This window comes from Oryctolagus cuniculus, chromosome 10 (assembly GCF_964237555.1).
Source record: "Oryctolagus cuniculus chromosome 10, mOryCun1.1, whole genome shotgun sequence".
Lineage (NCBI taxonomy): Eukaryota > Metazoa > Chordata > Mammalia > Lagomorpha > Leporidae > Oryctolagus > Oryctolagus cuniculus.
Genome location: NC_091441.1, coordinates 45,664,410 through 45,930,931, shown reverse-complemented (window position 1 = coordinate 45,930,931; position 266,522 = coordinate 45,664,410). Strand labels below are relative to the sequence as shown.

The 266,522-nt window shown below is 41.3% G+C and overlaps 1 protein-coding gene, 1 long non-coding RNA gene and 2 pseudogenes across 7 annotated transcripts; 2 read left to right on the top strand and 2 right to left on the bottom strand.

Annotated features, from left to right (window-relative positions):
- Window positions 1–50,826: 50,826 nt before the first annotated feature.
- On the top strand, window positions 50,827–51,334 carry LOC103349375 (ubiquitin-conjugating enzyme E2 variant 1-like; annotated as a pseudogene).
- Window positions 51,335–61,655: 10,321 nt separating this feature from the next.
- LOC100348901 (tRNA methyltransferase 10 homolog A pseudogene) lies at window positions 61,656–71,148 on the top strand (annotated as a pseudogene).
- Window positions 71,149–135,494: 64,346 nt separating this feature from the next.
- On the bottom strand, window positions 135,495–255,769 carry TRAPPC8 (trafficking protein particle complex subunit 8). 6 transcript variants are annotated; one of them, XR_007921809.2, is made up of 30 exons: window positions 255,249–255,769; window positions 242,758–242,952; window positions 230,662–230,751; window positions 229,721–229,895; window positions 226,578–226,731; window positions 224,019–224,112; window positions 223,132–223,391; window positions 221,723–221,838; window positions 220,525–220,675; window positions 212,622–212,722; window positions 210,637–210,742; window positions 201,325–201,456; window positions 195,553–195,777; window positions 194,555–194,663; window positions 191,112–191,306; window positions 189,997–190,127; window positions 187,671–187,745; window positions 186,706–186,832; window positions 183,897–184,051; window positions 174,456–174,898; window positions 172,708–172,852; window positions 171,559–171,655; window positions 170,235–170,303; window positions 170,089–170,147; window positions 168,725–168,898; window positions 160,219–160,320; window positions 149,357–149,502; window positions 142,581–142,698; window positions 137,322–137,411; window positions 135,495–136,551 (listed from the first exon to the last, which is right to left on the bottom strand). XR_007921809.2 is itself a non-coding variant. In XM_051852046.2 (30 exons), the coding sequence occupies exons 3-30, from the start codon at window positions 242,945–242,947 to the stop codon at window positions 136,317–136,319; spliced, it is 4,146 nt and encodes a 1,381-aa protein (XP_051708006.1). In that variant the 5' UTR covers window positions 242,948–242,952; window positions 252,013–252,111; window positions 255,249–255,380; the 3' UTR covers window positions 135,495–136,316. The 6 variants fall into 6 exon arrangements, 5 of the variants coding, with proteins under 5 accessions (XP_051708006.1, XP_008259400.1, XP_002713535.1 ...); XM_051852046.2 differs by lacking the exon at window positions 142,581–142,698 and adding an exon at window positions 252,013–252,111 and having other exon boundaries at window positions 255,249–255,380; XM_008261178.4 differs by lacking the exon at window positions 142,581–142,698.
- Window positions 255,770–259,486: 3,717 nt separating this feature from the next.
- On the bottom strand, window positions 259,487–262,614 carry LOC127492389 (uncharacterized). Its single transcript, XR_011379373.1, has 3 exons — window positions 261,662–262,614; window positions 261,407–261,575; window positions 259,487–260,692 (listed from the first exon to the last, which is right to left on the bottom strand). It is a non-coding gene; the product is annotated as an uncharacterized lncRNA (long non-coding RNA).
- Between the last annotated feature and the right edge of the window lie 3,908 nt (window positions 262,615–266,522).

The following is a 266,522-nucleotide window of genomic DNA, read 5'->3' as shown; positions in this document are numbered from 1 at the left end:
GATCCTGTGTTCAATAGTTGGATAATCAGGGACCAGCACTGTGGCCTAGTGGGTAAAACTCCCTGCTGTGCCAGCATCCCATATGTGCACTGGTTCGAGTTCCAGCTGCTTCACTTCTGATCCAGCTGTCTGCTTTGGCCTGGGAAAGCAATAGAAGATGGCTTCTGGCTCCTGGCTCCAGACTGGCGCAATTCCAGCCATTGCAGCCAATTGGGGAGTGAACCAGCAGATGGAAGACCTCTCTCTATCTCTGCCTCTCCTTCTCTCTCTGTGTAACTCTTTCAAATAAACTAAATAAAACTTTAAAAATATAGAAGGATAATCAAACTGAATAAGTCAGAACTAATGGTTTGTTACTTGTATTAATAAGTATATATTATGGTGTTTGCCATTAAAAGAGATACTTTAATCAAATAAATGTTTTAGTTGGTCTGTGTTATCTGATTAAGGATAATAATGTCCACTATTTTGGATTTGTTCACAACTTGGTAAATTAAAAAGCAATAACTTTTTTGCTTGTGAATTGGGATGGGGGAAAAGGAATGATGGACACGGCATGTAGGGAGTGGACACTTAGCCTACTGGTTAAGATGCCTGCACCTCACGTCAGAGTACCTAGGCTCAATTCCAAACTCTGGCTGCTGGCTCCAGCTTCCCGCTAGTAATGCAGACCCTCAGAGGCCAGGCTAACTCAAGCAACTGGCTGGCCACTCACATGGGAGACCTGGATTACATTCTCAGCTCCCAGCTTTCACCCCGGCCCTGTGGGCATTTGGTGAATGAATCAACAGATGGGAGCCCCCCCCCCATTCTGTCTGCCTTTCAAATAAATAATTTCTAAAAAAAATATCATATAGAATCTCACTTTTATGGTTGCTAAAAGTTTAGATCTCCATTACAGTTATTGATTAAATATAGTAACTTTATAAAAACATGATCTCAATATCTGAGATTCAACTAAAGAAAATTAAGTTGATGAATTGTGCTTAGAGATTTTAATTTTTTTCACTTATATAATTGAATGTAGCTTATACAAAAATTACACATTGGCATGATTCATAAAGTAGAACCTATATTCCAAATTGTGTGGTACAAAAACTTCTCTTAAATAAAGTTTTCCATTATAAATATGATTAGAATTCTCATAAAAATGGTCCCTGTTTCATATTTAAGTTATAGTAAAGAAATTTTAAAATAATTTTCTATATTTGTGAACAAACATAATTTTAAAGCAAGATTTTAATCCTCCATAGTGTATATGAAATAATACAGAACTCTGTAATATTACTTTATAATTAAAATTTAGAAAGAAACCCACTCTAGTGATAACAGTCCCTCCTTTGTCATTTTGACCCAAATTTCACACAAATCCCAAGTGCTTTAACTCTTTGATCCTCAGTCTAAGATCAGTCTTCTGCATCATCAGAATGCCCTATAAGATTTTCAAGGGGCAGGTATTTGGCACAGCAGTTATGTTGTTGTTTGGGATGCACACATCCCATATCAGAGTGCCTGCTTCAAGTCCCCATTACTCTACTTCTGATCCAGCTTCCTGCTAATGCACAACCTGGAGGCACTGGGTGATGGTTCAAGTACTTAGGTGCTTGCCACCTACATAGGAGACCTCAACTGCGTTCCAGGCTCCTAGCTCTGGCTTGGGACAACCATGGCTATTCTGGCATTTGGGGAATGAACCAGTGGATGAAGTAATTGTCTCTCTCCACTCCCCCTCCATTTCCCTCACCTTCTCTATTGCCTTCAAATAGAATGAAAATAAATATATGAAAATTTTAAAACATCTGCAAGCATTCGAACCATTTTCCTATCATATTCACCACATTGCTTTGGAGTAGATGTGGTATTAATACGTTATTTGGGGAAGAGGAACCTAAGGCACAATGAGGCTAGAGAAGCTGGCCTGGATTCACGTGGTAATAAAGTAGCACAGCTGGGAAAAGAGCCAAGATGTTATCAGCCTCCTTCAATGCTTGCTACTAACCACACCAGTTACCATCTGCACATAAATCTCTTCTCCTCTCAGGGTAAACATTTTATGTAGTGTATGTGGGTTTTTTTTCTTGAAGTAAATACATGCAGTCCAGTGTTCAAGCTTCACTAATATTTTCTTAGACCCATGTGTCAGGACACTTAGGAAAAAAGGGTAGTACGTAAAGTTAAGGCCTTATGAGTCCTTGCTGCTAATCAGTTGGTAAGTCCACATGAAAAAATCAATAGCATTAGCTTTATCCATTCTTTTTCTCAGCTTAACGCTAGGTTGATTCAATGGATTGCTAGTTTTGCCTTTCAGGGAATCTGAGCTGCCAGACCATACCCAGTGACTGGCCTCTGATTCAAGGCCAGCAAATCCAAGGCCAACTGGAGAAAGAAGCCTGTCCAACGGAAATAACAATTTGTTCAGAAAAGCACGGGGATGGAGGGTGGGGAACGATGCACAGCCAAGACAGAAGATTCAAAGAGTTAAGACACACAGAAAGTAGTGCACAGTGCCTTTTGTGGAAAGCAACGATCTTTAAGTATCCACCAGGTTCAGTGTAGGAGGCTGTCTAGGCCCCATGCAGCCCCCTGAAAGCTGAGGGACATCAAAGCCTTAACACAGACCTAACCCACAGGGCACACGACACCTCAAGTGTTGTTTGCACCAGCTGGACAACTTAACCCTACGGAGAAGCCCATAAACTTGGCCACTAAACAAACAAAATAATACCCACATTTTGAGAGAGAGAAGCTATGACTTGTAAATGGTAATCAGTCCTGGATATTCCTGAGAAGCACAGTTCTTGTTTTATTTAAAAGAAAAGATTTATTTATTTGAGAGAGAGAGAAGCAAAGACAGATATCTCTCATCCACTGGTTCTCTCCTCAGATGGCTGCAACAGCCAGGGCTGGGCTAGGCCAAAGCCAGGAGTCAGAAGCTCCATCCGCGTCTCTGATGTGGGTGTGGGACTCAAACACGTGGGCCATCTTCCACTGCTTTTCTCAGGCCATTAGCAGGAAGCTGCATTCAAAGTAGAGTATCCAGGACACAAACTGGCACCCATATGGGATGCCAGCATGGCAGGTGACAGCTCAACCTACTATGCCTCAACACCAGAACCTTAGAGAAATACAGTTCTTTTTTTTTAACTTTTATTTAATGAATATAAATTTCCAAAGTACGATTTATGGATTACAATGGCTTCCCCCCCATACCGTCCCTCCCACCCGCAACCCTCCCCTTTCCCACTCCCTCTCCCCTTCCATTCACATCAAGATTCATTTTCGATTATCTTAATATACAGAAGATCAGCTTAGTATACATTAAGTAAGGATTTCAACAGTTTGCTCCCACACAGAAACATAAAGTGAAAAATAATAGATGATTTTTTTAAATGATGATGAAATCAGATCAGACCTATTGTCATGTTTAATCCCAGTGAGAGTCAAGTTGGGAGTTGATAATTTCTTTTTTTTTTTTTTTTTACAGAGGATCAGTTTAGTATGCATTAAGTAAAGATTTCAACAGTTTGCACCCCCATAGAAACACAAAGTGAAATATGTTGTTTGAGTACTTGTTATAGCATTAAATCTCAATGTACAGCACACTAAGGACAGAGATCCTACATGAGGAGTAAGTGCACAGTGACTCCTGTTGTTGACTTTACCAATTGACACTCCTGTCTATGGCATCAGTAATCTCCCTATGCTCCAGTCATGAATTTCCAAGGCTATGGAAGCCCTCTGAGTAGAGAAATACAGTTCTTATTAACATATATATCCTTGTCAAAAAGAAAAAAAAAACTACATAGTTCAAAGGAATCTGCTTATTATAGCCAACGTAACCGACCTCAGTCAACATTCAAAGAAATCATTTCCTGCACACAATTTTGATGCTATACAATAGCATCTCAGAATTTCACACAAAAGCAGGGCAATGGGGCCATTGTGTGGTGCAGCAGCTTGTCACTGCTTGTGATGTCAGCATCCTAGAAAAGCGCCAGTTTGTGTTCCAGCTGCTCCACTTCCCATCCAGCTCCCTGCTAATGGCCTAGGAAAAGCAGCAGAGGATGGCCTGGGCCCCTGCCACCCACATGGGAGACCCAGAAGAAGCTTCTGTTTCCTGGCTTCGACTTGGCTCTGCCCTGGTCATGGCAGCCACTGGCAAGTGAACCAATGGAAGACCTCTCTCTCTCTCTCTCTCTCTCTCTCTCTCTCTCTCTTTCTATAACTCTTTCAAATAAATAAATCTTTTTTGAAAAAAAAAAGGACAATAAATAATTGTTGAATGCATAGATTAACACACCCTTAAACTCTTACATAATTACATATATTGCTTTGGATTTAGTGGAACAAAAAGTACAAGTTATTTCACTTTAACTCACCCAGAGCATATCATCAAATAAAGAGTCACCTTTATAAGTGAATGACTCATAAAAGAAAAAGATAAAATATATAGACAAAGGTAGAAGTAGTCTATCACATCAAGAATCTTAGCACTGTGGCCAACAAAAGCAACCAAAGAAATGTCATTATGACCCGAAACAGCCTTAATGAGGAACTTTCCAGGCCATTTTCTACTATTTATCATAACACTTAACATCAAGAGGCTCATTGGACTTTCTCTGTTCTGTTAGTGAATAAATAACTCTGGGAAAATTCTATTTCTGGGCTTTGAGGGGTTAATATTAATGTGTGAAATATAATTCATGTCAATTTGATAAAGGATTTCAATGTTTCTTTGTTCAAAAAGGGAATTCTGCAATACTGAGGTCCTGACATAAGCTAAAATCTACAAGTTCATAGTCACAGGAAGGATTTAAGTTACTATAAAAAGACATGTGAAAATTAAGATCTTTATGTATACCAGAGCCAACCGGAAGGAAAAATGAAGCCAAAATCTTCGCAACCTGAAACGTATGAATAATACCAATTCACCATGGCCAATAAGGAAAGCTCCAGAAATACAACATTTGGCACATTGTTAACATAATCCAACATATTAGGTCAAAGAAAAAGACAGTATTTTTTTTTTTAATTTTTTTTTTTTTTTTATTCTTTTGACAGGCAGAGTAGATAGTGAGAGAGAGAGAGAGAGACAGAGAGAAAGGTCTTCCTTTTGCCGTTGGTTCACCCTCCAATGGCCGCCGCGGCCGGCGCGCTGCGGCCGGCGCACCGCGCTGATCCGATGGCAGGAGCCAGGAGCCAGGTGCTTTTCCTGGTCTCCCCATGGGGTGCAGGGCCCAAGCACCTGGGCCATCCTCCACTGCACTCCCTGGCCACAGCAGAGGGCTGGCCTGGAAGAGGGGCAACCGGGACAGAATCCGGCGCCCCGACCGGGACTAGAACCCGGTGTGCCGGCGCCGCTAGGCGGAGGATTAGCCTAGTGAGCCACGGCGCCGGCCAAAAAGACAGTATTTTTAAAGTAGGTAGTTATATAAATATACCACAGTTTGTTTAGCTATCCTTTTTTTTTGTTATTTCTTTTTTTTTGACTTTTTAATTTATTTTTATTTAGTAAATATAAATTTTCAAAGTACAGTTAATGGATTACAATGGCTCCCCCCCCATAATTTCCCTCCCACTCACACCCCTCCCATCTCCTGCTCCCTCTCCCATTCCATTCACATCAAGATTCATTTTCAATTATCTTTATATACAGAAGATCAATTCAGTATATATTAAGTAAAGATTTCATCAGTTTGCACCCACACAGAAACACAAAGTGTAAAATACTGTTTCAGTACTAGTTATAGCATTACTTCACATTGGACAACACATTAAGGACAGATCCCACATGAGAAGTAAGTACACAGTGACTCCTGTTGTTGACTTAACAATTTTTTTTTTTTGACAGGCAGAGTGGACAGTGAGAGAGAGAGACAGAGAGAAAGGTCTTCCTTTGCCGTTGGTTCACCCTCCAATGGCCACCGCGGCCGGCGTGCTGCGGCCGGTGCACCGCGCTGATCCGATGGCAGGAGCCAGGAACCAGGTGCTTTTCCTGGTCTCCCATGGGGTGCAGGGCCCAAGCACCTGGGCCATCCTCCACTGCACTCCCTGGCCACAGCAGAGAGCTGGCCTGGAAGAGGGGCAACCGGGACAGAATCCGGCGCCCCGACCGGGACTAGAACCCGGTGTGCCGGCGCTGCTAGGCGGAGGATTAGCCTAGTGAGCCGCGGCGCCGGCTCGACTTAACAATTTGACACTCTTGTTTATGGTGTCAGTAATCTCCCTAGGCTCTAGTCATGAGTTGCCAAGGCTATGGAAACCTTTTGAGTTTGCCGACTTCGATCTTATTCCGACAAGGTCATAGTCAAAGTGGAAGTTCTCTCCTCCCTTCAGAGAAAGGTACCTCCTTCTTTGATGGCCCCATTCTTTCCACTGGGATCTCACTCGTAGAGATCTCCCATTTAAGTCTTCTTTTTTTTTTCCCAGGATGTCTTGGCTTTCCATGCCTAAAATACTCTCATAGGCTCTTCAGCCATATCCAAATGCCTTAAGGGCTGATTCTGGGGCCAGAGTGCTGTTTAGGACATCTGCCATTCTATGAGTCTACTGTGTATCCCGCTTCCCATGATGGATCGTTCTCTCCCTTTTTGATTCTATCAGCTAGTATTAGCAGACACTAGACTTGTTTGTGTGATCCCTTTGACTCTTAGACCTATCAGTGTGATCAATTGTGAACTGAGATTGATCACTTGGACTAGTGAGATGGCATTGGTACATGCCACCTTGATGGGATTGTATTGGGATCCCCTGGCATGATTCTAACTCCACCATTTGGGGCAAGTCTGATTGAGCATGTCCCAAATTGTACATCTCCTGCCTCTCTTATTCCCACTCTTATATTTAACAGGGATCACTTTTCAGTTAAAATTTAAACACCTAAGAATAATTGTGTGTTAATCACAGAGTTCAACCAATAGTACTAGAACAAAACAAAGAGAAAATACTAAAATGGATAAAGTATTACATTGTACATCAATGGGGCCAGCGCCGTGGCTCATTTGGCTAATCCTCCACCTGCAGTGCCAGCACCTCAGGTTCTAGCCCCAGTTGGGGTGCCGGATTCTGTCCCGGTTGCTCGTCTTCCAGTCTAGTTATCCTATTTTTTTGTGAATAGACACTGCTTTTCAATTTCAGTCAATAATGAATAAAACTGGCATAAACTTAAGCATGTATGTATGCACTCCTGTTGACTATATACCTACTAGTCAGAATTCTGGGGTTTATGATATGTATATGCTTAGATTTAAAAGACAATGGCAAGCAGTTTCCCACAGTGACTATACCAATTTATAATTCCACCAGCACATGTGAGGTTTTCAGTTGCTCACATTCTCAACATTATAGCTAACCCTATGCAATTAGCATTTCAGGTAGATTGTAATAATGTCTCATCTTGGCTTTGATTTGAACTTCCCTGAGAGCTAATGAGTTTGAGCAATTTTTCTCATTTCTATTGGCATACAATGTCTTTTTTAAAAAAGACGTATTTATTTATTTGAAAGTCAGAGTTACAGGGAGGGGGAGACAGAGATAAATTTCCCATCTGCTGGTTTACTTCCCAGATGGCCACAACGGCCAGGACTAGACCAGGAGCCAGAAGCTTTATCCAGGTCTCCCACGTGGGTGGCAGGGGCCCAATCACTTGGGCCATCTTCTGCTGCTTTCCCAGACCATTTGCAGGGACCAGGGGATCAGAAGTGGAACAGCGGGGACTTGAATTGGCACCTATATCAGATGGCAACATCACAGGCAGCGGCTTTACCTGCTATGCCATAGCATACAATGTCTTTTACAGAGGCCAAATGCATTGCATATAATTAAACCATATCTAATGTCAATTTTTTTTTATAAAATAGGAGAGGATGTCTTCTTATTTTGAAAAAGCTAGCTCAAAAAAGTCAGTCAAATAATTATTGAAGAATCATACCCATTTAAATCATGAAAAAGACAAGAATTAGCTAATGAACTTGAATGAGAAAATTAAGAGATAAAAGTAGTGGAAATAAAATGAGAAAAATTATCATAATTTGCAGGTTATGTGATTTCTATAAAAAAGGTATTAACTGGAAAACCCTGAGACTTAACAGGAGATTAATAAAAAGCCAATTAAAAAATATATGCACTTAGCCAGTTTAGCATGGAGATTACTAGAAATTAGAGCTGGAACTGAACATAGTAATATGGGCACTATAGTTCCTACAGAGAAGTATTTAGGCCTTGTTGCTTGATTCTCAGTTTTTAACAATGATTAGAACTTCCTTCAAAATGTCAAAAGACACTTCTTCATTTTCTGCCTCCTCTGGTATTAACTGGTATTACTTTAAAGGCATCACAAGACATCTTGGCATCTTGTATTCTAGCCTACTTCCTGAGCCTCTGCCCGACTCCCTTGCAGTACATAAGGCACTGCTGTAACTTTGAAAGTCAGTAAGGGTCGAAGTTACCAGAACTCCAAGAGCAAAGCAAAAGAGAAGCTCAGCAAAGGAAACAGCACCCCTTGTAGACCCACCCAGCTCAGGATGGTTTGGACGCTGCTTGTTGGTTGTGCCTGGTGGTAGTACAGTCCACTAGCACATCACTACTTGCTGTGGTTTGAATATGATTCGCTCCCCCACCCTCCTGCAGGAGTTTAATCCCCCAGGTCTTATGTTAGCAGTATTAAGAGGTTGGACCTTTAATCTGCCTATAGTGTTTAGTGGTAGGGCCTTTGGAAAGCACTTAGATTAGATCAGGTCATTGGGGTAAGGCCCATGACTGAATCCCGGTGACCTAATAAGGAGTGGGAGACAGACAACATAGATATAGACACACACACACACACACACAGACACACACACACACACACACTTCTGTTTCTTGCCATGCAGTGCTCTGTACCATAGGCCTTAGACCTCAGAAGCAGGAGCCAAAATCAACCTCTTCTAAAGTTAAGGTGCCTCGGGTACTTCATTATAACAGAAACCTTAAGATTACACCAGCTTGGGGCCTGCACAGGGCCAGCATCTCATATGGCCAGTTCAGTTCAAGTTCCAACTGCTGCACTTCCTATCTGGCTCCCTGCTAATGCGCCTGAGAAAGCAGTTGAGGATGGCTCAAGTCCCTGGAACCCTGCCACCCACGTGGGAGACACAGAAGAAGCTTCTGGCTCCTGGCTTTCACTTGGCCCAGCCCCAGCCATTGTGGCCACTTGAGGACTGAACCAGCAGATGGAAGATTCTTTCTCTCTCTGTGTCACCTCTCTATATATAACTTTTTCAAATAAATAAAAAAAATCTTAAAAAAAAAAACCACTGGCTAAACCTATGATAGTACTCAGAGCATGGAGAAAAATGCTATCACCAAGATACTATAATAGGTTACTTAATATCTAAATGTCTATTATACATTCAGCATATTCTATGTTTTAAAATATAGATATTGCTCTTAAATCAACAACAGGAGTCACTGTGCACTTGCTCCCCATGTAAGACCTCTGTCCTTAATAAATTGTACTATGAGAATGAACGGTAAAACTATTCTTCAAATAATACTTTATACTTTGTGTGTCTGTATGGGTGCCAACTGTTGAAATCTTTCCTTAGTATAGAGTTGATCTTCTGTATATAAAGTCAATTAAAAATGAAACTTAATGAAGAATGGGATGGGAGAGGGAGTAGGAGGTGGGTTTGGGGGTGGGGGTATGGAGGGCAGAATTGCTATAATCCAAAAGTTGTACTTATGAAATTTATATTTATTAAATAAAAGCTTTCTATAAAAAATAGATATTGTAAAGACAATTAGCAAATGGGAGAAATATCAAATTATATTATAAAACTTATCAAACTGGGGCTGGCCTTGTGGCACAGTGATTTAAACTGCAGCTTGCAATGCCAGCATTCCATATGGGTGCTGGTTCAAGTCCCAGATGTTCCACTTCCAATCCAGCTCCCTGCTAATGGTTTGGGAAAGCAGAAGAAGATGGCCCACATGCTTGGGTCCCTGCTATCCACATGGAAAACCTGGAAGAAGCTTCTGGCTTCTAGCTTTGGCCTGGCTAAGCCCCAGCTGTTGTGGCCACCTGGGAAATAAACCAGTGGATAGAAGATGTCTCTCTGTCTCTCTGGCTCTCATGTTCTCTCTCTCTTTCTCTCGCTCTCTCTCTCTCTTTCTCTCTGTGTGTCTCCTTTTCTCAAATTAATAAATCTTAAAAAAACTGCTCAAACTTAAAAAACGACCTTATATATGTGTTAACCTATGATATCATGTAACAAACAACAGCACAATGTTCTCACATATGGGAGCAACAAAATGCATATGGAACCTCCTTACAAACTGAAAAGGAAGTACATAAAAGCTGTGTGAAGGAAAAATATTAATAACAAAAGTGGAGATAGACAGGAGCTTTAAAATGGAAAAGATAGGAAACTCGATGATATAAAGATGGAGATTCTCTCTGAGTATGGTCATGAATGTTGGAGAACGAAGCCAGTGTATTACAGTCCTTTATCCCCAGAATGATAGCTTATGATAGGACCACAAGCAGGCTTCCAAGGCAAGCCACAACCCCCTGATAACAGCTCCATAACTGACTTCAGCAAGATTTATCACTATCAGCTTTGTTTCTAGTAGTCTTCACCTGACTAAACATGAAAAATGAGGTTGGTGTCAAGGGGCCAGAGAAGATTCATTCATTTTTCAATTTTAAAAAGTCTTTCCTTCATGAAGATGTGTGACCGGGCAGTTTCCAGGCTGGCCTGTTAGTCTGAAATGGAGATCAGTACCTGTAAACCAGATTCGCCTTCATGGCTGGAAGCATCAGTGCTTACGGAAAACGTAACAACCTTTGCTAACCCAGAATGCACATGTGTTCCAAGTGAATGGATGTCTTTAAACAGCCAACTTCTTTAGGACAATAGGTAATGATTGCTTCATCTCTCCAAACCGCAATGGGGGAGGCCAGCAATGAGGCGCTGCAGGTTAAGCCACTGTCTGCAGCACCAGCATCCCATGCGGGTGCTGGTTCAAGCCCTGGCTGCTCTACTTTCTTTTTTTTTTTTTTTTTAGAAAGATTTTATTTAATAAATAGAAATTCATAGGTACAGCTTTTGGATTATAGTGGTTCTTCCCCCCTATACCTGCTCTCCCACCCCCAAACTGTCCTACCTCCTACTCCCTCTCCAATCCCATGCTTCATTAAGATTCATTTTTAATTATCTTTATGTACAGAAGATCAACTCTTTACTAAAATTTCAACAGTTTATACCCACACAGACACACAAAGTATAAAGTACTGTTTGAAGACTAGTTTTACTGTTAATTCTCATAGTACAACTCATTAAGGATAGAGGTCCTACATGGGAGCAAGTGCACAGTGACTCCTGTTGTTGATTTAACAATTGACACTCTTATTTATGATGTCAGTAATCACCCGAGGCTCTTGTCATGAGCTGCCACGGCATTGGAAGCCTCTTGAGTTCACCAACTCCAATCTTATTTAGACAAGGCCATATTCAAAGTGGAAATTCTCTCCTCCCTTCAGAGGAAGTTACCTCCTTCTTTGATGGCCCGTTCTTTCCGTTGGAATCTCACTCACAGGGATCTTTCATTTAGGTCATTTTTTAAGCCACAATGTCTTGGCTTCCCATGCCTGCGAAACTCTCATGGGCTTTTTAGCCAGATCCGAATGCCTTAAGGTCTGATTCTGAGGCCAGAGTGCTGTTTAGGGCATTTGTAATTCTACGGGTCTGCTGTGTATCCTGTGGAAGCTTCTTGAGTCCATAAACTTAGACATTATTTAGACAGGGCCATAATCAAATTGGATGTTCTCTCCTCCCTTCAGAGAAAGGTACCTCCTTCTTTGGTGGACCCTTCTTTCCACTGTGATCTCACAGAGATCTTTCATGTAGTTCATTTTTTGCCACAGTGTCTTGGCTTTCCATGCCTGAAATGCTGCTCCACTTCTGATCCAGCTCCCTGCTAACGCAACTGGCCCAAGTGTTTGAGCCTCTATACTCATGTGAGAGACTTGATGAAACTCCTGGCTCCTGGCTTCACCCTGGCCCAGCCCTGGCTGATGCAGCCATTTCGAGAGTGAACCAGCAGATAGAAGCTCTCCTCTCCCTCTCCCCCTTCCTTTCTCTCTCCTCCTCCCCTGTCCCTCCCCATCTTCTGCCTTTCAAATAAAAATAGATACATTTTATAAAAAAAAAAAAAAAACACTCTGCAAAGGGTTCATAGAGCCAGTGCACCAAAGTGAAGCTATGAAGTAGCTTTAGTCAAAGCCCTCTGCTGTAAGATTCGCATCACTGGTTCAGAATGAAAAGCACCTCTCTGATATTTGTTCCCACCTGCATTTGCAGCAACTGGCAAATATTACTGAGTTAAATTGATTTAGGTCGTGGTTCCAATATGAGTTGTTTTCAAATAATTTAATAAAAAATTTCCCTACTTTCACTATGTGATAAAAACTGCTGAACTAAAATAACACTTTCCAGATACAGAACTTTAAAGTTGTGTGTGTAACAGTAAAATCTAGAGTACAGAACACCTGAAACAAATTTTACCCCATACGTTTCACACAGCAGTTATCTCGAGATCCCTTGTGTCTTTGAACAGTTAATGGTGGGATACTTAGGCTAGATGAATTGCATAGTGACTATAAATAGGCACTTTTTTAAACGTTTGGTCAAGTTCCTGATTGCTGCTTGTAAAATAACATTAAAATCTTCTAGGAGCCTATATAATTTATGGCAACTCTTAAGAACTGTGCTATACTGTACAAAGAAAATATTAATGCTATGAAATATATGCCATTAAAATAAGGTGGGAGTGACTTTCTTCCTATATATAAGAAAAAATTTTCTGGTGAGCACTTCCCCACTGCCACAGAGAAAAGGAGCTAAACCAAAAAAATATTACACATGGAATGGGAGGAAAAATTTGTGCCCAAGTCTTAGCTGGCAAGAAGGTGGTTTCCAGTTTAAACTAATGAAATAAGAACAGCTCTCCTATAATAACTAAAGCACTATGGTACTGGTGTAAAAACCAGCACATTGATCAATGGAACATGATAGAGAGCCCAGGAATTAATCCATGGTTCATACAGCCAACTGAATTTTGACAAAGGTACCAAAAATATATGTTGGAGAAGGGGTAATCTTTTCAATAAGTGGAGAAGCAAAACTAGACGTTTATATGTATAAGACTGAAATACTGGGGCCAGCGCTGTGGCTTAGTGGGCTAAGCCTCTGCCTGAGGCGCCAGCATCCCATAAGGGTGCCAGTTGAGTCCCAGCTGCTTCACTTGCCATCCTGCTCTCTGCTGTGGTCTGGGAAAGTAGAAGATGGCCCAAGTCCTTGGGCCCCTGCACCTGCATGGGGGACCTGGAAGAAGCTCCTGGCTCCTGGCTTTAGATTGGTGCAGCTTCAGCCATTGCAGCCATTTGGGGAGTGACCTAGCGGATGGAAGACCTCTCTCTCTCTCCCTCTCTCTCTCTCTCTGCCTCTGCCTCTCTGTAACTCTGCCTTTCAAATAAATAAATAAATCTTTAAAAAAAAGACTGACAAAACATACAGAAGAGTAAAATTAGACCCCTACCTCTCATCACATACAAAATTCAACACACAAAGGATCAAAGACCTGAATGTAAAACTCAAAACTCTGAAATAGGTAGAAGACATAGGGGAACTACTTCAAAACATTGGTGTGGGTAATGGTTTCTTGGATAAGACCTCAAAAGTACAGGCAACAAAACTGGACAAATGTGTTCATATCAAACTCAGAGGCTTCTGCGCAGTAAACAAAACAAATCAGTGAGGAAACTGACACAATGGGAAGAAATATTTGCAAGCTATTTACCTGACAAATGATTCATTTTCAGAATATTTCAGCAGTCAAAACATTCAGTATCAACAAAGAAAACAACTAATCCAGTTAAGCTCTCAAAAGAGGAAATTCAAATGGCCAATACAGGAAAAAAAATTTTTCAACATCACTAGCCATCTGAAAAATGCAAGTTCAAAACCACAATGAGGTATCACTTCACTGCTGTCAGAATAGATATTCTCCAAATGACAGAAAGTAACAAACACTGGTGAGGATGTAGAGAAAGGGGAACTCTTACACACTGCTGGAGGGAATATAAATTGGTGCAGCCACTGTGGAAAATGCATAGATTTCTTAAAAACTAGAAATAGATCTGCCAGATGATAACAGCCATCCCACTATGGAGTAGATAACCAAAATACAGGAAGTCACTGTATCAAAGAGATACCTAGTCTACCTTGTTTATAGTAGCACTGTTCACAAGAGCCAAAATGTGGAATGAACCAGAGTATCTATCATCAGAAGAACAGATAAAGAAAATGTGGTCTATATAGACAGTAGAATACTATTTAGCTACAAAAAAGAATGAAATCCTGTTATGTGCGGCAAAGTAGATGGAACTGGAGGACATCAAATTGAGGGAAATAAGTCAGACACAGAAAGACAAATGCTACATGTGGGAGCTAAAATTTAAAAATAGAAATCTCAGTCTGAAGACAAAATGTTGATTACTAGAGATAGGGAAAAGTTTGGATTAAAAACATAGGGAAACCTGGGTGTAGTTAATAAATTGTGACAAATATACAAATATAAGAGGTTAAAAATAGCAGAAGTGGGGTGAGGGGGATGTGGGAACTCAATGTATTACCATTTCACAACTTTCGATTTGTAAATTTAAAACTTTTCTGAAATAAAATGTTAAAAAAAAAAAAAACATTCTGCCACTTCCGGAACTCCCTGAAATTAGCAAAACGTCCTCAAAGATGCCAGAAAACATCTAAAACCTTGACCAGGATTTGAAGGGAATTTGGGAATGTTCGTCAGGACAATGCTGGAAGAGGGTTTCTGCCCAATACACCTGCAACAGGTATCAGAGCGCAGAATTCTCTGAGGTCGCAGAAACCCCAAGAGACAGAACCCCACGGTCACCTTGGGAAGGAGGGGCCTCGTCTGAGCTGCCTGAAGAGCCTCTCGGAACACATGCCAGGGGAAGAGTGCAAGACCTCACACAGACCCTCCATTTCTCTCCAAAGCAGGCACATGGAGGCAAAACTTGGGTTAACCTGCAACCCTGAGCTGCCGAATTTTCTAAGTTTTCTTAAGTTTTTTTTTTCTAAGTTTTTCTAAGTTTTCTAAGAGTTCAGAAAACTAAGCCAAAGGTAAACACACCCATATGTTTACTGGAAAATTATATCACGTGGAGATTCATGAAAAACCAGTGCAACTTCTCCTAACCTGGATTAGAATCCTGCCACAGGGCAAAGTGTCAGCAAGAAAGCATTCAGAGGCAACATCTTCAAATCCAGCCACTCTTCAGATGCACTCCCTCTATGAGATCAGGAATAACTCCATTCAAGTCAGGAATCATCACGAAGAATCCAGGACAAAGCACAAGAAGAACAGGAGGAAAACGAACATGACACATGAAAGGTAGATAACCACATGCCAGAAAGATTAGTCCAAGAATGAGTTTGAAATGATTTTTTTTTAATTTTCAAAAAATTTTGGCATGCACACGCACCTGTACACACATATACCTTGTCCCTGTAAATATGCAGAGAGAGAATGCTTCAAGGAAGCATATGTGAAATGAGCTGACTGAGCTTGAGAAGAAAAATAAGAGAGAAGAACCACCACCATAGAAATTTTGGCCACAAGGGGAGTAGAATTTAGAAAGACAATGGCAACTGGCAACAGTAGTCAACCCCTAATTGACCAGCTTGCTCACTGCTTCTTTGCAGTATGGTCAGTAAGTCTAGCTCTGTTCATTCCAAAAATAAACAAACAGAGGCTGGTGTTGTAACACGGCAGGTTACGTAGTTTTACCTCCATCACTATTGCAATTGTCTTACTACTGATGCTCTGTAGTTTCAATACCATGGTCCTGAGTAACAGCCTAAGGACTCAGTGTTGTCATGTCAGTCTTAAATTCTGGGAAGTTCTAAATATTGCTTCTCTCCCATTCTCTCTATGTGCTTCTTGAGGAATTCTATCTGGCATATGGTGGATCCTCCCATTGCCCCTGCCTGTCTATTGACTTCCCATTTAATTTTCTGTCTCTTCATCTCTATATGCTTCATGCTGTGTTGGGCCCTCAGCTGAATATTTAATTCAGTTACTGCTTCATTTCTCTCTTTTTATTCTTTATCTTTTTGATGTGTCTATAATGGAAGTAGGGCTTAAATCAACACTTAAAGGACAAACTGTGTCACAGAAAAATACAGATTACTCATCACTGGTCAATGTACTCATAAAACAATAAAAAAAAAAAGTCTTACATAGATCCAAACAAAAATTAAAATGGGGTAAAAAGATACTACCCCTGGATTTCTCTCCCAGGACGTTGAATTCCATAATAATTTTAGAAGTCCTATGGGAAAGAAAATACCATGCAATAATTTTATAGTCATGCATGCCATTACTCATTTAAAAAGCAACAGATAGATACTTTTAAACATGGAAGAAGTCAGGAAATACAGTTCCCATGAGCCCCTTTTCAAAAAAAAAAATGCTGCTCTTTGTAGAACTTCAGCTCTTAGGTAGTTCAATAGTGGTGACTGGGACATTGGTTATCATTGAATCAACAGAAAATTAGGACAGACTAAGGCTAAACAACTGTGGTAATTAGGATATTGACTGGAAATTACAATAACTTACCACACAAGGAATGACAATCAGAGAGCTTTTCCATTTTACAGTTAAGCAACCCATAACAACCTCATTTGTATAACACACACAAAAATCAACTGCAGTTAGTGAAAAGAGCCATGTGATTAATACTTAAAGTTTGAGAGATATAAAAATTGAACATAGGCATACCAAGTTACATCTTTGCTCTAACTGTGTTAATATTCTGCCAAAAGAATTTGATATAACCTGAAATTTTTGAAAAATCACAAATACAGTACAAACTAGCCAAAGAAGATAAGTAAGACAAAAGTCAGATAATAAATAAGAAATCATATTACTACAGTTATTCTCAGTGTACACATAGGAATATAGAATAGACATGACCTGCTCAAACCAGACCTTTTTTACTGCTTTATAAAATACGTGTGATTTAGCATATTTGAATCTGACTTGTTTTTAACTCTACCAAACTAATAATAAAGTACTTACACAATAAAGTGTATGAACAGATAATGATCTAAAACTTGGATGTAAGGCAAAGAAAGTACAGCGTGTGAGTTCAGTGTCACCCTGGGGCATTAACCAGCCCACTCATAGATGACTTAATCATCTAGGATAACATTCCTCTCCTTGACTTTTGTACAGACCTCTCTGTGTGATGTGCACATGAATTAAGACCTGAGACTCTGTGAATTTATGTTAAATTCTAGATAGACCCAGTGAAACTGCAAGTAATTCCAGCAGGGACCAAAAGATAGCTTTATAAATTATGTTTTTGCATTGTCCAACAGAACAGTCTTATTCCATTGTTCTTCCTAAATGCCCACAAACACCTCAATATACTCTTTTTTCTTTAAAGATTTCATTTATTTATTTGAGAGGTAGAGTTACAGTGAGAGAGAGAGAGAGAAAGAGAGAGAGAAAGGTCCTCCCTCCGCTGGCCCACTCCCCAAATGGCTGCAACAGCTGGAGCTGTGCTGAACCGAAGCCAGGAGCCAGGTGCCTCCTCCTGGTCTCCCATGCGGGTGCAGGGGCCCAAGAACCCAGGCGATCCTCCTCTGCCTTCCCAGGCCACAGCAGAGAGCTGGACTGGAAGAGGAGCAACTGGGACTAGAACTGGCGTCCATATGGGATGCCAGCGCCACAGGTAGTGGATTAACCTAGTGCGCCATGGCTTTCAGCCCCTCAAAATACTCTTTGAACGGCTTTATTCTCTTGATAATCCCCTCATTAATGAGTAAACAAATATTTTGTATATATTTTTTCTGTGCTGGAATGAGAATCATGGTTTTGGCTTTTTGAAAATTATATTTGCACATGTAGTTACAATGGTTCAATGAGAAAACATACTTAAGACATAATAAATGTTCAATAAATATTAGATTTCAAGCTAAATGCCCTGATTCTTCCAACATCATAAGGAGAAAAGATTTGCACTATTCACAGATGGGATAAATACCTACATGTGTATAAATGTGTTTGATATATACATGGATATAGATATATTCATAAATGCATATATTATATAATATATACATATATTAAAGGGAATATATATGTTTATATAATACATATTTTTTTGACAGGCAGAGTGGACAGTGAGAAAGAGAAACAGAGAGAAAGGTCTTCCTTTTGCCGTTGGTTCATCCTCCAATGGCTGCCGCGGCTGGCGCACCGCGCTGATCCGAAGCCAGGAGCCAGGTGCTTCTCCTGGTTTCCCATGAGGGTGCAGGGCCCAAGCACTTGGGCCATCCTCCACTGCACTCCCTGGCCACAGCAGAGAGCTGGCCTGGAAGAGGGCCAACAAGGACAGAATCTGGTGCCCTGACTGGGACTAGAACCCGGTGTGCCAGCGCTGCAGGTGGAGGATTAGCCTATTGAGCCGCGGCGCTGGCTTATATAATACATATATTGCACTATTTATACGTAGGTACATTGATGTACAAATCATATTCATAATTTACTACCCAGAAGCAAGTTCAAGTCCTGGCTGCTCCAGTTTTTTTTTTTTTTTAAGATTTATTTATTTATTTGAAAGTCAGAGTTACACAGAGAGAGAAGGAGAGGAAGAGAGAGAGAGGGGTCTTCCATCCACTGGTTCACTCCCCAGATGGCCACAATGGCCACAGCTGCGCCAATCCAAAGCCAGGAGCCAGGAACTTCTTCCAGGTCTCCCACACGGGTGCAGGGGCCCAAGCATTTGGCCCATCTCTACTGCTTTCCCAGGCCATAGCAGAGAGCTGGATCAAAGTGGAGCATCCAGGACATGAACCGGCGCCCACATGAGATGCTGGCACTGCAGGTGGTGGCTTCACCCGCTACACCACAGCGCTGGCCCCTGCTCCACTTCTGATGCAGCTCCCTGTGAATGGCCTGGGAAAGCAGTAGAAGATGGCCCAGGTGCTTGGGCCCCTGCATCCACGTGGGAGACTCTGAAGAAGCTTTGAGGCTCCTGGCTTCAGCCTGGCCCAGCTCTGGCTATTGCAGCCATTTGGGGAATGGACCAGCAGATGGAAGATCTGTCTCTCTCTCTCTCTCTCTCTCTCTCCCTCCCTCTCCCTGTAACTCTGCCTCTCAAATAAATTAATAAATCTTTTTTTTTTTTATTTTTATAAGTTGCAGTTGCAGCCACTGGCCCATAGTACACACGGCACCTCTTTTTTTTATTTTTTTTTTGTACAGGCAGAGTGGACAGTGAGAGAGAGAGACAGAGAGAAAGGTCTTCCTTTTGCCGTTGGTTCACCCTCCAATGGCTGCCGCGGCTGGCGCACCGCGCTGATCCAAAGGCAGGAGCCAGGTGCTTCTCCTGGTCTCCCATGGGGTGCAGGGCCCAAGCACTTGGGCCATCCTCCACTGCACTCCCGGGCCACAGAAGAGAGCTTGCCTGGAAGAGGGGCAACCGGGACAGAATCCGGCAACCCGACTGGGACTAAAACCTGGTGTGCAGGCGTCATAGGCAGAGGATTAGCCTATTGAGCCGCGGCGCCGGCCAAATTAATAAGTCTTTAGAAACTGCATTTAACTTAAGAATATCTTTATTTTCTATTCCTTTGATTGACTTTAAACTTTTCTAGAAACTGCAATGTTAGTAACCAATAACAAGATATTCAAGCCTGATTTTGGCTTCGGGTCTTGACCTGAAAGCATCTAAATAGACTGAATCAGAAACAGCCATGACAGAATCCAGATAACTTGCTGAGCAGTGAATGACTCCAGAAGCGAGGCTTGCTCAGTGCTCTGGGAGAACTCTAAGACATTAACTGCACTGGCAAACCTAAATAGAAAGTGTCGCCTATCCATAAATACCCATTTTGAAAGGAGAGACACAGAGTAGCAGATGTAGTCACCACTATTCTGTGCTGTCTCTCTCTTCATAGGAGTGGCCACAAGGCAAAGTGTCTGGATAACCATTTACCTTCAGATAAAAATATGAAAGTCAGCTTGTCCCAGACTTTTTATTCAGGGATCTACACTGATTAAATACATCCCTACCTATGAAAAATAGTTAATTGTGGTGTTTTTTTTTAATTTATTTGAAAGAGTTACAGAGAGAGAGTATGAGAGAGAGAGAGAGAGACATTTTCTACCCATTGGTTTACTCCCCAAATGGCAACAGCTAGGGCTGGGCTGATCCAAAGCCAGGAGCCAGGAGCTTCATCCAGGTCTCCCACATGGGTGCAGGGGACCAAAAACCTGGACCATCCTCCACTGCCTTCCCAGGTAGATTAACAGGGAGCTGGATCAGAAGTAGAGCAGCTGGGACTCAAATTGGTGCCCAAATGGGATGCTGGTGTCATGGGCAACAGCTCTACCTTCTGTTGCACAGTGCTGGACCCAAAATTGTGTTATTTTTAATTGGTTTTCTTTTTAAAAGGTTTAATGCCACACAGGAAAACAATCTACTTGTCCCTCTCCAATAAAATACTCCAGCATACTAGAGGGTCAGTGTATTGTGACATAGTTCCTGAGGCCTGTGACGCAAACAATGTATCTGGCTTGGAAGATGATCCTTTTCTTTCTTTTTCACTCATGGAAGCTAACTGAGCTTATGAAACATCAGAGTTTTGCTACAATGAAAAGGTAGGCAGGGAATTTTGCATTCTTCCCTGTTATAGATGAGGAGGTTAACTTGAGTTGCTCCGCTTCTGATCCAGCTCCCTGCTGATGCACCTGGGAAATCACTGGAGGGTGGCCCAAGTACTTGGACCCTTGCCATCCATGGGGGTGACCCGGATGGAGTTCCAGGCTCCTGGCTTAGGCCTGGCTCAGTACCCCTGCAGTTGTGGCCATTTGGGCAGTTAACCAGCAGATGAAAGATCTCTGTCTCTGTCTTTTTCTCTCCCTCTTTTCTGTCACTCTGCTTTTCAAATAAATAAAATAAATCTTTATAAAAAGAAGAAAAAACGATGTCCTTGTCTGAATATCTAAATCGTAAATCAAATGAAAATAAGTTATTTACTTTCTAATGTGCTATATTACCTCCTTCTGTTAGAATGTCATAATCATACTATGAGGTGGGCACCATTACTGGCTTCTTGTTACAGATGGAAAGCCTCTAAGAGGCATAGGGACTTGTCCAAAGTTGACCCCTTTTAACATGATGGATCCAGCCTGCAGCCCTGCCCTGACAGAGCCAGAAGCCTCTGCTTTCCTGTATTCTGATTGTTTGTAACTCGGTTTGAGAGAAGCAACTTCCACCTGTCACTTGCCTAGGCACCTCAAAGTTCAGTGTATAGAGGCCAGCACTGTGGCATAGCAGGTAAAGCTGTTGCCTGCAGTACCAGCATCCCATGTGAGCACTGGGTCCAGTCCTAGCTGTTCTACTTCTCTTTCAGTTGTCAGCTATGGCCTGGGAAAACAGTGGAAAATGGCCCAAAACCTTGGGCCCCTACATCCACGTGGGAGACCCAGAAGAAGCTCCTGGCCCCTGGCTTCAGATCAGACCAGCTCTGGACGTTGCAGCCATTTGGGGAGTGAACCAGTGGACGGAAGGCCTCTCTCTCTGCCTCTGCCTTTCAAATAAATAAATCTTTAAAACACGTACACACACATACACACATACACACACACACACACACATACACACACACACACAATGAGCACAATTTTTTTTTTTAAAAAGTTCAGTGTTTAATAGCTCTTTTTCATAAAGGTGAGATTGAAATGTCTTTTTAAATCAAGATTGCCAAAATCAAATGCCCATTGAAACCAAGCAGATAAACAAGTAAAGCAGGCAGGGCATAAAAACAAAACGAAAACAAATCACCATTGACAAACTAGAGTTAACTGATACCTTGAAGGATTGTAGGCTTGGTATTGCCCTAAGATATCCTGTTATTTTTAAAAGCAGCCAGAAATTCAGGTTTTCATCTAAAATCTCCTATTAAATGCTGGCAATTAATCAGGCTCGTTTGTTCTAACTACAAACCAAATGATGTCTCTAAATTATGCCCACACATTGTAACTCAAATGGACTGACCCTGGCCCTTAAAATACATGTCCAACATGTCCACATGTCACTATTTAAATTTCAATTAAAATTACACAAAAGTAAAAAAATCAATTTTTCAGTTACAGTACGAATGCTTCGGATATTCAGTTGCCACAGATGGCTCGTGGCTACTATAACAGACTAGGCAGAACACTTCTACTCCTGCAGAAAGTTCTATTGGACAGAGCAGAACCAGAACAACCAATCAGCTGTTTTCCTGTCCTCCCTCCTGATCCATCAATGTGTACGGTGACGTGAAATCACCACTCCCCAGGACCATCTTGGATCCTCCTCTTCCACCTAAGCACACAGAGATTGCAGACAACCTGCCTGGCTGGGTTTCGCTGTAACTGAGGACAAGTCAGACCATGCCCCTCCTGGGAAGCAGGCAGAATGAGTCTTCAATGCTCCCCTATGTCCCAAATCTGGGACTTGTTATCAGCCCTCCAACCTCCACTTGCCCAAGAGACCAGGACCTCATATGCTCTTTGCTCACTTTGGAAAACTCCTTTTTAGGTGGTTCAAATAAAGTGCAAATAATGCATACCTACCAGAAGCTTTTACACCTCCCTTTGGTGTTTGTATCTACAAATGTCCTCTTACAAAATTCTAAGAGTAAAATGTCAGGCCTAGAAGAAGAGAGTGAAGTAGGATTTTTGTTTTCTTCAAGAAGACCAGGCTTATCTCCCTGGAGCAACTGGAACCTTGCCATGGCAGGGAGCTCACGTCCTGGTGTGGCAGGGGTTATTCATGATCATGGTCATGTACAAAGTAGGCTGCTCAGGAGCATGACCTGTGCAGGGCTGTCAGCTGGAGCAAGTACTCATGCACATTCCCAGTTGAGGTGCAGTTTCAGACAGACAGTGAATAGTATTTTAATATAAATATGTCTGTCACATGTGCTAAACACTACACATCTTACCTGGAAACCCTACCCTATGGCCCTCCAATGAAACTACAAAAATCTTTTGGCTCTACAAATTCTAATGTTCATTCAGATTTAGGAACTCCGACTATATGAGGGGACCTCAAAAAAGTTCATAGAAAATTGCACCAAAATATGTGTTTGGGGTGTAAAACACTTTGAAATACATGTATCATTTTTTCAAAATATATATCTCCACAAACTTTTAGAAAATCTCCTTATATTTAATTTCGTTCTCTCTGGACTGTGTTTTATTTCTTAACCAAATTTCCATCTCCTATAGGACCATCTTCTTTTTTTCCCCCAATGATACCTTTATGACCATCTTCTTAATGGAACAAGTCTTCTGGAGTGCACTACAAATTGCACACGACTGTCCCTTGCACTGTGCTTTTTGCTCACAATAACCCCAGAAAGCATGAAAGGCAGAGTCCCTCCATTGGGTCAATGACAAAACTGAGGCTCAGGGACTTAAGGAAATTTTTCAGGCACAGAGGGCTGGTAAATGGCAAACCTAAGACCCAAACTCAGGTCTCCTGAGCTCCAATTTCAATGTTTATTTAACTTTTCAGTGTTGTGATTGAAAGAGTAAGGCACTAATAAATAGAGAGAAAAAGAGACAGAATTTTCCTGCAAAAGTATGGTTAAACAATTACTACTCTGTGGACGCACACCTGTGACTCACCGCTGAATTATGAAGTCAAAAGGGCACACCAGGGTCGTGGAGCTCAAAAGGCCCCAAGTCTGCAGGAATCTAGGGGCTTGAGAGAGTTCAAACTGGGTGATGCAACAAAATCAACCTGTAAACTGGCTTTGGAACTGGTAATGGCAGTGACAAGAGAATGCTTCAAAGAATGTTTTCTGCTCAGAAGTGTCATTAAACTGAATAATGGACGCCACACCTGTAATTTACCTCAATCGCCTGGTTCAGTCCCTGGAATCTGCTCACAGAACCGTAATGAGCAGCTCTGCCTGATCTGACCCCACGTGCTGCACTGCTGTGAGCAGGGTCAGAGGGAGGTTACCGCACACAAGAAGAGGATGTAGGGAGAAACCACACACCTGGGAGAAGGCTCCCCACTGAGAGTGAAGTCTCAGCACGCCATCTCCATGCGTTTTTCCTCCAAAAGAGCCTCCAGTCATCACATAACATGATTATGACAGATATTTGCTTGTGGAAGAAACTCATTCCTTTTTTTTTTTTTTTTTTTTTTTGACAGGCAGAGTGGACAGTGAGAGAGAGAGAGACAGAGAGAAAGGTCTTCCTTTTTGCCGTTGGTTCACCCTCCAATGGCCACCGCAGCTGGCGCACTATGGCCAGCACACCGTGCTGATCCGATGGCAGGAGCCAGGTGCTTCTCCTGGTCTCCCATGGGGTGCAGGGCCCAAGCACTTGGGCCATCCTCCACTGCACTCCCAGGCCACAGCAGAGAGCTGGCCTGGAAGAGGAGCAACCAGGGCAGAATCCGGCGCCCCGACCGGGACTAGAACCTGGTGTGCCGGCGCCGTAAGGCGGAGGACTAGCCTCTTGAGCCACGGCGCCGGCCCATTCCATTTCTTAAAAATCCAATTAGAAACCTGAATTTCCCAAAAACTTGGAGTTGCAGCATCATCTATCCATTTCAGTGTATGTCTCATACATAGCCTTTTCTATGAGCTATCCACATGCTGAATCTTGTTATTTCTCTGAATACTGTCACTTGGCAGAAAAGATGCCATTACAGACAGTTAAGGCATGTTGTAGTGTTCAATAAGCACATGACACGTGAGTGAGAGCAGGCATTGCAATGCAGTGTAAATCAATTTTTTTTTTTTTTTTTGGACAGGCAGAGTGGACAGTGAGAGAGAGAGACAGAGGGAAAGGTCTTCCTTTGCCGTTGGTTCACCCTCCAATGGCCGCCGCGGCCGGCGCACCGCTCTGATCCGAAGGCAAGAGCCAGGTGCTTCTCCTGGTCTCCCATGCAGGTGCAGGGCCCAAGCACTTGGGCCATCCTCCACTGCACTCCCGGGTCACAGCAGAGAGCTGGCCTGGAAGAGGGGCAACCGGGGCAGAATCCGGCGCCCGGACCGGGACTAGAAGCCAGTGTGCCGGCGCCACTAGGTGGAGGATTAACCTAGTGAGCCCCGGCGCCGGCCATCAATATTCTTAATAACTGAGCTCGCCCTATTAGACTGTAGCAGGCTGAATGAGTGATTATTATAGACATTCAACCTTCATTAAAAAAGGTGGATAAATCATTTTGGACTTTATCAACTTCCAAACACTCAAACAGTGCTCCTGAATAATATATAACATGATTAAATTCCATGGCAAAATGGAAACAACTAATCAGATTTCTTTTTCACTCTTCCGCAGTGTTTTAGTCTGCTTTTCCTCACTATACTGAAATATCTGAGGCAGGCTACATTATACAGAAAGGACGTTTTCCTGGCTCGAGGTTCTGGAGGTGCAAGGTGCAAACACCATGGTTCAGGCTCTGACACGGGCCCCGTTTGGCCACCTTACATCATAGCAGCAGCACGTGCATCTCTGTGTTTTCTATCTCCTCATAAAGCCACCAGGGTTCAGTCATAGGAGCCACACCCTAATAAAGCATTTTAATTTAATCATTTCCCTAACTGCAAACATCATATTTCATATTGTTTTCACATTCTGATACCATTAACATAAGACTTTGTGTACTAAACTCTTGCCTAATTCAAGGGAACAAACCATGTTCAAGCCACAGCACATGGTGACAAGATTCAGATTTTTTTTTTAAGTAGCCAATAGTTAGAGACCAGGAAGAATTATTTTCTCAAGGAGATTTTTGACTGAGGCTGAAGTCACGAAGTTGCCTTTAATAAGACATCTGAATTGGTGGACACAGGATCCCTGAACTTCTGTGTCAACCTAAAATAGTCATCTTACATGGAAATTGGGGGGTTAGAGATCAGATGGCCTCACAGGTTACTGCCAGACCCATAGTACAGTAGCAAGTGTACACTTAGCAAAATAAGGCAATCAAAGATTCATTCCTACCCCTAAGGCTGCATCAGATGTTACGGAGGAAAACAGCAAGTGCATTTTCCCTCTTTGAGGTTAATTGTTCAGTGGATCCAGGTGGGTACTGTGCCAAGAACAGGGGTGTTGATTTAGCAGCAGGTGGTGTCAAGCTTTACAATTGAAGTTGCTAGGCAACAAAGAGTACATGCGCAGGCAGTGAGAGGTCAGACACCTAGGACCCTCGGAGACAGGGCCTGCAGAGCGAAGTAGGACAGCAGGACCCAGGAGAAGGGAGAGGAGGGAAGGCTTTTAGAAACCTCTGGGCGTGGAGGCCCCAGCATCTGTTGGAAATAAATGATGGCCTTTGTGCTAGCACAACTCAGACTTACTTCTTTTCTCTCGGGCTCTAATACCTCTATTGTTTTCTATAAAAATCAGGGCCATGCATGATCTTACAGACTATCCTGGTGCCACCTCTATAATGATGAAAGAGAAAACATGTTTTCATTAGCTGTAATCATTTTCTTTCTGTTATTTCTTCTAGAAGCTTGAAGCTGGTCTCTGTCGGGAGACTAATCTATTAATTCACATGAAATGTAAATGTTTTATTGTTTAGAAAAAAGATGGTGAACAGATTTTTGTCTCACTTTATAACATCCTATCAAGGGGCTGGCACTGTGGCATAGTGGGCCGAACAGTTACCTGCAGCACTGGCATTTCATGTGGGCACCGGTTGAAGTTCTGGCTGTTCTACTTCTGATCCAGCTCCCTGCTAGTGCACTTGGGAAAGCACTGGAAGATGACTCAAGGGCTTGGGCCCCTTCACCCATGTGGAGACCCCAAAGAGGCCCCCAGCTCCTGGCTTTGGCCTGTCCCAGCACCAGCCATTGGCCATTTGGGGAGTGAACCAGCAGATGGAAGATTCCCCCCACCACCACCATGTCTCTTTCTCTCTGTTTCTTTCTTTCTCCTTGTAAGTCTGTCTTTCAAGCAAATAAAATAAACCTTTTAAAATTTTAAAAATAAGGGCCAGTGCCGTGGCTCACTTGGTTAATCCTCTGCCTGCGGCACTGGCATCCCATATGGGTGCTGGGTTCTAGTCCCGGCTGCTCCTCTTCCAGTCCAGCTCTCTGCTGTGGCCCGGGAGGGCAGTGGAGTATGGCCCAAGTGTTTGGGTGCCTGCACCCATGTAGGAGAACAGGAGGAAGCACCTGGCTCCTGGCTTCAGATAGGCATAGCTCCGGCCGTAGCGGCCATTTGTGGGGTGAACCAATGGAAGGAAGACCTTTCTGTCTCTCTCACTGTCTAACTCTATCTGTCAGGCTTAACAGAAATAAGTGCCAGAATGGATTAGTGACTCTGTCATGGGTGTGGGATGGGAGAGAGCTGAAATGGGCCAAGTGTGTACCACCCCTGATTTTAGAATACTTCAGACCTGGGGCCAGCGCTGTGGCGTAGTCGGTTAAGCCTCCACCTGCAGTGCCAGTGTCCCATATGGGCACTGGTTCATGTCTTGGTTGCTCCTCTTCCAATTAAGCTCTCTGCTTTGGCCTGGGAAAGCAGCAGAAGATGACCCAAGTCCTTGGTCCCCTACACCCATGTGGGAGACCCAAAAGAAGCTACTGACTCCTGGCTTTGGCCTGGCCCAGCTCTGGCTGTTGCTGCCATTTGGGGAATGAACCAGCAGATGGAAGACCTTGCTCGTTCTCTCTCTCTCTCTCTCTCTCTCTCTCTCTCACTAACTCTACCTCTCAAATAAATAAATATATCTTAAAAAAAAGAATACTTCAGACCTGAAGCATAACCATGCATTAATGATGAAAACCCAAGGTACTTTTTTCTATAATGAGTAACAAGAAAACAAAGGAACTGATCACCAATAAATACTGAACACTTTCCAGAATGCTTTAGCTAAACAACATGACAGAAATTAAGTGCTATAAACATGGAAAAGACAATGAAAAAATTATCTTTATTTTCAGATGATATTGCTCCCCCATCTAGAATTACTTATAATAACTTTTATACTAAATAATAATTATGTTCTTAAACTTTCTAATAACCAAAACCATGTTTATAACTTAATAATTAGAACTTCCAGAATAAACAGGTCTACCTAACTTGAGATTTTTTTTTTTCTTGTTCACTATGTGGAAGTCCCATAAAAGCAAAGGGGAACCGAGTAAAATTCCATAAACTCCATTTTCAGCAAAGTGGAGGACAGGTGTACTGTGTAGACTCCAAAGTATCTCTAAGTCTCTCAGCAGAGATTGGCCAGAAGTCACACTGTCGATACTGAAGAGAAGCAAAAGAATGCTACAGTGCTGGGGGAGAAAAGCAACATTTCTGCAAAATGTTCATCTTGAAGGCAAAAGCTGGATCCCTTGTTTGTTAAGAAGAGGGAAAACTGGGGTGAGAGGACAGCAGGAGTCTCCCTCAACCAAGTCTGGTTCAAAGTAGGAAGGGGGCGTGTTGCACAGGAAAGGGGGCAGAGAAGCCACCTTTGCAGGAAGCACAGTCATCCCCGCGGATCCACAGAGGACTGGTTCTAGGACTGCTGGGATGTCAGAATACGAGGATGCTCAAGTCCTCGGTATGAAATGATGGGATCGTTGCATATAACCTACTCAATCCTCCATTATACTACTATGTTATTCATAATACCTGATACGATGTAAGTCCTATGTAGTTGTTATGCTATGCTGTTTAGGGAATAATGACAAGGGTAAAAGTCTGCACACAGTACAGAGTCTGTGGATGTGGAGCCCACAACACCAAGAGTCAACTATAGCCTTTCCCAGAGGCTGCCGACAAGAAAGCCTTCAATGACCCTGGCCCTCCTGCTCAACCCTCACTCCCCAAAGCTCCTTGCCAGGAAAATGCAGTCATTCCAAGAGGAGTTACCAAGCAAAAGGAGTCACAACATTGATACAAAGATGCTAAAAGAAAAAAAAAAAGCGGGAGAGAAGCTCAGCCAAACTTAGTACAGATGATTCACATTCATCAGAAAACCATTGAGATAAAACAGCTGAAACTCGTGACAAACAAGTTGCTTCTAGGAAGGACTACAACACAGCAGAAATTGCAAAACTCCAGAAAAGATGTATATCTAGTCATTAAAATAAAATAGGAGCTGCGGGAATAAAAAACAGAAATGGACAATTATAGAATAAAGAATAAATTTAAAGGAGAATAAAATTTTAAATAATTAAGCAATAAGATAGAACAGAGGAAAACATGCATGAAAATTTTTATAGTCCTGGGATGAGAAAGGTCTTCCTAAACATGACCCTAAAAAGGACAAAAACATCAAGGAAAACACTGACAAATTTAACTGAATGAAAAATTAAATACTTGTTTTAATAAAAAAAATTCTGAGAAATATTTGAAACATATTTGATAAACAAAATAAATCCATGCACACAAGGTGCCTTCAAAAAGTCCATGGAAAAGGCATACTATAAAAAACTACATGGGGACCACTGATGTGGCATAGTGGGTTAAGCCACTGCCTGTGACACTGGCATCCCAGATGGGCACAGGTTTGGGGCCCGGCTGCTCTACTTCCAGTCCAACTTCCTGCTGATGTGCCTGGGAAAGCAGTGGTAGAAGGCTCAAGTACTTGGGCCCCTGTACCATGTGGGAGATCCAGGTGAAGCTTCTGGCTCCTGACTTCAGCCTGGTCCAGCCCCAGCCTTTGCAGCTATTTGAGGAGTGAACCTGTGGATGAAAGAACTCTCCTTTTCTCTCTCAATGTCTCTTCTTCCCTGTATAACTCTGACTTTCAAGTAAATAAATAAATATTTTATTTTTTAAAAATTTATTTATTTGAAAGATAGTTACAGAGAGGCAGAGGCAGAGAGAGAGGGAGAGAAGTCCTCCGTCTGCTGGCTCACTCCCCAAATGGACGTAACAGCTGGAACAGGGTCAATCTGAAGATACAATTAAATATACTGAAAACACTAAGTGATATAGACTATTATGAGCACAATGACTTTGGAATATTACTGAGCAATTTCTAATAAAGTCAGATATACAAGCACCCTAAAAATAGAAAATCTACCTCTAGATATATAATCAAAAGAAATGGAAGAACATGTTCACACACACACACACACACACAAACCTGTATGGAAATGTTAATGGAAGTTTTGTTTGAAATAACCAACACATGGAAATAATCCAGATGTACAACATAGGAGAACAGATAAACAAATGTTATTCTTACATGAAATACTAATCAATTGTACCTTAGTAAATGTGTTTTTAAAAGGTAAATGAATAATGCAGAACACTCTTTAGCAGTAAGAAGCAACAAACTTCATACTTGAAAAAACATGCAGAAAGTTCAAAAAATATTTCAGTATGGACAAGAAGCCAAACACTAAAGAATATGCACTTTATAATTCTATCCACACAAGGTCAAGAATTCAGACTTGCAGTTGCCTCGCTGAGTGAGAGAATACAATGTAGACTGATGGAAAAGGCACCAGGGGAACTCCTGGCTGATGGAATGTCCATAGCTTGACTTGGTGATGATAATAACTTGAGTGCACACATTTGTGACATTTCCTCAAGCTGCTTACAATCTGTACATTTTCTGCAAGTAAAATCTATACCTCATGAAGGAAAATAAACAGCAAGTTTTAAAATGTGTAATTTATACAAATATGACACATGCATGAGATACTTTACACTAAAAATGTGAGGTAGACTATATTTACAAACATGGAAAGATGTCCACAATATATTATTAAATGTGAAAACAGAATGAAGAATACTATTTTTGTAAAGAAAAACTATTTGAAATTACATGGTATGTATTTTTTAAGCCATGTATGAATGAAACCACCAAGATATTAAAACCAGTAACTACTGAACAAAATATTTTATGATGAATTTTCTACTTCAGTCAGAAACAATGTATTCCATCCTTTTGAGGAGCAGACAAACTATGGCAACATCATCAAAATAAGATTAAGTTCTAAATGGATGTTCCTCTCCAGGGACAATTTGTACCCCATCTCCCCCAGAGAACACTTAGCAGTTGGTATACGTCTTCTATTGTCTCAGCTGAGAAAAATCAATTGGGTGCCTCGTAGTTTGAGAACCTCATATTTGTCTGGATACGTCCACTGCTTTTTCCTGTCTAGGAATTTGGCCCGGAGCAGGTTGCCAGAAGGGTTGCATCTTCTTGCTCACCTTGCCTCTACTCCTTCTCAGCTTTCTTGGGAGTGAAAAATGTTGGCTTTATACTCCCACACATCACAGCCTGAGTTCTCTCCATTTAAGGGAATGCCATAGTGAAATCAGAAGGGTGAACAGCTTACAATGTACAAGACAGTTCCCACAAGTCTTTCAGCCTAAGATGTTGATAGTGTCAACGTTGAGAACCTGGCTTATCTAAATGAAAATCAAGATAGACGTGTTTATAAGAAAGAACTAGTGGAAACATGCGGTGTTGACTTATAATGGGCCCACAGCAGAAACTTCAAGGACTCCTTCCAAAAGTTCAGACACTGCCTCGCCTTCAGAATCTCTATAAATGCCTCCTGCTGCCCCTAACACAACATTCTCGCCACATACATAGAGGACAGTACGTGCAGCATCAACTGCATGATGCTACTAAAAGCCACACCCTGCCCATGTCAGAAGAGGCGAGTGTAGAGACAGAAACCTCGGAGACGGATGTGGATGGCCCAGAAGTGGATGTGACTCTCCGATCCCTGCATCCTCTCCAATCCTGAGGAAAGCAGCCACTGCCAGGAAAGCTTCTGCTTATTGGGAAAATGGCTCCAACAGCTGCTTGCTAAATGAAATATTTAGATGTTACTTCTTTTTAATTTTTTTCATTCATTTTCATTTTTATTTGAAAGCCAGAGACAAAGATAGAAATTTTCCATCCTCTGTTTCATTCCCCCGATTGCCTGCAACAGCCAGGACTGGACCAAGCAGAAGTCTGCAGCCTCAATCACAGTCTGGGTCTCCCCCATGGGTGGGTGGCAGGCATCCAAATACGTGGGCCATCACTGCTGCCTCCCAGGGTGCACATTAGCAGGAAGCTGGAATCTGAAACAGAACCAAGCCTCCAACCCAGGCACTCCAGTATGGGATGCAGGCACTCCAAGCAGCACCTTAACTGCTGTACCACATGCCTGCTTCAAGGTGCTGTGTTTTGTTAACCAAAGCAGCTTTTTGAGTCCATAGCAAGATATTACCAAGGTAGCTTTTTGTTAGAAGAGAAAGCAATGAAGTTCTCATTACTAAATCACGATCTAGACCCTTCTGATTTCACCATGGCATTCCCTTGAATAGAGAGAACTCAGGCTGTGATGTGTGGGAGGAGTAAAACCAACATTTTTCACTCCCAAGAAAGCTGAGAAGGAGTAGAGGCAAGGTGAGCAAGAAGACGCAACTCTTCCGGCAACCTGCTCTGGGCCAAATTCCCAGTGGAGGTATCCAGACAAATATGAGGGAAGTGTAGAGCCAGCTACTCCTCTCACCTATGTCACTAGGAAGCTAGAAGCCCTCAGGAAAAGGTCATGTTGTATCTGACCGGAAGAAAACCAAGGGTGAGCACTGTGATAGAGCAGCTAAGCCACTGCCTGCGATGACTACATCCTGGGTCAGAGATCTTGGTTTGAGTCCCAGCTGCTTCACTTCTGGACTAGCTTCATGCTAATGAGCATCCTTTTTAATAGAGATGACTTATTTCACAGAACAGTGTGGCTTCTCAACATTACACAGCATCTAGTATTTTTAGGTAAAATTACAAACCCGTGGTCTCCAAACTCTGCAGCCCTGAAGCCATGCCACACCTAAACCATGCCAATGTGAGACATAAGTCAAAAAGGAATCATGTGGATAAAATCTCAACAGAAGAAGTACTCAACACACAATGACCTGCCTGGTGAGGCACCCAGGCCCTTGACCTGCAGTGAGCTTTTTTATGGCGTGTGGCACAGCAGACATGTGGAACTGAGTAAACACATGCCTCCTCACAGCGTGTACCAGGAGATGGATCTCCCTCCCAGCCAGGATGTGGTTCATCCTGGCTCCCTTCCCAGGAACCAGAAGAAAATGCATGAAAGTTGGCTAGAAAGAAAGGTATTTGACAGAGGGCTTTTAACTTTTGCTTTTGTTTTGTTTAATGATACCATGTGGGGCAGGCATTGTAGCACAGTGAGTTAAGCTGCTACTTGGAATGCTTGCATCCCACATTGGAGGGCCAGTTCACAACCAGCTACTTCACTTCCAATCCAGCTTCTTGCTAATGTTCCTGGGAGGCAACAGATGATGGCCCAAGTACTTGTGTTTCTGCCACTGTGTAGGAAGCCCAGGTGGAGTTTCTTGGTCCTGGCTTCAGCCTGACCATGCAGGCATCAAGGGAGTAAACCATTGACTGGAAGATATATCTCCCTTGTTCTCTATAACTCTGCCTTCCAAACAAAAAATAATCTTTTAAAAAATGGCATAATGTGGAATTTATCAGGTCTTAGGAACTTGGGCCTGTCTAAAAGGACAGAGTAAAGGACATGAAAGATCTCCCGTTTACATTCTACTGTGTAACCATGGATCCATGAGGATCCACAAGCCACAGGAACATGGCAGAGATTTAACTATTATGGATTGTGGATTTCGTTCTTTTTTGCTCAGGTAGAACAAGTGGCAAGATTTGGGAGTGCCATGAATGGACAGGACCTCAGGGTTTTAGCCTCACTGCCTCTGTTATGGTGAAACAACTGTGAAGAAGATATTGTAAGGCCGCCACAAAACACACCAAACACCAGGGTAAGGGAAAGAGTTTATTGGGGGAAACGCGACAGACTGGAGGGAAGGGGCAAAGAAGGAAAAAGAGGGAGAAGGAGAGAGAGAGGTCAGGAGATGGGAAGAGAGAGTGAGCCACCTGTTCAAGAACAGGTCCTTTTAAAACTTGCCAGGGGGCAGGTGGGGAAGTAGGAGCAGCAAATCCAATTTGGATGCAGGTGGGGCTGACACCAGTGGTTGGGCCATGTGGCCACCTGGCTTTCAGCAATGGCAGCATAGGCTAGAGCCTAGGATGGTGTCAGGGTGTAGATCGCACCATAGATAAGACTGCGCCATTTACTAACAGATATTATTACTTTGTCTCACATGGAAGAAGAATTTCCAAGCGGACAAGGCAAAGAGAAAAGTGAGATTTAAAGATTTAAAACCAAAATTTATTAGAGTCAAAGCACTCCAGCCAGAGTGTCATAGAGGGGGCCTCCAAGAAAGACAAAACCCCAAGTGGCTGGTGGCAGTGGAGTTTTTTAAGCACAATTTAAAAAAAAAAAAAAAAAAACAACTTGACAATCAGATTGATATTCAGTTACAAGGCAGGGGCAAAACCTATCAAAAGACCTGACTTGCAATCCTTTATCCTGTCTGACTTGCTCAGCATTAAACAAAGTGCCACCAGAAAAGTGGGATACCTAAGTTACTTCACAAGGAACTGGGACCTCAGTAGCCACTCCCTGCTATTCTCATGATTAGACTGGAAGCTCTCCAGGAGTGGGCAAGCAGGCACTTCTAACCTTGCTATAAAGATAACTTTTGGGGAAAACATCTTTCACCCTCAGTTTCCACTGACTGCCTATTAACCCATCTGACTCCTCACACCTCTTTTGAAACCATAGTTTTTAAAAATATTTTTATTAATAAAAGTCAAATTGCATTTTACATTGTGATCCAGTACACACACACACACACACACACACACACACACGTTTTACCAAGAATATGAGTGCATATCCAAAACTTTATGGAAGATGGGATCAAAAGATAAGTTTTATATTGGTATAAAATATTTTTTGTAATTCTTGCACATGAAGAGTCTTTAGAAAATTCACGGAAGTGCTTTTCATGGAAAAAAAACTATGCATGGACTTCAAAAAAATTTTACATCAAAATAAACTTACCTTTTACTTCCATTTTTGCCATGAACTTTTTTTTAAAGATTTTATTTATTTATTTGAGAGGTAGAGTTATAGACAGTGAGAGGGAAGACAGACAGAAAGGTCTTCCTTCCGTTGGCTCACTCCCCAAATGGCCGCTACAACCGGAGCTACACTGATCCAAAGTCAGGAGCCAGCAGTTTCTTCCCAGTCTCCCATGTGGGTGCAGGGGCTCAAGCATTAGAGCCATCTTCCACTGCTTTCCCAGGCCATAGTTGGGAGCTGGATTGGAAGAGGAGCAGCTGGAACTAAAACCAGAACCCATATGGGATGCCAGCGCCGCAGGCAGAGGATTAACCTACTGCACCACGGGGCTAACCCTGCCATGAACATTTTGAAGTACCCCCATCCCTATTCCATATAATAAAGTAAAAAAGTACCAAAGCTAATACAAATATGATTTTATTATTACTTAATTGCAACACTGCTTCTTTATGTAACGCTTATGGCAAGCCACTGAAATGATTTATTTACTCCTGCTTTGCAAATGGGAGTTTGAAATATTAAACACATAATTTTCCAACAGAATTGGCCTTGCTACAGAGTAAGGTAAACAAATCTAACAGGTAACATCTGTGAGATTTAATTTCTGAGGCACTGCTCTAAGTGTGCCATAGATGTATAGCAAAGTTTATACTATCAGTAATTGTGTGACAAAGGTACTATTTTTATTCCCATTTGTACACATTTGGATAAAGAAGCATAAGGAGATTAAGTGCTGCTTAAGATTATACAACTAATAGAAAACAGAGGTCAGATTTGAACTCAAATTTTCATGCTCCAAGGCTGCATGTCCATCCGTGATAATGTACTTTTCTGCCCCATTTAATTTTCAGAGTATTGAAAAATGAAACTCTGCAGTCCAATTCAGTTTAAAGGTGAGGACCAAAATGACCTAACTTCACCCAAATTACCTAACTTCCTTTTACCTTTTTTGAGCCCTGGGGCTGTTTCATGAATGAGCACTACCCCAGTCGAGGTGAGCTGGGTGACAAAGCCAACTAGGTTGTGACACAATAGCAATATGCAGCCTACAGAATTACCCGATGTGCCCACTGAGCCTGTTAGAATCCCTAGCAAAGTTCTCTCCAGTCCACCTTCTACACTATAATCAGAGTGATTTTGATAAACAGAAATTTTACTGGGGCTGGCGCTGTGGCACAGCAGGTTAATGCCCTGGCCTGAAATGCTGGCATCCTATATGGGCACTGGTTCTAGTCCCGGCTGCTCCTCTTCCAATCCAGCTCTCTGCTATGGCCTGGGAAAGCAGAAGATGGCCCAAATGCTTGGGCCCCTGCACCTGTGTGGGAGACCTGGAAGAAGCTCCTGGCTCCTGGCTTCAGATCAGTGCAGCTCCGGCTGTTGCAGCCATCTGGGAAGTGAACCATTGGACGGAAGACCTCTCTCTCTCTCTCTGCCTCTCCTCTCTCTGTGTAACTCTTTCAAATAAATAAATTTAAAAAAGAAATTTTACTGTTATTTCTCTTAGCTATTTTTTACTTTATTTATTGGAAAGACAGAAGGACAAAGAGAAAGAACTCACCCACTGGTTCATTCCCCAAATTCCCACAACAGTGGGGACTTGGCTAGGCCAAAGCCAGGAGCCCAGAACTCCATCTGGGTCTCCCACATGGTACCTAAGCCACCACTCACTGCTTCCTTCCTAAGGTGTGCACTAGCAAGAAGCCAGAATCAAAGGCACAGCTGGGACTCAATTCCTGGCACTTGGATTTAGAATGTGGTTATTTGACTGCTGTGACAAATACTTGCCCCTTAACTGTTATTTTTTCTTTATTTCTTTGAAAAGCAGAATGACACAGAGAAAGAGGCGGGGTGGGGGACAGAGAGAGCGAGACAGAGAAAGAGAGAGAAACGGAGAGACAGATCTTCCATCTTCTGACTCACTCCTCAAATGGCCACAGGAGCCTAGAGCTTCATCAGGACCTCCGATATGGGAGGCAGGGACCTAAGTTTTGGGGCCGTCCTCCACTGCTTTCCCAGCAGCATTATCAGAGAGCAGGATGGGAAGTGCAGCAGCCTGGACTCTAACTGGTACTCATATCTGATGCCGACACTGTAGGTGACAGCTTAACCCACTGCACCACAATGCCAACCCCCAACTGTGTATTTCTTAAAACCAGCAATGACTCTCACGGTCTACCCAAAAAAGCCTAAATAAATCATGACAATTTTAGTCATGATCTTGCCCCCACTTAACTCTAATCTCATTCTGGCAGGCGTTGTAGAGCATAGGGTTAAGCCACCAGCTGTGCCACTGGCATCTCATGAGTGCACCAGTTCAAGCCCAGGCTGCTTTACTTCTGACCCAGCTCCCTGTTAATGCTCCTGGGAAAGCCACAGGAGATGGCCCAAGTGCTTGGGCCCTTGCTACTCATGTGGGAGAAGCTGATGGCATTCCAGAACTCCTGGCTTCAGTCTAGCCCAGTCCTGGCCACTGTAACCTTTTAGGGAGTGAATAGAAGTTCTCTTTCTCACTGTCTCTCCCTCCCTTTCTGTAATACTGCCATTCAGATAATTAAATATTTTGAAGAATAATCCCATCATATATTTCCCTAACACAGAACCCCAAATCTCTTGCTTTGATATAAACTATATGTAGCTAAAATTCCCTTTCCCATCTTGTTTGCCTAGATCCATATTTATTCTTAAAAATCCAGTTCAGGGCTGGCATCGTCATGCAGTGGACAAAGTCAGCACCTACAATGCCAGGATCCCATATGGGCACTGGTTCATGTCCCAGCTGCTCCACTGCTGATCCAGCTCATTGCTAATGATCTGGGAAAAGCAGCAGAATATAATCCAAGTGCTTGGATCCCTGCACCCATGTAGGAGACCCAGATGATGCTCCCAGCTCCTGGCTTATGGTTAGCTCATTAGATGCACAGAAAGCATTTGACAAAATACAACATTTTTTCATAATAAAAACCTTAAGCAAATTGGGTACAGAAGGAACAACCCTCAATATAACCAAGGCAATACATGACAAACCCACAGACAGAATCATATTGGATGGAGAAAAGTTGGAAGCATTTCCAGTAAGATACAGAACCAAACAAGGATGTCCACTTTGAACACTTCTCTTCAATATAGTTTTGGAAGTTTTAGCCAGAGCCAATGGGCAAGAAATAAAAATCAAAGCAATACAAATTGGAAAGGAGGAAGTCAAATTATCCCTGTTTGCAAACAACATGATTCTATATATATAGGGGATCCATAAGAAAACACTAAGAGACTATTGGAACTTATAAGAGAGTCTAGTAAAGTTGCAGGATATAAGAACAACACACAGGGCTGGCACTGTGGCACAGCAGGTTAACACCTTGGTCTGAAGCGCCAGCATCCCATATGAGTGCCAGTTCAAGAGCCGGCTGCTCCACTTCCGATCCAGCTCTCTGCTATGGCCTGGGAAAGCAGTAGAAGATGGCCCAAGTCCTTGGGCCTCTGCACCCGTGTGGGAAACCTGGAAGAAGCTCCTGGCTCCTGGCTTCAGATCGGCATAGTTCTGGCTGTCGCAGCCAATTGGGGAGTGAACCAGTGGATGGAAGACCTCTCTCTCTGTCTCTACCTCTATCTCTCTCTCACACTCTCTGTTTCTCCTCTTTCTGTGTAACTCTTTCAAATAAATAAATAAATCTTTAAAAAAAAGAACAATACACAAAAATCAATAGCTTTTGCATACACAAACAATGCCTGGGCTGAAAAAAAACTTGTAAGTTCAGTATTGTTCACAACAGCTACAAAAGATGTAAATACCTTGGAAAAAATTAACAAAGGAGATAAGACATCAATGATGAAAATTACAAAACATTAAAAAATAGAAGACACACCAAAAAATGGAAAAATCTTCCATGCTCACAGATTGGAAGAATTAATATCATCAAAATGTCCATAATATGGGACCAGTGTTGTGGTGTAATAGTCTAAGCCTCCACCTTCAGCCTTGGCATCCCATATAAACACCAGTTCTAGTCCCGGCTGCTCCACTTCCAATCCAGCTCTCTGCTATGGCCTAGGAAAGCAGCAGAAGATGGCCCAAGTCCTTGGGCCCCTGCACTCACTTGGGAGACCCAGAAGAAACTCCTGGCTCCTGGCTTCAGCCTGGCCCAGCTCTGGCTACTGTGGCTATTTGGGGAATGGAAGAGTGGATGGAAGACCTTTCCCTGTGTCTCTACCTCTCTCTGTGTGTAACTCTACCTCTCAAATAAATATTTTTTAAAAATTCCACATTACCTAAAGCAATGCACAGATTCAGTGCAATCCCAAATAAAATAACGACACTCTTCTCAGATCTAGAAAGAACGACGCTAAAATTCATATGGAACCACAAGACCCCGAATAACTAAAGCAATCTTAAACAACAAACACAAAGCCAGATCACAATACCAGATTTCAAGACATACTACGGGGAAGTAATAATCAAAACAGCCTGGTACTGACACAAAAACAGACATGTAGACCAATGGAACCGAACAGAACCCCAGAAATCAATCCACACAACTACAACCACCTAATCTTTGACAAAGGAGCTAAAATCAATCCCTGGAGAACAGTCTCTTCAACAAATGGTGCTGGGAAAATTGAATCTCCATGTGCAGATGTATGAAACAAGGCCCCAAATTTACACCTTATACAAAAATCAACTCAAAATTGGATCAAGAACCTAAATCTATTACCTGATACCACCAAATTACTAAAGGAAAATATTGGGGAAACTCTGTGAGACATTGGCATAGGCAAAGACTTCTCAGAAAAGGCCCAGATGCACAGGCAATCAAAGCAAAAATAGACAAATGGGATTACATCAAAGTCAGAAGCTTCCGCAGTACAAAGGAAGCACTCATCAAAGTGAAGAGGTAACTGACAGACTAGGAGAAAATATCCACAAACCATCAGACTGATAAAGGATTCAGAATAGCCAGAATCTATAAATAGCTCATGAAGCTCAACAACAACAAACAATCCAGCTAAGAAATGGGTAAAGGATTTGAACAGGCATTTTTCAAAAGAGGAAATTCAAATGGCAAGCAGAGACATGAAAAAATGCTCTGGATCACTAGCCACCAATCCATTGTTGGTGGGAACGCATACTAGTAGCCACTGTAAGACAGTATAAATATTCCTCAGAAATCCGAAAATAGATCCACCATTGACACAGACATCCTACTCCTGGGGATTTATTCAAATGAAATGAAATCAGCATATCAAATAAATCCCCATGTTTATTACAGTTTAATTCACAATAGCTAAGCTGTGGAATCAATACAGATATCCATCAACTGATGACTGGATAAAGAAATTACTGGAGGTGTAACCTTTTGATTATAAACTGAAAGTATGTCATTGTAAAAAAATAAAAGAATAAGAAAGGAAGGAGGAGGGAGGGTGGAGCATGGGTGGGAGGGAGGGTAGGGTGGGAAGTATCACTATGCTCCTAAACCTGTATATATGAAATACATGAAGTTTGTTTACCTTATATAAATTTAAAAATTAAAAAAAGAAAATATTTCTTTTGCAACAAAATGGATGCAACTGGAAATCTTTATGCTTAGTGAAATAAGCCAGTCTCAAAAAGACAAATATTGTATTTTCTCTCTGATATGTGGCAGTTAATATACTCCTTGTTTATACTATTGTAGAACTGTGGCTTTTCTATTTTTTACTTGTTGAATATTATGGTTAGTGGTGAATTAAGCCTGTGATTTGAGAGTGGATTAAAATTATGTCTTTGTAACAATTAATGAAAAGAAAAGAAGGGAGGGAAGGAGGGGGACTGGGGGATAAAAGAGGGAGGGAGAGAAGTATGATTTTCTTCTTATAACTGTTTCAATGAAATACATAAAATTTACTCTTTATATTAACAAAAAATACAGGATCAACCCAGATGTCCATTAATTGATGACTAGATAAAGAAAACATGGTACATATACATGATGGAGTACCCCTCAGCCATAAAAAAGAATGAAATCTTGTCTTTTGCAACAAAATGAATACAGCTGGAGACCACTGTGCTCAGTAAAATAAACAAGTCCCCAAAAAGACAAATACCATATGTTTTCTCTGAATGGTTGTAGCTAGTATGTAGAGTACAAAAAACCCTTACTGTTTATTGAGCTAAACTCACATCTTGTGATTTGATTGCTGTCTATAACCCTTTTCTACATCCCTGTGGAACAGTGGTCTCTCTACTTGTTATTGGCACAGCTCTTTGTTTATAGGAGCATTGAGCCTGTGATTATAAATTGAAAGTATGTTACTGCAAAACACTAAAAGAAGAAAAAGGAAAGAAAGGAAGGAGGAGGGAGGGAAGTATTATGCATTCTTGGAATCATGAAATCTGTTCTCTATATATTAATAAATACAAAATCACCAAAAACAAATAAATTGAATATATATTCAAAAAATCATCTCAAACTAAAGAAGGAAAGAAAGAAAGGGAGAGGGAGGAAGGGAAGGAGTGAGAAGGAGGCAGGGAAGTATCATTATGTTATTAGAATTGTATCCATGAACTATCTTGAATATTTTCTTTGTATTAATATTACAGTAACATTAAAAGTATCAGAAATAAAGCACAGATCAATAGAAAAGAATAAAAGCTGATTAGTAGACTCACACAAATTATTTCATGTAGTAAAAAGGTACAAAGGTAATGTGATCAAGATATGATATCAGATATAGGTACTGGCAAAGACTTCTTGGAAAATACCCCAGAAGCACAGGCAGTCAAAGCCAAAATTAACATTTGGGATTGCATCAAATTGAGAAGTTTCTGTACTTCAAAACAAACGGTCAGGAAAGTGAAGAGGCAACCGACAGAATGGGAAAAAATATTTGCAAACTATGCAACTGATAAAGGGTTGATAACCAGAATCTACAAAGAAATCAAGAAACTCCACAACATCAAAACAAACAACCCACTTAAGAGATGGGCCAAAGACCTCAATAGACATTTTTCAAAAGAGGAAAACCAAATGGCTAACAGGCACATGAAAAAATGTTCAAGATCACTAGCAATCAGGGAAATGCAAATCAAAACCACAATGAGGTTTCACCTCACCCCGGTTAGGATGGCTCACATTCAGAAATCTACCAACAACAGATGCTGGCGAGGATGTGGGGGAAAAGGGACACTAACCCACTGTTGGTGGGAATGCAAATTGGTTAAGCCTCTATGGAAGTCAGTCTGGAGATTCCTCAGAAACCTGAATATAACCCTACCATTCAACCCAGCCATCCCACTCCTTGGAATTTACCCAAAGGAAATGAAATTGGCAAACAAACAAGCTGTCTGCACATTAATGTTTAGTGCAGCTCAATTCACAATAGCTAAGACCTGGAAACAACCCAAATACCCATCAACAGTAGACTGGATAAAGAAATTATGGGACATGTACTCTATAGAATACTATACAGCAGTCAAAAACAACGAAATCCGGTCATTTGCAACAAGATGGAGCAATCTGGAAAACATTGTGCTGAGTGAATTAAGCCAGTCCCAAAGGGACAAATATCATATGTTCTCCCTGATCGGTGACAACTAACTGAGCACCAAAGGGGAAACCTGTTGAAGTGAAATGGACACTATGAGAAACAGTGACTTGATCAGCTCTTATCCTGATGGTTGATGTACAATGTAATACTTTATCCATTTTAGTATTTTCTCTTTGTTTTGTTCTAGTACTATTGGTTGAACTCTGTGATTAACACACAATTATTCTTAGGTGTTTAAATTTTAACTGAAAAGTGATCCCTGTTAAATATAACAGTGGGAATAAGAGAGGGAGGAGATGTACAATTTGGGACATGCTCAATCGGACTTGCCCCAAATGGTGGAATTATAATCATGCCAGGGGATTCCAATACAACCCCATCAAGGTGGCATGTACCAGTGCCATCTCACTAGTCCAAGTGATCAATCTCAGTTCACAACTGATCACACATAGGTCTAAGAGTCAAAGGGATCACACAAACAAGACTAGTGTCTGCTAATACTAGCTGATAGAATCAAAAAGGGAGAGAACGGTCCATCATGGGACGCGGGATACACAGTAGACTCATAGAATGGCAGATGTCCTAAATAGCACTCTGGCCTCAGAATCAGCCCTTAAGGCATTTGGATATGGCTGAAGAGCCCATGAGAGTATTTTAGGCATGAAAAGCCAAGACACCCTGGGGGAAAAAAAAAAAAAAAGAAGACCTAAATGTAAGATCTCTGTGAGTAAGATCCCAGTGGAAAGAACGGGGCCATCAAAGAAGGAGGTACCTTTCTCTGAAGGGAGGAGAGAACTTCCACTTTGACTATGACCCTGTCGGAATAAGATCGAAGTCGGCGAACTCAAAAGGCTTCCATAGCCTTGGCAACTCATGACTAGAGCCTAGGGAGATTACTGATGCCATAAACAAGAGTGTCAAATTGTTAAGTCAACAACAGGAGTCACTGTGTACTTACTTCTCATGTGGGATCTGTCCTTAGTGTGCTGTCCAATGTGAAATAATGCTATAACTAGTATTGAAACAGTATTTTACACTTTGTGTTTCTGTGTGGGTGCAAACTGATGAAATCTTTACTTAATATATACTGAATTGATCTTCTGTATATAAAGATAATTGAAAATGAATCTTGATGTGAATGGAATGGGAGAGGGAGTGGGAGATGGGAGGGGTGTGAGTGGGAGGGAAATTATGGGGGGTGGTAAGCCATTGTAATCCATTAACTGTACTTTGAAAATTTATATTTACTAAATAAAAAATAAAAAAAAGATATATCTTCTTTTAAAAAAAATTTTGAACCAAAATGGACATGTTTTAATTTCACGTTCCCCAAAATATTGGAATTCCCTCCCCAGGCTTATGGGTTCTCAGTCTCCTCTGGGAAGCCCAAACTCAGGAGCCAGTCTGTCTAGCCCTATCTATGCCATGTTTTAGGTGAATATTCCATGCTTTGTAGTATTTGTAATCATAATCACAGTTTCATAGAAGCACATTTACATTGTTTCCCAAACACGTCATGTTACTTACAACAATTTCATTCACCATCAGCTCCGGCCAGGTGTTAATGTTAGTTCTGTCTCCAGAGAGTCCCCTTCTGGGTATGTCACATAATTGGAATCACATGGTATCACCGTATGTGGGGCTTTAGCTCCTGATTTCTTTCTCTTGTTCTTTTCTTTTTTGAGTGTCATTCGTTTTGTGGGCTGTCATTTCTTAATTCATTTCCATTGCCAAATAGGATTCCATTACAAAGATATGCTGCACCCTGTTTTTCTTCCACAGTGGTTTTGGGATTGTTTCGCATTTGGTGCTCATGGACACAGCTGCAGTGAGCCTTTGGGTGCCTGTGGGTTTTACATCTTTGAGTGGCACACCTGGGAAAGAAACTGCTGAGGCAGTATAAGAACCCCATGTAGAGTATGTTGAGAACCTGCCAGATTGTTTTCAAAGTTGCTACACTGTTTTACTGGCGTGTGTGAGGTCCATGTTCTCCACATCCCTGTCAATGCTTTTGTCCAGGTGAATCACAGTCATTTTACGGAATGTGAAGTGGTATTTCTTGAGATTCTGATTTGCACTACCATGATGACTAATATTAGACCTATCTGCCTTGCAATGCTAAAAATATCCCATTCAATATCATTACACTCACCTTCCCCAGAAGAATTAAGTACAACTCCTAGAACATTGAAAGAGATTGCTCAGCGGGAACCAGAACTATGACCAGTGTAACGGCTTAAAACGATCCGCAGAAACAAAGCAGAACCTCTTTCACAAGAGTTTAGTAAATCTCCTAGCTGAGACAAGCACCTCAGACATCCTAGACGAGAGAGTGAGCCAGTGCAGCTTCTATGCGCCTGAACATGGCGTGACAGTTAGCTTCTGTGTGTCACCTTGGCTGGGCAGTGGTCTGCAGGTGAAGGTATTTTGTAGATGTGATTGACACATACTATCATTTCACTTTAAATACAGAAGATTCCCCTCAATAATGTGAGTGAGCCTATTTCAACCAGTTGAAAACCTTCATAGAGAGTCTGAAGTCTGATTGTGTGAGTCAACTCTGTGCATGTATGCACACGTGTATGGGGGGGTCCTAGTTTTCAGTTTCGGTGGAACACCCTGGTTGATAAGATACACCTGCTAGTATCTATCAAGATGGCAAAGGCACATATCCTTTGACCCAACCTTTTGCAAGCAGGAATTCAATGTAGAGATGTGCTCATGCCTAAGTGAAAGTATGCATGGACAGCGTCCTGGAGTACTGCAGAAATAATGTTCTCTTATTGAAGAATCAGTTTTGAAATTCTGATGCCTATATAGTTAGAATAACTCACAATCAGAAACAAGAAAGCTCTCTATATTCTTAAATTTCCTCTAAGACAATATTAAGCAAAAACTGCAACATGTAAAATAAAGGCTATGGCTACAACCATTTGTGTGAAAGGAGGGAGGAAGCAAAGTATCCCCCCTTCTCTCTCTCTCTCTCTCTCTCTCTCTCTCTCTCTCTCTCCAGAGGATATATAAGTATGGGTAAAATTGAGAAATAAGATTATCTTTCTGTAACTTTGGAATTTGGTACCATGTATCATGAAAATCAACTTGAAGATGAAATAGAAAACCACAATATAACCTGAAGACAAAAAATTTAAAAGCACAGCCCTGAATTCTTTAGAGAAGGCCCATAGAACCCTGGATCCCCGGTTCAGGTGTCTTCCTCCTCCCACGCTCTCATGGTCTGCAGCTGCTCTGCCCTCTAGCGGCTGCTTTGGGGAGCGCTGGAGCTGAGCGTGGCTGCGACCCCTCCTTAGCCGGCTCCACTTCTCAGGAGCAGGAACGCTGGCCTGAAGCTGCTGCTCCCAGCCACAGCTGTTCTCCCCGCAGGACGCCTTTCATCCAGCAACAGTGGTTCCTGGAATCAGAAACTGAATGAAGCAAAGCACCACCTAACAGAACTTCACATATCAGAACAGAATTGAATAGGTCTTCAGCCACTGAGGAAATACGGATCCTTCTTTATCACCCAGTTCTGGTAAAAAATACAAACCAGAAAATATAAACCAGAAAAGACTTACCACTCATCATGATCACACTGTTGGATTTTAAATTCAGACACATTCAAAACATACAGAAAGGACATGTGATCGCATATTCTCACTGCAGGCTCCAACTGAATCATGAAATACGGAAAATAAGGGGTTTGTAATATATAAATATGTAACATAAGTATAATTTAACAATATAACGCATTCCACTATCACAAGTCACTGCTGACATTTTTCCTATTTGCTTCCAATTAACTTTTTTTTTAATATGTATTTATTTGAAAGAGTCACACAGAGAGAGGAGAGGCAGAGAGAGAGAGAGAGAGAGAGAGAGAGAGGTCTTCCATCTGCTGGTTCACTTCCCAGTTGGCCTCAAAGGGCGGAGCTGCACTGATCTGAAGCCAGGAGCCAGGAGCTTCCCCCGGGTTTCCCATGCAGGTGCAGGGACCCAAGGGCTTGGGGCATCTTCTACTGCTTTCCCAGGCCATAGCTGGATCAGAAGTGGAGCAGCTGGGACTCGAACCAGCATCCATAAGGGATGCTGGCATTGCAGGCGGCAGCTTTATCTGTTATGCCACAGTGCTGGCCTCCCAACTAACTTTTTAAAATTAAAACATAACAGATTCTGCTGATTAGAAAATTATGACATGTTACAATTTCAAAAACATGAGAGGTTTGCCGCAGCTGGTGCAGGCTTGCTGAGCCTGGGGAACGTTAGTGTTCCACTCCCTCTTCCTTCTCCCTCCATCCTTCGCTTGCAGGGGGGGGCAGCCTGCAGGAGTTCGCTCTGCTGTTTGCGTCAGATGAACCCAGGAACCAAACCTCAGTCTCCTTCCTTACACAGTGCCCTTGAATCGTATTCCTGGAGTTTGCTGGGCATTTCTCTCCCACTGTTCCCTTGGTTTAAAGAAGAAGAAAAAAAGGCCTTAACTGGTTGACGGGCCACTCTACTTCCAGCACTGTTGGACAAATGTCCCTCCCAGCTGGGCTACTCTTGGCAGCTCTACGGACTGTCCTGTCTCACTGTGCCTGCCTCGCACCCTTGCCCTGTGAGCTGAGGGCATTAGCCAGAGACTTTAGCATGACTTCCACCTCCCTCCTATCACACAGCAATGTGCTAAATAGATGCACAACAGTGGGTCTGTGCCTGGAATCTTTCACTTTTCTTTCATTTGTATCCTTGGGAAGACCCTCTGTGGTTTATCCTCTGAGCTAGGGATTTTGTCCTTTTCAGTCCTGGTGCCATTTTATGCTCTAATATTTCTTCTTTGGAGAATCTTCAGTGACTACAGGGAAAATATCTATCAGATCACCTGTGAACACGGCCATCTCACTTCAGACAGCACTTGTAGAACAGAAGTCTCCTAGTGTACTACTTCCATTGCCGTTGATTCACTCGGGGAAGCGACATTGAGGCTCCATTTTGGTACACCTGCGAGTGTCTACAAAGAGGAGCTGCTGCACGGAGCCCCCAGATCACTTGTGGGTGATGCACACACAGGAAAGTTTGTATTCCCAACCCTGAATCCAGGTGCAGGAGCCCCTGCCTGGAAAGACTGGGAGTAGCCCTTGCTCATGAGATTGTGGAACAGGCAGGTGTGGACCTGAGTGAACTGGGAGGGTCTTAGACTCTGATCATTACTGACTACAGACAGTCCTACATCATTTTTTAAAAGATTTTATGTATTTATTTGAGAGGTAGAGTTACAGCCAGTGAGAGGGAGAGACAGAGAGAAAGGTCTTCTGTCCATTGGTTCACTCCCCAAATGGCTACAATGGCTGGAGTTGTGCCGATCTGAAGCCAGGAGCCAGGAGTTTCTTCTGGTTGTGCATGTGGGTGCAGGGGCCCAAGCACTTGGGCCATCTTCTACTGCTTTCCCAGGCCATAGCAGAGAGCTGGATTGGAAGAGGAACAGCCAGGACTAGAACCAGCACCCATATGGGATGTCGGTGCTGCAGGCAGAAGATTAACCTACTGTGCCACGGCACAGGCCCCAAGTCTTACATAATTTTTGAAAATTACCCTTTTGGGACATGAAAAAAAAATGTTAAACAAAATAGGGACACACACACACACACAACATAGCAAAACTTGCAGGATGTCATAAAAGCAGTTCTAAGAAGGGAGCTTATAGTGATAAATTTCTGCAGTAAGAGAAAGGAAAAAATCTCAACTAAAAGCAACCTAACATTAGGCCTAAAGGAACAAGTAAAAGAAGGATAAACTAACTCCAAAGCCAGCAGAAGGAAAGAAATGATAAAGAGCAGACATAAGAACTAGAAAAACAATAGAAAAAAAATCAATAAAACTAGGAATTGGCTTTTTAAAAAAATGAAAAAAATTGACAAACCTTCAGTTAGACTTATTAATAGTAAAACCAAACTCAAACTTTAAAAATTATAAATGAAAGAGGAGATATTACAACTTGTACCACAGAAATGAAAAAGATATGAGATTATGATGCATAATTATATGCCCCAAAATGAGTAACCTAAAATAAATGAATAAATTCCTGGACATATACAATCTGACAAGATTGAATCATGGAAAAATAGGAAGCTTGAATGGATTAAATTAAGACATTGAATCAGTAATCAAAAATCTCCTAACAAAAAAAGCCCAGGATCTGATGGCCTCATTGATGAATTCTATTAGGCATAAAAGGCAGAATGAATGTTAATCCTTTACAAACTCTTATAAAACATTAAGAAGAGAAAACACTTCCAAACTCATTGTACAAGACTAGCATTACTCTGGGACACAAGAAAAATAAATGACCAGCCAATATTCCAATTACACACAAATGCAAAAATTACTAACAAAATACTAGCAAACCCAACTCAACAATACTTTAAAGGGATCACTCAGCATGATCAAGTGAGATTTACCCCTCCAATGCAAGGATAATTCATCATATGCACAACAAAAAAAAATGTGATACACTGTATTAATGGAAGGAGGCAAAATAACTACGTGATCACATACCTCCCTTCTATTAGACTGTACCTCCCCTTTCATTAAATGATGTAGATAATGTTAAATGCAGTTCAGAGTCAGAGCCACTCCCCTCCAAGTAGGCCTTGCTCTGTGGAGTGTATATTTTTGCTTTCTCCATAAAATGCTCACTGATTACTAAATAAATAATATTTAAAAAATTATATTATCATTACAATAAATGCAGAGAAAGCATTTCACAAAATTCAGCAACCTTTCATGATTACAAGAACTTTCAATATAGTATACAATAAATGTACTTCAATATAATAAGGGCCACATATAGGACAAGCCTATAGCTAACATATATTCAATGATGAATAGCTGAAAATTTTTCTCCAAAGATCAGGAGAAAGACAACGATGCCTATTCTTTCCACTTCTATGCAACATTGTACCATAAATCCAAGCAGGAGCAATTAGGCAAGAAAAAGAAATAAAAGTCATACAAATTGGTAAAAGGAAGAAGTAAAAATGTCTCCATTTCAAGATTGTGTAATATATAGAGAAAATCCTAAAAACTCTGCCAAAAAAACTGTTGGAACAAATGAGTGTACCAAAATTATAGGGTGCAAAAATAAAGCTACAAAAGTCAGTAGCATTTCTAGAAATTAACAATGAACTATTTTAGAAAAGAATTCAAGAAAACAATCCTATTTAAAGTAGCATCAAAAATAAAATACTTTGGAACAAATTTAATCCAAAAGTTGAAAAAATATGTACACTTAAAATTATAAAACATTAACTAAGGAAATTAAAGAAGACACAAATAAATGGAAAGATATTTCATGTATTAGAAGAGTGAATACTGTTAAAATGTCCATACTACCCAATGCAATCTACAGATTCAACGTAATTGCTATCAAAATTCAGATGATATGTTTTATAGAAATTAAAAAAAAAACTTAAATTCCTATCCATATGAAACCAAAAGACTCTGAATAGCTGAAGTATTCTCGAGGAAGAAAAAAAGCTGCTGGCACCACACTACTTGGTTTTGAAATATGCTACAAATCTATAGTAATCAAAACAGCATGACATTGGCATAAAAACAGACAAACTGACTAATGGAGCCAATGAGAGAGACCAGAAATAAATCCATGCATCAATGGTCAACTGGTCGTCAACAAAAGTGTCAAGAACACACAGTAAATAGGGCTGGGAAAACTGGATACCCACATGCAGAAAAATAATGAAACTTACCTCACTTGATACATAAAACTCAACTCAAAACTGATAAGGGGTTAACATCCAAAATATATGAGGAACTCAAAAAACTCAACAGTAAGAAAATTCAAAACCGGATTTACAAATCAGCAAAGAACTTTGAAAATATTTAAATGACCAATAGGTATGTGAAACATGTTCAACATCATTAGTCATCAGTGAAATGAAATTAAAACCACAATAAAATGTTATTTCATACTTGTTTTAATGTCTATTATCAAAAAGATGAATATAAAAATATTAGCAAGGATATGAAAAAAGGTAATCTTGTACACTCTTGTGGCAACATAAACTGATACAGCCATTATGGAAAACAGAATGGAGGTTCCTCAAAAAATTAAGAGAACTACTACATGATCCTGCAATCCCACTTCTGGGTATCTACCCAAATGACAGACATCAGTATATGGAAGAGTCATCTGTTCTCCCATCTTCATTGCAGCGCTGCTCACAAAAACCAAGTTATGGAATTAAATTGAGTACCCATCGATAGTTGAGTGAAAAAAGAAAATGTTGGCAAGATGGCAGCCACCACAGGCTCAAGAGTGAAAAGTCCCTCACAATTTCCAAACGTTGGGAGAACTCACAGGGGGCCAGAAAGGAGTAGGAGATGGCACAGTTAGCTGGGGTCTAGACAATGATATGAAGACATGACACTTCCAAGATGCACAGGGATCGCAACTGGGCCTCTGGGAGCAATTTATGAAAACTGAATATATAACCTTAAAATAGAATAAAATAAATACCCAAAAGCACCCCCTTTGAGCAATTTTAACAAAAGTTAATGGAGTTAATAGTTCTAACCCAGTGATAGACCCAAGAGACATAGCAGTGCTAGCAAAAGGGCAGAACTCACATAGAATTACAGTCGCCCTGCAAGAGCTATGGCACCAAATGATGTCTAAGGAGAATATGGAAGTCCCTCAGCCACCTGAAAGACAGTGTCACTGCAATGACCAAATAGGAAAGCCACAGGCCCTTCCCCTCCCCTCGTTCAATTTAAGTAGTCTTCGTCTTCCACAGCAGTAAATGCTCTAGATTCATATTATAGACCTCAAAGTACTGGAAAGCAAGGTCTCATTCAAAGGCACTTTATCTTAAGATACTGTAAATAATATTAATTTCATGCATTTGAAATACATATTGTGCTATACCATCAAAAAAATAAAATGTTCTTTATTCTTTAAAAATTTATTTTATTTATTTTGAAAGGCAGAGTTACAGAGAGAGAGGGAGGGAGAGACAGAGAGAGAAGTTTTCCTTCTGTTGGTTCAATCCCCAAATGACTGCAATGGCTGGGGCTAGGCCAGGCCAGGCTGAAGCCTGGAGCCACGAGCTTCATCCAGGTCTCCCTTATGGGTTCAGGGGCTCAAGGCCTTGGGCCATCCTCCGCTGTTTTCCCAGGCACATTAGCAGGGAGCTGGATTGGAAACAGAGCAGCCGGGACTTGAACCAGTGCCCATATGGAATGCTGTCATCGCAGGTAGCAGCTTTATCTGCTATGCCACATCAGCCCCAGAAAATGTTCTTTAATGTGAGTACTTCGAAAAGTTAGTAGAAAATGGGATTAAAAGATGAGTTTATTTTGATCCAAAACATTTTTGAAATGCATGCATCATTTTTTTTTTTTTTTGACAGGCAGAGTTAGATGGTGAGAGAGACAGAGAAAAAGGTCTTCCTTCCATTGGTTCACCCCCCAAATGGCCGCCATGGCCGGCGCTGTGCCGATCCGAAGCCAGGAGCCAGGTGCTTCCTCCTGGTCTCCCATGCGAGTGCAGGGCCCAAGCACCTGGGCCATCCTCCACTGCCTTCCCGGGCCACAGCAGAGAGCTGGACTGGAAGAGGAGCAATCGGGACAGAATCTGGATCTCCAACCAGGACTAGAACCCAGGGTGCCGGAGGATTAGCCAAGTGAGCTGTGGCACCGGCCACATCATTTTTTATAATACAGGTTTTCTATGAACTTTGTGAAGATCCCTTCCTCTACACAATGGAATACTATTCAGCCGTTAAGAAAAGGAAATGCTGTCATTTGTGACAACATGAACAAAGCAGGAAGGCATTATGCCAAGTGAAGTAAGATAGGCACAGAGAGAAAAATACTACTATTGCACGATAGCGCCTTCATGTGCAATCTAAAAGTCAAACTTAACAGAAGTGGAAAATACACTGGTGGTGGCCAGAGGCTGGGACTGGAGTGCGTCAAGGAACAGGGAGATGTTGGTCTACGGGTCCCAACGTTCGATTAGCCCGGGGAAGTAAGCCCTAGGGATCTACCGAGCTGCAAGTGACTACAGCTCACAATAATGTGCTGTATGTCTGAAAACTGCTAAGAGTTAGTTTTCAATGTTCCCACCACAGAATAGTAACTATGTGAGGTCATGGTTATGTTAATTCAGTGAATCATGTCAAGATATAAGCATGTATCAAAACATCATGCTGTACACCATTCAAATACACAATTTTAATTTGTCAACTATACCTTTGTAAAATGAGCGAGAGGAGATAAATAAAAAATGTTTAAAAAAACAGAATACAGAATAACTGAAGATCATGTTCACTTAGAAATACAAGCCACAGGGGCCGGCGCTATAGCTCAGCAGGTTAACACCCTGGCCTGAAGCACCAGCATCTCATATAGGAGCCGGTTCTAGTCCCGGCTGCTCCTCTTCCAATCCAGCTCTCTGCTAAGGCCTGGGATAGCAGTAGAAGATGGCCCAAGTCCTTGGGCCCCTGCACCCATGTGGGAGACCCAGAAGAAGCTCCTGGCTCCTGACTTAGGATCAGCGCAGCTCTGGCCGTTGTGGCCATCTGGGAAGTGAACCATTGGATGGAAGACTCTCTCTCTCTCTCTCTCTCTCTCTCTCTCTCTCTGCCTCTCCTCTCTCTATGTAACTCTGACTTTCAAATAAATAAATAAATCTTAAAAAAAATACAAGCCAGAAAAAAAATTGTGTTTTTTTAAGAATTCATTTATTTATAAGGCAGAGAGACAGTGAAACAAACATATATCTCCCATCAACTAGTTTTCTCCCCAAATTCCAGCAACAGCCAAGATGGATCCAGTCCAAAGCCAGAAGCCAGGTACTTCATCCAGGTCTTTCACGTGGATGTCAGGAGCCAAGCCACGTGGGCCATCACCTTCTACCTCCCAGGTGCACCTTAGAAGAATGCTGGAATCAGCAGTAGAGCCAGCACTTGAACCCAGAAATCCAAAATGGGATGCAGGTGCCCCGGGTGGTGTCTTAACCATTACACCAAACGCCTTCCCCACCAAATTGTCTAATAGCTGATCACATCTAGCAAATATAGTAAAGGATAATGTAACCAAATAGGGTTGGATTTAGGAATTCAAGAACAGTTTGAACACTAGAAATGCATGATTTATTTATTACACTGAAGGAGAACAAAAACAGGATCGTATTAATTGGTGTTAGAAAGCTCAACCAGTCACTGTTCATATTTAGCAACTCTGTTTAAGATAAAAATGAATCTTCCAAACATGTAGAAAGTTATTTCCTGGAAATTAGTAGTAAACATTTAAATAAGAAACATAAAAGCATTTTCATTAAAATTGAAAAGGCAGGAAGGTGTTCTACCACTAACAGTCATCACTATTATAGATGATGGTGTAATGGTCAAAAAAGAAAACCAAAAGTAGCACATCTTCACGTCTTATTACCATTGCTGTCCTGCTGTCCCAGAGATGTAGGCCTGTGGCCTTCCTCTGTTTATGGACAAACAGAACGTGATCAAAAGTAAATGGATCAGGAGAACAGGGTCAGGCGTTCAGGGCTCCAGTTGCCAACACATGCCTAACCTTCCAGTCCTCTAAAAATAGAAAGTAAAAAGCCAACCACATTTACTTATCAAAGGCAACATTTTGCCCTCAAAGTCAAGCTGCCGTATTATACTTTAGCTGTTTCATCTAGCAAATTTTGGCAGTAAATATGATAAAAAAAAAAAAGTCTCATTATAAAGTGACATTTGTTAGTAGAGCTGCAGGTCCCAACACAGGATTCCCAGGGTACCTGTAACAGGACAGAGGTAAACTAATAATTCTGCCTCTTCATTACAAACCTATTTAATCCAATATTTCTTTTTCAAATTCATTTACTTAAGAAATTAGATCATTCATTACAATTAATTTGGCAAGTGACGACAGCCAGCTGCTCAAGTCAGAGCCCAAATTCTCTAACAAATTGAATCAACGCTAATTTGTTGGTTTGTTGATATGATTATAGAATTAGCAAAATGGCCTGTTTCTCAGCATGAAAAATTAAGATCCAAATTATTTCATTATGGCTTAATTCTGTTATAATTAAATGGTGTGGGGAATCTATTGTTCTCTAACTAAAAAAAAAAAAAAAGCATTGGTAGAAATAAAAACAGACTTGCGGAAATGACAAGAGTTGACCTTATGGAAGAAGAGAGAAAAGTGGTCTCTAGAGACTAAGGAGTGAGTAGTCAGACATCAGATAATTGGGACCAAAATATACTCAGGTAGGAGAGATTAGTTCCAGTGTTTGATATGATAGTGGGGTAATTGTAGTCTACAACCATTAATGACATATTTCAAAATAACTAGAAGATACCATGACACTCCTAACACCTGGAAAAATGATAAAGGTTTGAGGAGATGAAAATGCAAATTGCTCTGATTTGATCATTTGACATTATATTCATGTATTGAAGTATCACACTGCATCCCATAAATATGTTCAAATATTATGTGTCAGTTAAGAAATAAAAACAAATAAAAATTTTCTTTTAAAATAAATAAAGGCCAGGTCCAGTATTGTGGTATCGCAGCTAAAGCTGCCACCTACAATAACAGCATCCCACAGGGGACCTGGTTCAAACCTAGCTGTTCTACTTCTGATCTAGCTCCCTGCTAATGCATCTGGAAAAGCAGCAGGAGATGGCCCAAGTGCTTGGGCCCCTGTACCCACATGGGAGACCTGGATGAAGCTCCTGGTTCCTGGCTTTGGCTTGGCCCAGCCCTGAACATGATGACCACTTGGGCAGTGAACCAGCAGATGGAAGATCGATCTCTCTCTCTCTCTCTTTCCCCTCCCCCCATAACTCTGCTTTTCAAATTAATAAAATAAATCTTTCAAAATAAATAAGAGCCATTTGAATATACTCGGGAGCCTCCAGCTACAGGTTGTGGTAGCCATGGAGCCCTTACCCTTCCTCTCTAATAGGGAGCCCCCATCCTGCCTTAAATGGCACTCCTTTCTCCCAAGTTTCTATTCTCAAACTGCCTTCCCACATGACAGGAATCTCATTTTAATATAATTAAGTTCCATGAATGCCTAATTTTGTTTACTTTCTATACACAGCTCTGCTGTTTGCAAGAACTTTTTAAAACTGCAGGAAAAAGCTAGAGGACGTGTAGGTTTATTGTGTGCTCATGCTTTAAATCTGAAGAGTGGTCTACAGAGGGTCATCTTCCTTGGAAGAGTGCCTGTGTGCCGCTGGGGAGAGGGCAGGGCCTGTTTTCATGCTGTCTTCCTTCCATGAAGAGCAGGAAACAGTACTAAAAAGGGTATGAGCCTCCCCTCACCATCTCTGACTCTGCTTTCCTTGAGAAACATAGACTTGCCAATTTGGGGAGAGTAGGACAAAGAATGGGCTCCCTGTGTGTCTTTCTCAATCTTTCTGCAAGTTCTCCATTCCTCTGGAGCTCCCTGCTGGGCCTGAACATCAAGCAATGAGAGTGCCAGGGAAGGGTCAGGATTGCTCTTGGAGATGAGCTTGGGAGCCCGAGGTGTTCTGCAGAGGCTGGGAGGGGTGGCAAGCTGGGCTTCTCCATCTGGCTGGGGAGACGAGCACTTACTAAGCTGTGGCAGTGGGTGAGAAAACTTCAGATATGAGGCAGGACAGGAATACAGGAAGATCCGTTTCAACTCAGCACACCAGAGGCCTTGTATTTTGGAAGATTTGTGGTATTCTTTAAGCCTCATATAATTCCTGTCATTGTTTTTCAAATTCATTAGAAGATGAGAGGGAGCATAATTATATATTTTTCTTGATTCTTATTCATTTGAGAGGCAGAGACAGAGGAACAGAAAGAAAGAAAACTTCTATCCTCTGATGCATTCTCCAAATGCATGCAATGGCTAGAGCAAAGTTAGGAGGGGAGCATAATCCAGGTCTCCCACACGGCTGGCAGGAATCCCATACTTGAGCCATCATCTGCTACTTCCTGGAGAACACATTAGCTGGAAGCTGGGTTCCGGAGCCAAAGCCAGGAATCAAACCCAGGCTCTCTGATGTAGGACTAGGTCTATGCACTATGTATGCATGCACTATGTCTTAGTGCATATCGTAACTACTAAGTGAAACACTCATCTCAATTGTATTTTTTTAATTGGCATAAGCACATATTCCTAGCCTTCCCACATCCCATCACTAAATCATTCACTTCATAGCCCTGAAGACTTTGGTTAAAATATTACTGGGGTTAGGGATAGGGTATGTTTGGCACAGCAATTTAGATAGCACTTGAAACACCCACATCCAATATCAGAGAACCTGAGATCAAGGCCAGACTCTAATTCTGATTCCAGCTTCCTGCTAATGTACAGCCTGGGAGGCAGCAGGTGATGACTCAAGTATGTGGGTCCCTGCCACCCACATACTGAGATTGAATTGCAGGTTTCTGTCTTCACCCTGATTGAGTTCTGGCTATTGCAGGCATTTGGAGAAAGAACCAATGAATGAAAAATTCTTTCTCTCTCTCTCCCTGTCTCCCCTCCCTCCTCTCAGTCTCCCCTCCCTCCCTCCCTCTCTCCCTCCCTCTCTCCCTCCCTCTCTCCCTCCCTCTCTCTCTCCCTCTTCCCTCCCTTGGTAAAGGACCAGGTTTGATGGGAAATTGTGAGTCCATGGAGCTACAGACAGCAGCAGGAGGGGTAGTTTGGCAAACTTCATTTGAAGTTCCATAGGGGAAAAAATAGAAGGTATAGAGGAAAAATGAGGTCAGGCACCTCCCTGCCTATCTACATCCCTCCCCACAACTGCACCTGCAGCTGGCTGGTAAAAGCCATTTTGCTTTTTCACATTTTCAAACGTAAGTAGGGGACTACTGCCTTTGACTCCCATGTACATGCTCATCAATTGCCGGGGCCGCCTCACCACACCCCTCATCCAGGAACGAGGACCACAACATTTCAGAGTAAGTTCTTCCCCACCATGCAAGCTGTACAACAAGGAGAAGTCCTGAATAACAAAAAATCAAGCTCACTCCATCCACCAGTGAGAAGCGAGCTGGGCCGTAGTAGGCGGAGCTCAGTGCACCAGAGCTCATAATCACCCCCACCATGATTGAGAAGTGAGCTGGGCTCCAGTAGGTGGGGCTGCATGCTTTCACTTGCAACTCACAGACACAAAGCAGCTCATATCTGACAGAAACCTCACCACAAGCACAAACACAAATTAAAGAGAAAAGTAACCAGACAAAAAAAGAAAAAAATACATGAATGCCGAAAAACAAAGGAAAAACCCAAAATAAGAATGACCCACCCCAAAGGAACACTACAGCTCTTCAATAACAGAAAGTGAAGACAAAGAGATCAATGATATGCCAGAAACGGATTTCAGAAAATTGTCAGATAACTTAGAAGCAATCAGAAGCAAATTCATGATCTAAATGAAAAGTGTTCCCAAGAAACTGAGATATTGAAGAGAAGTCAGAATGAAATACTAGAAGTGAAGAATTTAATAAATCAAATAAAAAAGTGCAGTGGAGAGCCTTAACAACAGATTACATGGGGCAGAAAAAAGAATATCAGAGCTAGAACACAAATTTCTGGAAAGATTACAACCAGACCAAGTAAAAGAAGAAGAAATTAGAAAACTAAAAAACACAGTTGGAGATCTACAAGATTCTATCAAACAACCCAACATATGGATCCTAGGAATTCCAGAAGGCGTGGAAAGAGAGAAAGGATTAGAAGGCCTTCTTAATGAAATAAAACAGAAAACTTCCCCAATCTGGAGAAAGAAAGAGACATCTAAGTACAGGAAGTATACTGAACTCCCAACAGACATGACCAGAAAAGATCTTCACCACAACACTTTGTAATAAAACTCCCCACAGTAAAACAGAAAAGATTCTAAAATATGCACGAGAGAAACACCAAAAACACCAAATCACATTCAGAGGATGTACAGGAGTCCAATTAGGCCCACTGAAGACTTCTCATCAGAAACTCTAGAAGCAAAAAGAGAATGGTGAGATATATCCCAAGTCCTAAGAGAAAAAGCTGTCAACCCAGTGTACTGTACCCTGCAAAGCTCTCATTTATGCATGAAGGAGAAATAAAGGTCTTCCAAAACAAACAGAAATTGAAAGAAATTGTAACTGCTTGCCCAACCTTACAAAAGATGCTCCAGGACATGCTACACACAGAAACACAGAAGTAAGAACAGCACTACAAAAGAAGATGAACGCAGAAAATGACCCAGTAAAAGCAAAAAGGAAAGCCAAAATACAAAATGAGGACTATTTACAGAAATTATGGCAGGGCAAAGTGTGTACTTAAAAATAGTCAGTCAACCTGATGTAAATGGTCTCAACTTCCCAGTTAAAAGACATATACTGGCTGAATGGATTTAGAAAGACAATTCATCTATTTCCTTTCTACAAGAAATACATCTTTGGCCAGCGCCGCGACTCACTAGGCTAATCCTCCACCTTGCGGCACCGGCACACCGGGTTCTAGTCCTGGTCGGGGCGCCGGATTCTGTCCCGGTTGCCCCTCTTCCAGGCCAGCTCTCTGCTGTGGACAGGGAGTGCAGTGGAGGATGGCCCAAGTGCTTGGGCCCTGCACCCCATGGGAGACCAGGAGAAGCACCTGGCTCCTGCCTTCAGGATCAGTGCGGTGTGCTGCTTGCAGTGCGCTGGCCGTGGCAGCCATTGGAGGGTGAACCAACGGCAAAGGAAGACCTTTCTCTCTGTCTCTCTCTCTCTCACTGTCCACTCTGCCTGTCAAAAATAAAAATAAATAAATAATAAAAAATTTTAAAAAAAGAAATGCATCTTAACAACAAAGATGCACACAGACTGAAAGTGAAAGGATGAAAAAAGATAAACCATGCTAACAAAAACCAAAAAAGAACTGGGGTGGCCATACTAACATTAGACAAAATAGAATTTAACACAAAAACTACTAAAAGAGACAAAGAAGGACACTATAGAATGATAAAAGGATCAATTCAACAGGAAGATGTGACTATTATAAATGTATATGCACCTAATTATAGGGCACCTGGCCATCTAGAAGAAATGTTAAAGGATTTAAAAGGAGATACAGACTCAAACACAATGGTAATGGGGGACTTCCATACGCCACTTTCAGCAATGGACAGATTTACCAGATATAAAATCAATAAGGAAACAACAAAGTTAATTAACACTATAGACCAAATAGACCTAGCAGATATCTACAGAAACTTCCACCCTACATCCACAGAATATACGTTTTTCTTACCAGTGCATGGAACTTTCTCTATGATTGACCATAAAGCAAGTTGCAGCAAATTCAAAATAATTGAAATAATACCATGCATCTTCTCAGACCACAATGCAATAAAGCTGGAAATCAGCAACTCAGGAATCTCCAGAACATATGTAAACACATGGAGACTGAACAAATATGCTCATAGAATAAATCAAAGGACAAATCAAAAAATTTTTGGCAACAAATGAAGACAACAATACAACATATCAAAACTGACAGAATACAGCAAAAACAGTGTTAAGTGGAAAGTTTATAGCAATTGATGCCTACATTAAGAAATTGAAAAGGCACCAAATAAATGGACTATCAATGCCCCTCAAGGATATAGAAAACAAGAGCAAAAACAGAATGTGATTTGGTGTTTTTGGTGTTTCTCTCGAGCATGTTTTAGAATCTTTTCTTTCAAATCAACAAATTTAGAGATGAAAAAGGAAATGCAACCACAGACACCACAGAAATAAAAAGAATCACCAGAAACTACTAAAAAGAGATGTACGTCAACAAATGGGGAAACCTAGAAGAAATGGATAGATTCCTGGACACATACAACCTACATAAACTGAGCCATGAAGACATAAAAACCTGGTCAAGGAACACTCCAGAAAGGCTTATCTCTGCGAGCTTTCCTGCTCCCCATCAACACCTCAGCAAGAGGCACCAAATGTCATCTGAAATGTCACCAGCACTTTTTTTTAAACTTTTATTTAATGAATATAAATTTCCAAAGTACAACTTATGGATTACAATGGCTTCCCCCCCATAACGTCCCTCCCACCCTCAACCCTCCCCTTATCCACTCCCTCTCCCCTTCCATTCACATCAAGATTCTCTTTATATACAGAAGATCAGTTTAGCATACATTAAGTAAAGATTTCAACAGTTTGCTCCCACACAGAAACATAAAGTGAAAAATACTGTTTGAGTACTAGTTATAGCATTAAATCTCAATGTACAGCACACTAAGGACAAAGATCCTACATGAGGAGTAAGTGCACAGTGACTCCTGTTGTTGACTTAACAAATTGACACTCTTGTTTATGGCCTCAGAAATCACCCTAGGCTCTTGTCACGAGCTGCCAAGGCTATGGAAGCCTCCTGAGTTCACTGACTCTGATCATATTTAGACAAGGCCATGGTCAAAGTGGAAGTTCTCTCCTCCCTTCAGAGAAAGGTACCTCCTTCTTTGATGACCCATTCTTTCCACTGGGATCTCACTCGTGGAGATCTTTCATTTAGGTTTTTTTTTTCCCCAGAGTGTCTTGGCTTTCCATGCCTGAAATAGTCTCATGGGCTTTTCAGCCAGATCCGCATGCCTTCAGGGCTGATTCTGAGGCCAGAATGCTGTTTAGGACATCTGCCATTCTATGGGTCTGCTGTGTATCTCACTTCCCATGTTGGATCATTCTCTCCCTTTTTGATTCTATCAGCTAGTATTTGCAGACACTATTCTTGTTTATGTGATCCCTTTGGTTCTTAGTCCTATCATTATGGTCAATTGTGAACAGAAATTGATCACTGGGACTAGTGAGATGGCATTGGTACATGCCACCTTGATGGGATTGAATTGGAATCCCCTGGTATGTTTCTAACTCTTGTTTGAGGTAAGTCAGCTTGAGCATGTCCAGAATTGCACATCTCTTCCCTCTCTTATTCCCACTCTTATATTTAACAGTGATCACTTTTCAGTTACGTTTCAGCACTTAAGAAGAATTGTGTATTGATTACAGTATTCAACCAAAAGTATTAAGTAGAACAAACAAAAAAAATACTAAGAGGGATAACATATTAAGCTGCTCATCAACAGTCAGGGTGAGGGCTGATCAAGTCACCATTTCTCATAGTGTTCATTTCACTTTAACAGGTTTCCTTTTTGGTGCTCAGTTAGTTGTCACTGATCAGGGAAAACATATGGTATTTGTCCCTTTGGGATTGGCTTATTTCACTCAGCATAATGTTTCCCAAATTCCTAACAGGGATCACTTTTCAGTTAAAATTTAAACACCTAAGAATAATTGTGTGTTAATTACAGAGTTCAACCAATGGTACTAGAACAAAAAAAATACTAAAATGGATAAAGTATTACATTGTACATCAACTGTCAGGACAAGAGCTGATCAAGTCACTGTTTCTCATAGTGAGACTTCTAATGCTGAAAGAAAGGAAGACTTAGGTGAAGGTCAAGAGGAGAGCCAGAAGCCAGAAGGTGAAGGGGTTAAACCAATATCTAAAAGACAAATGAAGACGCTAATAAAACAGAAACAGTGGGAGGAACAACGAGAACTCCACAAACAAAAACGGAAAGAAAAACGCAAGAGAAAAAAATTAGAGCAACAATGTCAACTGGACTCAAACTCAGATCGAAATGACAGAAAACGTGTGCAAAGACATGCTGTTCACAGCACACTCTGCCTTGTCATTGACTGCAGTTTTGATGACTTGATGGTATTAAAGGATATTAAAGAACTTCATAAGCAGATTCAATGATGTTATGCAGAAAACCGATGTGCACTGCATCCTGTGCAGTTTTACTTGACAAGCCATGGAGGCCAGCTGAAAAAGAATATGGATGAAAGTGACAAAGGATGGGTCAACTGGAAGGATATCAACATCAAACCAGAGCACTATACTGAACTCATTAAAAAAGACTTGATTTATCTGACATCAGATTCACCTAATGTACTGGAGGAATTAGATGAATCAAAGGTTTATGTGATTGGAGGATTAGTAGATCACAACCATCACAAGGAATCACATATAAATAAGAATCATATTATGGAATTGACCACACACAGCTCCCCCTTGGAAATTTTGTGAAGATGAATAGCGGAAAAGTTTTGGCTGTTAATCATGTGTTTGAGATTATTCTGGAATACCTAGAAAGAAGAGTTTGGCAAAGTAACAGGATATAAAATCAATGCACAAAAATCGACAGCCTTTATATACACAGACAATGCCACAGCTGAGAAAGAACTAGTTCTAAGATCAATCCCATTCACAATAGCTACAAAAACAATCAAATACCTTGGAATAAATTTAACCAAGGGTGTCAAAAATTTCTACAATGAGAATTACAAAACATGAAAGAAAGAAATAAAAGACACAAAAAATGGGGAAAACTTCCATGTTCGTGGATTCGAAGAAGCAATAGCATCAAAATGTTCATTCATCCAAAAGCAATTTACAGATTCAATGCAATACCAATCAAAATACCAAACACATTCTTCTCAGATAGAGAAAAAATGATACTCAAATTCATATGGAGGCACAGGAGACCTTGAATAGCTAAAGCAATCTTATACAACAAAAACAGAGCCAGAGGCATCACAATACCAGATTTCAAGACATACTACAAGGCAGTTATAATCAAAATAGCCTTGTACTGGTACAAAAACAGATGAACAGACAGACCAATGGAATGGAATAGAAATGCCAGAAATCAATCCAGCATCTACAGCCAACTTATATTTGACCAAGGAGCTAAAACCAATCCTGGAGCAAGGGCAGTCTCTTCAACAAATGGTGCTGGGAAAACTGGATTTCCACATGCAGAAGTATGAAGCAGGACCCCTACCTTGCACCTTACACAAAAATCCATTCAAAATGGCTAAAAGATTGAAATCTATGATCTGATACCATCAAATTGTTAGAGAGCATTGGGGAAATCTTGCAAGACATTGGCATAGACAAAGAGTTCTTGGAAAAGACCACAGAGGCACAGGCAATAATAGCCAAAATTAATAAATGGGATTACATCAAATTTAGAAGCTTCTATACTGCAAAAGAAACAGTCAGGAAAGTGAAGAGGCAATTGACAGATTGGGAGAAATTATTTGCAAACTATGCAACTGATAAAGGATTAATAACAGGATATATAAAGAGATCAAGAAACTCCACAACAACAAAACAAACAACCCACTTAAGAGATGGGCCAAGGACCTCAATAGACATTTTTCAAAAGAGTAAATCCAAATGGCCAATAGACACATTGAAAAAAAATTCTCAGGATCACTAGCAATCAGGGAAATGCAAATCAAAATCACAATGAGGTTTCACCTCACCTCATCACAGTTAGAATGGCTTTCATATGGAAATCAACAAACAACAAATGCTGGTGAGGATGTGGGTAAAAAGGTACCCTAATCCACTGTTGGTGAGAATGCAAACTGGTAAAACCATTATGGAAGACAGTTTGGAGATACCTCAGAAATCTGAATATAGTACTACCATATGACCCAGGCATCCCACTCCTGGGAATTTACTCAAGGGAAATGAAATCAGAAATAAAAGAGTTCTCTATACCACCATGCTTCTTGCAGCTCAATTCACAATAGCTAAGACATGGAATCAACCTAAATGCCCATCAATGGAAGACTAGATAAAGAAATTATGGGATATGTACTCTGTGGAATACTACACAGTGGTAAAAAAAATGAAATATGGTCATTAGCAACAAAATGGAAGAATCTGGAAAATATCATACTTAGTGAAATAAGGCAGTCCCAAAAAGGCAAATACCATATTTTTTCTCTGATATGTGATAACACAGCACCTAAAAGGAAACCTGTAGAAGTGAAATTGACATTCTGAGAAACAATGACTTGAATAGCCCTTGCCTTGACTGTCAAGGAACAGTTTTTTGTTTTGTTTTTTTTTTTTCTCTTTCTTCTTAATTCCATTGGTTGAACTCTTTACTTAACATAGAATTAATCATTTGTATATAAAGTCAAGAGAAAATAGATCTGAGTACAAAATAAGAGTGGAAATAAGAGAGGGAGGAGCTGTACAGTTCTGCATACATCCCTATGGACATACTTCTAAGGGTACAGTTAAAACTTGCTATGGCACTCCAAATCCCATTAAGCTGCATGGTAATAATGCCATTTTAAGAGTTAAAATGATAATATTATATGTTAAATTGATCATATAGATAGGATTAAGTGTTAAAGGGATCATATAAATAAGACCAAGTGTCTGGTACCAACAATACATAGAATTATAAAGGAGAGAATGTTCCAACATGGGAAGCAGCCCACACAGCAGACTCATAGAAATACAATCACTATAAATAGCACTCTCACCTCAGAATCAGCCCTTAAGGCATCCTGGTCTGGCTGAAAAGCCCACGAGAGCATTTCAGGCATGAAAAGCCAAGAGACTGTAGCAAAAAATGTCCCACATGAAGGATCTGTGAGAGAGACCCTAATGGAAAGAAGGGGCCATCAAAGAAGGGTATACTTTTCTCTGAAGGGAGGAGAGAACTACCACTTTGCTTATGGCCTTCTCTAAAGACTGACAGAGATTGTGGACTCAAAAGGCTTCCATAGCCTTGGCGGCTCATGTCAAAAGCCTCAGGTATTCACTGACATCATACATAAGAATTCTAATTGTTAAATTAACAATGGGAGTCACTGTGCACTTACTTCCCATGCAGGACCTCTGTCCTCAATGAGTTGCACCATGAGAATTAACTGTAAAACTTGTTCTCAGTTTTTAGGCCTGCGCCGCGGCTCACTAGGCTAATCCTCCGCCTAGCGGCGCCGGCACACCAAGTTCTAGTCCCGGTCGGGGCGCCGGATTCTGTCCCGGTTGCCCCTCTTCCAGGCCAGCTCTCTGCTGTGGCCAGGGAGTGCAGTGGAGGATGGCCCAGGTGCTTGGGCCCTGCACCCCATGGGAGACCAGGAAAAGCACCTGGCTCCTGGCTCCTGCCATCAAATCAGCGCGGTGTGCCGGCCGCAGCGTGCTGGCCGCGGCGGCCATTGGAGGGTGAACCAACGGCAAAGGAAGACCTTTCTCTCTGTCTCTCTCTCTCACTGTCCACTCTGCCTGTCAAAAAAAAAAAAAAAAAAAAAAAAAAACTTGTTCTCAGTTTTTATATTTTGTGTGTATGTGTACAAATTGTTGAAATCTTTACTTAATATTGAGTTGGTCTTCTGTGTATAAAGTTATTTGGAAACAAATCTTAGTGGAGAATGGGACTGGGAATGGGAGAGGGTAGAGGAGGTAGGGTGGGAAGAATCTCTATATTCCTAAAGTTGTACTTATGAAATTTGTACTCATTAAATAAAAGGTTTCTTAAGAAATCTATTTATATGAAAAAAAATGAAATCTTGTCATTTACAACAAAATGGACGAAACTGGAAAACTCCATACTTAGTGAAATAAGCCAGTCCCAAAAGGACAAATACCATATGTTCTCCCTGACCCGTGATAACTAATAGAGCACCTAAAAGGCAATCTACATAAGTGAAATTGACATTTTGAGAAGCAATGTCTTTGAATAGCCCTTGTCTCAATTGTTGAGGAACAGTTTTTTTCTTCATACTATTTGTTGAACTCATTACTTAATATAGAGTCAATCTTATGTGTACAAAGTTAATTGAAAATTGATCTTAGTTAAAAAGAATAAGAATAAGAAGAAGAAGAAGAAGAAGAAGAAGAAGAAGGGGAATAGCAGAGGGATGAGGAAGAGGGAAGGGAGAGTGAGGCGGGTACAGTGGAAAGAATCTTTATGTTCGTAAAGCTGCAATTATGAAATGTATGAAGTTTGTATGCCTTAAATAAAAGGTTTTTCGGAAAAAACTAAATTCAGTTCTGACATTAATCAGAATTTGCACAGACCCCACAGGTTGAGGACTCAGTCCCACAAGACTGCCCCTGCTTCAGATGCCAATCTCAAGTCTTAGGCCCCCAGATTATCCATAACTTCTGACCACTTGGTTACAAACCAAAGGTTCCCACAATTCCCTTCTTGGATTCCATAATTTGCAAGAGAAGCTCACAGAAGCTAGGAAAACCATTTACTTACTATTGTGTATGTATTACAAAAGGATATTTTAAATGATTCAAATTTAGTGAAGAGATGCACAGGGTAGCATCTTGTAGGGTCCACAGCTGGGCTGTGCCACCTTCCCAGCATGGATGTGTTCCCCAACTGGAAGCTCTGTGAACCTCATAGTAAAGAGATTTTTACAGCAATGTTGTTACGGGGAAGCAGTGACAAGGCAAGCTCAGTTCCTGTCTTGCACAGAATAATTCCACGTGCAGGACAGTGAGAAAAGCAAGATTTAAGTCAGAAACCTGCTACAGCATCAGGAAGGGGGCTCCATGAGAGGAAAACCCATGAAACTTGCCAGTGTGGAGTCTTTTAAGTACAATTCCATAGTGAGCCACATGGTCACACCACCCATGGGCCTCCCCACCCCCACCAAGGTATACAAGTCAGCAGTGATGGGAGGCTCAGAGATATGTCCACACTACTATTTTGCAGATTAATTTGTAACCTACAAGCTGAGAATTTAGCGATTTTTTTTCTCCCTTGAGCACACTAAAATCTGCTTCCTATCCATCAAAGACTCCACATATCCTATCAAAGCCATTTGTGGCTCCGGGAATAATTCTGGGGGCCACATCTCTCATTCTCTGAAGCGTGAATTGACTCATGGAGTGAGGTGTATCTGATCAGAGAAGGAAAAATGGAAGTAATAGAAGGGAAGCTAAGGGAGCCTGAGAATTCGAGCTGACATGGACACTGACCCTGGCTATAGAAGGCTGTATAGTGGGCAGCTTGGCTCAGCTCACTGCAGGGACTCACTCAGGTCTCTTTACTGCTTTACTGCTCCTGTGAGCCTCATCCTCTGCTCCGGAGGCAGTGACTCCACAGCCTTCAATGCCCGGGCTGCTCATGGATCAGCCTCAGACCCACCCTCTCTCTATTCCAGGCAGGCTTCCTTTAAGACATATTGTCCAGCCCAGCGCTGTGTCGAAGTAAGTTAAGACTCTGCCTGCGATGCCAGCATCCATTGTGGGCATGGGTTAGAGTCCTGGCTGCTCCTCTTCCTATCCAGCTCTCTGCTAAGGCCCAGGGAAAGCAGTAGAAGATGGCCTAAGTGCTTGGGCCCCTGCACCCACGTTGGGGACCCAGAGGAAGCTCCTTGCTCCTGGCTTCAGATCGGCACAGCTCCCGCCATTGCAGCCATTTGGGGAGTGAACAGAGGGTGGAAGACCTCTCTCTCTCTCTGCCTCTCAAATAAATAAATAAATCTAAAAAAAAGAAAAAGACTTTTTCTCGTTTCCCTAGGGTGGGGCCTCCTCTGCCTGTCTTCTCTTGTTTCCTGTACTACATGGAACTTCCCCAATGTACACAACTCCCCGTGTTTTCTGTCCTCTTCTGTCCCCTGCTCCTCTCCCTTTGCTCTGCAGAACCCTCACACATCTTCTCATAACGCTTTTCCAATTCGCGTTTTCACTCGGGTTCCTCCACGACTTTACTTTCTCTTGGCAGAGTAATCTGTGTAAGAATAAAATAGAAGGAATCCAGCAGTCTGTCTTATGCTGACACGGAGTGTGTGACAGAAGTACATTTTATCAATCTATTAGGATAGGAGAAAGAGTCATTGTCTGCTGATATTGCACAATTTCTGCCAAAAAGTGATTGAGAAGAGTGAATGGTCTGTTTTCTTATAATTAAAACATACGACAGAGCATTTCATGCCAGAGTTCAATTTGCAAACACAGCATAAACTCTGTGAGCACAAGCAGGAAGAAAAGCATAATTTTATCTAAAGCGAGTCAGTGCTGTTTCTCAAGCAATTTGCAAGGGTTATAAACCTTTAAAATCCTCAGCAAGATTGGCTGAAACATATTAGCCATTAAAAATTTCTCCATTACAAATGGATTCATTATTAGATTGCACAACACTTGCTCTATAGCATTCTATAATTCAGTGGCACAGAGGATGATAATATAGAGCCAGTATGTTAGATGCAAATTTTCATTTGATAACTCCACACCATAACAACTTAAATTTACATGCAGTTGAAAGCAGACTGCAGGTTACTTGAAAAATACAATGATCCCTAATAACATTCACTTCTTAATAAACTTGGAGGAAAGAAAGGATGGAATATCTTCCATTGCTGTTTCCTGTTACATAGAATTATCACTTAATAATTATCTCTCAATAATTATCAGGTAATAGAAGCCTCATGCTGGCATCATTTCCTTTTCCCTAGAGTAGGACCAGAAGCCTCCCCTCTTTCTGGGACTAAACTGAACCTGTGAAGGGCGAGGAAATGACCTAATTTTCTTTAGTGTATTCCCCTCTTCAGACTCTGAGTAATCATAGATAAACTATCTTTTCAATTCTGCCTATACTTATAAAAATTTAGACAAGTTTTCTGGGTTTCATAGATCAAACAAGAAGGTGACCATGGAGGGTCATAACCCCAAGCTTTAACATGCCATGATTTATGCTACTCTTTTTTAAAGATTTACTTAGAGTTTGAAAGGAAGAATGAGAGAGAGAGAGAGAGAGGGATCTTTTATCTGCTGGTTCACTCCCTCATATATCCACAACAGCCAGGGCGAGGCCAGGATAAATCCAGGAGCCTGGAACTCCACTGGGGTCTCCCATGTGGGTGGCAAGAATCCAAGTATGCGGACCATTGTCCACTGCCTCCGAGGTGCATTACCACGAAGCTGGATGGAAAGCACAGAGTAGCCAAGACTGAAACCAGGCACGCGGGTAAGGGATGCGGGGCCCCAAGCAGTTGTTTAACCTGCAATACCACAACACCTGCCACTATGCTATTTTGACACCTAGCAGGAGGTACCATCTCTTCCTTTCTTTTCCTCCACTTCACCCTCATGCCCTTTCTTCCCACTTCCCCACCCCAAAATATATAAAGCTAAATACTTAACATACCACTAACATTACAGACCCCAGAATCCCTCAGTTCTTCTACTAATGAGTTCTGAGAAATCTGAGAGCCTCCTGCTCTGATTCTCAGAATTACTCAGCTATTGCAAAGTCCAGAATTACCAGAGGGCAGGCCAGGCTGCAGCCAGGAGCCTAGAACTCAGTTCACTTCTCCCATATGGATGGCAGGGACCCAAGCATTTGAGCCATCACCTGCTGTCTCCCAGGATGCCCATTAGCGGAAAGCTGGAATTGGGTACAAAGCTGGAACTTGAACTCAGGCTCTCTGATATGGGATGTGGTCATCCCAAGTGGCATCTTAACTGCTGCGCCAATGCCTGCTCCGTGTCTGAGGTTTTAAGATGCTTAGATTAAATAACCTTGAGGCCCACTTTGCTCTAGAACTAGCTGGGTATTTTCAGGAGTGGCAGATGCATGTATTTCATGTATGTATACAGAAATGAAAGGAAATAAAAATAGCTTCCCTCCCAGGAACAGAGGAAGACTTCAGCCAACAAAGTAGGTCAGAGCATCAGGCGCACTGATGCGCACTGCCTGGTTCTGGATGCAGCCAAATGACAGTTTCCTGTCCATCACTCTAAAGCCAGCCTAGAGTAGATGGCTCTTCAGTGAGTCAAAGGTATCCCAAGTCCTCTTTAAGCTTTAGTGAAAAGAAAGAATAAAATCTTTTCATGAAGGAGAAAGGAGTTCCCAACCATCATACTGATTAGTTTTAGCAGCAATGACTTTCCTCAGAAATTAATTGCTATGTATACATAGATCAGTACCAGTGGAGACTAAAAAGATCCCATTTGTTTTGTTTTTGCTTTTTCCTTAATATTGGTAGAGGCTTCTCGACTCTACCAGAGCCCTCTGTCAAAACTTTGGCGATCAGCTTGTCATGAAAAACAATGCAGTGCCAGCATCTCATATGGGTGCCCGTTGGAGACCCGGCTGCTCCTCTTCCAGTCCAGCTCTCTGCTGTGGCCTGGGAAAAGCAGCAGAAGACGGCCCAAGTGCTTGGGCCCCTGCACCCACATGGGAGATCTGGAGGAAGCTCCTGGCTCCAGGCTTCAGATTAGTTCAACTCCAGCCATTTTGGTCACTTGGAGAGTGAACCAGCAGATGGAAGACCTTGCTCTCTGTCTGTCCCTCTCTCTCTCTGCAATTCTACCTCTCAAATAAATAAGTAAAACCTTTAAAAATGTTTTTTTAAAAAGGAAGAAAAACAGTGCACTTTCTAGCATTTATTAAAAAGAGTCTGATGGTTCCTTTAATATGGTAGATGTTGTTGCCTCTTTTCAATCCATTTTCCACACTCCCAGCCAAAACCACCACCTTACGGTATTTTTTTCCTGCTTAAATATTTAAAAGTTTTTCCACCTAAAGGTAAAGTCCTTCATGATCTGATGTCTTCTACCCTTTGTGCCATCTGCCCTTACATTGCCAAAGGCATCCTTTGGTCCCAGCCATATCTAACTACCTATGACCTCCAGGACAAAGAATACCAAGTTACTTCACGCTTCTTGGCCTTCACCGTGTTATTCTGTGTGCCTGGAACATTCCTCCTTCTAGCTCCTACTCAGCCCTTGGAGTCCTTCGCTAACCCCACAGTTTAACTGAGGACCCCTTCTCCATATCACACACTATACACACAGACAGGGTGGCATGTGTCACACTGTACTGTGCACATGGCTCACTGTGTTCAATGCTTCTTCGACATACAGCATGCCTCTTATCCAATATTGTATCCCCAGTGTCTCAGCATTTGGTCAAGGTCTTGGTTTTCTGAAGTATGGTGTTGGCGGATGCACTGGTATAAATGCAAAATGGTACAGCTGCTTTAAAAGACAATGTAGCAGTTTCATAGAATACAAAACATACTGAGCAGCAGTCAGTGCTGTGGTGCAGTGGATTAAGTACCACTTGGGATGCCTTTATTCCATATTACAGTGCCTGGATTCAAGTCCTCCCTTCACTTCCAATACAACTTCTGTTAATGCACACCCAGGAAGCAGCAGATGATGGCTCAGGTTCTTGGGTCTCTACCACCTACACAGGAGACCTGGATGGAGTTTCGGTATCCTGGTTTCATCTTTGCCCACTGCAGGCATTTGGGGAGTGAATCAGCAGATGGACGATTCATTCATTCATTCATTCTTTCTCTCTCTCCCTGTGTATGTCAATGTGCCTGCCTTTCAAGTAAATATAAATGGATAAGTCAACATTAAAAAACATATTATTGGGGCCGCCATTGTGGCATAATGGGTTAAGCCATTGACTGCAACACTAACATCCTATACGGGCACCACTTTGTGTCCTGGCTGCTCCCCCTCTGATCCAGCTCCCTATTAATATACCTGGGAGTACAGCAGAAGATGGTCCAAGTACTTGGGTCCCTGTACCCACGTGAGAGATCCAGATGAAGCTCATGGCTCCTAGCTTTGTCTGGCCCAGCCCTGGCCCTTGTGGCTATTTGGAGAGTGAACCAGCAGATGAAAGACCTCTTTTTGTCTCTGTCTCCTTCTCTCTCTGTAACTGCCTTTCAAATTAATTAATTGATTTAAAAAGACATATCCTTACCATCTGATTCAGCAAACAGGCTCTTTGGTATTTAGTCAAATGAGGTAAAAACTTAAGTCCATAGATATCTGCACATAGGGGTGGGTGCTGAGGTGCAGCAAATTAAGCAGCTACTTGGGACACCTGTATCCCATCTGCAAGTGCTGGTTAGAGCCCCAGCCACTCTGTTTCTGATCCAGCTTCCTGCTAATGTCCCTGGAAAGGCCCAAATATTGCCACCCACATAGGGGATATGGATTGAGTTCCTGACTCTTGGCTTTGGCCTTGTCTCAGCTATTGCAGGAATTTGGAGGCAGAGTGGGGTGAACTAATAGAAGGAAGGGTTCTGGCCGGCGCCGCGGCTCACTAGGCTAATCCTCCGCCTAGCTGCGCCGGCACACCAGGTTCTAGTCCCGGTTGGGGCGCCGGATTCTGTCCCGGTTGCCCCTCTTCCAGGCCAGCTCTCCGCTGTGGCCAGGGAGTGCAGTGAAGGATGGCCCAGGTGCTTGGGCCCTGCACCCCATGGGAGACCAGGAAAAGCACCTGGCTCCTGGCTCCTGCCATCGGATCAGCGCGGTGCACCGGCCACAGCGCGCCGGGCGCGGCGGCCATTGGTGGGTGAACCAACGGCAAAGGAAGACCTTTCTCTCTGTCTCTCTCTCTCACTGTCCACTCTGCCTGTCAAAAAAAAAAAAAAAAAAAGAAAGAAGGAAGGGTTCTGAGTGTGTATGTGTGTGTGTGTGTGTGTATGCGTGTGCCTCCCTCTCGCTGTCACTCTGCCTTATTAAATAAAACACTTTAAAAATCTGCCCATAACTGTTTATAATAGTTTTGTTCCTAACTGCTAACAAGATGTCCTTCAGAGGACAATGGATAAATATACTGTGGTCCTAGCCATATACAATGGAATATTATTGAGCAATAAAAAGAAATGATCTATAAACTCACAAAAGGAAATAGAGGAATCCTAAGTGCATATTGCTAAATAGACAAAACCAATCTGAAAAGGCTATATTGTGTATGATTGCAAGTATGTGACATTCTGGAAAAGGCCAAACTATGAGGGATAATAAAACATCCACAAATATTTTTTTGTTAAAAAACTTTTTTAATTAAAAAAATCAGTGGTTGCCAGAGGATCAGTGGGAAGAGATAAGTAAGTAAAGCGCAGGAGATTTTTAGGACAGTGAAACTATTGTGTATGATGCAATAATGGTAGATTTATGTCATAATAAATGTGTCCAAACCCACAGAACAAACAGCACCAAGAGTGAGCGCTGTAAACTCTGGACTGCAGTTACTAACAATGTTTCAATATTGTCTCACCAATTATAACAAGTGCACAACAGTGATATAAGATATTAATGATTAAAAAAACCGTGGGTAGAGGGTAAAAAGGGAATTTATGGGAACTCTTATTTTTGTCAATTTTTTCTATAAATTCAAAAACTATCAAAAAATCTATTAACAACAAGAAGGATACTCTAAATGTAAACTAAAGAATTAAAAATCCACAATATTTTAATACTAATAAACCTCAGTAATATTTACTGGGTAGACATCTGGATCAAAAAATCTCTTTCTCAGAATGGGTCATCAAAGAAGCAGGTACCTTTCTCTGAAGGGAGGAGAGAACTTCCACTTTGACCATGGCCTTGTCTAAATACAATCAGAGTCGGTGAACTCAGGGGGCTTCCATAGCCTTGGCAGCTCATGACAAGAGCCTAGGGTGATTACTGATGCCATAAATAAGAGTGTCAATTTGTTAAGTCAACAACAGGAGTCACTGTGCACTAACTCCTCATGTAGGATCTCTGTCCTTAGTGTGCTGTACATTGAGATTTAATGCTATAACTAGTACTCAAACAGTATTTTTCACTTTATGTTTCTGTGTGGGAGCAAACTGTTGAAATCTTTACTTAATGCATGCTAAACTGATCTTCTGTATATAAAGAGAATCGAAAATGAATCTTGATGTGAATGGAAGGGGAGAGGGAGTGGGAAAGGGGAGGGTTGCAGGTGGGAGGGACGTTATGGGGGGGAAGCCATTGTAATCCATAAGCTGTACTTTGGAAATTTATATTCATTAAATAAAAGTTAAAAAAATCTCTAATCTCTTTCTCAAATTATTTTGAAACAGAGGAAATCTTACAGAGATAACAGTGCACAGCATTTTAAATCAATATGATATTTTAATTACAGATAACAATGTAATATCCTGCCAAAAATGAGCAATTTGTATAATCAGAGCAACAAAACTGACATGCAAAATAGAGTAAGTAGTGCTATTACTCAGCATGCCTTCAGCTTGGTATTCATATTGTGGAAACAAATGAACTTTTGCCCACAGACATCCAAAGGCCAAAACAGCCAAGCCATGATCTTTTGACATGAACATTTATTACATGGCAGCCCAGTAATGCCAAGGGGTGATGCTCAAATCTGACTCCCCAGTCTGTGGTCTGGGGAGAGTTTTTATGGATTAGGTAGGAGGGAGCTGGTGAGCTGGTGAGGCAAGTTCTGATTGGAGGGGCTTGCAATCAGGCCTGAATGGTACTATTGTGTTTTAAGTACTTCTCCTAAGAAAGCACAACATTAAAAAACCCATGGTTAGGCCCATTGTTAAAGCATAAGATGGGGAACTTGCAGGAAAATAATGGGGAAACAGAGCCAGAGGGTTTTAAGTTCAGGGCATCAGGGGAAACCCAATAAAAGGGGAATCTGACCCCAGAGTGGGCCATCTGATGTCATTTATTTCAGTAAAACCATCTTTCAAATTGATTCAAACTTTTAAAAAAGAAAGATAAATTGATTAATTCTAGAGCTAAGTAAAATCACTGATGATGTAATATTTTATTGAAGCACTTAATTTTTTTTAAGATTTATTTATTTATTTGAAAGGCAGAGTTACAGAGAGGCAGACAGGGAGAGAGGGGTCTTCCATTCCGCTGGTTCACTCTTCAAATGGTCACAACAGCTGGAGCTGCATGGATCTGAAGCCAGAAACCAGGAGCTTCTTTTGGGTCTCCCAGGTGGGTTCAGGGGCCCAAGTACTTGGACCATCTTCTGCTGATTTCCCAGGTGCATTAGCAGAGAGCTGGATTGGAAATAGAGCAGCTGGGATTCAAACTGGCAACCATACGGGATGCCAGCGTTGCAGGCGGCAGCTTTACCTGCTATGCCACAGCACCGGCCCCTTCAAGCACTTAGTATCCTCTCTCAAACCAGATCTCTAGACCCTCCTTCCTTACAGCTGTCAATACTCACAAGTCTCTGAACAACTGGGACACATTCTGAGAGTAATGTCACTAGACGATTTCATTCTTGGGTGAATATTATCGAGTACTTACCCAAACTAAGAAAGCTATGACATTATTAGGTGATATCTGTTTTTTTTTTTTAAGATCTAATTATTTATTTGAAAGGCAAAGTTATAGAGTGAGATAGAGTGAGAGAGTGAGAGAGAGATCTTCCATCCACTGGTTCACTCCCAAAATGGTTGCAATAGCCAGGGCTGGGTGGGCCAGACTGAAGCCAGGAACCTGGAACTCCATCCAGGTCTCCCACATAGGTGTTAGGACCCTAGGACTTGGGCCTCTATCCACTGTTTTCCCAGGTGCATTAGCAGGGAGCAGGATTGGAAGTGAGCAGCCAGGACTTGAACCAGCACTCATATGGGATGCCAGCATGACGGGCAATTAATCCAATGCACCACACGCCAGCCCCAGTAGGTGATATTTTAATCGTATACACGATCCGTCATTGCTCAAAGTGTCATTATGCACAATGAGACTGTATTTACATTTTTATTAAATCTCCACTTGGGACATCGGCAACCTTAGGAATGTGAAGTAGGAAAATCTCTGAGCCCCCACTCCTGGAGAATGGATGGTATAGGAAGGTCCTGGATAATGGAAGAATCTACAAGCCTTTAGGCCTCAGATCTCTAAACAAGTGACTCTTCCCTGCAAACACATAGTGAGACTTCAAAATGGAAACAAGAGTTCTCAGCTCAGGCAGAGGAAGAGCAGTGGGCCTGAGCAGCCACTCCCTGTAAAGGCAAAGAAGCAAATCACCAGGGGTTTCAGAGGCAAATTAAAGAGAAGCAGAGGGAATGATTCAATTCCCAAAGTAAATGTTGGCATTTTCAAAGGGCAAGACCAAGAACTGTCTGCAAATACAAATCCATCATCTCTCATCTGAAACCCTTGGTGCAGCTAAGTCTCAGAATCAGAATCTTCCACATTTTAGAAAGGAACACAGTGAAAACCCATCTAACGTAGGACACTGCCAGCAGGATCTGTAGCGACATCCCATAATCAAACCTGCTAAAGCTGCCACTGTAGAACATTACTGCTATCCACACTGAGTAGTCAAGAGCCTCTTGGGAGCTCAAATACGGTTAGAGGGTCAAAGCAGATCCGGACAGGGCAGCTTTGCCACCAAATGAGTTTCATTTTGAGATTATTTGAACTTTGCTATGATGGCTAACGGACTGTTTTCCATGTGGTAAAGACATCTAACACCAGAAAGTGATAGATTAGTGTAGCTGGGGTAGAGAATAATGATGTGGGAAACAGAAAAGGATTTCCTTTTTTTTTCCACAAAAAGAGACAATAGACCAGAGAGGAAAACATAAGCCATGGTGGTTCTGGGTTTCCATCATGTGGATCTGGAAGTTGGTTTCAGATACAACTACACATTTTTTTAAACATTTATTTATTTGAAAGGCAGAGTTACACAGAGAGAGAGGTTCTCCATTCGATGGTTCACTCCCCAGTTGGCCACAACAGCCGGAGCTGTGCCCATCCGAAAGCAGGAGCCAGGAGCTTCTTCTGGGTCTCCCATGTGGGTGCAGGGCCCAAGAACTTGGGCCATCTTCTAGTGCTTTCCCAGGCCATAGCAGAGAGCTGGATAGGAAGTAGAGCAGCCGGATCTCGAACTTGTGCCCACATGGGATGCCAGCGCTTCAGGCCAGGGTGGTAACCCACTGTGCCACAGCGCTGGGCCCACAACTACACTTCTTTAAATTAGTTTGTAAGAGGAAGATGAAACCAAGCCCCCTATACACACACGCAGTTGGGGAACTGAGGGTAACAGATGCCCAGCTGAGTTCTCTTTCTGTGGAGCTTACCCAGTATGGCTGATTGTATGTAACTCAAAAAAGAAGAAGAAAGACAAACTTTCTGAGCCTTTGGTTGGCCTAAAATTGAGCATGACTAGGTGCTTTGCTCTTTAATATTATTCCAAGGCAGAGTCAAAAAGAACAAGTGAAACAAAAGGACACTGCCCACACTGTTCATCCTTAGCTCTATAGTAGCCTGAAACAAGCAAGCTGAGTGTTTTGCACACAGGAGGAGAACTATGGATTTCTACTGGAATATTTGTATGAATCATATTTGTCCTTGGGAACACTGTGTGTGTGTGTGTGTGTGTGTGTGTGTGTGGAGATATATTTACTAGTTATCCATTGGAGACCTCAAAAAGAACCAGACTTGAAGCAGCAGAGTCCAGATTGACCATCCGGTAGGGCCGAGAGTTAAAAGTACATCTTAGGGGCCAGCACTATGGCATTGTGTGTTAAAGCCACAGCCTGCAGCGCCAGCATCCCATATGGGTGCTGGTTCGAGTCCCAGCTGCTCCACTTCTGATCCAGCTCTCTGGTATGGCCTGGAAAAGCATTAGAGGATGGCCCATGTCCTTGGGTCCCTACACTCACGTGAGAGACCCAGAAGAAACTCCTGGTTCCTGACTTTGGATCAGCTCAGCTTTGGCCATTGCAGTCATCTGGGGTGTGAACCAGTGGATGGAAGACCTCTCTCTCTCTCTGCCTCTTTAAAAAAAAAAAAAAAAAAACATGGAATATTTGAGGAAAGAAGAGAAACAAGAAGGTCACTCCAAATTTCTCCCTTAAAGCAGGCCATTCAGTAAATCTCTGGCCTTCCTCTAAGGCAAGTCTTAAGACTCTCATAAGTCCTCAATCCAGAAGGGATTGTCACACAGGGGTGGAAAGAATTTAAACCAATGGGCCTTGGTTAGTGCCCCCATTTGTTACCTATCAGATCATAGCTTTTTGCTCTCCACTCACATTTCTCCACAGCCATCTACTTCATAAAAGTCAGCATAAAAGCACAGATTTCCCTGTTTCTTTTGGGCCTTCATTTCTTTGTTTGGCTCCCCCCGTCATGTAAAACATTCATTAAGTATGCGTACATGCTTTTCTCTTTTTTTTTTTTAATTTTTTTTTTTTTTTGACAGGCAGAGTGGACAGTGAGAGAGAGAGACAGAGAGAAAGGTCTTCCTTTGCCGTTGGTTCACCCTCCAATGGCCGCCGCGGCCGGCGCGCTGCGGCCGGCGCACCGCGCTGATCCGATGGCAGGAGCCAGGAGCCAGGTGCTTTTCCTGGTCTCCCATGGGGTGCAGGGCCCAAGCACCTGGGCCATCCTCCACTGCACTCCCTGGCCACAGCAGAGAGCTGGCCTGGAAGAGGGGCAACTGGGACAGAATCTGGCGCCCCAACCGGGACTAGAACCCGGTGTGCCGGCGCCGCTAGGCGGAGGATTAGCCTAGTGAGCCGCGGCGCCGGCCTCATGCTTTTCTCTTAATAATCTCTTTTTTATTATAAGTGCCCCAGCCAAGAACTCTGTGGTCAGTGAGAAATCATTTCCCCCCTGCTACAGCATGCAGGGGCTGATGAGAAAGTGCAGGCAAATTAAAAATATCCCCCTCAACAAGGATATCATGAAAGGGGATGAACTTTTAAAAGGACCCCTCCGAGGAGTGGTGTGAACTGGAAGACAGGAGGAGGAAGGTGAGATTTGAGGAGTTCCACAAGGGGGACCCACTTGGAGGAGTTTATGTTCTTGTGGTTTTCCATCTGGACTACAAGGAAAATGTAATGGAAGGACCAGCCACATACAAGAGGAGACTGCTGTTCAGGGAATCTCGGCAGTTATCAGCAGGAAAGTGAACAGTGGCGCTCGGCTTAGTTGGATGCATTTAGAAGCAGCAGAAACCAAGTGGATGACTCAGGAGTATGAATGAATCAATGCCCTTGTTCCCAGTTTCTGAAGTATTGCTTCGCAAACTGTGATGTGCGTTAAGAATCACCTAGGGGTATTTTTCATATGTAGATAATTAAAATACAGCAGATCCAGACGGCGGCCTGTGCCTCCACTTCCAACAAGTCCTCACGAAATGTCAGAGCTGCTGCTCTCCCAGCCACAAGCTGAGTAAAGCAGACACTGACCATCAAAGGAAGGCAAGTGGCCAACCCTTAGATACAGGAGGGGGACACCACGCTTGAATAAATGGCTTATATGTTAGTTGTGGTAACATGGTTCTGGTTCTTCAATTTCAAAAACCTGGCCATGATCTTCATAAAGGCTCAATTTCAGATATCTTGGCTATTATTATAGCTCACTACCCGGAGCAGGGATCCCACCTGACTACTTTCTTCAGGATGTAGTCTTTCAGAATGGAAAAAATCTCTCTAGATTACTGCTGGCAGCATTTGCTTATCAGAGCATTAACATTGGTCAGAAATTATTACTAGAACATTTCTAATAAAAACTGCAAAAAGGTGAGCATTTTCTAGGGTGAGTCAAGAAAATAAAAAATTCCATACTATTGAATTATCCGGCATCATTAGCAAAGATTCTTATGTTGCTATGATACTAACATAGCCCATTAGCTTGACTGCAGACTTGTGAAACCATGAGCAGAGAATCCAGCCACACCATGCCTGGATTTCTGGCCTATAGAGACCATGAGACAATAAAATGGGCATTTTTCTAAGCCACTAAATTTGTGATAACTTTTTGTACAACAATTCCATGAAGAAATAGAAAACTAATATAATTACCTACCTTTTTCATTTCACCAGCTCTAATCTAGTACTGAGCCTACTGAGCAAATTTTTCATATCCGTTATTGTGTTTTTCCATTCCATAACTTTACTGGATTCTTTGTTATACTTTCCATTTCTCTGTTCACTTATTAAGACCATATGTTCTATAAGTCCTTGAATGTGTTTGTAATGTTTTGAAAAGTGTTTGTTAAATGCAGTCTCTGGATTTTATCAGGGTCCATTCTATTATCTACTTTCTCCTTAACTTTTGCTTTCATATTCCTGTTTCTATATCTGGTCACTTTCTATTATTTAATTTTTTATTGCTTAATTGTTGGTGATATATTTTATAGATTCTAAATTTCAATCTATCACTCTTTAAATAAGGTTAAATTGTGTTCTGTTCGGCTGATCACCTTGAAGTTGCATGGGATTTGTTAGAACAAATCTGTAGAAAGCCCAAGATGTTTACCCAACTTAGGGAATTCGAATTTCAACCTCAGTCTAATTGGTAGAGTTTTAAATTTTTATTTATCCATTTATTTCTTATGCAGAAATAATATATAATTTTATATGTAATTATATAATTTTACATATATATGTATATGAGAGAGAGATCCTATCCATTGGTTCACAGCCAAATGCCTGTGACAGCCAAGGCTGGGCCAAGACTGAAGCTGGAAAGCAGGAACCCAATCCAGGTCTCTCACATGAGTGATGGGAATTCAGCTGAGCCATCACTGATCCCTCTCAGAGTCTGCATTGACAGGAAGCTGGAGTGACCAACCAGCAATGGGAACAGAACACAGTCACTCTGCTATGGGACAGTCTATCTTAGCTGCTCAGCTAACTGCCTGTCTCCACATAATAGACTTTGACAGTGCTTGATTTTCGGGTTTTCAGAGTAGTCTAGACTTGGCCTTACTCTGGGATGTGATCCTAATTCTTAGGATAATGGCTTTTGGGGTTGGCACTGTGGCATAGCAGGTAAAGCCACTGCCTGCAGTGATGGCATACCATTGGGGTGCTGGTTTGTGTCCTGGCTGCTCCACTTCCAATCCACCTTTCTGCTATGACCTGGGAAAGCAGTGGGAGAAGGCCCAAGTCCTTGGGCCTCTGCACCTGCGTGGGAGACCCGGAAGAAGCTTCTGGTTCCTGGCTTGAGATCGGCATAGCTCCGGCCATTGCAGCCATTTGGGAAGTGAACCAATGAATGACTCTCTCTCTCTCTGCCTCTCTGTAACTCTGCCTTTCAAATAAATAAATAAACAAAAATCTATGGCTTTTTTGACTGCCTGGGATGTTGATGAGGTCGCTCTCCTGTGGTTGGAACTGAATTCCAGTGTTTCTCAGCACTGCTGGGTTTCTAGCACAGCTGCTGCTAACTGAACTGTGTAGCAGCTACTCTCTGAGGAGCCTCCTGCATTCCCAGCCTGCGCATGCTCAGCCAAGTCCTTAAAGACTCGGAGGGATCCTACACACATGCTGCTGACCCTTAAACCTTTTGCACAGCTGCCTCCCTCCCAGCTCCCTGCCTTGCCAATTCCTACCCCCTCGGCAGCCCCCAAACTCTGATCCCTGCTTCTTGAGCTCAACAAAACCGCTGGACTAAGGCTTGGCCACCTTATGCCATGAAGTGGAAGTTATCCCCAGAGATTCCAAATGGCCCAGAGAATTCATCTCCTGAATTTTACTTCAAGGATCACAGTTTTGTGCTACTTGTTACCCAGCGCCCAAAACTGTTGCCGCAGAGAATTTTATCTTTTTTTTTTTTTTTTTTTTTCAGCAGAAGGGCTAATCTGGTACCGGTTACTCAGTTGTGACTAAAGGCAGAAATACTCTTTCATCCTTTTTTAAAAAAAAATTGTGGTAAGAACACTTACTATGAGATCCTCCCTCTTCACAAATTTTTAAATGTCCAATTTGTTAACCGAGGAACAAAGCTGCCCAGCAGATCTCCAGATCTTACTGGTGGTGCATGACTGAGACTCCATGCTGTTGGATCAGCAACTCCCATCCCTCCCCTCAGTTCCTGGAACCACCATTCTGCTTTCTGCTTTAGTTTCTACTTCATATATTTCATATCAATGGATATATGCAATATTCATTCTTTAATGACAGACTTTTGTTCTCTTTTTGGTAGACTTCTATTCTACTTAGCATAGCATCCTTAAGACTCATCGATGTTGCCATATATTGTGGGATTTCCTGTCTTTTTCAAGACTGAATATTTCATTTTATGTATGTTCTGCATTTCCTTGTTCCACGCATCGGCCAATGGACACTTAGATGGTTGCCACATCTTGGCTATTGTGAATAGTGCTGCAATAGAGTCTTTGAAGTCCATGACTTAAATTCTTTTGCATAAATATTCAGAAGATGGATTGCTAGATCATATGGTGGTTCTATTTTTAATTTTGGATGGAAAATGATTTCATAAACATGATGCAAAAACACAGGCAAAAACAGCAACAACAACCAGACAAATGGGACAATATCAAACCAAAAAGCTTCTGCACAGGGGCCGGTGCTGTGGTGCAAGGGTCAGGCTGCTTGCCGTGGCCTGGATGCCATGTCAGAGCACCAGTTCAATTTCCAGCTGCTCCACTTCCAGCAACCTGCTAACGTGCCTGCCAAAGCAGCCAAGGGTGGCCCAAATACTTGGGCCCCCACCACCCATATGGGAGACCCAGAAGGAGTTCCAGGCTCCTGGCTTCAGCATGGACCAGCCTTGGTCACTGAAGCCTTTTGGGGAGTGAACCAGTGGATGGATGATCTCTCTGTATCTCCCTCTCTCTTTGTCACTCTGCCTTTCTGCCACAGGCAGAGGATTGGCCTAGTGAGCCACAGAGCAGGACCTCTGAAATAAATCTTTAAAAAACCTTCTGCATAGCAAAAGAAATAGAGCAAAAAGAAAACTTACAGAATTGGAGAAAGTTTTTTAAGATTTATTTATTTATTTGAAAGAAAAAGTATCATAGAAAGAAGGAGGGAGGGAGGGGAAGGGAGAGAGGGAGGGGGAGAGAGGAGGGAGAGAGAGAGAGAGACCTTTTATCCACTGGTGCATTCCCCAAATGGCCACAATGACCAGGACTAGGCCATGCTGAAGCCAGGAGCCAGCAGCTTCGTCCTGGTCTCCTACATGGGTGGCAAGGACCCAAGTGCTTGTGCAATCCCTAGCTGCCTTCCCAGGCACATCAGCAGGAAGCTGGACCAGAAGCAACGTAGCTGAGACTCAAGCCAGCACTCTAATACGGGATGCTGGCCTACCAAGTGATGCTTAATCCACTGAACCACAACATCAACCCCTGAGGAAAATATTTGCAAACCATATAACAGAGAAGGGGTTAATTTCAAAATATCTAAAAAACAACTAGAATTCATTAGCATAAAAACCCAACAGCTCCATTTTTAATGAACCAAATACTTAAATATTTCATCATTTTTCTTAATGATACATTTTTTTCTTTATTGTTGATCTTAGTGTTGAGATGGCCATTAATTAATTCTTAACTTTCTTAGTCCATGATCCAAAGGCTTATAAAGGGTTTTAAATTTGAAGAAGAGTTCTTTACAGAATCAGTAGTATATCATTAAATTCCTAATAACACATTAAAGTTTTAATCTGCTGTATATTTGAAAGATTATACATACGTAATTTTTTAAAATACCAAAATGCACTAGTGAGGCTTTGTCATTTCTTTAAACTATTCCAAGCTGCCAGTGCTGTGGCATAGTAGGTTAAGCCTCCACCTGTGGCACTTGTATCCCACATGTGGCAGTTCGAGTCCTGCCTATTCCACTTCCAATCCAGCTTCCTGCTAATGGCTTAGGAAAGCAGCAGAGGATGGCCCAAGTCCTTGGGTCCCAGCACCCTCATGGGAAACTCCTGGGTTCCGGCTTCAGCCTGGCCCAGTCCCAGCCATTGCAACCATTTGGAGAGTGAACCAGATGATGGAAGACCTCTCTCTCTCTGTGTCTGTAACCCTGCCTCTTAAATAAACAGATAAATCTTTAAACAAATAGAGTAAAATATTCCAGGCTTCTGGCTTTCACTTGGCCCAACCCTAGCTGTTGCAGGCATTTCAGAAGTGAACCAGCAAATGGAAGATCAGTATCTGTCTCTCTCTCTCTCTCTCTCTCTGCCTTTCAAATAAAATGAAAGCAAATTAATACATATACATGGATCATTATGGTATATGTAATCACTATGAAGTATTTCTCAGCCTGATACATGTCACACAGTAACACTGTCTTTGGATAAAGCAGAAGTGGCCAGGTCACAATTGCTTTAGCTTACACCCATTCCTTGATTCTCCCATCACAATGCTAAGCAGGGGAGAGAACTTGTTAGGTGTCAGTCACCATGCTAAACTGTAGATTGAAGAAAGGAATGTAGGTGCATGGGGCCAGAGGAGAAGGTGGCCACCAGTCAGACAAATCTTCTCTGGTCCAGAGCCTGAGTGGACAGAGACGTGCGTCCTCTGACACTATAGGACAGATAATAGAAGGAAAAAAAAACAGATTTTATTCCTTGATGCCAAGCAAAATATGACTCCCAAGCTGAAGATATCCTTTCCAGCTCAGGAGTCTTTAAATCAGGGAAATTACATCAGAGACTAATGAGTACTATGGTGGCAGCAGCACTTATAGGTCAAAAACGTTATACCTCCAGTAATGTACTTCTTAATGTGATCTGTTAAATACCTGCTTCACTAAGAACTGGCATCAACATAAAGCTATGATGGCACAATAATCATAAAATCCAAATGTCAGCAAATGTCACTCTGACTTCAAAGACTTAGACAAAATTACTTGAAACCCTGTTAACCCACAATGTGTAGGAGGTGTAATGTTCTCCACGTGTTCCTGCAAATTCGCCTGCACTTACCTTCCCAGGAGTGCTCCGGGCTCACTGGCCCTGCTCTCGCTGCTCAGATCTCAATGATATGTCACTGCTTTTTTTTGTTTTAATATTTATTTTGAAAGTCAGAATTACAGGGAAAGAGGAAGAGACAGAGAAGAGGAGATCCTCCATCTATTGGTTTACTCCCAGATGGCTGCAATGGCAAGTGCTGGACCAGGCTGAAGCGAGGGGTCAGGAGCTTCATCCGGGTCTCCCACAAGCACGGCAGGTACCCAAACACTTGGGCCATCCTCTGCTGCCTTTCCCAGCCATCTACAGGGAACTGGACCAGAAGTGGAACAGCTGGGACACAAACTGGTGTCCATAGTGATGCTGGCATCACAGGTGGCAGCTTTACCCGCTCTGCCCCAATCTGTCCCTTCCTGTGTGCCAGCCTACATATCAGATTCAGCTCCTTGTCATTGGTTTACACATACGTGTGTGTGTCATGCACTTGTATATATGGCACAGTTTTCTGAAGTTTGGGGTAGACAAAATTCAAGAATTTCTAAAACCTCAAAAATCAGGTAAAGCCTGTTCTTCAACTTGCTTTGGCCACTAGGACTTGTTGTTTAGCCGCTCTCCTTCCTCCAAGACCTTTCCCTTTCCAGAGGGACCCTTCCCCATAGAAGGCACAGAAACTCTGCTCACCTCACTTTATCAGATGAAGCAAGACAACCGAATCATGCTCGTTAATAGTGTCAAGGAACAAGTAGTCCCTGAACTAAGAAATGGAAGGTCTGTACATGCCGGGTCTCGATCAAAGCAATACACGTGTTTGAAATTCTACTGCATTCTCTGGTGCTCTGCTTTGGCTCTTAGTGTGACTCTGGCTCATACTTTTCATGTTGATTGGTCTCATCAGCCTCCCAGTCAGGGATGAATTTTTACAATTGTTCAGGCCCCAAATGTATCTTCATGGAGCCAGCTGCTTTGTGGCACAGTAGGTTAAGTTATCACCTGTGACACACACATCCCATCTGAGCACTGGTGCAAGTCCTAGATGCCCCACTTTAGATCCAGCTCCCTGCTTATGCAGCTGGGAAAGCAAAGGGAGATGGCCCAAGTGCTTGGGCTCCTTCCACTCACATAGGAGACCCTGACAGAGATCCAGGTTCCTGGTTTTGGGTGGCCCAGCTCCTCAGCCATTGTGGCCATCTGGGGAGTAAAATAGCAGATGCAAAAATCAATCTCTCTCTCTCTTTATCCCCCAACCCTCATCTTTGTAACTCTACATTTCAAATAAATAAATAAGTTGTTTTTTTTTTTTAAATGACTTCATCTTTTCTTTCTTTCTTGACCGGTAGCCAGGAATTCTAGCATCTGTTACCAATTTTTATCTACCCACTGACAGGTTCATGATATGAATGGAAACTGCAAACTGTTCTCCCTACCAACCCATATGGGAAACCCAGATGGAGTTTTTGGATCCTGGCTTTGCCCTGGCCCAGCCCTAACTGTTGTGGGCATTTGGCAAATGAACCAAAGGATGAAAGATTCTTTCTCTCTCCCTTTCTCGCTCTCTCTCTTTCTCTCTCTCTCTCTCCACCTTCTGCCTTCAAATTAAAACAATGAAAATAAATAAAATAAAATCACTTTAAAAATTAATTGTACATATAATCATTCTCTTTCCTGCTTGACCCTCACCCCCATTCATTTTCACTTTAAAGGTTTTCTTGCCCCTAACAAATTAATAAACTTTAATACAAATCTCAAGATCTAATTAGTCTAAGAACAATGAGCTCTCCTCTAAATGAATGACCAAAAGGCTCATGGCAAAATGTTCAACATCATTATTCATGAAAGAAAGATAAACTAGACCCACTCTAAGCTACTACACCATACCTATTAGAATGCCTAAAATTAAAAAGATGGACCACACCAAATTTTGGTTAAGAGTTAAGGGAATTGGAACTCTTCATACACAATGGTACAAAATACAATAGAACAGCCCTTTGAAAAATACTTAGAGGATTTCTCAAAATGGTTACATTTATACCTACTATATCACCTAGAAAGTCTACTGCTATATATTTTTGAAAGAAAGAGGAATGAAAGCATATGTCCATACAAAAACTTGTATACAAAGTCCACAGCTGGTAGCACTGTACTGTGATAGCCAAACTTTGAAAATGACCTAATGTCTACCTGACAGGTGAATGAATACACTGTAGTGTTTCCAAAAAATGGAACTTTATCAAATAAGAAGAAACGAACTATTGATATTGACTAGAACACAGATGAATTTCGGAATAACTAGGCAGAATGAAAAAAGCCAGACCCAAAAAAAAAAAAACCAGAAGAATTAGAGGAAGTACAAACTCATGTACAATGACAGAAGACCGGATCAGTGGTTGCCCTGGGAATGGAGGAGTGTAAGAGGCATGGGAAGCCGGCAGCTACAAAGGGCTTGGGGAAATCTTGGTGTGGGACAATGGTAAAGGATGTGCTCATTATCTTAACTCTGGTGATAGCTTCACAGCGGTATATGTATGCCAAAGCCTACCGAGCCGTGCACTTTAAATATGTAGAGGCAGAGGCAAGCATTGTGGCACAGTGGGTTAAGCCACAGCCTGTGATCCAGACATCCCGTATGAGTGCTGGTTTGAGTACTAGCTGCCCTGCTTCCAACCTAGCTCACTGCTAATGCACCTGGGAAAAGCAGCAGAATGGTCCAAGTGCTTAGGCTCCTGCCAGCCATGTGGGATACCTGGGTGAACTTCCAGGTTCCTGGCTTCAGCCTGGCTGTTGTGACCATTTGGAGAATAAAAAATGGATAAAAGACCGCTCTCTCTCTCTCTGTAATTGCCTTTCAAATAACTAAATAAATCTTTAAAAATAAACATGCACAGTTTCTCACACTCAAATTTTACATTAATAAAGCTGTTAAAGATGGATAATTTATCTTCCATAACCATTCTTTAAAATGCAAAATGTTTTATGAAAATAGAATTATCTGTTTTAATCTTTATTTCCTATATATGTTTGGCCTCATAATAAAATGCCAACTACCTGTTATTTTATTGTTTTAAATGAGATGTTACTATCTGTTTGCGTGTTATTTGGTATGAATAGGTATTGTACCCTGTATGAATTCTCAGGAAGTTTGGAAAATGACTGTTGTAATGGGTTAAATTGGGCCCCACGTGCCCCCCTCCAAATTCACATGTTGAAGTTCTAACCTCAGTATTTCAGAATGTGGCCTTATTTGGAAATGGGTCTTTACAGATAATCAATTTAAAATGAAGCCATTAGGATAGGTCCCAACAAGGCTGATGTCCTTAAAAAAAAAAAAGGACATTTGAAGACAGGCACATCTACAAGGAGCCACATGAACATGAGACAATGCAAGGAGAGAGTCATGGAGCCAATTCTCCCGCACAGTCCATGGAGGGAACCACCACTGCCAACACCCTGAGCTCTGGCCTGCAGAACCATCAGAGACAACACGTTTGTGTGATTTAAGCCTCATTACAGCAGCTCTAACAAACTACCACAACATCATTTGGACAGTAGAGACGGCATTCTCACGTGGAACTTAGTCAGTTATGGCATTTTTGAAAGAATCTGCAAAGAAAATGGCACTTGGACCACTCAGAGTAACAAGCTAACTGTGACAAAGATGAATAGATTTGACCCAGGGGGACCAACAATTCCTTTATCATGTTATAAGGAAAAGAGTGTCAGTGAGCAACAGTGATCCCTCCGTTCCTGTTGGAAGTTTTCCAACAGGCTGCCTGGGGAAAAGTCACAGGAAAACAGGGACTGAAGGGTCCCATCTGACAGAACTGTGGCTTCTGAAGACACATAATGGTAAGACAGTCATTCTTATAGGCAGCTGTTTGGCCTAGTGGTGAAGACACTGGTTAGGATGCCCGCATCCCACATCAGAGTACATGGTTTAAGTCCTAGCTCTGGTTCCTGATTCTAGCTTCCTATCTCTCTCTCTCTCTCTCTCTCAAATAAATACTTTAAAAAATAAATCATTTTTAGCAATGTGATTATAAATATTAGATAATACTGGATATCAGGGCTGGTGCCATTGCACAGTGGGTTAAGCCAGCATTCCATATGGACACTTGTTCAAGTCCCAGCTTCTCTGCTTCCAAACCAGCTCTGTGCTAATGCGTCTGGGAAAGTAGTGGAAGATGGCCCAAGCCCTTGGGCCCTGCCACTCATGAGACCCTCTGTCTGTCTCTCCCCCCCGCTCCCTGTAACTTTGCCTTTCAAATACATAAACAAATCTTTAAAAGAATACTGTACATGGGGGCCGGCGCCGTGGCTCACTTGGTTAATCCTCCGCTTGCGGCACCGGCATCCCATGTGGGCGCCGGATTCTGTCCTGGTTGCTCCTCTTCCAGGCCAGCTCTCTGCTGTGGCCCGGGAGTGCAGTGGAGGATGGCCCAAGTGCTTGAGTCCCTGCACCTGCATGGGAGACCAGGAGGAAGCGCCTGGCTCCTGGCTTTGGATCGGCGCAGCGCGGCCGTAGCGGCCATTTGGGGGGTGAACCAACAGAAGGAAGACCGTTCTGTCTCTCTCACTGTCTATAACTCTACCTGTCAAATAAATTTAAAAAAAAAAGAATACTGTACATCAGTTTTAATGTGATTTGTTCCTCTACATAGTTCAGGTATTATATGTTTATAAATTGTTTAACATATTTATTTTTGAAAACCAGTAGTTTTCAAAAATCATTCTGAATATAACACAGGAAAAACCAAAGGTATAATAAAAATAAAACCAGAAGTTACTAATATGGCATTTATACCTGTGATTTCATTAAATTTGCTCAGATATTTAAAACAATTAGTTGAAGTAGTTCAATAGTTTAAAATAGTTAAAGTAATTAAGATTTAACATGGGTAAGAATAATAAATACCTGGTAGACGGGGTCCTTCACCACAGCTGGGTTTTAAGAGCAATGTGCTCCTCTGTTCTTGTTCCACTTTCAGAGTGCCTGGGAGCCATCTGAATGCTAATCATGGCTCTCACTGAAACAAGAAACTCAGCCTCGCGGCAATCTCTATTCCAAAAACTCTATCATGTAGTGCAAAACAATAGCCATTAAATTTATGAGACACTTACCGTAACTTTTCTTCAATACATTTCCATGAATCTCATTTTCTCTGGATCATAGTCAATGACTTCTGTTGAAAAAAATCTAACAGAACACTTCCACCTACTCCCCCACCAGTTTGTTTCTGTTCTTGGGAGACTGCTCCAAACGGGAACAAAGGAGACTGCGAAGTATCCAGACCCTGTCGCTCCCCCTCTTCATGGAGGAACGACACAGGACCCTGCGCTGTTCTTTTGTCTGCTCGGCCCTCCCCGGGTTTGCTGCTGGTTCTTCCCGGGTTGGCTACCGACCCTTCCACCTCCATGGAAGGGCGGTTCCCCCTGCCACTTTCCCCACTTCCACGGGGGAGCGGCACACCGCCGGCCGGCTCTCTCGGGGGCTGCACAGGTGTTCCTTCAGATAGATGTTCCTGGTACATGTTGTCTCTCTCCTCCTTTATAGTCCTCTTCCACCAATCCCAACTCTGCTACCCACACGCCAAGTACGCTGCTCTCCTCCAATCAGGAGCAGGTCCTACAGTTTTTTGGTTGAACTGGAGGCAGCTGTGTAGAAGTTGTTTCTCCCTTCTCAGCGCCATATTGTGGGAGAGCAGATGCATAGAATAAGTCTTAATTCCAGTAACTTAGTCTAGTCCGGGTTGCTCCCCACAAGACCCTCCTCTACATCAAGTGGCCTTGTCAGTCACCTCTTCCCTCACAGGGAAATTGCAGGAAAAAATAAAAGAAAGTTTCTAATCTCCTCCAATCAACGCAGAGGCCAGTGTGGTTTTGACCCAACCTAGGTTTTTCCAGAAGCCTGAATACAACAGCATTTAATAAATTAAGAAAACACAACATATTCAAATATCCTATATGGTCTCCTATTAATGATCAAATTTGCCACTATTAAAGAGAAATTGTTGGGGCCAGCACTGTAGGATAGCTGGTTAAGCCTCCTGCGTCACTGGCATCCCATATGAGTGCACATTCAAGTTTTGGCTGCTCCACTTCTAACCCAGATCTCTGCTAATGGTCTGAAAAAGCAGCAGCAGATGTTCCAAGTGCTTGGGCCCCTGCACCCATAAGGGAGACCTGGAAGAAGCTCCTGGCGCCTGGCTTCGGATAGGCCCAGCTCTGACTGTTGCAGCCATTTGGGGAGGGAACCAGCGGATGGAAGACTTCTCTGTCTCTCCCTCTCCCTGTCTGTAACTCTGCCTCTTAAATAAATAAATAAATATTTAAAAATTAAAAATTATATTGTCTTATATTGTCTTTTTTTTTTTTTTTTTTTTGAGAGAGACAGAGAGACAAAGTTCCCATCTGCTGGTGTACACCCAAATGCTGGCAGGGGCTGGGGCTGGGCTGAGCTGGGGCTGCATCAGGCCTGGGCCAGGGCCACAGCTAAGGCTGAGAGCTGGAAACTCAATCTAGGTCTCCCACACGGCTGGTAGGAGGCCAGCTACTTGAGCTACCACTGCTGCCTCCTGATGCACGAATTAGCAGGAAGCTGAGCCAAGAATCAAACCTGATGTGAGACTGGGCATCTTAACCACCAGGTGAAACACATGCTTCTGTCCTTTTTCAAAATGTAGAAAAATAAATAAATAAATAAAAATCCCAGGAAGAGTAAAACTTATTATAGATCCATATTTAATATCTTCATTGGTAAATGATGGCTGACAGAAGACACCTACAATGTTTCTCAATGGCTGGAGCACAGTTTCCCAGTCTCACTACTGTAGACATGTAGAGCTGGATAATTCTTTGTTGTGAAGTCCTGTGCACTATAGAATGTTAGCAGGATCCCTGGCCTCTAACCACCCGATGCCTGTGGCAATCCCTCAGCTGTGACAACCAAAAATGTCCCCAATGATAAATGTCTCCTGGGGACAAAACTGCCCTTGATTGAGAACCACTGGATTATACGCAGTGAAGCTACTAAGACATGCAACAACTTAGACGAATCTCAACGACATTAGATGAGTGAAAGAAGCATTGTCCGAGAGTACACACCGTATTATTCCATTTATATGGAGTTCTAGGGCAGCCAGAACAAATCTATGGCGTGAAAGAACAGAACAGTGGATGCCTATAGAAAAGTGGGCTCAGGTGTTGATGGGACAGGACACGAACTTTCTAGAGTGATGATGACGTTCTGCAACTCCACAGGAGTTTAGACGGCACAGGTGTATGCATTTGCTGAAAATCAGCAAATACTCACTGACGATTTGTACATTTCATTTCATCTAAAGAAAAAAATTGAAATAATATGTATGCTGAAGAATTTTTCACTTGTTACCTTTTTATGTTTTAACATGGAGAACATACTTCATGAATTTCATAAATATGATTCTAGGAATACACTGATGTTTTCCTCCCTCTCTCCCTCTTCCTTTCTTCTTTTCTCTTAATATTTGTGATAACACACTTGCAGTTTACTTAGAATCACATATTCAATGCTCCTCTGAACAAAGAACTCTACAAATAACAGGTAGATAGACCACTGTTCCGCAGGGGTAACAAGGGTTAGGCAACAATCAAATCACAAGATGCCAATTTACCTCCATATACATTGTTTTTCTTGTACTCTGTATGTTAGCAAAAACCAATCTGAGAAAGCACATGATATTTGTCTTTTTGGGTTGACTATACTGAAATATTTACGTGAAAATATATTAATATCTTCAACTAACTTTGAAATGTATCCAAAAAAATGATTTGACAAAGAGAAAAGAGATAGAGTTAAATGCTTAATTAGAACCTAAGTAATAGATTTAAAATTTTTACTGAAAAATTTTTTTAAGTTTTCTAAATGCTTAAAATTTTTCATAACAAAATTAAGGGGAAAAATTACATGCCTAATTAGTGGTGTCAGATGTCCTAAGTTCCCATACATATGATTGAAAAAGCCAGTACTTTGTTCTCTCACTTAATTCAGGTCTCTACTCAAATGTCCATTATCAGAGATGTCTCTGATCCCCTTCCATAAAATAATACCACAACCCATTCCCAAGTCCTTACCACTGCCTTCTGCATTATTTTTCTCTGCAGCACTTACATAACCTGACACATTTATTTCCTAGCCATTCATCTCCTGCTGAAAGAACATAAGCTCAATGAGATCAGATTCATTGCCTGTTTTATACACTACTTACTGTCCAAGGTCTAGAGCAATTTTGGCATGCACTAGCAGCTCAATAAATATTTGTTGAATTTTAAAATGCTGAAAAATCAAGAAAATTTTTCATGTGCGAGATGCTAGGCCAGGCATATAAGGCAAGAACGGATGTAATTTCTGTTCGCAAAGCATATTCCATCCAGTTGGATGGCACAGGACAGTAATAAAAAACAGTGACTCACTGTAGCATAGGGAAGTGCCAAAGGAAAGATAAATAAAAAGCAAAAAAGCTTTTTGGAGATGAGACTTAAGCTTTATCTCAAGGAAACAGTAAGGAATACCTGGTTTTCTTGGAAGTCTATACTTGTCTATACTTGTCACTATAAATATATTTGGACACCACTCTTCAGGGTTCTGTGATGTATTCGTTGCCATGAATTCACTCAATCTGAAAGGTGCTGACACAACAAAGCTTATGAGATTCCCAAAGCTGGAAAGGGCTAATGAAAGAAGAATCTGAAGACAAGAAGTAACTAACAGAGCCAGACCGCAGATGAGAGAATGTGACTTATAGCCCAGGCAGAAGAATTTGCTTGGGACAGGAAAAGGAACCTTTCTCCTTCTGAGCCTGGAGGGAAAGAAGTATTTATAAATACAGAATTGAGTGAGAAGAAATCAAGAAGAGAATCGTGTGTGCACCTTCATTTTCTCTCCAAAAGAAGAGTAAGGACCTTGGTTAAAAGCTAAGTGTACATGTTATGGATAAAGGCAACATCCATTGGTCATGAAGAAATTCTTCAGAAAAAATGCCTGGGTTCAAATCCCAATTCAGGTACTTACTAGCAATGTGACCTTGAACAAGTTATGGAACTCCTCTGTGCTTTTATTTCCTCATCTACAAAATGAGAGGAAGATTAATAATAGTGTCTACCTCACAAGGTCATCATGAGATAAATATAAATGAACTAATACATCCGAAGGTATTTTGAATAGCACTTGGCACATGGTAATTGTATTATTTGGAGGATTAAAGAGAGAAGGGAAGGTTTGTGAGAGTTTTGTGAAAAAATAGCAAAGGATAAGGATAAAATGAGTTCCCATCAATGTCCAGATGAGGTCTCCATCTTTAGGTTAATTATTGTACCAATCTAGTGGCTTTTCAAATTTCTCTAGTAGTGCTGGACTGCATGATGATGAAGAAAAGAAAGTGAACTTTAAGCTGTATCTGAGGCTGAGGACGTACATAGAGTGTTGTGTGGAACCACAGTTTGTCTACAAGCTAAGAATGCTAAGGAAGGAATAGACCAACTGGTCGATCTGAACACATGGGTCGAACACAGGTGGTCATAAAGGTGTGGGGAATTACACCCAGTGAAGTCACTCGAGGTGATGGCAGAAGTGAGGGCAGAAAGGAGGACTGGATTCCCAGGGGGAGAGTCAGCATCCGTAGGCAAAACTCATGACACTCCATCGATGGCAACAACAAGCAATGATGTGGGGAGGTGATGCAGTCAACAGCAAGGAGTCAATGGCCAGGGGTGGAGTGGGGAGGGGGGTCACAGGGACAAGCTCATTACTTAGGGCCTCACTTAGTGCTGTTCCTGCAGTGGGGAGTAGGAGGGGAAGGTGATACGGACTGGACTGTCTCCCCCAAATTCATATGCTGACACTCAAACCACGGTGTGACTGGATTTGGAGACAGGGCCTTTCTATAAGTAATTAAGGTCAATTGAAATCCTGTGGGTGTGCCCAAACCCATGTGAGTCTTGTCCTTATAAGAAAGGGAGGATGGCCGGCGCCACGGCTCAATAGGCTAATCCTCCCCCTATGGCGCCAGCACACCGGGTTCTAGTCCCGGTCAGGGCGCCAGATTCTGTCCTGGTTGCCCCTCTTCCAGGCCAGCTCTCTGCTATGGCCAAGGAGTGCAGTGAAGGATGGCCCAAGTGCTTGGGCCCTGCACCCACATGGGAGACCAGGAGAAGCACCTGGCTCCTGGCTTCGGATCAGCGCGCCAGCCACAGCAGCCATTGGGGGATGAACCAACGGCAAAGGAAGACCTTTCTCTCTGTCCACTCTGCCTGTCAAAGGAAAGGGAGAAAAGGAGAGCTGTGTGCACTCAGGGGGAGACCGTGCGAGGCCCCAGGGAGAAGGCGCCAACTGCAAGTCAAGGAGAGGGCTCGGGAGAATGCAGCTGAGCCAGCGCCTTACTCTTAGACTTCCAGCCTCCAGAACTGAGACAGCAGATTTCTGTTTGTAAGCCATCCAGTTTGTGGTATTTCATGATAGCAGTTCTGGCAACACAACACAGAGCGTATGGCCCGTGAACTCACTCAACGTTGCATGACTAACAATCTGACACTGCTGTTTACACAGTAGATAATCATGAAGGCCTGACCTGTATTTACCAAATACGTAACAGGTTGCTGTAGAGGAGAGTCAGTGTGGATTGACTGCACAGGCCCAATAATGCCTGCAGAACTCGAATGTGCACTGTTATTGTCAGGTCATTCTCTCAGCCAATACTAGGGGAGCAGAGTTCTGATATGAAGATCTCTGGGTGTCAGAGAACAGGGAAGTGGAGAGTTTTGGAAGACTTGCTGTGGTCAGTGCTGCGGTGACATGGGCCCATGACCACACAGTGGGATTACATCCCCTCTGTTTATTCCACTTACTAGGATCCTAACACCCACTGGCCTCCTACTTTCATAATGCCTTCCCCCCTACTTGGGGGAGTTTCCCCAGCTCCTGCCTTAAGGGAACTGAACCACAGGGAGGTCCCTCTGTTTCCTCTGGACCAGCAACCCCGATGGCCTGGGGAGGATAGCCACCAGGAGGGGACAGCTGTCCCTCGGAATGACTACTCTGATGCTCTCTCTCTGGTCCCAGTTTGGGGATCCTGTTGCTACTAATTCCCCTGGGGACAGTTGAGATTGGGTGGTGATTTTTACTAATTTTTTACTAAAGTAGGAATACAGAAGATGATACAGAGAGCACCTGCTACCAAGCGTAACCTCCAGAATCCCCAACCAGCTTGCAACAGACCTGCACCCAGCAGGGGACGGTGTCACTCCCAGACATCTCTAGGCTTCCTGGACAATGCCTTCCCCCTGCCCTCCATCCTGCTCATCATCCTGCTAACAGCCTGTGTACGCAGTGGAGGATGGCCCAAGTGTTTGGGGCCCTGCTCCCATGTGAGAGACCTAGATGAAGCTCTTGTCTCCTGACTTCAACCTGGCCCAGCCCCAGCCATTGTGGCCATTTGTGGAGTGAACTAGCAGATAGAATCTCTCTCTCTCTCTCCCTCTCTCTCTCTTTCTCTCTCTTTCTCTTTCTCATTGTAACTCTGACTTTCAAAATAAATAAATAAATGCTTAAAAATCATATCACAGCTAAGGAGATGTAAGTGGGGAATGGAGTATACTTAGAAATTATTTTTCTTCATTTTATTTGAAAGGCAGAGAGCAAGAGATAGAAGTAGATAATGATGATGAAGATAGACAATCAGACAGATAGATGGATGATAGAGATGGAGCTATATCTTCCACCTAGCAGTTCACTTCCCAAATGTCTACAATGGCCTACGTTGGCCAAGTCAAAGCCAGGAGTCTGGAATTCAATCTGGGTCTCCCATATGTGTGGCAAGGACCTAAATACTTGAGCCATCACCTGCTGCCTCCTTGGGTACACATTAACAGGGAGCTGGAATCAGCAGAGCTAGGACTCAAACCCAGGTATTCTGATATGGGCTGCGGGCATACTAGGCAGCATCTTAACCACTGTGCCAAATGCCCGCCCCAGACTACACTTTTAAAAGCTTATTTTTTGGAGTCTCCAGGACCCTGAATTCCACAGGAAAATGAACTAGAATACAAGATGAACACCAGGTACGTTAGACGCCAGCAGTTGGCAGTTGGTCTCTGTTATGTAAAAACCTGCTCTCCAGGCTGAATGGAGACAGCCAGGTCAGAAAGGGATGAATTGTGCTAAAAGAAAACATTATGCATCTATCCTCCTTTCCTTGGGGTCTCAAGCAGGTTTTGACATTTTCTATGGGAAGAACGCTGGCATTGAATAGCCCCAAATTTGCATAATGGCTTTCCTTTTGTAGCTTTTGCTGTCCTAGCTAATTGCTTTGGAATACTTCTGCTACATCTGTTGGGTTTTGCCACTTTCTAATCAATTCAAAATCCTCAATCTCAGCCAAGTCCCAGGCCACCTATATAAAATTCTGTAGTGTAGCTGGCAGAAATAGAATTCATGTGATTTGCCTGGTGATATACGCAAGGCACTATCAGAAAAAGAAAAAAAAAAAAAAAAAGAGGTAACAACCCAGAAAGGACACACAGTTGCCAAAAAAATCTTGGTCACCAGATGAGCTTGGAACAGTTTAATTCCCTCCCATCTTGCTGGCAGCATCTTTCTGTCCAGGAAGCCTGTGATTCTATGGACAGTTCTCAACCTCCCCCAGGCATCACCGAGAGCTGCACTAGACGGTCGGCAGGCAGGATCCTGGGACATGCAAACAATAAAACTCAAGTTCTAGACTAACCTGGTCTTTGCCACATGTCAGTCTCTCTGGCCCTGTGGCGGCATGGGCTACGTTGGTTCTTCTATTTCCCAGACTGATCATTTTTCCCATTAGGGAGGACAGAGGTTTGTCCCAATGAAACAGGGAGGCAGAGGGGGCAGCTGACCCACCTGGGGGTAGTTCCTATTATTTCAAGGCCTACAGGACATGGGTTTGCTTCCTCTTCCTCTGGAAATGAACAGACTCCCTGTATAGACCAGACTCCCGTCAGTTTAGGGTCCAAGGCTGACTTAGAGTGACCTACTGCTCATGATACGCTGGTGACAAGAAATATCATGAAATCAGAAAAGACCCCCTAAAATTTACCCTGAAATGTGGCCCCTTAAAGTTCCCTAGAAATGCTATCCGGGGTGCCACATGCACTACTGGAATTTGGGGTGCCTTACGATTTCACCACGGGCTTATTACCAAATCCCCGATATTAATAAGCCCGAGAGGGTTCTTGCCTAATATTTAGAGAAGAATTCTAAATACCAGCCCAGATAAACGAGGCAGCATGGTATGTTTTAAGCTTTTATTTAGTAAGAAAGGTGCATAAGAGAGTGAGAGCTTTATTTAGGAGAGAGAAGTGAATGGGAGTTCATACCAAGCACCAGGAACCAGCCACGTGGATGAGCATCTAGGCCAGGAAGCCTAGAGCACATGGCCCGAAGGCCATGCGTCCTGGAGGGCAGGGCTACAGCAAGCCCTGTCCTGGAGAGGCCAGGGAAGAAGAGCAGGGCAGAGCACACTGTGCCCTAGGCTTTTAACACACTCCAAAGGGGAGTGGTTAATTAACCTGATTGGCTGGTGGGCACCCAGGTGTGGCCAGGTAGGGGCATGAGGACACACAAGGGCGTGGCAAAGGCATCAGGTAGGAGCATGAGGTCACACGGGGCGTGGTCTTCCAGTTCACAAATCTGATCAATTTTAACCTGTATGCCTGCCTACTTCAATCAGACCATATAAGGAGCAGAAAGGGGCAGTAGCTATGTCAGGCAGATTATTAGACATGAGTGCATGGGGAGAGGCCACAAGAGTGAAACCAAGGATGCTGATCTCTACCCAGCACCCACACAAGGCCACCCACATTGCAGTTTAACTTGTGATTAAAGTAGCCAGATAAAATCGGAGTCAGCCAAACCAGGAAGGTCTAGTTTATAGCCACAGGCACGGAGCACTCTAAGGTATGCAACTCCCAGATGTCAATCACAAATGCCAATCATGAGTGTCAGGGCCACATCACTAGTCATCACCCATCACACTGTGGGGATAAAAGCCCCAAACCAGGAAGAACAGTGCCACGGGCGCTCTCACTTAGCCTTTCAGCCCAGGGAATGTACTTTAATAAACTTCTGCTGTATTATCCCTACTTTTGACTCTCTGAACAGTAAATTGTTACTCTCTTGGTGAAAAAGAGTGGAGGCAGGCCGGCCACCTCTGGTATCAGCTAGAGTAGGGGGCGGGGCAAGGAATTTTTAAGTACTTCCCAAGAAAACCCTGAATGCAACCTGTGGCTGTCCAGTGGGGCTGGGAGTCTGTATATAAAGATAATTAAAATCTTAATGAAGAATGGGATGGGAGAGGGAGTAGGAAGTGGGATGGTTTGGATGTGGAGGGTGGGTATGGGGGGAAGAACCACTATAATCCAAAAGTTGTACCTATTATATTTATTAAATAAAAGCTTTCTATATTAAAAAAAAAGGAATGCAACCTCCTGTTCCATGAAATTATCCCTGTAATGTTAAACAGTCCAGAGACAGGGCCAGTCCCCTGGGAGTGAGCCCTCACTCTGACTGTAGAGAGTGTACTTTTGCTGTCTCAAGAAAATGCTTTCTGCTTGCTGTTCTCTGACTCATTCCTTCTTGTGGCAAAGTTCAGAACGGCTGGGGCTGGCATTGTGGCTTAGCAGGTAAAGCTGCCACCTTAGCTGCTGCCACCTCATAAAGGTGCTGGTTCGAGCCTCAGCTGCTCCACTTCCAACTCAGCTCCCTGCTAATGATCTGAGAAAAGCATCAGAAGATGGCCCAAGTACTTGGGCCCCTGCCACCCATGTGGGGGACCCAGATGAAACTCCTGAGACCATCTGGGGAATGAATCAATGGATGGAAGTTCTCTCTTTGTCTAACTCTGACTTTCAAATAAATAAATATATCTTAAAGAAGAAGAACCTGGCACTGAGCTGGTGTTGTGGTTCAGCAGCCCATAGAGGCGCCAGCTGGAGTCCTGCCTGCTCCACTTCATATTCAGCTTCCTGCTAAAGCATCTGGGAAAACAGCAGAGGATGGCCCAAGGGCTTGGGCCCCTACCACCCACATGCGAGACCCGGATGGAGTTCCAGGCGCCTGGCTTCAACCTGATAGGGGACTGGTCAGGGAGACAGGTTAGGTTCATTAGCTGGAGGCCGCACTCCCCTTGCCCCCATGTAATCTCACCTGCATCCGCCCAGACTACGTAACCACTCCCCTTCTGGAAGTGAGTAAGGGGCCTGGAGAGCACTGGGCCGGCCCCTCTCGCCTGCACACTCGTTTGCTGGCGCTCTCTGGCCTGCTCCCTCTCCTGGTGGACCCCTGGAAATGACCAGTATGGGGATCCCTGTTCACCCTTTCTGACTCACTCTCCCCCAAAAAAGACCTCATGTCCCTGTGGGTTCTTCTCACTGTCCTAAATAAACTTAATCATGCTGCATGCTGTGTTTGAGCCCCTGCTTAGACTTCTTCTCTATGTAAAAGGCAAGAGCCTAAAATGTTAATTTTAGTCTAACCTAGCCCACAACAAACCTGGCCCAGCCCTGGCCATTGCAGCCATTTGGGGAGTGAACCAGCAGATGAAAGATATCTCCCTTGGCCAGCGCCGTGGCTCACTTGGCTAGTTCTCCGCCTGCGGTGCCAGCACCCCGGGTTCTAGTCCCAGTTGGGGCGCTGGATTCTGTCCCAGTTGCTCCTCTTCCAGTCCAGCTCTCTGCTGTGGCCTGGGAGTGCAGTGGAGGATGGCCCATGTGCTTGGGCCTTGCACTCGCATAGGAGACCAGGGGGAAGCACCTGGTTCCTGGCTTCGGATCAGCGCCGGCCATAGCAGCCATTTGGAGGGTGAACCAACAGAAAAAGGAAGACCTTTCTCTCTCTAACTCTGCCTGTCAAAAAAAAAAAAAAAAAAAAAAAAAAAAAAAGGATATCTCCCTTTCTCTCTGTGTGTAATTCTGTGCTTCAAATAAATAAACAAGTCCTTTTAAAAAAGGAACTCGTGCCACCAGGGGCTGCTAGGAAATTATTATGGTCAAGTGGAAAGCACAGGAATGAAATCAGTAGATCTTAATTCCAAACCAACAATTTGTGAGACCTGGGACACTTAAATCTATGGTCATTTCAGGATATTCATAGAATAACTTAAAATAGCTACCAGATATTAGAGTTTAATATGGATCAGGACTCATATTTAGCATCTTACAGACTTCAATTTATAAATATGTAAAATAATAAGATACATGAAATAAGACAAAACAAATGGTTCTCATAACAACTTCAGTAAAACCAAATGCATTAATTTTTATTCTCATAGCATTTTCTTGCTAGAACAAAGGAATGCATTTAACCCCATTTCATCTATAAAAATGCTTGAAAACCCCACCACTTGGGGCAAGTCTGCTTGAGCGAGTCCCAAACTGTACATCCCTCCCTCTCTTACTCCCACTCTTGTATTTAACAGAGATCACTTTTCAGTTAACTTTCAACACCTAAGAAAAAACCTAAAATCTTCAAGTCTTTCATACAGGCAACAGAATACAAAACATGGTTAATGCCATTCCTGAAAAATTCTCAGAGTAGCAAAGATTCCCCACAGAAATCAATGGTTCATTTAATAATGCAGAAACATTCCAGTAGATACAGTACACTGACAGCATCTTGGAGCTGTGCTAGGATTTTGTGAGGACTTGCTAGGTCACCGGGACACAGGCGGCTAACTTTACAGCTGGCAAGCTGAGCCCAGTAAAGAAGAGCCCTGAGCATGCCATGATGGAATCGTGTGGCCCAAGATTCTGCACTGGCTGTCACAGCCTGGCTCAGGACATCCTGAGATGGTAAGACCATGTGTTGTAAATTGTTAACTTCGATCAATGCCCATCAAGAGGGCATCCTGCCCTTTTACACCCACCTCCTAGCTGTGGATGTGGGTCTCTGCACATCGGCATGAGCCTCTCCCACCAAACAGCATCAACAGGCTGCTGCCCAGTGCCTGGGGGCTGACTGTCTTCTCAGACCCCTGCCCCTGCCCAAGCACACTTCTTCCCCGCCCCATCGCCCTTTTCTCTGCTATCTTGTCTCCTGCTCCATCAGTTGCCTCTTCACGTTATTGGGAGTAAAAAGCCCCAAGAACCTAACACATGTGATCTATGACAAAACATAGTTCAGGTTTATTTTGCTAAAAAAATCAATTTGAAAACTTAGTGGGACAATGAGAAGTGCAGCAAGTTCAGAGCAAAGATTAGCAGAACATTGTTCCTAAAGTTGTGTATTTTTTTTAATTTCTTCCAGCAAATCAATGTTGTGAGGGTTCCCTAGAATGGGAACAGAAAGTTAACCTTTGACAATCAGGCTACTGGGCTGGTGTTGTGATGTAGTGGGTAAAGCTGCCACCTGCAACACCAGCATCCCATTTAGGTACCAGTTTGACCCCTGGCTACTCCACTTCCAACTCAGTTCCCTGCTAATTCTCCGTGGGGAGCAGCAGAAGATGATGCCAAGCTTGGGATCCTGCACCCACATCAGAGACCCAGATGAAGTTTTGGACTCCTGACTTTGGATCAGTCCAGTTCCAGCCATAGGCAACCATTTGGGGAGTGAACCAACAGATGGAACACCTCTCTCTCTCTCTCTCTCTCTCTCTCTTTCCCTGTGTGTGTGTGTGTGTGTCCCTCTCTGTAACTCTTTCAAATAAATAAACTTTTTAAAAGCAGAACAAAGAAAATCAAACTGTTAAAATCCATTACAATATGAGTCCATGTTGCTGAAAGAAATAACTAAGCTATGCAAGCTTTTCTGTTTTGTTTTTTAATGAGTGGTGCAGGATGTAGGAACTGAAGGGCAGCACGTTTTGCTTACCCTAAAGGTCTCCAGGGAAATTCCTACTGCTACAGAAAGGTGGGAAAGAGAAAAGCATAGGGTCAGCGTTTGGTGCGGTGGTCAGGAAGCCACCTGTGGCACTTGCACCTCATAGCACAGTGCCCACTGAGTCCCAGCTCCTCTGCTTATGATCCCACTTCCTGCTTATGTGCACCCTGGGAGGCAGCAGCGGGGAAGACTCAAGTAGTTAGGTTCTGCCATCCATGTGGGCGAGCTGGATTGAGTTCCCACTTCCCAGCTGCAACCTGGCCCAGCTCTAACTGAACCAGTGGCTGGAAGATCTCTCTCTTTCTGATTTTTTGTTTCTCTCTCTGTAGCTCTTTCAAATAAAATGAAAATAAATTTAAAAAGCAAAACAGAGATAAGCATTATAAAGGTATTTAACCAAAGTTTTATATGAGCTAGAAACCTGCACAAATGAAGATTCAAAGACCCAGGGAACACTGTCTGCTTTTATGCTTAGGTTGGTGACAAATAGACAGCAACTCAGAAATGTGATTGAACAAAAGGGCCTGATCCAACAGTAATTAGACTGAAGGGGAATGGAGCAAGGTCTGTCTGTCCAGAGCCTTCCTGGCTTCTCAGAGTGACATACAACGGGACAACGGTCACGTGAGAAACTTCAAGGGAGAAAGGAAAAGATCGGAGAGTGACCTTTCTAGACTTCACGACTTGTTTTGGGGCAGAGGAATTCCTCTGGAGAAGAGGAATTGTTGAGTCCAAATTTCCCAATCAATGCACAAGGCACAGTCACGGATGCAAAAGCAGAGGTTTATTTGTTACCAGCCAGCTGGGACCTCCTACCCACACAGCCCTTTAGCAGTGCACAGGCAAAAGGCCCCCTTCCAGGTACAAGAGAAGGTTTTATAGCCTCACGTAAACGTTACCTTATACGTAGGTTACCTTCTTATTCTCTATTTGGCAAGATATCAGGACCTAGCATGGTTATTGGTTCATTTAAACGTAAAGGCTATACCTTATGTGGTGGGAAGGCCACACAGGAGACAGCACGGGGAGGAAGTGGAAGGAAGCATTGGACCATAAATTCCAGGGGGAGCTGGTGGGGAGCAGAAGGTCATAAATTCCAGAACTTACTTTCTTTGTTCTCAAGGACCCGGCCCAGTCCAGGATGAGGCCTGTTCTGGCGTTACAGCAGGCAAGCCAGCCAGCGTACAGTAACGAAACCGGCATTTAGCAAGCTAGGGACTCCAACTCCCACAGAATCACCCAGGGAGAAAGAAGTGCAGGAAACTGGAGGGCAAGAAGATCTTGCTTCTGAGTCCCTTCCGGTCTTTTCAGCTCAAAGCAATCAGCACACCAAGGCTCTTGCTTTGGGCTATTGTGTTCTCAGCCCCTGTGCCTCCATCCAGAGGATTCAGGTAGACTTGGGATTTAACATATATATATATTACTATATAATTAACTATAGTAAATTAATCCATCTAATTTAATTATAAAAATTAAGTAAACTAAAATGCTGACAGAATCAGCTAAATATTATACTGTATGCATACCTACTTTAAAATGGAAGATAAGGGAGTTGGTGTGAACAGATCCAGAAGTGAGACAGATTGGGCCAGGATTCATGATGTTACTTTCTTCTGGAGTACGGAAGTTTTTTTGTTTGTTTGTTTGTTTGTTTTGTTTTGTTTTGTTTTTGACAGGCAGAGAGGACAGTGAGAGAGACAGAGAGAAAGGTCTTCCTTTGCCGTTGGTTTACCCCACAATGGCCACTGTGGCTGGTGCACCACGCTGATCCAAAGCCAGGAGCCAGGTGCTTTCTCCTGGTCTCCCATGTGGGTGCCGGGCCTAAGCACTTGGGCCATCCTCCACTGCACTCCCTGGCCACAGCAGAGAGCTGGCCTGGAAGAGGGGTAACCGGGACTAGAACCTGGGGTGCCGGTGCCACAGGTGGAGGATTAGCCTACTCAGCCGTGGCGCCAGCCTGGGAAGTTCTTTTAAGACTTTTTTTTATTTATTTGAGAGGCCGAGTTGTAGACAGAGAGAGAGAGAGAGAGAGAGAGAGAGAGAAAGATTTTCTATCTGTTGGTTCACTCCCCAAATGGCCACAATAGCCAGAGCTGGGCCTATCCAAAGCCAGGAGCTTCTTCCAGGTCTCCCACGCAGGGCCAGGAGCCCAAGCACTTGGTCCATCTTCCACTGCTTTCTCAGGCAATAAGCAGAGAGCTGGATCAGAAGAGGAGCAACTGGGACATGAACCGGTGGCCATGCCTCAGGCAGAGGTTTAACCTACTAGGCCACAGCACTGGCCCCAGGAAGTTCTTTTGACTTAGGCCCAACCATAATAAGAGTGGCAGAGGTTTCAGTTTCAGTTTTCATACTAGACCCTGATTATTAGTAAAGGCAATGTTAACCAGTGCGTTCTGAAGGATCCTGATGTTCTGTCTGGATTTAACACAACAGGCCCCATGCACAGGTGGTACCGTGGCAGCACATTTGCTCTCTACAGCAGGCCTCTTATCTGTGAGTTCTGTATCCATGGATTTAACCCACTGCAGATGGGAAATAGTTGGAAAAAAATAAACTTGAATCTGTCCTGAACATATAGAAACTTTTTTTGTCATTATTCTCTAAACTCTACAGAATAACATTGATTTACATAGCATTTACATCCTATTAGGTATTATAAAGAATCTGAGATGATTTAAAATACACAGGAGCAATGTGTATCAGTTATATGCCAATACTACACCACTTAATTAGAGGGACTTGAGCATCTACAGTTTTGGTATCCATGAGGAGTCCTGGTACTGCTCCCTGGCAGATACTAAGGGACAAGTGCATTTCTATTCCAAGTAGCAAATGAGAGGTCTACTTTACCTGTAAAAGTTACAAACATTGACTTCATTTGTTAAAATCACAAAAATGAAGCACTCATTAATAATTCAGTTACTTAGTGTAATAGTTCTTAGATTATTTGATGAGCACATCACATAAAGGTCACATTCTAGCTATCTCAAGTAAAGTCTCAGACAATGTACAACAGGAACCACAGGGCATGAGAGAGGAATAGACCTTCAGTTATTTTTTAAAATTAATTTGAGAGGAGGGAGGGAGAGAGTGAGCGCTTCTCTCTGCTGGTTCACTCCCCCAAATGCCAGGAACCAGGAACCCAATCCAGGTCTCCCATGCGGGCAGCAGGGACCCAACCACCTGGGCCATCACTGCTGCTTTCCAGGGTATACATTAGCAGGAAGCTGGAATGGGGAGTGGAGCTGGGACTTGAACCCAGGCACTACATTTCAGAATGTGGTTGCATCAATCAGTGCCAATGTCAACTCCAAACTTTAAGTGATTCTAACCCTCCAGCTTCATATATTCCAGCTGAGATACCAGCTGTTACAGAGCAAAGAGAAGCCATTCTCTCTGCTTATCTGAATTCTTGAGCCCTGGAAATTGTGAGCAATAATAACTGATTATCATCACACAAACTTGGAACCATTTGTAACTGCATAATGAACTTGAAATTATTAACACTGGAAAAGAGAATATCCCTCACCAAAAATAGATAAATGAGAATTCTAACTGAATTCATTTCCCCTAGAGACTAAATCTCTCTGGGACATTTATTATCAACTTGCTAACTCTACAAAGCTGAAAACCAGCCCTGGGTTGTGTTGGTCTCTATCTAGCTTGAGCTGACTCATCCACTACCACACTGTAACTACAATAGTTTCCTTACAAATAGAGGATGAAACTGAGCCCACATGTTAAATTTATAGCTTGATTTCAAATAAAGAATTCCTTTGATTAAGTGGTATTTGCATGGACCCATGGTTCTTTTCTGAAATCCCATCCTCAGATATGTGTGTGTGTGTGTGTGTGTGCGTGTGTGTGAGTATGTGAGAGAGAGAGAGAGAGAGAGAGAGAGAGAGAGACACTAATTACTTGAAAAGGGGGCCAAGGTAGATAAATGTAGGAAGTTGCCGATTGCAAATCAATCAGAAATAAAAACCGGAGAAGTCTTTGGGAGTGCTGATTCAGACACTGGCTGGGAGTCCCACAGTGCAGTACTGGGGTAAACACTCTACTTCAGCTTCCTGCTGATGCAGATCCCGGGGAGCAACAGTAATGGCTCAAGTGATTGGGTTTTTGCCACCCACAGGGAGACTCGAACTGAGTTCCTGCCTCAGGGCTCCAGCTCTGACCCAGGCCAGCCTGGGTGTTGTGGTCACTTGGGGGACAAATTAGCAGATGGGAGCTCTCTCTCTCTCACTCTTTCTCTTTCTCTCTGTCAATCTGCCTCAAATAAATTTTAACAACTTTGAAAAAAAGACTCATCATCTTTGAAATGTTTACACAACAAAACAATAAATACTATTTACTTTAAATGGATCCACCTACTTATTACAAAAAAGATGAGTCCATAGCACCGAGTCATCCAGTATTACTTATGACCATCAGGAAAAGTTATTTTTCAAAAAGTACTTTATATCCTTTTTGACACTGTGAGGATATGGGGCAGTCAAAAACCAGCTCAGAGTTACTGAGAAATACTCCAGACTTTGGACCTCCACTGCACAGCTCTGGAATCTCAATGATCTGTTCACCCGGGGGGGGGGGGGGGCATCAGGCCCAGGGAATACTGAATCAGAATATTCAGGCTCACACAGGACTCCTCTGATGCCAAAAGCCACTCTGAACTTTTACGATTAGAAAATTCTCTTTTCACTGAGAATTCTATGGGTAAAACGCAGTTAAGAATTTTCAATGCCGTCAGGGCTCAGAAAGGTGTGTCTGAAAGCACATTCTTACGCCCTGCTCATGCGGCCACCTCCCACACTCACGCCAGGCAATATCAGAAAAGGCACCCAATGCCTACCAACCTCTTTCAATACGTTAATTTGCTGCTTCTATTTCTCTGACCATATACTCAGATCCCTAATGTTTTGCAGCATGACTGTATTTCAAGCAATACCAATTGTCCTCTTTTCCCCTCGAAGGAACACAGGGTCCGTTGTCCCTATGTGGTGGGCCAGTCAGGTTGACATTCCTGGAAGCATCCAGATTTCTTTAGCATTTCTCGGTTGCCAGTCCCACGGCATTTCTTTCATTCCCAACAAAGGCACTGAAGTCCCAAAAGCCCTTCCACGTGAAACACTGCTTTACCCATCAAGCAAAGGGGAGGAGGGCTTTGAAGGAAAACCACGAATTTCCTCATCGGAAGACATCAGACAAAATTGGAGGCTCTGGGATCTGCCACCCTCTCCCTCAAGGTTGGCAGCGGGGTAAAGACACAGAGGGATGAGTGCAAAGGTGACAACAGCCCCCTCCAGCCCTGTTCTCTCTTTTCCCACCTGTTCTCCTTGGTCACCCACAATGAATTTTCTTAGGAAGCCTCCTCTGGAGAGAATGGCACCCTTCTGCAAACTCAGCAATCCTGCAATATCTCTGTCCTCCATGAAGAAGGCCTCCCCAGAACACCTGGCACGCTAAGAGGGACTGATAGCAGCTGTGCGTGCACCGCCAGCAGGAGCACAGGCCTGGGAGGAGTGGATGCAGTCGGGGCCTCCTCTTGGGGTGTTTGAAGGCAGCCACAGAGAGACCCACAGAGGGCTGAAACACACGAGCGGCCATGGGAAGCAGCAGCGACAGTCACTACAGGAATCGGAGGCGGATCATGGGCATCTGAACGGAAACCTCAGGAGAACAGGAAGTGGTGGGTGGAGCCATGAGGGAAGAGGCTGCCTGGCCCCCAAGGCAATGGAGTTCTGGGTCCACGGGGATGGATGTTCAGGGGCTGGGATGAGTTTTCTGCTTAACTTCCTGTATTTCCCATAATAAAGCCTCTGGAAATGCCCTGAAAACACCTAATTCACTCAATATTCTCTTCTCTTAAAAAAAAAAAAAAGGTTTATTTGAAAGGCAAAGTAGCTGAGAGTGGGGGAGAGGCCGTGATGGTCTGGGCAGGCCAAGAAAAGCCAGGAGCCAGGAACTCCATCCGGGTCTCCCAAGTCGGTGGTGGGGTCCCAAGCACTGGGCCATCTTCCACTGCTGTCCTAGGCTCCTTAGCAGGGAGCTGGAGCAGAGGACTTGAACTGAGGCTCATATGGGATTTTGGTGTCGCAGGCGGCTTAACGCCGGCCCCGATAGTCTTCTTTCCTTAAAAAGACAAGGCAAACACGATTGTTAGAGGAATGAGCCCTTTCAAGGGCCGTGACAAGAGCTTCCGAGGCATGATTTCCACCAGCACATCTCCTGCCATCTCGGCAGTTTGCAATCGTCTATGCCTCTTCACAATGAACTTCATACAACTACCCCTGAAGAACCTTAAAAATCAAACCAAGATGGAGTGACCTAAGTCAATACCACTAAAAACAAGAAGTTACCTTTGCCCCAAATAAAATTAAAGTTTAAAAATTATAGCCCTAAACTTTTTCCCCCAAGCTAAAATTAGGTGCAGCTATAAAAATAAGGGACCCTATGCTTAGCTAGCTGCGACACTTGTGCCTGGCTGTGCTAAGACCTAACCCAGTTTGTATGCCTCCTAATACTCAGATAACGGTGTGGGAAGTGGGACGCCGCTCTCCCACCAGGGGAACAAAGGGAGCGAGACGTCGTCCCCCTCAGGGTGAACAAGATGACGCTGGCAGGGAAAGGAACTACTAAAGAAGTAAACAACAAAATGGCGACGAGGTGCATGCCTCCCATGTGATCCCGTAGCTGATTGGATAGAAGACGCATGCCCTTCACATGATCAGCTCACGGATTGGACTGCTGTGTGCATGGACACTATAGTGCTTTTGATTGGTTGCTGCGGGTATATAAACCATGTGGCTTTGTCCTGGGGGCGCTCTCTGGACTCCCGAGTTCAGGAGGCCCGTCTGCACAGACGCCGAATAAATCCTCTTGCTTTTGCATCAGCTGGTCTGGACTCTGAGTCTTTGGGATGTGCCTCTCGACATGTTAGCATCCTCACTCTGAGGGTCTAACACCCCTTTTCACAGAACTTTCCACATTTACAACTTCTGTTCAAATGCTGTGCAGCCTTAGTCATAATTAGCTTTTTTTTTTAAGAATTTTTTTTATTTATTTGAAAGGCAGAGTTACAGAGAGGCAGAAGCAGAGACAGAGAAAGAGAGAGAGGTCTTCCATCTGCTGGTTCACTCCTCAGATGACGGCAATGGCCAGGGCTGGGCCGATCCAAAACCAGGAGCCAGGAGCTTCTTCCGGGTCTCCCATGCTGCTTCCCCAGGCCATAGCAGAGAGCTAGATGGGAAGTGGAGCAGCCGGAACTCAAACCAGCACTCACATGAGATGCCAGCACTGCAAGTGGCGGCTTTACCTGCTATGCCACAGCGCTGGCCCCAACATAATTATCTTTTTTTTTTATTTGACAGGTAGATATATAGATAGAGAGACAGAGAGAAAGGTCTTCCTTCCACTGGTTCACCCCCCAACTAGCCACCACAGCTGGCGCTACGCTGATCCGAAGCCAGGAGCCAGGTGCTTCTTCCTAGTCTCCCATGGGGTGCAGGGACCCAAGCACTTGGGCCATCCTCCACTGCCTTCCCAGGCCACAGGAGAGAGCTGGACTGGAAGAGGAGCAACTGGGACTAGAACTTGGCACCCATATGGGCCACGGCGCCGGTCCAACATAATTCTCTTTAATGGCACAGCTAAATCTCCCAGTCATTTACTTGTCTGCTCAAATTCTGTGACTTACATTAATTTTTTGTGTGTTACTCTGATTGAGGAACATTTAGGGGCCTCTATTATCAGTCCAGCAGGAGCAATGATTCCATTCTGGTTTCTCAGATTATTGACCAGCATCATTTCCTAAGAAATCGAGAGCTGAGCCTTAATGACTTTTCAGTTATGTCTCAGTCGCGTTTATTTAAAACACTGTGCACCAGAGGCATATCTAAAGCCTCAGGTCACACTGAGAGATCTCCTTCAGGAAAGAATACCCTTCACTAAGTTTTTAACTTGGAGAACACACACAATTACCTATGACTGTAACACCTGACACCAGAAACCCCAATCGTCAAATTGTATACTAACGTTGAGAACGCGCGGGGTGGGAATTCTTTCATTTTCTGGTGAGGAAGCGTAAGAAGGCTCTGAATTTCACAGTAAAGTCATTCATGGATGGGGCAGTGCCAGGACACAAGGACACAGAATCCAGAGGCCCTGGTGGCCCCAGTCTGGACATAAGGTACCCTCACAAGCCCTGGCTCTCTGGGAACAAGTTTCGTAGGTTTCAAGTTGATCCATTCCCTTGTGTTCACACAGACTGTCTCCAACACAGGTATCAAATATTGATTTCCTCCTTGCTAAATTACAATCACTTTCTAGTCCCTTGTTCCAGAAGTCTACATTTTACTAAACTTCAGACACATTATTTATTTACAGTTCACCCCTTCATTCTCCATCCAATGTATATTTCTTCATGGAGACAGGTACAGGTCAAGGCTATCAGAGATTCAAATCACAGAATCCCCTGACTCCAACTCTCACACTACAAATGATAGTTGGATCTTAATTTTGCTTCCTTGTTAGCTTGACTGCAAGAAGCCAAAGATGAGATCTGCCAACATGAGCCTTCTGACCCTCTTCCCAATGGCATTGCTTTCTGTGAATTCAGAAATGGAAATGCATGACACATTCTCCTCAGTGCATGTGTGTGTGTGCACACCTCTGTCTGTACACGCGAGTCTCTTCCTAGCTTTCAGTCCAAGCCAGATTCCTAAACAGTCAAGGCTGTGGAGCAGTCCCCCTTTTTTTAAAAAAAAAAATTATTTATTTATTCGAAAGTCAGAGTTACACAGAGAGAGGAGAGGCAGAGGGAGAGAGAGAGGTCTTCCATCCGATGGTTCCCTCCCCAGTTAGCCACAATGGCCAGAGCTGCACCGATCCGAAGCCAGGAACCAGGAGCCAGGAGCCAGGAACCTCTTCCAGGTCTCCCACATTGGTACAGGGACCCAAGGACTTGGGCCATTTTCCACTGCTTTCCCAGGCCACAGCAGAGAGCTGGATCAGAAGTGGAGCAGCCGGGTCTCGAACTGGCACCCATATGGGATGTTGGCACTTCTGGCCAGGGCATTAACCCACTGCGCCACAGCGCTGGCCCCTGGAGCAGTCCCTTGAGAGCAGTGAAGTGGCCAAGGTAGGTAGCAACTCACAAGGGCTCTCAGGAGTGGCAGCAGGTCCTGAAGGGTTGACAGCCCACCTCCTGCAGTGCCTGGGCTTACAGCTTAACAAAGTGGCAACAGCGTAAGATTTAAGAAAATGTATGCTTTAAGAAAATTTCACAAGCAAAAACTTGAATTTAATTAACAAGTTGTATTTCAACCATAATCAGTTCCAACCAACTGGAGACCATGTTGTTTTAAACTTTTGTTTGTTTGAAAGGCAGAGTGACAGAGAGAGGGAGAGGTATCTTCCATCTGCTGGTTCACTCCCCAAATGCCCCCTGGAACTGAGGCTGTACCACATCAAAACCAGGAGCCGGGGGTTCCATCCGGGTCTTCCATGTGGGTGGCAGGGATCCAAGCACTTGGGCCATCTTCAACCGCCTTCCTGGGTGCATTGGCAGGGAGCTGTATTGCAAGCAGAGCTACAGCTCCAGCTCAGGCACTCCCGTCGGGGAAGCAGGTGTCCCAAGCAGTGGCTTAACGTGCTGCACCAAATGCTAGTCCCACCACCATTGCAAATAATTTTAATTTTCCAAATAGCTATTTTTATGGATCACTAAATGAATATTCACATTTATGTATCTTAATGTTGCAAACTAGAAAGAATGTAATCACACATATACACACACACAGAGGTACGTACCTGGAGGACATAATTTTAATTTCTAATGCAACAATCACAAGTTGACATACAATGCAGAGCTTAATTTCTTAAATGAAGATCCACTTTTCTCTCTCTTTCTAAAATTGTGTCCTTTCTATTTTATATCATTATACCTCACAAAAAATGAGAGAATTAAAAATACTACAAAACACGAGCACTGTGATACTCCTGTCATAGATAAGGAAAAGCTATTTTACCTGGCAAGAGTGAAAAATCCTCCATAATGTCACAGCATCTCATGTGGGGGAAGAGTTGCACTAAATATAGAACGTTTGGAATGCGTGCAAAGCCAAAATGGTGAATAAGAAAAAGGAACCAACAAGCTGTAAACCAGGTGTCGGCCTCCCCACATAGAAAGATCCTGGGACTTTGAAGCCCTGCGACTGCTTTCTCGGTCATTTGAGGACATCTGGACCACAGAATAATTTTCTTTTTGTTTTCTTTTAAAGATTTCATTTATTTGTTTGAAAGGCAGAGTTATGGAGAAAAACAGAGAGCAAGAGATCTCGCATCCACTGGTTTCCTCCCCAGATGGCCTCAATTGGGTGGGAATGGGCTAGGCCGAAGCCGGGAGCCAGGAACTTCTTCCAGGTCTCCCATGTGATTGCAAGGGCGCAAGCACTTGGGCCATCTTCTGCTGCTTCCCCAGGTGCATTAGCAGAGAGTTGGATCAGAAGTGGAGCAGGAGGACTCGAACCAGCACCCATATGGGATGCCTGCACTGCTGGCGGAGGTTTAACCTGCTATGCCACAATCCCAGCCCTGACAGTTTTCTCTATCTGAAAGAATTTCTGATGATCATCAGACAATTATGGTAAACACCAACAAATTTCTAGCACAAACTTTCTGTGCATGATGGAATAAACATGATTTCTAAGGCTACCCATATTCCTTAGTCCTTGGTTAGCAATCCCAACAATTTCTTGATACAATACTTTCTCCCCAACCCACTCCCCATTTTTAAAATATTTTATTTATTTGATAGGCAGAGTGACAGAGAGAGAGAGAGAGAGAGAGAGAGAGAGAAAGAGAAATCTTCCATCTGCTGTTTCACTCCCAAAATGGCCACAATAGCTGGGCCTGGGCCAGAGCCAAGCCAGGAGCCAGAACTCCATCTGAGTCTCCCACATGGGTGCAGAGGCCCAAGCACTTGGGCCATCTTCCGCTACTTTCCCAGGTGCTTTAGCAAGGAGCGTATCTGAATTGAAGTAGCCAGGATTCAAATCAGCACTCCCATAGGATTCTGGCGTTACAAGCAGTGGCTTAACCCACTGTGCCGCAATGCTGTCCCACTTTCTTTTCCTTTAAGATTATACTCTAATGGGGGCCCAGCTCTGTGGCAGAGGATAAAACCACTGCCTGCAGTGCTGGCATCTCATATAGGTGCTGGTTCAAGTCCTACTGCTCCACTTCCCATCCAGCTCTCTGCTAATGCACCTGGGAATGCAGGGGAACATGGCCCAGGTACTTGGGCCCCCACACCCATGTGGGAGACCCAGAAGAAGATCCTGGCTCCTGGCTTTGGCCAGTGCCGGCCATTTGGGGAGTGAACCAGTGGATGGAAGACCTCTCTCTCTCTCTCTCTCTTTGCCTCTCCCTCTTTCTCCATAACTCTGTGTTTCAGGAAAAAAAAAAAAAAAAAGGTTGTACTCTACAGGATAAATTTGCAGGAGGAGTGCATCCTAATTTTGCCTCTGAATGTAACTCAAGAAATCTTAAATGCTCAAAGGTAGCCACCAGAGACATAACGTCTGAGTCCTATTGGGAGACAGTTCTCCACTCGCCTCTTGGATTTTTGCTTGTCTTCTGAGGCAGAAGCATGAATTGCCTTTTTGCTTCAGTCTACCTTTCTCCGCATGTCTGTGCAGGGAACAGCCTCAGAGCCCAGAGATCCACCTGTCCCTGGAGCTGAAAGCAGATGCTGCCTGCGGGAATAACAAAGCTCATCTCTGTACCTGCTGTGAAGGTCAGGTGGGCTTGCTTACAGCCTGTTGTAGAAGACACTTTATGAATATTTCATAAACCACAGTTTGAATCCATGTCACCTCACAATCAGGGGAAGCCCATTGAGACGCATGGACCGATGAAGACTGGACTTTAAACTTATGTTTCAATTGGGAAATTTTGCCAGTTGGGCAATTTCACTCCATTTTGCAGACAGACTCTGGTTTGTGTTCTTGTGGACACCACGCCTTCCCTTACGTCTTGTTCAATTGCTACAGTGAATGGTATCAGCTGGAATTTGGGGTTTTAAGGAAGGGCCTGAGTTTGCCTACAGTTGGAGCAAAGCATCATGGGAGAGGCTATGGTGGAAGAGAAGACAAGGTCAGAGCAAGCAGCTGTGCAGACCAGGATGGCCTTGTAGTAGAGTAAGTGCCTTGGAGATGGCGACGAGAACCTGCCCCATCTAAGACTGTATGAAAATAACCCCGGGAGATAGAGAATTCAGAGGAACCATTCTGCAACAGCAATGCTAACCTCAACCAAATTCATTGCTATACTAAAAATTGGGTTTATATAATAAACCATGGCTCACTATACCAGTCTGCCTCCATAAAGGTATCAGGTTGACCCACCCATCAAATACATGTTTTTGAGCCTACAGCCTGTGCCCAGGCACTGTGCTCAGATCCAGAGGGAGAACAGTGAGCAAGACCTGCTTTTAATTTTCAGAAGGACCACACACCTCACCAGCAATGGCAACTTGGTTTTATCAGGGTATGCTAGCAAAAATATCAGTAACTGGGACTTTTTAAAATTTTTTGAGAGGTAGAGAGAAAGACTGAGAGAGCTCCTATCCAGTGATTCAGCTCCCAAATGCCCACAATTGGGAGCACATAGCTCAATCTCCATCTCCCACGTGAGTGGCCAGTCCCCCATCATCTGAGCCTTCACTGCTGCCTCCCAAGGTCTGCGTTAGCAGGAAGCTGGAGGCAGGAGCTGGAGCCAGGGATCCAACCCAAGCATTCTCAGGTGGGATGCAAGTGTCTTAACCCCGAGGCTAAGTACCAACTCCCAAGGAGATAATTTTTTGAGAAGATGAGTTAAGAAATCATACTAGGTTATTTATAGAAATATAATAAGAAGAAAAATGATCTGAATGATGTAATCCCAGAGCAGGCAGACTATGTAACCAAACATATACCCATAAATATTAGAAAACATAAATGAAGCAGTAACAAGAGCCCAAGGCAGAGATTTAAGGTCACAGGGACAAGAGGATAAAATAAAATATAACCAGGGTACAGATGAAATCAACATTGGAAGCAACACAAATAAGAGACACTGATGAAAAGACAAAATATTGAGAGCAGGATTAAGAAAACACAGAAAAATAACATGAAAAGTACAAAATTCTTCAAAAGGAGACCACAGTAAAAATGTTGATGAGTCACTTTGGTTTTATTATCTTCAGAAATAGCCAACATGTATTAATAAGGACACAAAGACATCTATGTTGTTCTGTATATCAAATAAAATGGGCTTTTAAAGGGAACTCTCAGGGACCAGGGCTATGGCACGGTGGGCTAAGCCTGCGGTGCCAGCATCCCGTATGGTTACCGATTCGAGTACTGCTGCTCCACTTCTGATCCAGCTCTCTGCTAATGTGCCTGGGAAAGCAGCAGAAGCAAGTCCTTGGGCCCTGCACCCACATGGGAGACTTGGAGCTTCTGTCTCCCAGCTTCAGCCTGGCCCAGCCCTGGCCATTGTGGCCATTTGAGAAGTAAACCAGCAGATGGAAGATTCATTCATTCTCTCTCTCTCTCTCTCTCTCTCCAACTCCCTCTATTTCTGTAACTCTGCCTCTTAAAATAAATACATAAATCTTTGAAAAAGAAGTAAAAGGGAATTCTTTCTTCATTTTCCTGATGTTCCCAAAGTCCCAGGATAAAACAAGAGGCCGACAGCACTGCACATTCCAGCATGATGTATGAAATGGCCTGTGAAGGGTTCACAGCCAGCAGCCAATTGACAACATCCACTTCAAGAGTGTAAGAAGGGTGAAGCTGGGGCGGGCGCCGTGGCTCACTTGGTTAATTCTCTGCCTGTGGTGCCAGCATCCCATATGGGTGCCGGGTTCTAGTCCCGGTTGCTCTTCTTCTAGTCCAGTACTCTGCTGTGGCCCAGAAGGGGAGTAGAAGATGGCCCAAATGCTTGTGCCCCTGCACCCTCATGGGAGACTGGGAAGAAGCACCTGGTTTCTGTTTTCAGATCGGCGCAGTGCTGGCCGTAGCTGCCATTTGGGGAGTGAACCAATGGAAAGAAGACTTTCTCTCTGTCTCTCTCTCTCACTATCTATAACTCTACCTGTCAAATAAATAAATAAATAAATAAATAAGAAGGGTGAAGTTTAGAGACCTAAAGAGAACTTTGGTGGAACAGTTTAACCCCAAATCTATGGATATTGTAGGGAATAGCAGTAATGCCAGGCTCATGGCTGAAAAAGCCTAAAATCAAAATTACGTGTTTGGCTAGCTCCTCTGGTAGAAGGAGGAGGGAATGTGGTTGCTCTGGGCACAGTCTACATCTGTGGCTTGTTGGGACTAAGTTTGAGATGTTGACCATGCACAAGATAAAGTCATCCTGCAGCTGGATTTAAAGTGGGTTCACCCAAAGAGAACTGGGCACCCAAAAGAGCTATACTCAGCCACTCAAAGAGGTACTGCCCACCTTGGGGAACTCCAGATGCAAGAGCTCCAGCAACGGGAGGTCCCCCAAGAACCTCCAATACATTCCCTGATAAAGAACCAGCTTTAAACAATGGCCTGGGCTGGAGCTGGGGCTGGAGCTGGGGCGTAGAGGGTAAAGCCGCCTCCTGCAGTGCCGGCATCCCATATGAGTGCCGGTTTGGGTCCCGGCAGCTCCACTTCCAATCCAGTTCTCTGCTGTGGCCTGGGAAAGCAGTGGTAGATGACCCAAGTTCTAGAGCCCCCTGCACCCACATGGGAGACCCAGAGGAAGCTCCTGGCTCCTGGCTTCAGCCCGGTCCATTCCTGGTTGTTCCAGCCATTTGGGGAACATACCAACAGTTGGAAGATATCTCTCTCTCTCTCTCTCTCTCTCTGCCTCCCTCCCTCCTTCTCTCTCTCTCTAATTCTGCCTTTCAAATAAATAAATAAATCTTAAAAAAAAAAAAAAAACTCTCAGAGAATAGATTATCAGAGTATCGGTGAAGTAAGACTTTCCCCAACCTCTTGCTTCCACTTCATCCTCTTACCAAATTCTGTAGGACTCAGAGGTAGCCAAGGAATATTGAAGTGGGGAAGAGGAGAGCACAAGATAGAAAAAGGGAGAGGCTGGCCACCTTCCTCCCCAGCTGAAGGCTGTAACTGAGGAAACTGTATGGAATTCCGATGCTGGTTGGTGGGCAGCAGGTTGAGCTGCTGCCTGCGACACCGGTATCCCATAATGAGCATGAGTTGGAGCCCTGGCTGCCTGTTCCACTTCCAATCCAGCTCCCTGCTCATGTGCCTGGGAAAGTAGCAGAGGATGGCCCAAATACTTGGGCACCTGCCCTAGCCGTTGTGGTCATTTGGGCAGTTAACCAACAGATAGAACACCTCTCTGTCTCCTCCTCCCCACCTCCACCTTTCAAATAAATAAATCAATGTAGGTTTTTTTTTGTTTGTTTGTTTGTTTAAGAATGTTGGGTGTTGGCCAGTGCCACAGCTCAATAGGCTAATCCTCTGCCTGCAGCTCCGGCACCCCGGGTTCTAGTCCTGATTGGGGCACTGGATTCTGTCCCGGTTGCCCCTCTTCCAGTCCAGCTCTCTGCTGTGGCCCGGGAAGGCTTGGATGTCCCAGGTCCTTGGGCTCTGCACCCATGTGGGAGACCAGGAGAACCACCTGGCTCCTGGCTTCGGACCTGCACGGCGTGCCGGCCGCAGCGGCCACTGGCGGGTGAACCAACGGAGAGGGAAGACCTTTCTCTCTGTCTCTCTCTCTCTCACTGTCCACTCTGGCTGTCAAAAATAAAATAAAATAAAATAATAAAAAAAGAATGCTGGATGTTAAACAACTTGGAAAAGTTTGCTAATGAAATTGAAGCATTCTTGAGATTTGACATGATGGAGGGCACTGCCAGAGCTACGGTACTCAGTATTTTATCAAAGGGGCTGGTGGGTTTGAGTGTGTTACTGGGAAAAGAACAGAAAAGTTTTCTGCTGCATCCTATGGCATCTTGTCCTTTCCGAATCACAGCTGCTAAGCCATGAAGTTTGCATTTCAGGAAATGGTCCAAAAGGAGGAGGTGAGTGCAAGGGTCGGTTGATGAGATGCAGTCTGTGAGATGGTAGGTCAGTGGAAGACGATGCCTTACTGAAGGCTAAGAAACATCAAAGGACTTTCAGAAAGACCAAATGTCTGATGCTCAGTTTCAGCTGTGACAGTCCCCCATAGCCACACAGATCTTCAAGCTGCTGTTAAACACAGATCTGAGGTCACAGATCCTTCAGAGAGTAAGACAAGTAGGCATTTTATGATGAAAGGATTGTCCTTGAGATTTTGTTTTTCTTTATTTGCACTGCAAAGAGTCAGACGGGGTTGAGGGGCAGAGTGGGGAGATGCAGAAACAGAAACAGATAGAGATCTCCAGTCTTCTGGTTCACTCCCCAGATGTCTGCAACAACCAGAGCTGAACCAGGCCAAAGCCAGCAGCCCAATGCTCAGTCTGGATCTTCCACATGGATGGCAGTGACCTTAGTACTTAAGCCATCACCAGTGCCTCCCAGGGTGAGCGTAGGCAGGAAGTAAATAACAGGAACAAAAAATTGTAGTTTTTACAGAATATGTAACCAAACATATACCAGTAAATATTATAAAACATAAATGAAGCAGGAAAATACAAGCAAAAGATTTCATTGTTTGATCTACATTTACATAGCTAAACATTTTCCTGCATCTTTCAAGTGTGAATTTCTGACTCTTTATACCTGCAACATTCTCGTAGCTATTGGTTCAAACTTGCTACAGCTGTTTTTCTACAACTCTTAAGTTCAAAGATGAACATCTGCAGGTAGGCATTTGGCACAGCTGTTAAGCCACTGCTTTTAACACCTGTGTCCCATATGGGAGTAGTGGGTTCAAGTTCTGGCTCTACTTCCAATTCCAGCTCCCTGCTAATGCACACTCTGGGAAGTACAGATGACGGTTCAAGTACTTAGGTCCCTGCCACATGGGAGACCCAGACTGAGCTCCTTTGGCCTGGCGCAAACCAGACTGTTGAAGGCTTCAGGGCAATGAATCTGCAGATAGAAGAGCTCTCCTCCCCTCTAACTAAGACTGATGGCAACAGGAAACTTGGGGAATGGGTAGGCCCCTGTAAACTTGACCGAGAGGGAAAACTGTGTAAAGTTGTTGGCTGCAGTTGGTTAGTAGTTAAGGACCAAAGAATCTCAGCCACGAATGCCATTGAGGAATACTTCACATGCAAGAAATGAACAAATAAAAAATTGTCTCACACACAAAAATAACTCTGTATCTCTGTATCTCTGACTTTCAAATAAATGAAGCTAAATAAATAATAAAAATGAACATTTCTAACATCAGCTATCACTGGAGCCAATGCCCAGGATACTGCCCCTAGCCCTGATCAAGGCCTTTTTAATATTGTTGAATGAGTGACTCAGTGGAACTTCCATACTTGAAATCACTTTTAATAAAAATTTTGGTAAAACAAAGCAAATACAGGAGCAAATCCAAAGTATATACTTTCCTAACACTTTTCAACATTGTGTCATGATAAAAATATTAAGTTGTTTTAACTGTCTTCTCTTTTTTAAAGACTTATTATTTATTTGAAAGGCAGAATTACAGAGAGGCAGAAGGAGTCACACAGAGAGAGACCTTCCATCCGCTGATTCATTCTCCAAATGACTGTAATGGCCCAGGGGAGGGGCAGGCTGAAGCCAGGAGCCAGGAGTTTCTTTCAGGTCTCTCACATGGGTACAGGGGCCCAAGTGCTTGAGCCTTGCTCCCTTGCTGTCCCAGGTACAACAGCAGGGAGCTGGATGGGAAGTAGAGCAGCTGGGACTCAAACCAGTGCCTAAATGGGAAGCCGGAGTGCAAATGGCAGCTTTATCTGCTATGCCAAGTGCCGCCCCCTACTGCTTTCTTCATTCTTGTAACAGAAAAACGAATTCATGTGTATATGAGTACGTGAATTGCTTAAAAGTTCATTTTAAAAAGGAAATGCCAGGCTGTGAATATTTGTACTCAAAACACAATATATTTGTGCTATATTAAAGTCATTGAAAATCACACATTCATTCATCTTGTAATACACACAATGTTTTTCGTTCAATTCTTCTATCAAACTCAACAAGAATTTCCAGTGTGTGCCCTGTGCTGTTCTGAGTATTAAGATGTGAAGGAAGGAAGGGAGCACCTGAAGAATTATGCACTTATCTCTTCCTGTTTCAACAGTGTTTAGGGGCCGGTGCTGTGGCGTAACTGGTAAAGCCGCCACCTGCAGTGCCAGCACCCATATGGGCGCCAGTTCGAGTCCCGGCTGCTCCACTTCTGATACAGCTCTCTGCTATGGCCTGTGAAAGTGGTAGATGGCCCAAGTCTGTGGGCCCCTGCACCCATGTGGGAGACCAGAAGAGGCTCCTGGCTCCTGGCTCCTGGCTTTGGATCGGCGTGGCTCCGGCCGTTGTGGCCAGTTGGGAAGTGAATCGGTGGATGAAGGACCTCTCTCTCTCTCTCTCTCTGTCTCTCCATCTCTTGCTGCGTAACTCTCACTTTCAAATAAATGGATACTTAAAAAAAAAAAACAGTGTTTGAAGGGAACAGGCTGGGGAACTCTCTTCTGGTCCCCCATCCCCGGCCAATCTTCTCTCCAGCTGCCTCCTCCAAGGACATCCAGGGCACGTGCTGCTTCCAGGACCAGCCAGCACTGTTTTTGTGCTTATCTCCTTGTTGCTGACCTCTCATTCACCAGAATTACCCCACCGACGTGGAGGCTACCATCAACCCCTTGATCAATTTGCACCTGCAGGCCTCCTACTCTTAGCTCTCTCTGGGCCTCTATTTCCATCCTGGTGATGTGGCCCTGGAGGTCATGGGTCTATGAAACACAAGAGAATCTCTTGGAGATGCAAAACCAACTCAGCGAGTGCGCCCACTTCCACTTGAGTTGCGGAAGCCAACTCAGGATGAGCAAGGCAAAACCCTAGCAGCCACGGAAGCTGCCTCGGCCCTGGTGGTAAACCTGAATCAGGCCCTTTTGGATGTGTTTGCCTGGGGTTCTGCCCGCACAGACCCTCATCTCTGTGGCTTCTCAGAGAAGCAGTTTCTAGATGAGGAGTTGAAACTCATCAAGAAGCTGGGCGACCACCCAACCGACCTTTGCAGGCAGGACTGAGCGAGTTGGTCTTCCACCAGCTCACCCCCAAGCACCACCAGGAGCCTCCAGAGCCCAGTGCCTGTGGGAGGGCTCTCAGCACCTGCTGGTATCAAGAGCTTCTGCCTGAATCGGTCCCTCCAGCCATGAGACAGCTTTGTAACAGCCCTGGAGCCCTCTCCGAAGCCTGGGACCAAATGGAAATAAAGCTTTTGGCTGTATACACACACACACACACACACACACACACATGCAGGAAGGAATCTCATGATGTGTGTGTACAGTGCTCAAATCCACAATCAGAGCCTTGGCCCTGGAACAAAATTGGAAGCTTGAAACAGCGCAGTGTGCTAGGTTTTAGGATTTTAGGGTTCAGAGTAGGTGAAACATAGAAAAGACTTTCTATCAGGGGGTACAGAATGGAGGTGGGGTTAAGGACAGTGGGGGTTCAGACTACCCAGACAGAAGACTGGGATTTGGAGACAGACAAATCTGTAGACAAATTGCCTACAGTGTCGACAGTTTGGAAAGTCCCAAGTGCAGGGCTTTCCCGAGCAATAAACAGTCCACTCCCCTCTGGGTTCTCTGTCTGCACCCAGTTTCGTAGACTTGGAGGACTTAGGCCTCCGTGGCCTAACAGATGCTAACACAGTGGCTTCTGTAGATTACTGTTAGAGAGACTTGATTATAGGCAGAGGGATCATAGAGCTATCTGGAGAGTGCTCAACTGGAATTTAAAATAACAGATTTAATGCACACCGACTACCAGTCACTGAGCTAAGAGATTTATGATCCTCCTAGTGATCCCGTGTGATGAGAACTATTGTTGCAGCTCAATACACATGAGAAAACTCAGGCTGCTGGTCAAGGCATTGCCCAGGTTCTCAGAGATGGGGATGGGGGGGCAGCAAGCCATGAATTCAACCTGAGTGGCTTGTGCACAGAGAGGATGGCTACTTATTCAAAAGTAAAAACACACAGACCCTTATTCTATGGCTTAGCAAATAGTACAATCTGCCTTTAAACACTTATGTAAATATTTAAGTACCCTGGAGACGTCAATCCTGGTGTTGATCTTGGAATTAAGAGGCACTAGAATACCTGACTCACTTTGGCATAAGGACTGATCTGGGTTAAAGGCCATTGAGAGAACCAGTAGATCCAGGAAAAGCTGCTCACCCCTCATCCCCCACCAGCTGCCTAAACATAAACTACAAAAATCCCCACATACATGTATATATTTATAAGGGAAATTTCCATTGTAAAGATGTCTCCCTTCCAGGAAGAGAGCCACACCTGGAAACACTCATCCCCTGGCAGGGACTCTCACTGGCCTATGACCACCCCGACTTACCTTCCTTTTCTCCCTCCCCTTCCCAGCACCTGTCCCTCCCCACATACTCCAAACCCTCTGCTTTGTGTAGCCTCGGAGAGTATATAAGTTCAGTCTTCTGGCCATCTCCTGGAGCCATATTGTTCCCTCTTTCTTAAGATTTATTTATTTGAAAGGCAGAATGATGGAGAGAGAAGAAGAGACAGAGAGAGAGAGGTCTCCCATGTGCAGGATCACTCTCCAAATGGCCACAATGGCCAGAGTTGGGCCAGACCAAACCCAGGAGCCTGAAACTCCATCCAGGTATCCCACATAGGTGGCAGGGGCCCAAGCACTTGGGCGCTCTTCTATTGCCTCATGGGGTGCATTAGTAGGGATTGGAATAGGAAGTGGATCAACAAGGACTCAAACTGGTGCTCTGCTATGGAGTGTCACAAGCAGCAGCCTAACTCGCTGTGCCACAACGCTTGCCCTACAGTCAGATTTTTCTTTAAGAATTCCTCCCAACTCCATTCAGTGTTACCTCATTTAACACAGATTGCAACATTCTAAAAGTAAACGCACTAATGCAAAATTGCACTCCTAGTGCCCTCTAATGGAGGTAGATGGTTTCAGGAATCACTTGCTAGGTTCGATTTTATTTTATTTAAATGTATTTATTTGAAAGGCAGAAGGAGGGAGCTCTCATCTGCTGGTTCACTGCCCAAATGCCTACAACAGTCAGGACTAGTCCAGGCCGAAGTCAGGAGCCAGGAACTCAAGGTGAATGTCCCATGTGGATGGCAGGGACCCAACTACTTGCACCATCTGCTACTACTTCCCAGGGTGTGCATTAGCAGGGAGCTGGTATAGGGAGTGGAGCCACCCAGTTCAAACCCAGGTGCTCTGGTATGGGATGAGGGTGTCCTAAGTGGCACCTTATCCACCAGGCTGGATGCCTGCCCCCACCTGCTAGGCTTTCATGAACTCTTCATTGAAAGAAACAAAATTGTACAGTCATGTGTCCCTTACCTGTGGAGGCACACTCCAAGAAATGTGTCCCTAGGGGATGTCATCTCCCCCACCCCCATTTCAACTTTCAATTATTCCTAAACATTATTGCTGATAAATAGGAAATCAGTTGAGTTTTGTCTATTGGCCATTTACTTGTCATCTCCATCCATTCCAGAGAGAAGAAACAAGTAGACAGAGAGAACACCCATCTACCCATTCACCCACTAATTGTCCACAGTGGCTGGAACCGGGCCAGGCTGAAGCCCAGAGAGGAGAAATCAACTCAGGTCTTCCACACGGGTGGCAGGAACCCAACTTTTTGGGAAATCATTGCTGCCTCTCCTTAGCAGGCAGCTGAAATCAGGAGGCGGAGCGAGGTGTGGAACCCGGGTACTATGATGTGGGGTGCAAGCATCCACCTGCACTTTAACCACTAGGCCAAATGCATGCCTTAGAGGATCTCATCTTAGTGCTACCCTCCCAAAGTGAGCTTACGCAAAGCTAGATGGTGTGGGTCAATCACTCCCTGTGGCCTTCTGAGGCAATCACAAGATGTATGAGGCTGCTGCCCACTTAACATGGCACACTATTTTATAGCAAACCTGTTGTTTGATAAGTAGGCATACACTCTAAAGTAATCATAAAAAGAATAACAACAAAAACAGACTGGTAACAGCTTTTTTTAGAATGTTTATTTCTCTTCATCTACGTGAAATGCAGAGTGACAAAGCCAGAGACAGATCTTCCTTTCACTGATTCACTTCCCAAATGAGTGCAATAGGCAAGGCTGCCTGAAGCCAAAGCCAGGAGCCAGGAACCCCATCCGGGTCTCCCACAAGGGTGGCAGGGGCCCAGGCACTTGAGTTATCCACTGCCTCACAGGATGCAACAGCAGAAAGCTGGATCGGAAGATGAGCAGCCGGAATGTGAACCAGCTCTCCCATATGAGATGCAGGGATCCTCAGCAGGGGCTTAACTGCTGTGCCCCAATGCCCCCCTCAACATAGTTGTTGCTTTTTTAAAGATTTATTTATTTGTTTGTTTATTTATTTTTGACAGGCAGAGTGGACAGTGAGAGAGAGACAGAGAGAAAGGTCTTCCTTTTTCCGTTGGTTCATCCCGGCCGGCGCACCGCGCTGATCCGATGGCAGGAGCCAGGAGCCAGGTGCTTCTCCTGGTCTCCCATGCGGGTGCAGGGCCCAAGTACTTGGGCCATCCTCCACTGCACTCCCTGGCCACAGCAGAGAGCTGGACTGGAAGAGGAGCAACCAGGACAGAATCCGGCGCCCCGACCGGGACTAGAACCCAGGGTATAGGTGCCGCAGGCAGAGGATTAGCCTAATGAGCCGCGGCACCACCTGTTTTTTTTTTTTGTTTTTGTTTTTGTTTTAAGATTTATTTATTTATTTGAAAGTCAGAGTTACACAGAGAGAGGAGAGGCAGAGAGAGAGAGAGAGAGATCTTCCATCCAATGTTCACTCCCCAGTTGGCCACAACAGCCGGAGCTGCGCCGATCCGAAGCCAGGAGCCAGGAGCCAGGAGCTTCTTCTGGGTCTCCCACATGCATTTGGGCCATCCTCCACTGCTTTCCCATGTGCACTAGCAGGAAGCTGGATGGGCACCCATATAGGATGCTGGGGCTACAGGCAGTGGCTTTACCTGCTGCACCATGGTGCCATCCCCAACAGTTGTTTGTTAGTATGCATTATGCACTGTACATAACTGTATGTGCTCTACCGCTATACAGCTCGCAGTGCAGAATGTTTACCCGGCATCCTCGCAGACTCATCATACACTGGGCTACATGACAATGCCTGTCGCTCCCCGTCTTTGTGGAGGAACGACACAGGACCCTGCCTAGGCTTCATATCCGAGTCACGGCACCATTATGTCGCTCCCCCTCTTCGTGGAGGAACGACACTAAACCCTGCGCTGTTCTTTTGTCTGCTCGGCCCTCCCCGGGTTTGCTGCTGGTTCCTCCCGGGTTGGCTACCATCCTTCCACCTCCGTGGAAGGGCGGTTCCCCCCTGCCACTTTCCCCACTTGCGCAGGGGAGCGGCACACCGCCGACCAGCTCTCTCGGGGGCTGCACAGGTGTTCCTCTTAGATGTTCCCGGTGCATGTTGTCTCTCTCCTCCTTTATAGTCCTCTTCCACCAATCCCAACTCTGCTGCCCACACGCCAAGTACGCTGCTCTCCTCCAATCAGGAGCAGGTCCTGCAGCTTGTCAAGTTGGTGAGAGGCAGCTGGGTAGAAGCTGTTTCCTCCTCTCCCAGCGCCATATTGTGGGAGAGCAGATGCATAGTGCTGCTCCTCCGCATGCGGAGGAGCCGCACCGGACCGGACACTTGTTGTTCCCTTTTTTACAAGTCCTTTCTATAGTAAAGTAAGAATAAGTAAACAGCAAACTCCCAAAGCAAGAATGAGTAGAGAGAAACGAGAAAGAACGAAGTAACGAACTTCCCCGCGAACTCTCCAACGCACTCTCCAACCAACCCACACCACCATGCCGTCTCTCTCCTCCTATATAGTCCTCTCCACCAATCCGTGCTCTGCTACCCACACGCCGAGCGCGCCGCTCTCCTCCAATCAGGAGCGGCTCCTGCAGCTTGTCAAGTTGGTGAGAGGCAGCTGTGTAGAAGCTGTACGCTCCTCTCCCAGCGCCACATTGTGGGAGAGCAGATGCATAGAATAAGTCTTAATTCCAGTAACAGTCTAGTCCGAGTTGCTCCCCACACATAGAATAAGTCTGAATTCCAGTAACTTAGTCTAGTCCGAGTTGCTCCCAGTTGCTCCCCACAAATGCCTGCATCACCAGGCGATGGGATATTTTCAGCTCCATTAGATTCTGATGGAACCAGCATATCTATGCAGTCCCTTCGTTCACCAAAATGTTGCCATGCAGCACATAACATGGTGTCCTCTCTCCCTTCCCTTCATTGATTCTCTGACCTTGTCCAGGTTCCCCCCAAACACTGGCAACATCACCCGATGTTAATGTTTGTAGGTGTGGCCAAATTCATCATCACACCGCAGTAGGTAGAGAGCCCAGCAGGGAGGAGAGCTGTGACTAACGTGAACAGCCAGCCCACTGGGCCCGGAAGAAGGCCTGTTTATCCTGTTGGACATATAATTGTCAGTAGTGTCGTCTCTCACTTTGAAAATCTCTTTTTGGATGAAAAGTTATGTGGTCTCCTATCTATAGTCTTTATCCACTTATACCTGGTAGACTACATATACCTGCCCACGTGAACCTAATAACTGTTAATGGCAAAAGGGACCAACTGCCACCCCACAAATTGGTAAGAGTTCATAGTTATCTATGCTCAATAGCCAAGAAATAAAACTGGCAGACAGGTTGAGACCAAACAACCCCAGCCTAATTAAATATTTAACTGTGTATCTGAGCTATTGTAAACTCAATTTTTATCTCAGTAACCTTGAAGTAGAAAATTAATCTTTGAGCAAATTGCTGCATCTTAGAAGTATGTGTTGAAAACACTGGCCTGACCTACCTAGGACTTTCAAAGAAGAACCTTTCCACGATGGATCTGACAAGCTGGTAGGAAGAAAGAAGTCTTGCAAGAATCTGCAGCTACACACAGTGTTTCTCAGGCTTCCCGGGTCAATGTTACCCAGTGGCAGGCAGGTCCTGTTTTCAGAATCAGGGTTCATGAAAATCTCAACATTTAAAAACAGTACATGAAACCAAGAAATCAACAGCAAAAATAAGGTTTTACAGTCAAACCAAATCTACAAAATTGGGTTAAGGGGATAGAGCCTCTGGAATTGTTAGTAAACACGCCAATGATTGCGCTCACACATTTTTAGGATGCCTCCACTACAGGATTCCAAAAACTGGAAGATTTCACAGGATACCTTAGCTCCTGATGAACTGCAAACTGAATGTCAGGGCAATTTTTCACAATATATACCCAGAGGTACGCTAACGGGAGTTTGTATCAAATTATTCTCCAGGAACACTTTTGAACCAAGAAAGTCTATGCAGCATACAATATGCAACTAATAAAATATGCAACACCTTTGTTGCAAATTCCATACAGCCTATTGATTCTCAGTTCTTTATTTTTTGCTGAACTTTTACATGGCCAGCCTATGTTGCAATTGACAAATGAGAATAATCCCAGTGTGAATGTTAATTTTTTTTAAGAGGAAGAGGAAATTGTGAGGATACATGCCAGTCCTTGAGTAGTTCATCAGTGACCTGACCAACTTCTATGCTAAACTGGCTAATGGTTTCAGTCACTTGTAGAGTATTTTTTCAACTATCACAGTGTTAACAGCTCTACAGATATGGTAACCGTTTTAATATACATTACTAACATTTTCTCTAGCATTTCTTAGGTCCAGAGTAGAAAGCAAGAATCAGTAGATCAAGTCCTAGGGTGTAGTATTAGCCTATTTCTTGGATGGGAATATCCCGACCCTCGCCAACCTCAAGCGACCGGCAGGGTATCACCAAATGTGGAGCAGGGAAGAGAAGCATAGTGGCACGGCTTTGTGGTATTTCCACCACACACACACAACAGACATACATGCCCTCAGGAATATAGGTGTAGTAAAACATTTAGGAAGTGGTGAATTTTGAATGCTTATTATCTTTAATAGTTCAGTTCTAAGTTTTTTATTAGTGCCTGTGTTTTCCATAGTTTTTATTATTTATTTATTTGAAAGGCAGAGTTACCCAGAAAGAGAGAAGAGAGAGATCTTCCATCCATTGGCTCACTCACCAAATGGCCACAACAGCCAGAGCTGGGCCAGGCTGAAGTTAGAAGCCTGGAACTTCATCTGAGCAGGGACCCAAATATTTGGGTCATCATCTGCTGCTTTCTCAGGCACATCAGCAGGAAGCTGGGTTAGAAGCAGGCACCACAAGCAGTGGCTTAACCCACTGTGCCACAACACTGGCCTGAGTACCTATGTTTAACAATTGGCTCCCAGAGGTCCTGAGAACTTACCAATGGGATGTCTGCACCTTCTGAGTATGCGCCTCCCTTTCGTTCTCAGATTTTCTTTCCCAGGCTGTGTGTGTGTGTGTGCGTGTGTTCTAATAAATCTACGGTCCAGGGGCTAGTGCTGTGGCACAGTGCGTTAAGCCACCAGCAGTGCTGGCATCCCATATGGGCACCAGTTGAGTCTCGCTACTCCACTTCCAGTCCTGCTCCCTGCTAATGAGCCTGGGAAAACAGTGGAAGATAGCCCAGGTACTTAGGCCCCTGCACTCATGTGGGAGACCTGGAAGAAGCTCCTGGCTCCTGATTTCGATTTGGCCCAGGTCCCACCACTGCAGCCATCTGTGGATGGAAGATCTCTCTCTCTCTCTCTGCCTTTCAAATAAATCATATTTAAAATAAGTAAATCCATGGTCCTATATTTTCAAGAAGGAAATCAGTGTCCCAGATGTGCCCTTTTCCTCTCTGCCTCGTCCACACACCTCTAGATGCAGGATGGAGGAGCTGAGAAGCCAGAGCCCCATGTTAACACTCAGAAGCACTAACACTAGTTGCAGAGACAGATGCTAACTGGAACACTCTCAAGACAACCTGTTCTCGTATGGGTGCAATCTTCAGTTTTCTTGAACCTGGAAAATGAGTTTTTTTGATCTGCCTTCTGGCGCAGCTCTGCCAACACTGCCCCAGGGTTGCCGGGATTCAGAATGGAGCAAACCCAGGCAGACAGCAAGGGCACAGAGGCCCTATCTATTCCAGATTTGCTGAGCCTGCCCCCAGCCCCTCCCACCGGCCTCCTCCTCCAATCACAAGGGATCTTCCTGGGGCCTGTGCTGTGGCTCAGTGAGCTAAGCCTCCGCCTGTGGTGCTGGCATCCCATATGTGAGTCCTGGCTGCTCCTCTTCAAATCCAGCTCTCTGCTATGGCCTGGGAAGGCAGTGGAAGATGGCCTAAGTGCTTGCGCCTCTGTACCTGTGTGGGAAACCCAGAAGTTCCTGGCTTCGGATTGGTCCAGTTCCAGCCATTGTGGTCATTTGGGGAGTGAACCAGTGGATAGAAGACCTTTCTCTCTGTCTCTCCCTCTCTATAACTACCTCTCAAATAAATAAATCTTAAAAAAAAAAAAAAAAAGTTCTTCCTTTGAAACGCTCAGCTTTCTTCCTATAGCTGTAGCAGGACTGAGATAAAATCTCAGGTAACTGTTTTTGGAAGCCAGATACTCCTTCTCTAGTTAAAAAGTTTTAAAACTAGAGTTTTTTTTTTTTTTTTTTGACAGGCAGAGTGGACAGTGAGAGAGAGAGAGAGAGAGAGAGAGAGAGAAAGGTCTTCCTTTTGCTGTTGGTTCACCCTCCAATGGCTGCTGCGGTCGGCTTGCTGCAGCCGGCGCACCGCACTGATCTGAAGCCAGGAGCCAGGTGCTTCTTGGGCCATCCTCCACTGCACTCCCTGGCCACAGCAGAGAGCTGGCCTGGAAGAGGGGCAACCGGGACAGAATCCGGCGCCCCGACCAGGACTAGAACCCGGTGTGCCGGCGCCATTGGTGGAGGATTAGCCTAGTGAGCCACGGTGCTGGCAAAACTAGATTTTTAAATCAACGAATATTAGTATTTTTAAAGGAGTTCAGACTTTTAAAATATATCCTGGTGGAACGTTGTTGAATTAACACAATTCACATGCATAAATAAAACTCATTGTTTTTTAAAGACTGATTTTATTTGAAAGGCAGAGTTACAAAAAGGGAGAGTCACAGAGAAAGAGATCTTTTCAATCCGCTGGTTCACTCCCCAGATGGCCACAACAGCCAGGCTGAGCCAAGCCAAAGCCAGGAGCTTCATCCGGGTTTCCCATGTGGCAGCATGTGGGCCATCTTCTGCTGCTTTCCCAAGCACATTAGAAGGAAGCTGGATCAGAAGTGGAGCAGCTGGGAATTGAACTGGCACCCATATGGGATGCTGGTGTTGTATCACAGCACCGGCCCCAAAAATATGTTTTTAAAAAAGATTTTTCCACCTGTTGGTTCACTCTTCAATGGCTGCAACTCTCAGGGCAGGGCCAGGTAGAATCCAGGTGCCAGGCACTCCATCCTGGTCACTCACATGGGCAGCTGGGACCCACGTACTTGAGCCTTCATCTCCTTATCGTGCCCAGTCTCATTAGCAGGGAAGCTGCATAGGAAGTAAGAGTAGCTGAGACTTGAACCACCTTCCAATATAGGATGCTGGTGTCTCAGGTGGTGGCTTGACACGCTGCACATTGGTTTCCTGAAAACTCATTTTTTATTTTGCCAAGAACACCCAATTCTCAAATGTATCCCTTCTTGTTACTAGGTATTAAATTAATTGGATTTATATGCCAACATAATTAATTCAAGTAGGTAAGGAACTGAGAACAATTTGAAGCTATTATAGCTTAAAAAAACAAAACAGAAATGAATGGGGCAGAAACCTAACATGAAAGTCTTTAGAGATGGCTATCTATAGCTCCATGATTCTGGAAACAAGCAGTGGAACATAAACAGAGTTAAGCTTAAGCCAAGCCATGAAATGGACCATTTTTCTTTTTTTTAAAGATTTTATTTGAAACAGAGGAAAGAATCTTCCAACTGCTGGTTCCCTCCCCCAGATGGTTGCAATAGCTGGGGCTGGACTAGGCCAAAGGCAGGAGCTTCTTCTGGGTCTCCCAAGTGAATGCAGAGGCCCAAGGACTTAGGCCATCTCCCACTGCTTTCCCAGGTGCATTAGCAGGGAGCTAGATCGGAAGTTGAGCAACCAGGACCTCTTAGTGTTCACATGGGATGACGGCACTACAGGCGGTGGCTCTACATGCTGCACCATAGTGCGGGCCCTGGACCATTTTTCTTTAGCAACCCATCACTTTCTCTTTTAGCTCCATATTCCCCATTCCTACTTCTCCTACCAGCACTCCCATCACTGTTGTAGGTGCTAGTTTCTGTGCCTTATTTGTCTTACAGCTCCTTGACACATATTTTAAAGGTGGATCAGAATGCATTAGGATACCTACAGGTATTTGCATTTTAATAGGCATGAATCTGTAATCAACGAATTTCAGGTTGGTAGGTAAAACCGAGCCCCTACCCAGTGCCTTTGATGCAGATACTAGGTACTATCAGGCCCTAGCCTCCTGTGGTAGTCTGTTTCCTTACCTTGGCATAAAGTCTCTTTGTCCTGCTTTGATGATTGCAAATCAACCTATCACTAAAATTAGTTCACTAAATTGAGAGAATGATGCAATAGGTCCATCCAGCTCCCACAGGATAGCAGATTTATGGGGCTATTTATTTACTTTACAGATAACACCTTGATGTTCAGTCTTGTCTTGAGGGTGTTTCCCAGAAACCCCAGGCCTTAAGCAAAAAGTAACTACCACCTGCACATATCCCCCAGACTGTCTGCAGCCCATTTGGCCATCAACGAAATTCTCAAAAGAACATGGTCCCAATGACCAATGAAAGCAGGGTCACAAGCACTGAGAACCAAATGGAGACCTGCACAGGAAATGGACACTTCTAAACCCCAGCTTCAATCAGTAAGATCCCTAACTTGGAACCCTCCAAGGATTTCAGAAATTAGTGATAACTTTCTGGCTCCTTGTTCTGTGTTTTGTAATAAATACTTTTGTCCACCACCCCAATGTCAGCGATTGCCATGCTGTGTGTTGAGTAAGCGACTTAGGCTGGAACACTACTTGGGCTGTATAAGGTCCAAAAATTCTATATTCACCTTCACAGCCAATCTATAAGGTAACTCCTGTTAAAAGGCACTTCTGTTACCTGGAGATGAATAGACACTGTCCTTGCTGTTCCCACACTGCTCAGGCCTACCTTTCAAGTGCCTTTGTCTCTTTTCGACACATCATTTTGGGAGATTCCTGCCTTCCTAATCTCTATTGGGGAAAAGCTTACACTAAGAGTGTAGAAAGCCTGTTACAAGTTAGTGTTAAATTTTCCATTTCCATTTGACATTAGTATATTCTTTCTAGTTATGATCAAACCTTGTGTTAGATGTTGTTTCATTTGCTTATTGATTTGTATACTTATTTGGAGGATGAATGGAAAGACTAAGAAGTTGCCATTACCCTAGGCCATCTGGAAGTGAACTCTGGTTTTATTCATTTGAAAGTATCTTTACTTTACTCCCATTATTGAAGAGAATTCTTGTTTAGTGCTCTGGCTTAGCCATTACTTTTCTTTGAAATCCTCTTAAGATATCCCATTGTCTCCAGGCTTCCATTGTTTCTCCTAAGAAGTCAGCTTTCTGTTTAAGTATTGCTACCTAAGTTTATCGTTTTGGATTCAAGGCTGTTTCTACCTGACGATTCATCTGGATATAAGTTTCTTTTTACTTATGTTGCTTGGGATTTACTGAACTTTTTGAACTTGTAACTTGATGTCTATTTTAGAAAATTCTCAGAGGGGCTGGCATGGTGACGCAGTGGGTTAATGCCCTGGCCTAAAAAGCACTGGCATCCCATATGGGCGCTGGTTTGAGACCTGGCTGCTCCGCTTCCTGTCCAGCTCTCTGCTAAGGCCTGGGAAAGCAGTAGAAGATGGCCCAAGTCCTTGGGCCCCTGCACCCACGTGGGAGACCTGGAAGAAGCTCCCGGCTCCTGGATTTGGATCGGCACAGTTCTGTCCGTTGCGGCCATGGCCATCTGGGGAGTGAACCATAGGATGGAAGACCTCTCTCTCTCTCTCTCTCTGCCTGTCCTCTCTCTGTGTAACTCTTTCAAATAAAGAAATCTTTAAAAAAAAAAAAAGAAAAAGAAAATTCTCAGAGATTCTCTTTAAATAAAAGGGGTCTTCAAAAAGTTCACTGAAAATATGTATCATGAAAAACTTATGCATTCACGTCAAAATTTCTTTGGACCAAACATTTTTTTAAATTTCATTTTCCCACCCACTTTTTGAAGTAGCCTGTACGACTACTATCTTATTATCTTCCTCTTTTTAGGACTCAAATATTAGATAAGATTTCCTTAACTAAACCAGTTCTTTTAGCTTTTTGCTTATTTTCTATCATTTTTTTCTCCTTGCTTCAACTGATATGATTTTAACCAACTTTCCTTTTCTTCAAAGCTTGTCAAATTTTAAGGCTTGAGCCGGCGCCGTGGCTCAATAGGCTAATCCTCCACCTTGCGGCGCCGGCACACCGGGTTCTAGTCCCAGTCGGGGCGCCGGATTCTGTTCCGGTTGCCCCTCTTCCAGGCCAGCTCTCTGCTATGGCCAGGGAGTGCAGTGGAGGATGGCCCAGGTGCTTGGGCCCTGCACCCCATGGGAGACCAGGAAAAGCACCTGGCTCCTGGCTCCTGCCAGGATCAGCGCGGTGCGCCGGCTGCAGCGGCGGCCATTGGAGGGTGAACCAACGGCAAAAGGAAGACCTTTCTCTCTCTGTCTCTCTCTCTCACTGTCCACTCTGCCTGTCAAAAAAAAAAAAAAAAAAAATTTTAAGGCTTGCCTTTTAGCTGCTTCTTCCTAGGTCAACACTTTGAAGGTAAAGAAGTCCCAAATAATGCTGGCCTCCCCTCTCTGGAATTTCTTCTAGACGTTGGTCCACTAAGGACAGATAATGTTGGCAACACTTTGTTTTTAGGAAGAAGATTTTTTTATATTTTGTTCAGACTTCTTTCTTTTCTTTAGCAGGAGGACCACATTACCCAATCTGCTATAACCAGCATCAGATCTGCAGTGTAGTTATTTAAAACAGATTAAATAAGCTTTGATCTTCTTTTTGAGTAGGATAAAAATGGATTATCTGAGTTTGTAACCAAGCATCAGATATGGTTCATTTAAAGACAAAATTTGTTTCCTTATGTAAAACAAGGCCATAAAGAGCTTTTAAGACCAAAAACTTGGAGGAGTTGTGCAGCTGATTAAGGTGCTCATGTCCCACTGTGAAGTAGCTGGGTTTGATAATCCACCTCTAGCTTCCAACTCCAGCTTCCTGCTAATGCAGATTCTGATAGGGAGTAGTGATGCCTCAAGTAATTTGAGCTCCTGCCATTCACGTACAAAATGTGACTGAATTCCCAACCAGCTTCAGCTCTGCCTGGCCTAGCAGTTGGAGGCATCTGAAGAATGAACCAGTGAATGAGAGCTCTTTGTCTGTCTCTCTCTGCCTCTCAAATAAATATAGTATTTTAAAAATAAAAAGAACAAAGACTATACTTTCAGTTCTGATAATAAAGCTTTCTCAGCAAATTGGGCTGGTATCTGCTATAATAATATGGTTGCCACTTATTTTAAATAGAGAATATATTAAGTTCTCAGAAATTCAGGTTTTAAAAAAGGCAAGGCATCTTATAAATCTATACAGTGAATAGCATGTCTTTATTCTATTTACAGTACATTTGTTATAAATATAATACATTTTGAAAAGCTTATTTTTAATTAACTTGAGTAGATTTATCATTTAAACAGATCAACTCAATTGTTAAAGTTATATAATAAGAATATGATAATTTTAATGACAAAAATCTCATATTGTGAAATAGCGCACTCTATACTGAGATGAATGAGGGGGAAAAAAGTCAAACTCCTTTCAAAACTATATTCAAAGCATCAGAAAAAATTTTTTTCTTTTTACAAAGTTATGTATAAGCCATAGGGACAATCAGATACTGAAACTTGAAGACTCTATAACCAAAGTTCAAAACAGATTTTAGAGAATTTTGTGAACATGGAAAAATTTGTATTTAACACTCTATAGAATTTCACAGTAAAGCTGGAATTTATAAACTAATGGCTTAACAGGAGTACTGCCAACAAGGCCTTTCCTTCCTCAAAATCATCTCCTAATATTTGTATACCATTGATAAGTTGTAACAGTAGACTTAGACACTGCTTTTTAAGACGGGACTTAATGAGGTACATGGGTATGTTGAAATTCTGTATTATGAGCATGTAAATTATTACCAGGGTTTAAAGAAATATGAAAACAAAAACAAACAAAAAAAGAACGTAAGTATTCCCAGTCCAATGTGCTTTGCATCATCAACAAAATGGCAAGTCAAAGAATTCTGCAGTGATCAGACCCCAACCTCCATAATGTTAGGTATTTCAAATACTGCTGTAAAACCCATTCAGCAAAATTAAACTGATTCTTGTGGATTTCAGTACAAACTTGCAAGCTGTCACACATTATTGATGATGATCAGGGCAGGCATGGAGTTCTGCTGACTTGTTTCAAACACTGTAACTTGGTCCGACAATTTGGCAAATATCCTAGGAGTTCCAAGATTATAAACACCTGTATGAACAAAGCATGCTTTCAGCTGCAAACTGTGGATCTCCTGGCCTTTAAGCTGAAGTTTATACTGTGTTTGTCCAAGCCATGTGAATGATCCATGGATTTCCAATGCTTCTGGACTAAGAGAGGAGGAAAATAATAAGTTACAGAGCTTCCTCTATATTATTTTTTCCCCAGAGTCACATAAATATATTCCTTCCATTCAACAATTCTACTTCTAGGAATTATTTAATGAAGCCAGATACTTATTAATAATAACAATGTTCTATTATTATAACAGCCAACATGTATTAATAATAATTATTTTTAAGCATAATGCTAATAGTGAGTTAATATTTAATTCCCACATCTAGTAAATGATGAAACCTGATTTCATATCTGAGCTTTTAATCCCTTGGTTATTCATATATAAAAATAAATGTGTGTACAGAGTGCTTATAACACTGAAACTGTAAGACTGAAAAATGGAAACCAACCCAGTACCCACTAACTAAGATATACATAAACTTGTAAAATATCTGGATTTCAAAGAACTGTTCCAAATCCTGTTTAAGATATATGACAGTAATATTCAGTATATGCTTCAAACTATTTTTCTAAAAATCCAAAATTTCTAAATGTCAAAAAACATCTGGCTCTAGGAGTACTAGATATGGAGATATGGCACTAGAATTTTTTAAGTATTATTTTATAATTGGAAATGAAAATTTTAATATTTAATATCTCTGTAACACTTCCATAACACCACACACAAAATCAGGACATGATGGAGTAAACATTATCTTTCCATATTACAAAGTTATTTATAGAATAAAACAATATTAAAATGCTCTAAAATTACTTTAAAGCTAAAGCCACAAAATAACTTTTCACTGAAAGAAATCTTTACCTTGTTGTTTTATGCCGAAGATCAACTATTACATCTACATCAGCCTGAGAACAGTTGGAAAGTAAAAGGGTAACTGGTACTAAACAAAGGCTATGGAAGAAAAATAAAGAGTTAGCTTGTATTTTTTCCTAAAATAACTTTCTTATTTTTTTAATCTGAAAGGGGAAGAGAGAGATTGATCTTCCATCCACTGGTTTACTTCCCAAATGCCAAGGCTGGCTAAGCCAAACCCAGGAGCCCAGAACTCAATCCAAGTCTCTCATGTGGGTGGTAAGGACCCAAGTAGTTGAGCCATCATCTGTTGCCTCCCATGGTACACATAATCAGGAAGGTAGAACTGTAAGTAGAGCCCAGACTCAAATGCAGGCACTCTGATATGGGGTGTGGGGGTGGGTACCAAGTGGTGTCTTAATTGCTGTGCCAAACATCTGCCCCTAATTCTGTTGTTTTTATGTTCATTTTAAAAATCATTTAATTTTTTAGAACTTGTCCTGGATTGACATTTGCTTTCCTATCTAATTACATAAAGGTATATATTTTGGAGAATATGAGAGTTTTTCTATGTAAGTTATAAAAAAAATTACTTTCAAGTGGACACGTGCTCAGTTAGCCTAGTTTCTGATATCACTTCATAGTTAATAAAAGATCAAAGCCTCGGAAAAGGACAGGTAGTGACAGAAGAGGAAATGTGAATGGAGTAGCAAAGATTTACAGCAAGAATATAAGAGAAGCCAGCATTGTGGCACAGTTGTTAAGTCACTGACTGACGCCAGCATCCATATTGGAGTGTTGCACATTGGGTTCGAGTCCTGGCTTCTTGGCTTCCAATTCAGCTTCCACTTAATGTGCTTGGGAAAGCATCAGAAGATGGTTCAAGTATTTGGGCCCCTACCCCCCAGAAGGGAGACTGGGACAGAATTCCTGGCTCTTGTTTTTGATCTGGCCTAGCCCTATCTGTTGCAGCCTTTTGGGGGAGTGGATCAGGGGATACAAGATCTCTTTATGTCTGTCTCCCTCTCTGTTACTCTGCCTTTCAAATAAACTTAAAAAAAAAACAAAAGTAAGAAATGAACATAACCTATGCACAAATGAAGCCTGGGATCTTCAAAAAGCTCATGGAAAGTATATATTATGAAAAAGAATTAATGAACTTCAAAATATGTTTTGCACGAAAATAAATTTTAATTCTATTTCCATGAACTATTTGAAGCGTCCTTCTGTCTACATTTTACTCTACAAACACCACACACACACACACACACACACACACAAACAGTAAAGAAGAAAAAATGAAATCTTACATGTTCAAACAAAATAAATCAACTCAGATAACGAATTTTATGCTTACATCAACTTTGTGTTCTTACTGAGAAATACTTTCTAAACAATGTTGTAAAAACGGATTTCTCTAAATAAAAACTAAGATGACTTCAAAATCATATCTCAGTTTGTGCCAATGCTATGTCCTAACCTTTCCCACCAACTTCTCACACGGCATCAAAGCATAATGAGTAGGTTTTCATTCTGAAGCAACTCATTATTCTACCTGCCTAACTTGTAGACCAGGACAGGAATCTGGGAAGTTCTGCTACCTATTCCGTTCCCATTTGGTCTTCAAATGTCAATTCCCCATGCCTCATCTAAATGCTCCTCGTAGAAGCAATGTGAACATCTGGATGTCTCCTAAATCCAAACATGAAACTTATTACCTCCATTTCTCCCTCGCTACCTCAGTGAACAGCACACTCATCTACATCAACAAAAGTTAGCCATCAGGCTGACTTCTCCCGCCCATTATCCCCCATTCTCAATCTTCACAGAATCCTGTCAGTTCTCTTTCTCACACAACTCTGCAACCTGGTTTTAACTTCATATCACCTCATTTCCTTCCAAGTTCACTTGTCATGTCTTTTCGGTTTACTGCAACAGCCTCTTAACTGGTACCCTGTTGCAACCTATTTTTTTTACAGAGGTGCTTCTCACACTTCAGCATGTACCAGAACTGCCTGCTGGTCTTGTTAAAAAAACCAACAGGGGATGGTGCTGTGGTGCAGTGGGTTAAGCTGCTGTCTGTAGCACCTGCATCCCATATGGGTGCCAGTTTGAGACTTGGCTGCTCCACTTCCAATCCAGCCCCTGCTAATAAGCCTAGGAAAGCAATGGAAGAAGACCCAAGTGCCTGAGCCCCTATACCCACATGGGAGACCTGGAAGAAGCTCCTGGCTCCTGGCTTCAGCCTGGCCCAGCCCTAGATATTGCAGCCATTTGGGGAGTAACCAGCAGATGGAAGATTCTGTCTGTCCCTCTACCTATAACTCCAACCTTGAAATAAATAAATAAATTTAAAAAATAAAAAACAAAAAACAGATCACCAGTCCCCACTTTCAGAATTTCTGATTTAGTGTGTCTGTGGTGTGGCCCAAAGATTTGCAATTTCTAACATATTCCCAGATGATGTTAATGGTGCTGGTTTGGGACCACATTTTGGAAGATTTTTTTTATTCATTTGCAAGAGTTACAGGAGGGGTGGGGGGTGGAATCTTCCATCCGCCGGTTCACTCCCCAAATGGCTGCAATGGCCTGGAAACCATGTTCTGATGCTTTCCCACGCACGTTAGCAGAAAGCTGGATGGGAAGTGGAGCAACTGGGTCTCAAACCAGAGCCCACATGAGATGCCAACACAGCAGATGATGGCTTTTACCCACTATACCACAACACCAACCTCTGGGACCATATTTTGAAAATACTATTTTAACATAGTCTTTCTAAAATGGTAATCCAGTGAGCCAAACAGTGCTTAAAGACCAAACTGCTGATAACTACCCCCTACTCCTGTACCCAATTATTTGGTTATTATAAGGGCTTGTGTAAAGAGCCAGACTGCTAGTATTCAAACAACAGCTCAATAACAGTACACCTCAGTTTCTGAACCGTAAACTAGGACTAATACCCACTGCCTCTTGGGTTTGTTGTGGTAATTAGATAAGACAAAACATGTTACATGCTAAGAATAATGACTGGCACATGTTCAAAACCCCCACAAACAATCTAATATTATTTTTAAAGCTTATAGCAGCTAAACCCAGTGTAAGTCACCTTCTCTCTTACATTCTCACTGCTCTCTGGCTCTGTTTGATTGTCATGATCAAACTGCTCTTTTTTTTTTTTTTTTTTGAAACACCCCTCTGTTGCTGTGGATTCGTTTCTGTTGAGGATTTGATCACTATTCCAAACAGTGACTTGTTGGCATCCATAAACGCACACGGTGCCATGGGTATAGGTTGATTAGCAGGAAAAGCATGTTTTGGATAGTCTATTTCTAAGGTTTGTAACATCTGGAGTAGTCTGTCTGCTGGCAGATGATTGTCAACCTGACAATTGTCAGGTGACTCCGTGCCTCTTGCCCCCACCACGCTCCTCCTCCCATTAATGAATCCACAGCAACACCCCTCTACCTTAAGAATACACTCTCCCTACATCCTCAATGTCTTCATGCTTCTACATCTTACTCCAAATGAGATTTCACTGAGGGCTTCTCCTAAAGCCCTCTCAACAATAGATGTTGTTATTTATTCCAACATCTTTCACCTCATGGTGTCACTGACGTAGTTCTTGATGCCATTTCTGGATAATTTTTTCCTCCAATTTCTCCTGTAAAGACATCTTCACTCTTCTGTCATAAACTACTACTCCAAGGTTTTTATTCATTTTTCTGTCTCCACACGGACAAACGCCAGTAACAGTAACACAGTACAGTAAGACTTCTTTAGAAGAGGAGGAAGGAATGAGTATTTAGAAATATTTGTGATAAAGATGAGGTATGTGAAGACTGAAAACACCTGCTGCTTTGTCTCCTGTCAATTCACCTGCTGCATCTGTCAAGCAGAGGCACAGCACTGAGAACACTGCAACAGCTCTCCTCTTCCACATCCTTTAGTGGCATCACTTTAAAAAGCTTCAATGTGTTTGCTTTCTTCCTTGAATTCTTCATTTCATCAGCATTCTGGACAATTTAATTATCTGGGCAGATGACTCATTCAACATCTTCTCCAATCCTTGACCTGCTATCTAGATAATCAGTACTATACCAAACTCAGCCATCTATCACCACACCATGAATTTTTATCTATGACCTAGAGTTAACTACTCTGAATTAATCCTCATTCACTCCAATCTCTGACCACTGTGTCCCATCTTTCTAGCTCTCTACATTAAGGCTCTAGTTTCACAAAGACCCTCACTCAATCCTCTGTTGCAGGGGTTCTCAATCTTGGCAACTACAGTACTTATGATTATTATTCATTTGGCAGATATTATTTCCCTTCACCTTCCCACTGTGATGTCATAGATTAGCCCTGTTGATTAAGGAGGTGAGGCTATTTGGCCAATGAAATATTAATGTTGTTCGATGTAAGCAAAAGCGTTAAATGTTATTTTTGCGATCTGGGTGACTTTTTGTACTCCAGATATATGCCATGAGAAAAAAATGTCCCTTTGGACTGAGTTCCAAATATGTACGGTACAGAAATGAGCCCAGTCTTCAAGTGACAAACCCAACTAACTCACAGACTGAGGGAGAGCTTTAACGATATCATAGTTCTCTAACAGATCATTAAATGTGGGAATAAATGTCTTGCTTTAAGTTATTAAATTCTATAACTGTAGAGGTTTCTTTGAAGCATTGCTGTGGCAAGAACGACTGATGGAGATGCACACTGGCTTTATGTGAGAACATTTTAAAAATACAAGATGCCTGGGTCCAAACTCCCAAGGATTTTTGACTTAGTTAGCCTGAGTAATGGGTATTTCAAAAATACCTAAGTGATTCTAATGTGCAGCCAGGTTGGAAAAAACTGCCACATTCTATCCTTGAACCTGCCTTATTTCAACAGAATTCCATGCTTAACTTTGATTCTATGATTATTTAACTCACTCTTCTACCATAGTAGGATTAAACCTGTCCTGCTTCATGTTTCCCTATATTGCCTAGATTCTATGGTGTTTCTTAATTCTAGTAGAATGATACAGGTAATACCCTAGCCTTTAAAGTATAGCCAAAGTTTTAACCACTAAGGATAAAAAGAATCATGGAATCTGCAATATTCAGTACATACATGAAGCAGGGCAAGTGGGTCAATATGAAATGTCATGGAATCCACACTCTGCATGGAAGTACGTGAAGCCAAGGCTGGTACAATAATGATATAATATGAAAGGTTTTTTTTTTTTTTCCAACTTTGGCTGCACATTAGACTCACCTGGAGAACTTCATAGAAAATCCAGATGCCCAACTTCTACTACAAGCCAAACACATTGGGATGGGACTGAAGCACCAAGCATCTGTGTTAAATTTCCCCTGGTGACCCCAGTGCACACCTGTATCAGACAGAGTCACACAAAATGAGTGCTGGGCCACATTAAGACCTTGACAAAAGTCTAAGACCACAAATATTTTTTAAAGTAAGCACTCTTAAGATATAAGGCAGAAGAAATTTCCACATGTAAACAGTGGCTGTGCAAATATGAAGAAGAAAAATTTTTAAAAGGCAAGCACACATGCACCAGCAGAAGCATACAAGAATATTCACAGCAATAGAATTCAAAACAATTAAAGTGTAAAAATAATCCAAGTGTTCATCAATAGCAGAGAAATTCTGGTATATTCAAACATAGCATATGGCAATGAAAATTAATTTTACAGCTTCATGCAGTGGTAGACTCTCAACAACAAAATATTAAATGAAAGAAACTGGACATAGAAGAAATATAGTCTATAAAATTCTACTTATATAATAAAGTTAAACTCCGCAGAAAACAAATACAGAGATGATAGCTGTAAAAACGGAGCAAAGACATGATGACTACTCTTGGGGATGAACAGGGTAGTGACTGGGAGGGGAGACCGGGGGGCTTCTGAGATATCAGCACTGTTCTATTTCTTGAGCACAAGTGATAATTTGGGTGTTACCTTTGTGAAAAATTACTATGGCCAAACAGTTTTGTTTCAGCACTTTTCTGTGTTATATTTCACAATGAAACAGTTTCAAAATGGTTAGTACCACTTCAGTTACTTCTGAAATATTTTTTATCTTAAGTCACTGTGAAGGTCTGTTTTGGCCCAGCATTCCTGTGTGTCATCAGCTTGTTTCTTCTCAATTCTCTTAGTAGTTATCCTAAAATTTCACTTTTATTAAATCCCTTACCCTTTTCTCTCTTATCTTCTACATTACACTGAATAGTTAACTCTGCTACTTTAAATACTCCCTTAAATGGGGGCAGTCCACAATGTGTAAACTGGTTAAAATTTCTCCCCACTTCTTTCCCTGTTTCAATAAGACTAAATCTCTTCCTTGGTCCAAAGTCAATCCTGTCATTTTTTTACATGTGTAACTTTCCATTTAATAAATTCTACTGCTCTCTATCCCACTACTTCCTCAAGATCATAAACATTACCTATATCCTTCCTAGTAAGAAAGACACAATGAAAGATATTCCTGATCTCTATTTATACAGCCCAGCTCCTTGAGAGAATGCTCAATGGTATTTTATTAACTTACCTCCCATTCTCTCCTCAACTTACTGTGTTTTTATCCCCTCTATCTAAAATCATGAATGACCTCCTTATTATCTGACCCAATGAACTGTCCAGTGCCTTTACTCTTATAGGAGCCTCCTTGTAGTAATTGCCCTCTATTCTATCACCTATCAGATTCTCTTTAGGAAAGGAATCTCTGGAGGAGTGCCCGCCTGCTCTGGTGGATGCCCTCTCTCATTAAAATCTAACAATGGTGAGCAATCTCCAGTGGACTTCTTGTCCCTGGCACATTGGTCCCTAGCCTACAGTATCTTTTGAGCTCTACCTTGCAGCTGCTAAACCTTTTGTTTCAGAGGCAGTCCCAAGTAGCTAATTGCTGACTAGGCATCAAAGGCTTAAGGTATTTTTTCTTTGAGTAAAAGGAAAACTAGATTCAAATTCAATTAGAATCTAAAATGATGTCTTTGGTAAATAGAATTTGGTTCAACTACAACTGAACATCAGGTTTAAAGAAATTTCTCTCTTTTGAATCTAGGAAGATCACTGCCTTAAAATACCGCTTTGTTAACTTGCCAAACTTGTTTTATAACTTGGTTTAACAGGTTTCTGATAGCAATGAGTAATCAATTCTTGTTATAGCCGCCCCCCCGCCCCTCCAAGGTGAATTTTAAAATCTCTGGTTCAATGTCACTGCTTTATATCTAGAGTTGTATAAAAAGGAGTAGAATTTGATATAAATGTAAGTTTGATCTTAATTCAGATAGAGGTATAATCTCAGCATCTTCAGTTATCTAGGTGTAATTGCTAAATGTAAACTGGGTAAAGCAAATGAGATAAATGTGTCTAAATGTAAACTCTGGTACTCTTAGCACCTTATAGTCTATGAAAAACTATTTGGGTTTGTTAACATATTTTCATAAGTTGTAATTTACTTCTAAAGAGTTATTTCAAAATATAAATCAGCAGACTGAAAGCAAAAGCTATTAGTCCATTTAACATAGAAATAAAATCTGATCCTCTATTAAAGCAATGAGGTTTCTGCAATGCATATATGTTAGCAAATATTCTGAAATAGTGTTAAAAATCTGTTTAAAAACTACAGCACTTCCTTTTGAAAGTTTTGCTTAATAGGTGACTGTTCAGTTTTCTAGCCAGCTCCAGTAGGCTATTTTCTCTTCTCTAGTTCTGACTCTGTTAAAATTGTTCCAGGTTATGGGATAGTTCCATGTGCTAACTAATTTGTTCTTATTTATAACTCTCGGGATTACCAAAGATGGATTTTGCATTCTGTTTAAGTAATCTATTGTGTTCTCTTAATGTCTCTGTTAAGTTCTAATTGTTTAAAAACTGCTGAGTTTTTATCAGGAGCTATGAGTTGTTTAAATATATGCTATTTTAAAGCATTTGAGTAATCATTTTGTATCAATGATCAAGTCTGGTCTATATTAAGTCATGACGTCAAGGGATCCTATTTCAACCAGATATTTTAAGCCTTCCTGGCATCCTTGACAGGCATTTAAAAAAAAAAAAAATCCAAGTTCCAAATTCTCAGACTTTGATATTTCCAGTGTTGGGCCCCTGGAAATATCAAAGGATATATCTCTAACATAGCAACTAATATGGCTATTTGGATTATATTAAAGGTACTGTTAAGATGTGAAGCAGTGCTAAATTTTGTTATGATAATGTAAAATGCTACTGATACAAATGTCCAAAAGTTTAAAAGTCTAATCATCTTGTGTTATCAGACATAATGATTATCTTAATGAAAAAGGCCCAGAGGCCTAAAAGAGTTAAATGTTTTATAAAATCCTACAGGTGCTTTCAAAAATCTTGTGTGGAATAAGCAAGTGCCTCTTGTTGGTTAATGAGTTTATAATTTTAAACCTGGCTATTTAAAGCCTTTGTCATCCAGAGTTTTATATTTTACAAATCCTAAAAGTCAAATTTACTGCTCATGAAGTTAAGACATTGTTGGTTCTGTGTTTAAATATGTCCTTCTAGGTTTGAAAGGACCTCTTTTTCCCTGACCTCTATTGTGTTCAATACTCGAGGACAGTTCTGTAAGCAGATAAAGCCAATAATGTACTACAGGTTGCAATTTAGAAAAAGTATGGTTAATTCAGATTACGAAGAGTAGTAAGTAATTCTAATTGGTTGGGGAATTAAAAAACCGCTAAAGATTTTAGGAAACTTATTGAAGCTGCTTTATTGTTCTATCTTGTATGTTATGCTACACATGTGCACATATTGTATGTCTACATGGGAAAATTTATTAAAAGCTTTGTTATAAAATACTGCTCAAACTGCTAAGTTAATCTAAGAGACCTTTTTGATTCACGTGACCTAAATCTCTGTAACAGATGTTTTAAATTTGCTGACATGTTTGTGCTTGGGTTTGCAGGTCAAACAAGTTATGCTTGTGCTAGATATTTAAGCAATGTTTCCAAATACGTGCACTCTTGCCTTGAAATTTATAGAAGGCATTGGACCTTCTAGTAAATGTTTTCATAAGTTGTTATTTAACAGTTTAAATTGTTTGCTAAGTCTTCATTTGATATTGTTATTGTCAGTAAGTGATCTGGGAAGCCTGACTTGTTCCCTCACTTCTCTATTCTCTTCAAGATAGGAAACTAATTCTATTTTGAAGGACTCTCTAGGATGTACAATTTGATCTTTAGACCTTAAAAGGGATGGCTAACACTTTATAATAGCTTAGCAAAAATGAGAGCTTAAATTATGATTCCACAGCTAGATTTACTTTGCCATGGGTACAGTAAACAGGTAAAACCTCCCTTTTTAAACCAAATAAAGGTGAGGTAGGAAGGCATACAGACTAAAATTGATTAGATTTGTGAGCTGGAAGACCATGCCTTCGCCATGCCCCTGTGTGACCCCATCCCCCTACCTGGCTAGACCTGGGTGACCACCAGCCAATCAGGTTAATTAACCACTCCCCTTTGGAAGTAGGTTAAAAGCCTGGGACACAGTGTGTCTGGGCTGCTCTTCTTCCCTGGCTTCTTGTTAGGATGGGGCCTGCTGTAACCCTGAGCCTCCAGGGTGCATGGCCTTTGGGCCATGTGCTCTAGGCTTCCTGACCCAGATACAGGCCTAGATGCTCATCCACGTGGCTGGTTCCTGGTGCTCGGTATGGACCCAGATTTACCTCTCTCCCTTAATAAAGCTTTCACTCTCCTATGCATCTTTCTTACTAAATAAAAGCTTAAAACGTACCATGCTGCCCGTTTATCTGTGCCGGTATTTAGAATTATTCTCTAAATATTAGGTAAGAACCCTCTTGGGCTTACTAATATTGGGATTTATTAGTAAGCATACAGTGAAATCGTATGGCACCCCAAATTCCGATAGCACTTGTGGCATCCCAGGTAGCAATTCTGGGGAACTTTAAGGGGCCACATTTTGTATAAATTTTAGGGGGTCATGTCTGATTTCAAAGGGAGGGAGTTTTCCTAATGACTTAAAATTTAATAAATAAGGTGGTTATCATTTTGACATAGCTTTTCTCATGGGCATCACCTACCTCAAAGAAAAACCACTATTATAACAAGCCTGTAACTACAGATTTCTAGTTTAGGCCACCAAAGATTAGGGTCTGAGCACCCCCTTGCCTTGCATTCTCTTAAAGGTTTCCTCTGGTCTGCTTTAACAAAACCCAGGAGGAAGAGGAAGCCAGGCAACAGAAGCAATGCAGAGATAGGAGGCAAGCCAATTAATGGCTGCTTTACACAGTGATCTGCCATTGAAGAAACCCAACAGGCCAATCCACTGCATTGGTTTTCAATGTGGAAAGCAGGGCTTCAGCAGATGCCCGCTTATGAAGAGCCTTGGCAGCTATGCCAGCCACTCAGTGGAAATGGACCTGCCCTGGAGTCGAAGGGCTCCAGGTCAGAGCCACAGACCTTGTTCACTCTAAGCTGAAAAGCCCTTCACTCGTCCCAGCTTCCAAAGTAACCACTGCTGTTAAGGGGAGGCCAAGCGGCGGCAACAACATTGCAGGCAGAACTGTACATTAAACTAAAAATGTTTTCCTTTTAGAAATGCCACCTACCTTCTCTTCAAGCCAGCTCTCCTCCCAGGCCAGCTAGGTTGTGAAAGTCAACAGGGTATCTCCCTTATGATGTACCCCATGTAAACAGATAGATGGGTCTGAGCCTCATAACTGGCAAGCCCTTGAGGCCCACCTGATTATTTTCAAGCCTTTGTCAGTTTCTATTTGCCTCTCAATGAAAAAAAAAAAAAAAAACTTGCTCAAGGTTGAGATACCCTTCTTGGGGCCTACAAGGACACTGTCCTCAGTTTTAGATAATGTGAGTTTAACTGCATTCCCCTGGAGAAGCCACCTCCTGCTGAGAAGCTACCTCCTGCTGGAACCCTGTCTTGACTCCCCTTCCCAACAACACCCCTTTTCAGCATGAAGCAGCCAGAGCCATCACTGCCCACTTCCCCCTAACAGAAGTTAGTTTCAATCCTTGGGAGGTGGGAATGTGAGGAGTCAGATGGGTTAACAGTAGTCAGGGGATCCCAATGAAATTTGGGGTGTAAAATATTTGCTTCCTTTCCCAAGACTTCATCTTTACCAAGAACAAACGGGCTGCCCTCCTTCCTCTGGAGTCTCCAAAGTTACCATGAAAATAGCAAGGGAGCGCTTCCTGAGCTCACAGCTTATGGTGAAAACAAGTTACCTCCCCACCCTTAGCAGGCCAGACAAGATGGAGAATTGTAAATCAGGTGTTCTGTTGAGTTTATCTCCAATTTGTTGACTGACAGTTTGGTTTGCAAGATTACAGTTAAAAACCTGAATGCTATGGGACCTTTTGGGGTTCTTTCCTCTCTTGGAAGCCCCTACTCTTTGCTGCTCCGGCTGGAGGTCTTTGACTCTAATAAATGCTTTTAAAATCTCAAGAAAAAAAAAAAAAAAACTAGAACTGAAACTCTAATGTGGGATGCTGGTGTCACAAGCACTAGCTTAACCCGCTTCACCACAATGCCTATCCCATACTATACAACTTTAACTACAGTACTTATAATAACACAGTACATACAATAAACAGTAAAATTACTCAAAAGTATTTCTACAAATTCAATATTATTCTAAATTTCTCAAGAACAGCAAGATGCCTGCTAAGATGCCCATGTTCCACATCAGAGTGCTTCGGTTTGAATTTCAGCCCCAGCTCCTGACTCCAGCTTCCTGCTAATGCAAGCAGCAGCAACAACTCATGTAACTGTGTCCTTGCCACCCATGTAGGAGATGCAGACTGAATTCCTGTCTCCTGGCTTTTGCCTAGGCCAGTCCTAGCCATTGTAGGCATTTGAGGAGTAAACCATTAGATAGGAGTGCTTGCTCTCTGTCTCTCAAACTAAACAAAACAAACTTCTTAAATATTTGGCTAATGCCACTGCCTAAATAACTAAAGATGTGTTATGTGTATGTGTTTTTATACTGAAGAAAATTTTTAAAAAAATTAAATCTCAAACCTTTTTTGATGAAATGGATGGTTAAATGATTCTGGGTAGTGAAGACTCATTTTAATGAGATTAGAAAGCTGCTCTACTGATGGCCTTGAGGAAACCGTAGTGTTTTCTGGTCTGAAAAATTTTAATAGTTCCATTTCTGGTGGCTCCTAAAAAATAAAAAAATATAACAATAAAACACTGTCTTGTTTAAAAAAATTAGTTATATACAAACTAAAGTTAAAGCTAGTAGAGAATATACAAAGCATGAATAGTACAAGTACTTTTTCTGCTATTATTCAATAGTTGCTACCATTTTCAAAATAATCTAGGATCAAGAAATCAGGATTTGGAATATTTATTCATTCCCCACTTATCATATGCTGGAGTGACACCTGAAGTCCAGCAATTTCACATATTAACTCTGTGATCTTAGATAGGTTACTTAGTACTTTAAAATTTAACTTTCTAGGGCAGGTGTTGTGGCACAGCAGGTAAGCCCCTGCCCACAATGCCAGCATCCCAAAAGGGTGTGGTTCGTGTTTTGGCTGTTGACCCAGCTCTCTGCTAATGGCCTGAGAAAAGCAGCAGAAGAGGTCCAAGTACTTGGGCCCCTGCCACCTAAGTACAAGACCCAGATGAAGCTCCTTGCTTCAGGCTTCTGCCTGACTTCAGCCCTTGCCATTGCAGCTACCTGGGGAGTTAAGAAGGGGATGTTAAGATCTCTTTCTCTGTCTCTCTCATCTCCTGCTATAACTCTTTCATATAAATAAATAAATCTTTAAAAAATTTAATTTCCTATACATAAAATGTTGTTCATAATGATGATTTCAAAGGATGTTGTGATTCTCATCTGGTAAAAATTTGTTCTGTAGACATCCAACCTTACAGCATCTACTTTAGTTGAAAATTTAAAATTGCCTTAAAATTCCACTTTGATAGACTGCTGTGTTTTAGGGATTATAGTGCTTTAGCTAGAGAAACTGAGTCTTAATGTGGCCTCTCAGGAATACTGTAAATATTTTAATAAGCATTAGCCATTACAAACTAAATAAAAACATTCAAGTGTCTCATTTCATTTCTTGGCTATTTTTTCTCTATTTTCCCTCACCATCCACGAGCATTTTGATATTCAGCTTCCTATTAGCCTACTCTGATTTTGTCTATAACAAGGATTGGCAAACCACAGCCAACAGGCAAAATTTAGTCAGTCTCCTGTTGCTATAAAGAAAGCTTTATTGAAACAAAGCCATATCCCATTGGCTAACATACTGTTTATGGCAACTTCTGAATTCTAGCAACAGAGATGACTAATTATGACAGAGACTGGTTAGCAAAGCTCAAAATATTTACTTCCTGGTTGTTTTCAGAATAAGTTTATTGTCCCCTGATTTTCTACAGCTGAAAAGCAAGAACTAAATATGCTACAAATAAAATAAAAACTGTGATACTGGTTCTGACGATAAAGTTCTAGATTAATCCTATTGCCAAGTAACAAATTAATCATATTACATTTAAGTAACAACCTGGTGCTACTGGTAAAACAAAGATAAATTTATGAAAACACGAAGAGTTTATAACCTAGAAGTGGTTAACAGACAAGTATATAATCACATAAGCCAGTAATTTCATTTCTACAAAATATGTAAAAAGCAACACACTCCAAACTTGCTTGAAACATAAATGTACACAGATTGATTAAAATACTGTAGAGAGAAAATGAAAAGAAATAGGGGGTAAGCATTGTGGCATAGTGGGTAAAACCATTGTCTGCAGTGCAAACATCCCATACGGTTGCCAGTTCAAGTCCTAGCTGTTCTACTTTTGATCTAGCTCTCTGCTAATGTGCCTGGGAAAGCAGTGGAAGATGGTCCAAGTCCTTACGCCCCTGCACCCATATGGGAGACCCAGAACCATCTCCTGGCTCCTGGCTTCAGATCGGCCTAGCTTTGACAGTTGTGGCCATTTGGGGGAGTGAACCAGGGGATGGAAGACCCTTCTCCCATCCTCTCTCTCTCTCTCTCTCTCTGCCTCTGCCTCTCTGTAATTCTGCCTTTTAAATACATAAATAAATCTCTAAACAATTAAAACAAATAAAAACTAGAATATATATATATATAAAAGAATAGTCATAGAATAAAGGAGGAGGAGGGCAGAGGAAGAAACTGACTGTTAAACAGTCAGTCAGTACATGTAAAGGTAGGTAAAAGTATTTTCACTTTAAAGATGAGGAAAATTAATTCAAAAAGGTTAAAAGTTGCCTTGTCGCTCCCCCTCTTCGTGGAGGAGCGACACTGAACCCTGCCTAGGCTTCATATCCGAGTCACGGCACCATTATGTCGCTCCCCCTCTTCGCGGAGGAACGACACAGGACCCTGCGCTGTTCTTTTGTCTGCTCGGCCCTCCCCGGGTTTGCTGCTGGTTCTTCCCGGGTTGGCTACCATCCCTTCCACCTCCGTGGAAGGGCGGTTCCCCCTGCCACTTTCCCCACTTCCGTGGGGGAGTGGCACACCGCCGGCCGGCTCTCTCAGGGGCTGCTCAGGTGTTCCTTCAGATAGATGTTCCTGGTGCATGTTGTCTCTCTCCTCCTTTATAGTCCTCTTCCACCAATCCCAACTCTGCTACCCACACGCCGAGTACACTGCTCTCCTCCAATCAGGAGCAGGATGAGCTCCTGCAGGTCATCACTCAAGTTGGCGAGAGGCAGCTGCGTAGAAGTTGTTACTCCCTTCTCAGCACCATATTGTGGGAGAGCAGATGCATAGAATAAATCTTAATTCCAGTAACAGTCTAGTCCGAGTTGCTCCCCACATTGCCTAAGATCTTTTTAAGTGGGAGAGGTTATACACACAGACCTATTTTACTCTCAAAGTCATACATTTAATTATTGTGCTATATGGCTTTTGTAGTCCAATCTTCCTTCTTCTAACCAAATGACTTAAATTGCTACTGTTCTGTATTTACTGTTGCCTAAATAGAAAATTTAGATTTAAAGGACTGTCATCAATACCTCACAGGTATTTTTATTTTCTCTAAGGTTAATTTCAACTTTTGTAATGCCATGAATGCTCTCTGAGACCTTACACATTTCTGCTCTGATTCATTGTACAGTATTTTAAACTTGGATAAACCATGTTGTAAAATGTAAGTTTTACAGAGATAATATATAATGTGTCAGATTACAGTAAAAATACCTTGAGACTTCTCTTTCAGGGATTAAAGAAAAATGCTTTAAAACTTTTCTTAATTCATCTGAAACAACCCAGTGAGCTCTTAAAAAATAATTAAACAAAAGAAATTACAAAATGATCACTCTGACAGACCTGTAGTTTATAAACTTCCTTCTTTTTATGGTGAAAATCTTACCCTTAAGTGAGCTGTATAAACATTTACATTTTACCTAACATGTAATAAATGCAAAATATGAGTACATCTAGGAATGAAGATTATCTGACTAAAATATTTTTTGGTTTCTTAATGCAGGAGAATTCAGTAATTCAGTATTTTCTATTGGTTCATTTAATTATTACCAAATATTTTATGTGTTACCACTATCCTAAGAGATTGTAGTAAAAGATGAAATACAGCAGACAAATTCACCTTCAACAAAGTAAGCCTGAGGAATGGATGGAACAATGTGAAAACTAAAGTTATAAAACTTCAGCCAACTGACTGCTTTGAAGTTAAAAACAGGAAATAGCTCTACTTATTTCATGGCACCTCATTTGTAAAATGGGATAATTCCAGCTGCCTTTCCTATACAGTATTATAAAGATTAAAGAATCAGGGCCGGTGCAGTGGTGTAGCGGGAAAAGCCGCCACCTGCAGTGCAGGCATCCCATACGGGAACCAATGATTCAAGACCTGGCTGCTCCACTTCCAATCCAGCTCTCTGCTATGGCCTTTGAAAGCAGTAGAAGATGGCCCAAGTCCTTGGGTCTCTGCAACCGTGTGGGAAACCTGGAAGAAGCTCCTGGCTCCTGGCTTTGGATCAGCGCAGCTCCGGCCGTTGAGGCCATTTGGAGAGTGAACCAGCGGATGGAAGACCTCTCTCTCTGTCTCTACCTCTCTCTCTAACTCTTCCAAATAAATAAATAAATCTTAAAAAGATTAAAAAATAAAAATCACTTTGTATAAGCAACAAAAATTCAATATGCTCCCAATCATTTTGTGAGTAATTCCTCAATACAATCAAGGCAATTTATGACAAACTCATGGCCAGCATCATATTGAATGGGGAAAAATTGGAAGCAACTGGGCCGGTGCCGCGGCTCAATAGGCTAATCCTCCGCCTAGTGGCGCTGGCACACCGGGTTCTAGTCCCGGTCGGGGCGCCGGATTCTGTCCCGGTTGCCCCTCTTCCAGGCCAGCTCACTGCTGTGGCCAGGGAGTGCAGTGGAGGATGGCCCAAGTGTTTGGGCCCTGCACCCCATGGGAGACCAGGAGAAGCACCTGGCTCCTGCCTTCGGATCAGCGCGGTGTGCCGGCCGCAGCACGCAGGCAGCAGCGGCCATTGGAGGGTGAACCAACAGCAAAGGAAGACCTTTCTCTCTCTTTCTCACTGTCCACTCTGACTGTAAAAAAAACTGGAAGCAATACCACTGAAATCCAATACCAGACAGGGATACCCACTCTCACCATTACTATTCAGTATAGTCCTGGAAGTTTTAGCCAGAGCCATTAGGCAAAAAAAGAAATCAAAAGGATACAAACTGGGAAGTAAGAAGGCAAACTATCCCTATTGCAGATGACATGGTTCTATACATAGGGGATCCAAAAGACTCTACCAAGAGACTAGTGGAACTCATAAGAGTTTAGTAAAGTAGCAGGATACAAAATCAACACACAAAAACCAACAGCTTTTGTATACACAGACAATGCCGTGGCTAAAAAAGAACTTCTAAAATCAATCCCATTCACAATAGCTACAAAAACAATCAAATACCTTGGAATAAATTTAACCAAGAATGTCAGAGTTTTCTATGATGAGAATCACAAAACATTAAAGAAAGAAATAGAAGATATAAAAAATGAAAAAATCTTCCATGTTCATGGATTCGAAGAATCAATACCATCAAAATGTCCATACCTCCAAAAGCAATTTATAGAATCAATGTGATACCAATCAAAATACCAAGGACATTCTCAGATATAGAAAACATAGCAGACCCCAAATAGCTAAAGTAACCTTATGCAACAGAAACAAAGTCAAAGGCATCACAATACCAGATTTCAAAACTTACTACAGGGCAGTTATAATCAGAACAGCCTGGAACTGGTACAAAAACAGATGCGGGGCTGGCGCTGTGGCACAGTAGGTTAATCCTCTGCCTGCATTCCATTTGGCCACCAGTTCTAGTCCTGGCTACTCCCCTTCTGATCCAGCTTTCTGCTATGGCTTGGAAAAGCAGTAGAGGATGGCCCAAGTCTTTGGGCTCCTGCATCTGCATGGGAGACCCAGAAGAAGCACCTGGCTCCTGGCTTCGGATCAGCACAGCGCCCGCCGTTGCAGCCATTTGGAGAGTGAACCAACGGAAGGACAACATTTCTATCTCTCCTTCTCCCTGTCTGTAACTCTACCTCTCAAATAAATAAAATCTTAAAAAAAAAAAAAAAAAACAGATGGATAGACTAATGGAACAGAATAGAGATATCAGAAATCAATCCATGCACCTACAAACAACTTATCTTTGACAAAGGAGCTTTAATCAATCCTTGGAGCAAGGATAGTCTCTTCAACAAATGGTGCTGGGAAAACTGGATCTCCATATGCAGAAGTTTGAAGCAAGACCCCACATTACACAAAAATCCACTCAAAATAGATTAAAGACCTAAATCTATGATCTGGTACCATTAAATTATTAGAGAACATTGAGGAAACCCTGCAAGACATTGGTATACATATAGAGTTCTTAGAAAAGATCCCAGAGGGACAGGCAATCAAAGCCAAAATTGACAAATGGGATTACATCAAATTGAGAAGCTTCTGTATTGCAGAAGAAATAGCAAAGTGAAGAGGCAATTCACAGAATGGGAGAAAACTATGCAACCCATAAAGGATTAATAACCAGAACATAAAGAGATCAAGAAACTAAACAACAATAAAACAAACAACCCAGTTAAGAAATGGGCAGAGGACTTAAATAGACATTTTTCAAATGGGAAAATCCAAATGGCCAATAAACACATGAAAAAATGCTCAGGATCACTAGCTATCAGAGAAATGCAAATTAAAACCACAACGTTTCGCCTTACCCCCATTAGAATGGCTTTCGTACAGAAATCAACAACAAATGCTGGTAAGGATGTTGGGAAAAAGGTACCCTAATCCACTGTTGGTGGATATGTAAACTGGTACAGCCACTATGGAAGACAGTATGGAGATCCCTCAGAAATCTGAATATAGATCTACCTTATCATCCAGTCATCCCACTCTTGGCAATTTACTCAAGGGAAATGAAATCAGCACGTGAAAGACTTATCTGTACTGCCATGCTTATTGCAGCTCAATTCACAATATTAAGATATGGAGTCATCCCAAATGCCCATTAACTGAAGACTGGATAAAGAAATTATGGGATATGTACACCACAGAATACTATAAAAAACCCCAGTCATCTGCAACAAAATAGATGAAATTGGAAAACATCATACTTATCATACTTAGTGAAATAAGCTAGTCCCAAAGGGACAAATACCATATGTTCTCCCTGACACGTGATAACCTAAAAGACAATCTTAAAAGTGAAATTGACACTTTGAGAAGCGATGACTCTGAACAGCCCTTGTCTACACTGTTGAGGAACAGTTTATTTTTTTCATACTACTGTTGAACTCTTTACTTAACATAAGAGTTAATCGTATGTGTATAAAAAAGAATCACCATGTTCCTAAAGTTATAAATATGAAATATGGCCAGCACCGCGGCTCACTAGGCTAATCCTCTGCCTTGCGGCGCCGGCACACCGGGTTCTAGTCCCGGTCAGGGCGCCGGATTCTGTCCCGGTTGCCCCTCTTCCAGGCCAGCTCTCTGCTGTGGCCAGGGAGTGCAGTGGAGGATGGCCCAGGTGCTTGGGCCCTGCACCCCATGGGAGACCAGGATAAGTACCTGGCTCCTGCCATCGGATCAGCGCAGGGCACCGGCCGCAGCAGCCATTAGAGGGTGAACCAATGGCAAAGGAAGACCTTTCTCTCTGTCTCTCTCTCTCACTGTCCACTCTGCCTGTCCAAAAAAAAGAAATGTATGAAGTCTGTATTCCTGAATAAAATGTTTCCGGGTGGGAAAAAAAAAAAAAAAAAAAAGGAAAGAAAGTGGTGATAAGGTTTTAACAGGATACTTCACCAAGTTCATGGAAAATGAAACAGCTTATTTTGGTTCCAAAGTTCTGAAATCTATACATAGTTTTCTCATAATCTGCATTTTCCATGAACTCTTTAAAGATCCCTCATAAACATGAACTTCAACAACCTTTTGCATAAAAAAATACACACAAGCTATTACTTGAGATTTATAAGTTATAATAAATAAATATGTATATATTACCTGTCATGAGGAAAACATGCTAACAATGATTATAAGAGGATATAGACAGCAGGAAGCAATTTACTGAGGAGACGTAAGAGAATTTCTCTCTTTAACCAGCTTAAGAGTAGCAACAAGAATTCTCACAATAAATGCTGCATAATTTGTACAATAGTTTTTCAAGAAAGATTTGATTCCATTTTATGATTTCCACAAGAAAGTAGGTATGAAGTAACAATACCTATGTTTTATAAGTGAATAGAAAGTTAAAATTCACCAAGTCAAGTAATTTGCACTAAGACATCAATCTAAAAATCTCTGGGCTCCAAATCCATTACTTACTGCCTTCTGTTCCATTATTCACTGCCTATGTTCCAAGCTTAGGTAATCATCTAAGGAGAATATAAAATATTTCAAAAATGGCATATGGAGAAATATAGAATATATGCTCTAAAGTACATAAAATGGGAGTACAGTAAATTTCACAGAAAAACCCACTTTTTTCTGAATGTTACCTTGTCATTGTTTGCAGTGCTCTAAATTATCAAAAGTTTATGACTATTTAAAACTAAAACTCAGGATTTCTAAATTAAAGGGATTAAAAACAATTTCCTTAAAATAAGCAACAGATTAAGAGTTAAATTTATATCTTCACTAAACCTAAGAGAAAATGAACATTATGTAAAGCATCAAAGAAAAAAGTAATTGATATTTTAGAACAGCAAAAAGATGATAACACTAGGGGATTTAAGCTTGATGAGGATTATTATAGTGAAGGAAAAAATAGTACTGTTATGGGCCCATAATTATATTTTTGGCTAACAACAGGGCACATATTTGATGGTGGCCCATAAGATTATAATGCAAAAAAAATTACAATGGAGCTGAAACAATAGGTCACGTATCTTATGGCTGTCCATAAGATTATAATGGAGCTGAAAAATCTCCATTACCTAGTGACATCATAGCGCAATGCATTAATCAATCACTTGTTTGTGGTGATACTGTTATAAGCAAATCTAATGAGCTGCCAGCTGTATATAAAAGTAGAGCACATACAATTATATACAGAACATTTCTTTATGATAATAAAGATGGGGGCCAGTGCTGTGGTGTAGTAGGAAAGCCACTACCTACAGTGCTGGCATCCCATATGGGCACCAATTTGAGTCGTGGCTGCTCCACTTCCTATTCAGCTCTCTGCTAAGGCCTGGGAAAGCAGTAGAAGATGGCCCAAGTCCTTGGGCCTCTGTACCCACGTGGGAGATCCAGAAGAAGCTCCTGGCTCCTGGCTTCAGGTCAGCGCAGCTCAGGCCACTGTGGCCATCTGGAGAGTTAACCAGTAGATGGAAGACCTCTCTCTCTCTCTCTCTCTCTCTCTCTCCCCCTCCCTCCCTCCTTCCCTGCCTCTCTGTAACTCTGCCTTTCAAATAAATAAATAAATCTTTTAAAATAATAATAATAAAGATGATTTACTAGCTTTTTTATTTTTTTAATTTTTTTTGACAGGCAGAGTGGACAGTGAGAGAGAGAGAGAGAGAGAGAGAAAGGTCTTCCTTTACCGTTGGTTCACCCTCCAATGGCCGCTGCAGCTGGTGTGCTGTGGCTGGCACACCACGCTGATCCAAAGCCAGGAGCCAGATGCTTCCTCCTGGTCTCCCATGCGGGTGCAGGGCCCAAGCACTTGGGCCATCCTCCACTGCACTCCTGGGCCATAGCAGAGAGCTGGACTGGAAGAGGGCCAACGGGGACAGAATCCGGAGCCCTGACCGGGACTAGAACCCGGGGTGCCAGCACCACAGGCAGAAGATTAGCCTAGTGAGCCGTGGCGCCAGCCAAAGATGATTTACTAGCTTATGTATTTTTCTATACTATACTTCCTATTATTTTAGAGGATACCCTACTTATTAGAAAAAAAGTTTACTAACAGTATGCTTTGTTATATTGACAGCAGCCTCAAATACTTGACTTATCAAGAAACCACATCAAGTTACCAAACTATACTAATTAGGTTTGTGTAACTACACTATAGTCTATGATATTTGTACGATGAAAAAAATTTCCCAGTAAAGTGTTTCTCAGAACATGTTTCCATCATTAGCCAATGCATGACTAACTTTACCATGGAGAAACACAGCAGATACTGCCTTAGTTAAATGATACATCACTGACAATGGAACAAACTAATGTCATATATATTACCTGATATACCAAGAAGGACATAACATCACTTACGTATTTTCTATCACACACACACATATATACACATAAATGTAATCTAATCACAAAGAAGCATGAGAAAATGGTACTACTCTAAAAATTAACTGGTCTATGTTTTTCAAAAATATCAATGTCATAATTAGTAAATAATGGCTAAGAAACTATTTCAAATTAAACAAGATATGACAACTAAAGGGCATCCTGAACTAGATCCTATACAGGGAGAAACAGAATATAACTGAAACTTTTAATGACAACTGCATACAGTCTATATATAAGCATGCTACACATCAATGTTAAACTTCCTGAATGTGATAATTTTTCATTATGTAAAAAATTGTCTTTGTTATTAGGAATATTTAGGCGCAAGTATTTAGGAGGAATGGTGTGGGGACTGGCACTGTGGCGTAGAAAAGCTAAGTCTCTACCTGTAGTGCCAACATCCCATATGGGTGCTGTTTCATGTCCTAGCTGCTCCTCTTCCAATCCAACTCTCTGTTTAATGGCCTAGGAAAGCAGTGGAAGATGGCCCAAGTGCTTAGGCCCCACATGGGAGACCCAGATGAACTCTGGGTTCCTGGCTTCAACCTGGCCTATTGGTGGCCATTTGGGGAGTGAACCAGTGGATGGAAGATTGTCTCTCTCTCTCTCTGTAACTCCACCTTTCAAATAAAATAAATACATTACAAAAAATAAAATTAAACAGTATTTAGGAAAAATAAGGAAGCACAGTTAATGCTATCATCAGTTGCTATACAACTCCAAAGAGCACACTTTACAGTTTACAATATACCCCATGAAGTTCTGTAATGATGTGATCCTGTTACAATGAATAAGAAAATACAGAGAATATTTTTTCCTTTTTCTTAATCACATCAATTCTTTTCCTAGCAATGAATTCTGGATTTAATAGAAGGAAACCGCAAGATCATAGATGCCTCTCAATACTCTTAATAAAGGTTCTAATGCACTTTAAAATCAATTTATTTTCTTTTCCAATTTTAATCAGTCTTCTGTCACCAATTCTTGACCTAAATCCCAAAATAAATACCTGAACAAACCATACCTTATCAAAAACACAAAAAGCAGCCAAAAAACCCCTTACAAATGCAAAGCAAAGTCCCAAACCAAACCATACTATTACCTGTTTCTGAGGCTGTGAAAAGGCTTCTTTTCCTATAACATGAAGAATAACATGATGTTGACCTTCCAAAATAAGCTGCTTACTGTCTTCCACGACATATGCCTAGAAAATACAAAGCATATTGAACCACTTGGCAGTAACCACAAAAATACCAACACAATATTTGATGGAAGGTAGAAATATTATGGCTAGTATCTATCAACTATCAACACTCATGGCTGTACCTGCATTTCCAATCTATTAATTCAATCAATAAAGAATTTGTCCCAAAAATCTAACTTGCTGCAATATACCATGATTGGCCTAGATACCTTAGAGAGACACACCTTGAAATCTTTTGCAATGTACTCCAGAACTCTTAAGAAACTACTTAAAAAGAACTGTGCTGACATCTGTTATACCATCTGTGAATGCCAGTTCAACTCCAAGGTGCTCCACTTCTGATCCAGCTCCCTGCTAATGCATCTGGGCAAAGCATCAGAAGATGGGCCAAATGCCTGTCCCCTCCCAACCAATGTGGGAGACCTAGAAGGAGTTCTAGGCTCCTAACTTCCATCTGGTCCAGCCCCAACTGTTGCAGCCATCTGAAGAATAAACCAGTGAGTAGTCTCTCTCTCTCTCGGCCTTTCAAATAAATAAATATATGTTTTAAAGATTTTATTTATTTGAGAGGTAGAGTTTCAGACAGTGAGAGGGAGAGACAGACAGAAAGGTCTTCTATCCATTGGTTCACTCCCCAAATGGCTGCAACGGCCGGAGATGCACTGATCCAAAGCCAGGTGCTTCTTCTGGATCTCCCACATGGGTTCAGGGGCCCAAGGACTTGGGTCATCTTCTACAGCTTTCCCAGGCCATAGCAGAGAGCTGGATTGGAAGAGGAGTAGCCGGGACTAGAACCAGCACCCATATGGGATGCTGGCACCACAGGCAGAGGATTAACCTACCGCGCCATGGCGCCAGCCCCCAAATATTAAAAAATAAAAAAGAATAAAAATAAAAAACTATGCCAGAACACAGGCTCTCTTCTTTACTGCACTTCCAGTATACAGGCAAAAGATTTACTCTTAAATTCTTTATTCTGAAATGCCCTAGGGTTGGTCACCCACAGCAGAGAAAAATTTATGAGTATAATCATAAATCCTATAAGTAGAAATGTCACATTCTTGGAGAACACTTTTAAAAAAGGGATTTTTTCTTCCTACAATATAATGAGCTGATTTCATCTATATTAAAATGCTTTTTCTAGGTTATAAATCTTTTCCTACCAAATTGCTACAGTTCTGAAAAAAATATTGTAAATGATTGTGATTTACTATTATTGTCACATTATGCAAATAAAAGGCTTGATTTTTTTCAAAAAGCTAATTTTCTTTACCATTAGATTCACACAGACATAAAATTATTCAGTCAAAATGCTATATAAGTTTCTAAAGATTTATTTATTTGAAAGTCAGAGTTACACAGAGAGAGAAGGAGAAGCAGAGAGAGAGAGGTCTTCCTTCTGCTGGTTCACTTCCCAATTGTCTGCAATGGTCGGAGCTGCACCAATCCGAAGCCAGGAGCCAGGAGTTTCTTCTGGGTCTTCCCTGTGGGTACAGGGGCCCAAGAACTTGGGCCATCTTCTACTGCTTTCCCAGGCCATAGAAGAAAGCTGGATAGGAAGTAGAACAGCCGGGACTTGGAAGAGCACCCATATGGGATGCCAGCACTGCAGATAGCAGCTTTACCCCTATGCCACAGCGCCAGCCCCTGTACAAGTTTCTAAATGCTTACTTTTAAGTTCTGTATCATGGACTAGTGACAGTTCCTTTCAACATATGATACTTCGAAATGAGCTGCACTAAGGCACAGGATAGACAGGACTTGCTCGGCATCCAGGAGTACAGAAACCAGAAGTGCAGGAAGGGTTAAACACCTGATGGATGACCTTTAGCCCAGAGGGAAAGTATGCTGACAGATGAGGTCCTAAGACACGACAGCTATCTTTCCAGATGGTTCCACGGGATTGAACAACAGCCACTATATCCATGGCTATTTCTATAACATCCTCCACCCTGCACAAAGGCTTGGATTTTTGAAACAAGCTTAAAAAGTAGAGATATATTTATATATATTTGAAAGGCAGAGTGACAGAGAGAGAAGAAACAGAGAGAGAGACAGATCATCCACCCAATGGTTAACTCCCAATGCCACAATGTCAGGGTTGGGCAAGGCCAAAGCTAAGAGCCTGGGACTCCATCCTGATCTCCCAGGTGGCTGACGAGGCCCAAGTACATGGGCCATCATTTGCTGCCTTCCCAGGCATATTAGCAAGAAGCTAGACTGAAAACAAAGCAGAAGGACTCACTCCAACCCTCCAATAGGGGATGCTGGTTTAGCTTTAGCTTATTAACTGTAAGCATTAGCTTATTAACCTGCTGTGCCAAAAACACAGCCCCATTTTTAATTAAGATTGGTTACAAATTGTACTATGTACCCTTCCTAACTACTCTTTTCATAAAAATGCCACCCAAGCTCTTAGCTTTCCTGAATCATATTTTATTCAGAATCCTGTTTCCTCTGCATCTTATTCAACAATTTAAATTTCAAATCTGTAATTTAACAGGTCATTTTTTTGTGCTAAGTTACAGCCCTCACTTAAGAAATGTACCACTTTTTCAACTATGCACACAATAAACTTATAATAGGTACTTCATATTTCATTCTTTATTCAAATTCTCATTTTTCAGCCAAGAAGCATCACAGTCTTGCTTTTTTTGTTTTTGTTTTTTCTTGTGATTACTCATACTAGTAGTAGTCTTTACTTCAAGGAAATGTTTTGTTTTGTTTTGTTTTAAATGCCACTTCTCTAAATCTAACCAAGGTTAGCTATGGATATAACATTGAATATGCAATTCAGCATGCATTACTCAAAATCTTGTTTCATAAATATTACAAATTCTTACTTGGCATGAACCTGTCGAGTAACAGTCACAAATATTAAGGGTCAATTATACATTTACTTAATGCATCATGGTTTACATTAAGGGGCACTGAGTCTGAAAATGAGATCCACTTTATAGCAAGCTTTATAAGTATCTGATTTTAAGCTAATAATGTACAACTCATCTTTCTAACATGAAATACTTTCTACAGTCAATTAAAGTACCAACTCATGTAAGCAGTGTTTCATTTGAAGTTCATACAAACCCAGCTTAGTTTAAAAACAAAAAATGCAGCCGGCGCCATGACTCACTAGGCTAATCCTCTGCCTGCGGCACAGGCACTCTGGGTTCTAGTTCCGGTCGGGGCGCCGGATTCTGTCCCGGTTGCTCCTCTTCCAGTACAGCTCTCTGCTGTGGCCTGGGAGTACAGTGGTGGATGGCCCAGGTCCTTGGGCCCTGCACCCACATGGGTGACCAGGAGGAAGCGCCTGGCTCCTGGCTTCAGAAGCACACTGGCTGTAGCAGCCACTTGGGGGGTGAACCAACAGAAAAAGGAAAATCTTTCTCTCTCTCTCTCGCACTGTCTTACTCTTCCTGTCAAAAAAAAAAAAAAAAAAAAAAAAATGCAGGGACCATTCTATATGGGCACCTGTTGGAGTCCTGGCTCCTTCACTTCCCATCCAGCTCCCTGCTAATGTGCCTGAGAAAGCAGCAGAAGATGCCCCAAGTGCTTGGGCCCCTACACCCATGTGGTACACCTGGATGGAGTTCCAGGCTTCAGTCTGGCCCAGCCTCCAACAGTCATTTGGGGTATAAACCAGCAGATGGACTATCAGAGAGACATTTGTGATCTCCCTCTCTATACATAACTCTATCTTTCAAATAAATAAATACTTTTTTTAAAAAAGCTTATTTAAAAACTTGTGGTTTAATTAAAAGGACACTTTGGAACAGCTGAATCAATTCAAAATACATGAGCTGATCACCTACTATTGGTATGTTTCCACACTGATTCATATCAGACAATACAAATTCATAACTTCATCACATAGTTCAGGTGAGCATTTTGGACAAGATATGTAGTGTCAGTGTACAAATATTTTTTACATATAGGTAATGCATGTAAATGATACAAAAGGGTGCAATGTAAAAATAGGGCTCCTCCGTACTACAGTTAACTTGCAGGGAGAATAATACTTAAGAAATCTCATTCTACCATGTGTGGACTTCATTTGGAGTCAGTTATTTCAAACAAGGTAAAATGGTATTTTCAAATAATCTGGAAAAACTAAACACAGATCCAAATTTTAATAATTATTAGGAATTTATTATTAATTTGGTTGGTTGACATAATAATACTATAAGGTTATATTAAGTAACCATCTGATAGAAGTACATAGAGAAGTACTGATAAATGAAATATCACCTAAGTCATTTTAAAAAATACTACAGCAAAAAATAAAAGATTTTAAAAAACAGGGGTTGGCACTGTGGTGTAGTGGGTAACACTGCCACCTGACAATCTCAGCATCCCACATGGGTGCTGGTTCAAATCTTGACTGCTCCACTTCCAATCCAACTCCCTGCTAATGCACCTGGGAAAACAGCCAAAGGTGGCCAAGTGTTTGGGCCCATGCAAACATGTGGGAAACCCAGAAGAAGCTCCTGGCTCCTGGCTTTAGCCTGGCCCAGCCCTGGTGATGGCAACCATTTGGGGAGTGAACCAGAGGACAGTAGATTGCTCTCTGTCTCTCCCTCTCTCTGTAACTCTGCCTTTTAAATAAATTATATGTTTAAAAAAAAGAAAAGGAAAAAAGAAAAATAAAAAGAAGGAAGGAAGATAATATGGGCAAGCAAGTAGATAAAATACGAATATCAATAAATTAATGCTTGCTGGAGCCTGAGTAATGGCTATCTCCAGGTTCATAGTGATATTGTTCTTTTTTTAGAGTGTTTGAAAATGCCTATAATAGATTTTAATAATATCTGCTTTCATGGACCTTGCCATACTTATAGTATTCATCTGATATAAATTAATTCTTTTTATAGGTAAAAGAAAAAGTCATATGGAGCTGTAACAAAATTATAAAAAAATTTTTAAGAAAGCTTTTATTTAATGAATACAGTTTACAAAGGTACAGCTTTAGGAATATAGTGGTTCTTCCCCTCATAACCTTTCTCTCACGGCGAATCCTTCCCACCTCCTACTCCCTCTCTCATCCTATTCTTCATTAAGATTCATTTTTAATTAACTCTATATACAGAAGACCAGCTCTATACTAAGTAAAAATTTCAACAATTTGTACATTTTCAACAATTTTGTGTATGTGGGTACATACACAAAAAGTATAAAGTACTGTTTAAAAATAAGTTTTACAGTTAATTCTCATAGTACAACTCGTTAAGGACAAAGGACCTACATGGGGAATTAGTGCACAGTGATTCATGTTGTTAATTTAACAATTAAGACTCTTACATATGATGACAGTGATCACCCGAGGCTCTAGACATGAGCTGTCAAGGCTATGGAAGCATGTTGAGTCCATAAACTGTCAGTATTTTGACAGGGACATAAACAAAGTGGAAGTTCTCTACTCCCTTCTGAGAAAAGTACATCCTTCTTTGATGGCCCCTTCTTTCCACTAGGGTCTCACAGAGAACCTTCATGCAGAACATTTTTTGCCACAGTGTCTTGGCTTTCCATGCCTGAAATGCTCTCATGGGCTTTTCAGCCAGACCAGAATGCCATAAGGGCTCATTCTGAAATGAGAGTGCTATTTAGGGGATTTGTCATTCTATGAATCTGCTGTGTGGACTGCTTCCCATGTTGGAACATTCTCTCCTTTTTAATTTGATCTATTGTTATTATCAGATACTTGTTCTTATTTATGTGATACCTTTGACACTTAATCCTCTCTACATGATCAACTATACACTTAATATGATCACTTTAACACATCAGATGGGATTAGTACCACCTAGATTAATGGGATTTGGAGTCCCATGGCAAGTTTTTTAGCTTTACCCTAAGCGGTAAGTCTGTGGGAATATGTGCTGACTTGTACAGCTCCTCCTTATTCCCATTCTAATTTTTCACTGGGATCAAATTTCAATTGATTTTATACACCTATGATTAATTCTATGTTAAGTAAAGAGTTCAACCAATGGTATTAAGTGGGAAAAAATAAAATAATAAACTGTTCCTCGATAGCCAAGACAAGGGCTGTTCAAGTCGTTGCTTCTCAGAGTGTCAATTTCACTTCTAAAGGTTTCCTATAGGTATTCTGTTCATTGTCACAGATCACAGAGAACAAATGGTATTTGTCCCTTTGGGATTGGCTTGTTTCACTAAGTATGATGTTTTCCAGATTCATCCATTTTGTTTGCAAATGACCAGATTTCTTTTTTTGTTTGTTTGTTTTTTTTACCACTGTGTAGTATTCCATAGAGAATATACCCCATAATTTCTTTATCCAGTATTCCACTGATGGGCATTTAGGTTGATTTCATGTCTTAGCTATTGTCCACTGAGCTGCAAGAAACATGGGGGTGCAGAGAACTCTTTTATTTGTTGATTTCATTTCCCTTGAGTAAATTCCCTTGAGTGGGATGCCTGGGTCATATGGTAGTACTATATTCAGATTTCTGAGGTATCTCCAAACTGTCTTCCATAATGGTTTTACCAGTTTGCATTCTACCAACAGTGGGTTAGGGTACCTTTTCCCCCACATTCTTAGCAGCATTTGTTGTTTTTTTGATTTCTATATGAAAACCATTCTAACTGGAGTGAGGTGGAACCTCATTGTGGTTTTGATTTGCATTTCCCTGATAGCTAGTGATCCTGAACATTATTTCACATGTCTATTGGACATTTGGATTTCCTCTTTTGAAAAATGTCTGTTTTAAGTCCTAGACCCATCTCTTAAGTGGGTTATTTGTTCTGTTGTTGTTGAGTTTCTTGATTTCTTTGTAGATTCTGGTTATTAATCCTTTATTGGTTGCATAGTTTACAAATAACTTCTCACAATCTGTTGGTTGCCTCTTCACCTTCCTGTTTCTTTTGCTGTACAGAAACTTCTCAATTTGATAATTCCATCTGTTAATTTTGGTTTTGACTGCCTGGGCCTTTGGGGTCTTTTCCAAGAACTCTTTCCCCAATGTTCTCTAATAATTTGATGGTGTCGGGTCATAGATTTAGATTTTTAATCCATGGGGGACTTTTGTGTAAGGTGTAAGGTAGGGGTGTTGCTTCATACTTCTGCATGTGGAGATCCAGTTTTCCCAGCACTATAAGTTGAAGAGACTGTCGTTGCTCCAGGGATTGGTTTTAGCTCCTTGGTCAAATATGAGTTGGTTGTAGACGTTGGGATTGATTTCTGATATCTCTATTCTGTTCCATTGGTCTATCCATCTATTTTGTATCAGTACCAAGCTGTTTTGATTATAACTGCCTTGTACTATGTCTTGAAATCTGCTACTGTGATGCATCCAGCTTTGTTTTTGTTGTATAAGGTTACTTTAGCTATTCGAGGTCTCCTGGAACTCCATATGAATTTCAGCATCATTTTTTTCTAGATATGAGAAGAATGTGTTTGGTATTTTGATTGGTATCGCATTGAATCTGTAAATTGTTTTTGGAAAAATGGACACAATGATGATATTGACTCTTCCAATCCACGAACATGGAAGATTTTTCCATTTTTTGTATCTTCTTCTATTTCTTTCTCTAATGTTTTGTAATTCTCATTGTGGAGATCTTTGATGTCCTTGGTTAAAATTATTCCAAGGTACTTGATTTTTTTTTGCAGCTATTGTGAATGGGATTGATCTTAGAAGTTCTTTCTCAGCCACGGCATTATCTATGTATATGAAGGTTGTTGGGTTTTGTGTATTGACTTTATATCCTGCTACTTAACCAGACTCTTCCGTGAGTTCCAATAGTCTCTTGGAACATTTTGGATCCCCTATGTACAGAATCATGTCATCTGCAATAGGGATAGTTTGACTTTCTCCTTCCCAACTTGTATCCCTTTGATTACTTTTTCTTGCCTAATGGGCTCTGGCTAAAACTTCCAGGACTATACTGAATAGCAATGGTGAGAGTGGCCATCTCTGGTACTGGATCTCAGTGGGAATGATTCCAATCTCTCCCCATTCAATATGATGCTAGCTGTGAGTTTGTCATAAATTGCCTTGATTGTGCTGAGGAATGTTCCTTCTAAACCCAATTTGCTTAGAGTTTTCATCATGAAAAGGTATGTATTTTATGAAATGCTTTCTCTGCATCTGTTGAGATCACTGTAGTTTTTTTCATTATGTGCTGTTTTTTCACCAGTTTGTTAATGTGATGTATCACACTGATTGATTTGTGAATGTTGAACCATCCCTGCATACCAGGGATAAATCCCACTTACAGTGGATGGAAGAGCTCTCTGTCTCTGTTTCTCTCTGAAACTCTGCTTTTCAAATTAATATTTTAAAAAATTTTTAAAAATAAGAAACTGGAAATTTTAAGTGTAAAAAAATAGAGGTATACATTTGTTCTTCAGCTTTAAGAATCCAAATAATTTAGTAACACATACCTTCCATAATATGATAATATTCAGATCCACCTCACTGCACTTTTGAATCAGTCTCACAGCATCCTCTGCTGATCGTTTTTCTGGGTGCATAGACAACTGAACTTGTGGTTTTTTCAAGTCCGAGGATAAACTTCGATAAAAGAAGTCTGCACATGGACTTGCTGAACTTATTATCTGTTGAAAGAAGTAACTTATCTAAGTGAGCTATCAATTTATTTTGTCACATATATTTAGTCTCAAATTCTGACAAAATTCATATTTTAGTACACTTACATAACTTGCCTGAAAGTATTCCAAGAGAAACATGATAAAAATCACAACCTTAATGTAATTTAGTAGTGTTGCTGATATTTCTAGAGATGTAAGAATTTTTTTTAAAAGAAATAAACAAAACAGATAACTAAAGTCCTTAAAGCTAAATTCAACCATTAAAGAATCACAGTATCTTCAAAAGTCCTACGTGTGTGGGAATTACTGGGCTTCTGGAGCTGCTTCCTCAAATGATCAACTGATAATCACAATGTGAAAAGTGAAAAAGTGTATAAGTACAGTTTGTAAGTACAGTTTTAATTATCAAGAAGAGCACAAACAAGGTGGTATCCTGCCGCTTGGAAATAATTACATGGACTTTTACACACTATGTTCAGTATTTTTGAAAATAAGTCCCCAGTGAATCTCAGATGACCTGCAGGGCTAGTTAAAAATACATACTCCCTATCTCTACCCAAGATATAATAAACCAGAGTTCTAGAGGTGAAAGGGCGAAGCCTGTATTTTTACAAAACCCTCCAGATGTAGGTCCTTAATACTCAAAACTAGGATTTGCAGACTAACAAACACCTAAATCTTACTGGGGTTGATTGTAACAATTTAGAACATCGGATTCTATCCCACTTAAACTAAATCAGAATTTGCATTTTATAACAAAATGTCCAGTGACTTAAATGTACATTTTTTGAGAATTTGAAAACACTGTTCTAGGTGATTCTTGTGCCTAGCTTATCATTTGGGCCTCAGAACCACAAGATATACCAAAATCCACATAGTTTTAACAGCTAGATGTTTACTCTGATCATTTTCTGAACTAAAAGGAAAGCTCCCCTAAATAATCCTTTTTTAATTTCAAGAAGTATACTTATTTCACATGACAGACTCAAAAGAAAGTTAACTTTAAATAATTAATTAAATAGTATAGTCCACATCCTATTTTTGGTTTGTTTAGGGGATGGACATAGAATGCAAACTCAACAAAGATATTCATCTTCCAGAGACTGAAAATTACAAAAGCTATAGGTTCCAAAAACAATCAGATATTCCAGAACAACTTTGAAATAAATCAACCACTATTGTGCTTATTTGCATACCTGTTCATTTCCAAAGATGATATCTGCAAAAGTATACTTTTCTGAGGACTGCATATTAGCTAAAAAACAGGAGAAAAAAATAATGTACCACTGACATAAAATACAAAATGGTCATTTAAGAAAGTATGAAAGCAAAATAAGTTTACCTTCTTTTTCCTTACATCTTATTGCCTTGAAGCAAAACTTTCCTTTCTCCCTACTGGCAAGTTTGGCGTCTAGAAAAAAAAATTTTCAAAAATGTTTCTCAGTTTATGACAAGGTAAAATTGAACTCATTATTCCAATTTTTTTGGTCAAGCTGGAAAATAATTTACTGAGTATAATAGTGTTTAATAAAAAACATCTTTACTTTCATCTCAATGAAACAAATGTTTACAAACATCTTAAAAAAGACAAACTTCAATTTTCTCAAGATACTCATATATTATCTGTGTGTGCATATATTTATAAGGATACTTCAAAAAGTTTGTGGAAAATAATTAAAAGATGTTGATTTTGGCACAAAAATTTCAAATTCATGGATATATGGGATCTTAAAATCTTTGTGAAAATTTGGATGGGTGACAAAGCAGCATGAATTCCAAAATTTTTATACCAAACTAAACTTATCTTTTAATTCAATTTTTCCACAAACTTTTAAGTACCTTATGGGTCTATTTCATTCCAGATTAAAAAGAAGCTTCAAAGATAAAAACTTTGGGGCTTCAGCCCAATCCCACCATTCTGTCATTTGTTTCTTCTTAGAAAGTTGTAATAGATATGATTTATACCAATATTATTATATGCACATACTTTGCTATTGTGCATTTTTCCATTATGGCAGGCAATGAAAAAATGTTAATACATGTATATTTTAACAACTGAAAGAATCTGAATTATAGCATAATTTACATTAAAACTATACTGAATTTTCCCCTATAAACATAACAGTGTAATAAACTTCAGAGAATATATACATTTTCCCATATTTTGAGTTAATTCCCTTCCATAATATCCAAAAGTAAGGATTAATGTGAGGTTAAGGGTTTAAATATTTTATGTCTTTTGAAAAAAAATCACACAATTCTTGTCCAGTAAGAGGACAAGTATCATTTTTTCAGTTTCACCTCAATCTTACAACTGCTGCCTCCCTGGGTGCAAATTATTAACAGGGTGCAGAGCCAGGAATAAAACCTGTACAACTGATAATAGGATCTGAGCATACCAAGCAACATCTGAACCACTGGGCCAAATGCCCACCATATTTGAATTTTTGACAGTGATCATATGACTCACTGATTTTACAAATTAAAAAAAAAAAAAGAAAAAAAAGTGCAAGGGAATAAAAATATGGGAAAGACTGGATCAAGATAGGTGATTTAAAGTCACATAAACTAATGAAAATGTAAGGTACCAATAATCTTATAATCTGGCACTAAAGCAGTGAAGATGTCAAATTTATTTTTAAAAAAAGGGGGAAAAAGCCACAAACCTTTGTTTTCTGAGAGATTTACAGATTTATATAATTTCCAGTGTTTGCTGCTACTTGATACTTGTACTATATGGAATTCCTTAACACCTGCTTCACTCTGTCAAAAAGAGATGTGAGTCATTTGGAATTTAAGAACAATAAATCAGAATATTCCAATGAGGACAAAAGTCATACATTACAAAGTCAGTATCAATTAACATAAGATAAAATTTGTAATTTGAAAAAAGTAACAATACATATTTCAAGAGGTTTGGGCAATTTAACTATCTCTCTAAATATTCTTAAAAAAGAGAAATTGGGGCCGGCACTGTGGTGTAGCAGGTAAAGCCGCTGCCTGCAGTGCCAGCATCCCATATGAGCGCTGGTTCAAGTCCCGGCTGCTCCTCTTCCGATTCAGCTCTCTGCTATGGCCTGGGAAAGCAGCAGAGGATGGCCCAAGTCCTTGTGCCCCTGTACCCGCGTGGGAGACCTGGAAGAAGCTCCTGGCTTCAGATCAGTGCAGCTCCAGCTGTTGTGGCCATTTGGGGAGTGAAACACTGGATGGAAGACTTTCTCTGCCTGTGCCTCTCTGTAACTCTGCCTTTCAAATAAAATAATTTTTTTAAAAAAAGATAAATCAACATTTAACCCAAGAAGTATTTTTTCCCCTTATCTGAGAGCAGACAAGAGAGAGAGGTTTGGGTGGTGGGGAGGAGGGTTTGGAGACAGATAAGCAATGACAGAGGCTGGGCCATTCTTGAGCATATAACTCAGTCTAGATCTCTCAGTTAGGTGGCAGGGACTCAAGTACTTGAGCCATCACCTGCATTAGCAGGAAGCTAGAATTCGGAGGGGAGGTTGGACTTGAACCTAGGCACTCTGATGTGGGATGCAGGCATTTCAAATGGCCAATTAATCGCTACACCAACTGCTGCTCCCCAAAATCTCAGTTAGATTGAAATTATTACCATATGGGGCTACTTGTCCTATAATATGTAGCATATTAATACTAGCAGATCCTTTTATTTTAAGAGTATGAAGAATGAAATTACAAAATTAATGGAGACATAAGATGGTATCACATTATTTTAGTTTCTATTCTTTTGTGACAGAAAAAGAAACTGTTAAGAACAAAGGAAACACTTCAGACATAATTGAAAACCAACTTACAGTATTGGTATTCTCCACATCCACAAAGACTAGCATATTGCCTCCTTTGCCTTCTTCATCAAGAGAATTACTTCTGCAGACAGTGGCTCGTACATTCAAAGATCGGCTGGTACAAATAACTGCAGTGTGTCTTAATATTCTGTGCCTAAAGAAAAGTTAAAAACAAGACCAAAAAAGAGTTTATTCTAAGATCCTCTCCGTATGTTCTGATTCTCTAATTCCAAATAAAAATTTTAAAAAATGGATGAATCTGGTGAGCATCTGGCCTAGCATTAAGATGTGGGTAAGAATACAGGTTTTCTGAGTCTCAGCTGATTCCCAATTACAGCTTCCTACTGTTGCAGACCCTGGGAGGAAGAGGTGATGGCTCAAGGACTTGGGTTCCTGCCTCCTATGTGGGAGACCTGGATTGACTTCCTGGCTCCTAGCTTCAGCCCAGTCCAGCTTCAGCCACTGCAGATTTGGGGAGTGAAACAGTGGACGGGAGCACTGTCTGCCTCTCAAATTAAAAAAAAAAAAAAAAAAAAAAAAAGATACAATAAAGTAAAATGAAGTAAAAACCTAAATCCAGTTCTACTCCTTCTCTATTTGGAAGGCAACTGTAAGTCTCCCTGACTCTGGGCATTTTCTCTGTACATCAAACTCATCTATATAATATATGAAATAACCTTTCATATAGTAATGTCTTGATTAGGTCTCTTCTCTGATAGTATTTCCAAAGTTACTGAACAACCACAAAATATACTCCAGCCTTTAACCTGGCATTCAAAGCTCTCTACCATATAACTTTATATTGCAAAGGTTCATTCCCCCTTTACTTCTTTCACAGAGATTTTACACCATGGCTGAACTGTATTTATTTTATGTTGCCTAACTTGTAAATCTTTGTTCATAAACACACCCACTCCCTGGAGTACCCACTCCTCTACTGACTATCTTCATGATAGCCAAATTCTGAAATGTTCACTCTCCTTGGAGGAAGCTCATTTTACTACCACCAGAGTCAACAAAGCTTTCCCTGAATGGGCCAGAGTACTCCCTCTCTCTATCATCTTCTTAAGGAGAATTAACATTTACTGAAGGACTAAACCATACTCAGTACTTAAAAATATTATCTCATTTTGCCTTTCTGTAAGTTTTAGAAGACATTTTATTTAGATATTTCATTAAGTAAAATAATCATAGTACAATTACTGCTAGCTAATTCTCTAAAATTGACAGTAGTGCTATCACTGTATATTCTGCTGTACAATAAATAGGCTACAGATCCTGCTATGAGCCAGGCAAATTTGATTTCTTCAATGATTAACCACTGTAACACCAGCATGTTCTGCAAATACACACATTTTTTTCATATATTCTCAGAGAAGGGAGGACATAAAGGAAAAGGAAAGGTATAATAATTTTCTTTAAAAAGAATGAATATAGGCAAGTTGTCTTTAACATATAAATGATACTGTTTTAATACATGGTGCATGTTAATTTCATTATCATCTGATGACTGGCCACAACACTTAGTCATATCTTCATTAAATTTATAGATAGAAGCAACTAAAGTTAAATTTTTTCCACTTTCAGCTACCTAGAATTTATAGTTATATTCAGGACAATCTTAGATATGTATAATTTGCAAGGAGTAATTTCTTGATACATAATGATATATATTAATGAATATCAAAATGTTCACTTGAAGATATGTACATATATTGAACATAAATGTTAAATCAAAAATATTTTATAATACTCACCGTATTTTAGGCTGCCTTTTGACACTTTCATAGTAAAACAAAAAGTTAATTTCATGGACACCTTCTTCATCTGGCCCACGTAACCACATTGGTAGCTGAACTGAAGCTCCAGGTAGAAGAACAGCATCAGGAAGGGGAACAGGAATCACCTCTGGCTGACTTCCTATGCCAATGTCAAAGTCTACAGAAGAAGCTGATGATATGAGTGCTGTACACACAGAGGTAGAATCTGTCACAACAGTCTTGTAAGCACTACAGTTTTCAGAAGCTGAGGGACTTAGTGGTGTTAGAACAGCAGTATTACCACCGAAAGTAAAGAACTCTGGACGTTTAGAAACAACCTTCAATCCAGTAAGAGGGCATTTGCTGACATTGACAAATTCTACATATGCTTTTCGGATTTCTCCACAGAGGAGCCCTGTAGGAAAATGTATAAAGAACACCTGCATTGGAGGGAAAAAATATTATTATATTGTCTGTCAAAATTTCTGAACCTCTAATGAAAAAATGTTAATATGCTATATTTCTTAACTAAAAGTTTGCAAGTATTTCATTAATTGTCTTGAGTAAATATCACTTTACAACTCCATTTCAGAAAACACAACACAGGAAGACAAATGTTTCTCTGCCACTCAGATTTTGGAATTATGAACTGAAGGCAAAAATACCAATTACAAGAGGACTAATATTAAAACATTCACTACTTTGTAGATTAAACATGGCTCTATGGGTAATTATCAGAAGTCTTAAAACCTTTATCATTGTCAACTTAAGAAGTAGATCAACTATTTATTTTCACATTAAGATGAAAGGATACAACACGGGTGTTAAAGGAAAATGTGCAGACTCATGACCCCATTAACTATGATTTTAAAATCCAACCAGCTTTCGGTCACTTCAGGCTTGCATGTAAGGGCAAAACTTCACCTGATTAATGATTTTTTATAGTCTTTCCCAGTTAAGTCTGATATTCAAATAGCTCACTCAAGAAATATTAATGTGTTTCATTATCAGGTACTGCCACAAACTGGCAGGGGTTAAATAACACTTCACACATACTTCCAAAAATTGTTTTTCAAAATTGACTCCTAACACTTGGTTTTATGATCTCAGGCAACAGATAGAGGAATTATACTAAACAGGTAAAAATCTGGACTAACAAAATTACCCAGTAAGTGACCTACATTTAAAAGATCCTTACAGAGGCTGGCATCGTGGCACAGTTAAGCTGCTGCCCAGGACACCAGTTTGAGTCCCGGCTATTCTATTTCTTGTTTTTTGTTTTTGTTTTTTAAAGACTTATTTATTTATTTGAAAGTCAGAATTACACAAAGAGAAGGAGAAGGAGAGGCAGAGGCAGAGGCAGAGGAAGGGAGGGGGAGAAGGAGAAGGAGAGGGAGAGGGAGAGAGGGAGAGAGGGAGAGAGGGAGAGAGGGAGAGAGGGAGAGAGGGAGGGAGGGAGGGAGGGAGGGAGGGAGGGAGGGAGGTATTCCATCCACTGGTTCACTCCCCAATTGGCTGGAGCTGCACTGATCTGAAGCCACAATGAGGAGCCTCTTCTGGGTCTCCCACATGGGTGCAGGGGCCCAAGGTCTTGGGCCATCTTCTACTGCTTTCCCAGGCCATAGCAGAGAGCTGGATCAGAAGTGGAGCAGCCAGGACTCCCAACTGGTACCCATATGGGATGCTGGCACTGCAGGCGGCGGCTTTACCCGCTATGCCACACTGCCGATCCCTGGCTGTTCTATTTCTGATCCAGCTCCCTGCTAATGTGCCTGGGAAAGCAGCAGAAGATGGCCTGTGTTTGGGCCCCTGTAACCCATGTGGGAGACTTGGATGGAGTTTGACTCCTGGCTTCAGCAAACCCCAGCTGCAGCCATTGAGGCCACTTGGTGAGTGGACCAGCAGATGAAAGATCTCTCTGTAACTCTGCCTTTGAAAAAAAATAAGAAAATCTTTAAAAAAAAATTCTTTATACTTAAGTATCACAACTATGCGGACAGTATCCAAGGAAGGAGAAATACAAGTATAAAAACAACAATATGGGGCCAATGCTGTGGCATAATAGGTTAAGCCTCCACCTGCGGTGCTGGCATCCCATATGGGTGCCAGTTCGAATCCCGGCTGCTCTACTGCTAATCAGGTGCATGCTAATAGCCTAGGAAAGCAGAAGGAGATGGCCCAAGTGCTTGGGCCCCTGCACTCATGTGGGAGAACCGGAAGTTGTTACTGGCTTTGGATTGGCCCCGTTCCAACCGCTGCAGCCATCTAGGGAGTAAAACAGTAGAAGGAAGACCCCTCTCTCTGTTTCTCCCTCTGTAACTGTCTCGCAAATATATAAATAAATCTTAAAAAAAAAAAAAAAAACCACGAGGGAAAATGTCCTAATAAACAGCTGACAGTCCCAAGGGATTTACAACATTCTGGTGCAAACATCCAGTGATTTTTTTTTAATTTAAACCTAAATGGGACTTGATTGTAGCCATATTCTTTTTTTTTTTTTTTTTTTTTTTAAGATTTATTTCAAAGAAAAAGAGAGAAGGAAAGACAAAAAGAGAGGTCTTCCACCTGCTGGTTCACTCCCCAAATGGCTGCAATAGAGAGGACAGGGCCAGGCTGAAGCCAGGAGCCAGGAGCTTCTTCCAGATTTCCCATGTGGATGCACAGGTCCAAGCACTTGGGCTGTCCTCTGCTGCTTTCCCAAGCACATTAGCAGGGAGCTGGATTGGAAGTGCAGCAGCTGGGACTCAAACCAGCTCCCATACTGGATGCCAATGCTGCAGGCAGTGGCTTAACCCACTACACCACAACACCCATCACTATAGCCATATTCTTAAGGAATCAGATAAACTTTGGTGAAACAGGTAAGAGGGAGTAGATGTTTGATACAGCAGTTCAGAAGGCACTTGGACACCATAACTGGAGTGCTTGAGCTCAAAGTTCTAGCTCCACTTCCAATTTCAGCTTTCTGTTAATGCACACCATGTGAGGCAGCAGATGATGGCCCCTAGGAGGTGGGTCCCTGCCATCCACATGGAAGATCTGCATTGAGTTCCAGGATCCTGGCTTTACCCTGGCCCAGCCCCAGCTACTGAGGACATTTGAGGAATGAACTAGCAGATGGAAGATATCTCTTGCTCTCTGCCTTTCAAAAAAAAAAAAAAAAAACTGTAATAATAAAAAAAGAAAATGGATATTAGAAAACACAAACTGAATGAAGAAAACCAAAAGATAGGAAAAAATAAACCTTACATAGCATTATACTGAAGATATTTATCCTGCACTAATTAATCAATATCAAATAAGTTAAAATTTGTGGGAGAATATCAACTTTGAGATGTTACATCCGAGAGTTGCATTATTACAGAGTATAGACATCCTAAAACACAGAGACAATTGATGCCAAGAAGACTATGGCATTAATAAAGTAGGAAGAGTTATAGATTAAAAGACCAGTGAAACAAAATGTGTACTGATCATGTGTATCTTAAGAATACACATTTTGGGAGTTGGTGTTAAGGTGCAGATTAAGCCACTGCCTGCAATAACAATATCCCATGAGAGTCCCAGCTGCTCCATTTCCAATGCAGCTCCCTGATAATGTGCCTAAAAACAGAGGAAGATGGACCAAGTACTTGTGGCCCCACCATCCACCCGTGTAGGAGACTCTGACAGGAGTTCCAAGCTCCAGGTTTTGTGGCTCAACCCCTGGCCATTATAGCCATTTAGGGAGTGAACTGGCAGATGGAAGCTCTCTGTCTCTCCCTCTCACTCTGTAACTCTGCCTTTCAAATAAGTAAATCTTTTCTTTAAAAAAAAAAAAAAAAGGGATAGCTTTCATCTGTAGAAAAAAAAATCTATACATATATTGCACTTAGACTATTTGACAATTGTCTTTAGATTCTCACTCTGAAGAAACCAAAACTGGAAACTTAAGTCACAAGGATGTGGTTTAATGCATGAAAGACAAAATGAAACTTGTACTAGAAATCTACCCCAACATTCACAGAAAATGCCTCCATCCTAAATATATTCTTTGCAATAGTAAATAAATGTACATTTGTATATTGTAAGGAAAAATCTTTAGGATATAGATACGTCCATTTTTTTTTTTTGGCCCTTCAGTTTACAACCTTTTTTATTTAATCAACAAAAACATTACTTGTTATGTTGCAACAAGAAGTTCTCTGTTCTAGAATACCCTCTTCCAGAATTGCAACCATAACAACAAAAACTTTTTAAAACATTTATTTATTTATTTGGAAGGTAGAGTGACAGGCAGAGATGGAGAGAGAAAGAGAAATGTTCTATATTCTGGTTCACTCCTCAAAGGGCTGCAACAGCCAGGGCTGGACCAGGCTGAAGCCAGGAGCCAGGAACTCCATCCTGGGTCTGCCACATGAGTGGCAGGGGCCTGAGCACTTAGCCATCTTCTGCTACCTTCCCAGCTGCATTAGGAAGAAGCTGAATCAAAAAGGAGGCAGCTGGGACTTGAGCTGGCACTAGGATATGGATGCCAGCATCATAAGCTGCAACTTAATCCACTGGACCACAAAGGCAGTATCATAAAATTTTTTTAAAAACTATGATTTGCAGAAAGCAAAGTTAAATGCAGAATTACCAATATCAACAACAATATTAATGGATTAACGCATATTTAAATACTGATGAGTTCAACAGAGTTTAAAATCAGATATCATCTGGTTCAACTTTCCCCATTTTATAAGTGAAGATAAGGCTTACTCTAAAATTGAGCTCTGTTCATAGCAGTGTACTATCTGTAAGGCACTCACATAAAAATCATTTTTACATTTAGCAATCTTAGTTATCTGAAGAACATCTAAATGATAAGGCTTAGTGGAAATTGTAAGGTAACAGAACCATTAAAAACTGCATATTTGGGGTAGGTGTTGTTGCCACTGCTTACAACACATGTACAGCCTATGTCAGAGGGCCAGCTCGAGTCTCGACTACTCCGCTTCTGATCTAGCTTCCTGCTAATTTGTCTGGAAGGCAGCATATTAATGGCCCATGTACTTGGGCCATGTGGGAGATGTGGATGGAGTTCATGTCTCCTGGCTTTGGTCTGGCCCAGCCCTCCCTGCTGTGGCCATTTGGGGAATGAACCAGTGGATGGAAGATCTCTCGTCTCTCCTCTCTCTGTTACCCTGCCTTTCAAATAAATAAAAATAAATTTAACTGCATATTTTGGTGTCTTCTACTGATAAAATTACAACTTCACAGGGATCAGAAAAATTTTCCATTTTGAAAATAAGCTTTCATTGGAGCCAGCGCTGTGGCGTAGCAGGTTAACGCCCTGGCCTGAAGCGCCAGCACTGCATATGGGTGCTGGTTCTAGTCCTGGCTGCTCCTCTTCTTATCCAGCTCTCTGCTATGACCTGGGATAGCAGAGGAAGATGGCCCAGGTCCTTGGGCTCCTGCACCCGCGTGGGAGACTTGGAAGAAGCTCCTGGCTCCTGGCTTCAGATTGGCACAGCTCTGGCCCTTGTGCCCATCTGGGGAGTGAACCAGTGGATGGAAGACCTCTCTGTCTCTACCTCTCTCTGTGACTCTGTCTTCCAAATAAATAAAAACAAATCTTAAAAAAAAAAAAAAGAAAAGAAAAGAAAAGAAGCTCTCATAAACTGCTACATACACAATTCCAAACAAAATGTTTATTAGTTATTTCCAAACTATAATGGGGATTAGCACTCAAATAACATTTCAACTCATCTTCAGTCTCTTAACTCCTAGCAATAGCACTGCAATCCTAATCAAAATCATTATTGTGAGAACTTGACAAACTTGGATAGAAATGACACAGGATGGGGAAAAAAAAGAAAAAGTTACGAGAGGGACCTGACTTGCCATATTAAAAATAAAATGATAAGGCAACAGTATGGTGTTGATATAAAATGCAAAGAGGAAACAATATCAAACAATAGGCAGCATACAAAAAACAAACAAGTATAGGTACTTCAGGATATTAGTATAAAAGCAAGATGGCATGAGTTGTTTATAGCCTAAAATGGTATTGGGACTTAGAAACAACAAAATAAAAAATTATCAGATGGGACTTGAAATCTTGGGGGCTGAGTTGGTATAGTGGTGTAGCAGGTAAAGCCTCTGACCTGCAACATAGGCACCAGTTCACTGCTTCACTTCTGATCCATCCACATTCCTTCTAAGGGCTTGGGAAAAGCAGAGAAGATGGCCCAAGTGCCTGGGCCCCTGTCACCATTGTGGCAGACCCAGATGAAGCTCCTGGTTCCAGGCTTCTGCAGGCCCAGTTATGTAAGATCGATCTCTCTCTCTCATACACACACACCAGGTTAAGCCATCGCCTCAATGCCAGCATCCCACATAAGCACCGGTTAAAATCCCAGCTGTTCCACGTCCAATTCTGCTCCCTGCTAATGTGCCTGGGAAAGCAGTCAAAGACAACCCGAGTACTTGGGCCCCGCTACCAACGAGGGAGACCTGGATGGAATTCTATGCTCCTGGCCTCAACCTGACCCTGTACTGGCCACTGCAGCCATTTTGGGAGTGAACTAGGTGATGGAACTTTCTGTGTCTTTCCCTCTCTCTGTAACTCTGGCTTTCAAATCAATAAAATTAATCTTTAAAATAAAATCTCAACATGATAAGAGACACCAAATTGGGGCTGACATTGTGGCACAATGGGTTAAGCTGTCACCTGCAACACTGGCATCTCATATGAACACTGGTTTAAGTCCCAGCTTCTCTACTTCTGATCAATATCCCTGCTAATGTGCCTGACAAAGCAGCTGAAGACGGCCCAAGTGCTTGGGCCCCTACACCCATACAGGAGACCCAGATGAAGCTCTTGTCTCCTGGCTGTGGCCTAACCCCAGTTCTGGCTGTTGTAGCCATTTGGGGAGTGAAAGGATGGAAGATCAATCTCTGCCTGTGTCTCTCTTTCCCTAACTATAACTTTCAAATAAATAAAATAAATCTAAAATAAAATGCACACATATACAAGAACTACAAAAAGTTTATTTTAAAATAAAAGAGAGACACCATATCAAAATCACAATATGTACAAAATACTTGTCAATCAGAAAGCAGCACTCAGGTCCTTCTCTTAAGTCTTTTATCTGCTCTATAGAATTCTTCAAATGTGCAACAGAATTCAGCAAGTGTCAAACTGGGCAAAATGCATATAACTCAACACACACACCACCTAGCACTGTTCTCATGAGTGATCTACCCTACCGCTATAGTCACAGATTACTGAAATCATCCAGTAAGAAAAAAAAAAGGAAATAATATCCAATTATAAGAGTATAAACAGGCAAACATTTGGACATACAGAGGGAAAATATCATACGGACAAAAAAAGGCTGGTCAAAAAAATAAAAACATTGTCATCTCACACCAATCTTACTTGAAAAAGTTTATTAAAAAAACCTGAAAGTATCCATTATGGTATAGATTTGAAGTAATGGGCATACTCATTATAAAGATAAGTGAAAATTACAATAGCCTTGCTGAAGGTAATTTTGTAATACGTTGCAAGACTGAAAATTTACACACCATTGATCCAGTAATTCCATTTCTAAAATGTAGTCTAAAATGGAATATGGATAAAACATACACATAATGATGTTTACTGCAAAACTATTTATAATGATGAAAAACAGAACCATACCCATTGAAATATAAAGTGTGAAAATACGGTATACTCAGCCGGCGCCGCGGCTCAATAGGCTAATCCTCCACCTGCTGCACCGGCACACCGGGTTCTAGTCCTGGTCAGGGCGCCAGATTCTGTCCCCGTTGCCCCTCTTCTAGGCCAGCTCTCTGCTGTGGCCAGGGAGTGCAGTGGAGGATGGCCCAAGTGCTTGGGCCCTGCACCCCATGGGAGACCAGGAGAAGCACCTGGCTCCTGCCTTCGGATCAGCGCGGCGCGCTGGCTGCAGTGCGCCGGCCGCGGCGGCCATTGGAGGGTGAACCAACGGCAAAGGAAGACCTTTCTCTCTGTTTCTCTCTCTCACTGTCCACTCTGCCTGTCCAAAAAAAAAAAAAAAAAAAAAAAAAAGGAAAATATGGTATACTCAAATAAAAGGAAAACCAAAAGCAACTGGTAAAAAAAGTATTTTTATTGACTGAAAAAAAAAAACGTTGTTAAAGACACAAAGGAAGTTAACAGGATAAAACAGGTAGTACAATTCTACTTATAATCACTAAAATTATCTATATGTAAGTACACAATGAAAGGTCTGAAAAGTTACACACCAATTATTATCACTGGTACATTCTGGAGGTAGGTTGCTATGCTGAAAATTCCCCTTCTAGGAAACCTGAAGATGAAGGAGAATGGGCCTTCTTGCAGTGCTCATGCTTACATGATACAACCCTGCCTTTGGTTTGCCTCTCACATAGATTCCTGATCCAAAGATGGTCAAATTCTCTTCCAGAAACTCAAAATCTGAAGTGGTACAAAGGTAGAGTTTTTGAACTAAGGCCATATCCAAGCAATTTTTCTAGAGGTTTAGTTAGAAACATTTGCTCATAAACTCCCTGGAGTTTCAAATCCTTTCTCTTCTTTGAGACTTGTTCTGTAATACTTCAGTTTCCATGGACTATTCCAATATCCTTCTAATCAACAGTTCCTTTTCTCTTTCTCTGGTTATACTACCTAGTATTAGCTTCTATCTTTTGTAACTAAAAGATCTCCAATTCAGATAGTACGAAAGTAATAAAGGGAGCTGGTGCTATAGCACACTGGGTTAAGCCATGGGCCACAGGGACGGCATCCCATATGGCCGCTGACTTGAGTACCAGCTGCTCTACTTCTGATCCAGGTTCCTGCCAATGCACCTGGGAAAGCAGTTGGAAGATGGCCTGAGTCCTCGGGCCTCCGCACCCACATGGGAGACCTGGAAGAAGCTCCTGTCTCCTGGCTTTGGCCTGACACAGCCTTAGTCATTGCAGCCATTTGGGGAGTGAACCAGAAGATGGAAGATCTCTCTCTCTCTCTCTCTCTCTGCCTCTTGTCTCTCCTTTTCTTGCTGTGTAATTATCTTTCAAATAAATAAATCTTTTTTTTTTTAAAAAGTAATGGGGTAGGATAAGAGGGTAAAAGAAATAATTGTTTTATTCATATACTTCCATAATGCCTGAAATTTTTACAAGTATTCATTCACATATTTTTAGAATTATAATAAAAAGAGATACTGATTTCAATAACCACCATGTTCTTTTAGAAGTGTTTCCCAAATTTTCATTGATATTTTGAGAGTTACTGGCTGTGACTTAATGCCAATTTGTGTGACTACCTTATTCTTGTGAGTCTCTATTAAACACTAGCTTAACAACAAATATATGATTCAATGTAATATCACCAGCCTCAAATTCTAAAATTAATTTATTCAAAATATAATCAATAAGCCCAGGAAAATGTAAAACTCAAAATACCTCCAAGAGTGGCATTTCTTCAGTGATTATGGGGTCTAATCGTCGATCGGGCCCATATTTAATAGATGTTTTCTCTTCTTTTGTGTTGTTAAGCCGAGGGCCTTGAATTTCTAAATCCTGTCTCCCTCGGACTGACATACTCAAGGAATGTTTTCCTGAAATGAAGAGTAACCAATGTTTAAAGTAATTTGGCATGTTAACTGACATCAATTTAACTTAAATATATAAATTTTGTTTCAAATAATTTCTAGAAAAATTTTAGATAATACAACTAATAAAAAATTTAAAAAGAAATAAAAAAGTAAATATATATTAACTCCATATTTAATATAACCTGTGATATGCTGCTTAATTTCTCATTTTGGATATACTTATATTGCCGAAAGATTACACATCACTAAATGGGAAATCCTTTGAAACCTATATTTAACCATAATACCTATTAACCAGAAAGATCTGAAAGAACTGCTATCTGGACACAGACCAGGAGAAGAGATACATGTTTTCAAATGAAAAAATATTCAAAACACTGAATAGGTCAACTTTTCACTTTTACTCACATTCAAATATACAAGGGTGTGAATTATTTCTGGATTATAAATAACTAAATCTTCTCAAGTGACTCCACAAAGAACATTAAATACTATATAGGTAGTTTTTCAAAATTTAGCTTATTTAACATGTATATGAGATTTTCCCCCAAAAGCTTCCATTCAGTACATATGCATGTGAAAAAGGTAGGGTATGCAACACTTTCCAGAAAGACAACTCATAGCCTTTAATGTGCTGAAGGCCACTGTGAAGATCCCAGATCACGTAAGTATAATACTTTCATTCCCCCCACTTCATCAGACCCAAATCCCTACTAGCATTTTACATAATAATGAATTACTCCAAACACCAAAAAAAACCTCTGCATACAGGATTTAATAGTTCATTCAGGGTCTCCTTGCAATAATATTACATAATAACATACAAATTATGGCATTAATGCACATATTTGCTATCTTAAATGAAACAATTACTACTTTTTATTGACAACCTTAACTCTGTGGAACCAGATGGATAATCTAGTTAAAGATAAATGAGAAAAGGAACTTCAAAAAGTTCTTAACAGAGTGTACATGTGTGTATGCCCACGTTCTATATCAGAGTGTTTACGATCAAGTCCACCTCCACTTTTGATTCAGCTTCCTGCTAATATACAGGAAGGCAGAAGATGATGGTCCAAGTATTTGGGTTTCTGCCACCCAAGTGGGAGACCCAGACATTAGCCTGGCCCAGTCCCAGTTGTTGTAGGCGTTTGGGAAATCAAGCAGCAGATGTAAGAGCGATCTCTGTCTTCTTTCTCTCCCATATTACCCTCTTCCTGCCCCCTTTCTGTCACCCAGCCTTTCAAATACATAAATACAACTTTAAAACAAAAAAGGTTCTTAATATCCAGTTATCTTGCTTTAAAAACAAACTAAATTAGCAGGAGTGTTTCTAAATAAATCATATCTAGCACTCATCAACCAAGTAATACTAATATAGTACTAAAATGCATATTACTATACTCAATTTTAATGAAATTTTTCTTTATAGTCTTTTAATTCTCATGAATTCGTTTCACTTTAAAAAATTGTATTGAATTATCCTAGCTAAGTAAGCAACTAGAAATATTCAACTGAAGATTGATCAACACATCTTTCAGTGTTCTAGAAGACTTTTCAATATTAATAACCAGCTTTTGTTACGAAATTCATGTCTATCAATGACTAGTCACCTTAATATGTTACAAAACAAGATACATCTAATAAAATGAAGGACTAAAAGTAGGCGGATTTATAGTAAACTTCCCATCCTGGCATCCTGTCAACCTAACCTCAAATAATTATACATATAAATTCAAGGAAATCTTAGATCTGGAAGGGTTCCCTGAATTTAAAAAAATTTAAAAGTGAACTTTGTTAAATATGTATTACTATATCTTACAGTTTCAAAAATTTGTAAAACACACTGCCTAGGGCACCAAGAATATCAGATAACCCTAAAGAATTACTCTCTTTACATATCTGATGATGGAATTTAAAGTATCTAACAACCAATAATATGGAAAACATTGATCTTAATTAAATTTGTTCCATATTTTATAAGAAGGAAATATTCAAAAAGTAGAATATGTTATGGTGTTTTTTGTTTTGGCAGGAGACATCTCAATCGATGGTTAGAATTTACTAAATTTGGACTAATAACCTTATGTAGAGCTTAAGAATTACCAAAGGCAATGTATCAGAAGGAAATAAAGTTGTTTATTTTTAAAGCTATGGCAGAGGTTAAAATAATCTAATTGGGTTGTCACTGTGGCAGAGTGGGTAAAGCTCCGGCTTATAACACCAGCATCCTATGGGTGCCGGTTCATGTCCCAGCTGTTCCACTTCCAATCCAGCTTCCTGATAATGGCCTGGGAAAGCAGTGGAATATGACCCAGGTACTTGAGCTGCTGATACCCACATGGAAAACCTGGAAGAACATCCTGATTCCTTGCTTCGGCCTGATCCAACTCTGGCCATTGTGGCCATTTGGGGAGTAAACCAGTGGATGGAAAATCTCTCTTTCTGTCACTCCCTCTTTCTATGTAACTCTTTCAAATAAATAAATAAATCTTTTTTTTTAAGAAATCTAAATTAGTTATTTTTTACATCTGACTTAATGCCTTTTTCTAAATTCATTTAAACCTATTTTTTTAAAATACCTCTTTCTGTTCACTAATTCTTTGGAATAATTCAAGTGTTAATTTTCTAATTTTATAGCAATGCTATAGCGTTACCTGTGTGACATCCAGGAAGAGCACCAATGCCATCTACTGTCAGAGAGCCCTGAATAGTGCCAAGATTATAAACAATTCCCAGAATATGCAGCTCCCCTATGTGATGGGGAAAGAGCTTTAGTCTTGCCTGTGGAAATATTTAAGTCACTCTTATTATGATTTCATATATCTTCAATAGAGCAATATGCAAATTCTGTAAATTCTGTAATGTTGTAGGCATATAAACTTATGACTGAACTTTTGAATACCAGTTTTTCTTACAGAAAAGCATCTTCTTCAAAAGAAAATCCTAAGTTCAATAACTATAGCCTGGATCCTTAATACTTTGAGTAAAAAATCAAAATACTCTGGCCAACTAAAGAAATATTAAATTACCACACTGACACAAAGAAAAAAGTAAAACCTACACCAGGTCTCTAAGGAAATTAAATCAAAGACCATGGTAGGGACAGATATTGTAGCACAGTGGGTTAAGCTACCACTTGAGACACCTGACACCTGCATCCCATATCAGAGTGCCTAGTTTGAGTTTCAGTCACTCTGCACTTCTGATATAGCTCCCTGCTAATGTACCAGGGAGGCAGCAGATGATAATCCAAATACTTGGGTTCTTGTCACCTCTGTTGGAGACCCAGAAAGAGTTCCTGGCTCCTGGCTTCCACCTGGCCTAGACCTCGCTGTTGCAACCACTTGGGGAGCAAACCAGCAGATGAAAGAGTTCTGCCTCTCTGCCTTTCAAATAAATAAATCCTTCATTAAAAAAAAAAAAAAAAAAAAAAAAAACACAACTACAAACGTACTTTTCCCACCAATATCTTCCTAAGCAATTCCAGCTTCCTAATCTCCCAAATTTTACTCTTTTTAAGAAATAAATATGACAGATTTGTGTAATTAGGCCAATTTTTAAATTTTCAGCTTACTTTTAAAAGGACATCATAAGAAAGAAAGAATGATGAAATAATTACCACTTTAGATTCTTCACAATTAATTAAAAATTCTGAAATAACTTCTGTTCCAATCATTTTAGGCTCACTTGTAACCTGAAAAATAAGTTACTTTATAAAATACACATTCTAAAAATAAAACATCATATTATTACATTAAGACTCCGGTAGACCAATACTTAAAAACAGTAACAATAATGAAACTTAGTAAATGCTAAGTTAACATTTACTAGCTTCTAACTACACCTGGAAAAAAGCCATGCTGTGGTAGGCACTTGCTATTTCTTTTTCATTTTGTTCAGTCCAACTCAAGTGAGAAGTGATCTATTCAAAGATGTTGCCACCAAGACAAAACCTCAAGAGAAAAAGTTGAGCCGCTTACAGTCAGCAATGGCCAAAATGGTCATTTAATTTAATCTTTACAGTAAGAGCCAATTTCTCCCATATTTAGTTCCAACCACACTCTCTGCAAATTGGTAAATCACACACAGAACAGATGATGGTAGCTTAAGTAGGATGCAGAAAAGATAGGTGGTCAATAAAAGCAGAAAGAAAGGAAGGCCTGTTTTCTCCAAACCAATGACATTTTAAGGGGCTAGAGTCTCTAGTTACGTAGTAAAGCAGACTACTAGTTCTCGTGAAAAGCAAACCTGATCCTCAAAAATACTCTTTTACTCTTACCATGAAATTAGTTATTTGACAAGAAATAAAAATCTCCCTAAATTCCAGTTCAGCATCTTAGTCTATCACCAGTAGAAACTCATAAAAAATGCAAAAAGTTTAAAATTTATAGGAAAAATTTTGTTTTAAAAATATTTCACAACACACAATGAAAAAATTTCATGTTATTTTAATAACTCACCTCTAAAATCTTCAACCTGACTAGAAATCAATGAACTGCAGACACCAGCGTTGTGTTGTAGCAGGTTAAGCTGCTGCCTGCAATACTGGCATCCCATATGGGGGCCTATTCAAGTTCCAGCTGCTCTACTTCCAATCCAGCTCCCTGCAAATGCACCTGGGAAAGCAGCATAGGTTGACCCAAGTGCTTGAGGCCCCAAACCCATGTGGAGACCTGGATGAAGCTCCTGGCTCCTGATATCGGCCTTGCCCAGCCATCTGGGGAATGAACCACCAGACGGAACAGCTCTCTCTTTGTCTTTCCCTAACTCTGCCTTTCAAATAAACAAAATAAATCTTTTTTAAAAAAGAAGTGGAAAATAAAAAAGTAAGATGTATCTTTTACCTATAAAATCAACAGGCTCTTTTTTTTTTTTGACAAATAATAATGCTTAATATTACAAAGATGAGAAAACCAACCCCATGTGGTGCTGGTGAGAACCTTGCTCAAAAATCAATATGTATTAAAATAATTACTCCCTAGAGTCTCCTAATTTCATGCCTACAACTCTTTCCTACAGAAATAGTCTGAAGGCTAAAAATAAAGCACAAAAATATTCACCACTCGGGGCCCGTGCTGTAGCGCAGTGGGTTAAAGCCCTGGCTTAAAGCGCCAGCATCCCATTTGGGCACCGGTTTGAGTCCCGGCTGCTCCACTTCCAATCCAGCTCTCTGCTATGGCCTGGGAAAGCAGTAAGAAGATGGCCCAAGTCCTTGGGTCCCTGCACCCGTGTGGGAGACCCGGAAGAAGCTCCTGGCTCCTGGCTTCGGAAAGGCGCAGCTCCGGCCATTGCAGCCAATTGGGGAGTGAACCATCAGATGGAAGACTTTCTCTCTGTCTCTGTCTGTCTCTGCTTCTCTTTCTGTGTAACTCTGACTTTCAAATAAATAAATAAATCTTTAAAAAAAAATCCACCACAGAATTACTGACAATAAACAAATGAAAACTAAAACAACTATCAATGACAGAATAGCTTATAATTCATCTACATAATATAACACTAAACAAAAATGAAATGTTTAGAAATTTTATTCAGAAAACACATAAAACACAATGCAAAAAGCAACATACATAATATTAAGGAATTTCAAACACAAGGGAACATCAAAAAGTTCAGAAAAAATGGTCTTAAAAGGTAAGTTTAATTGACTGCAAAAACTTTTTTTAAATTCATACAAACACTTTTATAATACATCCTTTCCATGAACTTTTTGGAAACTCCTTTTATATGAGAGAAAAACAAATAAATGTCAATAATTAGAAAGACATATAGCAAAATGTTGCAACAATTACTTATATATATTTTGGAAGACAGATTAGTCCTTATGCTTTTCTATCTTCTCAATTTTCAACAATAGCTCACTGGATAGAAGTTGAAATGTCATTACAACATCCATTAGGCTATAACTAAAACATGCTTATTACAAATACCTTTTAATAACTTACTAGTTCTTTAACTTCTTCTTTATCCTTTCCAGGGAAATTTTCAGGATGAAACTTCCAGAGCAATGACAAATCAGTTAACAAAAGGGGAACCTTCAAAGGGTTTCTAAAAGCCACTTCGACTGTAATTGGTTCTATAAAATAAAGATTCAAATTACTAACTTTAATAAACCTCACACCTCACCCTAAGTTTTGATTCTCTAAACACACCTTGCTTTCATAGCTCTGCATTCTTGCCTAAATTACCCTTTACTAGCTTGTAAATATCCATATTCCATTTTAAAATCACCTTCTTTGGATTTCTCCAATTTCTTTGTACGAAAGAATGTTATTCCCTCATGAATATTCCAACATCACACAGAATATATAGATACTTGAGTTACACTGGGGTTATGTCCTAATAAAGCCATAAATTGGAAATATCCTAAGTTGAAACCTATTCAATACACCTAAAATACCAAACATTATAACTTAATACAGCCTACCTTCAACATGCTCACAACACTTATATTAGCCTACACCTGGGCAAAACTACCTAAAATAAAACCCATTTTTAATGAAGTACTGAATACTTCATTTAATTCATTGAACACTCTACTGAATGTGAAAAAACAAAATGGTTGCTCTGTATTACTAGCTTAAGAAATAACCAAACTGCAAAGTAGTTTCTACTGAATGTGTATTTTTCTGTTTCTTCTTGAAGTGTATAACTGCATTGCTCCAAAGGTCCAGCACTGAAACTTTGTGCAAACCTCCACTAATGACTACTGCATAAAATGAGGCAGGCAGTTGAAAAATACAGCTGTCACAAAGTTTCTATTCTTTACTCCAGTTTCAAGAGTGGATCACACCCCAGCTTTCCCATCAGGATATGAACTCTCACTCAGCTGTGTAATGAATGTGCATTGTTTGGACACAACAATACACATACATCTGTATACATCTGTACTTGTATTAGCACCCACTCTGGTTGGTTGCATAAATGCACCTCAGTAAATTACATATTCCTAATTTATTTTTACATTTGCTGCCTTCAGTAACATGCTATACACTGTAAATTAAATTAAATCTGCTTTAGGTGAAACAAAAAAGCACAGTTAAATATTCAAATATATCACCTTCTACAACAGCAAGTGGAAATCTTGAGTTATCTGAATAGCTGTTCAAACAATATTGTGTGGGATAGAAATTGGAGGGAATTACTCCTTTGTTAACCACAGCTACCACTTGCTCTTCAAGTTCCCGCCACTGTTGAGAGGATTCAGAGTCATATTCTTGATCAAGACTTACATGAGTAGCTGCTTGCTTTTCACCTAAGAAAATAAGTAGCATAATTAAATACACATGTCTGAACACCTGTCATCAAATAAAACATTTTAGATAAAAATTGAAATTATCCAATTCATATACAGTCTTGCCTATTTCCAATTCTTTGAGTAAAATATACTTATATTAATATATACTAATAGGCCAGCACCACAGCTCACTTGGCTAATCTACCACCTGCAGTGCCGGTACCCGAGGTCTAGTCCCGGCTGGGGCACCGGGTTCTGTCCTGGAAGCTCCTCTTCCAGCCCAGCTCTCTGCTGTGGCCAGGGAGGACAGTGGAGGATGGCCCAAGTCCTTGGGCCCTGCACCCACATGGGAGACCAGGAGGGGCACCTGGCTCCTGGCTTCGGATCGGCACAGCACACCGGCTGAGGCAGCCATTTGGGGGGTGAGCCAACAGACAGAGGACCTTTCTCTCTAATTCTCTCTCACTGTCTAACTCTGCCTGTCAAAAAATAAATATATATATACACTAATATAATATGCATTTATATTAATATATATTACACTCATACTAATAATATAATAAAAACATTATAAAATATACTTAATGAAACTTAGCTTATAAATATTGATATTCTTTTCCTCTTGACTCTGAAAGAATGCATTTTCCCTAGGTTCCACAAATAATTTTTGTATGAAATATTTCAAACAATATTTACAGAAAAGGTCTGTAGAATAATATAGCAAACAGTTGTATATTGAGCTTTGTTAAATGCCAACCTTTTTTAAAGATTTTATTTATTTGATAGGAAGAGTGACAGAGAGGGAGAGACAAATAGAGTTTTTCCATCTACTTGTTTTCTCCCCAAATGGCTGCAACAGCTGGGAGCTGGGCCAGCTGGAAACCAGGAGCCCTGAATTCCATTTGGATCTTCCACGTGGGTGGCAGGAGCCCAGGCATTTGGACCATCTTCTACTGCCTTCCCAGGTACATTAGCAGGCAGCTGGATCCAATGCGGAGCAGCTGGGACTCGAACCATCACAGGTTGCTTAACCCACTACATCACAATGTTAACTCCCCAAATGCTAACTTCTGTCACATGATCCTATTTTTTCACAAATGGATGTTACAACTTTTGTCACATGGTCCTATTTTTTCATAAATGTATGATGCCCTCTCCACAATTCTCACCAATCCCTTCAGTCTCCTTCACCCCAATGGCATCACTTTTGCCAGAGCTATCCTGAAGATGAAGTGCATAATTCTCATCCATGATATTTTATCACATATGAATGACAAACAATGCATTAAAATTGGCCTGTGTGTTTGAAAGTCACACTGTAACTGAATTTTTGCACTTGACATTATACTATGGGAATTACCCATAATCAAACATGTAGAGGGGCCAGTGCTGTGGTGCAGCGGGTTAAAGCCCTGGCCTGAAGTGCTGGCATCCCATATGGATGCCGGTTCTAGTCCCGGCTGCTCCTCTTCATATCCAGCTCTCTGCTATGGCCTGGGATAGCAGTGGAAGATGGTCCAAGACCTTGGGCCCCTGCACCCGTGTGGGAGACCCAGAAGAAGCTCCTGGCTCCTTGCTTCGGATTGGCGCAGCTCTGGCCGTTGCGGCCATCAGGGGAGTGAACCATCGGATGGAAGACCTCTCTCTGTCTCTACCTCCCTCTGTAACTTTGTCTTTCAAGTAAATAAAATAAATCTTTTAAAAAAATGTGGAAGCATGAATCCTGCAGCATGAATCCATTATACAAATAAAACAAAATATACCAAAATGTATCAATTCCTTCTCTACCAAGAATTTTAGTTTTTTGACTTTTTTTTTTTTACTATTAAAAACACTGCTTCCGGGTTCTCCTCTTCCAGTCCAGCTATCTGCTGTGGCCTGGGAGGGCAGTGGAGGATGGCCTAAGTGCTTGGGCCCTGCACCTGCATGGGAGACCAGGAGGAAGCACCTGGCTCCTGGCTTCAGATCGGCGCAGCTCTGGCTGTGGCGGCCATTTGGGAGGTGAACCAACAGAAGGAAGACCTTTCTCTTTCTATCTGTCTCTCTCTCTAACTCTGCCTGTCAAAACAAAACAAAACAAAACAAAAACACAATGCTGCTATAAACATGCTATTTTCTTAAAAACATCAAATTATCTCTCAAGGAGAAACATTAAGCTGAAATACAAAAATATTTAAAATTATATAGTTTATTTTAACATGAATCAACAGTCTTAATATATTTATAATTTTGGCCCCATAAAGCCATTCTAGGGCTAAATCCTAAAGAAATTATTCTATATTTAAAAAAAAAAGGCAAGGGTCCAGCATTCTGGCGTAGCTTTGGCCTGGCCCATCCTCACCACTGCAGTCCATTGTCGAGTGAACCAGAGGGTGGAAGATATCTCTCTCTGTCTCTCCCTCTCTCTGTAACTCAGACTTTCAAACAAATAAACCTTTTTTAAAAAATTAATAAATTTCAAAAAGCAAGCCTTAAAACAAGATGGGTAACTGTTCTCTGCTTTTACGTACATTTGAAAATTTCCACAATAAATAGCTACCCATTATACAGAAAGATGTCCACCACAGTATGATTTTATATAACCAAAATGATGGAGGGGAGAGGTGTCTGGCACAGCAGATAAGACTCCACTTAACTGTATCAGAGTGACTGGGGTTCAGCCTCAGCTCTGCTCCAATTCCAACTTCCTGCTAATGTGCACTCTGGGAGGTAACACGTGATGGCTAAAGTACTTGGGTTCCTCTCATCCAGAACTTGGGAGACCTGGATGGGGCTCCTTGGTCCTGCTTCTACCTGGCCCAGACCCAACTGTCGAAGGCATCTGGGGCATGAACCAGCAGATGGGAGATTTCTCTCTTCTTCTGTCACTTTCTCTCTTTCTCTGTCTGGTTTTCAAAGTAAATTTTAAAAAGATACAAACAATCTAATAAACATTAAACTACATTATATAAATTAAATGAAGTATCTCACAAATATTAAAAATATTTATTAATATTATGTAAAAACAGTGATTTTTACGTGAGAAATATTATGCAAGAAAAGCTGTTCTAACTATGACTGTTTTGTTTTCATTGTTTTTAGTTTTTAAGGTTAGAATGAAAAGCAGTCAAGTAGTAGCTATCGTCAGGTACCAGGACAATCAGTGAAGTGGTGTAGTTATTTATTTTCCTATACTCAACTACACATCATTTTTATATGGTGAAAGGAAAAAATAAACTTTAAAAAAATTGTCATTAAATAGTGAGGCCAAATAAAACTTTACTAACCATCTGCTGGCCGTCTGTCATGTCCAAAGAAAACCCGTGTCGCTGAACTGTTAATGTATGGTACAGGAAGTTGTGGTAAAGGACCATCTGGGGAGAGCTGACTCACATTCTGGGAAAAATAGGAAAGAAAAAAAGCCACTAAGAAAAACTACATTTTCTTAATGTATGTTTCCTCACCTTTAAAATAAGTACAAGGTATTAGAGACATATTAAGCAAAAATATTAAATATATAGTTTTACTTACTATAATACAGTCATAAAATTTCACAACTAAGAACTTCAGTCATCACTTATTCTGGCCTCAAGAGAACTTCCGAAGGTTCCTCAACTAGTTAGTTCTCTTTCAAAGTTAAACATTCAAGTATTATTTTTGTATGCATTTTACTTCCTGTGAGTCATGCTATCTGCCAAAATTCTAACTCATCTGGCTTCAAATTAATAAAAGTCTAACATGATAGTTATTTTCTGCAGAATAGATCACAATTACAACTTTCAATTTTTCTCTCTAAAACAATTTTCTATCCTCTTGTCTCAGTGAAATATTCTTTCTTCCTAGCAATTTTTCTGGGCTATCGCATAATACCCTATTTTCCACAGATCCATAGCTTCTTCTCTTTTCTAAGAAAAAAAAGGCACATATGTTGACAAGTGATGGTAAAAGGAGCCACTTTTACTGTAAAATCAATTGTGATACTATAAAAACACAATGAAGAATCAAGCCAGAAAGCTTGTGGTACCATTTTTTTGTGATTCTGATAGCCACAAATCAAACGTTTATTGAAATATTAAAATTCTCTTTGAAGAAAATGAGGAGAGGCAATGCAACCCAAATTTATGACCAAGAGGCCTAGCCAGCCACAACTTTATTACAATAGTTAAATATATTCTAATATAAGTATCTTATTAGATTCTTAAGGAACAATAACAAATACACTCTTTTGCAGAAAATAACCCCTTATACACAATGGCAATATCCATTCCTGAAAATAAGTACTTACCTTATAAACATAAAGATATTCTCTAAGGAAGGTGCCCTGTTGAGCAGCAGACTGTTTACTTTCATTGATTAAAATATGCCTGAATGCAGACACAGCATTGTCCAATTGCCTAAGCGTATAGGACTGGCGCCCAATAGTGAAGTTAATGTGATCCTCTGCAAGAGACCAGCCTTTCCCTTTGTAAACTTGCATGGCTTGACAATAGCAACGTAAAGCATGTTTCTTCTGTAAGAAAATAATTAAAGTATTATAATACAAATCTTGAACTGGAAAAAATAAATAGACACACACAATCAATAATTGGTTCTTCCTTTAATAGGTAATGAGAAAAATGAAATTAACATTGATGGCAATCCCTTCACAATTATATATGGAATATATAACACCTTATGAATTAAGTTTGTGTATGTTTATGGTGAAGAAAAGCAGAAAACACAAAGCGAAAGAGATACCCCTCTGTTATGGCATCCACTCACTATTTCTCTGAGCAGCATCTTAAAAGGTAAACTTCAGAAGCAAGAGCTCACCTCTCAACCTGGCTTTACCTACCTTGAATTCTTTCTGGGGAAAGGCAACTAATAATTTTCAACATCTAAAATGGCAAGCTGATTTCACTAATATTATGATTAAAAAAAAAAAAAGACAGTTCTCACAATTTACCTAGAAGCAAATTACACTTTCAAAGAATTTTTTGAGGCCACTGCTGTGGTTTAGTAGGCTAAGCCTCCGCCTGCGGCGCCAGCATGCCATATGGGCACCTGTTCATGTCCCGGCTGCTTCTCTTCCAACCCAGCTCTCTGCTATGACATAGGATAGCAGTAGAAGATGGCCCAAGTGCTTGGGCCCCTGAACCCATGTTGGGGACCAGGAAGAAGCTCCTGGCTTCGGATCAGCCCAGCTCTGGCTATTGCTGCCATTTGCGAACAAGCAGATGAAAGATTCTCTCTCCCCCTCTCCTCCTCTCTTTCTCCCTTTCAAATAAATCAATGAAATCATTTCGAAAAATAATTTTTCCTATCCAGGAAATACTTCTATAAAACTTTTTTTATCCTTGCTTACAATCAAAGACTTTCATTGAATTTATGTGGTCACATATGCCATATGCCACATTTGCATAAGTCAACCTTAATTTTTTCCTATACTGGCCCAGCCATGGGGACTTCCACCTGTCTGTCTCCCACAACTCAATAGTCAGTACTGTGACCAGAAGAGATTATGCCTTACAAAATTCAGATATAGTATTGAGTAAAGACAGTGGTTCGGTGAATACTGCCTGGCCAAGACATGGCAGGATTCTCTGCCAGCTAAATTAGCTGTCACCATGGCTTCCTCTTTAGGATGCTGTCTGCAAATATGAAGATGCACATGTTCATGGTACCTACTGAAGAACTGAGAACATCAAGAGATTAAAATCAATATGTTATAAAGAATATATTCAGAATGAAAAATTGTACAGAATTCCAAAACCTTATGACTATTGCAATAAAACTACAAAACCACCTATGGCAATAAATGTCACCAATAAACAAGCTCAAAAGAAGACTACCACATTTCTTACAGCAAAGCAAGCAGCATATATTTGACAGAAAAGATGACCAAAAAAGGGGAAACAGGAAATTCATGGCAATTAAGACCATTATTTAAAAAAAATTTTTTTTTAAAACACACCTGGCCCAGCCCCACTCATTGTAACCATTTGGAGAGTGAACCAGCAGATAGAAAACCTCTCTCTCTCTCTCTGCCTTTCAAATAATAAATTTTTATAAATAAGTAAATAAAGTCCCAAAGAAAAGGTCCAAGTTTCAGTCGATCACAATTAATGGAGACAGATTTTATCTAGATCTGGCTGTGGAATCACCAAGTTCTACTCACTTGTCACCTCTACTCAACTAATAGAAGACTTGGACACACTGAAGAAGTCACTCAGATTTAAAAACAAAAATTTCTAATGGATGCAACTGGAAGGCATCATGTTGAGTGAAATAAGCTGGACACAGGAAGACAAATACCGCATGTTCCCCCCTATATGTGGGAACTAAAATTAAAAGCAAAAAAACCAAATGCCTGAGTGCATCAGTATTGCTGGAGATACAGCTTTGTAAAACTTTGTTTTATACCATTGTCAAGTTAAGGTTATGTTACTAAAGTTTTAATAATGTGATTATTTTAAAATTTACTGTATATGAGTGAAATGGTCATTTCTTGATGTAATTACTGTTCATAACCCTTGCCTATATTCTCACTAAACTAGAGTCTTGTTGCTTTTTATTTGTTAAATTTCTTACTTCATGAAACATTAAATCTTTTTACTGTAATGAAAATTTAAAATACTATCTCAAAAAATGAAAGGAAAGGGGGGAGAAATATCATTAAATTCTTGGATTTGTATTTATGAAGTATTTGAAACTGTTAAAAATGAATTTTTAAAAAATGTTAACAAATTTTTTTTTAAACCAAATGAAAGGCTGAGAGAGATGAACCAGGTCTTGAGGGAGAGACAGTAATGTCCAATAGAGTGGGAAAGGAGGAAGCACAATCTGTGAACTTCGTTCCAGTATCTGGATCAGGTACCCCTCACCCCTTCTATTCTGCATTTTATCATTTTGTGACGAGAAATTTCCTTTCGTGCTTAGCCCTGTCACTTGTAGCCAAGCCCTGAATTTTTATATTAAGAAAATTGCTGGAGCTGGGGTTGTCAGTGTGGCATAGTGGGCTAAGCTTCTGTTTGCAGCACCGGCATCCTATATGGTCACCAGTTCATGTCCCAGCTGCTCCATTTCCGATCCAGCTCCCTGCTATGGCCTGGGAAAGCAGTAGCTGATGGCCCAAGTTCCTGGGCCCCTGCACCTGCTTGGGAGACCAGGAAGAAGCTCCTGGCTCCTGGCATCGGATCAGATCAGATCAGGCCAGCTCAGGCCATTGCAATCATTTGGGAAGTGAACCAGTGGATGGAAGATCTTTGTCTCTGTCTCTCCCTCTCTCTGTCTGTAACTCTGCCTTACAAATAAATAAATAAAATATTTTAATAAAAAAAGAAAATTGCTAATTTTTATTTTTCTCTTCATGTTGATAATTCATACAACTATGAATAATGAAGTAATTCAACTGCATTATATTTTTAACTAATAACGCAAATATACCTAAGATAATAAAAAAAAAATTCTAACCTGGACATATAACTTTTCTATAATCTTGAAACATTTTCTAAATACTTACGTGTTGTTTCTTGAAAAAAAAAAAAATCCCAATTGCTATTTAACATTTATTAAAAGAAACAGACTTAAAACAACTGAATGTGGTGAAGTGTTATGTTCAAATGTATTTGTTAAGATTTTCTAAGTATCCAAAGATACTTAAAAAAGGTAACAAGAATTTAAAAGTCTGTCTTTTAAAGTAAGAACAGAAAGATTACCCAGGTTATACTGGACAAAGTCACATGCACTCACCTCAGTACTTTGTTAATTTTTTTTTCTGACTTGAAATTTTAATAATATCAGGTCTGCATTTTTTAAATGCTTATTTATTTATTTTCATCAACTTGAAAGGCAGAGTGATGGAGAGAGTGTGGGAGGCAGACCTTCTATCCACTGGCTCATTGCCCAGATGCCTGCAACAGCTAGGGATGAACCAGGCAGAAGCCAGAACCTAGAATTCCAGCCAGATCTCCCCCATCGGCAGCAGAAGCCTAAGCACTTGGGCCATCTTCCAGTGTCCTCCAGGAAGCCTTATTTGGAAGCCAGATTGGAAGCAGAATAGCCAGGACTCAAACCAGCACTCCAACATGGGATATGGGCATTGCAAGCAGCAGTTTAACCTGCTGTGCCATGACACCCACATACAGCTCTTTTTAAGTGTCCTATTCTTGCTGATATTCTTAACAAAAATAAAAAAATAAAAAAACTGAACTATAATAACTTCTGAGACAAGATTAGCAATACAGCACAAATTCTTAGGCACAGAGAAGACTAAGAGAAGTGGCACTGCTATATAATCTTTCTTGTCCTCATTCACCAACACTTATTTTTAATGCAACTGTCTGATTAACAAGTTGGTGCTTCTCAGAAACAAACTGGTCTTAGAACTTCTTAGAAACAAACTGGCCCTATCTTCCACGAAAGATAAACTTGACTAGAACATAGGACACATATTTGCTTTTCTAGTATTACTTGCATTCTAGTCATACTCTTAGGATTCCACATACTGTTCGTGAAAAAATCTTTCCTGAGTTTAGAGTATATAGGGTGTTCAAGAGACAACAAACCTAGTTACCATGGAATCAATACCTCCAAAGGGTAACTAAGTTAGAGACCAAAAGCCAGACAGCAGATAAATATCAACATACCACAGATGCATCATTTTTAACTTTCTGAAGCAATATGCCCTATAATTTAAGGAGGTAAATACAAGCAGCTGTTTCTATTTCCAATGACATTACCATTCTTGCAAATGAAACCATTTACAAAAATGGACAAAGATGCAGGGGAAAGATAACAATTTCAATAACAGACAAGTGGATCATTGCTACCAGGGCATATAGTTTTCTTAGGAAGCAAAAGAAACACATGTTAATACTTTTGTCACTTTTTGAATAGTTAACTTTTTTAAGCAAAGACAAATAGTGAGATAATGTGCTTCATTTGCACTTGCACTTACTATGGAAGAAGGGCTGTGAAAAATGAGTTATGATTTTTAATGCTTTTTCCACTTTAGAGACTTAGAAATTATAATTATAAAATAAAATTATAAAAGTTTCCAAGTTTAATATGAAGCAAGTCTACATATTTCTTACTTTCCACAGGTTCCAAAAACAGGAATTCAATCTTGAAATGGTTAAAGTCTTAGTATTTTTACCTGAAATTTAGGGGGATTTTTGAACATCTTTATTTCTTTGTACCTTTAAAATAACATACATTTAAAACACTGGCATGTGTTGGTTAGTACAGACCTGTAAAAATGCAATTATATTAATGAAAATTTATATTAACTAAGTTTTAAAAATGAGGATTTTTAATCCCTAGTACTCCACACTACTAGATCAAAAGCTCCTTAAATGGCAAGATCACACAGATTTCATGGCGTATGCTTAGTACCTGGTAGAGTTTCTGAAATACACAGGTAATTATTCAAATCACATCCCTACCTAAATTTACAGTAAACCACAATCTCAATTGCTCCAACTACTCTTAGCCTCTAACGAAGGTCTCTCCTATAATGCTTATAGGGACAACTGGGGCTGGAGATATCTCTTTAAATCAATAAAGATGCCTTCAACTTAACTGCTTCCAGAGTCAAGAGACAGAAAATCTCTACACATTAAATATTTAATCAAGAACATTACAAAGCACTCTGAGAAACAACAGAACATCAGAGCTGAAGTGAGCAGAATTCGTTTCTAATGGAATGTATATACTGTATCTGGCCCTTCACAATAACACATGGCTTGGTTTAACCTTACAAAAATTTAGGTAAATGACCAATTTTATAAATAAAAAAAAGAAGGCTCAGAGAAGTCAAGCAATTTGTCCAAAGCCAAGCTGTAAACCTAAGATCAAAATTAAAGTTCAGATCTATCCAAATCTTATGTGTTTAACTAATGTAATATATTACCTCAGAACAAAATTTATTGAGCTTTTAGGACTAATTTAGATCTCATTGCTTCTCAGCCTTTTGGCTAAGATCAAGTGCAGGACTAATATTAGATCTTAAAAAAATTGACCAATGACACACATTATGAAATAATTTAGTTATTCATTTTAAATAAACTGTACTCACCTGTCCTGCTTTACTAAACCGATGACCTGCCAATATCATATGAAATGCATATTTTCTAACCATGGGAGTCTTCATGTTTATAAAGCAATGTGCTGCCTGTTCCAAAAGAAGTGCACTTCGAAGATCAGAATCCTATTGAATGTTGAGAAGGAAACAAGGTTAGTTTCACAAAATCGAAAGTTAAAAACTTGTGACAAAACATTTACTTTCTTAACATATAGCAAATCCAATGTGTAACTTATGAGGATAAAGAACAAGGGGCAATCTTGATTCTCCCTTCCAATAAGCACAAGCTTCTACAAAGTCTTCAAAAATTATCATGCAATATTTTATGTTTTTTTATAAAATTTAAATGTCTGGTTATTATATGAGCCATGTAACAAATCTCTGAAAAACTGCAATTCTTTCTCAAATGAAAAAATAAAAGCATTACAAAACTCAGACTTTAACACATGTATACCACTTACATACAAAACGGGAAACACAAAGCACAGAAAAAAGATACTTTCTTTTGTAAATTTATCTGTGACCTCTCATATTTCTACCCATCCAAGAAAAAAAGGCAAGATAAAACAGAATGTGCACAAGTTATGAAATAACCTAATCTACTACTTTACTTTCTGTAAAGTTTTACTGTATTTAAAGGAATCCTCAATTTTTGCTATAATTCAGGAGGGCCAAAATGACTGTTAAGTGATTACCTTTTCACTTCCTATTAATATATTAGTAAGCAGTATAACATTTTCAAATCCATTTCCACTCCAAATAATCCTTACAACCAAACATCTATGAAAACCACATACTACATTTACACTATCATCTGTTAAAATAACCTTTGAATTGAAAGAGTCATCATCAGTTTACAAATAATTGAGAAAGTACTAAAGATTGTTGATTAAGTATCAACAATATTTTCACCAAAACTTTCTCTAGGATTTCAGCTATTCTTGGCTGAACTTACCATGCCCTTCCATGTGTTCTGCTGCCATTATTTTCCCCAGGAAAAGTTGAAAACAGAAAACATTGACTTTAAATGCAGTAATTTCAACAGATTATAGTTATGTAAAAAAGTGTTCATAAGACCAATTTAAGGGCTACACATTTCTGAGGAAATCATCTAGAGAGCACCTATTACAAATGGTAGTTATTTTATCATTTCAATCCTTATTGACAAAAAAAAAAAAACTAAATCATCAGACTTATCTGGTAACTAATAATCCAAAGCTAGTAAGCAGAAAAATCAAGAATGTATAATTAATGAGTAATTCTTAACCAAGAGTATATATCAGAATTACGTGGGGGATTTTGGGAGCTTACTTTTTTTTATTTAGGAATTTTTTTTTCCTTTTAAAAAGTCATTAAACCTTTTTTTTTTTTTTTAAAGAATAAATGAAGAAGGGCCAGCATTGTAGCATAACAGGTTAAGCTGCCATCTGTGGCAACAACATCCCATATGGGTGCCAGCTCGAGTCCTGGCTGCTCCATCCTATCCAGCTCCCTGCTAATGCACCTGGGAAAGCAGAAGATGGCCCAAGTTCTTGGACCCATGTGGGAGACCAGTTGAAGCTCCTGGCTTCTGCCTGGCCCAGCTCCAGCCATTGTGGTCATTTGGCAAGTGAACCAGCAGATGGAAGATCTCTCTAACTCTGCCTTTCAAATAAATAAAATAAAATAAAATAAAATAAAATAAAATAAAATAAAATAAAAGGAAGGAAGGAAGGAAGGAAGGAAGAATAAATGAAGGAAAGGTGAGCCTCTCTGACAGAGCTAACTATTGTTTGTAGTTTGGTATTTTACATGTTACTTCTCACTCTCCTTCTCCCTTTATGTGTCTTATGTGCATGTTTATGATGATGCCTAATACCTAAGATTTTTTAAAAATACAGTACTTTTTTTACACATAAGTGGTATCAGAGTACCTTGTTTTCACTTAATATCATGGGTTTCTTTGTAGACATCCAAATCCTTCATTTCTTTTAAAAGTACATTGAATTCCAACGCATAAACGCACCATAACTTATTAATACAGTCCTCAGTTGACTAAGTATGGCTTCATACTTGTTACTATAAAAAATTTATGGAAACATTTTTGAGTAAGTAACCATTCAAATATTTTCATTAAATTGCTGGAAGCAGAATCCCTGAGTTAATGAGAGCTATGCATATACTTTAAATTCTAATTAATACAGTCAAATTGCTACCAAAAATAGCACTAATACATACTCTCATCAACAGAGAAAGAATGCATGTTTTCCACTCTACTCAGAAAAAAGGCTTTTAAAAAATTTTTACCTAACTAATAAAAGAAAAACAATACCTTGTTATTTAACAAACATTTCTTTAACAGTAAAGCTGATATGTTTAGGGGCCTTTCTATTTTAGCTGTGAATTGCCTGTTAATACCATTTTGCAAATGGATTTTTTTATTACTTCTTTTTGTATATTTGATATCAGTCCTTTGTCACACATTTTGCAAAAAGAACTTCCCAGTTTTGACAGGAAATAGTTTATTCTTTTATAGTCAATCATGCTGTTAACCTTTTTCAAGGCTTTGAGAAAATGTATCAAAGAAAGGATATTTTTATTCCTAGATTTTTTTTTTTTTTTTGGACAGGCAGAGTGGACAGTGAGAGAGAGAGAGAGACAGAGAGACAGAGAGAAAGGTCTTCCTTTTGCCGTTGGTTCACCCTCCAATGGCCACCACGGCCGGCGCAATGCCGGCGCACCGCGCTGATCCGATGACAAGAGCCAGGTACTTCTCCTGGTCTCCCATGGGGTGCAGGGCCCAAGCACTTGGGCCATCCTCCACTGCACTCCCTGGCCACAGCAGAGAGCTGGCCTGGAAGATGGGCAACTGGGACAGAATCCGGCGCCCGGGCCGGGACTAGAACCCGGTGTGCCGGCACCGTAAGGCGGAGGATTAGCCTAGTGAGCCACGGCGCCAGCCTACTCCTAGATTTTTAAAAGTACATTTTCTTCTGGTATTATATTGGCTTCATATATATATATATGTATATATATATATAATTACACTGGTTTCACTTTTTGTTACAGTTTAGTCATTATAATATATTATCACATAATAAAGTAGGAATCCAATCAAAAAACTGATTAGATGTCACAATATCATTTAGTTAATACCAAAGCCTCACCACTGATTTTAAATAATACCTTAATTATATGCAGTATTAAAATTCCCATCCTATTCCATTAACCCTGTCTATTATCACTACAAATGCTTTTAATCTCTGTAGCCTTATATTTTAATAGCTAGAACAAGTCACTCTAACTAGCTTTTCAATTTGAGAATTTCTTCAGGCCTCATCAAGTTTCATAGTTCTTTTTAAGTCCTACAAATTTCTTAAGTTTATTGACATAAGCATACGCAAACACACGTTAGATACATATATGTTTCTTAATTGTCTATGAAGCTTCATTAAACTGCAAAACTTGGATGGGTAGTGATCCTGGTCACTCTATTAAAATACTAATTAAAATAATGAAAGTAGAGGGCTGGCACTGTGGCATAATGGGTAGAGCTGCCACCTGCGATGCTAGCATCCCATATGGGTACCAGTTCGTGTCCCAGCTGCTCTACTTCCAACCCAACTTCTATCCGTTAATGGCCTGGGAAAATTGGCAGCAGATGGCCCAAGCGCTTGGGCCCCTGCTACACAAATGGGAGACTTGGAAGAAGCTCCTCATTCCTGGCTTCAACCTGGCCCAACCCCAGCCACTGCGGCCATCTGAGGAATGAACCAGTGGATGGAAAATCTCTCTCTCCCCCTCTCTAACTCTTTCAAGTAAATAAATAAATCTCAAAAGTAATAATAATAAGGAAAATGCCCTTGGTATCTTTGATTGTTCATAAATAATTCTCCAGTTGAAAACCAGCACAATAAACACACAGTCTTCTCAAATTTAACACTCAAAAGGGCTGAACAATTCAAGAGCGACCTGGAAGTCCAGGGCTTGTATTAACAGATGAAACAAAATTTTGACTCTTGCAGGCAGCAGACTGTTAGATAAACAGTCAGTTTGCAGAGCTAAATGCACAGCTGTCATATTTCACTGTGCTTTTATCATCATTAGACCTTATCTCTTATACTAACACCCAAAATGTTAAAAGCAGTATTTTGAGGGGGATAAAATGATTCTGGGAAAAAAACAAAAAAAACAAAAAAAACAAAAAAAACCTGTCATCAGTAGTGCTAGTACAGAAATGAAAGTATTTTACAAAGTAGTGGTTTTATTCAGAAATCAGATGCTTTAAAGGAATGAATTTTACTAAGTGTCAGTTCATACTTATGATAGACAAATCTATTATATATGCTGTCTGAGGAACTAAGAAAATAAAAAATCTAGGGGCTGGTGCTGTGGCATAGTGGGTAAAGCCACCACCTGTAGAACCTGCATCCCATATGGGTGCCAGTTCGAGGCCTGGCTATTCCAATTCCAATCCAGCTCCCTGCTATGGCCTGGAAAAGCAGCAGAAGATAGCCCAAGTCCCTGGGCCTCTGCATCCACGTGGGATAGCTGGAAGAAGCTCCTGGTTCCTGGCATCAGACTGGGCCAGCTCTAGCCGTTGGGGCCATTTGGGGAATGAACCAGCAGATCAAAGAATTTTTTTTATTTATTTTTTATTTTTTTTGACAGGCAGAGTGGATAGCGAGAGAGAGAGAGAGACAGAGAAAGGTCTTCCTTTTGCCGTTGGTTCACCTTCCAATGGCCGCCACGGCTGGAGCACTGCGGCCAGCGCACCGCGCTGATCCGAAGCCAGGAGCCAGGTACTTCTCCTGGTCTCCCATGGGGTGCAGGGCCCAAGCACTTGGGCCATCCTCCACTGCACTCCCTGGCCACAGCAGAGAGCTGGCCTGGAAGATAGGCAACTGGGACAGAATCCAGCGCCCCGACCGGGACTAGAACCCGGTGTGCCGGCACCGTAAGGCGGAGGATTAGCCTAGTGAGCCGTGGCGCCAGCCAGATCGAAGACTTTTCTCTCACTCTGCCTCTGCTTCTACCTCTCTGTAACGCTGTCTTTCAAGGAAATAAATCTTTTTAAAAATAAAACAAAAATAAAAAAATCTGTGACAACATTTCAGCATGAATCGCTATCTGAAAATCTGCCCATAACCAGGCAAAGCAGCAGAGCATGGCCCACGTGAGCTCCTGCACCCTTGTGGGAGATCCAGAAGCAGCTCTTGGTTCCTGGCTTCAGGTAGGTCCAGCTCCAGCCATTGCAGTCATTTGGTGAGTGAACCAGTGGATGGAAGATATCCCTGCCTCTCTTCTCTCTTTCTCTCTCTAACTCTGCCTTTCAAATAAATAAATAAATTTTAAAATAAAATAAAATAAAAATCTGCGATACTGTTTCAGCAAAAACTCTTGCCCACAACCAGGGCAACAACTTAAAGTGAGAATATGTAGTAAGAGAAAAAAATCATCTCAGGTAGAGGCCTTGTTGTGGCTTGAACATGGCTTTCATGTGTTGGAAACTTAATCATCATGGCAACAGTGGGGGGGATTAGTTATCATGAGAAGGGATTTCTTTATAAAGCTAGTTCTACCCTCTAATGTCCTGTCCTGCCTTTCCACCTTCCACAGGGGATAACACACTATGAGGCCTTCACCAGATGCCAGTGCTATGATCTTGGGGTTCCCCAGTCTCCAGAACTGTGAGCCAAATAAATTTCTATTCTTTATAAGTCACCCAGTCTGTCCCATTCCATTGTAGCAACAAAAAATGGACAAAGACAGAACTTAATTACCATTTCCATAAAAACACAGTTGAGAAGGTACCAATTACAGTTACTAAAGTGAATCAAATTTCAAACAAAACCGTTTATCAATTTTAAGACTTTTTCTTTGTATGACTGTGTAGTTAACAGGAAAAGTGTTATCAGTGGATCAATTTCCCACAGGACTAATTGCTCCCACGCTGAAGAAACATATAAAAAATTGCTATCAATATCCCTTAGCACTGATATGTCATCTTTTACACACAATTACAGAAATAAAGCCTTATGAGTTCAAGGTAAGTATTCAACATAAACATAAGACACAAGTAGCACTGTCTTTAGAACCAAATTCAAACGTGCTCCACTATGTGTTAATAAATCTGACATGTCTAATTAAGCCGGGTTTCCTCTGTCATTCTGACAGTCCCACAGTATTAAACAAAATCCACTTGCACATAAATTTGTAGTCTCAAAAATAAAGCCAAAGTACACTTTTTCACCAGGCCTCATAGCTGTCTTTTGCTACAATGGTATTGACAAAAATGTAGGAAACACAATTCATGAATGTCAGAGTATGTAGTTCGGCTCTCTAACCTCAAGACAGTGTACTTTCCATATCATACAGACTTTATAGTTCACAAAATATATACAATAAACAAATTACTGGTTAAGATTTAACATAATTTCACACATGTCTAGCAATCTTTGCTTTCAAGTTATACTAAAAAAAAAAAAAAAAAAAAAAAAAGAATGGTATAGCAAAAAAGACCTTTGAGAAAAACCATTTCTGAGGAAATGCACTACTACCTGACCCAACCCCTCCACTCAAGGCAATAAATGTAGTATATTTTCTAGACTTTCAAGACAAAATAAATCGTCCAGATTTGGGAAATAAGGGTGAAGAAAAAAAAAGAAGAATGACAGAAAACAGTAAGGTTATAATGCCAACAAAAGATATGCTCCAAAATTCACATATGAAGACAGAACGGCAATTAAAGTATTTAAGCAAGAAAAACAAAAAGAAATTTTATTCAAGCTCTTGAGTCATAAATTCTTTTTACATTTCACTTAAAGTTCCCAAATTGAAAAATACAGCAACACACTGAAACCCAAGATCAAATTATTTATTAAGAGAATACAATACACTGAAGAGCCTACACTCAGCTCTACCAAGTAGTTTATATCTAGTATCTGTTCACGTTTATTGGTCAGTACACATGCAACATCAATTATTAAATAAATTTAAAATTTAAAATCACCCATGAACCTAACTAGTTATGTCTTACAGAAATATTTTTAGAAGAATTAATGGCTTAATTCAACAAACATCTGTAGAGTATCTACCATTGGTGAAGTCCAGCATTAGGCACTAAGGAATAAAAAATGTAACAGGCAACACAGTCTCCTGCCCTCAAGGAGCTAACAACTTAAACATAATTTCCAATGTAATATAACAAGTCAGACTTTACCACATTACATGGAAAGCAGAACAGACACACTTAGGATGATGCAGAGTATAAGGAAAGACCATCTGAAAGCCATGATTGATAGCAGGACTAATAAATTTGGTGTCAATTAGATGAATCAAGAGGAAAAAGGTCATAGTTCAGGAGAAAGGCATTGAGGACTTGAACTGTGACAGGAGGAGTTTTTAAAAACAAAGAGAAGTACACTAGCAGGACAGGAGAATATAGGAGCATCTCAAGCAGTCTCTGCCTTGAGCAAATAAAAGCTAGCACAGATAACATAATTAAAGATATCACTTGATATCAAGTAAGAAATTTTCAGCCCACTGATGGTGTTAATTTAAGGGGAGGGGATGAGTGGGGATAGGAGTATGACATAGTAGTTAAGATGCTGTTTCAGATGCCCGTATCCCGAATCAGAGTGCTTGGGTTCAAAATCCCATCATGGTTTCCAAAGCAAGCTTCCTATCTGGGAGGCAGCAGGTGACAGCTTAAGTACTTGGGTCCCCGTCGCCCACATGGGAGACCTGGACTTGAGTTCTGTCTCTTGGCTTCAGTCTCCCACTTCTGGCCATTATGAGTATTTGAGGAGTAAACCAGAAGACAGGAGATTTTTGTCTCTCTACTTTTCAAATCAGTAAATTAAATAAATAAAAATTCAAAATAAATAAAATTCACAATAAAAATTTCAAAATATAAAGAAGCCTTGGAAACATTCAAGTACATAAGCTAAAAGACAGTTGGCTAAACAAATGTAAAGTTCAAAAAGACATCAGGATTAGAGACAGATTTAAAATAAAAATCATGACTATGAACAAAATCTTCCAAATAATGTATAAAGTACAGTAGTGGTTCAAGATTTAAAACTCTAAGGTAATGTAACACTTTAAAACACTTTTTAAAGGGAAAACAAAAGATGTTTTTTTATTTTGTTCCTTTGTTAATGAATATTTATCTTAAAAAACATATCCTGGGCTGGCACCATGGCATAGCAGGTAAAGCCGTTGCCTAAAATCCCGGCATCCCACATGGATGCCGGTTCGATACCTGGCTGCTCCACTTCCGATCCTGCTCTCTGCTATGGCCTGGGAAAGCAGTACAAGATGGCCCAGGTCCTTGGACCCCTGCACCCACGTGGGAGACCCGGAAGAAGCTCCTGGCTCCTGGCTTCAGTTCAGTATAGCTCTGGCAGTTGAGGCCATTTGGGGAGTGAACCAGAGAATGGAAGACTTGTCTCTCTCTCTCTGCCTCTCTGTAACTCAGCCTTTCAAATAAATAAATCTTTAAAAAAAAAAAAATATCCTAGGGAATGGGCTTAGTGACACCTATATATCACATGGGAGTGCCTGGAGACAATCCCCCACTCTAGTTCCTGACTCTAGCTTCCCACCAACGCAGACTCTGAGAGGCAATGGTCATGGATCAAGTAATTGGGTTCCCACCACCCACAAGGGAAACCTGGATAATGTTGACTGAGCCACTGCAGGCATCTGGGGAGTGAACCAGAAGATAGGAGCTTGCTCATCAGCACATGTGCGTGTACTCGCTTTCTCGCTCTCTCTCTCTCTCTCCACACACACACACACACACACATTTTTAACCATAATTATGATGGAATTACTACCATGTTTTACATGCCTATGGTCAATGCAACTCAATAATGTCTTTTGTAAAACCTTCCATAGAGATAATGAAAGGATTATCTTTTCTTCCTTTTGAAATATTCATGATATACTGGTAACTTTTTAAAATGTTCACAAAGTTCATACTAGTTAAAAATCAGATTAAAAATTCTTCAGAGATAACTTTTTATATTAGAAATTATGCTTACGCATATTGTTTTAAATACTGTTTTGCATAGGACAGAATGTTCCTAAGTCATGCCCAATACACATCTATGGTTAATAAAAACAAAACATAGACTTAAAATATGTCAATAACTTCAGCTTATAAAAAGTTATATTTAAAATTAATTCAACAAATAACTCAAATATCCATGTTATAAATTCTCAAAGAGAGTACCCTACAAATTTTGTTTTGTCCATCCTCTCAAAAGAAAGCTAGACTTTTAAATTAATGAACAATGCCAAAGAAAGCAATTTCAGTACCTCACTAGTCAACCGTATTAGGAGAGCTGCAGCTTCTGAGTACTTGCTTTGACTTTTTAAAATTTCAGCACTAAGCAATACGCATCTTTCGGCCAATACCATATTCCTAAATAAAAAAGAAAAATGCAATCAACACTCTAATAGCTTGTCACATCCAAAGTTACCAAATGTTCAGCAACATTCCAAATATAAAATTGAAGTACAAAGAAGTCTATGTCTTTGTTTTCCTCTTACCAAAGATATTAGAAAGAAAATCTTCAAAGGATCTTCAAGGAGTTCTCAAACCCATCTAAGCATTTTACCATTAAATAATGGTAAATAAATAATGGCAGTAAGAATACAATGTGAAGACAAATTTACTGTATAAAAAACTCAAGAATTCAACTAGTATCCTGAATCAGCAGCTAGTTACCATAAAAGCAGCTTTGAAATGATTTGTTTCTCCTTCTTCATTCCAAACTCTGATTATGTATGTTTCATTCTGCTGGCCATTTTTAGGAATGCTGATGCATATTCTTTATGGCAGTACTACCGAGATGTCTCAGTTGGGGATGACATAAGGTCAATCTTGCCTGATTGATTCTTCATGAAATTTTTTTTGTAAAGGTATACAATATTTTTTCCCACGGACTACTACATAAGAAATCTAGAATTATTCATTCTTGAAAAGCAAAAAAAAAAAAAAAAAAAAAAATGAAAACACTCTTACTGTGAAACAAGATCTTTTTGTTGCGAAAAAGTAGCAGCAGTTTTTCTCCTTTTACTTTCTAATTCCTGTATCATAATATAACTTGGTTTTAAAATTACAACCAAAGCTTACTAACTTGTTGAACTCATAGTTAAAGACCATTCAAAGATATTTTAAAAATATAATTTACTACTCTCAAAAACTTCTGTGTTAAGGGTACACATTTGGCCTAGTGGTTTGATACCACCTTCTCCTGACTCTGGGAAATAGCAATGATGGTTCAAATAATTTGATTCCTGCTACCCATGTGGTAGACCTGAATTGAGTTCTTGGCTCAGACTTGGGCCTTGCCCTAGTTCCAGCTGTTACAGGTATTTAGGGAGAGAACCAGCAGATGAGAGGGCTATCTAACTAGTAATTTCAAAGCTACCATAGTTATCTGTCACAAACTTTCTACAAATCATGTTTTTTCTTAAAAGGTTAGCACTCGTGAATATCTAAGACAGGCTTGCTTTTTTTATTAAACGTTTATTAATTTTCATGTATTTGAAAGGCAGAGTGAGAGCAAATGCTCTGGTGCAGCAGATCAAAGCCACGGCCTGCAGAGCCAGCATCCCATACAGATACCAGTTCAAGTCCTGGCTGCTCCACTTCCGATCCAGTTCCCTGATAATGCACCTGGGAAAGCAGCAGAAAATGGCCCAAGTCCCTGTGGCCCTGCACCCACATGGGAGACCCAGCAGAAGTTTCTGGCTCCTGGCTTCAGCTTTGCCCAGCCCCAGCCATTGTGGCCATTTGGGAAGTGAACCAGCAGATGGGAAGATCTGGGAAATGTATCCCGGAAAGCATCAGAAGATAGCCCAAGTCTTTGGACCCCTGCACCCACATAGGAAATACAGAGGAAGCTCCTGGCTCCTGGCTTTGGTCTGGCCCAGGCTTGGCTGTTGCAGCTATCTGGAGAGTGAACCAGCGAATGGAAGACTTCTCTCTGTATCTCTCTCTCTCTCTCTAACTCTGACTTTCAAATAAATAAATCTTTTAAAAAAAAGTTATCTATTAGGCACAGTGGAAATAATGAAGATACAAGTATTCTAGGACATAATCCCCATCTTAAAAGCAGAAACTGATACAATTAAAAAGTGGAGCATGGCATTCCATTAAGGGAAAATACACTTCAACTTGTCTCTGACTACATAAACCTGATTTGAAGGTTAAGGCATGAAGAGTAAAACACTACATGTATTTAGTAACTACATAAAATTTACCTCTAGATGAATAGAATATATTAGTCACCTACTTGCAGATATCTCTGTACGTCTGAATTGCTGTATCCATATAGTGAGCAGGGTATGGCCTGGGTGCTCCTGGTTGAAGAAAAGCTGACACTGCTGCCATTTCCTAAAGGAAGAAACATAACGTATACTAATCCAAAAGGAAAAACAGTCTTTGGCATTCTGCAAACCTAAAAATTAGAATTAAGTTTACTAGAGTTTTTTTACTGTATTCACATATAAAATACTTAGAGCCTAATGCAAACTCAAAAAAAAAATAATAACAGGTGTGTCTGTGCTTATTTTCTTAAAATTTTTAGTCAAATTCCAAAGATTTAAATTCAGTATTTAAATGAAATTTCCGAAACTTAGTAAGTGGGCTTGTATATATACTACCAAGCAAGTGTAGCATGAGATTTCTGCTCTACCACTTCACTATTTTTCCCTAGCATATAGGAGAGGAGAATAGACTGATAAGAGAGCAAACTAAAGTCTACCTTGGGAATAGTTAGTTAGCCTTGGTTAAGACACCTGCACCCCACACTGGAGTGTCTGGATTTGATTCCCCTGCTCTGTCTCCTAACTCCAGCTTTCTGCTAATGCAGATCCTGGGAAGCAGAGTGATGGCTGAATTAATTTGGTTTCTGCCATTCGTGTTGGAGACCTGGATTATATTCTAACTCCCAGCTTTAGCCCCAGCACAATCTACAGCATTGTGGGTATTTGGGGAGTGAAGCCTCAGATGAGAGGTGTTTTTCTGTATCTATCTGTGTTTCTCTGCTTCCTAAATAAATTTTAAAAGTACATCTCTTGGGGCTGGCACTGTGGTATAGCAGGTGAAGTCGACGCCTGCAACACCAGCATCCCATATGGACACCAGTTCATGTCCCAGATGCTCCACTTCAAATCCAACTCCCTGATAATGGTCTGGAAAAAGCAGCAAAAGATGACCTGGAAAAAGTGTTTGGACTGGACCAAGTGGGATTTACCCCTGGTATGCAGGGATGGTTCAACATTCACAAATCAATCAATGTGCTAGATCACATTAACAAACTGAAGAACAAAAACCCTATGATTATCTCAACAGATGCAGAGAAAGCATTTGACAAAATATAACACCCTTTCATGATGAAAACTCTAAGCAAATTGGGTATAGAAGGAACATTACTCAACATAATCAAGGCAATTTATGAAAAATTCATGGCCAGCATCATAGTGAATGGAGAAAAGTTTGAAGCATTCTCACTGAGATCTGGAACGAGACAAGAATACCCACTCTTACCACTGCTATTCAATATAGTCCTAGAAATATTAGCCTGAGCCATTACACAAGAATAAGAAAATAAAGGGATTCAAATCCAGAAAGAGGAAGTCAAATTATCCCTATTTGCAGATGACATGATTCTATATATAGGAGAGCTAAAAGACTCCACCAAGAGACTAATGGAACTCATAGAAGAGTTTGCTAAAGTAGCAGGATATAAAGTCAATACACAAAAATCAACAGCCTTTGTATATACAGACAATGCCACGGCTGAGACTGAACTTCTAAGATCAATCCCACTCATAATAGCTCCAAAAAAAAAAAATCTCTATGATGAGAATTATAAAACATTAAAGAAATAAGAAGATATAAAGAAATGGAAGAATTTTCCATGTCCATGGATTGGACATCAAAATGTCCATTCTCCTGAAAGAAATTTACAGATTCAATGCGACACCAATCAAAATACCAAAGACATTCTTTTCAAATCTAGAAAAAATGATGCTGAAATTCATATGGAGGTACAGGAGACCTCAAATAGCTAAAGTAACCTTATACAACAAAAACAAAGCCAGAGGTATCACAATACCAGATTTCAAGACATACTACAAGGCAGTTATAATCAAAACAGCCTGGTACTGGTACAGAAACAAATGGATAGACCAATAGAATAGAATCGCCAGAAATTAATCCAAGCATCTACAACCAACTTATATTTGACCAAGAAGCTAAAACCAATCCCTGGAGCAAGGACAGTCTCTTCAACAAATGGTGCTGGGAAAACTGGATCTCCACATGCATAAGTATGAAGCAAGACCCCTTCCTTACGTCTTACATAAAAATCCACTCAAAATGGATTGAAAATCTAAATCTATGACACGACACCATCAAATTATTAAGAGAACATAGGCGAAACCCTATAAGACACTGGCACAGGCAAAGAGTTCTTGGAAAAGACCCCAAAGGACAAGGCAGTCAAAGCCAAAATTAATAAATGGGATTACATCAAACTGAGAAGTTTCTGCACTGCAACTCAGGAAAGTGAAGAGGCAACCGACAGATTAGGAGAAATTATTTGCAAACTAGGCAATAAAGGATATCACTCATGTCTGTCCCTTTCTCTCTGAAATTCTTTCAAATAAATACATCTTTAAAAAAATTCTTTCCAATTTTGGCATCAAAAATATGAAAACAGTACACAACAGGTTGTACTATAAATATATTCTGCTAATTACACTCTAGTTTATATCCTATATCATATAAAAAGTACAGTGATTATTTCTAGACCTATTATTACTAACAAAATTTACTTCATTTTTTAAAAAATCATTCTGTTGTCAATGCCCAGGAGTTTAGTTAATGTTTCAAATAAAATAAAACACTGTCAAAGAAATTAGAAATGAAAGTTAAAATGCAGGTTTGATTTCTCTTAGTAAAATACCTTACTACATTCATCCTTTGCTCTTAAATAATCTAAATATTAATAAAAACTCACCTAGAAATAAACTGGAAACTTTCATAAACTGGAGGGGGGAGCACTAATAACACACATTTAGGAGCAATCAATTTATTTCTTTGTAACATTTTCTAAACCAGCAAAAAAAGCAAAAAATTTAAATTTTCTGAAAACTTGCTTATGATTAAAATCTTTAACTTGACAGATTTAAGTTCCATGACAAGAACTATACCTGTCCTTAGCAGTGTCTGCTCCAAAATTTACTGACTGAAAAAAAAATACATTAAAATCCATGTGATAAGTCTACAGCTCTGAAACATTTTTTAAAACTAGTTCATATTTTAAAAGAAACTAGTTTATCTTTTAACCACTAAACATAACAGTTCTAAACTGCACAAAAATATTTACTGTCTATTAAATATATGGTTGTATATTGTATTGTATATACAAAAATATATGAACTATATATACTGCACATATGTACACCATAAAAATGTACTAATAAGAGATTCTGTAGGAAAAATATGGGCCAAATTTTAAGTGACTTTTCAATTTAATTCCACAGTAAATATGAAATCAATATTACACCCAAAAAAAACCTAGCATAATTGCTACAGATACAAGTGACAACATTATAATGATCACCTCAAGTTACTGCCTTTTTTTTTTTTTTTTTTTTTTACTTTTTAAAGATTTATTTATTTATTTGAAAGGCAGAGTTTTGGGGAGGAAGGGTACACAGAAAGAGATCTTCCATCCACTGGTTCACTCCCCAAATGGCCACAGCTGGGCTGATCCAAAACCAGGAGCTTCTTCCGGGTATCTCATGTGGGTACAGGAGCCCAGGGACTTGGGCCATCTTCCACTGCTTTCTCAGGTGCATTACCAGGGAGCCAAATTGGAAGTGGAACAGCCAGGACTCAAACCAGCACCCATATACACCCACCATACCTCAGCACCAGCCCCACTGTATCATCTTTGAAAATCAGGCATTATATTATTATATTATATATTATATTATTTCTTATATTCTACAATAATGGATTGATACATTTTCAAGATTTTCATTAAAAATTAGAGAAAGCTATATACCGTTCCGTTAATTATGATAGATTAAACTGCAAAAAATATCTGCTCAAGAATTTATTTATTTTTTTTTTTTTACAGGCAGAGTGGACAGTGAGAGAGAGAGAGACAGAGAGAAAGGTCTTCCTTTGCCGTTGATTCACCCTCCAATGGCCGCTGTGGCTGGCGCGCCGCGCTGATCCCATGGCAGGAGCCAGGTACTTATCCTGGTCTCCCATGGGGTGCAGGGCCCAAGCACTTGGGCCATCCTCCACTGCACTCCCTGGCCACAGCAGAGAGCTGGCCTGGAAGAGGGGCAACCGGGACAGAATCCGGAGCCCCGACCGGGACTAGAACCCGGTGTGCCGGCGGCACAAGGCAGAGGATTAGCCTAGTGAGCCGCGGCGCCAGCCTACTCAAGAATTTCTACTACTGATTTTGCTATATTTTGCATATGTGACTACCATAACTCATTATCTTCTACAATTTTCATCTAAAAAGAACATGTAACATATTCTACTGCAACACAATTTTACTTTACTGATTAGCTAATACGTAAATGGCAAATAAATGATATTAGTATTAATGAAATTTGTATTCATTGATTCATTCATACACAATTTTTCTTAGGCAAGAGGTTCAAATAAAGTAATATAAGGGGCAGGTGTTTGGTAGAGCAATTAAGTCACCACATGGGACACCTATATCCCATATAGGAGTTCCTGATTCAATTCCTAGCTATTCTATTCCCAATACACTTTCCTGCTGATGTACAAACTAGGAGAGATAAGATGATAGCTCAAGTACTTGGGTTCTTGCCACTGAGATCTAGATTGCATGCTGTGCTTCTGGCTTTCGTCTGGCCCAGCCCTGGGCCAAATGTTGTAGGCATTTGGGGAGTGAACCCGAGGATGGAAGATGGCCCTCCATCCACCCATTTCTCTTTCAAATAAAATTTTTAAAAAAATTTTTAAATTGATTATCATAGAATTATAACCTTCAGCAGGAAAAGGAATGCCCTAAAATTGGCAGAAATACAGGCAAGACAAGGGCTGACAATGGGCCATAGTAGGTAAAGCCGCTGCCTGTGGTGCCAGCATCCCACATGGGCACCAGTTCAAGTCCTGGTTGCTCCACTTCTGTTCCAGTTCCCTGCAAATGTATTAGCAAGAAGCTGCAGTCAGGAGCTGGAGCAAGGTATCAAACCTATGTACCTCCAGTATGGGGCAAAGATGTCTTAACTACTAGGCTAAAGACTCACACTGGTAAAGAGGTTTTTATTTGCATGTGAAGAGGCACAGAATTTACTGTGTATTCATGGTCTTATGAATATATGGTTTTCCACTGGGAAAGCAGCAGAAGATGGCCCAAGTCCTTGAGTCCCTGTACCCTCATGGGAGATTTGGAAGAAGCTGCTGGCTCCTGGCTTTGGATCAGCCCCGCTTCGTATATTTGGGGAGTGAACAAGTGGATGGAAGATCTCTTTCTCTCCCTCTCTCAATGTCTCTAACTCTGCCTTTCAAATAAATTAATTAATTTTAAAAAAAAGATATACTGGAAGGATCCTTTCAGTATCATTTAAAGAAAACAAAAATTGAATGCCTATACTTTGTTCCACACATACACATCCTCTCCAGAGAAGTACATCCCAGCCTTGCATAGCTGTGGACTCCAGGCAGGCTACACTTTCTTCCATGCTCAACTTCATGACAGCTCCACCAGAAGATGCTTTCTCTATCCACACCTCCAGCCAAGATTTATTTACAAAATGGTTTCATGAATTTTAATATTCTCTGAGATAACCTTCAATCATGCTAAGCCACCTGTCTAGTTTATATAGCACATCTGGATAGCATTTAATGTTTTTGTTTGTTCTCTGGTTATACAGATCAGTAAGTTTCAAGAGGACCGTCTGTCCCTATTCTATTTTTCTCAGAGACCTATTATTCTTAAGGCAGCTTCTAAAGGCTATAATGCTTATCGGGTGCACATATATCATTATAGCAAATACACCTTTATTTTCCAGAGCTAAACAATTTTCTGTGATACAATGGTTACCTCTACTTAAACAGTTTAAAATGTGGTATATATATTAGATAGAATTTAAGAATGAAAAAGCTTTCAGTACCAAAAAATCTTAGAATTCTTATCATACTTTTTAAAGATTTATTTTATTTATTTGAAAGACAGAGTTATAGAGAGAGGTAGAGACAGTGAGAGAGGTCCTCCATCTGCTGGTTCACTCCCCAGATGGCCACAACGGCCAGAGCTGCACCCATCCGAAGGCAGGAGTCAGGAGCTTCTTCTGGGTCTCATAGAAGGGTGCAGAGGCTCAAGGACTTGGGCCACCTTCCACTGCTATCCCAGGCCATAGCAGAGAACTGGATCGGAAGAGGAGTAGCCAGGACTAGAACCGGCACCGATATGGGATGCTGGCGCTTCAGGCCAGGGCTTTAACCCACTGTACTACAGCGCCAGCCCCCATGCATACTATTTTAAAAATACTATTCACTGTCAACTTTTTGAACACCCTTGTATACATGTATTTCAAAATTTTTGCACTAAATACTTCTTTCAAATCTAATTTCCATAAACTTTTTGAAGTAATTTCATATATACAATATTAAAATGCAAAACAGATGCCAATTATCATTGTCTACATAATTAGCAGTGAATGGAGATATTTAGAGCTCTTATACACTTTTGTCTTCATACTTTTATTGATAAGCTTATACACTTTTGAAAAGATTAAACAGTGTCAGTTCTACTCTTCTCTATAACACACACAGATTACATTTATATCTCTGACAACTTTTTAAAACACTGAAAGGCTATTAAGGCCACAAGTATATAAAAAACTCTTCTAAAACACCTGGGATTGTATATCAATTACAAAAACTAACATAATCAATGCTTACTATTAGCTATTTTATATATATTTTTTTTTCAGACTTTAAATGGCTGATACTTCATCTACTTCTATGCCAATAAGACTCAAATTCTACCACTGAGAAAACTGAAGCTTGGATATATTCAATAATTTGCCTAAGATGACAGTCTGTGTTACATGACATGTTCTCAACTTTCATATCGTCTTACATCAAACAACTGAAAAACATTTTCAAGGTTTAAAAGCACCTTACATTTTTTTTAAAGTACCTTTATACTGTGAAATAAAAATGAAATTCAGGGGCTGGCGCTGTGGCATAGTGAGTAAAGCTGCCGTCTCCAGTGCCGGCATCCCATATGGGCACCAGTTCAAGTTCCGGCTGCTCCACTTTTGATCCAGCTCTCCGCTATGGCCTGGGAATGCAGCAGAAGATGACCCAAGTCCCTGGGCCCCTGCACCTGTGTGGGAGACCCGGAAGAAGCTCCTGGCTCCTGGCTTTGTATCAGCACAGCTCCAGCCAATGTGGCCAATTGGAGAGTGAACCACAGATGGAAGACCTCTCTCTCTCTAACTGGGGAATGAACCACAGATGGAAGACCTCTCTCTCTCTCCTCTCTCTCTCTCGCGCGCGCTCCTTCTCTCTCTGCCTCTCCTTCTCTCTCTCTGGAACACTTTCAAATAAAATAAATCCTTAATAAAAGGAAATTCAAACTGAATTTTGAAAGTGATGCAAAAATTAGAAGGTACGAACCAAAACTAAGAAATCAACTTTCACAGAGCCGACATTTAGTGCAGTTGATAAGATGCAGTTGGGACACCTGCATCCCGTATCAGAGTGACTGGGTTCAAGTCTGGTCTCCACTCCCAATTCCAGCTTCCTGCTAATGTACCTCCTGGAATGCAATGGTAATGACTCAAGTAATTGGGTCCCTGCCATCAACACAGGAGACCTGAATTGAGTTTCCAGCTCTCAGGCATGTGGGAAGTGAACCAACAGATGGGTACTCTCTCTCTCTCTGTTTCTCTTTCTGTATCTCTGCATCTCAAATAAATAATTTTCAAAAACTTAGCCTCATATATGATTATCTTCAAACACACTAGTTGAAGTTAGCACAAATGAATCCAAAAATCTGGAAGACATTGTATGCTCCTTGAGTATAATTCCATTCTAGGGATGCTGTTTGCCTGTAGGAGAAATTTCTAAACTATATACAGTAGCAAAAATAAGGAATTATAATACCACAGAATACCAACCAAGGCACCAGCTGCATAAAGCATTGCTTGGTCATTAAGAAAATCCTTCTTTGCAGTATGATAGCAACTGTAAGCCAAATCATAATGTTGCACCAAAAAACATAAGTCAGCCATCTTCCTGATTTGAAGCTCTGGTGCTTCTGGTGGATACCTGAAAACACAAAATAATTAATAAGACAATTTACTGAGGCCAGCATTGTGGCGGGTTAAGCTGCTGCCTGAGATGCTGGCATCCCATATCAAATGCTGGTTCAAGTCTCAGCTGCTCCACTTCCAATCCAGCTCTCTGCTAATGTGCTTAGGAAAACAGTGGAAGATGGCCCAAGTACTTGGGCCCCTGCCACCCACATGGGAGACCCAGATGGATTCCCAGGTTCCTGACTTCTGCAACCATCTGTGGAGTGACCCAGCAGATGGAAGATTTTTCCTTCAATTTCTTCCTCTCTGTCACTCTTTCAAATAATAAAAATAAAGCTTAAAAAGAAATGCATAGTTCATGACTTCCCACAGCACTAAATATAAAATACATAATAAGCTGCTCAACTGTCCAGAAAGTGATGACAACTAATTCTGTTTTATAAGAATTCTAAATCCAAGAGGGTCATTTTTCAAAATTATTTGAACAGAAAAGTTATTGTATGTATTTATTTGTTTAATCTATCACCCTGGGAACTTCTTAACAGAAGGCAAGCATTCTCTCTATGGTAAATTATGAAGCAAATGGTTAATTCCAAGTGATATATTTTCATATTCAAACAGGAAAAACAATTAAAATCTAAAGTCAATTATTTTCCTTTTCCTTAAAGTAGGATTTTGTATGAAACAAAACCTGTTAAATATATACAGTCTTAGAATCATTAGAGCCCAATATTTTACATACAGAAGAGTTATTAATGAATATCTAATCTAACTGCATCTTTTCTACAAATAGGGAAACTGAAAAGTGACTTTCCCAGTTATCTTGTTTATTTTTAGATGTCCAATTACCAGTTTTTAATAACTAATAATATATTATTTTAAAATATTAATGAGTAATTTACTTATAGACACTGTTCCTATCTATTTGAGTTTTGACCATGAAACTAAGAAAGTAAAAAGAGAATTATTTTTTGCAGGACATCACATAGATGTCAGACAGACATACAGATGTTTAGACAGACAGAATTAAACACAGGAAAAATAAAAATATTTTACTCACAGCAATCCAGACGTGTTTTTCAGCTCATTGATGCTCTTTTCTGGAACTTTATTGCCACTAAACCATTTTTTAGTTGCAGAAAAGAGAGATCGACTCAAACCTTTTCTTGATATTAGCTAAGAAAAAGATTAAATACATTGACAAAGATGAAAAACTTTTCTTTTATATAAAAAATTTTATGTTACCATAAAGCTTTAATAATGAGGAAATATTCAATTTAATTACACAGACTAAAGAAAACTATTTAATATGCTGGAAAAATCCTAGTGAAAATAAGTAAGTTGCTTTTGGGGTTGAACAAAGTTTCATTATTGATAGTAATTGCAGGCGGGCGCCGCGGCTCACTAGGCTAATCCTCCCCCTTGCGGTGCCGGCACACCGTGTTCTAGTCCCAGTCGGGGCGCCGGATTCTGTCCCAGTTGCCCCTCTTCCAGGCCAGCTCTCTGCTGTGGCCAGGGAGTGCAGTGGAGGATGGCCCAATTGCTTGGGCCCTGCAACCCATGGGAGACCAGGATAAGTACCTGGCTCCTGCCATTGGATCAGTGCGGTGCGCCGGCCACAGCGTGCCAGCCATGGCGGCCACTGGAGGGTGAACCAACGGCATAGGAAGACCCTTCTCTCTGTCTCTCTCTCTCTCACTGTCCACTCTGCCTGTCAGAAAAAAAAAAATAGTAATTGCAGTTAAGTCCTGATACTGATCTAAAAAATAAAAAAACTGCAAATATTTTAAGTAATTTATACTACCACGTCCTTTACTTTTAAAAAATTTTTGAGAGGCATATTGAGAGATGAACAGAGAGACTGAGAGCTCCTATCTTTTGGTCAGCTCCCCAAATGCCCAAAATGTCTTGGCTGACTGAAAGCCAAGAACTCAATTCAGGTCTCCCAAGTGGGTGACAGAACTGCAGTTACCCAAGCCATCACCTCCATCACTGCTGCCTTCCAGAGGCTCCTTTGGCAGGAACCTAGAGTCAAGAGCCACAGCTGGGAACTGATAAGGAACCTGGGCATCTTAACAGGTACCTTAGCCATAAAGCTAAACACCCCCTAAACAACTCCATTCTTAATCTAGTATTTACTTAAATTTTAAAAATAATGATCCAAGAGCAAGAATTTGGCCTAGTAAGATAGCCACATCTCATTACCACAATACCTGCCTTCAGCTCCCAATTCTGGTTTTATAAAGACCCTGGGAGGTAATGATAATGACTCAAGTGGTTGGGTTCCTACCACCTCCATGAAAGATCTGGATTGAGTTCCCAGCTCCCAGGTTGGTCCTGTTGGGGCCATCTGGAGAGTAGACCAAGAAATGGGAACTCTTTTTTTGACTCTCTCCCTCCCTCTCTGCCTCTCAAATAAATAATAAAAAGTGAATAATAGTGATGATGATCCAAAAACTTAATTGTTACCTGATCATTTAATTGCCGAATTGTTTTCTCTATATGTGGTAAAAGGCCTCGAAATGTGAACTCTTGTATAAACTGTCGAATTCTATCATGATCAGTAAGTGTCAAACATGCACCATGAATTATTCCAGTATTTGCTTTCTTTGTTTCATGTAATGATGAAGCAGATTTTACATGATCTGGACCATCAATGATGTTAGAAGGGTCACTGGATGGGTCCAACTGAAGTGGGTGAGCTCTAAAGTTATTTGGTAAGCCATCTACTGAAAAACAGATCTTCCTTTTAATTTTTAGAATACAACAGAAAATTGTGATACTACCACCACACTGCTAAAGAAAAAAAGTTGGAATCCTTTATTTTTCTTAAAAGCTTAGAAATCTAAGACACAATAACATCAACATTTTCCCCTACAAATTTATAGTGCTTGAGTTAATACTTATTACAGGTAACAGAAATGTTTAAATTTATGTAATCAGAAAATGAATAAAAGTAGTTTTTAAATAAATTACTTTTAAATAGAACAACTAAGCCATAAGTAAATTTATAACCAAAAAATTCAGGTATCATTAACAAAACTATAATTTAAAATACAGAAGCAAAGTTCTGAAAATCATGCAAACTTGAGAAATAATGAATGCTATGTATTACAACCTCCTTTGCTTTCTAGTTTTTTTTAAAAAGAAACTTGATACATTAGTCTTAGAAAAAACTTAAATACCAAAATAATCAAATTCAAATGACTCAATAAAATCTTCAGAAGAAAAGCTAACCTTCCCTTTACGTTTCTGTTATGAAAATCACCCACATCTTTTATCTAAAAAGGTTAGCATGCTTTGACAACAGTGTATATCTTCCATCAAAAGAGAACTTAGAGAAAATATATCAAGACCTTTGACTTCGTTATCTAATCCATCCAATGACAGCAAGTTACTATCAGAATTCTTATGTGAAGTTACAGTATAAGGGCCATCTTCATATGATTCCTATCAAAATAAAATAAAAAAGCATTAGCAATATTTAGCCATATTTAAAATACCACCAAATATCTCAACAACCATGGTTACTCTTCTAATTGTTAGCCTCCTTTATTGGCTATAACAAAACTCTTCGAGTCCTTCAAATTCTTAATTACTTCCATGTTATTCTCTCACTCCAATTCATATCTACTATATTCTCAAATTCCCTTCCATATTCACTCTTCTACCCTTGTTCTCCTGAACTCAAAATATCTCACTTTACCTGTTTACACACACACACACACACACACACATATACACACACACACATATCATATATAAGCACAGGTATTCAATAGAAATATACATTTCCTATGAATCTTACACAAGAAATAACGACAAGAAATATAAAATACTAGAGTCAAGCAGGGGAAGAAAAAGGAACTGGCTATGGAATCTCCAGGGTCATGGACACAGTGCTAACAGGTCAAATTCTGAATATATGAAGTGTTTTGGAAAAATGCTCAATGTGTAATTTATACAATGTAGTTTATTCACATAAAAGCATCAGTTTCTTAGTCAGCAAAGAATATTTAAACTAAAAATACTCAGACAATTCCGTGAGACCAGTAAATAAGAATGTTATCTGAGTGCCACATTCTAAAAGATATAAAACTAGGTATATTTAGTCTGAAAAATATAAAAGAGAACACGAGAGCTATTTTTTTATATTTTTGAAAATTGTCCTAATGAAAAACTGATATTGATCCCTGCCAAAGATCAATGAGTAAAAGCAAAAGAAGAAAATTAATGGTTGTTCTTCAAGCTGTTCAGACACAGAATGGGTCACTTAAAGAGAAAGTGAGTGCCATCAGTAGATGAGGTAGTCATTCATAGCTTTAAAGGAAACTAAAGCATTAGGGGTTAGATTTAATAACCTTTAAACTACCCTCCAATCCTGGGCATCTAGGATTCTATTATAAAATTTCCAATAACTGTGTCTTTTGTTAAAGGTTCTTGAACTAAGGGGCCAGCATTGTGGCACAGCTGCTTAAGCTGCCACTTGCAATGCATCCTATATTGGAGTGCTGGTTCAAGTTCCAGCTGTTCTGCTTCCAATCTAGTTTTCTGCTAATGCACCTAGGAAAGCAGGAGATGGCCCAAGTGCTTGGGCCCCTGTCACCTGTGCGGGAGACCAAGATGGAATTCTTGGCTCCCAGTTTTGTCGTCCTGGCTCAGCCCTGGCTTTTGTGGGCATTTAGGGAATAAACCAGCAGACAGAAAAAATTCTCTCTCTCTCTCTCTCTCTCTCTCTCTCTCTCTCTCCCTTCTTCCCTCCCTCTATCTCCCAGTCACTCTGACTTTCAAATGAGTACATAAATAAATATTTTCTGGAAAAAAAAAAAAGTTCTCAAACTGGGTCATTTGATTTACATTCCCCCTCACACCTACAGATGGCTAGACTAAATTGAATTTTAGTACTGAATGGACCTGTAAGACCATTAAAAAAAAAAAGCTCTTTCACATCCAACTGATTCTTTTTTCCTCAGACTTTTCCCTAACATAATCTTAAATAAAGTCAACAATCATCTCAATGTTAAAGTGATTATTAGGATAACACTACATCTAGATTAAAAATTCTACAGTAATAAGACAAATAAACAATTATTTATATTATAAAGTTCAAAATTCACATAAACTTTATTATAATTGATATTTTAAAATATCACATAAAAAACACATAATTCAGTTTAGTTGCCCAAAATCTAATTTCCATTTATTTGAAAATCCTCCTTCTAAACAAAACAGTCAACTCTTGATTATCTGACCTAAGCATAGAAACTTGGCATTTGACTACTACCAAGTATCATATAACTGTATCATAAATGACAGAATGTGAAATATTATATATCCACCCATTTCAGCCAACAAACAACAATTAACATTAGTCCAGAGTTCTAGATTAAAAAAGGAAGAAATAAAACTTCCTGGAAATTAAGAAGGAAAGGAAATCAAAAGAAAGGGAAAAAAGCCCACCCACCTAAAAAGTATGAGCTCCAAAAGGTGGCCATAAGAACAGCATGTTGAAATGTAGGAAGGCAACCCCAGAGCATGTGGATAATAAAGAATTGACTGTAAGCATTCATAATGAATTAAATGGACAAGTCAAAAATGCTATTCTCTACATGTCTAGCCAATCTAATTCGAACCTTAATGTGTAATTCACTTTTCATCTTTTAAGAAATAATTAAATATTGTATACCTAAAAACAGTAAACATAAGGGATCACTGCAGCTGGTTTAAAAACAGCTTTTGAACCACTGATTTTAGAGATCATAGCTGATGACTCAAACTAGCCAGGATCTACAAGACAAATATTACTGACTGTAATACTTAAACTAAGACATCAAAAATTCTACAGTGGCACTATTACATCAGAAAACTCAAATACAGATTTTGTGGCTGCTTTCATTGTTGTTTTTTACATATACCTGGTTTTGAATACTATTTTTCTGCAGATACTGACTCCAAGGATCTGGTATCTGTTCATCTGATGCTTGATTAGATGTTCGAGAGTTAATTTTAAGTAAATAGCAACCCTGAGTTCCGTACTTCTGTTTCATGTCTTCATAAATTGATTCAGCTCTTTAAAAAAACAAAAGAAAAGAAGTTTGTAGTAAACAGGGAGCTGACCTTAGGCAATAATAAATCTTAAAATAAAATACAAAGTGGGGGCCGGCGCTGTGGTGTAACAGGTAAAGCCGCTCCCTGCAGTGCCAGCATCCCAAATGGGCGCCAGCTTCAGTCTCAGCTGCTCCACTTTCGATCCAGCTCTCTGCTATGGCCTGGGAAAGCAGTAGAAGATGGGCCAAGTCCTTGGGCCCCTGCACCCACGTGGGAAACCTGGAAAAAAGCTCTTGGCTTCGGATCAGCGCAGCTCTGGCTGTTGTGGCCATCTGGGAAGCAAACAAACAGATGGAAGACCTCTCTCTCCTCTGCTTCTCTGTAACTCTGCCTTTCAAATAAATAATAATAAATAAATCATTTTAAAAAATACAAAAATAATCCTCAAGAGAGAAAAGACTAAACTACAGAATAATAATTCAAAAATCAAAACAAAAACTGTGATCCTAATTGAAATTTAGCCAGCTTCGTTATCACCTTAAAGTATAGTTTCCAGGGGTTGGCGCTGTGGCATAGAAAGTTAAGCCTGTCTACAGTGTTGGCATCCCACACAGGAGCCAGTTTGAGTCTCAGCTGCTCCATTTCCAATCCAGTTGGCAAGTACTTAGGCCCCTGCATCTACATGGAAGACCTGAAGGAAGCTCCTAGCTCCTGGCTCCTGGCTTCTGCCTGGGGAGTGAACCAGTGGATGAAAGATATTTCTCTTTCTCTCTCTCTCCCTCTCTCTCTCTCTCTCTCTCCTTCTATTTCTGCCTTTCAAATGAATAAACAAAACATATTTTTAAAAAAGGTACAGTTATCAAATTATATTCCAAGGAATATAAAATTCTACAAGATATTCCTATAGGTTATTCAAAAAGAAAAGTTCTGGCAATCAAGCTAGTTCAGAGGAATCACAGAAAACAAAACCAGTTTCTTTATAGCAGACCATCTCAAGCCTCCCACTTGCTAATTGTGCACCATGAATTTCCAAAAAGTAGCTTCAAATTTATAAATCAGGAACCCTGTATCTCTCAACTATGGGAACTAGTCCTTCAGGAAATATGACTTTGGGAGATTCTAGCTTGGAGAATATTTATCAATAAATATAACTGCTAAAACAAGTAAGTACAGCTTCAAAAAACTTACAAAATAGGACACAATTCAAAGAAAGAAAAGGAGAGAATAAGTGAGCAAAAATAGCTTAAGTATTCATAACATAAAATCTACTTTTATTTAACTTGCAAAATTTATAGTAGATGGATCCATGAGCTGCATCTTAGGTGCAACAAAAAAATTCTCACTGCCATATTTAAAGGTAAATGAATTTGCTGGTTGGTGGGAGATAATTCAAATGAAAAGATATCCTACCAACCATCAAAAATGAAATTTTGAATCATAGAGGTAACCTAGTTTAAATGGGTATTTACCAGTCAATCAGTCACCAGGTCTAAAAACAAAACAAAAACATAGGAAGTCTTAAAGCATATTCAAATGCAAATGCTAACACTATACAAGTAATATGCCCATCAAACAAGTAAATAATACTATACACTATAAAATTAAGGTTGGGTAAGTAAAAGAGTTTAAAAATTTTATATAAAGATAAAATCATACATGTGTATAGATACACACACTCTGGAACATTAAGCCAAATTCCTGCTTGTTTTACCAATGATACTGCTAAACTTAAAAACCACTAATATAAGACCTGAATTATCACCTAAATATCCCTGTTACAACAATTCAATGCAAGATATATGTCATACTCAACTGTAGAAACTAATTTTAAAAGCCAATTCAAATTATTTCTGTTTATATAATATACTTTATCTAACAGGTTACAGATATTTCAAGAAATCCTACAGATTAATCCTCAGAGTAACTCTTAGGTTCTGTAGAGAAAAATTTATTAAAAAGATAATTTGTACACAGAATAAGGGTAAAGAATTATTTCTAAATTACACATTCTAAATGACACTGTGATATCAAAATAATAGTTTGAAACAAAAGATTTGATCTACAGGGCCGGTGCTATGGCAGAGCGGGTAGAGCTGCTGCTTACAGTGTTGGCATCCCATATGGGCACCAGTTCAAGTCCTGACTGCTCCATTTCCAATCCAACTCTGCTATGGCCTGAGAATGCAGTGGAAGATGGCCCAAGTCCTTGGACCCCTACACCTGCGTGGGAAATCCAGAAGAAGCTCTTGGTTCCTGGCTTCAGATCAGTACAGCTCCAGCCATTGCAGCCACTTGGGGAGTGAACCTACGGATGAAAGACCTCTCTCTCTCTCTCTCTCTCTCTCTTTCTCTCCCCCTCTCCCTCTCTGTGTAACTCTTTCAAATAAATAAATCTTTAAAATACAAAGATTTGATCTACACCTGAATCAAAAGCCACAATAAACTCTAAAGCCATGAAAGGAAAATTGTTTTTAATGTTCACCTTATTTTTCAACATTTTTTAAGAAACTTATTCATAAATATGAAGGTAAAAGAATTATAGCAAGTCACAAATGACAAACATTAAAGGGAAGAAGGAAATATTTGGATTTTTTGAGACTGAAAAACATCAAGAGTAAAAATATAAAGTGGCAAGAGACCAGACAGTAAAAATTGCCTATAAGCAACAATCATGCACTGAATATTAAAGGAAAACAGGAAAAAAAATGAGAACTACTTTTATATAAAGAAATAACAGCACAGACAGACAGATGTAAAATTGTCAAATGCTTTTATACAAAGACTGTATACAGCTATATACTAAAAACAAAATTTGGGTAAGCATTTGAAATCTAACATAAAATGACTTTGTTGAATGTAACTCCAGAATAATCGACAAGGCTAAATGCTTTACTGATAGATTCTTATAATAATTTTTTATATTCTTGGATTAAAAAATACATATAAATGTCCAAATTAATATTAAGTCAGTTTATAGGAAAAAAATGAAAATTAAAAAACCAAGACTTACCTCTGTTCATCTCCTGAACTGACATCATGTAAAAGTACGTAATATTTAAGTGTATTTGGTATAAACCATTTAGGGTAGGAATAATCATTATTGTGCTGAATTCGATGCTGTTCTTGTGACAACTTTGAAAACTGTTCCATAGGTTCAGCATCACTAGATGAAGCCACCAACATACCTTGTAAACCATGTTGTTAAGGTAATTATCACTTATCACTCATGGATAAATACTATGCTATTAGGATAAACTTTCAAGAGATTTACTCAGCTAAAAAAAGTCTGACTTCCTAAGCTTTCACTGTAAGCACAATGCAATTTCTCCAAACTCCAAAGTAATTCAAAGTTCTGCATGTTAAATGTGATTCTGTTGACAGTTTTTATATATCCAGTAAATACATCCATAAAAATTAAAATGGACTCTATCAAAATTGTAGAACTGTCAACATGCTGAACAATTCTGTTGTCTTACTCATTTCCCATCCTTCCCACTGCAGTTTCATACTCCATCCTGTTCATTTTTCTCTATAATCTCAACAAGAAAATTAAAATATGATAGTTTTCAATAAGGATAAAAAGGTTACTAAAATACAGAAAATGATCTACATCTGTGCTATAGAATAAGCAACTAATTCTTAGGCAGTCAGCAAATGTAGTTAACAATGACCATTTACATTTCCTTATTCTAAAATGGTTTTAAAATCTTTTTAGCAAACTAGAATAAGGAAAAATAATAAGTCCTTAAAAGTCTTATGATAAAAAATTAATTTACTATAGAAGTTCTGTACTTAGGATGTTATTTAACAATACAAAATCTGACACATTATCAATAAAAGAAATTTCTGTATTCTCCATGTCCTCTCAACAATTTTGCCTTCATTTAACTATTTCTGAGATTAATAACTTCATTAACATTTGATGTTAAGGAAACAAAGTTCAAAGGATACATGCTAAATAGTGGTTCAGAAATTCATGATCTGAGGCAGGCATTGACTGAAGAAAGGTCTCTCTATAGGACTCAAACCATGGAGTAGTAGCTAAAAGTAATATATAAAATGGTTAAAATCCCTTAATAGAAACAATTCAGAACAAACAAAATCTCAGTCTATATTCCTAAAAAGTATGAAAGGTAACTTCTGGCAGTAACCAAGCATTTTCTACTATGTGTTCAGACAAACACATGTATTAGTGTGTGTTTATGCCAATCTCATAAATATAGTCACACATAAAAGCATATGTATTTGCAAAAATAAAGGTGAATTATTCTCCAGCCCATACAATGTTCCTATAACCTACTTACCTATTAATGCTCAATATATTACATATACGAGTAAAAAGATTTTAAAACTAAATTTTGTGCCCTGATACTGATCACACTGTCATAAACTGATCCTTTTCAAAATTATATCACTTTAGCAAAGCGGTTCTCAAATAAGATATTGCTTCCCAGGAAACATTTGGCAATGGTATGGAGATATTTTGTGCTGTCACAATGAGGGGAGGGATGCTACTTTTATCTAGGTAAAGAGGTCAGTAAAGGTAAAAAACTTACAATGCACTAGAGAAGAAGGCCACTAAAAACAAAAAATTATTTGGCTCAAAATGTCAACATGGCTTCAGCTGTTAAACACTATAACCTAATCAGATTATTAGGTAGAATTTCAAAGGATAATTACCTTATAATCAAAGACAAAGAGGTATATTTCCACTTCTTTTGTATACATACATATGATTTTTTTAAAGATTTATTTATTTATTTATTTGAAAGGAAGAGTTATAGAGAGGAAGGGGCAGAGAGAGAGAGAGAGAAAGAGAGAGAAAGAGTGTCTTCTATTCGCTGGTTTACTCCCTAAATGACCGAAACAACCGGAGCTGCGCCGATCTGAAGCCAGGAGCCAGGAGGTTCTTCCAGGTCTCCCACATGGGTACAGGCACCCAAGGACTTGGGCTATCTTCTACTGCTTACCCAGGCCATAGCAGAGAGCTGGATTGGAAGTGGAACAACCAGGACTCAAACCAATGCCCATATGGGATGCTGGCACTGCAGGTGGTGGCTTTACCTGCTAAGCCAGAGTGCCAGCCCCAGACATATGATTCTTAAGAATGTCAACTCTCCTGCTTCACACTAAGCATTTTACAACTATTTGTTTCATCTGAATTTACTTAAACTGAATCATTTCAATATAATTGGACAGATTACTATGTCACAGCTTTACTCAAAGGACACTCCATTCCTAGGTATTTATGAAGATCACCAAACCTTATATCCCAAGCTTCTGGCTTGGGATCATTGAGGTCATCTGGGGTTTGAACTGGCTGTTGGAAGTTCTCTCTTTCTGTCTGTAACTCTGCCTCGCAAATAAATAAATAAATCTTTAAATATATATATATATAATGGTATAGTTATATATAGTTATATTATAATAACAACTTCATGTTCAAATGGTGAAACAGAATAATCTACATGAAAATCTGGAAAATGACAGACAGTAATATCTGTTAGAATATGAAACCAATTTTCTCATAAATCCTTATCATATATCCTCCCCCTTTCTAAATCAGTCAAAATTAGCCTCTATCTGGAAAATAAAGGCATATTTTTATTTAGCACTAATAACATGAACAGAAAAAGGATAATGAAAATTTTGGCTAAATGAGACAAAATCTCTGCAGATATGAGGAAATTGCTGATTATTCATTATTTTTCTATTTACTCTGTTGTTTCAATACTGCTTAAATTTGACAAATAGGTAAGTGTAGTCACAAGAGAAGGAGTTTGTCACATGGACGGGGTGGTGAATTTTCAATAAAACAAAGCAGATCTTCCAAAATAGGTATTCTTTGCATTACTATCTGTAATAAAAGATTAGAAAATCTTTTGGTCATAAGGAGAAGACTGGTTAAATAATCTATGGTACAGTCATTAAACGGATGCACTGTGTAGCTGTAAGAGAAAGGGGAAAGTCTCCATATATTGTAATGAAGTGTCTCCCAGTTATGGGAATTAAAAAAGCAGCAGCAGAACAAAATTAATTTTTGTGGAAGAAAACAGAAAGGCACTACACATGTATTGGTTTATATTTTCAAAGAGAAATAACAGAAAGAGAAATTTGATTGATTTAATTATCTATGCAGGGCAAGAGCTGCTGAGAGATGAGAAAGGCACTGCAGGACATGGAGAAAGGCTGGACCTCTCTGTACCTTTTTATTTTTTTACAGTTTTTTGCTGAATAAACATATATATAATTAAAATGGAAGTGCCAAAACAAAGCAAAATACACACACACACAGAGATGTTCTTAAATTGAATTAACTTCCTAAATAGTGCTGCAGGAAGAAACTAGGCACTCAACTAAGGATATGAGGAACAAACTTAATATATCTGGCAGAATTGCATTTCATCAATTCAGACAGACCACATTTAGGTTGATAAGGTCAAGTTTTCCCTTCAGCTAAATGTTTCCTTGAAAGGCTAAACAGGAAATCTTCCTCCAAGTTTGTTAAATAGTAGTAAATGAAAGGCATCCTTCAAAACAAATGACATTTTTGTAGAAAGTGGGAAATAAAATTATATTTTTGAAAATCTTCCTGTTAACAGAAAACTAACACATAATGACCATCCTTTCCTGCTCAAAATTCTCTTGCTTATTCTGGGGTGAAATCATTACTTTACATATCCCCTTCCAATCCTACATGTCCTTTGTTTAGAATTCAAACAGCAACCATGTTAGCCTACTAGTTGAAAATTTACCCAGAACTACTTGGTCTTAGGAAAGAAGTGGAATGTGTTCTTCCACTTTATCAAAACAAGATGCAGTCAAACCTATTCTATTAATGGAAATGCCTGGATATGGTACCCAATGTTGGAAAACAAAAATAAATATGATGGGTAATGTGATAACACTTCAAAAAGTTCATGGAAAATTGAAGTTAAAGGATGTTTATTAAGATGTAAATTTTTAAAATCTATTGTTTTTTCATAATACATATTTTCCATGAACTGTTTTTGTTCTTGAGACACAGAAAGAGACAGTGCATACCCATCCATTGGTTGACATTCACCTCTCAAATGCCTGCAACAGCTGGGAATCAGCCAGGTTGAAATTAGGAGTCTAGAACTCAATTCAGATCTCCCATGTGGGTGATAACAACCCAATTATTTGAGTTATCACCTACTGCCTCCCAGGGTTCACATTAGCAGGAAGTTGGAGTCAGGAGCCAGAGCTGGGCGTAGAACCCAAGGACTTCAATGTGAGAAATCAGGCATCCTAACTAGTGTCTTAATCACTGGGCCAAACATGTGCATCTCTATAAGCTGTTCTTTATTTTTTTAAGATTTATTTATTCATTTGAAAGACAAGTTACAGACAGAAAGGGAGAGAAAGAGAGAGATCTTCTATCTCCAGGTTCACTCCCCAGATGGTCACAAAGGCCAAGCCTGGGCAAGCTGAAGCCAAGAGCTTTTTCCAGGTCTCCCATGTAGAAGGCAGGAGCCCAATCACTTGGGCCATCTTTCATGCTTTCCAAGACCATCAGCAGAGAACTGAATAGGAAGTGGAACAGCTGGGACACAAACCGGTGCCCATATGGGATGCTGGCATTGCAGGCGGTGGCTTAACCTACTATGTCATGCAGGCCCCTCCATGAGCTGTTTGAAAACCCCTCGTAAGTGATAGGAGAGAAACAAAAGTTGAATGAGCATAATTAGTCCTCCCTCATTTTAGAAAAACTAAGTAGACATATTAATTAAGACAAATACTAGGCCGGTGCCGTGGTTCAATAGGCTAATCCTCCACCTGTGGCACCGGCACAACGGGTTCTAGTCCTGGTTGGGGCACCAGATTCTGTCCCAGTCGCTCCTCTTCCAGTCCAGCTCTCTGCTGTGGCCCAGGAGTGCAGTGGAGGATGGCCCCATTGGGCCCTGCACCCACATGGGAGACCAGGAGAAGCACCTGGCTCCTAGCTTCAGATTAGCGCAGTGAGCCGGCCACAGCGCACCAGCCGCAGCGGCCATTGGGGTGTGAACCAACAGAAAAAGGAAGACCTTTCTCTCCGTCTCTCTCTCACTGTCCACTCTGCCTGTCAAAAAAATAAAAAATAAAAAAAGGCAAATACTAAAAAGGTCACAGCTGAGTGGAAAAAAGTATCCAAGGAGCAAAATGAGAATCTAGAAAACTGAGACCATCACAAGAAAATACCTGTATATAACAAAGATTCTTTCAGTTCCATCAATGTGTCTTTCCAATTACTGCACCAAGGAACACTAGCTTTAAATGACTGATCTGAATTAAGAAATGGCACGGTTAGCTGTTCTGTTAAATTGTTCTGGTATCTGAAGGATAAATTAAAGTATAATCATCTATTCTAAAGATATACGACTAAGCATCTTAGTATTCTTAATGACTCATTAGTTAATCATTTCTTGTTCTGTCAAATGTCATTCAAAAGAACTCAGTACTTATCATATCTTGTTCTGCTTTTCAAAGTAGCTAAAAAGAAGTTGAAAGAGGTGCCTTAAAGTAGCAGGGAAGCTGAAGAAAAATTTGTCATCTAGTATGTCATTTATCCTAATCACTTGGGATTCTTTTTCTCTTAAAGATTTATCTTTTTTTATTTTTATTTATTTATTTAAAAGTCAGAGTTACACAGAAAGAGGAGAGGCAGAGAGAAAGAGAGGTCTTCCTCTGATGGTTCACTCTCCAGATGGCCGCAACAGCAGGAGCTGCACCGATCCGGAGCTAGGAGCCAGGAGCTTCTTCTGGGTCTCCCACGCGTATGCAGGGGTCCAAAGACCTGGGCCATCTTGTACTGCTTTCCCAGGCCATAGCAGAGAGCCGGATTGGAAGAGGAGCAGCTGGGACTAGAACCAGCGCCCATATGGGATGCCAGCGCTTCAGCCCAGGGCGTTAACCCGCTGCGCCACAGTGCTGGCCCCTTAAAGATGTATCTTTTTTTAAAAAAATTTATTTATGTAGTGGAAGATGGCCCAAGTGCTTGGGCCTCTGCACCCACGTGGAAGACGAGGAAGGGCACCTGGCTCCTGGCTTCGGACTGGTGTAGCGCCGGCCATAGCAACCATTTGGAGAGTGAACCAATGGAGGGAAGACCTGTCTCTCTCTCTCACTAACTCTGTCAAATAAATTAAAAAAAAAAAAAAAAAGAAAGAAAGAAAGAAAAATTTAAAAAGTTATTTATGTATTTGAAAGGCAGAGTGACAAAGAGACCATGAGGAACAGAGACACGGGTCTTCTATCTCCTGGTGCACTTCACAAATGGCCACAACAACCCAGGCTAGCCAGGTCAAAGCTGGGAGCCCAAAACTCCATCCACATCTTCCATGTGGATGGTCTTGCAATCCAGCTCCTTGCTAATGCTCCTGGGAAGCCAACAAAAGATGGCCCAAGTGCCTGGATCACTGCCTCCCACATGTAAGACCTGGACGGAGTTCAGATCCTGACTTCAGCCTGGCAGAGCAGTGGCTGTTGCAGGCATTTAGACAACCAGCGATGGAACATCTTGTTCTGCCACTCTGCTTTTCAAGTATTTTTTAAAAATACAAACAGTTCAACTACAGTACTGCCTCTACCTCTTTGAAACCAAAGAGCACTTAATCCCCTCTGAAGAATTACTGGCAAAGACCTGAGAATACATGTAATATTATCAGCTAAAATAAATTCACATAACCAAATCACAACTACATTGTTTCTATAAACTCCCCAACCACTTTAACAGGCTGTTTAAAAGCAAATTTATAATAAGTTCCCTCAGTATACCGACAGCCAGACAACAGATTTGGTAATTTATCCTCCTTTTTAATGTTTCTTTTTTTTAATAGAAAGAGATAAGAAACTAAATAGCCTCAAATAAAAGAACAACAAATAACAAAAACTAAACAACCCTCTAGCCTACTCACAGCCTTAATACCCAGTAAGGAGTTCATTAATAAGGTTTTCTTAGGTTTTTTTTTTTTTTTTTTTTTTTTTTTTTTTTTTGACAGGCAGAGTGGACAGCGAGAGAGAGAGACAGAGAGAAAGGTCTTCCTTTGCCGTTGGTTCACCCTCCAATGGCGGCGGCCGGCGTGCTGCAGCCAGCGCACCACGCTGATCCGATGGCAGGAGCCAGGTACTTATCCTGGTCTCCCATGGGGTGCAGGGCCCAAGCACTTGGGCCATCCTCCACAGCACTCCCTGGCCACAGCAGAGAGCTGGCCTGGAAGAGGAGCAACTGGGACAGAATCTGGTGCCCCGACCGGGACTAGAACCCGGTGTGCCGGCGCCGCAAGGCGGAGGATTAGCCTAGTGAGCCGCGGCGCTGGCCCTTAGTCAGGGTTTTAATACTTCAGTTTGAAATATAAAATAATGTCAATGGCTTGTCAGTTGTTTGAGGTTAACTTTCCAACATGAAAATGAGAACGCAAACTGAGGAATAATCTGAATGACACAGAAATAAGCCAGCATCAATTTATTAATACCTACAGGGTTAAGATACCACAACATAAGGGGCTGGCTCCATGGCTCACTTAGTTAATCCTCCAGCTGAGGCGCTGGCATTCCATATGGGAACCAGGTTCTAGTCTCAGTTGCTCCTCTTCCAGTCCAGCTCTCTGCTATGGCCCAGGAGTGCAGTGGAGGATGGCCCAAGTGTTTGGGCCCTGTACCCACATGGGAGACCAAGAGAGAAGTACCTGGCTCCTGGCTTCGGATCGGAGCAGCACCGGCCATAGCGGCCATTTAGGGAGTGAATCAACAGAAGGAAGACCTACCTTGCTACCTACTTTCCTTCTTTCTTTCCTTCCTTCCTTCCTTCCTTCCTTCCTCTCTCTCTTTCTCTCCCTCCCTCCCTCTCTCTCTCTTTCTCTCCCCCTCTGTCTATAACTCTACCTGTCAAATTAAAAAAAAAAAAAAGATACCAGAACATGAAACAAGAACAGTGTAGCACAAAAATGAAAATCCAAAAAACAAAGAAATATCTTTTAAAATAAGACAGAAAACATTAAAATTTCAATAGAAGAGTCAGAGCATAAAGTCACAGGTATCTCTCAGAAAACACATGGAAAAAAAAAAAAGAGAAGGACAATAAAAATTAGAGGATCAAATCAGGAAGTTCTAAATCAACTAACATTAGTTCCAGAAAGAAAACAGAAAACAATGAAGAAGAAATTAACAAAAAAGAATACAACAAAAATTCTCTGGACTAAAGAGTGAATAGCCATGCTAACAAAAGGATTTGCTGAGTATGAGTGAAAAAGGAATTATAACATGTCCAACATGAAATTCCCAAACAGCAGAAATAAAGAGCTTCAGAAAGCTGGAGAGATGGAGGGAATATGAATAATGACTTTCAGCTTCTTAAGAGCTATAACAGAAACTAAAAGAGAATCAATTTTGAGGAAAATGACTTTAGTCAAAGCATCAATCAAGTATATAAAGTTAAAGTATTTTAGACTTCTCATGAGTGTTACCTTCCATGTACCCTTTCTCAGGAAGTTACACTGTAGATGTCCTTCATTAAGTCAAGAAAATACACCAAAAAAAAAAAAAAAAAAAAAAGATATGAATGAAAGACTACAGAGAAGAGAACAAGAGAACATAAGGAAAGAAATCCCAAGACGATGACTGTGGAGCAGGCCTCATGGAGTAATCAGTTCAAGATGGAGTAGAATAGTGTTTCTGAACTTTTATTTCATTATCTTCCCAGAGTAAGAATTTTTAAGACTTTTCTCCTAATCACTGTCTCCAGCATCAAAAATCCTTTTAGTAACACCACAGATACATCACATCTTTTTATGCACTGTGACTCTTCAGGGAGATAAAAATTATTGTAATATTTAAAATTTCTTTTCTCCCAAGAAGCAATTTTTTCCTTATTGAAGAATAACCACAGCCACTGACAACACAGGCAGTACAAAGAGAGAACACTTCCAACAGGAGATCTTAATAAATGGGTTATTTGACAAATAAATCTGTCAAACAGAATATCCTGTTGAGAACTTTGAGAAATCAGCGATAGATATAAAGAACTCTAAGCAATACATTTTTAAAAAGACAATTACTGAGGCCAATGCTATAGCTTAGTGGGTAAAGCTGCCTTCTGCAGTGCCGGCATCCCATATGGGCGTCAGTTCAAGACCCAGCTGCTCCACTTCCAATCCAGCTCTCTGCTATGGCCTGGGAAAGCAGTAAAAGATGGCCCAAGTCCTTGGGTTCCTGCACCCACATGGGAGACCAAGAAGAATCTCCAGGTTCCTGGCTTCAGATCAGCACAGCTCCAGCTGTTGTGGCCATTTGGAGAGTGAACCAGTGGATGGAAGACCCCTCTCTCTCTTTCTCTGCTGCTGCCTCTAACTCTGCCTTTCAAATAAAATAAGTAAATCTTAAATAAAAAAAAAAAAAAAGACAATTACTAACTTCTGAGAAAACAAAACACTGTGTAAAGAAGCTTGATTATTGGCTCAGCAGTGAACATTTAGTCATTACACTGTAAATTGTGAATATAAACTATTAGGGAAATGAGGAAAAATAGGAAGAGATTAACTATGATGAATTCTCATCAATCATAATAAGAAGCCAATTAATAAAATTTAGAGTTGACCAAACCATTGACAGACATATAAAAATATAACTTAAGGGCCAGTGTTGTGGCACAGGAGGTTAAGCTGCCGCCTGCAATGCCAGCATTCCATATGAGAACTGGATAGAGTCCCTGCTAATGTGCCTGGGAAGGCTGGAGAAGATAGCCCAAGTATTTGAGACCATGCCATCCACATGGGAGATCTGGACAGAACTCCTGGGTCCTGGCTTTGGCCTGGCCCAGCCACTGCAGTCATTTGAAAAGTGAACCAGTAGACAGACTTTCTCTTTCTCTCTGCCTTTGAAATAAATTTCTAAAAAACAAATTACGTAGAAACATATAACAGCACAGGAATCAGTATTGCTACAAATACAGCTCTGTCAAGCTTTTTTAAAATATCTTTGTCAAAGAAATGGTTAAGAACAATATATTCCTACAGTTTTAATGATCCATGATTTTTTAAAATTTCCTGTACAGGAATTAAATTGACATATTTTCATTTGATCATTGTTTACTGACCCTGCCTATATTCTTGCTAAACTACAGTATTTTTACTGTTTACTTTTGAACTCTGTTATTTCATGGAAAAAATAAATAACAGAGGAAAACAATGCAGGAACGGGTAGAGCAAGGGCAGGAAGATGATCACTGTTCTTTTTTCCTTGTAAGTCTTCTTTGCGTTATGTCTATGTGCATGTAACATTTTGATAAAGTTTTTCAAGAAAAAGAGTAGGGTCTGGCACTGTGGCATGGTGGGCTGGGCCTCTGCTTGCAGCACTGACATCCCATGTGGGCATCAGTTTGAGTTCCGGCTGCTCTACTTCCAATCCAGCTCCCTGCTGGTGGCCTGGGAAGGCAGTAGAGGATGGTCCAGGGTGCTTGGGCCCTTGTACCCACCTGGAAGACCCGGAGGAGGCCCCTGGCTCTTGGATTCAGATCGGCTTGGCTCCAGCTGTTGCAGCTGTTTGGGGAGTGAGCCATCAGATAGAAGACCTCTCTCTCTGTCTCCTTCTCTCTGCCTATGGCTCTGCCTCTCAAATAAATAAATAGAGTATATGGACTCTACAGGTCAGGAAAGTATCTACAGTATAAGAAACACATTTTTGCTTTTGAAATATGATAGGTAATCTTCTGTGTCCCCTTAGCACCTGGCATACCAGAGATATCCTGTATCTACCACAATAGATTATTACAATATATTCTAAACTAGAATGCACTACTTAACATGCCTATTTCCCTTATCAGATTAAGAGCTTATAAAGCATGTATTAGTCATGTCTGTATTCAATGTAAAACACATAGCAGGAAATCAATAAATACTTATATGGATAACAAAAATATCAAGTCCTTATAAAATCAGGGCAGGCATCTGGCAGTTTTAAGATGCCACTTGGGACACCTGCATTCTACACTAGAGCGCTGAGGTTCAAGTCCAGGGCCCACTTTTAACTCCAGCTTCCTGCTAATGTGTATCCTGGGAGGCAGCTGGAGTATCTGGGTCCCTGCAACTATGTGAGCATCTCTGGTTGAGTTCCTGGCTCCTAGTTTCGGCTCAGTTGTTGTGGGTATTTGGGGATTGAACCAGTAGTTTCAAGATATTTCTCTTTCTTTCTTTTCTCTCTCTCTCTCCTTTTATGTGTGTCTCTCTGCCTTTAAAATAAAAATAAATAAGAATAAAAAAATTAAGATCCGATAAAATGGAACCACAAGACTAAAGCAGAAAGAATCTAGCCAACTCTCTTACTTTCAGAGATGGAAACAAAGCCTCAGAAACACTGACTTATTCAAGTTACCTGATCAACTAACGACTGTGGTAGTAAAAAAATTAAGACATACTAGCATTTAATTCACTGTCCTTCACACTACACACTAAACCACTGATGACAGAATATTCAAACTCCATTACTTTCTTTGAAAAATATCCAAAATTTTACCTTTGGTTGGAAATGTTATGCCAAGAGCCACTCAAATATTTATACTGAAATTTACTCTCTTGATAAAAATAGTCATAATATTCTAAATCTAAAATTATCATGTTAACCTAATGAGCTACAATTAAAATTTAAGGGAAAAGAAGAAAAATTATGGTATATTTAAACAAAATAATTCTACAAATATTTCTGTCAATTTAAGTACAAACAACTAATTCCATGACCTCAAATATGCTACTTAAATTCTCTACATATGTTTAGGAAAATCTTTAAATATGCAATTAGAAGGTATTAAAGTATTATACTGGCCTTAAAAAGATTATTTTTATGTTGCTAAAATATCCTAATGAAGTGATATACTTGTAATTGTTTCCCTCTAAACATCTATCCTATGGGGGCCAGCACTGTGGTGCAGTGGGTTAAAGCCCTGGCCTGAAGCGCCAGCATCCCACATGGGCACCAGTTCAAGTCCCAGCTGCTCTATTTCCCATCCACCTCTCTGCTATGGTCGTGGAAAGCAGTAGAAGATGGCCCAAGACCTTGGGCCTCTGTATCCACTTGGGAGACCCGGAAGAAGCTCCTGGGGCCTAACTTTGGATCAGCTCAGCTCTGGCCATTGCAGCCATTCGGGGAATTAACCAGCGGGAAGACTGTACTCTCTGTCTGTACCTCTCTTTGTAACTCTGTCTTTCAAATAAACAAAAATAAATCTTAAAAAAAAAAATCTAGGCCAACGCCGTGGCTCAACTGACTAATCCTTTGCCTGCGGCGCTGGCACCCTGGGTTCTAGTCCCAGTTGGGGCACCAGGTGCTAGTCCAGGTTGGACTCTTCCAGTCCAGCTCTCTGCTGTGGCCCGGGAGGGCAGCGGAGGATGGCCCTAGTGCTTGGGTCTCTGCACCCAAATGGGAGACCAGGAGGAAGTACCTGGCTTCAGATTGGCACAGTGCCGGCCGTAGCGGCCATTAGGGGAGTGAACCAACAGAAGGAAGACATTTTTCTGTGTCTCTCTCTCTCACTGTCTAATTCCGCCTGGCAAAAAAAAAAAAAAAAAAAAAAAATCTACCCTATGGCCTTCAATATGCAAACATTTTTAACACTAGAAAAGAACCACATCAAATATTAACATGGAATTTCACCAGCAGTTTTGTTATGAGTACATTTACTATTCAAGTTAGATTAAGCACTGATAAAAGATTATATATTAACATATCTTATAAACATTTCAATTTAATACTAAGCAAAATAAAAATATAACAATGCTTTATATGAAATTATTTATGTGACGAAAGAATGTTGTTTTATATCTACTTTGAGTTCTTTCACTCAACAATTACTTATTAGGCATATATTAGAGATATTCCTTTAAATATTAGAATAAATTAATCAACCAAAGTTCCTGGGACTGTTTTTCACAATTGTCTTTCTAGGCTCTAGCACTCAGTAAGCACTTAAACACTTGTAGAATAATCTCCAAGTCACAGAATTACTTTTCCTAACAAAATAAAATTTCATAAGAAATAACAATACACCTTGTTACATACCACTGATGTTAAGGTCATAATCTCCTGCTGTAATCACATTAGCGACTAATCCTTCTGCAGGCTGACTGCCAGAAACAACATCATTCAAAAGCTTCCGAATGGCTCCAGGCTGAGGCGGTTGGGTGATAATGTTGCTTACTGTTATCTTCAAATTTTTAATTATGTGAAGCTGATTATTAGGATCTCTCATGTGAACTTAAAAAAAAAAAGAAAGAAAAAGCTTGAAATTAATTTTATACAGTGAACAATAACCCCAAATTGGGTTAACAGCTTACAAACAAAATGGATGCTCAAATCAGAAACCAGAAATTCCTAGTTGAACATTCTTCTAGAAATGTAAGTGGTTTTCAATGTTCCCTTAGATACCATAAGGGTTAGCTAAACAGTCTAATATTAATCATAAGATTTCTTCCTCTCCCACAATGCTACTGTTCGTAATTTCCTACTACAGGTTCTACCTTCTATGTTTGAAGTTCTCAAAAACCAATCACCTTCTCTAATTCTCACCTCACACTAAGGCTGCTCAAGGGTAGTGAAAGTATGTGATATCAATACTGGAAACAGTAAAGGGCAAATGCTGCTTTGGGCTTCCTTCTATTTTCTCCAGTCTTCTGCCTGCATTCTCAGCCTTTGTGTTATGATCATAAAAACGAATACCCACAGGGCCGGCGCTGTGGTGCAGTGGGTTAATGGCCTCGCCTGAAGCACCAGCATTCCATATGAGCACCGGTTCGAGACCCAGCTGCTCCACTTCCCATCCAGGTCTCTGCTATGGCCTGGGAAAGCAGTAGAAGATGGCCCAAGTCCTTGGGCCCCTGCACCCACGTGGGAGACCTGGAAGAGGCTCCTGGCTTTGGATCGGCACAGCTCCAGCCGTTGCGGCCAACTGGGGAGTGAACCAGCAGATGGAAGACTGATCTCTCTCTCTCTCTCTCTCTCTCTCTTTCTCTCTTTCTCTCTTTCTCTCTGCCTCTCCTCTCTCTGTGTAACTCTGATTTTCAAATAAATAAATCTTTTAAAAAAATGCCCAGGGCCAGTGTTATGGCATAGTGGGTAAAACTGCCACCTGCAACTCCAGCAAACCATATGGGCACGGGTTCAAGTCCCAGCTGCCCCACTTCTGATCCAGCTCCCTGCTAATGGCCTGGCAAAAGCAGAGAAGATGGCTCAAGTACTTGGGCCCCTGCACCCAAGTGGCAAACCCTTAAGAAGTTCCCCTGGGTATTGCAGCATCTGAGTGAGCCAGTAGATGGAAAATCTCCCTCTCTCCCTCTCCCTCCCTCCTTCTCCCTCTCTTCTTCTCTCTCTTTCTCAAATAAATAAATACATCTTTAAAAAATGCCTGCCCTGGTGCAGGATGTTGATAATGGGGGAAGCTGTGTGTGTGTAGGGACAGGGAATACATAAGAACTCTGTATTTTCTGCTCATTTGTGCCGGGAACCTATAATGATCCTAAAAATTAAAGTCTGGGGTGGGGTGGGGGGGACGGCATTGTGGTGTAGCAGGTAAAGCTGCCACCCGCAGTGCCACATCCCATATGGGCACTGGTTCAAGTCCCAGCTCTCCTTTCCCAATCCGGCTCTCTGCTGTGGCCTGGGAAAGCAGCAGAAGATGGCCCAAGTCCTTGGGCACCTACACCCACGTGGGAGACACAGAAGCTCCTGGCTCATCGGCGCAGCTTGGATCATTGTGGTCATTTGGGAGTGAATCAGCAGATGGAAGACCTCTCTCTCTGCCTCTCTGTAACTCTGCCTTTCAAATACATAAATAAATCTTTAAAAAAAAATAAAAATAAAGTCAAGGGCTGGCACTGTGGGTAAAGCCTCCACCTCCATCCTGCTTGCTCTACTTCCAATCCAGGCCCCTGCTAATGGCCTGAGAAAAGCCGCGGAAGTTGGACCAAGTGCTTGCGCCCCTAAACCTACATAGGAGACCGAGATAAAGCTCCTGATTCCTGGCTTTGGCCTGACTCAGTCCCGACCATTGCAGCCACTTGGGGAATGAACCAGGGGATGGAAGACTGACCTCCCCACCCCAGCCGTGTATCTCTAACTCTGACTTTCAAAATAAATAAATAAATAAATTTTTTTTAAAATTTTTATTTTATTTTTTTGACAGGCAGAGTGGATAGTGAGAGAGACAGAGAGAAAGGTCTTCCTTTGCCGTTGGTTCACCCTCCAATGGCTGCCGCGGCCGGCGTGCTGCAGCCGGCGCACCCCGCTGATCCGATGGCAGGAGGCAAGTGCTTCTCCTGGTCTCCCATGGGGTGCAGGGCCCAGGTACTTGGGCCATCCTCCACTGCACTCCCTGGCCACAGCAGAGGGCTGGCCTGGAAGAGGGGCAACCGGGACAGAATCCGGCGCCCCAACCGGAACTAGAACCTGGTGTGCTGGCGCCGCAAGGCAGAGGATTAGCCTAGTGAGCCGAGGCGCCGGCCATAAATAAATCTTTAAAAGTAAATAAAGTTAATCCCAGAGGGAAGGGCGATGATAAATAGAGGGTCCATACCCATATCCATAAAAACTGCAGTCTAAATATAGACTGGGCTCTCAGTTCTTTCCTGAGATGCCTACCTAGTCTATCAAGTGCACTCTCTTCTTCTTCTGGTTTTTTTTTTTTTTTTTTTTTTTTTTTTTTGGACAGGTAGAGTGGACAGTGAGAGAGAGAGACAGGGAGAAAGGTCTTCCTTTACCACTGGTTCATCCTCCAATGGCTGCTGCGGCCGGCGCACTGCGCTGATCCGAAGCCAGGAGCCAGGTGCCTCTCCTGGTCTCCCATGCAGGTGCAGGGCCCAAGGACCTGAGCCATCCTCCACTGCACTCTGGGGCCACAGCAGAGAACTGGACTGGAAGAGGGACAACTGGGACAGAATCCCGACCGGGACTAGAACCCGGGGTGCTGGCTCCACAGGTGAAGGATCAGCCTATTGAGCAGCGGTGCCAGCCCAAGTACACTCTCTTCATTAAACTTGGCTAGCATGCTTACTGCTTAGAAATAATAATTATAATCAATGCCACATCCCTTCTCCCACTCCAATAGCTCCTGCCTCCACCTTTGCTAATGAAGTCTTTGCCCCAGTCTCTGAGATTTATAACCAGCAGTTCAGAGCATCAGCAAAGGAAACAGCTTGAGGCAATGGTAGCAAGAAGACAGAGCCCACAGACCACATTAGGAAATGTGAGCATAATCCAACAAGACGGTTAGTTTGGAAGCAGTTCATTACAATGAATAAGTCCCCAGCTTTTGGAGTCAGACCTTATTTAAATCCCAACCCACAACTTGTCAACTGGGTTATCTAGAACAACTTTTCTTAACTTTTGTGTACTTCAATTTCCTAAAATTTAATACATGATTAATAACTACTTCACAGGGTTATTTTAAGGCTTTAGGTAAGATACTGCTACACAGGATATATTAAGTATAAATCAGTGAGTACTGTGCCTGACAATAAGTGATGGAGGCCATATTAGTAGCAGGTGCATCATCTTTTTCAATTGTATCACAGGTCAATAACTTTATATAATGTGTTGGGGACCTACTCATGAAAAAAGTGCCATCCAGGGTGGGTATTTGGCATGGGGATTAAGATGCCGCTTGGGATGGCCCTGTCCCATATCAAAGCACCTGAAGTTTGAGTCCCAGCTCTACTCCCAAATCCAGCTTCCTGCTATTGCACATCCTAGGAGGAGGAGGTAAGTAGTGGGGTCCCCTGATTGAGTTCCTGGTTCCAGTCTTCACCTTGGTCCAGTCCTGGCTGTTGTGGCATTTAGGAAGTGAACCAACCAGATAGGAGATTTTTAATAATAAATTTTTAGTAATAAATTAAAAAATTTTTAAACTTCTTTTCCCCAGCAGAAAATGCCTTATACCAAACAACGGTCTTTTAATAAGCTAGCCTTTTTTTTTCAATTTATTTATTCATTTAAGAGGCAGAGAAAGGGGAGTGAGGCAGGATGAAGGGGGTTGAGGGGAGAGAAAAAGGAAGAGGGAGAATGCATGTGCACCTGTGCACATGAGTGCGCTCATCTACTGGTTTACTCCCTGAACGCTGTGCATGGGCTAGGGCTTGTCAAGCAGGGAACTCAAAATAGGTCTCCCTTCAGGTGGCAGGAACCCAATTACTTGAGTCAATTATCATTGCCTCTTTGTGTTTACACTGGCAGGAAGCTGGAATCAAGCACCAAAGCTGAGTATCAAACTCCAGGTACCCCAATGTAGGACACAAGGGCCTTAACCACTAGGCCAAAGGCCCATGCTGCCTATATTTTAAATATAGTTATATCTATAAAAAATTGTCTTTCTAAATTTTCTATGTGCTCTTTCTGTTAATTTCTAAATCTTAAAATACACAAGACTATATTTTTTAATAATGTATGTGGTACAAACATACACACTAGTCTTATAAATAACGTACAGAACGTATACATGCAATTCCATCCTTGTGGTTGCCTAAAATGAGGGATGGATGCAAATGGACAAAAAGGTGGAAAGAGGAGTTAATATGTCTAATGCTTCATTTCTTTTTAAAACAAAGAAAAAGATAAGCAAATATGACAGAGGGTTAATTTTTACTAGTTCTGGGTAGTGAGGGGCTGGATGTTTCTTGCATTCTTCTGTAATCATTATGCTTTCTAATCTTAAATACATACACACATGCAGGCCTCTTTCCATGGCCGCAGCGGCCATTTGGGGAGTGAACCAACAGAAGGAAGACCTTTCTCTGTCTCTCTCTCTAACTGCCTGTCCAAAAAAAAAAAAAAAAAAGAAAAAAAAAGAAAGAGTTACACAGAGAAGGGGGCGGGGAGAGACAGAGAGAGAAGGAGGGAGGGAGAGATCATCCATCTGCTGGTTCACTCCCCAATTGGCCAGAGCTGCACCAATCCGAAGCCAGGAGCCAGGAGATTCTTCCGGGTCTCCCATGAGGGTACAGGGACCCAAGGACTTGAGCCATCTTCTATTGCCTTCCCAGGCCATAGCAGAGAGGTGGATGGGAAGTAGAGCAGCCAGGACTCAAACCAGTACCCATACTGGATGCCGCACTGCCAACGGCGGCTTTAACCACAGCACCAGCCCCGCCAATTACCTTTTGATATTCATAAGTGTTAACACAAAATGATATTCCTGCAGTTTTGCACTATATTCACGGGGAGTTTATCAGTTATTAGATAATCCTATTGACAAATCCAGAAATGGATTAGGTATGGCAACCAACCTCTGAAATAGCCAAGGACCCCTATTTCCTGGTATTCATACTCTGCAGTCCTGCCCCATATTCCAGAGCTAACAAATTGAACACAGCAAAAGCAACAGTATTTTACTTCTGAGATTAAGTCTATGGCTTCCAACTTGGGTTCTCTCACTAATGACTCACTCTGAAAGAGGCTAACTGCCATGTGGTGCGGACATTCAAAACAGCCTATGGAGAGGTCCACGTGGCATAGAACAGAGATCTCAGGCTGACAGCCAGTAAGGAACTAACACTAGCCAACAACCATGATGAGCTTGGAAGCAGACCATCCAGCCCGATTCCCGTAGCCGCTCCTCATAGCTCTACTGAAACTTCAGGAGAGACCTGGGTGGCCAGAACCACCAGCCTAAGCCACCTCCAGATTCCTGAGAAACTGAGATAATAAAGCCTTCTGTTTTAAGGAACTAAGTTTTATTACAAAACAACAGATAGGTAACACACTAGCATATCACAAAACCAATCTAATAAAGAAAGCAAACCTAAGAATGATTAAGAGAAATACTTTTAAACACACACAAAAATCCAAAAGCCTTATTAAGGCTTAAGATTATAACATCACAAGAGGTAAATTTATATGCAACAGTTCATTTTCAAAATGAAACTCAGCTCTACTACTAACATTTTTTTTAAGTTACTAAAAAAATGTAATTTCTTGAGCACTATATTATTATTATTATTATTTTGACAGGCAGAGTTAGCAAGTGAGAGAGAGAGAGAGACAGAGAAAGTGGTTCATTCCCCAAATGGCCGCTACGGCAGGTGCGCTGCACCAATCTGAAGCCAGGAGCCAGGTGCTTCTTCCTGGTCTCCCATGCAGGTGCAGGGCCCAAGCACTTGGGCCATCCTCCACTGCCCTCCCTGGCTACAGCAGACAGCTGGACTGGAAGAGGAGCAACTGGGACAGAATCCGGTGCCCCAACCGGGACTAGAAACCAAGGTGCTGGCACCGCAGGCGGAGGATTAGCCTAGTGAGACACAGCGCCAGCTTGAGTACTATATTATTAAGTTACATCTCCCAGTGTGTTCTATGGAATACCCATTCCTCAAAATAGTTACTTCTGAAATCTTGATTCCACATTGAAATAAATTTGGAAAACAATAGATTACATTTTTAGATGTTCTCTGTGTAACAAGTCTTGCTAGAATCTTTAAAGTGTAAATGACACTGTAATTCTCCAACACTAAGCAAACATATGATCACAAAACTCTTTTTCAGGAAGCATAGTACACATCTGGTACTCTATAAAATGCATTTAGAAATATTAAATAATAATTTTTTTTTTGACAGGCAGAGTGGACAGTGAGAGAGACAGAGAGAAAGGTCTTCCTTTTGCCGTTGGTTCACCCTCCAATGGCCGCCGCGGCTGGTGCGCTGCGGCCGGTGCACCACGCTTATCCGATGGCAGGAACCAGGTACTTATCCTGGTCTCCCATGGGGTGCAGGGCCCAAGCACTTGGGCCATCCTCCACTGCACTCCCTGGCCACAGCAGAGAGCTGGCCTGGAAGAGGGGCAACCAGGACAGAATCCGGCGCCCCGACCGGGACTAGAACCTGGTGTGCCGGCGCCGCAAGGCGGAGGATTAACCTAGTGAGCCGCGGCGCCGGCCTAAATAATAATGTTTTTAAGCTTTCACCTAGCATAGCAACCTAAATAGCTAGGGAAAAAAATCATAAAATGTACAAAAATAATACAAATAATTATATCTAAATTTTGAAATGTGGACTTGAATTTTAATCATAGGTTGAAACTTGAAAACTCTAGATTACCTAGTTACATCAACATGGTAGTTTAAGATGAAATATCTCTAACAGAAATTTAAGAAAACTAAAGGCATTAAGTTCCTTCAAAGGTTCCTAATCTGCCAATTTTCCTAGTTCACTCAAAAACTGTTTAAGATTTACATAAAACTGCATTTTATTCTTACCCTTTTATAATCAATTTCAAGATACTAGTCATCCCTCAGTATCTGAGGGATTGGATCCAGACTCATTCAACTCCTCATCCAAAATCTGCAGATGCTCAAGTCTCTTATAGGAGTATGAAATGGCACAGTATTTGCTTATAACCTATGCATATCTTCTAGTATACGTTAGATCATCTCTATATTACTTATACTAATGAATACAAGGTAAGTGCTATGTAAAGAGCTGTTTTACTGTTTTGTTTAAGGAATAATGACAATGAAAAAAAGCCTGTACATGTTCAGTACAGATCCAATTTAATATTAAAATACTTTTAGTCTACAGTTCTGGGTGCAGAACTCAAAGATATGGAGGGCCAAATGTAATAATATGCTTTTTAAATATGAAAGCATGTATTTTCAAAAGTTAGTGTTTAAGTAGAGTGAAAACTTACAAAATGTCTGAACAATATATTGAAGTATTACTTAGAGTTATCAAAGCCATCACTAAGCAAACAATACAACTTAATTAACATTAACACCTCTACTTTTTGAAACAGATGGTCAGTGGAAATTCTTAAATATTAGGATCTCAAAACGTGTGAACAATAAGTTAGGTCTCAAACACATATCAAGTATCATCAAAATACATACAACAACCACTTGTAATATAAAAAAAAAATACTCTCAGGGCCAGCGCCATGGCTCACTTGGTTGATCCTCCGCTTGCAGCACCAGTAACCCAAATGGGTGCCGTGTTCTAGTCCCAGTTGCTCCTCTTCCAGCCCAGCTCTCTGCTGTGGCCCAGGAAGGCAGTGGAGGATGGCCCAAATGCTTGGGCCCCTGCACCCACACGGGAGACCAGGAAGAAGCACCAGGCACCTGGCTTCAGATTGGCACAGCACTGGCCATAGCAGCTATTTGGGGAGTGAACCAACGGAAGGAAGACCTTTCTCTCTCTCTCTCTCTCTCTCACTGCCAATGACTCTGTCAAATAAGTTAAAAAAAAAAAAAAAAAAAACTCTCAGGTTTTTAAATGCACCTAAGGTGAGGCCAACGTTGTAGCATAGTGGATAAAGTTGCCACCTGCATCCCATACAGGCGCCAGTTCGAGATCTGGCTGCTCCACTTCCGATCCAGCTCCCTGCTAATTTGCCTGGAAAAGCAGCAGCAGATGGCCCAAGTGCTTGGGGCCCTGTACCCACGTTAAAGACGCTGAAGCAGCTCTTGATTCCTAGCTTAGGCCTGGCCTTTGCAGTCATTTGGGGAGTGAACCAGGGATGGAAGATCTTTCTCTTCCTCTCTCTCTGTATAACCCTTGCAAATAAATAAATAAATCTTTTTCTAAAAATGAATCTAAGGAACTTAAAATAGCTATTTACTGCCTACTATATCAAGTCTAAACTCTTATTTTCAGGCCCTACACATAAATAGTACACAAATTTGTTCCACCAACCTTCTTCTGCATAGCTTTTAAAAAATGTATTTTTCCACAAAAACCCAAAAATCTTTTAACTTTTAAATATACATCAGCTCTTATCTCTCCTTATAAACCATACAGCTGACAAATCTCCAAAAATTTCTTGGCCTTGCTCAAGAATCTATGTCTCATACTTACCATTTGACATGAAATCCAAAATCTCCTTCCCAGAATTAACAGTTCTTCCTTATCTGGGTAACCTTGTCTTACCATTCTATATACCAGTAGGGATAACTTCTTCACTGTTCCTCAACCACTCAGTTAAAATTCACATATTTTGCCCACATCTTAACCTCATCCTCCTCCTCAAAAGGGAGATAGCCTCTTCCTTTCTAGTAACCCTCCCCCTATCCATTTCCTTAATATACAACTCATTATAATCTTTCCCTCCTTTCCAAGTCTGCAGAGGGGGATAGAAGTATACCAGTGATGCAGGCAGGCACTGCGGTACAGTGAGTTACACAGCCACTTGAGACTCCCACATCCTTTATCAAAGTGCCTGGAATCTAGCTCCACGGAGGGACTCTGCTTCCAATCCAGCTTCCTGCTAATGCACACTCTGGAAGGTAGCATATAATGGCTTAAGTACTGAGTCCCTGTCACCCATGAGGAAGACCTGCAGACCTGAATGGAGTTCCAGGCTCCTGGCTTCACACTGGTCCACTCCTGGCTGTTGCAGGCATTTGGGGAGTGAACCAGCACATGGAAGATCTCTCTCTCACCCTGCCTTTCAAAGAAACAAACAAAATTTAATTAATAAACATTAAAAACAGGAGTGTACTAATATTGAGCCTCAATCATTGCACTGTCCAATACAGAAGGAAAAGGGGACATGTGACTACTTAAAATGTGTTTAGTTAAATTGAGATATAATGTAAATATAAAATGCACACAAATGTAATGAAAAAGAATCTAAGGGACCAGGGCTGGTGCTGTGGCATAACAGTTTAACCTCTGCCTGCAGGGCTGGTTTGAGTCCCAGCTGCTCCACTTCTGATCCAGCTCCCTGCTAATGGCCTCAGAAAGCAGTCAAAGATGGCCCAAATGCTGGGGCCCCTGCACCCACGTGGGTGACCCAGAAGAAGCCCCTGGTTCCCAGCTTCGGATTGGCCCAGCTCCGCCACTGCGGCCATTTGGGAAGCGAATTGGGGATAGAAGACCTTCCTGCCTCTCCCTCTCTTCTGTCTGTAACTCTGCCTCTCAAAAAAATAGATAAATCTTTAAAAAAAAAAAAATGTAAGGGGCCAATACTGAACACCAGTTCAAGTCCTGTCTGCTCCATTTCTGATCCAGCTCCCTGCTAATACACCTGAGAAAGCAAGGGAAGATGGCCCATGGGATTGGGCCCCGTCACCCATACTGGAGAGCTGGATAGAGTTCCCGGCTCTTGGCTTTGGCTTAGCCAGCCCGGGTCACTGCAGTCATTTAAGAAAAGAGGATGGAGGACCTCTCTCTGACTCTCCCTCTCTCAGTAACTAAACCTTTCAAATAAATAAATCTTACAAAAAAATGTAAAATATCTCGGTAACTTTTATACAGACTACATACTGAAATGGTAACATTATAGAAATAACTGGGCTAAATAAAATGTATACTAAAACTAATTTCATCTGTTCCTTTTTATCTTTTTAATGTGGCCACCAGAAGCTTTCAATTATATATGTCACTCACATTATGTTACCATTGGCCAGTGTGGTAGCCTTCAGGGGTGGGTATTTGGCAAGGTGGTGAAGACACCACTTAGGACATCTGCATCCCGTATCAGAGTGCCTAGGTTTGAATCCTAGCTCCACTTCCAATTCTAGCTTCCTGCTAATGACCATTCTGGGAGGCAGCAGGTGATCGCTCAAGTACTTAGTCTCTGATACCCACAGGGGAGACTCACATTGACTTCCAGGCTCCAGGCTTTTTTTTTCCTCTTAAGGTTTATGAAGGCAGAATGACAGGGTTGGGGAGGTTAGGGCAGAGAAAAACAGACAGAATCTTGTACCAGTGGTTCACTACCCAAACAGCTGTGAAGCTAGGAACCAGGAACTCCATCCATGTGGGTGGCAGGGGCACAAGCACTTGGACCAACATCCACTTCTTTCTCGGGCCCATTAGCAGGGAATTGGATCAGAAGTGGAGCAGCTGCAACTCGAAGATAGACAGAAGATCTGAAATTCTTAGCATGGTAAAAACCTTGAGCCAGAGTTAGACAATTTGAGATACTGATGTCGGAGAAGCCTCCTTTAATCAAGATATCGTAAAACCAAGATAAAGCGCTGCATTTTCCTTGCCTACTTACTACTTCTGGCATAGAAAGAAATCCACACAACTGACATGAGAAATTCCTTTCATCCATATTTGCTTGTTCATAGGAGCAATATACAAAAATGGAAACTAGGAACGCAAGCCAGCTCAGGACTCCAAACAACGCCTAGACACTGGCTTCCGAATGTGCTCTGCCAGGAGGCGGACACCCGTGCAGAGGTGTCTTTCAAATAAATAATAAATAAAAATTCTAAATGAGAATAACATAGAATTTAATGAGACTCAAGAGAGGAAAACTACATAAAGCAGGGATCAGGTATTAATTATTTATTAATAAAGTTGGAAATAGTAAACTGGTTCTCAAGTGTTTCTGTCTGTTTTTAAGAATTTAAGTACAGGATAGAGGGGCAGTTTGTTTTTTTTTGTTGTTGTTGTTGTTGACTTAATACAACACTGGAGGTGCTAAGGTCATGACTAAAGTACAGACGGCCGAATATCCAAGTTTTTTTGGACAGCTCCCTCTCTCCTTCATATGCAGCCAACCTGTAATGGAGCACTTCTCCCAAAAAACACCTGTGGCTTATAAATACAAGAATTTATAGTACAGCATTGTTTTTTAGTGAACATCATCAGAACCAAATAAACATCACAGCTGATTACTTGGCACAGATGTATTAAAGGGAAAGACAGCCGTCCTCCTTACTATTAACCCTCCACCTAGCCACTAATGCACAACTCCTTCCCTCCTTTGCCAGTCTGCAGAGGGGAAGTGGACGCACACCAAGGGCAGGCGTTGTGGTACAGCACAGGAGAGCCTTCATTTTAGAGACCTGAACAAAGAACTTTATATGCACTTGCAAAGCACTGATTCTACCATTACCTGTTGTACTCCTGGAATAATAAAATGACAAGCATGGTTTAACCAATAGCATTTTCCTTAACAAAGAGCCTAAAGCTGGAGAAAACAGGCAATTCCTCAACAGGATACATTTCTCTCCCTAGTTAAGTTTCCATTTGAAAAACCAAATTTTAGGATTTTCCTTTCCCCATAACCTAGATTAACTCCAAATACCCTGAGTAACCGCGACCTTTGATTCCCTGGGAGGTTAAGCCAAATACTGTACACCTAAGAAAATGTTTTTAAGTGCTCAAAGAAAAAATGAAACAGCTCAACAGTTCGGACTGAGAGAAGTCCCAATGCAAGAATGAAATACTCAAGACCTAAACAAAGAGTTCAGCTGAACACCACGGGGGAATGACAAGTCTTCCCCTCCTCTTAGTCCCCGTCGGCCTAAGAGGCCACATCCTCTCCCTATGAGCCTTGCAACTGCCCGATTCCTCCACTCGGCCCTCGAGAACAGTATCGACGCCCTTCTCGAGAGCTCTCTTTATTTTTATACTAATTACGGAACTGCCGGCACCGTCCGAGGGAAGAGCTGTTCAGAGAAACCGGAGGCTGGGTAGGAGCTGTCTTGACAACCTGCCTCCAGCGCCCTCCACCCGCTCCGGGACGTAAACACGGCGCGTCTCGCCCTGCGCGCCCCGGACTTCCTCCTCTCGGTCGAGGCTTTGCCGGAGCCCAGCGAAAACGCCAGCCGACCACGTACCCTCGGAAGTGAGACGCGAGAAAGGCTTCAGCAGCTCCGCGAAGCTCAGGTGATTGAGACGAGTGAGCCGCTCGGCTTCGTCGCTGCACAGCGCGGCGACACAGGGCACGAAGGAGTCCGGGATCAGCTCCTGCACTGATTGAACACACTGGGCCATCGCTGCGGCAGACGCGGCGGTGCCACCCGCGCTCCGGCCCTCCCGCAACAGCTGAGCCGGCGGCTGCCGCAGCTACCGCCGCCGCCGCCCGGCGGCCTAGCCCGGCCGGGCGGGGCCCCGCACTGGAGCCTGGAGACGAGTAGAAGGAACAGACGCCGCAGCCTCGGCTCCCGGGGACGCAACACTGATCCCCTCCCCGTCACCGCCGCTCCTCAGCGCTCGCCCCGGCGTCCTCGCATTCCACTCAGATAGGTGGAGTCACCCACAACGTCCACTGCTCCTCTGGACAGCAAATCCTTGGTCACTGCCCGACCGGAACCGCCATGATAAGACCGAACCCTGACCCACCGGCAGTACTACTCCCGGCAGCCTCCGCGCCCACCCCTCACGTGACGGTCGGAGAGGCGGTAGGGGCGGGGTAAAGAGCAGGGGAGAGAAGGGCGGAGAGCGACGGAGGCCGGTAGGGAGGCTGGAACCGGAAGTGGTGTGCGGTGGCCCCCATCTACGGGGAGGGACCGTGGGCGTGGTCGTGGGCGTGGCCGCGTGTGTTGGGCGGGGCGGGGCGGGGCGAGGAAGAACCGCCACTCTAGGCCGTGTTCTTATACCTGTGAGCGGTCTGGTGGGCTTTCCTGCGGCCGTTCATGGTCAGGGCTGTTTCTGTGATTACTCTTCCGAGTAGACCTGCCCTATTTGGCGCCCTTAAGGCTCTGCCTAGCTGCAGTGAGTCTACGGTGGCTGCTAGCGCCGCTCCCTGAGGTCTCTCTCTACGCTGTCCGACTCTAAAGGGCACCTGCTGAGGTGTGCAGCCCGCCAGGTGCCCTGGAGGGGGTGGTTTCTCTGGAGCCGCCCGGCACTAGTCGTGTATTCTCTGCCACACACGTGGACTCAACCCACGGCAGGAAAGTGTGCCGAGACGGGCACTGCAGAGAACGGGCGTGTCAGGGAAAGCTCGCGCACTGCTGCAACCTAGGTCGGTCGCAGGGGAGGGGTATGCCCGCGAGCGGCTGCGTTGCGGGTCCGCCGCTTCTTCCTTCTTACCCTCCGCGTGAGTGTCCGCCTCCTGGCTGAGCACATTCGGAAGCCAGTGTCTAGGCATTGTTTGGAGTCCTGAGCTGGCTTGCGTTCCTAGTTTCCGTTTTTATATATTGCTCCTATGAACAAGCAAACATGGAGGAAAGGAATTTCTCGTGTCGGTTGTGTGGATTTCTTTCTATGCCAAAAGTAGTAGGCAAGGAAAGTGCAGCGCTTTATCTTGGTTTTACGATATCTTGATTAAAGAAGGCTTCTCCAACATCAGTATCTCAAATTGTCCAACTCTGGGACGAGGTTTTTACCATGTCAAGAATTTCAGACGGGAGAGGTAAGCCTTTCTCCTATAAATTAAGAAACGGGAGGTAAAGGACAATAGGGTCCCTTGGCCACACAGATCCTTTTGAAGAGTTGCGGAGTATAAGAGGAACGCCTAGAAATACACTTGCTTGCCTCTCTGCACCTGAGCACCTCTTAGAAAGTATCTTGTTCACAATAACCTATTATGTATTTTATGAAGATCTGGCAGACGGGTGCTTGAAGGCTGCAAACAAAGAAATGATAGGGGAATGGAAATGGCAATTACTGTGATTCAGTTAGTATAAGCTGGGTAGATACTTGAAATAGCATAAATATGTAAGATTATTACATGTTTAAAAAGTATGAAACCCTTGTAGAACTTAAAAAATTAATGGAAATTCGTTTTTGAAAAATTCTTCTCATAAACCCAGAGGTACACATAAATCCTTTTGGAATGGTTAGACTTTATGAGACTCTCACATAACTGAGTATGACTGAAGTCATAAGATACATTGAGGAGTAGAGGGAGAGGGCTCCTAAATGCAAACTTACTACTTTAGTACTCAAAAGTTAAAAAGGCAATTTATATAGTGAGCATTGTGATGCAGCAGGTTAAGCTACCACTTGGGACATCAACATCCTGTTTTGAGTGCCTAGGTTCAAGTCCCACTTCCACTTCCTATCCAGTTTCCTGCTAGCTCAAACCCTGTGAGGCAGCCAGATGATGGCTCAAGTACCTGGGTCCCTGCCAGGCACCTGTGAGACCCAGATGGAGTTTCTGGCTCCTGGTTCCAGCCCTGGCTGTTGCAGGTATTTGAAGGAGTGAACCCACAGATGGAAGATATCCACCTTCCCCTTATTGCTCTGCCTTTCAAACAAATAAATAAACATTTTTAATGGCAATTTATTTTTATACTGAGTAAAAACTACCTGTATTTTACTTTGAGAAGAGTTTCAAGGGTAATTTAGCCTATGTAGATTTTTTCTATTTTAATATGTAACTCACATACCATAATATTCACTTCTTTAAATACATTTAAGTGGAGTGGGCATTGTGGTGCAGTGGGTTAAGCCACCACTTGGAATACCTGCATCCTTTATCAGAGCATCAGTTCAAGGTCTGGCTGTTCTGTTTCCAATCCAGCTTCCTGCTAATACACCTGGGAAAGTAGCAAATGATAGTGTAGCACTCCTATTCCTTCCACCCACGTGGGAGACCTGGATGGAGTTCCAGGCCCCTGGCTCCAGCCTGGTGCAGCCACATCTGTTGCAGGCATAGAGGGAGTGAACCAGCTTATGGAAGATTTCTCTCCCTTTCTCTCGTTCTCTCTCCCTGTCAATATGCCTCTCAAATAAATAAGTAAATCTTTACAAAAAAAAATACTTATAAGCTGGATTGGAAGCAGAGTAGCTAGAATTTGAACCTGGGATGTAAGCATCACAAACAGTAGCTTTAATGGCTGTGCCACAGCAGCAGTCTGTTTTTGTTTTTCTTTTTTAAAGATTTTATTAATTTGAAACACAGTTACAGAAAGAGATAGAACAGAGAGATGTCTTCCATCTGCTGGTTCACTCCCCAGATGGCAGCAATGGCTGGAGCTGAGCCCATCTGAGGCAAGGAGCCAGGAGCTTCTTCTGGGGTTCCCACGTGGGTGCAGGGGCCTAAGAACTTGGGCCATCTTCTACTGCTTTCCCAGGTGCATTAGCAGGGAGCTGGATGAGAGGTGGAGCAGCCAGGACTAGAACTAGTGCCCATATAGGATGCTGCCGCTATAGGCCAGGGCTTTAACCCACTGCACCATAGCACTGGCCCCCAGCAGTCTGTTTTAATTTGACTGGAAATGTCTTTATTTTGTCCTTATTCTTTTTTTTTTTTTTTTTTTTTTTTTTTTTTTTTTTTTTGACAGGCAGAGTGGACAGTGAGAGAGAGAGACAGAGAGAAAGGTCTTCCTTTTGCCGTTGGTTCACCCTCCAATGGCCGCTGCGGCGCTGTGGCCGGCACACCGCGCTGATCCAAAGCCAGGAGCCAGGTGCTTCTCCTGGTCTCCCATGCAGGTGCAGGTCCTCCACTGCACTCCCAGGCCACAGCAGAGAGCTGGACTGGAAGAGGAACAACCGGGACGGAATCCAGCGCCCCGACTGGGACTAGAACCTGGTGTGCCGGTGCCACAGGAGGAGTAGCCTATTGAACCGCAGCGCCGGCCAGTCCTTATTCTTAATTGATAGTTTTATTGCGCATATAACTCAAAACTGACAAATATTTTTTCACAATCATTTGATGATATGCATTTATTTAAAAATAAATACAAATATAAAATTCTGTGATTTTTGACATGTTCAGGAAAGTTGTGCAACCATTAATATTATCAAATTCCAGAACATTGAGCCGGCGCCGCGGCTCACTAGGCTAATCCTCCGCCTAGCGGCGCCGGCACACCGGGTTCTAGTCCCGGTTGGGGCGCTGGATTCTGTCCCGGTTGCCCCTCTTCCAGGCCAGCTCTCTGCTGTGGCCAGGGAGTGCAGTGGAGGATGGCCCAGGTGCTTGGGCCCTGCACCCCATGGGAGACCAGGAAAAGCACCTGGCTCCTGGCTCCTGTCATCGGATCAGCGCGGTGCGCTGGCCGCAGCGCGCCGGCCGCGGCGGCCATTGGAGGGTGAACCAACGGCAAAAGGAAGACCTTTCTGTCTCTCTCTCTCACTGTCCACTCTGCCTGTCAAAAAAATTAAAAAAAAAAAAAAGCTGAAAAAATTCCAGAACATTTTCGTCACCCAAAAAGCAAGCCAGTACCCATTTTCAGGCACTCTGCATCCACCATTCTATCCAGCCACCGGGAATCACAGATTTATCTATTCCAGCCTTGCAAATACACAGACACCTGTAGTATGTAGTCTTTGTGTCTGGTTTCTCTCACTTAGCAAAAGGTTTCAAAGTTCATCCATGCTGTATGTGACTCAGTACCCCATTCCTGAGCTTATCTTATGTACTGATGATCTCATGTAATAGATCCACAAATAGTGTTTCCAATGAGAAACTTTACTCTTCAAATCTTTCCTACATTGTCCTGATCTTTCTCTTGGCAAGAGACAGTTTGAAATGCCAAAACACCTTGAAGGAGATGAGATTTACAGTGGCCATAATAGCAAGCCTTTTTAGTCAGAATTGTTTCAACATCAAGACAAAACAAAAAATTAAACTTATACCAACTTCAGCAAAGAAGGGAATTTAATAGCTCATGCAACGGCATGAAAAGGTGACATAAAGCTCATAGGAAAAAAAGGAAGAGCTACAAGAATAAGGGGTTCAGGGAGCAAATCCTAGGACTCTGCACCAGCAAGACTCTTTCCTTCTATCTCTCATCTCAGACAGAATAATTCTGTTTGGCTTCATTCTTCAAGAAGCCTCTCTCCACATGGTAGAGTCTGTGCGCGTGCTCAGGTCATATCCACTCATATTAACAAAGCGGGCAGAAATGGAATTTTTTGTTCCCAGCATCAGTATATTAATCCCAGGGAATGGCTCTCATTTGACCTGCTTGAATCAAATGCCTTTCCCTGAGCCTATTAATTTCTCAGGGGAAGGGGAAACATTATTGGCCAGATATGGAGTTGCATTTCCATACTGGCAAGCAGGAATATAGGATCTATAACTAGGAAATGGAAATGGGAGTGTGCATTGTGGCACAATGTCATTGGGACATTCGAGTCCTCCCTTGGGTTCCAATCCAGCTTCCTGCTGATACTCACGGTGAAAGCCAACAGATAATTGCTCATAGAATTGAGTCCCTGCCACCCACGTAGAAGACCTGGATGGAGTTTCTGGCTCTTGTCTTTGACCTAGATCAGGCCTGGCTGTCATGGCATTAGGGGAGGGAACCAGTAGATGGAAGATCTCTTCTTGTTTCTCTCTGTTGTTGTGTCTCTCTCTGGTTTTCAAATAAATACACAAACAAACATGAACCTTTTTAAAAGAAAGAAAATAGAGTCAGGATAGTTTACTAGACACAAAGAATACCCATCATACATTACAAACTACTCAGTGGCTCTGTGGAAGCCACATGCAAACTTCTTCCCATATGATTCTAGGAATGCCTGTACTCTGTAACTACCCTTCTTTAAACTGAAAATAGGCTCTTCTTCTATCCAAAGGTGGACAAGCAAAAATCATCCACATCCAGTCGCAGACCCCGTTCCAAACCCGGGGATCTCTGGGTGATACATGCTTTTCTTGGTCAGATCTGGATGTGGCTCTCCATGGTCTCTTTACCAATGGCAAATTTTCAATGAAAAACCCAGTCAACAGTGAAAGAATATAGGAAAATCTCACTTCCATTTTTTAAAAGGAGGAACTGTTTTCAAGGTACTTCCAAAAGCTCATGGAAATTCATTTTAAAAAAACTATGCATGGATTTCAAACTTTTTGGAATTTAAATGAACATATTCCACTTTTCTGTGAAACCTTTTTTTGAAAGGTCCTCATGCAGTAGTCACTGGACAAGAACAGCAAAAGCACACATGCTTTCCAGTAAATGGAATGAATTCAGTGGCTGATCAAACTGATGTGCCCCTGTTCCTGCCTGCTGGGAGGATATTCCCTGCTCAGTATCCTTCAAGGCCATTCCAGAGAGAGATGAGAACAGTAGGGAAAGAATAACCTCTCAAGGCCTGTGCTTACTTGTTGTTTCCAACACTGTAAGGATCTGGGGATCATCTGAGGATTTTCTGGGATGATAGGGCACACAATTAGTGAGGAACATCTGTCTTTCCAGCATGTTGGTCTACCATCTTCTAACTTGTCCTCAGCTACAGGAGTACAGCTGTCGCTGCCACATCCACTTTCTAGCCTGCAGGAATAAGGAAAACAGAATGGGAAAGCAAGTCTGCTGGTTTAAAGTGAGTTACAGAAATGCCATTCAATGATTCCACTTACAATTTCATCAGTGACTCTCATCGTCATGCCTCTTCCAAAAAAGGCTAATAACCATAGGCTCCAGGTTTCTGTTGTGAAGTGAGGAAGAGGAGAATGAGTATGGGATACCAGTTCGGGGTCTCCTCTACAATGTATTAGGAGGTATTTGCATGGGGCCTAGGATATCCTTCTTCTCTGTTTTTCTGAAGCCTCTAGTCTCTGCATGTCCTTGCATCACAAGCCTTTGGACAATTTCACTATGTCCAGCAGAAGAGAGGGGCTGTGACTGTCCAGACCTGGTGGTGTGCCCACCCTCAAGACCAAGAGGACAGCATCTGTCACTCAAAGAGAAGAAGCCTAACGGACAAACCAAGAACACAATAATTAGTAACCTATTTTCCCAGTAGTGAAGATGAGACCCAACTTTCTTCTCTCTCCCAGTGGAAGAATCTCATGAAATGTATGCTATGCCAGTGGGCTTATATAAAGGTACTTCCAAAAGCTTGTGGAAAAATATAACTAAAAGCGTGAGTTTATTTTGTTGGTAAATTTTTTTCCACGTGTGAAAAATGTGTACAATGATAAAACTACACATGGGCCGGCGCCGTGGCTCACTAGGTTAATCCTCCACCTGTGGCGCCGGCATCCCATATGGGTGCCGGGTTCTAGTCCCAGTTGCTCCTCTTCCAGTCCAGCTCTCTACTGTAGCCCAGGAGGGCAGTGAAGGATGGCCCAAGTGCTTGGGGGCCTGCACCCGCATGGGAGACCAGGAGGAGACATCTGGATCCTGGCTTCAGATCAGCGTAGCTCTGGCCGTAGCAACCATTTGGGGGGTGAACCAACGGAAGAAAGACCTTTCTCTCTATCTCTCTCTCTCACTGTCTGGTTCTATCTGTGAAAGAAAGAAAGAGAGAAAGAGAGAAAGAGAGAAAGAGAGAGAAGAAAGAAAGAAAGAAAGAAAGAAAGAAAGAAAGAAAGAAAGAAAGAAAGAAAGAAAGAGAAGAAAGAAGGAAGGAAGGAAGGAAGGAAGGAAGGAAGGAAGGAAGGAAGGAAGGAACTACACATGGATACTAGAATCATTTTAGGTTCTATCTGTGAAAGAAAGAAAGAAAGAAAGAAAAAGAAAGAAAGAAAGAAAGAAAGAAAGAAAGAAAGAAAGAAAGAAAGAAAGAAAGAAAGAAAGAAAGAGAAAGAAAGAGAGAAAGAAAGAGAGAAAGAAAGAGAGAAAGAAAGAGAGAAAGACACATGGATACTAGAATCATTTTAGGGAGCACCAAAATAAATTCATGCTTTTAACCCAGATTTTCCACGAAGTAATTTGTATTTTGATGCATCATGCTATCAAACATTCATGGATTCTTTATTTTGTATGTATGATATTGTCGGTCTCTTATAGCTGGTATGACTATGTTTTAAGAGCATGGACACTGCAATCATGGACGCTTGGATTCAAAAGCAGCTCCACCACTTGTGAATAAAAATATCACCATTTTTGTTTTGTTTTTTTGTTTTTTGACAGGCAGAGTGGACAGAGAGAGAGAGAGAGAGACAGAGAGAAAGGTCTTCCTTTGCCGTTGGTTCACCCTCCAATGGCCACTGCGGCTGGCGCATCGTGCTGATCCGATGGCAGGAGCCAGGTACTTCTCCTGGTCTCCCATGGGGTGCAGGGCCCAAGCACCTGGGCCATCCTCCACTGCACTCCATGGCCACAGCAGAGAGCTGGTCTGGAAGAGGGGCAACCGGGACAGAATCCGGCGCCCCGACCGGGACTAGAACCCGGTGTGCCGGCACCGCAAGGCGGAGGATTAGCCTAGTGAGCCACGGCGCCGGCCTATATCACCATTTTTGATCACCACAGTGATCAGCACAGTGCTTTATCTCCGTTATCTACTACTTCTGCCTGTCTCACAAATCCCAAGAAGCGTGTGTAGGGATTGGAGTCCCTAGCTTGCTAAATGCCAGTTTTGCTTGCTTGCCTGCCTGCTGTATAGGTCTCATCTTGGGCCTTGAAGGAGGCAAACCGGGTCCTTGAGAACAAAGAAAGTAACCTCCCCTGGAATTTATGACCTCCTGCTCCCCACCAGCTCCCCTGGAATTTATGGCCCAATGCTTCCCACCAGTGCCTCCCTGTGCCATCCCCTTTGTGTGGCCTTCCCGCCACATAACGTATATAGCCTATACGTTTAAATGAACCAGTGAACATGTTAGGTCCCAATACCTTGGCATATAGAGAGTAAGAAGGTAACCTACGTAGGAGATGACCTGCACCCTTGTAAGTGTGAGGCTATAAAAACCTCTCTTATGCAAATGAGAGGGCCATTTGCCTGTGCACTGCTAAAGGGCTGTGTGCGGGTAGGGGGTCCCAGCCGGCTGGTAACAAATAAACCTCTGCTTTTGCATCCGCGACTGTGCCTTGTGCGTTGATTGGGAAATTCGCACACAGCATGTACATGTCACCAACTTTCCAGAAGCAAAAGTGGAAACCCAGAGCAATTAATTAATTTGCCCTAAGATAGCACTGAAACCAGAAGCAGGACTCAGTTTGATCCCAGAGTCTTCATCATAAGGATAAATTGGTTTTCCATTTAAGTTTCAATATTTTCAAAGCACCTACAGAAATTTTAGCTTGTAATAGTATATAACTCTTTAGCAAAATATCTGTGACTTGACAAATTGTTTATCTTTCCTGAGCATCATAGTATTTAAGCTTAGAAGGTTGGGACTAGGAGCTTGTGTTGTGGCATAGTAGGTTAAGCCTCTGCCTATGACACCAGCAGTCCTGGCTGCTCGGCTTCCTATCCAGCTCCCTGCTAAAACGCCTGGGATAGCAACAGAGGATGGCCTAAGTGCTTGGGCCCCTGCATCCATGTGGGAGACCTGGGTGATGCTCCTGGCTCCTTCTGCCTGGCTCAGCCCTGGCCGATGCAGCCATTTGGGGAGTGAACCAGCAGATAGAAGATTCTCTCTCTCTCTGTAACTCAGCCTTTCAAATAAATAAAAAATAAAAATCCAGAGAGAGAAGCCAGCGCCGCAGCTCACTAGGCTAATCCTCTGCCTTGTGGCGCCGGCACACCGAGTTCTAGTCCCGGTCGGGGCGCCGGATTCTGTCCCGCTTGCCCCTCTTCCAGGCCAGCTCTCTGCTGTGGCCAGGGAGTGCAGTGGAGGATGGCCCAAGTGCTTGGGCCCTGCACCCCATGGGAGACCAGGAGAAGTACCTGGCTCCTGCCATCGGATCAGCGCAGTGTGCCGGCCATAGCGCGCCGGCTGCGGCGGCCATTGGAGGGTGAACCAACGGCAAAGGAAGACCTTTCTCTCTGTCTCTCTCTCTCACTGTCTACTCTGCCTGTCAAAACAAAAAAATAATAATAAAGATAAATAAAAATAAAAAAATCCAGAGAGAGAGAGAGAGAGAACAGGAAGTTGGGACCAGAATATTTCATGTATTTAGAATGTGAAGATTGGAGCCTATCACGCTCCACTATGATTAAATTTCACTTATTTCACCAGCAGATGGTGCTATGGAGTACAAGTTTTAAAAACAGTTCTACTTTGAGAGTACATAGTCCCACAGAAAAGAAACTTACCTATAAGTCAAAGCATTAGAGGTTGGGGGGTGCCCTGAACATATTTGTAACTTAGGAGTTCATTAAGCCAGAGGTTTTATGTTATATTACTTTAAAAATACTAAAAAGAAAATTTAAATGCATAATCCATATGTTGGCCCACATTTTTTTTTATTTTATAAACTGTGCTGCATGTTCTAAGAAGGACTATTAGCATTAAAATTCTTACTAAAAATATGTATTCATTATGATGAATCATAACTGCAAACTTGCACCCCTAACGCCCTTTATTTTATACTTAAAATAAATATTTAAGTTCTGGGGCCAGCGCTGTGGTGCAGCCGGTTAACGCCCTAGCCTGAAGCGCCGCCATCCCACATGGGCGCTGGGTCTAGTCCCAGCTGCGCCTCTCCTGATCCAGTACTCTGCTATGGCCTGGGAAAGCAGTAGAAGATGGCCCAAGTCCTTGGGCCCCTGCACCCGCATGGGAGACCCGGAAGAAGCTCCTGGCTCCTGGCTCCTGGCTTCAGATTGGTGCAGCTCCAGCTGTTGCAGCCAGTTGGAGAGTGAACCAACAGATGGAAGACTCTCTCTGCCTCTCCTCTCTCTGTGTAACTCTGACTTTCAAGTAAATAAATAAATCTTTAAAAATAAATAAATAATAAAATAAAAATATTTAAGTTCTGTATAAACTTCCTCCAATTTAATCTGCAGCAAAGAAAGGTCTTCTAAAATTATTTTCCTACTTTATGCTTCTTACATAGAAATAATATTGGGACTTAATTTTAAATTATGTAAGACTACTGTATTTGGATATGAAAAACATAGATATAGAGGGAAGAAAAGAATCTAGAACATCTCAGCTCTAAACAATTAACCTTTATAACTGCTATACTTTTTTTTTTATTTGAGAGGTAGAGTTATTGACAGTGAGAAAGAAACATAGAGAAAGGTCTTCCTTCCATTGGTTCACTCCCCAAATGGCCACTACAGCTGGTGCTGCGCCGATCCAAAGCCAGGAGCCAGGTGCTTCCTCCTGGTCTCCCACGCGGGTGCAGGCCCCCAAGCACTTGGGCCATCCTGCACTGCCCTCCTGGGCCACAGCAGAGAGCTGGACTGGAAGAGCAGCAACTGGGACTAGAACCCGGCACCCATATGGGATGCCGGCGTCACAGGTGGAGGATTAACCAAATGAGCCATGGCGCCAGGCACATTAGCAGCAGGCTGGATTGGAAGTAGAGCAACACAAAGGATACAGGACACAAAGGACACAAACGAGCCCATGTAAGATGCTGGCGCTACAAGGGAGCAGCTTTACC

What these genes read in the sequence shown, in the direction of transcription:
- TRAPPC8 (XM_008261178.4), bottom strand. Translation starts at nt 255,405, where the DNA reads ATGGCCCAGTGTGTTCAATCAGTGCAGGAGCTGATCCCGGACTCCTTC. An exon ending in AAGAAATGCCACTCTTGGAG is followed by an intron (nt 174,899 to 183,896) that starts GTATTTTGAGTT and finishes CCTCCAATGCAG; the next exon opens with GTGTTCTTTATACATTTTCC. An exon ending in CATCCATTTCATCAAAAAAG is followed by an intron (nt 137,412 to 149,356) that starts GTTTGAGATTTA and finishes TTTCTTCCATAG; the next exon opens with CCTTTGTTTAGTACCAGTTA.